The sequence below is a fragment of the Glycine soja genome, chromosome 3 (assembly GCF_004193775.1).
Source record: "Glycine soja cultivar W05 chromosome 3, ASM419377v2, whole genome shotgun sequence".
NCBI classification, from domain to species: Eukaryota; Viridiplantae; Streptophyta; class Magnoliopsida; order Fabales; family Fabaceae; genus Glycine; species Glycine soja.
In genome coordinates this window covers 43,276,208-43,536,465 of record NC_041004.1, presented here as the reverse complement: position 1 = coordinate 43,536,465, position 260,258 = coordinate 43,276,208, and the positions used below count along the sequence as shown (strand labels likewise).

Sequence of the window (260,258 nt, the reverse complement as noted above, 5' to 3'; positions counted from 1 at the left end):
GTATAAAAACATTTACAATGTATGTCTGCTAAAATGAATTATTTATATTAATTTTATAAATCTTACAATTTCATATAAATTAAATATTTTATATAAAAATTTACTCTTATATTAAAGTTATTAAAATGAATGTTTAACTTAATTTTATAATACTTTAAAATATATTATTTATGATATAAATTTGGTTAAACAATACTGCTTGTATATGAAATTTTATGTCATTTGTTGCAATGAAAAAAAGTTATAAGTAATATTACTCAAAATTAAGTAACTTATATAAGCACTTTGCAAATGCTATAAGTACTTACAAAAATTTGATCTAAAAAAGAACATTCATTTAACTTGTTTCGATGTATTGCAAACAAAGTGTTTCTCATAAACTATACACGTTTGTAATAACTCTTGATGATTCTAATTAAAAAAATTAAACACAAATATAATATTTTGGTCATACTTTTGTTGGAAAGATAGCTTGTTAAACAATAAAAACACATGCATTGAAATTTTTTGAATAGAGCTCGTCGAATTAAGAGATGGAGTGATTTCAGTTCACCCAAAACAAGTGTGAGAATATTTGTTTAATTTCAAAATTCATGTAACTCAGATAATAGTATACTACTCTGTACTCACACTCAAACATATATACACTCTCTGAATACTTTAATCCAACAACTGTAAAGTTTTACAACCTTGGTCAATATAATAATGTTAAAGCTTGTGATTGATGTCGTCAATGTTAGAGTTTCTTTGAGTAGTTTTAAATAATGATGTATGAACAGCTGATGCTATTAGACATTTTGAGAAAGAAAACAGAGAAATATAAATATGAGAGATAATATAATATAGTAAAAAATAAAGGTAGAGAGAAATAAGGACTGTGAAATGCTTGTTTATAATAAATAAGTGTTCATGTATTATTATTCCATTAATACTATTTGCATATTATTGATTATACATCTCTTGCATAGAAATAGCATCCCTGAAATTGATATAGTTCACCTAAAATTTTGGTTTACTAACCTCACTTGAGAAACGTCTGTCCACAGGACTCAAAAATGGATTATTAATAGGTGATTACATTACATGACATGACCATGATCATATATGGTTAAAGCTTGGTTTGCAATATACAAAAGAAAGAGTGATATTCTGCTCCACAAAAACAAAAAAGACAAAGAAAAATGGAGAATACAACAAGGAACATGACTAGAACTAGAAGAAGCTCTATACTAAACCGCCTCACACAGCTTTGAGAAAATAAGAACCTCTTATTTGATCACATGAGGATGATGAGTTTGGAACTTGGCATAGCTACCTACTCCAGATAAATATAGCTTTAGCACCAAGAAGCAATTGGGCAAGCTTGTTTTGAACGTTGAGTTTGATGACTTCATCAGCACCACCTATGAATTGTTGTCCTATGAACACTGCAGGCACACTTGGTTTGCAACCTAGTTGAATAAGTGCTCTCTCTACTTGGTGACCACTTTGCATTTTGTCAAGCTCAATAACCGAAGGGCTGGCACCAAAGCTGCATATGAGAGCCTTCACGGTGTGGCTCATGAAACATGTGCTCTTGCTGAAGATCACCACTGGCTTATCAGCAGTCAATGATGTTACCACATCCATTGCTATGCTATAATTGGGAGTTGGAGGGTTAATTAATTACTAGAGTTTGCTGGGAACTATATATGGTTTAAGTGAAATGAGGAATTTGGTTTGATTTGCTACGTGGAACTTGAGATCAAGTGGAGGTCTATTTATACCGGTTTCAGATGGCTTGTTATTCTGGGAGATGGGATTGGGTAGTTCCACATAGAGAAGAATAAACATCTATCTGATAAAAGAATATAAACATTAAAGTTGTGTGCCTCATCATCGATGGATTCCCAAAACCTTCGCGGTTAGTGCAGTAGAAGTGAGTTCCATTTCAGTTGATGAAAAATAATGGACTGGAATCATATTATGTATCAAGTGATGATTGATGAATACTCCTCTTTTTCTTTTCTAGCTTGGGTTTGAAACATATCCTAACACGCACGCACGCACGTGCCTATGACATACTAGAATTGCCAGTTGAAGTTCACCTAAAAATTTAACTACAAACAAAACTATTCAAATAAAGCTATTTAACTAGCTTCTATAGGCACTAAAAAATCTTTTTAGAAAGGATTTTTCACCAAATAAAAAAAGTGATATCAAGAAATTCAAACTCAGTTCTTTTCTCTTAACACTTATTTAATGCTCCTTTTTTCTTTCTATTTTCTTTTATTATCATATTATATTATCTATCATATTTATATTTTTCCTGTTATCTTTGACATATATTATCATATAAGTGTACACAAAATATTATCCTCCGTCGTTTGATATATTAGTTTAAACAATGAAAAAATGACAACTTTATTTTATTCTATTCCTTTTTACTTCGTTCTGGTTCACCCAATTTCAACTATCATGTTTATGTTAGCGAAGAAGTATAAATGCCTAGTTTAAATTAACTTCTAACTTATGAAAACTTTTCATTAAAAAATATTTAATTTCTAACTTCGAAAAAAAAATCTTGATAAGGAGGTTAAATGAAAGGATTCTAACCTTATTAGTTTTTTTAATTTTTATATAAATTTATTTTAATTAGTTTAAAACTATTTATACATCTTTACTTAAATTAAGCATTTAAAATAGTCAAAGAATACTAGCAACATCCTTTGATAAAAGGAGTATTAAAAAGAGAGTACTAAAGATATTCTTGCAAGTCTTACCCAAAGAGCTCTTACCCAAGGAGATATGGAAATGGGAATATAAAATCACCGTTATTTTATTTATTTATTTTGCTGAAAGCGTCCTTTCTTATATTACCATTTATCTTTTTTTGACGAAAATATTACCACTTTATCATTATATAATATCTTAATTCTTTAATAGACTTTATTAATATAACATATTTTTTTATGATAAGACAGGTATGAAAGAATAAACGAATAAATTATATAACTTGCTGCGTCAAGTTTTTTTTTTTCCCATTAAAGAGGATCCCTTCCCCTTCGCTCTACAGCAGAAGATTTTGGGATAGTTTATAGCAATCTAAACATAGAATCATGAGGAGGACATGTGTTTGCGATATCTGTCTGTCTAAACTCCTTTTGGGTTTAAATGACGAAAAAAAAAAAAACTCTTTGAACAAAACAATGGATTCCCGAATTGACGAGTAACTCACGGTTGACATAGACAATGTATCGAACCCAAGTTCTTGACTATATTAAGTGTGACAACTACCCTTTTGAATCATGATATTGGTGTAGATGATAAAGTATTTATTGGTTTTCTGACGATTATTCTATCAGAAAATTAGGAAACCTGATTAATTGTTTTAGTATGACTTTTTTTTTAATTATATTTTTTTTTATTTTTAAATCTAAGATTTTATTTAAAAGAATCAAATCTAATATCACAACTTGAACTTGAACGTTTTGTCAGTAAAATATTACAGGTAGTACATTTAATTGCAACCAACGAGCATTATGAAAATTATTCCAGGAGTAGGATAAATCATCTCAAACTCTGAGACTTTTTCCTTGGACTTGGACATGGCATGGAATTTAATTAATCACTAACACATTAAAAAGTTACATAAGTATAATCATAATTTGACTACCCTCCTCTGTTTTTGGCACGACAGAGGAGTCGGGTTTATCCAATCGACATGCAGCAACTTGTTATGTTTTCACAAGATTCGCACCAAAAACCGAAAGATTTATCACAATTTGAGCTGAAACTTGAAAGATTAGAAGAAGAAAAAAGTATTTATTTATTTTGTTTGGGCAGATGCTAATTAAAAGGTAAACTCTGAATAATAGCATTTTACTTTGTTTTTGGCTATAGGTGGCAGTGGCTGGCCCTTGATTTCATGAAAATCTACATAATGGCCGTACAGGAATGAGGGGAAAAGAAAACGCTACCTTTGGCTTTGGGGACGCACCGAATTTTCCCTTTTCGCAATTTGTAATTTATTGCTATATAGGCTATAGGGGATGAGGAAGATACTAGGAATATTTTCTGTAATCTTATGCATAGATAGAGATTATGATTTTTGTTAAATTGTAACATTCGGGCAGGCTTATTATGATGTCTCTTTCATAATGTAGGATTCTAAATTAGCGTGTTACTATATAAAGTTCTGTATAATACTACAGGCAACTCAAAAGTATTATGTGACGTTGGTAGGATTTTAGCATTTGCTTAATTGCTTCCTGAATTATTTTTTAGGGAATTAACTTAGATAAATATGACTACGGTTTTGTTGACTGTTCCTTCCTCGAGCATCTTTTGTTGACTTTTTTTTTATGAAAAATAAATCTTAAACAAAAGTCTAACAAAGAAAAGATAAAAAAGTTTTACAGGTCACTCTTTTCTTAAAAGTGAGAAATGTAACAAAAACAAACTAGCAAAGTTTGATTTATGATGCAGTTTTGTACTTTTGTATGCCCATAGTATTTGATGATATCTCCATTGGTTAACGTTGAAAATGTCATCAGATAATAATAAATAATAACATTATTATCTGATTTAAGTCTAGTAATATATGAATTGAAGGAGGTAATCTACACATGTCAGCAAATGTTGTCATTGTTTCAGCAGAAATGTGAATGGGGTTGGAAACATAAGAAAGAAAAACAACAAGTGATGATTCCTTGGTTATTTGATTGCAGAAAATACAAAAGACCTAATATGGCTGAATGTGATATTGATTTAGCTTTGCATCAATGAGGATCTTACTTTTGTTGAGGCACATTGTCATGGGCAGATAAGATTAAGAATTACAACATTTTTGGTATTTAGAGATTATTCGTAATCTTTAAGGAACAGAATTTTCCACGTGCCTGCTGGTCGTAGAAACGGCCCTTGGCTCCTTGTGTCCGAGTTGTGTGTGTTCCATCGGTTTGAATAAACGGCTCAAGCGTAAATCAAAGGGTCACTTGGTTTGGTTCTGAGCTGATAGATATTAGATAGTGTTTTTATTGAACTAGTAGTTATCTGCATCTGAAATCTGGACAGAGCGAAAAGTGCACATAAGAGTCAAATCATGAGATTTATCTTTACCTGAATAATAACATTTTAAGGAAAAACAAAACAAAAAAGTCATTGATTGATTATTTAGGTAGAAACGTGATATGAAAGGTGGAGAGAAAAATGGAGTGAAAGTAGAATATGTGCAATGATAATTACTTTACACTTACTTAGCATGGTGAAAACACAAGAATATTAAAAACAGAGTGCTACTCATTTAACACGTGGTTTTCATATATTTGTATGATACTTTTACTTTCTTCTTTTTCAATTCTTCTCTTCCCATTACGTTAAATAAATCATTCGTTACATTTTTTCTCTCTCTTCTATTTCGTTTTTCTTACTAATGCTTTATTTGAATTAAAAAGAAAAATAAGAAAGATAAAAATAAAGAAAATAGAGTTAAAAATATATTATTTAAATTGATATAAATAAGAAATAAAAAATAGAGAAATTTATTTCTACGTGTTTGAATGAGCAGAAGAGTAAGTAAATAAATAAATAAATAAATTGCATATTTTTTTTACTAATTAAAAAATAAATTCAACTTAAAAATTAAACTTTTGACTATATTATTTTAAAAAAATTATTATTTATTTATTTTACGTAGAAAAGTTATTTAGTTTTAAGAAAACTAAATTTCTACCCTGCTAGTTCGAGGGGAAGTTTTTTCATGAGATCCAAAAAAAAGTACTTATCTCAACTTTCAAACAATCAATTTAATTAAATTTAATATTTTTATCCGATCTCCTTCTTTCTTTTTTACTTTGATTAAAACAAATAAAATGGTAAGTATATACCTGCCCTGGGATGCGTATGAATCACCTCTTCACTCCGCAGATTTTGAGCATGCCTAATGCCTATAACAGGAAACTCCAAACGTTATTAATTAAGTTAAACCATGAGCGAAAAACAAAAGCTTTAGTTAACCATCCAATTTGACTCACCTTGCTTACTTTTCCACCTACTTGAACAGAAGGATGATTTACTATAATTAATAACTTTCTATTGTAATATTTTATCATCAAGATTAGGACGTCTCACTCCTCTCAATTTCTTTTATTATTAAAAACCACCAGTTAAGATTTTGTTCTCCTACATCATTCTATCAGCAATATTTAACTAGTTGACATGATTTTTTCTTTTTCAAAAGCTTAAGAAAAAGAAAATACTTAAGGATAATCTTTTCTCTTGTTATAAATATTCTAATTAAGAAAAAGAGATGAAAATGAGAATTTTCCATAAACTCTTTAACACCCTCTTTTACATTTATGAGTCCTCCCAAATTATTTATGTTTTTAATTTTTAGAAAAGAATAATAATTAATATCACGTAGAAATTCATCTATTTTTATTAATCATTTCAATTTAACTAACTACCTATTATCCTTTTCTTTGTAACATGATTACATCCAAACTAGTGGCGTTTTTTTTTCCTCCTTTGATTCATTCTCTTTACTTTTCCTTCTAAATAGAAGACAATGGGATAGCAAAATCCTAGTCACTAATCAAAGATGTGCTCCTTTAAAAAAAAATAAAAATCAAAGATGTGTTTTAATTAATAAAAACTCCCATAAGTGCTTAAGCGAGAAGCCTTGGATTGGTCTTCATAAATATCTAATTATTAATTAGTAATAGAAAAACAAAATAAAAAAATTAACTGAAGTCCCATCATGGCATCATCCTATGCAATTCCCTCATTACTGAACTATAATCAGATGTGTAACCAGATATGAGCAGTATCAAAAATATATAGCCAGTCTCTGCGAAATATCAGCAGCATGTGTCCACATATATCAAAAGCATTTATACGTGTACCACATCTAAATTTAAATAAGATCGTAATTTGAGAAAACTTATGTGTTCTGTGGAGGTATATAGTTTTGATAAAATGAAAAGATATGAATGGCCATAAAAAATGGATCAAAGGCAAACAAAAGGGTCATGTTTTCATTGTATAAATTATAAAAAGAAAAAGCAGCAAGTGATTGGTGCATAATATATGCAGAATAAACTAATTACGATTATTAATTTATGTGAGTATTTTTTTAATTTATGAATTTAATGATAATATGTCAGTGGAGGTCTGGACTCAATCAAGTTAGTTGTCCCAACATGAGGCGATCCGATGCTTAATAATGTTAGTAAATATCTCGTTCAAGGTATATATTGTGAAATGAAAGCATATACTTTATACGTTTATACAATGAAAGCATGACCCTTTTACAATAATGTTGCTTGTATTTATAGGAACTTAGCATTAGTTGGAAGCCTTGTTTTCTCAATGCGGGGCTAAAACTCTCAAGGATAATATTCTCGAATCGGAACAATATCTTAATTAATTTCCGTATCTAGATATTTATATTTACGATTTATTAATTTAAGCCTTTTATCTTTACTTTGGGTTATAGCTTATATAAATACTCTTCAAATACTTTATCTAATTTAAACTTAGCTTAGACATAATTAATATTATTCTTATTTAAAAAATGCAATGGGATCAAGGAAGAGGAACACTGTTGATCAGGAGGTATACCCTACCAAAAAATAAGTATTCATGCATGTTACTCATTCTGCAATCTGCATCATTCATATTTCATACTATGCATTCACTTGAAGAGAAGAGAAAAGAAAAGAAAGGGAGAAGTACAAAGTAAAAGTTTAGGCCGCATAGTATATAGTATATACTTTAAAACACCAGCGTAACCACGTATACCAGGACTACAAAACCATCTTATTCTGTTCTAAAACGTACGCAACTACTATAATCTTGGTTATAGAAATCATCACTTTGGTCTTAAATGAGTTAAATCCATATAGCCCCTGCGTTTTTGAGCAATGGAACTAATTCATTCCTGACATGTAGGCTCATGATTTTCTTAGAACCACCTATGAATCGTTGTCCTATGAACACAGCAGGAACACTTGGCTGGCACCCCATGTGAAGCAATGCACTCTCAATCTGCTGGCCATTCGCCATTTCATCGAGCTCATGAACGGTGGGGTTTGCGCCAAAGCTACGTATCAGTGATGTCATGGAGTGGCTCAAGCAACATGTGCTCTTGCTGAATATCACCACCGGCTTTTCAGCTACCATGCTTGTGATCACGTCCATGCTCGCTAGCTGGCTTCAAATAGATAAAACTCAAACACAATGCAATATTAATATAGAGAGAACAAAGGAAAATTAAGCATATATAAGAAGACTCTTGGCTATGTGGAAATTGGCTTCATTGAAGGGTTATTTATAAGCTGATTCAATGTGGTGGCCAATGTTGTATTCTCGCCTCATATAGAAGAATAAAGATCGTAGTAGAGAATTCGGAGGATTCCCGATAACTGTCCTTTAGCACTGTACTTCATGTGTTGTAGAAAACAAGTTGGCTAGCTAGCTGTTAAGGTCAATCTAATGAATCCAGAACTTTCTTCAAGAATAAGATTCATGGTCGATCGTGCATGAGGCATATTTTTTTTTGTCAAAAATAATTCACTATTTGTGCCACATGCATGAGAGATCTTATCACCATGATACAGTGTTAGGAGGAGTCACACAACTTGATTTATTACTTAAGCCATGAGGTTTTCCTATCTAACATATTAGTCTTTTGAGTTGAATTCTCCTTGTGTTTAAATCCTAACATTGATGTTTCATTAAGTGGGCTAGTTACTGAAAAAATTATTTATAGACTAGATTAAGGTGCAAACCAAATATTAATGTGAGTGAAGCTGTTAAAGGAAAAAGACTCCCAATCAAGGGATGAGAAATGTTAGACGTCTCACATTAAAATAATATATAATACCGTATGCATGAGAGATCTTACCACCATGATACAGTGTTAATAACAATTTTTTTTTTTAAAAAAAAAGTGTTAATAACAAATCTGAACCTATAAACAAAATTCAATTTCCTAAATGGATTTTTCCGCCTTTCTTTTTTTGTTTGTCTGTTTATTTTGGAGCATCTGCTATAAGGTTGAAAGAAGTGGGCCTAAAACAATATTAGCAACTTTTTTCATTACAAGATTCGTGGCCCTTTCAATTCAGAAAACTTGAAAGCTGATAGAAGAGATTAGGAATACAATTAAATGGTTAAAAGCGCAAGATACGGAACCCCTCATTAACGAGCGAGAAAATCAGCATCCTACATAGTGGCCATGCTGGACCGTACATGTTGTTTGTGTCGTTCATATATATAACCTCTTACTATAGAAATCACACATCCTTAATTAGCAATTACATCCCATTCATATTATGAAAGTGACAGGACTATACATGCAGCAGACCTAAATTAATGCTTTCAACTCCACATATATGGTAATATTATTTCTTTCTTGTCTTTGATTACCATGAAAATTTTGGGTTTAAACATGTGGTCTTGATCATTTCCTCAAATGCGACAATTAACTCTGCAGTTGGAACTTGTGTTGTGACTCAGGAACAAGCAATGCAAATGTGAAGTATGCTTACGTGGATTTGTTGAAATACAAATGTGATATTAAATTCACTTGTGGGATTATGAATAATCTATTGGTGAAAATCTTTTCAGTAGTTATGACTACTACCTAAACTGTTTGGTGGAAGTGTCTCTTAAAATGGAAGGAATAAACACAGACTACTAATGCTTGACGACTTCACGAAGTAATATCATGCCAAGGCATATCATCAAATTATTTTATTGTTCCATTTAATTATGAAACCAAAAAGCCTCACGATTTTCTCCATGTATATGTGTTTCTATATACATAGGTATTTTCTTAAGGAGTGATCATCAGTACGAAATTCTTAAATTTTAATTTTTGATTGGTTCATAGATGGGATATTCCCGCAACCCAAACCTGACACCTCTATTCCAATCCTTACCGGCCACCTCAACCATTGTAAGTCTACATGTGGATGGTTTGATAAGACGAATATATGGAAAAAAAGTGGTTGAGAAAGAGACAAAGATATAAAAGGAATAAGAATATATAATAGTTGTGGACGAGCGTGACTAGTAATGAATACGAAGACGGTTTTCAGCATATAGACTCATGGATTACAGATTAAGGAACCTAGATATTATCTCTCTCCGCTCTGCTTGTTCCGACCACGATGTGTATGCTTCAACTTTTACCCTTTCCTAGATGCAAAGAGCTTATATTCCTTTGATTAATTATGTTTCAACATGTTAAAAATATGGTCATTATTACTATATGGAAATCTTAAATTATCTATGATCAGTAAAATCATTTGCATTGATAACAACAGTACAATGTGCATGTCAACTTCATAGGATTCTGTAAGTGGAATCATTATCTGATTATAATCTGTGTTTTCTTTTTATTTTCTTTCACGTGGTAAACTTCGGGCTCGGTAAGTTGTTGTAAATCTGTGTTCAATTTCCTACGGATGAAGAAAAAATAATAACCAGTGAATCAGCTTACGTTATATTTCAACTATTGCTCTGAAGAATATGTTTCTTCTACACTTGATTAACAACATATCCATCCATCTATTTATTTATATATTATAAAAGCTAAAGCGTAAATCATAGTGTTGACTGTTGACACCACAACTATAATTTTTCAATTCTTTTAGCACATCAGTATTTTGCTATGGTGTGAACTTCTAACCTAATTCTTCAGTTTCTACTGGTATAGAGAGGGAAAATTCCTTTCAATATCAGGTCATTTGCTTAAATTTCTCAAATCAACAAGAATTGAAGTTGCATTTCATCATAATATCTATTAATTACTCAAAATAACGCCCAATTCATTCAATATGCAAACAGTTCCAAACGCTTCATTTTACCTTCATACACATATATCACATTCTGTCCCTCAAAACATTATGGAAGCTTTAAGAGTAGAGATTAAAGAAAACAAAACAATATTTAAAATGATTGATTTGTAGTACTTATGACACCCGTGCAAGTTTTAGTTTTTTTTTTTTTTTTGCTTTAGTATACTTAATTAGTTTAATAGGCAAACATGTTTTTTTTGTCCTGTATTACCATTATGGAAGCTTTAAGAGTGGAGATTAAAGAAAACAAAACAATATTAAAAATGATTGATGTGTAGTACTTATGACACCCATGCAAGTTTTTTTTTTTTTTGGCTATAGTATGCTTGACTAGTTTAATAGGCAAACATTTTTTTGTCCTAATTTTTTTTATCTTGTATTACAGTAAATAATCAGATGTTTAACCACATGTCTATTAAATGGTGGTGTTATTTAATAGACACACTAAATAAGTACTCTAAATAAACTCTCCTGTATCAAACAGAAAATGTGCTTTACTTTTTAAAAATAATACCACCCATTCAATCCTTACCTTAGTACAGATACAAGTTCATCACGGTATTCAAATCTCATCTCTTTTTGAAGATATTACTAAAACACTCAAAAGTAGGTAAATGCCAGAAGAGCTTTTCCATGATCATCAACACAATCAATCCAGAAAATATCAATTACAGTTGTGAAATGTACAGTTATAGCCATTTCAAAATCACAACTACGGTTTTAAGAGACCTAAAGCCAAATGCCAGGCTGTAAAGAAAAATGATAGAAGGCAACATGATAAGCAAGCATCCCTATGATAATATTATATATGCCCAATTTGATCAAGTTGGAACCACAGAGTTATAATGCTCTCCTAGCCCAAAAGCATGCTTATGATAAGAAAGCATAATACTCAAATTAGACATGCCAGCACCACCATCAGATTTATACTCTTTGCCCATCTCCACATCTGGGAAGGACCCTGAAAATATCATAATATGCTTCTTCAAGCAGTGAGTCAAGGCACCAAGCTCTAGTTGTCCCCCCCATGTAGCTGTGGACTCCACTTCTTTACAATAATTTTCAAACTTCTGGGCAGGTGATTCGTCGGAATCATCTTCAATCAAATTCTCTGACAGGAAAAATGGAAGGAAATCAGATGTATGATTTCTCATGTAAGCAGCCACCATTTCTCGAAGATCTTGGTATGTATAAGGAGATCTACCCCCAGAGAGGAGGGCCAGCTGATCCTCCACGGCTCTATAGAGGCAGTGCCCATCAGGCTTTATTTCACACACAGTCAAACCAAGAGGCTTCAACTTCTTTTCCAATTTCTCGTTCTCAATCATACGATCACTTATAATGTCACTCTGCTCTGATTGGATTCTCTGCTCCCTTTCTGCTTCTTGTTGAGCTCTTTTCTCTCGCCTCTGTTTGGCCTTGCTGACCTTTGTATGTTCAGGTTGACTAGCAACAGATACTCCAGCTATGGCCTTCACCAAACTGTCCAAATTGCTCTTTTCATTTCCATTGCTACTGTTATAGCCTAATGCAGCCAGCTCTTTGGCTTGGTTTTCCTTAAGCTTAACAGAAAGTTGAGAAACCTCTTCCTCCACTTGCTTCTTCTTAGCTTTCTGCTCAGCCTTGCTACCTCTAGCTGCAGCCTTTTTCATCTCAACTTCCTTTTTCTGCAGCTGCAATATCTCTTTCCTGAAAATATGCAAGTTAGGGAGGAACCCACATAGAATGAGAACCAAAAGAACACAACATAAGAAGTAACACATACCTTAACATTCAAGTCACCATATTGAAATGCAAACGGATTTGATAAAAATAATAAACCAAGTATTTGGAAAACAAAGGACACCTAAGGTACATCATTATCAAGTAGCTGCTGTCAACCATGCAAAACAAATGTAGCAAGCAGTACTAAGTCAAACAGCTTATTTAACAGAGTATGGCTGTGTTGATATGACAATTATCTTCTCAACTAATAAACCTTAAACCACATAATGCCTGATTTTATTTACTTCAAAGCTGTTGCCAGACGCCAGTGGAAAGTGGCAATTGGCATAAGTTGTTGAGAAGCCAAATGTAGAAGGTGCTAACTGCTAACCTAAGTGAATGAAGTGATCCTTTATATTTTATTTATTTTTTAAAAATAGATAAAAAAGTGTATCAAATTATTTGAAAATCTAAAGAACTTAAACAAAACTCTTGATCACCTTGTTTTCTTTTATATCTTATTAATTCATATAAATATAATCAAAACATTAGTTAAAAATGTAATTTACATGAGCAAATTTTTTTGTTTTGTTTTTGCATTCAAGGAAGGTGACACCAGTGGAAGTTTCAGCAATTTCTGTGTGTGTTCTTCGAAAAGAAACACGGGTTAAAAAGAAAGGCAGAAACAATGAAGGCTAGAATCTCTAAGCACTGGCTCAGAAGAACACAAACAAAATCCATGAAACACATCTTAAATGTAATTACAGAAACCTTTACATTGATTTGGACATATGGTATTCTAGGGTTGAGGGTTAAGAAATAAGTTGAGGAAGCTTTTGAAAAGGGAGCATGCCTAGCCAGTAATGTTAGGCACTCTCCTAGGTCAGGTGGCAACTGGCCTAGATCTATGTAAGCACATGACCTTTCATCCACGCACCTCCCTTGAGCATCTGAATGGTAGTGGGGGAAATTGACATTATATAAGTACCAGATGAAACACGAAGCTAATTGCAACCATATTAAAAAGTTTAAAAGAAAAAGAGGGAAGAAGCAACAAGACTTAATCCAAAATATATTAGATCAAAAGAATGAATCCTGAACAAATGATGTTTTTAATTCAATATTAGTTTCAATACACTATTATTCAGGCCTCCGTCTCCATTAATCTACTGAAACCACATCCTACCAGCTCATCTAATTGTATTTTTAATATAATATAATTGATTAAGCTATAGTGCAGTCTGATAACTATGAATCTACCAGAATGGATAAAGCCCATCAGTGTCGTGTTTTAGAGTCCATCTCTATGAGCATCTATGTAAGACTAAATACTTTCATAAAAACGGCAAGAGCTGATGCTGTTAATGTTATGAAGTGTGAATCACCTGTGTCGTGAAAGAATTTCATCAAGAGTTTCCTGCTGCTTCTTGGATGTTTTGTCTGAAATCACTTCTTCATGTCCTTGCTCCTCAATTTCTTGGGTATCCTCCATTGGAGCAACCCTAAAATAAAATAAAAATGCGAACATTTTACAGAAATAAGAAATAAGAAATCATAAACAAGTCAATCATCATAGTTAGAAATAAAATAATGAGGCCATCTAAAGGCACCGAGATCTTCAAACCTTAATGCATTATTAAAGTCAAGTTGTCCAATATCTAACTCTTGCAAACATGACTTACATTTTGCATGGATGGTTCAGTGCAAGTTATGTATGAAGACATAACAACAAATTCCTAAAACTAGACAGCTAATCATTAACTAACAACTCAAAGTAGATAATATCAGTTAATATAGTGCGACATGTGGTTTATCGCAATCTTAGACATGTTTAAACAACTAATTACAATCAAAACTTCTTCATTCATAATTCTAATTACAAGACTTGTGATTTTCATGAATACAAACTTCACATCAGAAAGGGTAAGGTGGTTGTCTTTGGGGAACAGATATTAAACACAAACAAATTAAAAGTTGTGAACGTGTAATTAGGGTTTCCAACTACAAATGATGTGGTCACGCTTGGGGAAATCTTTCCTCGGTCAAAATTAATTACTAAATTCCTAGATTGAAGCAGAGCTACATCCGATTCATGAATCGGAATCAATTTCAAATACCATCTTTAACAATAAACAAAACAATGGAAAAATGAAATTTCACAATCAAAGCCACTAATAATTTAACAAAAAAATACAATCAAACCCAATAGTGTTTTTTAGAGAGAAAGAGAGAGAGAGGGGTGAGAAAATACCAAAACCCAAGTTAAATACCCAGTCACAAAGTTATTTTATACATCCAGATTACATAAGAGATTAAAACTTTAATCAATTTTCGAAAAAGGGTAGTTAACGGAAGCATGTGCAAACGTTAGGCTACAGTACAAATTAGCTAACTGATAGGAGAAAGAAAGAGAAAGAGAATGGTGTGTGGCATGACTCATAAGTTAAGAATAATAGTAATAAAAATATAAAAAAAAAACAGTTATTCTGTGGAAAAGTGGAAGAGGAAGAGGTTGGAAGAGAAGGTGCTTACCAAGCTAGGGCATACGGCGGAGACGACGACGATGTTTGTGTCTCGCAAATGACAAAACACAAAACACAACCAGAAGCGAAGGTCGTGGGCTGGGTCCATTTCAACTAACTTGGACTTAGGTTACCATGGCCCATCAATATTACATTTCAGAAAATGAAAGTACGATGATAAAAAAAAATATTTATATATATATATATATATATATATATATATATATATATATATATATATATATATATATATATATATATTGTCAAACTAGCTTTTATAATTTATTTCAAGAGCCAACAAGGTCCAACATAGGATTTCGACTATCTAATGATGCGTATGAAAAAAAAAAACTTTTACACCTTGAAGGATTAATTTCATTGTTTCCGGTTATGAACTTGTGGGGTGGCTTTCAGAAAGAAAGAGGAAATATTTTTTAAGCACATCTTATATAAAATCATCTGTTTTTAATATTTTAATTATTCCTTATTACAAAATAAAAGCAAACTCAGAACATGTTTTGAAAACTATTTGTCCACTTACTTTTATCTCAATAAACTCAATTGTTATCATGTTTAGTTGTCCCTCATAGTATTTTTCTCACCTATGTTTAATAGTAAACTTAATTTCAACTCAAACAAATTTTAGTAGTATGATGATAACAATTGAGTTTAACCTTAGTAGTATGATGATAACAATTGACAAATATTTAAATATAAATTAAGATATCCACTTACTTTTTTTTACTATTATTCAGATGAATTTATTTTATCAACGTACTTTTGAATAGAAATATTTAAATATAAATTAAGTTACAGTAAACCTATTTATTTTATTTTATTTGTCAAACTTGACTTTATAATATTTTTTATTCAAAAGTATGATTGCAAACTTTAGTCTAAATATACACTTAGAGACTGGGCCAAAGTTTTATGCATCTTAGGTTAAACCTTTAAAAATACCTACAACATGCAAATAGGCCAAATTGATGCTTTATTTCTTAACAAAATTTAGACTCAAGCCTACCGAAACTTATTTGACCTAACTTACTTTTACATCTAAATTAGTCACAAACATGATAAGAGAAGAACTTCCAAGTTCCATAAAAGCCTAATTCATGCTTACATTATAAGATTGAATATTTATTTTTAAATGTGGGAATATTTTTAATTGTGTTTTTATTTTATCTATAAAGTGACAATACTCTTATTTATTTATTTTATATTAAGAAATATTAACTGCTTTCAATTTTTTACATTAAAGTTTTCATATCTAAACTTTTTAAAATTTTATTTTTATATTGATTTTTAATCTCAAAGTTTAGTTATTTATACTTTAAAATTCTTTCTTTTCCAAAATTTGAAAATATTCTATTTTTTTCTAATAAATCCAATATCCGTGATGCTTGTGTTTTTCTTTTGAGCAGGGCTATTAGTTACGAATAAAAAAAAAACAGTGCGAATTGCATGAAATAATGACGTGGAGAAATATCTTTGTTTTAAACTAAATCTTAACTAAAAAGATTAAAATATATAAATTAAGATTTTACGGAAAATAACCTTCGTGCAGTTTTTACGAAACTTATTTTCGTACTTAAAAGCATTTTCCTTCAAAATATATATCTTACTAAATAATGGTTGATAATCGTTTCCCCTCATGAGATTATAGACAACTCGTTCTCTAGAAATTGAAGTTGTGAAACTTTTCCTCTTGACAATCTATGGTTTCAAAACTTGCTCCAAGCTACCTTTGATATCGTTGACTACTTTTGTGTTCCAACATCTTGTGCTCAATGATGGCTCTAAGCACATAAACTCCCCTCGTTTAACCTTTAATATGTGTAATTAATTCAGCATCATCATTTTTAGGAGGTCATGTGGTCTCATAAAGTTCATGACCTTGGAGGATAGAGACATGACTCCAAGCACGTCCGTGACATGTTATAATTTTGGGCTTGATCAATTACTTGGACATTTGCTATCTCTAATTTGAATTTTGATGAAACTCTAGGGAAACAAAAAGTGAGAGGAAAGAAAGAACTCTAACCATTTTACAAAAATGACAAAAATACCCTTTAAGTAAAAAAAAGAAATGTAGTCAAGGGAATAAAAATATAAAAATAAATATTCCATCAAAATTTAAGATAAATTTATAATACTCGTTTTATCTATTAAAAAAATAAAAATAAATTAAGTAAAAAAATAAAAAAAAATGTTTACTTAAAGTGGATGCCTATAGTTGTTCGGTGGAAGTGATGGAGATTCACTCCTAGGACGAAGATTCAACACAAATCATTTGTCCAATGATAGAGCTCGACTTCGGGAGTTATACTTGTAAACACTTTGATGCCTAAGTCAATCTCAGAAGGAGAAGAGTGAGTGATGAGATCAAGTTAGTGTTTATACTTGACTCACAAACTAAGAACAATCATGCACTAATAAGGGGGCACGCTCAAGTTGGGCACAAGGATATTGAGTGAGATCATACCAAGATATGGTATGGAACAATACTATATAGGAAAAAACAAAACAAAACAAAAATTGTTAATGAGAAAGAAAAAAAAATAGTCAATAAAAACTTGAGATATGTTTAAATATAAATGTAAAAATATTCATAAATTTAAAATTATTTGTTTATTCTTTTGAAATAAAAATGATAATTTTATAAAAACAATTCTATTTATATTTATTGTTATATCAAGGAGTATAATGGTAATTATATCAATTGAATCTTTTATTATCACCTTGTTTTTAAATTGTAGAGAAAGAATATTAGTGTGATTAGTTTGAGACTCGTCTCATTTTTTGTTTCTTTTCACGTCTTCTTGTATGTCAAAGGGGGGAAAGTTTTTTGATAATTGTGTTTTCTCTTCCTTCTCTGTCCTTTTCCTCCATTTCTATTTTTTTAAACTAAGGGTTCATTAGTTGAGAGTTCTCTCAATAATATTTTTTTGTTTCTTTTTCAAATATTTAACGAGCTGCATATTTAGGACTTAGTAGTATCTATTAGATTAGTTTGAAATACATTGTGACCAATGAATTAAAAATTAAGAATGATTTTTTTTTTGGTACAGGAAAGTTAAGAATAGATGCTCCCTATCTATTAGAAGAATGATTTATACAAACTCACTTTGGTGGAGGGGTATCCCTCCTCAAGATACAGCCACCCCCTTTGAATTTCTCTATCAGTATCTTTTGCTTAGTAGCAGCTTGTATCGGTGCCGAAGTTTCTACATAAATCTTGAATTGTTTTAAAATCTTTGAGCAAATTACACTATACTTTTTGTGATTTTTGGAATTAAACACGATGCTCTTGTTCGTTTTCAACATTTAAAATAACTCGTTACATGGATACATGGTGAAATGTATTTCTCGAATAACACAAGAGTTTCGATGAAAATATATTTTAAATAATTAAAAGAATTAAGAAGACAAGAGAGTTTAGTATGTCATTTCAAGAAACCATAGCAATATTAGTGCAATTTGTTTTTGAGAGGAATTATTGTAATTTGTTCAAAATGTTTAGATTGACGGTGTATGAAAACTAATCTAAAAAAGAATACACAAACTGAATAATTCAAAACTTTTTATGTTTTGCATAACGACTTTGAAACAGTTAAAGAATATTAGATAACCGATTTGGTCGGTTTCTTTAGTGTTGTATATTATAGTTGCCTAACTACCCAGCATAAGATATCTAAATACAGTGCAATCTTTAACCCGCTCCACTCTTAGACATGAACAATGAGCAACCTACCATCAAATTATACCTTATCCTTCTAGCAAAATTCCTGCTTTCAAGTTGACATTCTCTCCTTCCTTGAGTTGATACTATAAATTGATGTGGAAGAATCTAAAATCCTTTAATTTGGATTTGCTTTCATGGATATGTATGCAAGCATTCTCCCAAAGTTAGCATGATTGCTCGAAGCCACGTAATTTATACCAGGGGAAATGGAATTATATATATTGATGAAATCAAATATAAACCTACACCCACAATTTTCAAGAATCCCTTCCCATGCCCAAGGGCCGAATGCAACTAAGATTACCGGACCTTACATACACCACTGTTTGTGCATTGCATTGCATGATTCTGATGCGGGGACCAAAGTGAAAAAGTGGAAAGAATTTGGATAAACTCTTATCTTTCCTCACATCAACCTCGGTCACAAGTCACAACCTAACATAATGCAGAAATAGAACTAAACCACTGCCACATACCACTTGTTGCAGAAGTTAGTGAGTGTCTATGAGATATAATAAACACCACATCAATAGATAGACTTATGACACTAATTGGTTAAATAACTTAAAATTTAATTAACATAACCATTTTCCTTTTTCTTCTTTTGTTACTCCCTTTTTATGTTTTCATATATCTTAACAAATTAAATAAGGGCAGGGTACCCCCACCCCACAACACACACATACACATTATAGGTCAAGGTATGGCCTATGCGGTTACCTTATTGATAGATAACAATTCAAAAGACACTTGGAATTTGTTTTCTCTTCTTCTGGGCCTATGACTTTGCATATTTCTAATTCTAATGGATTTCAGGCTTTTGATAGATTTTGTGACAACGCCGCATTGGTTTTGTGCCACCTGCCTCAGAGAAGTTTGTTCATTCATATAATTAACATTAGAATAATGTTTTGTGATGCTGAAGGCAGGGCGGAAAGAGTTTTTAGGCTTATAAAACTATACATTGTTCTTATTCTTGTGTTGATTGCTAGTACGGACGACCACCTTAAATATTTGAATTATCATTTACAGTTTTGATGCTAAATGCAACTTGTTCATGGTACTGGCTGTGTCACCATCGACCAAATGATCAGGGTGGCACCTCCCTTATCCAAACAAATATCTGAAGGAACTTTCTCTCTTTCTCTTTCCTATCCAATTTAACTATAATTTAATTTGTTTCTATGCTTTTCTAGCTTATACAATTCAATCCACTATCCCTCACCAACTAGTATAAATAAGAGGTGATGAAATCTCAAGGTTCACCAGGGCAACAACAAAAAATCACACACTAGCTTCCCACACTCATCTTTCAATATATTCTCCCTAGTAGCTAGTTATTATATTAAATGGATAGAGTTAAGGACTTGGCATCAAAGAAGGCTGCTGTTATATTTACCAAGAGTTCATGTTGCATGTGTCACAGCATAAAGCAACTTTTCTATGAGCTTGGAGCAAGCCCAGCAGTTCATGAGCTTGACAATGATTCCTATGGGAAGGAAATGGAGTGGGCTTTGAGGGGTATGGGCTGTAACCCTTCAGTCCCAGCAGTGTTCATTGGTGGAAAATTTGTGGGCTCATCCAAAGATGTCATATCCCTTCATGTTGATGGCTCTCTCAAACAATTGCTCATGGATGCAAAAGCCATCTGGTTTTAGTTAGTTACACTAATTAACACTTATATATAAGAGTTCCATACACTTAAAGTGGTGTAGAAGGAACTCTGATATGCTATTTGCAGTCAGTGTTTTTAATCAGGGACACTCCTGCTTTTTCTTGAGGGTCCTCTTTCAATTGTACCTAAACAAGTCTGTTAAAAAAATAGTCTTTTTTTGGGGTATTTTCTAAAAGGCTAACTGTATGTCTATTAAGTTGTATGATGAAACTTGATCATGCGGGAGAAAAGGTTTATGCAAGTGTAAAGTTTCTTGGATTCGCTTTTAATTTTAAAAACCTTGAGAAAAAAGAAGTACTTTGATCACACGCTTTATCTAATTTCGCCATAACAACATGTTCCTCTCGCATATAAGAGGATAATACATAGTCAATTAGCCATCAATTCACTCGATTGCGGGCAAAATTTGCTGTCGAATAATAAAGTCGGCAGAGTATTGTTTTTAATCAAAAAATATAGTATTCCATCAAAGTCTCGTCTGTTTGGTGAAAAGGGAAATAAACCCCTCCTTCGTGAAAGTCAGCTAAGCTAATACAAATATATCATCCTATTATTCCAAGTGTTAGATACAAAATCATCGTATACAAGAAGAGATTGACATGACATTAATTAATTGAAGAAAAGATAATAGAAAATTGGATAAAGTGGTATATATAGGCACATAAAGAAAAGAGACACCAGTGAGAAGAAATTTTCAGTATGAAAAAGATACACATAAAAATTAAATGGTTAAAAAATCTACACTTATATTCTATTTGTGTGTATCTCTCTTACTTGGAAATTCTCTATACAGATATATTTCAAGTATGGAAGAATAGATTTTGTGATTTTTAGTCCTATAAAGAGGAGAAGAGAAAAACTAATTAAGGAAGACATGCAAAACTGTCAAGAAATATTTTATGATAAATAACATCTAAAATTTTGTTCTTTAATTGAGCCAATTATTATCAGATATTCCATGTAATTAATCTCATATAGTTATAGTGGAATAAGACTTTGTATTATTTCAAATGTTAAATTAAGGCATAACTAAGAGTTGATTCCTCACCGCTCAATATGGGCACCAGGTGCGAGGGACAATAATCAAGTAGACACATCACTCAGCTAGAGATATGTTGGCTGTAGAGATATTCAAACTTTTTTAGCGAGGAACGTGCATGGCGAGCCCTCCTTCCTAACCTTGAGACAAAAAGGTAATGCAAGCACTTTTTATGTCTCCTTTATTATTCCTCCCTATCCACAAAGCAAGATATATTAATTTTCCTGTACGATTTTCATGCGTGTGTAGACTACATATGCTATTGCTAAGGCATCATTTAATTTCTAAAATAATTTATCTGTATGAGCATGACGTGACATTCAAGCAACATTCGCAATGACAAATAATTTACCATGTCTCCAAATTTATTAGTCATTATTCCATTTGGCTAATTAACATATATTCATCAAACCAAGACTCATGTGCTTGTGATATGTATTTGTGCTGGCACCTACCCATGGATAAGAAGTTGGATGGTTCAGTTATGATATATGCATAGGATTCTTTTGCGGGTTGAATGGTTATTAATTCTTCTCAAAATGGAACTATTTTTTCGCTCTACTTTTATACGCGTATAATATAATGTATTACATTCGTGTGTCATCTACACGCGCGAGACACTATATAAGTGCTGCATCTACGTAGAGTTCCCCAACTCCCATAATTAAACTGCTTCAGTGTCAGAGAGAATCGCACAAGTTAGTGGGTGCAACACCAAGAATCTTGCAGCCACTGAAAAAGCCATCTCATCAGTCTCTCATTCTTTAGGCATAAGGATTCAAAGCGGTTGATTGTGAGAATCAGATATAAATTGACCACTCACCAGAGAAAGAGAGAGAAGCATTTTTATTTTTTAACATTCACATAATCAGTACAAGTTTAACAAAGGGTTAATATATATGTGACACACGTTTGACACAGGAAAAATTGCATTAACTTGGTCACAGGAAGATACTGTTTTCAATTGTTTAAGTTGAATAAAATCTTGGTACTAAATAATTTTGGTCTCATAGCTAGTCTACCAATTGAGGCATATACGTGTAATATGTCTTCCAACTTGCACAACCGAATAAGATCATACACTAAGTTGGGTATCTAAAAAGCACAGCCTCTTTGGAACGTGCTTTGCTCTTGCACAAACAAAAGCGGTCCCTAATCTGTCCCTATAAATAGTCTAGCATATCAGCTCATTTCAAATAACCTCAAGCTTCATATAAATTTTCTATTCCCCAAATCTCCTCCTTAGACTGCCAACCCAATATAGCCATTGGATCGAATTCAGTCTGAATTCGGTCTAATGGTTTGGGAGTTCTAATTAAGTCTAAGGTAATCTGAACACACCTCTTCCAAATTAGACTTTTTTTTTTTTTTCTATTTCATGTGTTACATTTTTTTTGTGTGTCAGGAACAGAATTCTGTACATATATATATTTAGAAGATCACAGGGTGCTTGATCAGTGGTGTATCAGGATGGACAAGGTGACGAGGTTGGCTTCTGAAAAGGGTGTGGTGATTTTCACAAAGAGCTCTTGTTGCCTCTGCTATGCAGTCAACATTCTGTTTCAAGAACTTGGTGTGAATCCTGTGGTTCATGAGATTGATCATGACCCTGAAGGCAGAGAAATGGAGAAAGCTCTATTGAGGCAAGGCTGCACTGCTCCAGTTCCAGCTGTATTCATAGGAGGGAAGCTAATGGGATCCACCAATGAAATCATGTCCCTCCACCTAAGTGGTTCACTCACTCAGATGCTGAAACCTTACCAGGCTTTGTCTTGAAAAGAAGCACAAGAAACAGTTCCTGACACCTGCTGGAAGAATAAGCTGGCTTGAATTAGTAGAGTAGTGACCATAGTATTGATATTCTAGTGTTTTTATGTCTGAAATTGCTCCTAGCATTTAATTAGCTATAATGTAATCACATAAATATTCTTAATGAAAGTTTGATTTATATACTTGTACTACAGTACCAGTTGTCTGATTATGATATTGACAATCTCTATCACAAGATGTTTCCCATAACAAGGCAATTGTTGGGTTAATTAAGGCTAATAATCTCTCAATTAACATGGGGTACTAGCACTATAGTATACTAAAGAGCATACCCTGAAAAAAGGCTCAACCATCATTCTCCCTCTTGTCTTTGTCCCTCTTTCTCCAATCTGTTTCAAGCAACTACCAGTAATATTCAATCTTCAACTTCAAATCATCCTAGTAAAATGAAAAGTATCTGCAGTCACTTATTTTGAATGTGTGTGAGTGTGTCCATCCTTCATTCTGCATCTTGTGAAGAAAATATTCTCTGAAAGAAATGTAAGCTGCATGGTAATTGACCAACACTAACAGCTAGCAAACCCTTTATGGTTTTTCCTGTCTCAGTCGGCCCAACCACTATATAGGTCAAAATCATTGTTTCTGTCAGATTTTGTCCATCCTTCTCATGTTAACCTCATGTATTCTATAGTGATGAAGGGGGCTTCTCTACCAAAAAGTTATGTAAAATAAAAAGAATAAACTAATATATGCATTGATGGTGTAAAGGTTCTTTATACATTCATTTAATCATAAATCACTATATATAAATTTGTTGAATTATATAATAACTACTTTAGTCATGCTAAAATTGATTTGTGATTGGTTCATAATGCAAAAACTTTTACATTCAGTGTATACCTATTAAACTAAAAAAAAAAAAAAAAAAAGCATTTGAAACTTTGGAAATTGTTTGTGAGGGGGAGAATAGAATACTGAGGCAACATATAGAAAAAGATAAAATATTGTGCTGGCATTAACTTTTCAATCTCTTGGCGTTGTCCACAAATTTAAAAAGTAAACAGGGAAATTCTCTTCTTTTTCTGATCTAGTGCCACGGATTCTTCAACTTTATCCCAAGATAAAGAAAGGTATTACATTCCTTACCTTTTTTTATCTTGTGTTTATTTTTATTCTCTTCTTTTCCTCCCACAAACATCAGTCAATATCGAATTATGGGAAAGCATACTCTAGGCTTAGCAAGAGGTAGTTCTGTGAAATTAATCCTGTATTTATACAAAAAATTCTTTCCTTAATGTTAGTTTAATTAGCTATACATATGTAGCCTAGTATCTTGGTGAAGAATGATGGTTATCAATTCCGAATATATTATGAATGATCTCTTAGTCCACAGTTGAAGCGAAGCAATAACACAAGTATAAATATAGTACAAGTCGGGAACAGATTTTTTTAAAAAAAGTTCTACTTTTCCCCTTTTCAATAATAGGTGTCAAATCAACTTTCATAACCATGTCTTGTAAATACAGAATTTCCCAACTACGTGGGAAATAAGTATAACTGCCAGATTGTGCATGGTTGTAGTACTGGTCTATTTACTAAGGAAGTTAAGTGGACATTTGCTACCAAATAAGTCAATTAGTGTCATTGGTGATGACAAAATCCAAGTTATGTAATAATTAGAGACAAGTAAGAGCATATATTACAGATAGCAATTGTGGGGATCATGGAATTCCCTATGCTCCGCCAGTTTCAGATGATCCCTGTATTTAGTATCTTTCAGATTGAGCATATTTCAGTGGCCTAGAATCAGCTGAGATAGTAAGGTTTAACATAAGGGATTAGTTTCTTAAAATACCACGAATTAAGGTTTAAATTTTTGTTGATAAAAATATTTACATTTATTGTCTTAAAAAAAATATGTGCAAAAAATCAATTGAAATGTTGCCGACAATAATAAAATGAAAGATAAAATAAAATTAGAAATCATGTTTAAGGTATATTTCAGCTTATTAATCCCTTATGTTAAACCAAGTGACTGTTGAGGTGAATTCTTTGGCCTAGAAATCATGTTTACTAGGAACACAAACATATTTTTCGTGGCCTAACATACTTTGTAGATACCAAAATCATAAAAATCCAAAAATGCGACCATGCAATGGCACATTGTGTCTTTGGTCCATGCATGGGTGGTTTAACAGGGTAAGAGTGGTTGTATTTGTGAATCCGTACCGTCAGTTGGTTCATTCAACAACCCTTGTTGTGTTTTTCTTTTTATCTTTTTATAGTTACAATTTTAACAAGCCATCGTAGCCACAAACGTAGTAAAGAAACGAAGCAAACAGATCTCTCTCTAATATACACTATCACATGTCACTGATCTTCCATTGATGGCTTCTTGATCAGGTATTATCAATTCCTTAAACTCTTTCTCTATCTTCTTCTTTTTTTGTTGTTGTTGAATTTCAGTTTTAGCTAAGCCTTATTGAAGAGAAACCCAGGGCATGTTAAAATCGTGTCCGATTCTTTATTAAGATTCGATTCTTCGTTTTCGCATCATTCTAGGTTTTAATTTCCGCTAATTACCGTAGAACCGCATTCTGTTGCCCAAAATTTTAGGAAATGGAACAATCACAGAGTTTATCAATTAGTTCTGGTTTTCATTTCTACGGTTTTGCTTAGTTCAGATTGATTGAATCAATTCTAACGTGAATCCAGCGTGATCTGTGGGAATCCGATCTCTCTCTTTGTTTTTGGTCTTGAAATTCCCTATAAGGACGCTGAGAATTATCTCGTAAACATTGTTTGGAGAAGCAATTGGATCATATGAGGTGTTCACTTGGTTGTATCGGTTCTCTAGCAGCCAATTCAGATGTGCAATTTTTGCAAGTTTGCTATAATAAGGAAATTTCCCTCAGAGTCACACAGGTTAGTTTTAGTGGATAGCGTGTGTGCATGTTAATTTCATTCTTCGTGTTTATGTTTCGGGATTTTGATTTTTTTGGTCACTGAAAACATGTTATATTTGTCATTCTTGCTAAGAGTTAGAATTCTTCTACTCTGCTTTGTCATTCTTGATACAACTATTGATTTTCTTTGATAGTTAAATTTGTGCGTAAATGGATTGGAGTTATGCCCTTATGGAAATGGGAATTCATTTGTAGGTGAACAAGGCAAGACTAAATCCTTTGATCCAAGGAAGCACTGTTTTGCTATTGCATAAGCTTGGCGGAGGTGGACACAAGCTATCATGGCTAAAGGCGAGGGACGTATTGAGCTTAAATTCCGCATATATGATGGAACTGATATAGCACATAGTACATATTCTTCATCTACCGCAGTTGGTACCCTTAAGCAAAAGCTAGTTGCTGAGTGGCCTCAAGGTTTGTCTTCTTGTGGGGTGTGTCTGTATAAAAATTTTCTTAAGACTTCACAACCACTTTGGTTCACTAAAAATATATTTGGCAACAATTTGGTCATTCAAAACATTTGTGGGAACAAACTAGTTCCCCAAAGACTTAAGTGGCATTAAAATGGTTAAAATTGATGTCACATGTAGGACTGCTTTGAATATTTGATGTTACAACTTAAAAGTCTTTGGATCACCAAAATGAACGATGTCATATTGATAATTCCTTATTTTATTTTATGTTGGATCGTTGTTGTTCAATATTCTATGTACTTTGTGTTTTCTCTAAGAACTAATTTGAAACATACATTAGACATTTTTGGCAATTGACTGTAATATGTATCCGGCTATATATTTATCGCTCCTTTTAGCTACAGAAATGCGTTCTTTCTGTGTGCATTTATCCTTTGTTCTATTTGTATTGTGAGTTTATGGAATCTTTCTGTTTACAGGCAAACCAGTTACACCAATGTCTGTAAGTGACCTAAAACTTATACATGCTGGTAAAGTTTTGGAAAACAACAAAACTCTTGCTGATTCCAGAATAACGTTTGGTGACATCCCTGGGGATGTTGTTACAATGCATGTTGTAGTACAACCTCGAGTAACTAAAAAGAAAACAGGTTTGCTCAGTCTTTTTCATTGCACTCTTTCTCAAGTATATATAGGTTGCATGGATATTGGGTTTGCTCAATCATTTCACCTGTGCACCTATATTAGTGTTGGTACAGGGCTACTTGCATTACTACATAGATGCATTTAGCGACATATATTATGTTGCCTTTGAGATATTTGATTCACAGACAGACTTAAGATATTACCTTTTTTTATAACGTGCTTTTCCCTTGTGGTTGCCTTGCAGAGAAGAATAAGGAGAACAAGCAAAAGATGAATTCATGCTCATGCACTATACTTTAGTTTAGGAAGCATACATCATGGTTGCACTTGAAGATAAGGTTACATTTTTCCTATTTTTAACGCTGCGAATGATGGGTAGCCAGTGCCTATCCAATACCTTGTGGTCACCTTTTTAAGACATGTTTGCTTCTGTTAATGTTCAATTCATTTCTCTGTTATTGTCTTCGGAGTGAAATCAGATATTAGCATTGTAAAATTCGGACTTCAACAAGTACAATAAGAGTGTTGCAGGGCACAAAACTTGGCTATACGTGACTAGATCAGGCGGCCCCAACATTCGATGAATGCATACTGTTTGAAAGTAAATAATTTGACAAAACTTGGCCAAGCACCAATTGACATTATTTAATGATTCCTTGATAGATTACATTTGAGTTTAAATTTTATGCAAATGTTTTTACGTCATCAACTAATGAAAAAATTAGATTTAATTACTTGCTGGATTCCTGTAATTGCTTAAAAAACAAAAAAAAATCCATATAGTTATAAGAAAAATATTTTAATGATTATACTTAAAAACATCTTGTTTTAATATTTACACATATCTTTTTTAATCCCTTTTAATTGTCGTTTGAGAGACAGACTAAAAAAGATAAAAATGATATGTCTAAGGAATAAATGAATTTAAAAAATGTGTAGGGATCAAAATAATGTTTTTTTTTTTAAATATAACGATTAAAAAGGAAGTTTTTTTATAACTATAAGGATCAAATAGTACTTAAATCAAAAAGTTATGATAAGTATAATTTTTAAGGTTATACTAGTTAGATTTTAAACCCGTGTGATGCATGGGTTTCAATTAAATTATATATTTTATATTTTATTTAGTATTTGTAAAAAAAATATAGTATATTAATTAAATTATTTTTTAAAAAATAGTATTATATTAAAATTGAGAGAGATAATAAATTATTTTTTTGAAACATGTTGTAAAAAATGAAGTTTATGACAATTTATCTACTACTTTTATTTTTAAAGTTACTTTTAAATTAATTAAATATCTATAAACTCCTTATTTGTAATTACAATTGTTCATAAAATATATTTTAATAATTAATTCAAAAAATTATACTTATATAGATAATTACGTATTTATAAAGTTAATCTATTTGATTTTTTCATAAAATATAATTTAAAGTAACTAAATTTAAATTTTAATAAAGTTGAGAATAAATATTAATATAATATACAATGCTATTATTATAATATTTATATATTTTTACCTATAACAATATTTAAGATTTAAATAAAATGAAATTGAAAAATGTGTGTGTGTGTGTGTGTTAAAAAGGTTTATATTTTAGTTTATAAATTAATTTAAATTTTTGCATAAGTTATATAATAAATACTATGAATATGAGTTATTAATGAAATTTTACACTATATTTTCAAAATTGATCATAAGTAAATAAAAGTAAAAAAATATTTTAAAATATAAATTTTAATGCTATTAATATATGTGTAGTATTTTTTAATAATCTTTTAATTCTTTTATTAATTATTATTTTTGAAAATAATGGTTAAAAGGATAATTTTGAAAATAATGATCACTTTATAATTATATATAAGGATAAACTTTTTTTTTACTTTAATAATATCTTAAAAAATACTTTGATGAAAATATGGTTAAAATAATATAAATATATAGAATATAACTTCTCTAAGAACACTTTTTTACGTAATGAGATCAATTAATCATAACAATTAGATCATGATTAAAAATAATAAATAATTAAGATTAAAATATTTTAAAATTAAATTAAAATCTAATATAGCCATTAAATTTCTAAAAGATTTATCAAATAAATATGATCTTAAAATATCTCAATTATCATTAACTCATCATTGTCATCACTATGATTTCCTTATTTCTATGATCATGATTATCATCGTCATTGTTGCTATCACTACCACTAATGATTATTGACGACAATAATTGTATTAGTTGATGATAATGGTGATGACATCATCATGGTAATAGTAACGATAATGATATTCATAATAATAATATATTAATTGAAATATTTTAATCTCAACAGTTTGATATATATATATAAAAGAGGACACCTAATAGACTTATGTTTATAACCAGTTTTAAAACTGTATTATTATTATATTAAAATTCATTAAATTGTATAATAATAATAATAATAATTCATATATAAATAAATATTTTAGCATGCTATACTCAATAGTTATATAAAAAAATGTGCATAAATTATATGATAAAGAATATTAATTGAGCTATTTAATCGATTTTTTTCAAATCAACTGCTATTATATTATTTAAGTCTGATCAACGGTTAATTTTCAATTTTTTTTATTGTTTTCTTAAATCAATTACTATTATATATTTTAAGTTTTAATCTAATGATTGTAAAAATTTTCAAGTAAATTTTACATATAATATATGATTTAACCATGCTATTGCACGGGCTCATTTAAATTATAATTTTTTTATATTTGTATATGATATTTTGTTTTTTAAATTATACGTGTATAAATAAAATTATCAATTATGGACTAATTCTTTAACATGTAAAATTTTGTCTAAAATTAATTTTAAACTCATAATTAATTTTTGAACGTGAAATTAAACGTTATAATTTGGATAAGTGAAAATATTTTTTTCTTTTCTAATGGAAAAATTATGTTTGCAATCGTGTTTTAATATATCATTTCTCTTATGTTGGAATAGTGTCGAAATATATTAAGAAATAAACATAAAATAGAATAATTATAAAAATAAAATAAAATTCAATGCGTAAAAAAGGACAATATTTTTGTTGTCGTTTTGAACAATTTTTTATTACAAAATCTTGGCCTGTCTACAAGAGCATATTTGCTTGGGTAAATAGTCATTTTGATTCCTGAAAGTGTAACTCGTTGTCAATTTGGTCCTTGAATCGAGATAAATTACAAAATAGTCTCTAAAAGTGCAATCTATTAGTCACGTTAGTCTCTGCCGTGAATGGAGTAGTTAACGTCGCTAGTTTTCGCTGATGTGGCACGTTTAGTGCCACACAGACATGCCACGTTTACTGACAACTTACAGGAACTAAAACAATATAAATGTATATCTTTCAGGGACTAAAATGACAGTTACGCATTGATTTTCCGGAACCAATTATACAGTTATGCAGCATTATTTTTTGACAGATTATGTCCTTATGCAGAACTGAATCTTATGCAATTTTGTAACAAAATGAACATACTAAGACAACAAAATAACATTCGTTAGATTAGCATTACATCAAATTGATTAAAAGCATTCAAGTAGATAACAACATGAACACACTAAGACTCAAATTACATCATTACACTTAATATATATATATATTCCTAGTACTTGTGAATACATACAAACACCACCATTGACAACAATTGGATTAAGAACATTCCATAGACAATTGTTCTAAACATCTTCATTTCAATCCCCATACAATCAAGCTTTGAGTTAACTTGAGCCTTCCGCATTGTCTTATCTTCCTCTCTTTCAAATTGTCTTATTTGTTCCATGGAAAATGTCTCAAGTGAATCATCAACTCCAAGTGCTTCAATCAATTGATCAACCCAAATAAAGTACCCACAATATCCAACTTCATCCTGAAAAGCCCCAAATAGAAACCCTAAATCAAAACCCTCAATGTGAAATCAAAACCCTAAATCAATAAATGTGAAATAGACATACCTTATTAATTGAACAAGTGAAAAACGCCCTTCCTCTGTTAATATTTGTTCCAGCAACACGCCTAACAGCCTTTCTACCACAACCACAAAAAGAACAACTTGTTATGAAACTCTTGTTCGAGATGATGATGCATTGCTCCTCTGCGACATTGTTGATAGTAAGAGAGAACGAAATGGTGCGATTTTTTAGGTCTATTGAGATGATTAAAAGTGCAAATATGGAGGAGGAGTAGAAGAGGGCATAGGTTCTGTTTAAGGGTTATGTTAAAGAAGAAGAAGAAGAGGAGGAGGATATATGAGGGTTTTTTACTTTCGTTTTGGTCTCTCATTTCATTAAAATAAACGAAATTAGAGATAAAAAATCCACATGTCTGTGTGACGCTTAACGAGCCACGTCAGCGATAACTGACGACGTTAACTACTTCATTTACGGCAGGGACTAACGTGACTATTTTCCAATGGTGAAAATCACTGTTAAATAAACCTAATCTTTGTTTAGCTTGCACCTTGATGAATGGAGCCTGCAACCGAGAAGAGAGAGGATTTTGGGAAGTTGCAGTACGGGTAATTTAATCTAATCTTGCAAAAACACCTTCTCTCGCTTCCTTTCCATTTACGACTATCTCCTTCAATGTTGTTATTCTGCGTGTATTCCTTTGTTCCACGCTTAGATGCGAGCACTATAAGAGACGATGCAAAATTCGAGCACCATGCTGCAATCAGATTTTTCCATGTCGTCACTGCCACAACGACGCCGCGGTCTTTTTCTCTCTTCCATTTATTCCTATTATGCAATTGACGTCTAGCTTCTTTTTTTCGCCTCTATCTTCTTCTTCTTTTTCCTCGATTAATTTTCGATTGTTTTTGTCGTTTAGAACTCATCTAGCAACCCCGCAGATCGTCATGAACTTGTTAGACGCGATGTTAAGCAAGTAAGAATAGTGTAATTTTTTTTCCCTTTTCTTCCCTTGCATTTTCGTTGACCTAGGTTTCCATGTAAACCCTAATTTGATTACGAATTTTTATTATTTCAGGTTATATGCTCTGTCTGTGATACTGAACAGGAGGTAGAATCAAGAATTAATTCAAAAAATAATTTAATATAAACTTATCAATTGATTATTTGATATTGACATTTCAGGTTGCCAAGGTGTGTTCTAGCTGTGGCGTCAATATGGGAGAATATTATTGCGAGATTTGCAAATTCTATGATGATGATGTAAGGTTTCCTTTCTGAATATTGGTAATCGAGATATTGTATGCTGAATGCTGATTATGTCTTGTTGGTTTTTAGCATTTTAATTTGATGCCATGCAATTTTTTTTTATTGTGGCAGACGGATAAAGGACAATTCCATTGTGATGAATGCGGCATTTGCAGGTTAGAATCTTATATTTATGAGATATTTGATTAATAAACCTGATCTAACATGCTATGGAGTATGGACTGGGTTATACTGTTTTAGTTGTTTTATGAAATGTGGAGTTTTCGGTGTTTTTTTTTATAAAATTTTCTTATTTTCAGGGTTGGTGGTCGTGATAAGTTCTTTCACTGTAAGAAATGTTGTACGTACTCTGACCGACCAACCTTTGTCATTTATTCATATTTTAAAGTACAAGGACCATATGTAACAAATCACATATTTTCTCTTTTTATCATTTGCATTTCACTTTGGACTTGTTATGATTATGAATGTCCTCACCATTTTTTAGTACTATTGTATGAATACAGGTGCTTGCTATTCAGTGAGTGTGCAAAACAATCACTCATGTGTAGAGAACTCAATGAAGAGTTTCTGCCCTATCTGTTTGGAGGTTTGTTTTTTGCCTTTGTAGCTATTTTAATTGCTTATTTTGCTCAAAACTGTTATTAAAATTTAAAACTGTCCTGACAAGGTTGTTGTATGTGGATAGTACCAATTTGATTCAATAAAAGGCAGCACCATTTTGAAGTGTGGACACACAATGCATATGGAGTGCTATCGAGAGATGGCAACTCAAAATCAGTTAACTTCCTAATAATTCCTTCTCTTATCTGACGAGCTAAATATTTTGTGCCCAGTTAATAATTTGGGATTTGTTTCATCAACAGGTATCGCTGTCCTATATGCTTGAAGACAATAGTCAATGATATGAACTGGGAATATTTAGATCGAGAGGTGTGTGGAACTATTATTAAATTTTGTTTTGAAATATTTTTTGTTGGTCTATGTATGACCATGTTTTATGTCTTTGAACTCTAAAGTAATATTCCACATGACTTTCTTGGAGACAAGGAAAATTCATGGGGATAAAACAACTAGGAAATGAGCCTTGGAAGACATTTTGTATCAAATTTTTGCTATGATTGTAATGGTTGGATGGTTGTTGTCATATATAAATAAAATGCAACTAGCATGGTGAGTTGCATATTTGCTTTGAGATAAAATTTAAAATTTCTCTCTGTACATAGGAAAACATGAGGTAATTGTAGTAATTGTCTATTGTGAGGGATGCTTTGGCACCGTAGCTTATTAAAAAAAATCACTTTTTGCTTAAGCAGATGGTCCTGGAGAAATCTGTTGTCACTCTTCAACCTTCTGTTTGGGATAAGTGCTTATAAGAACTATTTCTTAGTTTTCTGGTAACTTGTTAATTGATTAGTACATAGGAGAAAATATAATGACAAGACTTCCATGGAGGTTTCATAATAGTCACTGGTGTTACTCAGGATATATAACTAATTGAGTGGCATCTTGGAACAACTTCATTGCTTTATTTGATATTCTTCCTTCATCCTTCCTAATAAATTATTGCCATTGTTCCTTTATGCTTTTGTCTTGGAAGCTCTTTTTTATTGCTTAATAAATTTATCAATTACTATAAAAGCTTTTGATGTTGCTAGTAATTGTTTTACTTTAGTGTTCTATCTTGATAATGATTTCTTTCGTGACCTATGGAATTTGTTTCTTCTATATTTATCCACTTGTAATTCTTGATAGATTGAAGGCGTTCATATGCCTGAGGAGTACAAGTTTGAGGTAGTTACTTATCTGTTTGATTCTCTCTTTAGTTCATAGTTGATCTATTAAGAGTGTCATTTATATGTTTGTTCATTTTTGAATTTCATATAATATGAATTGACATGGTTACCTACAACTTGATGACTAAATTTTGTCAATGCATATATATGATAATTGATTTATAGCATCATCATGTCTTTGGGTTTAGGATGCTTCTTAAGCGTAGACGAGCATGTAAGTATATCATTTTTTGGACTTAACATGATAATAAATGATATGATAATAACCAAAATGTTTCGGGGGGGATATACTGTGAGACCATGGTAGTAATCGTGTGGCTTATGGAGGCAGAACCAAGATTTCTGCATATACTTTCTAGGTGGAGAGTCATATACTTTGTTATGATAATGCTTGTTTCAGAGAGGCTCTTATTTTTATGCATTTTATTTATTCATTTTGGTAGGAGGGGAGAGGGGGGTATGATGAAATTTGTCAGAATTGATTTATTCTCAAATGTTTCTGGTTTATAACCGTGCTGCTGCTCTTAATATACAATGTAACTCTTGTTTGGGTATTTGACAGGTTTCAATTCTATGCAATGATTGTAACTCTACCAGCACAGTATCTTTTCACATATTTGGTCACAAGTGTTTACAGTGCGGTTCGTATAACACCCGTAGGATTTCGAAACCCAAACAAGAAGGTTTGGGTGTTAGTGGAACCTAATTATAAAATCATCCCAAAATTTCTATTCTATTCTTTACATTTTGTTTTAATCACTTTTGCTTATTTTCCCGATGTAATATCAAAGGGAAATAAAAGGATATACATTATTATTTTGCCGATAGTATTGGCTTATGTTGTGAAATATATTGTGACTTGTGTTACTTGCATGCGATTTGTTCTAGCGCCTTGTCTATTCCATTCAAGGAATTTACACTAAGAAAAAAGATAGAGAATGATATCCTGTAAGAATGCGACACCAAAATTCTTGATACTGTCTTCAAGCTTGATGACACTTTAGTTGCCTAAAAGCCGAGAAAAAAAGCTATTTCTTTTGAACCTGATGCTATATTTGGTGGGTTTACTCTGATCTTGGCTCCAAACCTTGCAATATCATATATTCATAACCGTGTGATTTTAGGGAAATATATTTTTAATTAAAGAATGCATTTAAAATAAGGTTAGTTATAAAGAAAATAAAATTAAAAAAGTCGTTTAATAAAACTAAATGTAATGACTTATTAATGTAATTTTGAAAGAGTTTATATCATCAAAATGTTTCTTGATACACTTTTATTGAATCCCTGTTGGGTGTGAGGTTTGTCTATATATATTTTTTTATAAACCCACTGAAGGAATATGCTCAAAATTGAGTATAAAAACTATCCGTTTCTTTTTAGTAGTTAGTTGGCATGCAAATCTCATCAACTAAAACGGAGAGAAAAAGTATCTATTGTTCTATTATCAAAACAAAAAGTATGTCTTGTTCAGTAGGGGGAGACGGAAGCAGATAAATATGTATATGACACCTGTTAGTATGTTTGATAAAAAGAACCACAATCATTAATTTGCCACCTCTTTCCACATTAATCTCATTCAAATTCTGTGAAGCTCAATGGATCCTATGAACAGAGAGTTCTACACTTTTTGATGTTGACATTGTTTTTAATAAAATAAATATATATTTTTAATGTGTTTGTTTAAATTATTTTTCTTAAAAAAAGTATATTTTTTAATTTTTTTAAGAGGCAAATCTTATCCTTCTTAAAAATATTTTTTAAATTACTTTTTTAAAGTTTAATCTAATTGGTCCAATATTTATTTTTTATTTCTTTTTTATAATTTTATATGAAACAAATATTCCTATGACATGTGACAATATAATATTATTATTCTTCATACGTGATATTTCTTTTAATTTAAGTTGTATACTTTTTATATTATAATTTTAACATACAGGATTATAATTATAAATATAATAACAACAGACCAAATTAAAAATAATTATATATATAAAGAATAAATTAAATTCATATGAAAATCAAATTGAAAATGGATAACCCGTCTATATATATATATTATATTAAAATTTATTTGAACACTCACAGCACAAAATATTAATGATGATTTAGTTGAGTAGGTTGCTGGGTCAGAACTGAAAAGTGTGATTTGTGATGGAGGGGTCCAGTTTTTATTTCCAGCAAGTTCCTCTGAAAAGGTCGTTTGTCAAGTTGGCCCACAGGCGTAAATATCCATACCAGATATGGCTCGTGAAAACGAAGCATCAGTCTCCTCTAAATTCTAAGAATAATATTATATGTTTCAATAAATCTTCTATTTTTTATATTAAGTGTAATTAATATTTTAAAAATATAAAATAATTAATATTTTTATATCAATAAAAAATTGATAAAAGATGTTGTGGGAGAATTTAAAATTATCTTCATTCACTTTTGGTGGTTGGCTCTATTGAATTTTATTCTCCTCAGAATTATTGAACTCCAAAACTGTATTAAAAGACACCAAATCTTTTGTGTACCTATCCTTTTGATTTTTCTCGATTTTTTTTCTTTTATTTATATTTTTTTGGTATAAGGGATAAACTTCAATCCTATTTTCAGGGATACAATCAAATGATGGCGCACACCTCTCTGAAATGGTCAAATCTTTTGCCATAATAAGAAGGCAATACAGGAGTGACCAACCTACATATGACCTCATAGAGTAATATTATATTTTTGTTTTTTTATCAAATATTATATTTCTATATATGAGTATACAATAATTTTCTTTTCAAAAATGCTATAGTTTATAAAAATTCTTCCCGATGTTATCCATTATTATTATTACTACTACTGTACTAAAGTTATAGAACCAATAATATGTGTATTACTTAAATTTCTTAACATTAGATCGATCCCAATGGATTAGATGCTACTAATTATAATACATTTATTTAACATACGTGTATGGTTCAATGACAAACATACTTCATGAAGAGAAACTTTTTTGTGTATAATTTTTTTTCCATACCTAAATAAATAGGTTTATATCATATTTTTAGATAAATTAAAATCCTTCTTATAGATGACCAAGTAGTATGTTTATTATATATATATATATATATATATATATATATATATATATATATATATATATATGTGTGTGTGTGTGGGAGAATATTAATATACATACATCATTAGTATAAGTGTATTAAAATTCAATATCATAAATATTTGGAAAAAAACATTTAACTCCTTTGTGTCATTAAGTTTAATGTAAGGATATTATAGTAATTTATTATTTAATTTTAAAATAATCATTTCTTTCTTTTTTTTCATCTTTATCAACATTAAATTTTCAAACACTCTTATTTTTTTCTCTCATAAACATTAAATTATCAATCATTTTTTGTCTCTCATACACAGTAAATTACATTATATAATTATTTTAAAAATAATAAGTGTGACTGTTTCAAATTCATTTAAAAATAATAATATTTATTCTATTTAAATGAATTTGAAAAAATAACTATTTTTTCAAAAAAAAAAATTATAAGAAAATCAATGATAAATTATGTTGTGTTTGTAATGTTAATGGAATAATTTATAACGTTATTTTCTCATGATTTTTTTTATGATGATTTTGTAATGTTAACAAGACAATTATTTTTTATTACCATGTCGAAAAAAGTAATCATTTATTTTAAAAAATACGTTATCATTCTTATATTTCTTTATATTCAATTGTATTATATAAAAATTAATAATTTGATATTAATTTGATTTATTTACCCTTATTATGTTTCTGAAATTATAAAAAAATAATATATATATATATATATATATATATATATATATATATAATACAAAATTTTCATAGTACATGTATATTATGATGATAGATGATAGATGAGAAAAAAATTTATATACAAAGAGAGATTTAATTATTACATTATTTTTTCTAACTTGATATAAAATATAATTTTAATTTATTTAATTTTTAAATTATATTCACGTATTACTAATATCATATATGTCAAAATGATGAAATTTAATAAAACATTATTCAATTAAAAATTATAAAATTTAATTATAAAATAATATAATAGTTATTAAAATTATATAATTGAATTTCTTCTCGACATATTTATTTAAAATGTGACAATAAGATTAATATTAGTTACATATACGAAAAATAAGTATACATGAAATATAAATTTGTACAAATATAGTTATCGCTTATGATACGAAAAAGGAAAGTTCAAAAATCAAGATGCACTGTTTATGGGGAAAATAATCTATTTCTATTCATATTTTCAATCTTTTGTGGTGGTAATATGGTAGTACTTTGACTGCTATTAGATAACTACTCTTATCAGTCCAAATCTAACTCAATCATGAGATTTTATTAAAACAATGATTGAAGTAAATATAAATTGTATATAGAAGATTTGGGTTTAGAGGCTCACCATCGTAAAATAGAATATACAGTCTCTGTTTGTTGAACAGCCAAAAAAGATCTTTTACTTGGATTTTTATATTAATACTTTTTTTTAAAAAAAAATTCTTGCCGGTTACACTTTTCTTAATTATGATCATGCGTGCTAGAAGATTGAACGAGAAATTGAAAAAAAATAAAAATAATACGTATGGTCCCTTTCGTATAGTGGAACTGGAACCCACTGTTTTTATTTTATTTTATTTGATCTGGTTGTCTGTCAGTTTGTGCTTCAACTTTCTTAGGCCACGTATCAAATCAAATTTTATAGATAAGTTATTTTTATGACTGAAGAGGGGATTGAGTTAAAATATTTTGATATGATTTATAAGTTATTTTCACAAATTATTTTATAGAGCTTATTAAAATAAATTTAAAAGAGATAATAATAGATATCATTATATATTCTTAATAGGAGAATGAGAAAAGTAAATTCATATCATATAATTATGAATGAATGATCAAAATCTAATGTTACATGAGCATTTAGAAAAATCATGTGACTTTTTTTAAACTAAAATTATAATTATGAATTAATTTCAATTATTAAAAAATTGAAATTATAATTTCCAACTATAATCCCATATCTTACTTAAACCTGATGGTAAGAAAAGCCAAAAGGTAAAAAATAAAGTTGTGTAATAAAATAAATTCTAACCCATAAATTATCATCTTCCACGCCACTTAAAAGTTAAAATCCAAAAAACATCAGTTTAGTACTAATCACAAAATTTCAATTCCATTATCTCCCATCCACTTCAAAATGATATATATATATATTCTTTAATTTTGAAAAGAAGTAAAATAACTTATCAAGTCCTAAGGTTCCAACCTAATGAAGAATTTTGGTTTAAAATCTTAAATATATAATTACATTAAATACTTAAAATAATAAGAATTTTATCGTCCAATCCTACTTGATTTGGTGAGATAGTCTACAATGAATACACATGGATTAGAAAAGGATAAAAAACAAACTCATGAATACAAACACCTACCCTTCTCTTCCCAAATGCCCTTGACAATTCTTCTCTAAACTCGGAAGCAAAACAAAAAGCCATAGCTATGAGTGGTGAAGCGCGATCCTGTGACTACTGTGGCCACTCCACAGCACTTCTTTACTGCAGAGCCGATTCAGCAAAACTCTGTTTCTCGTGCGATCGCGAGGTTCACTCCACCAACCAGCTCTTCTCGAAACACACGCGCACGCTGCTCTGCGACGCATGCGATCATTCCCCTGCCACCATACTCTGTTCCACCGACACCTCTGTTCTGTGCCAGAACTGCGACTGGGAGAAGCACAACCCTGCGCTCTCCGATTCCCTTCACGAACGAAGGCCCCTCGAAGGCTTCACTGGGTGCCCTTCAGTCTCCGAACTCTTATCCATCGTGGGGTTTTCGGATTTAAGCAAAAAATCTCTTCTTTCTTCGCCTCAGGGAAGTGGCGCTGATGGGATCTTCGGTGGAGAAATTGAAGGGCTTTCGGATTTGTTTGTGTGGGATTCTCCTTCTTTCGTTACGCTTGATGATTTGATTTCTTCTTCTCCTTCTTCTCATAGCTTTCAGGCCATGGAGGTTCCTCCTCTGCCCAAGGTATATATATGAATTATGAATGCAGAATTTGAGTTTGTGCCTAGTGAAGTTTCTAGGTCCTATGACGGAGGACTCGATAGGTCCAACAACCGTTATGATAGACTCTAATACCATCTTGGAATCTGAGTTTGAAGGACTAAATATCTGCAGCTAATTCAATAAGGGATGATTCGATAGGCCTAATAATAACTAGTTGAATAGACTATGATATCATCTTAGAATTTGGGTTAGACTTAACTCAATCTTAAAATATGTGATGGAGTGAAACTTGTCTCCCATTTACATACTAGTAAATGTGAGATCTCTAAGAGCTTTTATTTTGTTAGCTTGTTTGGATGCTGAGAATATAGAAAATGCAATGGAAATTTAGTATTTGGGTAAAACAGTAATTTTTAAAGGCGGTAGGATTTCTTTTCTTTTTCAGGTTTTGTTTTTTCAACCGGGGGGGATTGGTTGGTGAACAGTGAAAATGTTAATTTATGTTTTTATTTATTTATTTAGGTGTGGTTGTTTTATACGAGAGTGAATTATTTGGATTTGAAGGAAGACATTGAAAATCCGTGTCTATTGCCTACAATTTTGACTTGTTTAGGGTATTGTTATTGATTCAGAATCGGAAGGCTGCTTGTGGGCAACACAAAGAAGAGATTCTTAGTCAGCTTCGGGAATTGGCCAAGTCTGAGCCATTGGACCTTGAACCATATGTGTCATCGGGGAACTTGTCCTCGGGTTTTGAACGTGAACCAGAGGCTGATATCTTTCCTTCTCATGAGGTAAAGCTTCTACTAAACTTGTTTTGTACTTGTGTTTTCTTGTCAAAGTTGGTGCTGATGCCTGATGATGGGTAATTTGTTTTTCCAACCATGTAATTTTATTTGTGTTTGTATAAGGGATAGATTTTTGTGTCTCTAGATTGGATTTGCCTTGTTTTTCCTTTTTTATTTGTTCATATTGAAGTTTTGTATGTGAATTTTTGTCTGTATGTGAATTTTTGTTTAAGAGGAGAGTGTTAGCTATGATTGATACTGCTTGACAAAAAACTATTTGCATAAAATTTTGATATCTACTGGCATCTTAACTCACTTGCATGGGTATTCATAAGATGAACCTGGGGGATAGTATGATATTGGCACTTACATTCCATGTAGTATGTAGTATGATTAAACAGTTCAACAGTTCGTTCGTTGAAAAAGTTGTTATACTGGGTAAATTTAGTTGAATTATTGCTGAAAGGGTTTCATTAGTGGATTCTCCAACTTCCTACAAGATGTCTTGGAGTCCTAGCCAGGAAATATGACTGATGGATTGGTTTACTTAAACATTTGACTGGTTCTTATACGGGGATTTTGCTCGTCTAAAATGAGAATAATAGTAAAAATATGACATTTCCTAATAGATATGTTGCATGTCGTGTAATGATGGGTCATGAAAGAAACTCAGAATACACTTTAATTTGACTGACTAGAAATTTTTTCACAACATACTATTTTTTTTAAAATTGATTTCTGTTTTGCCTGGTGAAACTTATTTAACGGTTCAACATTCTTATAATTTTGAATCCTAATTTTCACTGTTATGATAAATCTTTTGCAAAACCAATCACCGTCACCATCTATCTTGCTTTGTTATTTCATGTGGCTTGCCTTGTTCTATTGTTGTTATGGACAGGGTAGGTCTTTTGCTCTTTTTATGGTAGAACTATTCAATGATAATGATGCCTTCTTCACTGTTTATTTTTTTTAAAAAAAAATCATTGTGCTGCTATATTGACCATGTATTTCAGTGGCATAGAGAAAGCAGCGAGCCTATGTATCAGGTTGTTCCTCCTGACCCATTAATGAGAACTTATACAGAAGAAATTCCATTTAAACATTCTACTTCTGCTGTTGGGGAAACTCAAACCTACGGTGACAATGGAGGAAAACCATCCATTTCTCTTAAATCTGAAACCCTATCAACTACTCCCAAAGCTGCAGCATGTGAGTTAACAAGCCAAGAAAGAGATTCTGCATTATTACGGTACAAGCAGAAGAAGAAAACTAGGAGGTATTACTATTACAGCATCTTTTGCTTGCTTTGTGTGTGTATGTGAGAGGTATCTATTATTTTCTAATGCTTGAAAGTGCTTATTTGAGACTGAGCCGCACAATTTCTGATATGTTAAGTTCTCAATACACTATATCCCAGGCCTTTAACCGTAACATGCTGAAATTATAGGAATAAAAGTTATTTTCATTTCCATCTATTCATAGAAGAAGCTTTAACTCCTCCTAGACATGTTTTATAAAAATTGGTCACAAGTATAATTGTTTGGATATATTTTTGGGAAATGAGACCTTCCTTTTTGATATATTTTCTGAGATATCAAGAATAATTCATTAATATGCAACATAGTTTTCTCCAATATGTTGACTGAAAGAGTTCAGTTCAGACTATTCTGGAATATTCGTCTTGTTATTTTTTATCACCATTTACTGTGTAGCGTGCTTCTGTAGTTAATGAGGCCTTGTCTTCTCCTTGCTATATTAAATGATTGTTGTATTGTTTATTGATATGAATTATGAGCTTCAAGTATTTGTATGTGTGAATTGTGGTCGTGATGATTGTATATATGAGTTTATAACTTTCTCAAATTATTAAATTGACATACTTTATATGGAAAACAACAGATTTGACAAACACATAAGGTATGAATCACGAAAAGTTCGGGCAGAAAGCAGGGTAAGAGTCAAGGGTCGATTTGCCAAGATGGAACATGAACATTGAAATCATGGTAGGCTGCTATGACATCATAACTATAATTCCCAGCTCAAATCACATGCACTATGTAGCATATCCCTTGTATAGTGAACTTAACAAAATTTTCCAAGTGATGTATTCTAGGATTCAGAGCTAGGATATAAGGCAGACATATTCTTGCAGTACAGTAGTGTTTTTATCATCCTTTTTGCTTCATAATTGACTGCACCTGAGGTAGACAAATATGTGCAGTATTCTGTAAATCAGAATCAAATTTACTGGGGTCTTTGGCCTTGGATTGTGTTTGGAGAGTATCTTGTGGACGACTGAGAATTTTTTCTTCTTGATTATCAAATAATAATAATAATAATTAAAAAAAAACTCAACTTGAGATAGCTTGCAGACTCCTTAAATTGGTTTGAACAAGTGTTGAACTTTCCATGGGAGCAAGGGAAAGCATTATACTTGTCTAAATGTTTGAATATTATGAAGGTTGAGGTATAACACAGCTCAGAAAGTGCTAGCTGAAGATTCATGACAAAAGAAGACATCTTCTGCAAATTCATCGTTTCTTGTTTTGACGAGGGGGATATGTTACTGGAACTGAACTCAGCTGAGGCTGCATGTGTTTTTTCACCTCTTTTAAATTGTTGATTGTTCCGCTCCTGTATCTTCTAAAAGGGAAAAAGATCTGAGAGTTATTTCCTGGATCCGAGGAGAGTACTCTAGTTCTCCCAATAACTAAAAGGTATTCTGTGCTTTGAAATAATTTGAGAACAATAAACACTGCTAATAGCTGACTCAGGAAAAAAGGTGGCAAATAAAAGGGGTAAGTGCACAAGCAAAGGACACAAACTGTCTAATTGTCTGGTAAATACTGAAGTGTGTGTTGATGAGCAGCATTATGTTCTAATCATCTAAATATAGAAAATCAATATAATCTATTCTGTGCTTCATACAATCTAATCATCTTGTAAATGTGATAACCAACTATATTCTCTTCATTTCCATATCGTGCTTACTTAAAAGCATTGATATCATGTTCGACAGATATCATTAGCTTTTGAAGTATATATGGAGCAGAACATACATTGGAGAAGGCACCGTTTTGCTGGCTAACGCATTCTTCTGTAGTTGTTTTAGAAACAGTAGCTTGGATGATGTTTACGTTCTCCAGCTAAATGTAAGCTTGTACAAGTGTTTTTTTTTTCATTACACTTTATGAATGCTTAAAGGATGTAGGGTTGGAGAGTGTTACTTGTAGACATTCCTCAGGTATTTATGAAAGTATGACGTGTATACACCAAAATAAAATAAAATAAAAGTCGTTAGATGCTACATGAATCAGCGCAGGGATGGTGTGATCATGTGGGAAGTTGAATGGTGAATTTGCTTGGAATATATACCAAAAGCCACTTCTCAGTTATTTGACCTTGAATATTTTTATCTTTTTAATTTCCTTAATATATTTTTTTCCCTTTCTAGCGTCGAAGCTTTCCCTGATTGATAAGCCATCTCATATCTAATTCATCTTAGTAATGTTCATGTTCAAAATAAGGTAAAAGGAAAGGGACGAAGCTACAGCATCATTGAAGAAAGAGGTGATACTACTGCACCCTTAGTTTTAAAATCTTTGTACTAGCTACATGAAATAATAATTCAAAATATTTTATAAGTTGAGTGAAATTCTTTTGAGTTTAATGGTTATGTATTATTAAGGTAAAAAATTTTATAGACTATGAATCAATCATAAATTAGTATTGTTTGTATGACTTTTAAGTTTTAAAATAATTATTGTAAAAATTAACAAATACATTATACAAAATAATTTGTAATTATTGAAAATGTAAATTTTTTTATACTTGTCCGTGCATAACATATTTTCATCAAAAATTACTTTGATTAAACAAAACTTTAAATAAATTATAAATTAACTTATTACGTCTCTGCCAAACACAGTCATTGAAGGCAACGTCTTACTTAGCACAGAAACCACGTACATCAATTTAAGTTTCAGGCAATTTCTTAGCATGTGCCTTCAATAAGGTAGCAGTCTGTACACAGTACGTAGACCCCTTAGCCTTCTTTCTAGGAATTACAATAATAATACTATCTGTATTTGACTAGAAGATCTTCCTTTTTTAGTTTTTATTTTGATTTGAAGGCGATGCCTCTTGATAAAATTGTCTTAGAAGAAAAAAATATTGACCAATGGTACATTTGTGTTTATTTAATTCAATTTCTCTCTTGTCCAATGGATATGTAGCTAAGAAATTAAAGACAATAGATGAATGTGTACGTAGTAAAATAAGAACGTGATTCAATGACCGAAGTCATTTGTTAATCCATGCTGAGAGTTTGTGATAAAGAATTTGGATTTAATATCACAAAATATACACTTAAGAAAAGAAAAGAAAAACTTAAATTGTAATTAAATCTCGGATTAAAAACTAATTTCATAATTAGTCTAAAGAACTAAAACTTATTAAATATTTAAGGATCTTATATATCGAAGAGTAAAAATTCTAATTGTGATGATTAAACTAAAAAAAAAAGTGAAAGAACAATGTGCTAGTATTGCACTCGTTAGTCGTTAGAACAATGCAGGTATATTCCCTTCTTTAATTATTATTACTACTAGGTAACGTTAATTTCCTTTGAAGAAGGAAGGTGGAGAAGGTCGTCGTATATTGATATATCTAGGGTAACTTACTACATTTACCTACTGTTGGAAAGTGAAATGATCACTCTATCACGCATTCATTCAGAAAACCAAAATTAAAGTAGCTACCTATATTTACTGTTACTGCTCTCTTAAATAAATCGAACTACCATCTGGTAAAGTATATTTACTACCAACGAACCACATTCAATTTAATCACTACCAAAGGACATAATAAATTAAATATAGCATCTATATCTTTTAAGTGCTTTGGCGTTCTTCATCAACCACAACAAGTGCACAAGGTCTATGCCAAAAACACGATTCACACGTACAAGAACACCCTCAATTAATTAATTAACCCTACAAATATATATTATAGCGTGTATCATATCATATCGAGATCTAAATTCCTGTTCTGTAATGGAGTTTGAGAACAGAAAGGAGCACGAGCAAGAGAAAGACCGTGGATCCAATGATGGAGAGGACCAATGCTGCAGTGACGTGGCGACAATAGGCATCAAAGACGTTGCACACTTTCATCCATTGCACGTGCGAGTTCCCCTTCTGTGCTATCACTCCCACTGCACAAGCTGCACCATTGGCCGAGAACAACAAAGCCATCATCACAAGATCTAGCGCTGTTAGCCCCAACAGTGTCACATCGTTTTTTCTTCCATTGCTTCTTGCCATCAATGTGATAACCAATGATGCAGCTGCGTATGAGCATGCTATCGCGTTTATCACCAAGAAAAACCTGTTCCAGATTTGAGTTGTTTTCAGATCACAATGGAAACAAAAAACCTCTAACTGTCTTAACTATATTCGGATAAAAGTTGGAAAAATACTTTAGCAAATTCTGACGCTCATTTCTGAATTCCAGTACACAAAATGAAGAAACAAGAAATTGCTGTTTTAGGAGCAAAAATACCTTTAGCAAGTATCTATTTTTTGACTAATCAATATAGACATATAAAGAGTGTACATAAAATTTTGATTAGTCTAAGTAATAAAAAAGAGTAATTATATTCATAGATTCATATTCTCTTCCATCTCTTTTTTTTTCTATTACATTCTTTATCACATCTACTATTTCCCCCTTTGGATCTCACTTGTCTTCCACTTAAAATCGATTTCAAAATAGAGTGAATGTTTATAATTTTTTTTTAAAAATAAATGTAAGTTATTAGACATTTGAATAGTTATTATTAAAAATTAAATATACACATTTTTTTTTCAAATTATATTTACAAAAAGAAATTGATTAAAAATATAACTCTTTTGACACTCTCTAACTAGCTAAATAGACCTCCTTATATGTGTATACATGAATAAGTTTCATGTTATATTATACTAGTCTTTTGGATACAAGACTAAAAATCTTTTTAAGAGTTTTTTTACTGAAAAAACTTCATATTTTTAAGAGATCAACTGAAAAAACATTTATACCTTATATTCAAAGAGAGCTTAAATACAAATAAAGAAAGAACAAGCGGTGAATAAGAGTGAGAAGGGCTTACACAATGGCAGAGACATATTCCCACTTAGCAGTGGCTTTGAACTGCATTTCGGCATAGGAGATGACTTTGGTCTCATTGTCAACACCAACGATGATGACTGCCACAAGAGTGAGTGAAAGGCCAAGAAACCGCAGCAACAGATCGTAGGGCCTTTCTCTCATTGGCCTCTCCACAACCTTCACATCGATGTGCACTCCATCCACGTTCGGCTTCGACGTCTGGCTGCTCATACTACTCGATCTCTTCAAAATGGATCTGGTATAATGGTCTTGTGAGAAAAAAAAAACAGACTCAGAAGAATATTATAAAATTTAAAAGAAAGAGTTGTTTGTGGAATGTTATAACACAAGGAAGAAGGAGAGGGTTGATGGGATGTTATTATAATAAGGAGAACGAAGATGTATGTATGAATGAGAAAGGTGGGGAGGTTGGAGATGCATTCAAGGCACCACGTACGGCCTGTACCTATTTAATGTCATCAACAATCTATGCCCAATGCTCATGCATTACTTGTATATAGTAATGACACATAAGTAGTATATCATTAAATACCACTATATATCAGATATCTTTTTTTTTTTTCTTAAGAAAAGTTACAGAATGAGGAGATGCTCCTCATATTATCCAGTGGGATGTCAATGAGATGTTAGAATAGGTTTCTATTTAAATACAGTTATTTAACTATACCAAGCTAGAAAATTGGCATCAGAGAGATATTTGAACTTATGAAGAATGAGAGAGTTGGTAATGAATCTTTAATTATTTGTATCAACTTATAATTTTTTTATTAATATTTATATTTTTTTCTATTTATCTTTTATTATCTCATTATATATTACTTATTATATTTATATTTTTCTCCTCGTCTTTTCATTTAGGTGTCAAATAATGCGTAAGTGTTTATGATTTTTTATTTATTTTAGAATCCTCCTTCACAAATCCTTAATTTGTTGATATTTCTCTTTTTTTATCATCAAATCAAATTTCTTTTTTTATTTATTTTTCTCGAAGAGGCTTTGTTTGGTATAAGAGAAATTGAAAAAAAAGGAAAGGGATTGAAATTAGTTGGTTTGTTTGGTCGATAAGATTAAATTGAAAACAATTTTAAAAATTATGGGACTTATCTAGCTACTATCTATATACTATTTCTCACCTAATGGAGAGAAATATTTCAACCCCCTTTGTATACCCCTTGCACAAAAAGCTTACTTCAGAAACTCTCACATGCAATGACACCTTGGCTAGCTAAGGACTTTTTAAGTATTTTTCATCTTTTCATAGGTGATTTTGCATTGATAATGGTTCTAATTAATACGAATGAAAAGGAAATGTGAATGTAATAACACTGTCTTTAATTTTAACCACTGATATTTCCTGGATTCTTGTTTGATTCTAGCTTGTGTACAAAATTTAACTCAAAATTAAATTCTTTTTTTTGTTTTGTTTAAATAATGTCAGTAAACATGATATTTGTAAAATCTCAGTTGTTTAAATGAAAAAGTAATTGTTGGGGCTGGGATATCTGTTTTTAGGGACTAAAAAAATGAAGAAAAAAAAACACGCAATGAATCAATATAAAAATTGAGTGTGAATTGAAAAACTGATTTATATAAATTGTATGTTGTGCAAAATATGTAATTGAGATGTTAACATGTTTTTGTAAAATTTTTTTACCCTGAAACTATAATAAACCCCACCAAAGCAAGATTCTATTATAATAGAAACAAAAAAGTAATATTCATGACACTATTGGTTCTCTCTCAAAAAAATGGCACTATTTGTGGCTAATTGATTGTTAGAAAGAACGAAATACTAAAGACCTGCATGAACTTAATTTATTGAATGTTAAAATTAAGTAAAATGAGATCATGTTATCTTTATCCCATAATTTTTTGTTGCATGTGTATCTCATATGTTGTATATGAAACATGAGTGAAAACACTTGTAGAAGATTATTCTTTAATTTTTCACGAATGTTTGTACTGAAAATTAATATTATTTTTTTACTTCTCTTTACACATCAATAATAACATAGTTTTTTTATTCGGTGTGGAAACATAGACAAAAGAATCACCCTATAGCCTATCCTTGAGAAGGAGAAATGCTAGAGTTTATTTCATGGTTATATCAATTTTCTTGTATAAGGAGGGCAAAAAAACGCCCTAAAGCAAAACTACACACGCAAACACCGACCAAAGGAAGTAGTTAGGGAAAAATAAAACTGACTATATCGTTGGACTATCCATAAAATGAAAAGTAATTTCCTGCTATATATTGAGCATAAATTGCTAGATCAAACAACTTTAATTTCCTCCTTTTAAACAACGAGTTAATGGCATATCCCACACCGTATATACATCCTTCACCCCTTTAATTAATAGCAATAGAGTCATAAGAATGATGATCAGGATATGCACTTACTTTGCTCCAAATGAATCACATTCTAATAATAGTAAATAAATAAAAAAATTGAAATCACATTTTCGCACATTAATTTTGAATGCGAACATTAATTGACACAATTCATTTTCTTAAGTTTATTTAGAACGTTGGCGATTATGACAAGTGTTAGAAAGAAATACTTTTAAAAATAACTAAACTGCAATTGCCTACTAGCTTGTTAAATAGTGTGATAGAAAGAAATACGGACAAAAAAAAAAGAAGCTTGTCAAGTATATTTGGTATTTATTTAATTCAAATTTCATACTCATCAAGGCAATTATAGACTTTATATCATGATTTTTTTAAAAAAGAATATAAAAATTTAATCATTGAATGAATATACCATACAAAATTTTCAAGGAAAATAAGGTGAATGAACACGTAGAAGTAACGAAAAGTTTGCGTAGTTAAAGGGATCTTTTCTTCTTTTCTTTTTTGCTAATAAAAAGTTCAAAATTGAGGAGGTAAAAAGCATCTACACATTTTGAAGCAAATCACTAGCGTGAGAGACAATGAAGATATGAATCATCCACTAATTAACAAGAATTTCCGATTCAAACTTAAGCTATGCTATCATGAACAGACAAATCTTCCACGTCGTTTTTTTCTTCTCTTCCATAAACCGTAATGAAAATTGCAGCTAGAGCTAGCTGGCTTTGGCTAGCGAAGTAGTTTGTTACAAGAGAACTTCAGAAGCTCCAAATCTATATGCATGTGGATTGATGACAATGCAAAACTCTTGAACAAGTGTAGCAAGCTTCTCACGTGAAAGCTCCACGTCAAGGGAATATGGAAGTTAAAGCCAAAAGCGCACCAAGTTATTCACATGAAAAACTCCAATGCAAGCAGTTAGAGGTGATGAAGAAAACTTCTTAAGAGAAACGAAGGTTATAGAGCCAAATGAGTGTGTCCGTAAGCAACTCTTCTTCGTGCCATAATCTCCGCATTACTTTTTCCTTTTATGTCATATATAGACACCACCGATTCCATAGCGAAGAATTCACAACTCACGCAAATTTCTTCAGAAATCTATCTTCTTCTCAGTCTCTCACAGCTTATTTTGCACCAAGAAGTAATGGAAACCCACCATGATGTATTTGTTCTTGTATTTGGAGTTCTTGGTACATAAAATACCTACTTATATGCACGTACTTTGTTTTAGTTGTTCTTATTGATGTACCTCTAGATTTATATGTATCATCAATTCATCATCCTCTCTGCCAATTTGCTTACTTTATCAATTTATTGTTTCTTATCTTTACAGGAAACATTGTGAACTCCCTTATTTATCTGGCTCCTATGTAATCTCTCTCTTTATAATAGACCTCTGTATATGTTACTGTGCATTTAATCCTCAATGCTTTAACTGGATTTCGCACATAAATATATAAAACACATTTGGTGCAGGGTAACCATCTATGATACCTTCCAGGAGCAAACCAAGCAACATTATAATGCCATTCCCTATTCTCTCTCTCTGTTCACTGCAAGTTTAATGCTATACTATGCCCACCTTAAGGGCAACGAAGAAGCTTTGCTTCTTATCACCATAAACTCAATTGGTTGCACCATGGAAGTGGCTTATCTCATCATATGCTACATTTATGCCAACTTCAGAGCCAAGGTAATGTTTTCGTATATGCAGACATTCATATAATTAATATGCCTGCACAAACAAGGAATTAAAAACTTACTAAAATAACTTCAATAAAAGCTTTATTGTCATTTAATGTGTCTAGGCATAGGAAATTTAATCATGCAACAATTCCTAATACAATAAAGTTGTATTTATTTATTTATTTACTTACAGGTATGCATGTTAATTAATTGATTAATTAATTATGGTTTGGTTTTCTCATTGACCATGCAGACAGTGATTGTCCGATGGGTGTTTTTGTTCAATGGTGCGACATACTTAGTCATCCTATTTTTAACTTCCTTGGTCTCACCATTAAGTAATAGGTTGAAAGTTGTGGGATGGATCTGCGCCACTTTCTCTGTCGGTGTTTATGTGACTTCTCTGATCAATCCCATGATGGTAAGTTAATTTAATTTTTTCCACTGCAAAATGACAACAAATTAAGCTCACACTTAACCAACAATATTTGCTTTTTGTTCTTCTCAGTGCATTATATACCATCATAAGTTGCAGCTTCTAAATATATATGTGTGTTATTTTATTTGATCAAATTATATTAATATGTATAATTTCCTCAGAGAACGGTTGTGAGGACAAAATGTATATCCATGCCTTTATTGATTTCTCTGACCCTGAGTTCCATCGTTTGGTTCTTCTATGGCTTTTTTTCTCACGATTATTTCATCGTGGTAAGTAGTATTAGAAATTATATCCAACTTATGTACATACTATATGTGGTTATATATATGTATACTCAATTTGATGCATATATGGTTTAATTAATTTTTGTGTGTAGATGCCAAATGTACTACACTTTTGGCTTGGTGTTGCACAGATGATACTATGCTTCATCTACAGGAATGGTGGTGCTGATGAGAGAGAAAGGGTGCAGTCAGAAACTGGTGAGATTAATAATGAAAATGACGAGATTTTGGAGACAATAGAAATGCAAATTGCTGAGGCGAAGAACACAAATGTTGATCACCAAACAGACAACGATGATATTAAGAAAAAAGAAAATGGCAGCAGCAGCAGGGTGGAATTGGAACCTTGTGAGATTGTCCATTTGCAGAACAATATTGTTGTTGTTACAAGAAACGGCACAAGAATAGTGTGTAATGAGATCCAGTCGGTGGCGGAACCAGAGAGTGTTGAAATTCCCGGATGAACGGTGAGAAAAAGTAGAAATTAACGTGGTGCCAAGTAACGTTCACAATGTATATTGTTGTGAATTGTAAATAGAAAATCTTGTATTATCTTAATAATAAGATTTTGCTTATGCAAAATGAAAACCCTTTTACTTGTGAACCGTAACAATAGCGTATGTATATACTGTGTAGTCTTGGTATGTAGTATATACGTGTAAGTGTGAGGGAATTAATGAACTATAATTAAAGCGAAATGGATCTTATAATATTAGGCTTTTTGAGGGAGAGGTCACTATAATGCCTGAAAAGTTTAATGATCGAATACTAGCTAAAACAATGATACGCACACGTTATAACATATATAATACATGCTGTGTCTCTTTTGAGTGTTTGTTTAATTTGTAATTAGTTGCAAAATATGGAACTTAATTATGCTGTTTATATCCTTTCAAAAATAAATTATGTTGTTTATATTATGACGAGTTTTTCTTACATGTTGTTTTGTTTGAAACTTTTTCTTTATGAACACATATGCGTGCCTTTGCTGGTCTCTCATAGGTAGTTACTTTTACTACTTAAGAAAATGTTTCAACTTATATATTTAATTACTTGTATTCATTTTAGTTATATTACTTTGGTTTGAATGTTTTTGGTACATTTCATGTTATTTATTTTAGTTGCTTAATTTACACTCAGAGTTGTCTTATGATAATCATTTATTTATCATCTTATTCAATGAAGATGCATCTTAATTATATTAACGTAAGTCTATAAATAGGAAAGAGATCCACTTACTCAACTTATAAATAGGAAAGAGATCCAGTCTCTATTGAGTAAGTGTTTGAAGCTGTTCTTAATCATGTCCCTTTATTTTATTTAAATATGAGGATCTAGGATATTTTATTAAAGTGGGTGGGTTACGTGAAGGTGTTCACTGCTCAGTAATATCCTTTCCAATTTGTAATTGCACACTAAATTTGGAAGAATATGAATTGATGACCATGCTGTTTGAAAATTAAAAAAGATATCCACTAATAAAGACCTCCTTGCGTTTATTATCATGCTTAGGTTCTCTTGTTAGACACTTTTTGTTAGACACCTTTTGCAGATGAAGGAGAAATAAGAAAACACCGGGATGCAGGAAAGACAATTCAGTGATCACGTAATCGATAAAATTAAACGGTATAATTTGATAATTTCTCATATAATTTGATAATTTTTCATGTGTGCGTGTGTGAGTTTGACAAGACGATTTCATTGATAGAGTAATATCAAAGTTCATAAACACAACTTGGATGCAAAATAAGTGATTGAAATTTTGAAATAAATATATCAAAATTAATAATTAAAATCTGCATGAATGAATTTTCTTGTCCGCTGTACATAATTTGTAGACACACAATCTATAGCAGCTATTATAAAAAAAAACTAGTATCTAGAAGAACACAACACATTTTTTGTGTCTTGGTGCCTTCAAAATTAGTTGTGGAGCTTATTGATCGATTTGCGAAAAGGTAAATTAAGGGTGTTTCCGGACTAGTTGAGTTGGTTTCACTAAATTTATTATTTAATCTAATTAAAAAATTGTGAGTTGAGTTGATTTTGTGCAAATTTCTTACATACCCGATTCAAGCTAATCCGATTATAACTAGATTGAGTCAGGTTAGGTTAAATAGATTTTAATATTTAAAAATCATTTTTTATTTTGTAAAAATTAAACATTTTTAGAATAGTAATTTGTGTTTGTCTTAAATTTGAAGTATACCATGACTAAATGTAAACAAATAAGATAAAATTGTCAAATTAATAATTTCAATATTAATATGGTATTTTTATTTTATATAAAAATAAAATATTATATCAACATGAAAAAATAAATAAAATCAAGATAAATAAAAGAAATTACTTAAAAAAAATTATGAATAATTTAATTTAATAAATCATGTGAACTAAAAATTAATATATTTTATATTTAATAATTAATATATAATAATAATAATTATAATAATAATAAATTTAATTATATAATATGAGTTATGTAGCATTGGGTTGAGTTAAAAAAATAAAACTGATAAAATAATTTATATATAATCATATTTTAAATGAATTAAATTTAACTCAAATACTAAAAAAATTAAATATAAATCATAATTAGATTTGATAAGATTTTATTGGATTATTAACTCAAATACTCCAGATTTCGTTTAATATTAAATTTTAATGACGTGTCACTGTGTCAGCATTTCATTTATTGTGCTGTGCCCAGCACATCATGTATAAGTTTAGGGCAGTGTCCTCCAATTGGTACTGTGCAAATTGTTAGGGTTTGCAACCTCAATTTGCTCTGAAGAATCTCCATCTTTCCATCGACGATGAAGAAGAACGAGGAACGCAGCGATAATCAGAGCATGAAGAAGAAACAAATAATGATGAAGAAGAAGAACGTTTCGAGGTTGGGCGGAAGTGGCCTTTCGCTCAACGCTTTCGCCAACGCAAAATTCAAGAACAATCACTATAACCCAGCCATCATAAGTACGCAACTTTCTCTTTTCAACTTCTTCTCAATGCTTTTAAACCCTTTTATTTTATGGTTTTCTGTGTTTGCTTCATTAGCTATTTCATTTGAGTGATAATTTGCGATGAAATTGTGAATGATTAGGTGCATTGTTCGCATACTATGTGCTTTTTATTATTCCTGTTTAGTACCAGAGTTTATGTAGAAACGGCCATCTCTGATGCCTAATAACATCTTAAATCTTACAAGAGATTAATGATGCTAGTTTTGCAAACTTGAGTTGGGTTTCTAAGGATTAAGAGTGATAGATTTCTATTTGTTCTTTGCGCATATTTTACTGCTAATAGCCCTTTAAAACATGCTCGATGGTTTCTCCCTTAATATTTTGGGCTAGGCATTTTCTTCATATTTTTCTAGTTACACTTGCACGGCACCAGTAATGTAGAGCTTTCAATGTGGATGTGCCATTGTGTTTAGCACTTTCTAGGTTAAAACATCGATACTAATGGAGTTAGACACGTGGAAATGCTGTAGCAGTTGGTGTGTTCTTGCTAATATCACCAAATGTTTTGAAATTTTCATATTGTAAATGCCAGTAGATTGTTGAATTAAGTTACCACTTTGTGCTAAATGGAATAAATTGGACATGTAATGGTGAGTTGAACAAAATGGAATGGGATTAAATTGAATTGAATAATAATGTTACCATTTCATTGCATGGATATTTTTATGATTAAATTGGGAAACAAGTTTGTTTTACTTGATACCCCTGAAATTGGATGGAATGGTATGGAATACGTTCCTTCAAGGTTCAGTTCTATCCTATTTAAACAATCCAGCCAGCAGAGCCTAGAATAATTTCACTTCATTCCATTCTTTTTCATGTATAAAAGAATAGCTGTAGTCTTTCTTCCACTATTTTAAAACTTCTTTCACTCAAACATCTTCCCTCTCCTTTTGTGGCATTGTCCAACATCCTTATATTTTGTTTGTTGGGAAAATTAATATTTATTGGCTGAATCAATGTGATGAATTATAGTTTGAGACACAAAAATTATTTATACAATAGACAAATTTGATGAAGAATTTTCTTATAAGTGGTAGTTATAGTAAACTAAGTGCAAAGTGAATCAAGAATATTAATCTTACAACTCATTTTCTACACTTCCACGAGGGTACAGTTGTCAAAAATCTTTTGGACCTAGTTCATTATGTTAATGTAATTGAATATTTGGGTCATAATCAAAAACCTTAAGTCCTTGTCATGATTTGTTCAGATTATGTGATTCATAAAAAATATGAAAGAGTTCTTTCTTGTGCACTTTCCAATAATATGTTCTACAGATCCTACAATTTCCTATTTTATGTTGTCTTTAAGACATGTTCCAGTCATGATAAGGTTAGTAAATAGGTCTCTGAACCCTTGTTTGAATTCTGATTATATCCTTATCATACAGACTTACGATTTGAGATGAAAATGTGGGTGTCACCGTATCTAACTTAAGTTCCTTTGTCATATGCCATTACACACTTTTGACGGGTCTTGTTTCCTTGTTGTCAGAGAAGCAAAGGGAGTTCTATAAAAATGCTAAGAATGTGAATAAGTTTAAGAAGTTGGTAAAGCAGCAAAACCAGCAGAATGAACCCTCTTTGGCTCAGAGACATATAGAGGTTTGATATCTTATTAGCTGCTTGATTTGAGGTTGTTAACATGATTGTGAAATTGATAAGGCATAAGAATGTATACTGTAAATTCAATTCATAAATTGCTCTTTCATAAATGTATTTTTTTTCTGATTCTGATGCACTATTCACTTAGTTTCTGTTTGCTTTTACAGAATGTAAATGAAACTGAAGAGAACAAGGACGATAGTGAGAGGAGGAAGAGGAAGAATAGTGCCCTTAGTTTGGAAGAGTTGTACAAGAAGCAGCATGAAGAGAAGGAGAAAGAAATAATGGAGAGAGAGGCTGTCCTGAGGGTAAAGAAGGAAGAGAGAGAACAAGCTGAAGCTCGGAGAAAGGCTATGCGAGAAAAAATGCTTAAGAAGACACGAAAAGGGCAGCCTGTTATGAAATACAGAATTGAGCATCTCTTGGAGACTATTCAAGGTTCAACTAAAAATGCAGCTGGCAGTAAATCCTGAGTCGTGGAGTAGAAAAAGGGCCAATCGTGACGTCTATTCGGTGAGCCAGCTTGAGTAGAACAGTTACTGAGGAACGATGCTCTGCTTAATGATATATTGACTTCAGCATATTTGATGGGTGCAGTATACTGTTCATCACAATTTTGTTTGTACCAAAATTGATGCTAGTAATATTTATGTAGCAGCCGTGATAATCACTGTAAGCAGTGAGTACATTAAGTTGCCATTTGCGCCAATATAGAAACAGATAAATATGAAATGCGGAATGTTTATCATGCAAACTTTCTTCTATTTATCTAATCTATTAGTTATGCAGTTGAGACCTTACATCTGCTACTATTCATGTAAATACCATCCTAACGTAGGAAGTGATCGTAGTAGTTGCAACTATTCTCGCACGGATCAAACTCAAGGTAACTTTGAGGAATCTCATCCGTAATTCCAATATCTTACTCATAAATGAAATTCGTTGAAGTCAACCACACGAAATATGTGAGGAAAAAAAAGAAAACTGTGCACCTATCTTACTAATTGATATGTAAATTAGATATCACTTGAAAGTGGGTATCTCGCTGATTGAAAAGTAGCTTCTATTTTATTCATTTCAATTGTATGAACAGAGAGTATCTATCTATTTAGCTATGAGAGGCAGGGGAAATGAAGATGGCACATCCCCAGTTACCTGCTTCCAGCTATATGAATTACACCAGATAAAATCACAAAGGGTAAGGAAACCACAGAAATGAAAAATCACCCTATGAACACAAACTCAAAATGACAAAACTTGAGATTGTCAGAAATCTGTAGCGATTGACAGAGATATTCTGGGGAGAGAAAAAGGTCAAGGCCAGCGATGCACCACGACGCGCCTCTTAGGGGAGGAGCAGATGATCATGAGGGTGAGAGCAATCACCAGCGCCATGAGAAGTCCCATGAAGTCAATACATAACTCCGTGCAAGCCATTGTTGTGCCTTGGTCTTGCGTAAGTCTTGCTCTGCCAAAAAGAAGCAAGGGCAAAATAAGGTCGTGTATGGCCACGGTATTCGCTTATCTTATTTTATGATGGCTTGTCTCTTTTATTTAATTAAAAATTAAACCCATTATTAGCTCTATTACAAGTCTAAGTCCATTTTAAATATGATTTACAAATTTTCTCATGGCGGGCCATTGCATGGTGGCTGGTTGAGTTACACCAACCTTGACTTAATGAAGGGGCATGCTTGATAATCTCTTTTCATTTTTTCCTCTAGTGACTAGTTTCTTTAATGTCCTTTTAATCCCAACTTTGTTTGAAAATTGAAAAATAAAGCAGCTCATTTTCTAGTTTTTACTATCAACAATAGCTTTAATCACATTTTTTCTTGGACCATCCCTCCCTACTAGAACTTTCATCTTTAGGCACCTGACTTCCTGAACCCGTATCTCACGGGTCGTTGATTTTCAATTTCCTCGCAATACTTAATAATCAAACAACAATATTATTCAAGATCATTCTAGAAATCATGGATTAACACTAATCCTAATCTAAAAAATAATAAGGTTAGTCTAATGGTTGAAAAAAAAAAGGAAAAACAAAGGAGAAAGAGATTATGGATTTAAATTCACCTTAACAAAACTAACATACTAACATTTCTCTATTAAAAAAAAAAACTCAAACGTATGACGATCACTGGTATACTTTTTGAGGAATCCTAAAATCAGTTAAAATTTATAAAATAAAAAAAAAACATAAGTAAATATTCTTTTATGTGCAATCTGGCATGATTAGAAGTGGTCACACTAATAAATATAATTAGACTCAAGGATTAGAGGTCCATCCGTCCTTAATCGAATGGTTTACAGCTCTTATACTTGACAGGAGTGGATGCTTACTTGGTTGGTCAATACAACATATTCAGACAATTCAAAACCAAATAATTGACGAGGTCTTTGGTCTTTATCATTTTTCAGAGGCTGAAAAAGCAATATTAAGAGGAAAAAAAATCTTATGGATACGAAATAAGTTATTGCCGCTATAATATTCTAATTCAATTGCGTAAGCAAGATTCTTTTCCTCAACTTATTATATTCTAAATTTCTAATCTCATGTACTATTTTTGTTTAGATTAGCTTGGCCTAACTTTTAGTAGATGACTTCCAAAAAAAAAATAAGATTTAGTCAGGCTATTTCGAGTTAAACCAAAATTCTATTCAATCAACCAATTTATACAAAATTATTACTATATTCTTTATTTCTCATCGTGAAATAAATACCTTTATGAGCGGAGCAATAAGACAGCCCAGCAAGTAGCCGAGAGGCGTCAAAGATAATGTTGCCAAGTCAGAGTGTCATATCCTTTTAATTTTATTTTCCAAGCCTCCATTTTAATTAATGGTGATTGGATGAAAGTGATTGTTTTCTCAAACACAACACAAAAAACAGGGCTAATATGAATCTTTGCAAATTTGGGCATCTAATATTTTGATTTTGTGTAATTACTAATTAACGCTATAGAAATTTGAAATTGCTTAGTAATTTCTTCATTTAAGAAATTAAAGAAACTCGTAAAAAAAACCAGTCAGATTATGGGTGGAGCAATAATGTACAGATATGTTAGATTACTATCTGTACCCAAAAAATGTTGAATTACTATTGATCCATAGAAAAACGTATCGATATCTTTCGAAATTTTAGAATATTATAGCATTTATTTTATAACCAAAACATTAACAGAAATATCTTAATAAAATAATGACGTATAAAAAAAATTAATATTAATATACTGTTGATGATGAAGAAATATATACTAATATTATTGATGGTGAAGAAATATATTATTGCGAAACTTCAATTAATATACCCTCATAGCTAATTGGCAAATATTCCTATTTTAATTGTTTTGGTGGGTACTTCTATTTCAGTTAAAATTAAAATATTTCAGGGGTTTAGCATTATGGGCTGGGCTAAGATGTCCTGCAATGCTTGAGGAGAGTACATATTATTGAGGCCCTAAACCCTGACGATGAAGTAGATTATTCAACAATCCTATTTGTTATTGACCAGCGCGAAATTGGAATTACTGGCAGAGACTTACTAAAATAATTCATCTAATAATTGAACTTGAAGATTTTAACACATCTATACCTTGATATTAGAACTTATACATCAAAATGCTCAAATTTATTTATGATTTTTTTCCTTCTTGCTTCCATTCCATTTTACAAATAGGCTTCTCCAATTTTATTTATTACACTAAATCCGTTCTTGTATATTTTAATTCACAATTTGAATCTCCTTATATTTCAAAATACACTATCTTAAATTTTAAGCATGAATTAAACTAGAAAATTGATCAATATTTTCTTAAAAAATAAAAACTAAAAAAATGCTTAAGGAAGAATTAGAACCATAATCCTAAAGTAAGAAACACATATATATTTTTACCATTACACCCAAGTATTCAATTGAATATTTGGTGTAAAATATAATATTAATATAAGTTTTATGCAAAAATAATTCAAAATTTAAATTTTATTCCATTTTAATTTATTATATTTTTATAATCTTATATATTATCTTTTAAAATATAATATATAAGATTAAATTCAATTTTTACATAAATTAGAATATCTATATATATATATATATAATTTTTTAATTTATGTGAAAATAAAATTTAATCTGTTATATTTTAAAAGATAATAGATAACATTATAAAATATAATAAATTAAAAAAATAAAATTTAAAATTTGAACTATTTTCCTATAAAATTTGTATTAATACTATATTTTACACCAAATATTTAAATGAATATTTGGGTGTAGTAGTAAAAGAATATGTTCTTTACTTTAAAAATCATGGTTCTAATTTTTCTTTAACTATTTTTGTAAGTTCTTATATTTTTAAGAAAAAATAAAAAGATTCAAATAGTGAATAAAAAATAAAAAGATGGATTTAATCTAATAGACAAACTAAGAGGACCGATTTTACAATTAAACCTTACAAATTAGAGCATGACTTTATCCACAGAAGTGATATGAGCAGCAGCGTCATCATAACTTTTGTAATCATACAACATCCATTTGCAACTGTAATACTATAATAACGATTTGGCTTCTCTATTGTTTCTTTTTAAGTCGATTTGGTTTCTTTGTTATCCTTTTTCATGTTGTTTATGTGCTGTCCTTTCAAAACAACGTTACGTAACAGTTATGTTAATACTTAATTGTGATTCAATTTTAAAAATTATGAAAATGATATCGTTTCAAAGAGATGACTTGAAAACGATTTGACTTCTTTATTGTTCATTTCCAAGCTATCCCCATATGTTGTCTTTTCAAAATGATATCGTTTTTATGATTTTTAAAATTAAACCATAATTAAATATTAATACAACTGTATTATTTTACCTATTCAGTATTATTTGACCTATTTTGAATAGGCAGCACAAGACCGTTCGAAAAAAGACACCAAAAAAGGCCAGACCGCTATAATAATAATAAGTGTGCGAAAGAATAGTGAAAACCGAATGAAGGATATGGAACAGAGGGAACTGGGTGAATTAATGATCAAAGGACCATAATAATAAGAGAATATAAATGATGATGATCGTGAACATGAAACGTGCGGCCATCATTAACTAATGAAACGAGGCCTCACCAGACCTTCTTGACCCTTTTCTTTCTTTCACTACTTTTTCTTTATTGATTGGATAAGTTTGGTGGGGACGAAAGTGTCCGTGCAACATAATGTTCTTGTCTTGCCTACTTGTCCTACCCGGCACAGTTTTCTTTCTCTCTCTCTTTTTTTTTCTACTGATTTTCAGTTTCCTTTTTAAAAAAGAAAAGTTGTTGATCACACCCTCTTCTCCGAAATATAATTGACATGTTAACAAAGGTTTTTGGAACTATGGTAGTGTCACTAGTGTCTAATTAGAACAGAATCTGAGTTTCTTTTGTCTCTGCTTAAATTATTAGATTACTGAGTCATTGTTATTATTTACTGTCAGGTGGGTTAGTAGAAAAGAAGGAAAAAGCGAGGGACACCATCCAATGTCACCGAATCTATCACGTGGCTCACCAGTCGAGGCTCTCCTCCTCTCTTTCCCCGATAACATTGAATGAAAAGCAGATGTCACCACACCTGAGGCTGAGGCCATTTAGCCTTTCTTATTTCTTTTGCTTTTTCAAAATGCCATAGTATTGACAGTGCCACAAAATTTGGGCCATTCACAATTTAGCCTGCCAAAGCCACCTGAAAACCTGATCGCTCTCCTCCGCAAGCAAAACTTACAAAAAAAGCTTTACTGGATTCTCTCCAGTTCTCAGGAGGAAGAGAGCACCAAAGATCCATTTGCAGGCTTTTAGCCTTTTACACACTGCTTCTATTTGGATTTCAATTTAGCAAGCTGTTAAAGTAAAAACATAATCATAATCTGCTAAAATGCAGCAAGTTTACGTCTCCACTCTTTTTTAGCTTAAATGGGTAAAAGGCATACGAACTAGATACCTTACCATTCAGTAGCATAAAATAACATATGTTAAGTATGAGCAATAAAAATAATGAAAAGATTAAATAAAATCTGATTCTTTGAGAAGGATTCTGTAGTAATTTATTGAACAGCATTTGAATGAAACAGAAACAACTAAAAGTTGGGTGAAAAGTTATGCATAGATTATAGGGTTTAATAAAGCTGTTTCAACCGTTAAGAGCTGATATGCTTATACAAGCTTACCTTTTTACTTTCTTCACAGGTATGGTTTTAGAATAGTTTAGAGTTTTCTTATGCTTATAGGGAGATTTCACCAAACACAACATAGTCCACTAAGCCAAGGATTTGGAGCTTCTATATGACCTAAGTTAAAGCCATAGTCCAATGAAAGCAAATTAAATACCTCTTCCGACTTAATGGGACTATAAAAATTCCTTTTAACAGTAGAACCATTAATGATTCATGGTTTCAGACGGTATCCGCATTGGAACTCTGGTGAATCTCAATTGTGTTGACTTAGAGTGACTTTGAATCCAACGAACAAGCAAACATACAAATGGGCATAAATGCATCAAAATTGCAAAGAGCTAACAACGCTGGCTGCATTAGAATACGAATATTATTCATTGGGAAGGCTAACAATGACAAATGTGTCCAACATCCTACTACGAAAGACAAAGTTAACATACAAATAAATTGAAGCCCGCAAATATTATAGTATGAAGAATAAAATAACTGCATCTAACGCACATACAACAACAACACAGTTTCAGACTCTTTGTAAATCAGTAAAATTGGCATCCCGTAGCTCAGCCAAAGTGTAAAATGAATGGCAATCGAGCTCAAGCTTTCTGTGTAAGCTCTCCAGTACCAAGCTCAACCACAAGCCATAACTGCAAGTCTGCAACTATATATATATATATATATATAAGCCAGGCAACAGTAAATTCACTAGAGAATAGCATACTGAGCATGTACCTGCCATTCTAGATATCACAAACCAAAGTGGCATTAGATTTCCTTGCCTCAATCCACCGCGTGATCACTCAAGCCTTAGTGAAGAATCATCTTCCATTGTCCACACAAAACCAGGCATGTCCAACCTTGGCCCAGCAACAGTCCTGTATATATAAAGCTTCTCAACAGGACAATCATCTGGCCTTGAATCTGGAGGTCCTCTTTCATCAATGACTTCAACGTTGAGTCTGGGCATTTTCTGACCCAGTAGCTTACACGCTCCATAACTCACTGAGCAGGAGGACATCCAAAGGGATCGCATTGTCTCCAGCTTTTCAGCATTTGCCAAAAGGGCCTTGTCACCAAAGGGGCAATCCCTTATCTCCAGCTTCCTAAGATTATCACACCCTGACAGCACATGGTGAAGTCCCAAATCACTATCTCCAGCAAAAGCCACAGATAGCATCTCCAGCTTCTTCGCATAAGTCCCAATATACTCAAAAACACGGTCAGTAAGAAGACCAGACAGGGATAGGCGTTGAAGATCCTTGCATTGCTCTACAATAGCTCCAAAACCAGAATCCAGGGGTTCCTGGGTTAGATAGTCAGGAGTTCGAGGCTCAATAATACAAAGCCTAAAACGAGTCAAATTAGGCCTGTTCCGTGCAATTGTATGTAGGGCTGCATTCGACATTTGTCGACAAAAATATAGAACCGATTGGAGCTTGGGGCAACCTTCAGACACAGAGACAAGGCCCTGTTCTGTCAATGAAACATTTGGTTCTAAACCAAACGGCTCAGACGGAAACACCCTTAACTCCCTTAGATCCTTACATGATGCAGCAAGGGCATAAAGACCAGCATCTTCTATGTAATCCAGCACCTGTAGCAATCACCTTAGTTAGCTAAGAGTTTAAAGTATGACACTCCAGGCCAGTCAGTAAATCAGAGACGAAACATAAACGTGGGACTAGCACTAAATAAAAGGCATACCCATAATCGCAACAAATTTGGGCATTGACTGATAAGCTTAATAAGATCAGAGCTTTGAATAATAGCATAACTCAAGTTTAGCGATGTTAGCCTGGAGCAGATGGGGTAGACAGCTGGAAGGTAGGATGGAAGCACATCCCAAAAGCCAGACAAGCTCTTCAACTGCTTGCAACCAGAAAATGCTGCTTCCAGGTTTGAGAAGACCTCCGGTCGCATCTCAGTTGAATAGACTCCTGTGCCTAACTCAACCAGCTGAGGACACCGGAGAAGTAGGTTGGGTAGTCTATCAAGGGGCACGGCACGATTGAGACGGAGGGTCCGCAGGTTCCGACACCTCCCAAGCAGACGCTCTAATGCAGATAAACTCACCTCATGGTTTAAGCAAGAGATGTTAAGTGAAACTAATGAAGTGTAGGAATCAGGAAAATGGCTTAGCCAGTGCCCACTAAGGTCCTCCACTTCACTCTCCTGCAAGTCCAATTCCCTTAGATTCCTACAATGCACAAGCAGAGACAGTAGATTTTTCAATGACAGTGTCAAGACACTTCAGTTCAAAAACTCGCATCCTCTGGGTTTCTTACAGCAAAATGTAGTACATTAAACAACAGAGCCAAAATTTAACATCGTTATTGGCAATGACCCAATATGAGCATATCATCCTATTTAACACAGACGCACCAAACGTAAAGCAAAGGTTTAGAAGAAACTGATATAAATTTTTCCCAAATGTTTCAGACTACCGCCTCTAATCCGTTATCCGTTATCAAACAAAATGTGTCCCTCTAAACATCCAAGTTTCTCAATTAAGAATAGACGGAAAAAATACAGGTTATATATTAAACTGTGGATTTAATTGAAATGCATTGTCATTACAAAAACTTTTAACTTGTCAATCAATTATAAATTAAACTGTCACGTCATAAAAAATAATTAAATTTAATATTTAATTAGATGATTGTGTGTATCAGAATTAAACTCCATAATTAGAAGTACACAGAAAAAAACACCGGGATGCAAGAGAAATTAATAAGCAGAGAAAATTAACTCTCCAAAGTTTAATAATGTTAACAACATAGTATTGAATACCCCAATTCCCGATGGCTGGAAAGTGAAATTAATAATAATAATATAAGGAATACAAACTAGTAGTCATTTAAATGACTACTAGTACAAGTAGTCATTTAAACCAAGACTTTGCGAAATCTAAACCCCGTAATCACATCACAGACATTCATAATCAACCATACTCACGATGCCAAAATTTCACATCTTTTTACAAATAGCGCCACAAACACAACACAAACCAAACGGAAAACGTTAGAAATGTTTGAAAGGGAAGGAAAACGGATCTGGCATAGTCCAGCAAACCAGAAAAACCGAATAAAAATAACGAGACGTCTCTCAAATTCACACAACGTCTGTTCCAAACACTCAAATTAAAAACTTGAAAAAACAGTAATTTCGATTTGAATGAACCCCAGTTCTTACGAACTAAGCCTTAACTCGAAGACGTAGTTAAAAAAATCGAAAACATTTAACACTTCATTTAAGAGAAACACAAATGGGCCAAACATGAGCTTAAAAGCGGCGAGAGAGCCGTGGTTCACATTAACCATAACGCAAAACGACACTCAAAAGCGAAGATCCGAAGCAGAGTATCGTTTTTATAGATACCTAGTGTTCACTACCAATCAGAATCCAGAAGCTCCAGCAATGTATCGTTTGACTCTACTAAAAGAAAAGAGAGGATCAAAACAGAGAGAAGAAGAAAAGAAAATAAAGAAAGAAACCTGCAGTTGGAAGCAATGGCGGCAAGTCCATCGGCAGTAAAACCCTCACAGGAAGTGAGAACCAAGACCTTGAAGTTCTTGAAGGACTTAGCGATGAGCTCCAAGCTCTCGTCGGTGATGACCATCCTCTTGAGCCTGATCTCTTCGAGGCAGGGGAAGGCCCGGGCCATGGCGGCGATCCAGGGGCAAACGTAACCTCCCCAACCCTCGGGGACCAAATTGAAGTCCGCGAAGTGCGGCTTCCCTTTGAGCGCAATGGATCTCAGCTCCGGGAAGCGCTTGATCACCATCAAAGGGCTCACCGCGTAGCAGTTCCCCACGAAAACCTTCCTCCTGCACCACCTCTCGATCTCGTACCACGACTTGCACACCAGCGAGATCGCGTTCCTGTCCCTCTCGCTCCATATGAACGAGAACACGTGCTCCAGCACCTCCTCCGGAAACGAAAACGTGTACGCCATTTTCTGCATACTAACAAAACCAAACGCCGTCGTTTAAAAACAAACTCACAACAACGCCGAACCACTTGCACTGTTATGTTAGATCTGAGACGCCATTAAACACCAAAGCAAGACTGCAAGAGTAGTGGTAGTAGTATGTAATAATGTGTTTTGTGTTGTGTGATGTGAGTGAGAGAAAGACGGAGAGAGAAAGAGAGAGAGAGAGGATAAGGAGTTTATGTTTATGCTGCCCGGTAAGGTTAGAAATTAACCATGGTTAAATAGGTGGTGCTGCTGAACTGAACTATGAACTACTGAAACTGGTAATGTTGTTGTGTGTGAGCAATTATTAAGGAGACACGTGGTGCGGGAGGATGATAGGAGCCGTTGGATGACAAGTGTGAGAAGGTGATCTTAATATCTTATCCGTTGAGAAGGATGGAAGAGGAGCCGCAGAAAACGGGTGTACGTAAAAGCCGTGGACCAAATGGGGACGAGATTTTTCCTTATATGTCGTTATTTTCTCGCGACTCGTCGGGGATGGGAAGACCGACAGTGTTTTATTTATCGCGGAGGGGAGGGGGGTTTGGTAAACTGTTATCATGTGTACCGAATTGGGTGTGGAAGGGAATCTCATGATTCGCGTTGCACGGCTGGATCTGAAGAGATGGGGGAGGATCCGCTGGGGACCACCCGCGATGCACGGATATTATATATTTTCATTTTTTCAGACAAACAAAAAAAAAAAAAGTTTGCGTTGTGTTAAATAATTTATTGAGGGAATGAATGAATGATATGGAGACTGGAAATCATGACATCATGGCCGTCCAATCATATGTAACTGTTTCATTCTATGATTCTAAGTTCTAACAGTCAGATATTTGTTTCCGGTTTATCACACATTTCCTATCAAACTTATTTTTTCTCACTCAAAAGAAAAGGCTAGGTCCACTTTTTTAATGCCGCTATACACACTAATCTAATGATCGTTGCCATTATTTACCATATGCTTATGGTACGAGTACGAATCAGCCTGCATTAATGACCTTATCGTGCAAATGTCAATATATACTTCCTTCAATTAATGTTTTATTATGATGGTTATTGGCTTTAGGTTACATTTTATATACTGATGATTATATCATGATAATTGCTATGATACCGTTTTATATCAATAATCATTTTTATTTGAGGAAAAATTAAAGTTGGAATGAACATCGATCGCACCTAATTTAGGTGAGATTTAATTTCAAAATCAGCCAAGTTCAAAATGCCCTCATGTCAATTTCAAATACGACATTCTTGAAAACATTATATAAGTTCAGTTTTATGTGTTATTATTAATTTGAAAGAAATGATACTATTAACTTAATTATAAATTACTCTAAGTATAACTTATACAACTATTATAAAAGTCAATAGTAGTACTTGCAGTATTTTCTTGTTTGTGAGTGAGTGGAATTTTTTTAACTACTACTGTTAAAATTCAAAATAAATAAAAAGGTAGACAAAATATTTTTGGTTGTTAGATGACTACTGTCTTGGGGACTTTAAATTAAAAAAAGTGGAAAACTACTGGAGTACCAAGCCCGTGAAAAGCATATAAATCTCTTCAGTTACCGTATTGGTTGGTTATCTTCTTTCCCCCCTTTTTGGTAGATGCTAATCATAGACCTTTGGTTAGTTAAACTAGTATTATCTTAAGTTCACCATGACAAACAATTCTCTATAAAGTTGATTAGCATAGGTGGTGATATCCAATAAGAAATCAAGTAGATGAACAAGTTTAATAAGGTAAGGATTGATTGGTTTTTATCCTTAGTATATATTCAGTCAAATTCTATTCTAAGATAGGAAGAATTCCATCATCTCAAGCTACCTCCAAAGGAAATAAAGAATTCAAAGAACCAATCTCTTCTTTTCTCCTTACATGTGTGTATATGTGTGTATTTATAATTACTTATCAAATTCGCTTTTTGACACACACTAACATCTCATCAGGTCTTCTATCCAGAAAAAATATATATTAAATTTAATTAAAAAGTATTAAGTAATTACATAAATATTCCTTTTATATATTTTTTTAATTTAAAATTAGACTAAATACTCCACTGATTAACTCTATTAACTACACACCGGTAGAACTAGAAAAAAATAGTTTGGAGTATCTAATCTAAATTATATATAAATTGTACATTAACATGTCATTGTTACTAAAACGTGTATATATATATATATATATATATATATATATATATATATATTCAAAAATCGTCTATGATGGCCCCTTCACCCTTTTCTAGAATAATAAAAACACTTCCTCCTAAAAAAGAGAGTAATAAAATACTCATGATGAGAAAACACTAAATTCTTTGTAATAGCTTCCTAAATAATTTTTTTTTCTTTCAAAAATCCTAAATAAATTACTTGTGTTATCATCTTTATTTTAAAATATTCAATATTTTTTTCCACTTTTATATTTTATCGTTACTTGATTACTTTATTAAACTGAAAATATGTTGTTCTACTCGAAAGCGAGTAAACAGAAATTAAGGAGCTATAATGTGTCATTAAAATATAATTAAATAAGATTACTTTTTTTACTAGTAGTAACAATCAAAACTTAGATAACTAAAATTGAATGCTCATATCATTACTTGCTATCACGAGTCTTGGTTTTGTGGCTGACAAAAGAAAAAAGAAAATGAGTCTTGGTTTGTATTTTCCTTGTACAAACCCATAAATTGGCAGTTGTATAGTTTAGTATGCATGAATGATGAGCATTACAAGAACTATTGGTGAGGCTAACTGAAATGACTCAATTATCCTTCGTTCTTATGTCTTTGCTTCGTAAAATGAAGGGTATTATGGTCAGAATGTGACATAGTGTGGGCCATGGGGTTTGGCTTGCTGGACAGTAAAATGAGAAACTGAGAGCCGAGAGCCTGAGAGGCGGAGAATCAACGGTTTAGATCGCATCTTAAATCAACGTTTGTCTCTGTTCACGCTGTTCTCAAAACAGCAAAAATTTAAAAAAGAAAATGTTATTACATTATTTTAGTAAACAGCAAAAGTTTTCCAAAAAATATTTTTTTTTATCGGGAAAGATAATATATTTATATATATAAATAAATTGTAGAGACAAAAGTACCAAAGGTACTTACACAGATACACCACCCTTGTCACAGATTTCATAACCCGCCCCATCTATGAAGTAAAAAACATTTACTTTAAACGAGTTCCGCTCAAAAACTAAGATCTAAGTAAGGTAAGGGTAATGAATTAACAACCACTTCATTGATCTCTTTCTTTTTCTATTTGAACTCTGAACTCCAATAATTTGTATTAAAATACTAAAGCAGGAACTTAGTTGTCTTGCACATATAGATCATCATTTTTTTTTTGTCAAGAAATCGAGCTTATGATAATTAATTTAATGAGTTTAATATTAAGCCCACGCACGGTTCTCCGGGATTCTCTCTCTCCCTCGAGTGGAATTAAATTGCCTTCAGCTTTAATAATATTAGTATTAGTATAAGCTTCGTATAGTACTTTTTAAGGTACCCTCCAATTTTATTGATTTCAAAAATGAATCTGGCAATCTGAAAAAAAAAAATTGAACCTGACAAAAGAAAAATAAAAGAATTAAAATGTAAATGAAAGTATTAAAAAAATAGTCATACAATTTTTGTGAAGGATAGAACTTGGGATTTTAAAATAATAATAATAATAACAACAACAAATTATATATATAATGTTTTTTTTAAATAACACCACAAATATTTAAATAAACTTATTTAGATTTTATCATCGTGTTAACTTCTACACGTTAAGTGGCACATCCAATGTGGAGGATTGGAAAGAAGATAAATAAATGAAGCGAAATAAATGCGAGGAAGAGATAGAAGAAAAAGAAGCATGGATCGATGGGAATAGAGCGGAAAGCATGCCGGAACACCTGCTGATCAAATCATAGAAGGCAAAGGCACATTCAGGAACCGTGCCAGCAGAGAACAACACAATCTCGTTAACAGAATGATCCATAATTCACAATGTGGGTGTATTTATTAATTTTATATAGGCGTTATAGATCCTCCAAATTCAGGTCCTATTGTTGTTGATACCTGATAGCAAGATCCTATTCAAAAATCAAAACGCTTTGTTTCACGTTTTTCTTGTATGATTTGCTACCTATTTATTGAGTAGATATGCATTATATTTGGCCAACTCAACATTTTATAGAATTTTTTTTTATTTTTGAATGAAAATGCCAATATTTGATGTTCCTACAATTTCAATGGTAATCAAAATTTAGTACATGGTGGTTTAATAGTAAGGTTGTTCTATGGTGCTATGGATTCAACTAGACAAAATTGTCTGTTCGTTGCTTCTTTCTTTGGCATATGTGGTTACAATCGTATTTTCCAATCAATGATGGGATTAAGTGTGCCTTCTTGAACGGGTGCTGGTAAAGTTAATGTGACTCAAGAAAGGATTGTCTCTCTCTTCTAACTCCAAGTGCACTAGGCCTGCAGGCCAATTGTCCAATAACCTTCAACAAACCATGGACATCGGTAATGAACTGTCAAGGATCAATCATCATCGTCTTAATGACCTTGACCATACATGAAAGGCATTTTTTCTTTCAAAAAAATAATAGTAAGAAAGTTACTTTAAAATTATCGGTTGAGTTCCACTAAAAAAAAAATTCTTTGAAAGAGTTTCTCTTAACACGAAGATGCTCAATTTCCACAAATGCCATCAAACCCTTCCCGAAAAGTATATAACTTTCATTCTTTAAAAATATTTTTTATTTTAAATTTACAGTCATAATCGTTGGATATCTGATGCGGCTGACGCTGATTAATAATACGATCAAATTAAAGTTTATAACTTAGAAATAACTTTTTATTCACAAGTTAATTTTGTCAGTGAGTTATGTTTGAACCAGGGTGGATCTATTTGTTGTTTAAGGGGGTCATGCCCCCTTCCTTATTTTTTTTATAAAGTTTTTTAATTAATATTTTTGTTATAAAATTTTGTTTTTGTTTTTTAATTATTAAATAAGATTTTACTTTATTTTAAAGACTTTTTTAAGTGTTGTACATGTACTGTGACTCCATTCCATGATTGTTAAATAAATATCCTTAAACATTAAAGGATAAACTTAGAAAAGTCATTCAATTTTAATTCTTTTGAAATTTTTAAATTCTTTTACCAATAGAAATGTAGAACATATCTTAATAGCCATATCATATTCAATTAAGTAGTAATCTATATACACTAACCCAAGTATATTAATGGTTATTGGTTATGCATTAATCATATAAAATAATTTTATAATATAATCAAATCATCGTTTATATGTTTTTTAAATTTTTATTATAAAAATCAATAAATTTATTATAAACACTCATGATTAGATAATTATGTAAAATTATTTTACATTATTAATGTATATTCCTTTTTCTCACATTATAATATTAACAATCGTGTTTAAATAGTTTTATTTGTTTCTTATCTCATAAAATAAAAAGTTTTTTTAATATTTTTTTCATGTGTTAATTTAATTTGTATTATACGCGAAAAAAATATAATTAATTTAAATATTTAAATTTATAATTTAATTATTTTAATTTCTATTTTTTACTGAAAATCATTTTAGTTTAATTTTTGTTATGAAGTATTGTTCGTGAAAATAAAAACAATTTTTTTTAAAAAAAATATCATTATTGGTCCCTCCTTAAATTTTTAGTCTTGGATCGCCGAGACTCGAACCAACATAATAAAATAGTATCCAAAGTTTATCCTGACTATTGTTATTGGACCTTGGTTATTGGATCACTAATAAATATTTAATCCTCTAAATTTCATGAGATATTTTAACATTAACTTATTGTAAATCTAAAATATAATTTATATATTAAAAATATACTTGTAACATATTTTCATCATAATATAAGTTATATTAAAAAACATTTTATTATTATAAAACTTAGTCGTATAAAATAAATATTTGTTTTGTACAATACAGTTATATACATACTAAAATACTAGTATAGAATTATTTGGGCATGCATTATGTTTGGCTACATTCCACAATAGAAGCACCAAACTTTCACTTCCATTATTAATCAATACCGTGTTTGAAATTTGAATGACTAAAAATAAAGGAGAAAGAAATAAATGAGAGAAAAATTATATGAAAATGTTAAATTTCCATTATTTATTCGAAATTTTTAAAAAATAGAAATAAGAAATGCTTTATAGACCCCAAACTGGAGCATAATTGAGTTTTTCATTGTTTATATATATAATTAACTAAACTGGTTGGATCGCATGCATTTGCACAGGTGAGATTCGTTTTTATGCATGTTTTCAAAATTAATATTATCTTAGCAATTGATGGAGAACCTACAATGAAAAAAAAAATGACCCAGTTTCATGGGATGTTTTTATTATAGAGTTGAGCAAATGAGTTTGTGTGATTTCGCAAGTAATATCGGTATTTATAAGACCGATAATGAACTGAACACTTAACATAATTTGAGAGTCAATTTGATAATTTATTCATTGTGTCTGGTTTATGAATTAAATGAGTTATATATTTGTGTGTGTGGTTGCCTGTGGGGGTTGGGGGGTTTAAAAAGACTTACATAATTCAATTAACAAGGAGGCACGTGTGAAATGTGTGATTCCCCACTTTATGTCACCCAGACTAGGTGAACGTAATTATTTAATTGACTTTCCCATCAAAACATGAAAATACGAAAATATAAGTAGGTCTCGTATATGAAACAGCTATAACTCTCATTATGTACCCTCCACCTCTTACAAACAATGACTTGAGCTTTGCAATGTTTGCTAAGTATGTAGATTAATCGAAATAAGGTTATTTTAGTTTAATGAGTAGTCCTAAATTTAAGTTTTAAATATATAATTGTGTTAAATAGTTGGAGGAAAACTTTATCATTCATAACTTATTAATAGACCAACAAGATGAACACACTTATTGTCTCTAATGAATAAAAGATATTTGGATATACAATTATCAAATACTGAGCCAACTTAGATAACATCTAGACAAATAAAAGTGAGATGACAATCAATGCTGCGAAATGTTTGCCTAGATGGACAAATATGGGTATAATTGAAAGGAAAATGATCTCTCTAATATGGGATGTAGGTCATGTAGCTGTCGTTAAGCTTGAAAAAAAATACTTTATGAAATGGAAGAAAAATTTATCACCTGTAATAATTCAATTAAACTTGAGCAAAATTGTCTATCACAAATAATACATGTGATACAATATATGCTAAAAAATATATAAGACAAATTCTTCAAATTAATTGTACCTTAAAATATGTAATTTTACATCAAATGTGTTTATGTTTCTTAGTAAGTGTTTCATTGTTGTTATTCATAACTTTTTATTTTTTTTAAGATGAGTAAATCAAACACACCTTAATTAAAACGTGATTGAGTAGTTATTTAGGGATCGAGGTGGAGTATTATTGGCCATGGCGGCGTGTAACGAAATCTCTAGTCATTTGACATCACAAAACGTTATCGTTAAGAAGTTTAGCAAATTAAGCCGTGTAAAAATTTACCAAGTAATAGAAAAAAAGAATTTAGCTAGGGCGGGGATTGAATAGCAAGGCAATATCAAGATAAAGCCTTCTGTTGAATTGGCCCATTAGATACATAGAAGTATTTGATGACCATAATTTGAAGCTCAAATGAAAGTGAAGTCAATCATGGAGATTAGGTGCACGTGATCGAAAGCTATGTTTTTTTATTAGGTATATGTCAAATGGCTTTTTCATTAGTGGAAGGGTCTCTATCTTATCATTTGTGAAAGTTCAATCTCTTGTATTTTCTACCTCTATGTCCCTCCCTGGCTTTCCCTATCTCCCGTCTTACGTTTACCTTACAGTTCAAATCTATTACATCCTTAACTAATGTACATAATATTAATTGAAGGTCTAGGATATATGCTTCTTGAGATCGTATTTAGGACTACACAAGATACGGCTGCAAAAGATAATTGACAATTGACTACTATACAGCTACAAAAAAGAGAGTCCCACATTATATGTACAATCGGGCCATTTTATACATGTGGTATTGTAGTTTCAACAAACTCCACTCCTTGGAGGAACACGTTGGGTGACTTTAACAAATTTACATTGGAAAAAAATGACAAAAAAAAAAAAACCAAAGTGAACTGGGTGGGAATATTCACGAAACAGGACTTTATTTTTAAAGACCAACTTTTATATGAATACTATAACTGTCAATACATTACAAACTTAAAGTTCTAAAGGCAGTAAAATTATTTTTTTTTGGGTGCGGAGTAAAATTAGATATTAATAAATAAGTACATTTTGGCTAGTTTTTAAATCAAGTTAATTAAAATTAATAAGTATTTAAAATAAAAAATAAATAAATTAAATACTCATTGAGACATGCAACTCAATGAGAGTGATAATAATTCATAAAAACATTTTTATTAAAGAAAAACTTCTAAAAACATTTTCGTTGAAGAAAAAAATTTAAAAAATAAAAACACGCTTATTGAAGATCGATTTCAACTTGGACCAGTTGGTCATGTGATTCATCATGCATCACTCTTTACATTCATTAGATAAATCTACATTGTATAAACTTGTTATACATTGACCTCAAGAAATTCGTACTCCATGGTTCTAACCTTCATCTTTGACCTATTTCCAACAATCACTCCTTCACCTCCGGTGGTACATCTCCACCCACCACTGTCATTCCCTTCACGTCAGATAACTAGTTAACGAGTTTTATATAATAGTAGAAACGAAAAATAAAATTTTAAATTTTTAAGGAATAAAAACTAAAGAATTTTTTTATAAACTAAAGCTTCCATGAAAAGGTTAACAAACTAAAGCTTTGTTAATAATGATTTCGGTGCAAATCGTCAAAATTCGGGGGCGGAAATTTGTTAAACACATGCATATATAAAGGAATCAAACTACATAACAAAACTAAAATTTTAACTGGTGGTCATTATCTCTTTGTTTGTGTCTCTCTTCCCGTGTCTGCATGCATGTGTTGGTGAAGAAAAGTGGGAGATGTCTATTAGTACTGGCTTGTAGGGTCCAATGGACCCATTTCTAATGAGGGTGTGTGTAGAAGAAGCTTATTCCGTTAGTTTTTTTAGCTCACAGGTTCTGTTCTGGGCAAGTCAAAAGTGTAACCTAACCTAAAAACCTCACCCCCAAGTAGAAAAGAATAATTAACCCGGCGAATAATTGGTTTTAATGTGCAATGAACCGAGCCATGGTGATAAGAGAGCTAGCGCAACCTGTACCAGAGTGGGAACAATGTACATGTACATACCCAACTTCAATCACACGTTGAAATTGTGCTTCCTCAATTTTCGATTAGGTGATTTGTTTTGCATCCAAATCAGGTTTATCTCAGTTGTTGGACAATCAAAGATAGCTATATGATTTTCAAAATGTTTGTCATCTTAAAAATATTAAAAACACAAGAGGTAGTATTTACTTTTTATTTGCTCTTTAAATTAACAAGTGATTAAAAATTTAAATATTAAATATACAACTAAATTAAATACGTATAATAATAGTAGCCGATTGAACAAAAAATTATCTCTTTACCAAAAAACATATAGGTTCTCTCTCTCCCTCTAGGATATCACCGCACCGCTATGCGATTTTACAAAAGTAACAGCGTGCATTGCATGCCTCTAGCCAACCCATGTTCTATGGACAGTCTTTTTCCCAAAGGTTAAAAGCTTATTCCTAGTTTGCCCACTACATGACAAATTTAAATCTGGCACGCTCAATGCCCCCTAGTCAATCCTTTTGCACATTCTTTGACAATTCGGATGATGTGGTACACCAAACTCTATTCACTTTTGCCCTGCTTTACCACTTTCACCATTTAATTTTACATATCAATCCCTCTATGCTTTTTTTCCTTCTTAGTTCTTCCTATGTACGTAGTTCCCTAATCTATATATCCCACATCAAAGAGACTTTAATTTCAAAACATGCGGGTTAATCCATTCAGCTAGCATCTTTGTGGATCTAACCGTATTGTATTCCACAACAGACCAAATAAAAAGAAATTTAATTACAGACATTTAGTATTTTGTAAAATTACTTCAGAGATCCCACACTAATTATCGCTAGACACCAATGTTCGACAAGCATTAAGAGGAATTATTTGGATCATACGTTGCTTTTTGTTTTATCGAGTCAGTCCATCTCCAATCTCTCCCTAATTTCTATGAAATACCTACTATATTGATAGCAATTACATATCATTTTCCAGAACTGAAAGACATAATGAGAAATGGTATTGAATCTTTCCTAGTTTGACCACAATATATGTGGCACATAAAGTAGTTAATGGGTAACATCATTTATTATAATTGTATGTGTTGGGACCGCGCATAAATATAAGCGACTCTCAAATCTTCCCTCTCCCCCACCACGATCCACTCCCCCACACAAAAATCTAAAAGAATGGAAATAATGAAAACAAAACATGAAAAGGAAGGATGCTACAAGTTTAAATTTTTAGCTTCGAGTCATCAATTTCGTTTATGGATTTTCTGCGGCATTTATTATGGTCCTGTGAAACTTTTCTGTTCATTGAAGGCCACTGTGGTCCATAAGGTTCAAAAGTGAGGTGCATTCACTGGATTGGATGGGCATGATACTTTACTATTGTAGTTATAAAACCGTAAATATTACATTGCTTGACATGAGACTCCACAAGCTAACTTTTTTTTAAGATAACATAAGCTAACTTGTGTTGGAAAAACATACAAACAAACTATTAGAATATTATGTTTGGATGCACAATATTAGGTTAAGTTTTTTTTTAGGTAAGAGACCATGGAGATATATGAATGTCTCTTAATCTACCGAGTGAGAAATTAATTCTGTTCACGATGTTTGACTAAATTTTATTTATAGTAAAAATCAAATACAAATTCTTTCTTTAAATAAATCAATTCTCGCATGTGAACATAACTGAACGTTTAAGCATTACACCAATCCTTTGTGTTTAATAATGGGTTAAGTTTTGCTGTTCCAGTGTAAATACATGCAATTTGCTCACTTGCACGCATGATATTGGGAATTGTGGGTATTTTTATCGTGTTTTAACTGCAGTGTTTTTTTCCCAGAGAAAGGCTAGCAATACACATTTTATAGGTGTCACTTTTGATTTAACGAGTCTTATTTATAACTTTTACTGAAATGAATACAGAAAATATTAAAAAGTGTATTAAGTAAAAGGTATTGTGATTGGTTTTTTCTTTTTGTGTGTTTGATTTATACTAAACGTGAATCCAAATAGCAAGTTTTTGCATTACTTTATGTGATTTTGCATTGAAGAATGACCCTTGGAAGCTTAAGCAAACACACACTTTAACATATATGTTAATTTCTAAGCTTGAATTTCAAAATTAAAAAAAAAAAAGATTATTATGCTTTAAATATGGGTAAGTCACTTGTCCTTGACAGTGTCATGCAATAATCTTATCATGTTTTTTGGATGACGTTAAAATACGTAGTCCCAAATTTCACATTCAAATTCCGAAAAAAAAAAACACAAAAGCTACATAAAGGAGATTCTAATTGGCCCAGCTCAAAGTGTGGCTGATGCATATCTAAACACGCAATTAGTTTTTTAAACCAAAAAAAAATCAAATTTTTTATGAAATTGTAATATGTCAATCATATTACTCCAACTGTTACAAGTAATTAATGTGACTTAAGTAATAATATATTAACATAGTTTCAAGAATTAAAATCATAAAAAAATGCATGGTTAAATTTATAGACTTGGATAAAATGAGTAACAATCTCAAGGATTTAATTGAAAATAGTTTCATGGACTTGTATATGACAACTCGTTACAATTCTTAACACACTTAAAGACAAAGAAATATTGACGTGTTAGGAGCTCTTCGGTTTTTAGGTAGCTCTCTGCCTCTCAGTCTCTTTTCTTGCACTTTTTCTTTCCTTTCACATTTTTTTCTTAGCTATTCTGCTACCTTGACTCTAAGTTGGGACAAATGTGTTATATATCTTTGGAGATTTGTGTATTATGTAGATAAATCTCTGAGGTGAATGCAGTGTCAGATTTCTCCATCTTCTTAAATTCGTAACTTGGTGTTAGTTTATGGTTTTCACAGTCGTTGGACGTACTAGTGTAACGCATGATTCATGAACCAAGCTACTTTTGGACATTTTATGAACCACTGGTAAAGAGGACCACTCATTCAAGGACTACTCTATTAACCTTTGTCTAATGGGGACCAATTCTGGTGACATTGACTTCTTCGTAATAAGCCCTGCACTAGATTCATTTCAATTCCAATGTGAAAGCCCAACCTTTTTCCAGAATCGCCATTGCCAGTTTTGTTCACTAATTTTGTTTCTATCTGACTCGGATTGAATGAATGGCCTAGGCCATCATTTTGTTCTTAATATGTATGTATAGTTTGCTTTAACAAGAAGAACCAAAACAACATTTGGGATTTTAATATGAACCTACATAGATTTGGTTGAACTTAAGTTTCATTTTTTTGTTTTATTTTCTCTCTTTTAGTCTTGGGGCCAAGTACAACTGTTTGATATTAAGTGTCGCCATAAATCTTTGTTGGTATGATGTGGGATGGATGGATATGTTTTCTTTGGACGTCAAGAACGTTCACTTTCCTTTTCTCAACTCTCATGGATCTTCTTTTTAATTGAAGTGGGTCATTGCCCAGTCTAAAAAAAACCACTTGAAGAGCATTTATATTTTTTTTTATTTGCTCCTTACACATCCTTTTCACAATCCATGAATCTCTCTATCTATCTCTCTTTTTATTGAATGAAGTGGGGAGAATGACAAGCATGTCATAGTGGTCAGTCAAGTTGATTGATAGTAAGTTCTGGAAAACTTGAAAGCTTATGCAATTTCACAAGCCTTCAAGTCTTCAACCAACACCGAAGGTCCATTCTAATTCCTTAATAGACCTATCCCTTGCTCATGCCATTGAGCATTTCATGGACAACACAACCAAGAGGTAAAACAATATAAATGAATATGCGAAAAAAATATGGTGATTTATAAAATAACAAAAGAAATATAATGATAGATTCTACAAAAAAAAATGGTGATTTATTTATCACTGGAAATTAAACTCATTGCCTGACTATGAAATTCATTATGCATTCGTTTGCTTGAATATGTGTGGAGTGAATGATTTTTTTATATAAAACCAATATTTATTCTTTCACTTGTTTGTAAAAGCACAACAAAAAAGATTAATGATCCAAAGCTAATGGGCCTCCATGGGTCCATCCAGTTTATTTTTCAATAGGCCCATAATCACTTCGGCGTAAAATATGGGCCGGAGGGAGAAGTAGCCCAATGTTGGCCTTCTATATAAAAGGGTGACCCTGCCTACCGGACAGAGCTTCAATGTCATGAAACCCTAATTGGCTTCGCCGTTACTTGCAATTCGCAATCGTTGCGATTTGCAAGACTCAGAATTGAGAAATTTCTTCTTTGTTTTGCATTTTTCATGGCAAGCGTTGTATTTAGCTTTAGTTGAATTGGATTATGAAATCAAGAAAGGAACTGAGGGCCTTTGTTGTGTTTTTTTTTTAAAATTGAGTGAAGTGGAGTAGCTGGTGATGAAAGAATTATTGGCATGAGCTGCGACAACGTTTGTGCGCATCGTGTATTCTTACACGGGTTGTTGTTGCGATGAAGAATGTGCCAAAATGCTAATCTGAGGCTCTCTCCTTTCATTTTAGGTTTTTGATCTTATGATTTATCGTTTCATAAGGTTTCCTATTATGGATTATGACTCTGCACTTCCTACGATCCATTTCATTCTCAATAAATCGCGAATGAATTTTTTAAAGTCATTTGGATATTTTTAATTCAAAATATTTGTATTAGTGAAATAAAAGTGTTATTTCTTCGGAAAAACATCAAAGCTCTTTTATTTTTTCCCTTCAATTAATAGCCCGTCACTAACCCACTGACAGAAAAAAGGGCCAATATCCTTAAGTTCGAACCCTTGTCTATCAGCAAGGAAAATAGGGCTTTCCAATTTTATTTTTTTTTACAAAGGATAACATGATTGATAAAAAATTATATTTGAAACGATAATTTAAATATACTTTTAGTAAAGGAAAACCAACTGAGATACATGATTAAAAATGTTAATAGCTTAATTTTTAAATGAATAATTTATTTTCTTAAAAAAATTAACTGCATTAAATATTTGAATTGATAGTGTCAAAATTCAAAATTTAACAATCACACTAAAAATAGGATTGAGAAGGATTACAGTAACTCGTCATTACCTTAAAATAATATCTTTAATATGATTTATTACATCCAAATTCAAAATTTAAATCAAATTTAAAGTGGAATTGCTTTTTATTTTTTTTATACATCCAAGTTCCTAAAAAGTAAAAACACATTCAAAAATTGAGATTATTGGGACACTAACATAAGAGTAAAGATTTAGATTCATACTATAGAGTGAATTTTTTTCATGATTGTGATTACAAAAATTGATTTCGCTCAGGACTTATATTTTAAACGTTAGTTGATAAGAACTAACTTGATTTGAACATCATCTAAAAAAAACATGGTTTGCATGGTAAAGTAGAATTATCTTTGAAAAGTAAATATAAAATTTCATGTTTCACATTTATAAAATTAATTTATTCATTGAAATTGTTAAAAAAAATAAAAATGTCACAATATTAAATATTTCCTCTGCAAATTCAAATTTAATTCACGGTAAAAAGAAAATTACAAAAGTAGAGTTAACATTGTTAAAATGAATTATTTATGCCAAAAAGGTACTTTTGGGCTTAAAATTTTGATAAGATCAAAATAAAACGTGTCACGTTATTTATGTTTCTAAACAATAAATTAGTTTGTAGCTAAAATCTATAATATCTATCAATCTACCTATAATCTATATACTCATTTTCTTAAAATTAACTGCTTCATCCTAAATTTGGTCTTTGAAATATCTAACCATTAATAAAACATTTAACTGTTAAACACAATTTTTTTTGGCAACTATTGCGATTCAATTCACTTCTACTCGAATAGGTTATAAATGTGCATATGCTACACATTACGCAAATCATAATGACATACGTAAACTGATTTGAAATTGGAAGGGATATATATCGAGCAACATATGAACTCAATTTAATTTTGGTTTGATTCTTAGGTTTGAAAGGTAGCTAAGCATAGAATTGACTTACAGTTTTGGCTTCTATTCTATCTAATCTATCACTTAGGCAAGAAGGGAAGTTGTTGAAAGTTACACCATCTAATTAAATAAGAGCCACCTTTGTAGCATTGTGTTCATAAAATCTCACATCGTAGAGCAGGAGGAATATGTTTGAAACCCCACCAAGGTTTCATATCAAACATCAGTAGTCGTTTAATCATTTCTCGGCAGTTCTCCCTGCTGAGTGTGCTGTTGCAGAGGTAGCCAGTTAACATGGGACCTGGTGGGCCAGGGGGTCCTGGGCCTGGTGGACCTGGTTGGGGTCCTGGGCCTGGTGGACCTGGTTGGGGTCCTGGTGGTGGAGGACCTGGCGGGCCAGGATGGGGTCCTGGGCCTGGTGGGCCAGGCTGGGGTCCAGGCCTGGGTGGACCTGGCTTCTTTGGGCCTGGCGGACCTGGCTTCTTTGGGCCTGATGGGTTTTTTGGTGGATGTGCAAATGGTTTATGCAGCCTTGTATCTTCATGGTGAGTAACATTTTAAAAAAAAAAATGTATAATTACCTTTCTCATCCTTATAATCGAAAGAATTTTCCTTCATAGTTTAAGACATTTTATTTTGATTCATATAATTGTAATTTTTTTATCCTTTCAATTCTTGGCGTCAAGTATGGTCTAATGCCTTTGAGATGAATGGTGTTGTTCTTGCTTATTGCATCAAATGACGTGGGTAAGAAGACGGTGAGAACCAAGAGTTAAGATATTATAACTATAGAGATTAAATTTTAAATTAAAAAGTAAAAAAGAAAAACTCTTGAAACTATAGAAAGCAAAAAGTAATTAACCCTAAAAAAAAGTTGGTGCATAACATGATGAAACTTTTAGGGTGCTCATTGGTTAATGATTTGACATGTTGGAGCTGATTTCTAAATTTGATTTCATGGTAACTGGGAAATGCAGCTTCTACTGCTTGTGCTGTTGTTGGTTTTTCCGAGATTGTTTTGGTGGTCCAGGCATGGCACCTCCTTTCTGATAACAGGAACATTATCACTGTTATTATTATTAATTTGGATTAGAAGAGTTGAAGATTTACTTGCTGCCGCCCATGACTGTCAGACCATGTCCATTGTTCATTTAATTCGAAGGTTGTGTTATTTGTATTTCATTCCAGTTTTTATGCTTTAGCTGACTCCCAAGTCACTTTTTTATCCCATGTAATCAGAGGCTATTGTTATTATACACGTCTTATTTATAATAGTCTATAACTTCATCATTATTTAATCATCATGATTTTATATTTTAGATAAATCTATTAATTTTTATAATTATTATCTTAATGGTTATATTAAAAATAATTTTTAATTACTATTTCACGGTACATTAATAATACACGAAAATTTAACTATTTAATTAAGATTAAAAATAATAAATGATCAACATTAAAATATTAAAAATTAAAATCTAATACAATCATCAAATCTTTAAAGAATTTGCCAACCAAAAATTAAAAAGTTTAATGCCTATAAAACAATTTTACATTGTTACCTAATAATAAACAATAAATCATCATTTAAATTATTTTATAATAATTATTTTAAAAATTAACAAATTTATCACATAGAATTGATTATAATTAGATCACTGTATTTTTGTTTCAAAATTAAATATATAAAAGATATTAATTATCACTTCTTAAATTGATATCTTATTTATATATATATATATAATTTTATTGGATGAATCTTATAAAGACTTGTTATATTATATTTTAATTTAAATTTATAAATATTTAATTTTTAAATATCTATTATTTTTAATATTAATTTATGATTGTCATCAGTTATTCTCACGTTCTCACATAAAATATTATCACAAGGAGTCATATTCTGTATAGCTTAATTCAGGCTCTTCTCAATGTTAGTTGTCACTTATCTGTTAGATTTAAAAAAATAATTAAAAATAGACTTTTATTAAGGTTTGCTGCTTAAGCAAGTGTTGGGCGAGACAATAGCGTCAAGTCGATCACTAAAGAAAGTAAAATTTCATCCTCAACAAGAAAAGAAAAGAAAAGAAAGAATGCAAATTTTTATATATTTATTAGTTGTTCTATATGTACGTATAATGATCTATTTTCATAATATTTTAGTTTTGAAATATTACTTATTTCTCATTTATTTATCACACACACACTCCATAAGAACGTTGACATTCTTGGTGGAATATAATTGACCAGATAAGTTGTTAATTAGGGCGCGTACTACAAGTTTGTCCAAATGCAATTCTGAAATGAGAATTAAAATAGCAGCGTGCGTACCACAAGTTTGTTTGTGACCGTTGCACCATAAACTTTTCTTTTGTAATTCTAGTGCACGCTCCATCACGTTTCTAATTCAACACCCAGATCTACAAGCTCACTCCCATGTTTTTTCATACACAAATGATGGACTTATTATTTGGGATTGATTGGACTAATCATATTACCTTCATTATGATCAAACCATCTTATCTTATCATTAATTAAAGAAAGAAAGGTCTTAATACGAGTTTAAACAACTAGTGGGAATTTCAGCTTTCAACCCCACTACGTATTAATGGGCCAAGGCGGAGGATTGGGCCCAGATAACGCATACACGTGGAAGAATATGATAGGTGGAGAGTTGAGAATGAGACAAAAAAAAATTCAAAAATCTGAAAGAACAGAACAGGGTATTTATGTTACAGCACTCCCTCTCAGCGAGTCTCGAGTGGACGCAACTCCACCACAGTTGCAGAACAGCACAAACACAAGACAGTGCCAAGGAAAAATACTCAGATTCAGCGTTAGTGTGTGATTGTGAGGCTGTTGAGTGTTGAGTAGGGAAGAAAAGTGAAGACCTCAAAACAACGAGCTAAATCAGGTACCTCTCTTCCTTCTTCGTTTCTATATTCAGTTGTGTCATGGGTGTTGTAAAGTTGAAGTCTTTTGTCCCTTTGGTGACGGTTTGCAGCATGCAAAAACAATGAAGTCTTCAATATTACTCCTGCTTCTTAATTTATTGTACCTCTTGTTTTTTTCTCTCTATTTTGAACTCTTTCGTTCTTTTTGTTCCTATCTGTGTTGATATTCCCCCCCCCCCCCTTTCTTTCTGGCATTCGTTTTAGTCTTGGGCTTTTGAAAGTTGAGTGCTTCCTGTTGGAGATCTCATATTGATCAACAATATAACTAAAATAGTTTATATAAATGCGAGGCAATTTTTATGAGTTAGATTTGGAGGTTGGGGGAGTTATAAAGTTGGTTGGGTAGTAAAAGGAGAAGGGAGAGAGGAAAAGGTTGCCCGTTCGATTCTCTGCTAATGAAAACTAACAATTAACCTGTCCATAAAAAAATTGGAGGTTGAGTTGAAGCTAAATTCAAATTCTAATAGTTATCATATCCTATCTTAATAGTTGTTGTTGGGCCTATTAGGTCACGTGATATAGAGCCGTTATCAAACTACTTCTAGATCTCCAATCTTGTAGAAGAGATATCTAATCTTCAGTGAAACAGAGTATGCTGAAAATCCCAAGTTGTTGGTGATATGAATAAAATAGTTTATATAAGTAAGGGGGAAGTGCACATATAACTAGCTAGCTAAGTAGTAGTTGTAGCATTGTTGAGATGACGGGAATGACCTTGCGGTGTCACGTTAACTTGTGTGTTTGTGTGCTGTGTTAAAAATAACGAAGAGGCAGTGTCAGTCTCTTAGTCGGTGCATTTGTTACTTGGTATTTTTCATTCTTATCTTTTCGCTAAAAGTATTTTTTTAAAGTATGTGGTCGATTCTTTGCTACTACTAGTTGATCGTTATGCTTGCGCAATTTTTGTTAGGGGGTCATGGTTCTTTATTGTTGTTGTTTTTTTTTTTTGTGTGTTTCTTTTTTCCATACACAGGCTCTTGAGGACAACCAAGAGAAGAAGAAGAGTGAAGAAGATGACTGGAATGACGAAGAATCAACCGTCACAGTGGTGGTGGCTTGATAGCCACACCACTTCTAATCGATCCCCTTGGCTTCAATCCACTCTCTCTGGTATGCATTGTCTTATCAATTTACTACTTTTTTTTCTATTGCCAAGTGAAAAGTTACATAAGTAATAGAAAAAAAAAAAAGAGGAACACTAGCGCAAAAAACATAAAAAGGTTATTGGGGCAACGTTATGATTTGAGTGTTACTTTCCATGTTCTTTATCTTCTGTACCTTTTGCCCTGTGGATTTAGCCGTTGGAGCAACCCATGGAACCTTTTTGTGCACGCTCTTTTTTTGGATTTGCTAAGAGCATCTCCAATGGGGGGTGCTTCCATGATTTCTTAGGTCAAGTAACGGTTTCTTGTGAGTTCTTCTGCATTGGAGCATAATGACGTGACAAAGTGGGTTTCTTGGTTTCTAAGGATAGTTTCTTATATAAGAAACTCTAATCTTTGAATTTCTTGTGGTTTCTTAGGATTTCTTGCATTGGAGTAAAATTTTACATGAGTTTCTTATGAATGACATGGCACTGCGAGACCACAAAAAGATAATGAAGAAATCCAAATGAGTTTCTTGCATTGGAGATGCTCTAACTACTCTAATAAGAGCATCTCCGATATTGTACATAAAGTTAAGATAGCTCGTTTTATTGGGTCCTGTCATACCGTATGGATTTTATTTTATTTTATTTCACAAAATATTTAAGTCATAAGAATATTTTATTTACATAAAATTCGGTTCTTACCATTGAAAATCATGTCAGTCATTTCTAATGGTGATCCTGAATAAAAAATAGTTCTTAACAAGAACAAACAGTAGACACAAGTTAAAGAATATAATAGTAGAAAGTTTTATTAGAAACCATATTAGGTATATGTTGGAAATTACAGTGAATTACATTAATAATACGTTTTTAATTTCTTAACTAATATCCTCATTAGTCATTACATTAGCTTATCATTTTGTCATTATTTTAAAGGGGATCAATTCTAGAAAGCTATTATTGAAAATCACATCTGGTTTGAAAATTACGGTGAAAGTGTATTATTAATATTTTTTGAATAAAAACTTTTCACTTTTAATTACATTTAACCAGTAGCATTGGGCAATGTTTCCTTATTTAGAAGCTATCTTTGGAAGATGTAAAACCAAAGTGATTAGTTCTTCAAAACAAGTTGATCCTAACAAGCAACAAATTCATGTTTGATTGTCTGTTGCAGAGCTTAATGAGAAGACAAGGGCAATGTTAAAGTTAATTGAAGAGGATGCAGATTCCTTTGCCAAACGTGCAGAGATGTATTACAAGAAGCGACCAGAGCTTGTGAGCATGGTTGAGGATTTCTACAGGACACATCGCTCCCTAGCTGAGCGCTATGATCAAGTCAAACCTGATACTACTGGAATTGGACACCTCATTACTGGGGGGTCACCTTTTGCTTCAGCAAAGCATCAGTTGGAGAAGTTGATGACTTTTTCAGATAATGGATATGATACCTATTCTGAGCATTGTGATGTGTACGAGTCTGAGGAATCTGAAGTTGATGATCCTGAACAGGAGGAGGATGAAGAGGGGACCAAGTTTCTTCATAACAGCATAAAAAATGAGCAAGTTTCGTTTGTGGCAGCGAGTGATGTTGAAGTGATGAAGCTGAGGGGTGAAGTTAAGAGACTCAATGAAGAGAACAAGGCTCATAGGGATCAAATCAAGCAGAAGGATACCATTTGTGATGAAATCATGATGCTGAGGGAAGAAATTGGAAGGCTTAGAGATGAGAATGAGGCACAGAAGGAACAACTCAAGCAGAAGGATGAAGAGAAGATTGAGGTGATAAGACAGCTGAGTTTAGCAATAGATGTGCTGAAGCAGGAGAATGTGAAGATGAGAAACTTCATTGCTAAGGAGTCCACCAAGAAATGGAAGAACCCATTTGAGATCAACAAACTTGTGGGAGCATTTTCTGTGAAGTTGTTCAGTGGTGGTACTCCAAAGAATCAGCCCGGCGTTGAGCTCTCTAGATGTGGTTAAAAATTTAGCAGATTGAGTCATTATATACAAAAATATTTACAAATATGTCTATATTTATGTTAGGAACTTATTACCCAATAGCCTAGGCTTAAAATCTTTTATCTATTACATTCCAATTGTTACAAATTTGCATTTGTATTCCTTATAATTTATGTGTCCAATTCCAATTCCCCGTCTGTCTTTTACATGCCTCTTAGCTAGCTCTTTACCAATGTGAAGTGTGGCCATTTGTGCTAAGCAGAGCCATCAAAGTGATTTGTGGTCCTAGGTGAAAGGGACTTCCTCATCTTTAGTTCGATCAATAGCAAAGTTGGTAGGTTGGCGATGGCAAGGACTTCTCTCCTTTGTGTCTCTCAAACTGTAGTGGGAAAATTTCCCTGCTTTTATTCCGTGAAAATCTCCTACCTCACTTGAAAACTTGTGTATTTTTTTACAGTCAATTTGAGAAGAATGCCATACAATCACTTAAAAAAAGAACAAAAAAATGGTGGTCTTTGTTGGGTACAAGGTCACAGATATTCTCAACAGTCTCGTTCAACTATAGAAAACAAAGTTTTTCTTCTAAGTTGTTAATGCAGATGCATATATAAAATTTGAACTTGAGACTGGTAGTAGTTTAGTCAAATGGTCTTTAATTTCTAAGACGCTATATACCAACAGTAATCAACAATCTAATCTTAAATGTTGAAATAGCATGCTTATAGGAACACAACTACACAAGTAGAAGCACCGACATCAATCTATTCACAAGACAAGAAGCCAAATTATGTAAGTTACGGGTAAAGTCATACATGAAATTGAATATAAGGGCTGATAAGAATAGTGGAAAGCAGGAGCCTCAGATGGCAAAGAATCCAACACAGTGCCTGGAGTGCCCAAGACTTCTGGGTTGGGATTAGGAGGGCTCTGGCTTGAAGGAATTGTGGGCAGTGAGGAATATGATGGGGAATGAGAAACTCCACCTGCACCTGGGGTAGGAAAAAGTGGCTCAATATCTGGTGATTGAGTAGGAGAAACTAGAGGGGCACTTGCTGGTGCTGCTGTGATGGAAGTAACTTGCATACTTTGTTGAGAACTAGAAGCCAAGGCCAATGAACAACTACATGCCAACATGGCCATCAACATTGCCAAGAATGACCAAAAGGAAGCCATAAATGATCGCAGAATAAATATATTGCCTTAATGCCTTATGATGAACGATACATATATGCTGATGAGAAAGAGAAAAAGAGAGTAAATTTATTTTTTTGTTTAATATGATATTGGTGCGAAGTAGTCCTTATTAAAAGTGGTGATTAATTTTTGTTGAAGATCGTGACCGCACATAAAGTGAATATTTTTCTTTCAATTTATTACATATCAAGACTTGATCAAAATATGAATTCTGAATCATTTGATTAAGAAACACAAATTACTACCACTTGTATCAAATCATTGGTGGAAAAGAGAGTAAGCTGTTGTGAGAGAAGGTGTGAAAGTGCATGATTGATGCCTAAAACAACATAAAAAAATAACGTTTCTTGATGAGAAGATAAGTACATCTGATTTCTATTTATTTTGTACATTAATTATTGCAAACATATAGCATCATTCAAATAAAAAGGGTATACAAGAAATGGTGGTGGCCTTCCAATTGTCCGTCACAATTGATGATTGGGACCTACTGGTTACTTTATGGATTGAATGAATCCTAAGTGACCATGGCATATAAATGGACATCAAAAAGAGGGATAAAAAGTAAATCCAGAGGGATTGAGAGGGAAAACAAACAATTGACTTCGGAAATTCTAACTTCTAAGCCGTGAACTTCAATTAACCTTATTTGTTAGCCTTAATAGCACTTTTGGTTTAAATATTATGTAATTTAACTTTATTTTTATTTTTATTCTTATAATTTTTTTTTTCGTTTTAGTTTTATAAAATATGTTTGTTTTATTTTTTATTCTAAAAATATTTTAGATAACATTTTGAAAAAAATAACAAAAAATAAAAATAACATATTTTATAAGAACTAAAGTAAAAAAAAAATTACAAAAAAATAGAAGAAAAAAAAACACTAAAGTAGGCGAAAAAATATTTAAACTAAATAAGAGAGAAAAGATAAAACGGTTGTCTAAATAGAACAATTTGTATTTTCTATTATTATTTGCCGCTAATTTAGGAATTAGGATCCTCCGAAACAAACAAAACAAAAGTACAGACATGTTTTCCACCGCGTGGAAATCCTTCAACCACGAAAAACAGAATGGGGAAACCTTAGCGCCAGAAGAATCATCATGCTCTCTCTGTCATCGATAACAACCTTCATTCTTCACCCTCGTCACTCGTCATTTCTGCTTACCACGCCTCCCCTTCAAAACTTGACAAATTTGATTTGAAGCTGGGGAAGGAGCATCGGGTTTAGATTAACGCAATGCTGCAACAAGAGCCAAATCTCATTCAGCATTCCATACGTACAGAAGATCTGGTGAGGTTGAGGAGTACGCTGGATGGTACCTGGTCCTGGCCAGTGGCGAAACGGCGGAACCTCGTGTGCCTCAGATTGAAGGGTTGGAGAGTTTCAATGGAAAAGTGATTCACTCAACCGGTTACAACAACGGCAAGGAGTTTAAGGATAAACTTGTTCTTGTTGTTGGATCTGGGAATTCCGGCATGGAGATTGCGCTCGACTTGTCCAATTTTGGTGCCAAACCTTCCATCATTGTTCGCAGCCCGATAGGTACTTTGATTTCTTTTTAGGCTTCATAATAAGATTATTATGATCGATGTTTATGTGTGCATGTATGTTCATTTTCTTTCGAGGGATATGATGTATTATGCGTCTCTTATGCTGAGTTACTTGTCGCTGTATGGAGATCTGAGTGAGTGACCTTTCACCATGAAGATGAAACCATCGACGTGGGAACTGTCAAGAAAATCAAATCTCGAGAGATACAGGTACTACCATTTCTGGTGTCAACAATTCATTTTAACCTAAATCAACACATAACAGAGCTGCAAAACTGTAACATTCAAGGCTATCGACTCATTGACTGACAGAACATGTAGTATATGGTTATCCTCCAAAAGAAAGAGAAAAAAAAAATGTTGCAAAATTGTTAAGTAGTCTTCAATTATTATAATTTCTGCTATATGGACATTAGTTAAGGCCATAAATATATGAGAATTCAAGACAACTTAAAATTTCAGCCCCTGAAAAATATCTTTACGTTCTTATTGAGAATAGACTATTAAAAAGAAATTTACACAACTTGGTAATTACATTTATATACCTTTATACAAATAGTTACTAAAAATTATATTTATTTAAATATATTTTTCATAAATAAGTATAAATTGTTTGATAATTTTATAAATACATAATATAAGAAATAAAAATATAAACATGAATAGTATGATAAATTTATGTGTGTGCATTTAGTTTAGATCGGATTAAATCGATATTTTTAAAATTAAATTTAAAAGTTAATCCAATAAAAAGTTTGTTTCATTTTGTCCAATTTTCAATCTATTTAGTTTTTTATTTTTATTTTTCGAATTTAATTGGAAACACTCCCAAAACGAAGTGACGGACTCCATAAATGTTACTTCCTCTTTTGCTCATTCATGTGGACCGTTAGGTTTAAAAGTGGAGAGGTTAAATAAAGGAAACAAAATCTCAATGGAAGAAAAAGCAAATATTGATAGATAAGACGTATGAGCTGGGTTCATTAATTCTATATATATGTTATGTAGGTGTTGCCAGCGGAAATAGATCGAAAAGTATCAGAGGTGATGAAGTTTTGTTCCGAGATGGCAAATCACGCCCATTCGACTCAATTGTTTTCTGCACACGCTTCAAGAGATCAACTCAAAAGTGGCTTCAGGTATGTATCATATTGATATGGCATATGTGACAATATTGGGCACCCTTTAATAATAATGAATGCACTATTATATTCCATCTAAATTAAATTAGTTCATAGACAACTATATATCATGCAAGAAAGTTGGTGATGTAAGATTGGTTCACTTGGTTGAATGATTCAAAAAGAAAATAAAGGAGGTAAAAATTGTGGATTTGATTCCTGCTACTAATAAAAGATTAATAAATTAATAAATAATATTTATCTATAAAAAAATCATACAAAAAAGTTTAGAATGACATCATAATATTAATTAATTTGTTCTGCACAGGGGGTGATGATCTTCTAAATATAATGAGAATGGCTTTCCAAAGTCCAGTTTCCCAAATCATTGGAAAGGTCGAAACGGTTTGAATTGTGTTGGGCTGTCGAGAAGGGGTTTCTTTGGGGCTAACATGGATGCCGAATTAAGTAGCAAATGATATTGCGTGGTTAATTCCTCAAGAAGAAAGAGAAGGAATTTGAGTCATGTAATTGTATATCTATTATGTGCGGGTAGATTATAAATTTGGTTGCAGAAACAGTACATGACACATTTTTCTTTCTTTTGGGGGTATGAATCAGGTATGTTGTTCAAAATGCAAGGAGGCAATATAATTGGCTGTACATGAGGAATGGCCTCAACCCAACAATAGTAAGGTAATGAAATGCTAGCTTTGCTAGACAAACGTACGTCTGACAAATTTCCTTGTCTTCGAGTAAATAACTAAATATTAGACTGCGAGAATTTTGACACGATGAGTACAAGACACAATCCTGCAGGAATATTCCATGGAACTACGCGAGCTAGCTCCTGGGTAAACGGTACCTACTGCATATATAAGGTATTCTGATCAAACTAAAACAAATCAAATCAAACTAATTAAGTCGTTTTAACATGAAACTTTTGAGTTATATATATTTTTCAAACTAAATTAAACTAACGAAAATTGATTATAATATATGGTTTATATATATAAATATATATTTTTTTCTAACGAGGAAGTATTTGAATTTTTTTATTTGATATTCAATTAATCTTTTTATCATTGGATGTCTTACTTTGGAATATAATAATACTTTGAGTTGTAATTTCATACTCAAATCACGAATCAAATTCCAAACTTTGATTAAGAGACTTAAGTGTTAAGCTATTTATACCAACAAATTTTGATTGGTTTATATATTTTGAGAAAATGATTTTTATGATTTGAAGCTAATGAAATATTACTCGAACCAATAATAAAAAATCTAATTTATATATATAAAAAAATTTAAGAGATAATAATTAAAGGATAAAAATTAACTAATTGTGAAATAATAGCTAAGGTATTTTTTATGAGAACAAGAGAAATAAATATAAATCATATAATTACACATGGATAATTAAAATTTAATATATTATAGTGATTAGTTTACTAATTATAACTAATAATATTTTGATACATGAAATCATACATTTAAAGGACATTAATCATTTTTGCCTAACTTATTCCTCACTTATTAATTAGATTACTAACTGACTAATAATACTTTCCTATGTGGTAAGATATCGAAATGTAGATGTATTTTATTGGTATAGATAATACTAATTAATTTTTTTAAGTCATCTTCAATTTTGCAATCTCGTACCTACACAACTTATAAATCCCTCTCTTTTTTGTGTGATTCATCGGGGTATTACATGTCCACCAGCTTCTGTCCGGTTCGTCCTCAAACCACAACGTACCGGAAGAGAGGTTTGCTTTAATACTACTAAATGTAACACCCTCCTACCCCAACATCCATACACTTGTAATATTTTCTAAATACGTTCATAGAAAAATTTAATTAAAAGGATGTATCGACTTTTTTTAAAAAAATACACTTATTTCGCGGTAAGAGTATTACATGCCAAATGTTTATTAACTTAAAGAAAACAAATCAATAAAAAATATAACTCCATGTTAAACAAATATTGTCGCTCCAAAGTCCACACAAATCATATTAAATAAAATATGGTGAAAAACTACTTATTAACTTAATCCTTAGATAAATGAATAAAACTTATTTCTCAATGTTACATTATTTTAGAGCATCCATAATCCTAAAATTAATAGTAATATAAAGTGGAGACCTAAACCTCTCATGTATCATCACAAGGGTGACATTCAGTCTAAACACAAACAAGATAAACATATGGTGAACAAGATATATCTCACAATAAATTTAAAATATTAAGGAATTAAGTTATAAAGATATAATATACATTTATAAATAGTTTTGTTCCACAACACAAGCATGCCTCATCCAAATAAAACATTTCATGCACAAATTCACACACAAAATGCGATACAAATTAGACCTGCAGACTTTGCATGTGGTACTATTTTGGAAAACACTATGAATGTAGTCCGAGAGTCCATGTACTCGATGAATTACCACACAATGGACGACTCCACACTATCACTCTCACCGAGATGACATCGCCATCAATGCATTAAGGTGTTCTGGCCTTACAAGGATACTCCAACACATGTGATCAACATGAGGTTAACGAAGATTCCAAACCATTGCACTCTCAGGGTCAGAGTCATATGTCAACTCATTCATGACCTCCCCGATTAGGTTCATAAACCTTATTCACTTCAAAACATATATGAACAACATAATGCAGAACTTGATTTATTTGTTGTCCCTTTCCAAGTTGTTCATGTGTTGCCCCTTCGAAAACAATATTATTTTCATGATTTTTAAAATTGAATCACAATTAAATATTAATACAATTGTTATACGGCGTCGTTTTGAATGGACAGTACATGGACAACTTGAAAAGGAACAATAGAGAAGTCAAATCCCATAATGCATGGTTTAGACACAATATGCATGTGGTTTATTTTCAAGTTTCCTTGGAGATTCCTATCCCATGGGGATAGGTTCTCCTAACATTATTCGCAACACATATGCATACCATGACAATACTTTCACATATACTCATGGACATCATGCATTCAGTCACAATATCAAATCATGGGCACATTCACTCATTTACACAATAATATCATCACAAGTGAAGTTTCATCGTGTGAAGTGTCATAATGTGAGAGTCGCCGAGAAGTTGAAAATCAGAGATGTTAGAAATGGTATCGGAGCAAATCTCTCCCCTAGTATGGTGTGGTTCGAGGACGAACGGGGTGAATGTTGGTGGACATGTAACACCTTGATGAATCACACCAAAAAGAAAGAGATACATAGGTTGTGCAAGTATGAGACTGTACAAATGATGATGACTTAAAGGAATTAATTGATATTACCTATACCAACAATATGCATTTATTTTTTGGTACTACCTTTTGGGAAGTTTCCCCCTGAGTGAGGATAAAACGTGCTAAAAAGTCTTCTGTTGATTTGTGGGGTTAGTCATTGATCCTGAAAGTAGGCAAAAAGAGTTCTGACTGGTGGAGAGTTCTAGCCAACAAGGATGCCGAGGGAAGTATCATCGTGTGAAGTGTCGTAGTGTGAGTGTCACCAAGAAATTGAAAATCAGGGATGTTTTACAGATATTGGTCTCAACACCATTGCTAATGGCCCTTACCAAGTGGCTATATTTTTTTTTTTCCAGAAAATGCTCTTTTCTCAAAAACATGTTTCAGATGTATAATCACGTACAAAATCCACAATAGAAACCTTATGTTCTATTGTAGTAGAGAGGTTGCAAACAAAATCTACAATAGAAGTTTATGTTATAGATTTTGTATGCGGAAACACATTTTTGTTGTTGATTTTGTATGCACCCCTTGTACTACAACAAAAATATGTTTTCATTGTTGATTTTGTATGCACTAAAACAAAATTGTATTTTTGTTATTATATAGGAAGTTCATGCAAAATGTAAACTAGAAACACATTTTTGCGTAAAAAATCAATAACGAAAACGTGTTTCTGCATACAAAATTTACAATGAAAATAAGTTTTGGTCATAAATTTTATATACATCCCTTGTACTATACAATGGAATCATCATTCTCTCCCATCTTAATACAAAGGAGGAGAAGAGAAAGCGGTGGTGGGGTTTGAACCGAGGGATAAAAAAGTCTTTTCTGTGGGTTTTTAAAATTGATAAGGACCAATAACAAAGGTTGTAGGAGCCAATAACAACTCCCTAAATTGATATCAAAGATTAACAAGTTTGTGGACTTCGTTGACGTACAACGTGAATTCGTTTAACGCCATTCTTTAATTTGCATTGATTAATTGACTTCCTCAGCTACCTTAAACAGGAACCCAACAACCTATTCAAGCAAAAAATGAAGGAGTAGGAAAATATAGCTCGATGATTTCGTCAAATGTATTATTACATCTGGATCTGATTTGATTATAAGATTATTTTAAGTACTGCAGAAAAGTTAAGAATTTTCTTAATTTATATTATTTAAGAATTAGTTTAAATACTATTTATTCAATGAGCAATATGCATTTCACTTTATTTTTCTTTTAACCTTTGTTTCTTTTCCTTTTCTTTATTTGTAGCATATATACATGTAGAATTACAACTTGTGGTTTTTTTAGAAGGATTAATTTCAATTCCAAATCACAAAAACACGCGCTTGTGGTTAAAGTGCAAAAAAAATTAATGTTTTGAACAACAAGCCTTTCAGTTTGTCATGATTTGTATTTATCAAAGGGGGAGACAGCTTTACATTGACTCAATTAATGTACATAGGTTGGACAATTTCGGGTGCTTCAAAATTCCAGCATGCGTGCCAGTCCTAAGGGACTGACCAAATTAACACCAAGATAGAAACCTTCACACGCAAGCAGCATTGAGATTGTTTCACTTTCATTTGTAGCTTTTGAGTTGCTTGTAAAGGGGCCTGCAAGGAGAATCAGGTTCCTTTTAGTTAGCATGCTCAGTAGGAGACACTTGCTTCCATGGTAACTTTTTTAGGTATCAAGATTCAAGAGTAGTGTCCCGGCAATTCAAGAACAAGATTTCAACCAGTGAAAAGAAAAGACTTCTAACTAACTAAAAACCCCTTCCAAGCTAACACTAATAATTTTGGATTTGCTTAACTAATGTTCTTATGACATTGATAAAGATTTAAGAAACTAGAAAGAGATCATATTTTTTTTGTAAAGATGACAAAAGAACGTTTAAAAAAATCATAAATAACATAATTTTGTGTGTTTTTTATAATTTTTTTTATCATTTTAGTTCCTTAATTAATCCCAAAAATAAGGTTAGCATTTGCCAATAATTATTCATGTGATGGGGACATGGAGCATATAGTTTATGGCACGTAAATATTCACACACCATGTGTCTACGCATTGTTTGTGACCATCCACGTCCGTCAAATACAAAATTTTCCACTTCGGTTGGTAGATCAATTGAATGGATTTAAATGTGTGAACTAACAGAAAACAAAGAGGCAATCAAATAAATGATCAACTATTGTTTTTCTTGATTGCTATCATGCATGGAAAAAGGAAACTACTCTTGCTTCCTCGATGTAAATTACCAGCATTTCTTCTCTTTTCTAGATAACTTCATCTAGTATTTTCATTGTGATTTGTTTTCGTTCTATCTCTAGCTCTGCTCCTTTTTTTTTAAGTAAATAAAAGTAAGTTAATTAGTGACAGAGGGATTGAGATGGTTTTCTCGAAGTCCTAAATTCAATCTTCATATTGTTGTCTTAATACATACACACACACACAAAAGAAAAAGAGTAAACAACCAAGTCAGTATACTATTATAGTAACCATTTGTATTTTTTGCATTAAAGTAGCAATTAAATTTACTTTGTATTAATTTGCGTTTGCAATTTTGTTGAGTTTATTGGTTATGTTGACGATTTGTCCTAAAAACCGCAATTATCGGTTACCATCGTCGATCTTATGAATATCTAATAGGACTAATAATAGATCGAGAAATGCTAATTGTACGCTAAATTTTGTATAATATTTTATAATAACATATATGTAAATAACATAAATAATGTGATAGAAAAATGAAGAAAATATAATAAAATAAAAACTTTCATAAAAGTCATTATATAAATAATATAACTATTTTTTTTGTCGTCAAATAATATAGTTCTATTATATCACTGTCACTATCAGATACAATTTCCAAATTTCTACTGTTCAAATTGGGCCTTACTTTCAATTGTTTGCTTACTTTATCTCACTTTCAAGTTTCAACTCGAGAAAGCTACGTGAGAATTAAAGCACAAAACTTTTGAATTGTAAACCATATATGCATAGCAAAACCTCAAATGACATAAACTGTCCTAAAAATTCAAAGGCACAACTTACGTTTCCCAAAAGCAAACGTGTCTATCATTTATTTCTTTACTTCAAAGATAACTTGATTAAGGATGAACATGCTCAATATGGACAACTCTTCTAAATTCTAATCCTTGATGTTCAATAACGTGCATATCGTTTCTCTATGCCAAAGATTTTATCGATTATATATATGTATTAGCTAGAAGAAATACGAATTTCTCAATTACATAGAAAAACGCATTTCTCATTAACATGACCATTAAAATCACGAGGAGAAATTAAGAAATCAAATTTGATTATTTTTTTAAAAAAATGAAAAACTATAAGGAATCCAACAAGGAAAAAAAAAAGGAACGATAGCAAGGATATATAGAATTCCTTTAATTAAACAATGATAGACCAGATGATTATGATGCTTTATAAGGTAAGGGGGTTTTAGATCTTTAGCTTAACTAAAAAAATAACTTTAATAATAAAGTCCAAATTATTTTACATTTATTTTAGTTTATAGAACAGATAAAGAGAGGAGAGAGAGAATAAGTTGATTTTTTAAAGTTATTTCACCTTTTCTTTTATAAAAAATAGTCTTTTTTTCCTTTTCTTTTATGAGAATTAAGATGGTTAATCTATTAAGATTTTTTGGAAAAATCATTTGGCCCAAATTTTTCTTTTAAAACCTCCTTAAAGAATTCCAATTTCCATTATGGGAAATGTTTTTACCATGTACACATTTAAAGTTGATAAGATAACAAGGGAGATTGGCTGAATTGGTTAATCACAATATATGAATATTATAAACCTCATGATACCGTTTTTAATTTATATGGATAAAAAAAAGTTAGAATCGACGTATCAAATATAAATTGGGTATATTAAATTATTATCTATATTAACCTTATTATTTTTTATTAAATAAATATTTTATTTACTGATATATTAATAAAGTGTCTTTCGTGATTTGTTGCATTCAGGTTTGAAAAGCCAGAAAAATGATATTTTTATTAATTTATTATAAATAATTTTTATTTTTTTTGTTTTCCTGGCCACAGGTCTCATACTTTGGAAGCCATTTTGTTTAAAGTAATCATATATGAACATCCATATATATCATAAGCACTTATTTGACATTTTTTCTCCTTCCTATCTCTCATTTTCTATCAAATTATATCATTTATCATATTTATCTTTCAAGATTTCTAATAATAAAAGGGTGTTCAAAGATCTTTATTCTTTTGTTTAAGATAATGTAAATACATTTATCAAAAAATTAGAACTTTAGTTCACTGTGGAAGACCAACCCTTTCTCTAAACTCAACCTCTTTGGTGTTGTAATTTTATTTTTAAAATAATATGTGATGATGCATAATGCATAAGAGATGGGTTCTAATGATGTATTTAAAGTGGATTATTGACTAAAATTTAATTTTGACGAATGTTTATTAAGATATATTGACTTTTGAGTTCACCAGGTTCGAGATCTTTTAGTGACTACGAATTCTCTAGTAAGGTTGAGAATATGGATGATAAGTTTACTCAGATTCTATGCATACTAAAATCAATATCTACACTGGGTAGGATAAATAATCATTTAATATGAATGAATTTGAGGCTGAATTAAAATTTACTTGCAAAATTTAAGAAGAAGATTAAAGTAGTTATATTGTAAAATAAGTAATTTTATGATACATAACTCTCAATATATAAATGAAATCCCTAATCTATTTATTTTGGAATATATTAATTTTACACCTAATATACTTATGCATAAAAAATATTAGTTATATATGTAGATGAATTTTCGGTATTAATAAGTTGTACTAGTATTTTATTTTTCTTGGTCCCCCTAGCTTGAGGCAGAAGAAGTAGTATATAATACTAATAGTAATACCTTGTGATCACTTGGCTTGGCTTTGGCTTAATTTGTTTCCTAAGAAGAAGAAGAAGAAGAAGAATGGAAGAGAAGCAGAGAGTGATAATAGTGGGAGCAGGGCCTTCGGGGATATCGGCGGCAGCATGCTTCACGAAACAGTCGATTCCGTACATAATCCTGGAGAGGGAAGACTGTTCCGCTTCCCTGTGGAAGAAATATTCATACGAGCGCCTCCACCTCCACCTCAGGAAACAGTACTGCCAGCTTCCCCACAAACCCTTCCCAGCATCTTTTCCTCCCTACGTTCCCAAGAAGCAGTTCTTGCAGTACCTGGACGACTACGTCTCCCACTTCGGAATCACGCCGCTGTACCGAAGAACCGTGGAGCTGGCCGAGTACGACCAGGGCTGCCACAACTGGAGGGTCATGGCCCTCAACGGGGACTCCGGTCAGCTCGAGGAGTACCGTGGGAGGTTTCTGGTGGTGGCCACTGGTGAAACCACTGACCCTTTTGTGCCGGAGCTTCAAGGCCTCAGTGGCTTTCCTGGGAAGCTCATTCATTCCACTGGGTTTCGTTCTGGGAAGGATTTCAAAGATCAGCATGTTCTTGTTGTTGGATCGGGGAATTCTGGCATGGAAATCGCATTGGACCTTGTCAACCATGGTGCCAAAACTTCCATTCTCGTTAGGAGCCCGGTAATTCATTCATACCCGCATCTCCTACTCCTTTACAGACTTAATTAATTGCATCCCTCATGAGCTTCTTTATTTGCAGTTCTGGGTTCTCTGTTTTCTTAATTTCTCCAAGTTCATTCTTTAATTTGTTTTTAACAAATTTGATCTCATTATTTAAAATATATATATATATATATATATATGCATTAATAATATACAATAATTTTATATTATTATTCAATTACAAATTAACTATGATAAATTTATTAAATTTTACTGTTATCTTAACAATTGTATTCATGATGATTTCTGATTAATTAATAACAAAAAAATAAAACTAAAAAAAAGGAAATTTTTTAAGCTAATAATGCATTAGCATTAAATTACTGATTTTTCTTATAAAAAAATTAAACTCCTGAGTGCAATTTTAGTTTCTGTTAACATTTGATAACATGGGTTCTGTCATATATATATATATATATATATGTGTGTGTGTGTGTGGGAAGGCTGATGTGGTACTTGCTCTAATGTATTATCGTGTCGACACATTTATCATATTAGTATTTTTTTTATTGAATATTGAATGTTAAGTCAATAGGTAAATTAAAATGTATAATTAAAATAGTGGGATCAAATTTAAACAGAAGAAGTAAAGGAACTAAATTTGTGAAATTGAGAAAGCAATAAAATTAGAAGTGCAATTAAGGTAAAGCCTAAAATAAGTAGAAAAAAATATTAAAAAGTCATAGAGTCATTTTCATGAGTTTAATATAAAGTGTTTTCAATAACTTCTTAGTTTGACTTTTTTGTTCTCTCGTATTGGTTATGAATTGATGTGGAAAAAAATAATTAAGCACATTTATAACGGTGATTATGGATTTGGTTAGATCTGTTGTTGACTTAAACGAGTTGTGGTTTGCTTGTTACGTGTTCTAATACAGTGCATATTGATGCAATAATGCAATGAACAGGTTCATTTTCTATCAAGGGAGATGGTGAGTTTGGGGTTGTTTCTGTTGAAATATTTGTCGTTGAGCACCGTGGACTCGCTGATGGTGATGCTTAGTACAATGATTTACGGGGATGTGACCAAATATGGGGTTGCAAGGCCCAATGAGGGTCCCTTTTATATGAAGGTCAAGTATGGAAAGTACCCAGTTATTGACGTTGGAACCTATAAAAAAATCAAGTCTGGAGAATTGAAGGTACGTTTAATTTAAAGATAACCTTTGGTAGGTGTAACATAGCTTTCACAAGTTCAAACCTCAATTAAAGCGAAAAATTGCCAAATACCTGCATGGTTTAGTACCTTTTTTTTCTTCATTTTTAAATCACTAGTATCAGTAATTTTCATATTGATAACAATTTTTTTTATTTATTAATAAAAAATTTACTATAGTTTTATTACTTAAAAAAATTATAATTCAAAACTAAACTGACATGAAAAATAAGTCACAGAAAGATATGCAGAACAAGAAAGAACTTTTATATCCTCACTCATTTTACGTAAAAGTCAGGCTCAAAAGAGAGAAAACAGATAAAATAGACAATGGACTATAAATGAGAGAGATAATTAAAACAGATAAAATAAACAGTGGACTGAACTTTTATGATGTATTAGTTTACTATTTTATTTTAATGATTAAAACCATGAATTATTTATTTGTTGCTTTAATTTTTATTTTTTTGATAGTTTCCGACTGAAATATGAGAGAGACCATTAATAGAAAAATTATAATTTAGTTTAATATAACAATATTTTTAAAATTAAAATATTTAATAATATTTTAACATTTCACTTTCTTTTCTGTCCTTGAATGCACATCAAATACATTTTTATACACTTTAGTAAGGTGAACTATTTCATTTTCGTGCTAGCTAGAATAAAACAATAACTCGCTTAAGATTCATATCAAGAATAAAGATAGCTTCACACATGGTGTTCACCTACTTTATCCCGGCAAAGTGCAAGAACTAGGTGCACCGTAATGCTTTTGTGACGTGACGAAGTGGCATTCTATTGTGTGTTACGTATAGGTTTTGCCAGCAGAAATAGAAAGCGTAAGAGGCAAGGATGTCCTATTCAAGAATGGTGAGTCGCACCCATTTGACTCCATTGTTTTCTGCACCGGCTTCAAGAGATCAACCAACAAGTGGCTTAAGGTTTGCAATTCAATCCAATACCACCTAACTTCTATTCATGTGAACATGCATTATTTATTATTGAGAAAAATAATGTAAAATAAAATTATTGATTTCTTTAAAATTCACACTAATTATAGTTTCTAATTGATTCACAATGTAAGATTTCTATGTATAATCATTAAACTCTTATTTATATGCATGAGACATATCAATTTGTTTTAAAATTATAAATTTTGGTTACTTTAATTATAAAAACATTCAATTTCAATAAAAATGTTAAATTAAAAAAAAAAAGTTATAATGCATATATGCTATGCTTGACACCTGTTATGATATGATCCAGTCTTATATTCATGTGTCATTGGTCATTGTTAATTAATGAGATAATAACTAATTAAGAAGTAAATAATTAGTTATAATAAAAGTAATTAACAATGAATGAATTGTATATGTTTGTGGCAGGGGGATGATTACCTTCTGAATGATGAGGGTCTTCCGAAGCCGAGTTACCCGATCCATTGGAAGGGAAATAATGGTTTGTACTGCGTTGGGCTATCAAGGAGAGGCTTCTATGGCGCTGCCGCAGATGCTGAAAATATAGCAAATGATGTAAGCTCCTTCACGCAGCATCCATGTCCCTGAGAAGTGAGAACAAACTACAAGACCAACGACAGTTTTGCTGCAGCAAGTTTTTGAAACATAATTATTACGACATATCATGGCTTCGCAGATTGCCCTGCTAGCTGCCATTGCTGCTAGCTAGAGGGACAACAATATAATCTCCAAATAATACTATGAGCTCTGTATATTAAGAGTCTCTAACAATTAATTATTTATAAATGTCAATACTTGTTGTAATTTTTTAATGAAGAAGGATTCACTTACTACTAAAGTTACCCCTCATTATTATTATTTATTTATTTAAAATTCAATGATCGTAACAATTAATTAATATTAATCATTAAATCTTAAAAAAATGAATTGTGAGATAAGGAGCAACTCTAGTGGATGTCTCTTTCTTCTTTATTGCCTCGATCATTTGCTTTTTTAAATTGGAGTGTTTTTCAATTGTTACTAGTACTACTTCCGTTTTATATAAACATTCCTCCTGTCTTATAAAAGAAGTGTTAAATAAAAAGTAAGACTTTTAATATCTTAAAAATAAAATAAAAAAGTTAAAAATTTAAAACTCATTTAGTACCTATCACATAAATTTTTTATATAAACCTTCCTCCTATCTTATAAAAAAAGTGTTAAATTTACTATCTTCAAAGTTAAAAATTAAAATAAGTTTTTAAAATTTAAAACGCATTAAGGTACCTATCATATGGGGAAAAAAAACAGGAATAATAAGATTTAGGATTATTCTCAAAAGATGTCTCATAAAAAAATGGGATTAATAGAAGTATACTAAGGTTGTCTTTGCAACGAAACAAATAAGGAGACGAGAGATAAGCAATTAATATCTATTTGTGACTTGATGGGATAAAAAAGAGAGAAATGGAAAATTATAGATGGTAATAGGATAAATGTATTATCTGGGTGTAAAAAAAATAGGACTCTAAGAAACATAAGGCAAAGACATGACTCATTAAAATTTAATTCTTCAATCTTTTAATTATTATACAATTAAGTCATGTGCACACTCATATATTTGCCCTTCTTTACTGCACAAAACCAATTTACATTGGGCCAGTCTGACCCATCAACTGTTTAACTTTACGCAATTGCTTCTTATACCTAACAAATTATTTTGAATTCCGAAAGTACCCCTACTAGTAAGCTTACGAATTCATAATTATTTTACGGATAGCACAACACTTAACCAACTGACCATGAGGTCAATTATGTTATAAAATAATTAATATCTTTATATATAACTAAAATTTCTAATGTATATTTAATACACATAAATTTATATAATAAATTTTGTGATAATTAATTTTGATTTAATAATTAATTTACTTACATATATAAATTTTTATAAAACATGATATTTTTATATAAAAATATATATTATTAAATCAAAATTAATTATAAGAAAAAAAAATGAAATTGTGTTCCAATCTTCTCATGTATAAAATTGCTACGGAGTCCAGGTTAATGATACCGTCTAACAGCATCCTATATACTATTGACAACAATAAAAATGATGATGATATATATTAACGTTAGTCACATGGATGAAAAGTGCGTTTGATATACATAAACATCCATCACTAATCAGGATTGCGTCGTGTTTGTGAGACCTGAGAACCAAATCAAAGTGATCAGAAATGGTGGAGCAGCGAAAGGAAAGTTTTAGGAACACTTCATCTAGGTAGGACTTCTTTAACATAACTATGTCAAACCAATTTGACTGGAGGGAAAAGTGTAGAAGAATCTCTTTTTTTATATCATAAATATCTTCTCCTCGAGTTAGAATGACTCGAATGGGACTCAAGTTAGTTAAGACTAATTTTTTTATAAGAATTAGCTAATACTATTATTAATGGTGAAATTATACTTTCAAGTGTTTAAATAACTAACTCTCCATTAGTTAATTCATTTAGTAGTAAAGAAAACATTTAATTTTTCAGATTATTTCTCAAGCATAACCCGTATTATTTATTTTATTTTTTAATGGAAATACTTTTAATTTTTTTAAGAGAGTATGAAATGTATTCTTAAATTTATTTTGATTATGAATCTTATATTAAAATACGTGTTTAATATATGGATTTGATTTTAATAATATATTAAATCGCCTTTATTTTTTGCCGCATGAGTTGGAATGTCATCAAGGATTTTATGTAAAACAAAATATTTTATGAACAACCATGAGAGAGAGAAAATTATAAGTATAATAGGATATATGGTGCCATAAAAAGATAAAGATAAAGAAAAAAAAATATATTAACAAAATATTTAAAATTAAAAGATATTCACGTATTACTACTCTCTCATGTGTAAATACATAGGGCGGTTAAAATTCACCTAAGATTTCTTACTGGTTCTCTTTGTCAACGCCTAAAACATTAATTTCTTAACCTAAATAACCCAATTCTAGTTTGGTCGCTCAGTTTCCATTTTGGATATCGTACAAGAAACCTTGATGCGCATTCTTTCATTTTATTGAGACTTGTTAAATTAATACCGTATCAGCATTTTATTTAATATTCAATGGAGCCACTCAAACTCAAAGTACTTATCCTCAGTTTGTAAAAAAAATTTGAAAGAAATACACTATTCTATATTCTCTTTTTAATAGACTTTTGTTATTAAGTATTAACTTTTTTGTATGTGTTTCATTACCAATTAAAATTATGCGAAGAAAATCAACAGATTAAAGTCTAAGAGAAGGGATTAGTCTTCCATAATTTATTGAATCAAAGTTTGAATTTCTATTGAAAGATACATACTTAATGTTTAGTCGTATCTCCAATAGGAATACATTCAAAGGAAGAAACTTATGGAAGAAAAAAAAAACTATACAAAGAAATATTATATGTGACCAATAAAAAAAATTGTTTGGTTGGCCGGTGGAAAGTTCCAAATTCAGCTTGAAGAGTAAATTCATTTTAATGACTTTTTTATTACATTCAAAAATACATTTGCACATAAAAAAAATTGCCTTAATCAGTTTATAAAAGTAAGAGTTGGGTTATTTTTACAAACTCAATTTGCAAACTTAAATCTAAAACAAGCTTAAATTTGTAAATTTTAATAAAAACATACACTCGCACTCTTTCTTAAAATTTCATTTTTCTTACCTCTGATAAACTCTTACCATTTCTATCAGTGTTGATTTTTATTGACCGCTACCACTCTATTTTTTTAGACAAAACTACTCCCTAGAAAAAAAATACATTTTTTCCCACAAATTTAAGAAAAATATAACTAATTTTTATTTTATTTAATGTTATTATCTCTAAAATATTTTTCATTTAATTGAAGTATTAATTTTAATGAATTTTTTTAATATTTAATATCAAGTTTCAATAAAAATAAATTAAAAATAATATTTTTAATTAAAATAAATATAATTATATTTGATTAACTAATTTTTGTAGTCAGTATGTTTTTTTTTTCTTTTTATATGTGAGACCTCATATATAATAACACTCAATACTTAGATCATATCAGTGTGGCTAAAGCTCTTTCTCTTTCTTTTATTCTTTTGAAATCTATGAGTTTGGTTTTTTCAAATTTCAAAAAAATACTCAAGCATTTCAATTGATACAATTAAAAATAATTAACATTAATATCTAATGAAATAAAATATTTTATTTAACATTAAAATAATATGATAACGCTCTTTGACTTATGTAAGATTTACAATTTTCACTCTCTCTCTTCCATAATTTTTTTTCATCTTTATTTGATCTGACATCATTTCAATCAATACAATTAAAAATAAATAACATTAATATTTAATATAATTTTAAAATATTTTTTATTTAACTTAAAAATTAAAAGATTATTAAAATAATATTGTAATGATACAGTAAAAAAATATTATAGTTTCCATTAAGATTTTCTCATCTTTATTTGACTAAGACATTTGTTTTAAATGTCATTGGTTAATTTTTTGCTCTTGACCACTACGACTCTGTACTGAAATTAGATCATACTGGCGTGGCTAAATTTTTTTCTCTCTTGTTTATTATTTCTAAACCTATGAATTTAACTTTTTTGGAATTAAAAAACCACTCGAGCATTTTAATTGATACAATTAAAGTATAAATAACAATAACATTTAGTAGGGTTAAAAAATATATTTAAATTAACTATTAAAAGATTGTTAAAATAATATTGTAACGCTATTTGACTAATTCTTTTATGAGACTAAATTCTTTCTCTTTCCTTTATTCTTTTGAGTTTGGTTTTTTCAATTTTTTAAAGAAATACTTAAGCATTTCAATTGATTCAATTAAAAAAAACATTAATATCTAATGAATTAAAATATTTTATTTTATTTAGTTATTAAAAGGATTATTAAATAATATTGCATGTAACGCTATAATTGACTTATAAAATTTATGATTTTCACTTTTTTTTCCTGTCTCCTATTAAATGTTTTTCATCTTTGTTTGATCTGACGTCATTTTAATTAATAAAATTAAAAATAAATAACTAATATTTAATAGAGTTTTGAAATATTTTTTATGTAACTTAACAAATAAAAGGTTATTAAAATAATATTATAATGCTATTGATTTACGGTTCTCCTCCCCGAGTGTGTTTGATTTATTAAAAATACAAGATAAATAAAATAACACTTGACAAGTAATTGAGTTATAGGATAACGTTTTGAATTATACATTGTTTGGTGATCGATGCATACTACAAGTAATTTTATGTTATATCTTGTTTGATGTGCTTATGTATTGGATAAAATCTTAAGTGCATTAATAGCAACTTGGCGCAAGACTGCTACGCTACAGGGTCACAATGATGACGGGGCGACGCGACCTCCCTCCCTAGAGTTAGCCAAAAGAACAAAAAAACATAGTAAGAAGGAAGATGATGATGGGTCTCCCATTGGAACATTTGAATAAATTAACAATGAAAACAAAAAAAATAGTGAACAAAAAGGAAATAACAACCGTCCATACAATCCTTATCGATAGCTAAAGAATGACATTTGGAGAGGAAGGTTTAGAGAATGAGGTATATATGAAAAAAGAAAAAAGATATGGAATAATGAAAAGTCCGAAAATAAAAATAATTATATTTTATTAAACACTAGATAAAAAGTTATATAGGATCTAAGAAATTATAAATTTTTAAATATTTGTTTAGTCTACCATTCTTTATTTTATATTATCCTTGAGTGTTATTTTTTAAATCAAATGTTTAACAAATATTTGTTTTGTTCTCTTCATCAGTACCACTCTGTACTGAAGTTAGATCATATTAATGTGGGTAAACTTTTTTCTCTCTTGGTCTTTTTTTTTAAGCATTTATTATAACACTATTTGATTAACTTTTTTTATGAGACAAGTGCGATTTCTAAATTTGTAAAAAAAATATTTTGTGACAGAGATAAAAAGGATATATTAGTGAAATGATCATTTTGTGTGAGACTAGAAAGAAAAAATATTATTAAATATTATTCAATAATCCTTTTAATAGTTAAATAATTTTTTTAAAAAGTTATTAAATATTAACGTCATTTTTTTAAAACCGTATCAATTCAAATGACATCACGAGCAAGTAAAGATGAAAAAATCTTAATGAAAGAGAGAGAAAAAAATGTAAATCTTACATGAACCTAATAAAATATTATTCAATAACCCTTTTAATAGTTAAATAATTTTTTAAAAAAGTTATTAAATATTAACGTCATTTTTTTAAAACCGTATCAATTCAAATGACGTCACGATCAAGTAAAGATGAAAAAATCTTAATGAAAGAGAGAGAAAAAAATGTAAATCTTACATGAACCTAATAAAATATTATTCAATAACCCTTTTAATAGTTAAATAATTTTTAAAAAAAGTTACGTATCAATTTAAATGACGTCACGATCAACTAAAGATCAAAAAATCTTAATGAAAGAGAGAGAGAAATACTTTTAAAATGGATTAAAAGGGTTATTGAGACTAAATTCTTTCTCTTTCTTTTATTCTTTTAAAATCTATGAGTTCGGTTTTTTCAATTTTTTAAAGAAATACTTAAGCATTTCAATTGATTCAATTAAAAAAAACATTAATATCTAATGAATTAAAATATTTTATTTTATTTAATTATTAAAAGGGTTATTAAATAATATTGCATGTAACGCTATAATTGACTTATAAGATTTATGATTTTCACTTTTTTTTTCTCTCTCCTATTAAATTTTTTTCATCTTTGTTTGATCTGACGTCATTTCAATTAATAAAATTAAAAATAAATAACTAATATTTAATAGAGTTTTGAAATATTTTTTATGTAACTTAACAATTAAAAGGTTATTAAAATAATATTATAATGCTATTGATTTACAGTTCTCCTTCCCCAGTGTGTTTGATTTATTAAAAAAAGATAGATAAAACAACACTGGACAAGTAATTGAATTATAGGACAACTTTTTGAATTGTACATTGTTTGGTGGTCAATGCATACTACAAGTAATTTTGTGTTATATTTTGTTTGATGTGCTTATGTATGGGACAAAATAATATAAATTTTACTATAAAATCTTAAGTGCATTAGCAGCAACTTGGCGCAAGACTGTTACAGGGTCACAATGATGACGGGGCGACACGACCAATGACGTGACCTTCCTGGAGTTAGCCAAAAGAACAAAAAAGCATAATAAGAAAAGGAAGATGATGATGGGTCTTCCATTGAAACATTTGAATAAATTAACAATGAAAACAAAAAAATAATGAACAAAAAGGAAATAACAATCGTCCATATGGTCCTCATCCATAGCTAAAGTATGATGTTTGGAGAGGAAGGTTTAGAGGATGAGGTGTATATAAAATAAGAAAAAAAAATGTGGGATAATGAAAAGTCTAAAAATAAAAATAATATTATATTTTTACTTTTATTAAACACTAAATAAAAAGTTATATAAGATCTAAGGAATTATAAATTTTCAAATATTTATTTAGTCTATCATTCTTTATTTTATATTATCCTTGAGTTATTTTTTAAATCAAATGTTTAACAAATATTTGTTTTGTTCTCTCTTGATCACTAACACTCTGTACTGAAGTTAGATCATACTAATGTGGGTAAACTTTTTTCTCTCTTGGTCTTTTTTTTGAAGCATTTATTATTTCTAAACTTATGAATTAAACTTTTTTGGAATTAAAAAACCACTCTAGCATTTCAATTGATACAATTAAAGTATAAATAACACTAATATTTAGTAGATTTTAATTTTTTTATTTAATTTAACTATTAAAAGGTTGTTAAAATAATATTATAACACTATTTGATTAACTTTTTTTATGAGACAAGTGCGATTTCTAAATTTGTAAAAAAAATAATTTGTGACAGAGATAAAAAGGATATATTAGTGAAATGATCATTTTGTGTGAGACTAGAAAGAAAAATATTGACAATTAAAATTTATTATCAATGATAAATATTAAAACATACTAGTCACTTGAGTTTTTAAAGTTCACAATATTTCACCTCCCATTCTCATATAGAAACAGTCCTCCACTAGATATGTCTCTTATACCATGCATTTTGAAATATTGTTTTAAATTATTTGTTTTTAATTATTGATAATTTGAAGTAATTGAAAATTAATGTTAATATTATGTTTTAAGTTATTGGTTTTGATAATATCAACTCTTATGATTGATTTGATAATATTTTATATACAACAAATATTTAATCAATTGTTTTTCATAATAAAAAACTTTATGTCATTTTTTCAAGCCTACTTCTGTGTGATTTTTATATCTTCACTTTGTTATATAAAAGCTTATACAATATTGACTTGAACCTTTGATATACATCTTCATTCTTGTGGATTTTGATATATCTTCATTAAGTATATGATGCATTTTGCAATATATATATATATATATATATATATATATATATATATATATATATATATGTAATGTTTAATCCTAGAATCAGTAGAGTCGATCTAGTAACATGAAAATTTGAATAGTATATATAACATCATATATAGCTTTGAGTCTCAATGGGACTATTGTAAAAAATGTTTAATCTCTACTTACTTGTTTTAAAGACAGAAAAGAATTCCGTCTAAATTCTAATAAAAACCATATATTTTAACACAAGATACGGCTAAGATTAAGTTAAACACACATTTTTAATTTTACTCAAATAGTTCAAATTTAATATCATCAAAGTTAATTCTACCAAATTTTAAAATAAGCACACACTTGTTTAATTTTAAATGTAGTAAATGGTCACCATTTAAAGACCCAAGTTAATATTTTAAAGAGTTGTTGATTAGGTATCAAAATTAGAAAGCGTCTCAGGATATATATTATCGTTATATATTCTAACAAAAAGAGTAATACCAGATTACGTACAAATAATAATAGTAATCTTTAAAATGCTAAAAATAGTATTTCACTTTTAAAATTCTGATCAAGCAATAATTATTGAAGTTCTTAGTACGTAGCATGTGGATTGATTAATATTATTACAAAAATGAAAATGAAGATGATAAACATTAATGAAGAGTTTGAAAGTGAAAAGAAAAGAAAGGAAAGGAAAGGAAATAGTGATGCAGGCAGGAGGAAGAAGCCATAATAATAGCCTGAACTGAACGGTGTGAATGGGGTGGCCGTACAAGCTTTCTGCAATCACTGACGCAGCCTCAGCATGCAAAGTACTCTCTACTTCGCATACGCCATATTTCTCCATCTCTCTCATCTTAATTTATGATTAATATCTCAAAACTAAAATTAATTAACTCAAATCAAGGTCAAGGTTAAGCTGTGACACTAGAAGCAGCGAAAAGGAGACGAAGAAAGGTGGTGGAACGATCAGCAAGAGGTGTGGTGAGGGTGTACAAGTAGTAGTGAGTGATGTATATTGTTGTGAGAAGAAACAACTCACATATCTCATGGAAACAATAAAAGCAAAGCAGGGGTACTGTACTACTACTCCACCTCATCCACTCTCTCTAGATCTCTATTTCTCACCTTGCACCTGCGCGAACCAGAACATGCCACCTACATTCTTCGCTACTATACCACCCCTTCAGTTGGGGGCGTTACCCCAACCTGGCATCATGGCAATGGACTTACTTGTTTAGAGAGACAATTTTTATAGTGTGAACCAAATTTCAATTCAATGAAACGTTTCTCACTCTTATTATATATTTTTTTTTATTTAACATTTATTATTTATTATTTATTCATTTTTATTTATTTTTTTGTTTGGAACAGACACGCCTCGCTCTCTCTACTTAAATCTCACTTGTCCTTACTTCTTTCTCATGTTCTTCTTCTCTCAGTACTCCTCTCTCTAATTTCTCCGTTTCTTTTTGTTTTCTCCACCTTCCTTCTTCTTGTTTTTTCAATGAGAGACATGGACTCTCCAGAGAAAAAACAAGGCCTTCCCTCTAATGAAGGTAACTAATTCCTGGCTTTCTATCAATTTGGAACCATTATCTGTTTCTCTGACATTGCTTCAATAGAATAGTGCTACCTTTTTTCTTTTTATTCTATGGTGGATGATTTAACAGGACAAATACTTTTTACAATCGGTGGGTGGAAGTCAACAACTATTATTAAGTGTTTTAAATGTTTGATGTTTGATGATTTTTTTTTTCGTCCAGGATCGGTCTCGTAAATTTATACTCTTGTTCATGGATCGGGTTTTTCTTTTTGTTAATTATTAATTTTCCATTTTTTTTTTGTTTGTTATGATTTTATAGGCGTGCAGGATATTTTGTACACTGAACTGTGGCGTGCATGTGCTGGGTCATTCGTTTATGTTCCTCGCGTTGATGACAGGGTTTTCTACTTCCCTCAAGGCCACTTGGAGCAGGTTAATTCAATCTTCATTCTCTATTACTTAATTTACCACTTGTTCTGAATTCTACTATTTTTTTTTGTGTGAACCGATCTTTTTTGTGGAATGTAGAACGAAGATGGTCATTTCGAAGGTTGTCATGCATGTATTGTTACATTTAATTTTTTTATCATGCTGAATTATTCTTAATGTTTTGGATTATCAAACTAATATTATAATGCTATTTGATTAATTCACTTATTTTTAAAAACTAATGTATCGCTTTATAAGATTTTACGGTTTTCTTATTTTTCTCACCCAATTTCGATTTTCTAGTCTCTGTTTTTTTTTTTTAGGAATCTCTTCTGCATATGCTCTTGTTCTCTTTGTTGGGTTTGATTATCAATCAAATCTATGCATAGAAACGTTTATATGTGCATGATACAGCATTTTGTTTCTTGAATTTTTGCTTTGGAAATTGTAAATAACCCATGCATCGTTACAAATGGATTTCCAAACACACCTTTTGTCTATATCTGTTGTACTCGGTGTGTGTTTCATTACAATTTCTTACAAAAAAATAATTGCTCGTTTTTCAAAAGTTTTCTAAAAGAACTGATAAAAGCAAATGGTTATTTTCTTAAAACAAATCGAATAAAAATTGTACATAAATGACTCTAGTGTGGCTAAAGTGTTTTTTTTAATCTATGAGTTCCACTTTTTAAAAAAATTAAAAATACTAAGCATTTCAATTGACATGCAAGATTAAAAATAAATAACATTAATACTTAATGATTTTTTAAAATATTTTCTTATTTAACTTAACTATTAAAAGAGTTATTAAAATAATATCACAATGCCTTTGACTAATTTAAAATTTAGTAAATTTCTCTATTTTCATCTTTATTTTATGGTGACGTCAATGCAATTGATACAATTAAAAACAAATGACTTAATATTTGATAATTTTTTAAAATATTTTTTACTTAACTATTAAAAAGATCAGTAAATAATGTCGTAATATTTTAATGTAACATTTATGATTTTTTTTCTCTCTCTTTCATTAAGATTTTTCATCATTTTTGACTGAAACGCCATTTGAATTGATACGTTAAAAACAAATGACCTTAATATTGGATGAATTTTTAAAATGTTTTTTTACTTAAACTATTTAAAAAGTTAATAAATAATATCATAATGTTTTAATGTAATATTTATGATTTTTTCTCTCTCTTTCCTTTAGGTTTTCTCATCTTTGCTTGACTGAAACGTCATTTGAATTGATACGTTAAAAACAAATGACATTAATATTTGATGAATTTTTAAAATATTTTTATTTAACTATTAAAGGAGTTATTAAATAATATTGTAATGTTATGTCATCTGTCCAATGTATGATTTATGATTTTTTTTCTCTCTATTTCATTAAGATTTTCTCATCTTTGTTTAATTGAGGTGTTATTTAAATTGATATGATTAAAAATATGAGTTTAATATGTAATAGATTTTTTTTATTTGACTATATTAAAAGGGTTCTTAAATAATATTACAATGTTACTTGACTAATATAATATCTACGTTTTTTTCTCTCATTTTCATTATGATTTTCTGATCTTTGTTTGACTGAGATGTCATTTGAATTGATACAGTTAAAAATAAATGACATTAATATTTAATGGTTTTTTAAAATATTTTTATTAACTATTGAATAATATTGTAATTCTATGTAACTAATATAAGATTTACTTTTCTTTTTCTCTCTTTCATTAAGATTTTCTCTTCTTTGTTTGATAAGAATGTCATTTGAATTGATATGGTTAAAAGTAAATGACATTAATATTTAATGGATTTTTAAAATATTTTTTTAACCATTAAAAGGGTTATTAGATAATATTGTAATGTTATCCGACTCATGTAAGATTTACAACTTTTTCTCCCTCTTTTATTAATATTTTCTTATCTTTATTGAATCATGATATCATTTGAATTGATACGGTTAAAAACAAATGACATTAATATTTAATGATTTTTTTTAAAAATTCTTTAATTATTAAAAAGGTTATTAAATAATATTTTATCGGGTTAATGTAAGATTTACAATTTTTTCTCTCTCTTTCATTAAGATTTTTTCATCTTTATTTCATCGTGACGTCATTTGACTCGATACTATTAAAAACAAATGACATTTAATGGATTTTTAAAATATTTTTATTTAACTATTAAAAGGGTTATTAAATAATATTGTAATGTTACGGGATTCATGTAAGATTTATAGCTTTTTTCTCTCTCTCTTTCATTAAGATTTTTTGATCTTTAGTTGATCGTGACGTCATTTGAATTGATACGGTTTAAAACAAAAAACGTTAATATTTAATAACTTTTTTAAAAAATTATTTAACTATTAAAAGGGTTATTGAATAATATTTTATTAGGTTCATGTAAGATTTACATTTTTTTTCTCTCTCTTTCATTAAGATTTTTTCATCTTTACTTGATCGTGACGTCATTTGAATTGATACGGTTTAAAAAAATGACGTTAATATTTAATAACTTTTTAAAAAAATTATTTAACTATTAAAAGGGTTATTGAATAATATTTTATTAGGTTCATGTAAGATTTACATTTTTTTTCTCTCTCTTTCATTAAGATTTTTTCATCTTTACTTGATCGTGACGTTATTTAAATTGATACGATTAAAAACAAATGACATTTAATGAATTTTAAAAATATTTTTATTTAACTATTAAAAAGATTATTAAATAATATTGTAATGTTATGGGACTCATGTAAGATGTACAACTTTTTTCTCTCACTTTCATTAAGATTTTCTCATTTTTATTTGAACTTGACGTCATTTGAATTGATATGGTTAAAAACAAATGACGTTACTATTTAATGATTTTTTTTTAAAAATTATTTAAATATTTAAAGGATTATTAAATAATATTATAAGATTGTCTGATTGATGTAAGATGTGTGGTTTTTTTCTCTCTCTTTCATTAAGATTTTGTCATCCTTATTTGACTGTGATGTCATTTGAATTGATACGGTTAAAATAAGTTACGTTAATATTTAATAAATTTTTAAAATATATTTTATTAAATATTAAAAGGATTATTAAATCATATTGTAAGGTTATTTGACTAATGTGAAATTTATCATTTTTTACTCTTTCATTAAGATTTCTCATGTTTATTTGACCAGGACACCATTTGAATTGATATAGTTAAAAAAATAACATTAATATTTAATAAATTTTTAAAATATAATTTATTTAACTATGAAAAAGGTTATTAAAATAATATTGTAATTCTATTTCACTAAGATAAGATTTATAATTTTCTCTCTTTTATTTAAGATTTTTCACATTGTTTTAGCATGAGCTCATTTTAGTTGATACGGTTAAAAGCAAATGACATTAATATTTAATGATTTTTTTATTAATTTAAATATTAAAAGATTTACTAAATAATAGTATAACACTATTTAACTCAAGTAAGATTTACAATTTTCTTTTTCTCTCTTCCTTTACTGTTTTTTTCCATCTTTGTTTGATTGGAACGTCATTTCAATTTATACGATTAAAAATAAATAACATTAATATTGAATGGGTTTTTAAAATATTTTTTATTTAATTTGACTATTAGAAGGATAATTAAAATTATATTTCATGTAAGATTTATGTTTTTCTCACATTATTTTACCGTAACATCATTTCAATTGATACTAATAAAAATAAATGACTCTTGTAATAAAAAAAAGTAAATGAGATTCTTATTTAATAAATATATTTTTTAAATAATTTTTATTTAACTTAACTATTAAAAGTGTTACTAAAATAATATTATAACAATATTTGACTAATATGAGATTTAAAATTTGCTCCTTCTTTTTTTTATTAAAATTCTCATCTTTGTTTGGTCAAGGAATTATTTTAATCAATACAATTAAAAATAAATAACATTATTTAAATGGGTTTTTATAATATTTTTTATCAACTTGACTATTAAAAGGGGTATTATTAAAATAATATTGTAATGCATTGAGGCTTACCTTTCATCAAAGCTTCTATTTGCATACAAAAAATGTATTGTAAAATGCTATCCGATTAATGTAAGATTTACGGCTTTTTCTTTCCCCTCTAAACTTTGAACCTTGAACTCCGAACTCCGAAACCTGAACGTCTTTTCAAATGGCCTTTATGTTTTTTACTCGATTACTAACTACAACTCTATACTGAAGCTAAATCACACTAGCGTGGCTAAAATTCTTTCTAGTTCGTTTATTATTTTGAGATACTCAAGCATATCAAATGATACGATTACAGTATACTATTTTATCTATTTTTTAAGATTTTTACGTAAAAAATTTAAAAATGCAACAATTTTTTTATTCTAATAAAATAATTAAGTAGCATGGGATTTCATTTTTTATTTCTACTTCACAATAAATATACATGTAAAAGACAAATTAACATTATCTTAAATGTTAAAAATGACAAATAAATAAAACAATTTTTTTTTTAAAATCCGACACTATCTTTGTTTTCCTATTTTGGAAACCTATAAGTTTGTTTGTTTTTTGGAATTTTAAAAATACTCAATCATGTCAATTGGAACGATTAAAGAAATAACTCAAATTAATATTTTTCATAAAATTAATTTGTTTTTCAAAATATCTTTTAATATTTTATTAACGTATAAAAGAAATTAAAATAATATTGTAATGCTATTTAACAACCTTATGAGACACGTGTGTTTGCTAAATCCGTAACAATTTATGTTTTTTCTTTTCTCTCATCCATTTTCCATTTTTCTAATTTGGTTTGAGAGATGCACCTTCTCTCAAATTCCTTTGATCTCTTTCTCATTTTGCTCCTGAGTCCTGACCACTATGTTTTTATACTTATTAGATAACTCATGTGTGGTTGAAGTTCTTTTTTTGTTTCTTTTTTTCTTAATCTTTTTTGAAACCTATGCGTTGGACTGCTTAGAATTTAAAACGTAGTGAAGCATTTCAATTGAATGGGGTGGCAGGCAGTACAAGCATTTCAATAATATTTTGATATCATACTAGATTTTAATTAGACTTAGGACTTATCTCAACTCCACAAACTAACTTGTGAAGATTGTCCAAATTTTATAACCTGTATTTAAATCATCGTGAGACTAAATACATCTATAAAGAGGTAATTAGGGAAGTTCCTAAAGAGTAAAGAAGCTGCAATTAAAGCTGGATAAGGGTAATCATAACTAAAGCAACTTTTCAAGGAGGCTTAAACACTTACAGGTTACAACTCAATTTATTTCAAGGATTAGGATCCTTTTAATTAGGAAGCATTTGGAAGATTTTCTATGAAGTTTATTGGACTTATTCTATTTCTATAAATCTTTCTTTTTATCTCATTTCAATAAATTTTATAATTAAGCTTATCAATAAACTCTCTTATAATAAAATTTTATTAAATAAATGCTTAATTAAACTGATTATCTAATAGTGCCCTGTCTCTGCTACCCCATTAACAACTTCTTTCAAATTCTTATGCTCACTCATCTGTTTATTCTAAAATATTGTGTTTACTTGGCATGGTTTTATATGAATCTTTACATTAAAAGTGATCTTCTATAGTCTCCCCAAATTTATTACGGAATCCTAAATTGTGTTAGATTGGACATTTACTTGTGTTACGGAATAATAGAAAAAAGAACGGTTATTTGTTTGCATGATATGGTTTTGTATACAAAACCCATATTTTCTTATCATTACCATTTTCATGATCGAATGGTTGGGGTGTGGAAAATAGGTTGCTGCATATACTCAGAATCAGCCAGATAGTCACCTGGAAATTCCTGTGTATGATTTGCCTTCGAAGATCTTATGCAAGATTATGAATGTTGAATTAAAGGTACTGTCATCTTTCTACTCAGGTTAATGTCGTTATTAACATCAAGTGTTTAATGCATGTTGAAAATAATGTTCTTATGTCGTTTTTGCAGGCCGAAGCTTACTCAGACGAGGTTTATGCTCAAGTTACATTAGTTCCGGAGGTCCAGGTTGGCCACTTTATCTTTTACCTTCATCTTTTTCCATTGTTCCTTTTTTAAAAGTGAAACTATTATTATAAGTTAGTATGCTATAGAATTTGATGTTGAAGAATGAAATGACAATTTACCTTGTACGACATGCAAATATGGATAATATCTTAATAGAATTGGTTATTGCTTTGGATCTTTGCAGAAAGATAACCTTTGTTTTGAGGAGGAGGTAAACATAGATCAGATACCTTCCAGAAATGCAGCTTATTCTTTTAGTAAGATACTGACTCCGTCAGACACAAGTACACATGGTGGATTCTCTGTTCCGAAGAAATATGCTGATGAATGCTTCCCTCCGCTGGTTGGAGTCCTTATCATTTGTTGTTTATTTATTTTATTTATATAAGAATTTGGCTTATACGTGGTCTTTGATATTTCAGGACATGACTCTTCAAACACCAGCGCAGGAAATTGTTGCAAAGGACTTGAATGGATTTGAGTGGCGTTTTCGTCACATATATCGTGGTAAGTTTAGATTATTTTCCATTTTGTCAATAATTTCTGATTCAGTTGCAAGAATGTACTGAATGTAGAGAAACAGCTGTTAATGCTCAGTTGAATAAATCTAGGATCCTTATGATTATGATTAGTCCATGATATTTCATTTAAATTAGAAGAGACAGAAACGTGTTTACTATTTTACCTCCTTTTTTTTTGGAATCAGTGATGAGATTATATGACCATAAGTTCTGGAACATGTGGACATATTTTTCTTTCAAGAAAATGCTCGCTTGGTTCAATATTTGGTTTCTGAGTTAGATATTTTTTGAAATGAAATGCAGGTCAGCCCAAACGACACTTGCTTACTAGCGGTTGGAGCTTATTCGTGAATGCAAAGAAACTTGTTGCTGGAGATTCATGCATTTTCGTTAGGTACTTACTTTCAGTTTCCATGTCTCCTTTTTCCCTCCTCCCCACAATTTCTGTTTGTTGCTATTCCAGAGGAACTCTAGTTAGAATCACGAGTTCTTTTCTTTTCTTTTAATGCATTAAGAGAAGTTAGTTAATCATTGCAGAGGGGAATCTGGAGAACTTCGTGTTGGGATTCGTCGGGCAGCAGAAAATCTCAGCAATATATCGCAATCTTCATCTCTGATATCGGGTCATAGCATGCAACTTGGAATTTTGACTAATGCTTCCAATGCTGTTGGCAACAGAACCATGTTTCTTGTCTATTACCGCCCGTGGTCAGATTAAAAATTCTATAGGACATATCTACTTCTCTTGCATTGTATTTGTAGATGTATATATATGCCCTTTGGGAATACGTTTTAATTGGAATGATCTTTCTATTAAGCACATCTTTTGCAGGACAAATCCCTTTGAATTTATTGTCCATCTCCAAACCTATTTGAAGTCAACTTTACAAGACTATCCAATTGGAACGAGGGTACAAATGCAGCATGAAGTTGAAGAATCTTTAAGAAGGTAATGATGTCAAAGTTTGCATGGCTAAGTCATGCATGGTTTATTTTGAAATGCATCTATCCCTAAGGAAGAAAAAAAACTTACAAAAACTTTTAATGGTAGTTATAGTATCTACAAGGAAACTTTTTGTAACCAGGTCTATTGCCTTTTTGTTTGAGTAACCAGACTTGCAGGTACGATAATTGGTAATGAAGATATCGATAGTATTAGGTGGCCTGGTTCTGCATGGAGACGTCTCAAGGTAATCAGATTCTTTTCAAGTCTTTAGATTTAGTTCCTTGAAGTTTTTATAATGCCTTTCTGTTTAATATTTTAGTTGATTCAATTAATTTTTTTATCTCTTCTTAGGTGCAATGGGACGCCATAGTAGAAGACAAAATGCATCCTGAAAGGGTTTGTCCTTGGTGGATTGAGCCCTTGGAATCTGCCAAGGAGAAGAAGCAAGTTCCTGCTCTCCCCACCAAGAAAAAGGGGCATGCACTTCTTAACCAGCGCTCTTTGCCTGGAATAAGTGGCTTTGGCAAGAATGGTCAGTGCTTATACATCCATCTCTCTAATTTGAGTCACCTGTAAAAGTTCTCTTTGATTTAAGGAAGCTACAAAGATGTTATGTTATAACTATTTGAATTCTCTTGTTATCATTCAGATGTTCATCAGAATTCAGCTGGCCCTTCGTCTCAGACTCGGAGGGCAGATGGAGACCTGCAAGGTCAAGATTACAGCGGCCTATCTCCTCCACAGCCTTTGCAAAGAGCACCATCAACTGATATAATCCGCCCATCAAAGGTCCCAATCCGTGGCTCGCGGTTCGGGAAGGAGAATCGGAATCAGCATCCCTTTCTCAAGCAAGATCCTCTTCATAAATCTCTTGGCAGATCAATGTCACTTACACATGAAGACTTGTCAATTACAAGCTCAAACCTAACTTCCATTGGTTCTGAATCCCTTGGAATGCCTTCTACTGAATCTAGAGATGAAAATGATGCTCCTTTTGGGCAGCCTGGCAGTTCTAGTACATTCAAACTTTTTGGAGTTAACTTAATTGACAGCTCCCCTGAGATCCCATCGGTTAATTTTGTTGATCTCAACAAGACTTCAAGTCTTCCTTCTAGTCCTCCAATGGGTGTTGCCCCAGGAAAAACATGCAAGAAGTGTCGCTGTGTTAATAATCGGAGCTGCACAAAGGTACGTAGCATTTATGATTTAACTGTTTGTTGGATTGACTTGGTTTTCTTGAGTTTTGTAGAAGTTTCTCATTGTTGTGTAATATTTATTGTTTCAGTGCTCCTAACTAAAATATAGGCAGGTAGGATAGAGGGACGCTAGTGCTAGTAGGTCAGCCTAATTAGGGAATAAAATTGTTGATCAACCTTTTTTATTTGGGTGCTTGGGAAAGGATTTGTGTAACTCAACAGAGTTTTTCACTTGATAGCCATCTGGAGAGGATCCAAATTTTTTCAGTTGGATGGAAAGGGTACTAAGATGTAGGCATGCTAGATCCTTATTGCTTGACTGTTGACTGTCCAAGCATTCTGGTAATAGGTCAGGATTTTCACCCTCGGGATACATTGGATGTATGTATAATTCTAAGTCCTCCTATTAATCTTGCTACTTCCTTTGTTGAGTGTCCTATATTTTTAAGACATTAAATATATTTACTTTTTTATTTAATATTTTTTTATAGGAAGATTTATAGGAAAATTTATAGGAGGATATATCATCACTCAAACAATAGAACAGGTAGCTGAAACATTTTTATCTTTTCCTATTCAGATAAATCTGACAAAAAGATCATTAACTATTTCAGGTGCTTAAGCTGGGAAATGCTCTTGGAAGAGCAGTTGACCTTGCACGCTTTAATGGGTATACCGAACTTATTGCTGAATTGGACTCCATGTTCGATTTTCAAGGAACCTTGATAAGCGGAGGTAGTGGGTGGCACGTTACCTGCTTGGATGATGAAGGAGATATGATGCAACTTGGAGATTATCCCTGGCAGTTAAGTAGTGGCAAAACTAACAATATCATATGAAAGCAGGATTATATTAAATAACTTGGAATCTTTGATATTTTTTTCTGCCTGTGTTTATACGTGTTATAAATAACAACCACGATATTTTTAAACTCTGCATTCCTTAAATTTTTTTTCTCTAACTTATACAGAAAGAAACCCAAAAAGTCAGTTGTTTCTCTTCTTTCTTTTTACACATTAATGCTTTTTAAAATTTACAAGCAACAAGGAAATTATGTAGTGAAAAAGTATTTTTTTATGGAAGGAGCAAATTTGGATGTTCAGTCATAAATACAACAAGGTCAAAGATTATTTTTTTAAAATCACGTGTATTTTAATCTTTATCATTCATGATATAATTTAATGATTAATATTTATTTTTCTCACTTACATGAAGTTGCCTTTGTTCTGTTAAACTACAGACTCTTTTGTTGCTAACTTTTAGTATTGTACCATCAAACTATGCAGGGATTTCCTGGGCGTGGTGCAAAAGATGATCATATGTCCAAAGGAAGGTACTGACAATCTCAAGCCAGGCTCCTCAGCTAATCCTTGAAACCTTTAGTCGCCTACCTTTTCTCCCCTTTTCCACCATTGCATGCATGCACAGTTTGCAGTACTGTGTCGTTTCTAGTTCGAATAAATTTCTCTTTTCCTGAGAATCTAGGAGATCAATAAGTTTCTGCTATAAAAATATAGCAATCATAGTGAAATAAATTTACAGAGTGGAAAAACAAAAACTGCTTTTTCTTGTTTTAAGAACCTGTTTTTCATGATACTTGTGGAAAGTACTCATGAGTCATGACCGTGATATGAATAATTGACATAATAAATGCATGGTTATTCCGTCCTCATGAACGGGCGTTCGAAATCATGTATCATTCCTATCGCTCTCTGGTTTGGTTGCTTGGTTTTATCAGCCAGAAATTTCAGAATCTCTGGTTTGATTGCTTGGTTTTACTGAGGGATCTAGATTAAATGGTTGAGTGCTATAAATTCTTTGGTATCCATATCCCATCTTCTATTCATATGGAGAAATTGAAAATCGAAGCAAATTTTTAGCAAGGTAACTTCAAAGTCAAAATACCAAGGCTATGTTTGATTTGCCTTCCTATTTTATGCTACTTATCACTTATTTTCTCATCCAAAATCTATTGACTTTTGAAAATTATTTTCAAAACAAATACTGTATTTTGATTAGAAAAAACAGAAACTACTCAAAACTTTCTGTAATTCCTTGTTTTCTATTGAAGGAGGGGCAGGAAGCTACTCCCACAACTCAATCATGCAGGCCACTGTGACCCAGCAGCAGCACTAATGGCTGCACCGGGTTTAGGATCTCTTTTCTCAGATTCATTGTATGGACCAGAGAGCAACATGTCTATTTTTCTCATGTGTCAACTTAAGCATGGTTATTTTAATTTTTTACTAAACAAACGAATTTTCTAAAACTGTTTTGAAAAGAGAAAAAACAGGCTCTGTTGAATTTTAAAGATTTCAAACTTTAAACTACCATAGTTTATAGTAAAAGTTTTTAAACTTCTAGATCTCTAATGATATTCACATTCTTAATAGGATTATACTCAAACAACTTGATACTACAAAAACAAAAAATCCTAAGCTGAAAAGAACATTCTTGCAGAAATAAGAATAAAGAAAAATAATTGCACTACCCTTGGCGCTAGGTGGGGCAGTGACCTCATCCAAAAGGTTAAAAGTTTCTTAATGAATGGTCCGTATTGGTAGTTGTGATTTTTTTATTTTTTTTGTGTGTGTGTGTGTAGAAAAAAGGTGAGGTGAGGAGAGGAGAGTCTTCTGTTCCTTCTTCCTCTTCTCCTTCTCTAATTCTACGTCATAATGGTAGACGGGTCAGGTCCCATTCTCACCCATTCCCAGAATCTGATGACCAAGTTGAAGACCTTAGGGTCCCTGACCATTGGTTAGACCCAACCATGGCCTTCAAGATATTAGTTTTTTCTTGCTTCTAATCCCAAATTGGTATAAGTGGTTGAGGAGAAATAATTGCATGTGTTTTTTTTTTTTTTTACTTATCAGGAATCAAAGTGGCTTAGGGTTACTTTACATAAATGGTTGGATGATGAATACTGTCCAGAAGAAACCAATGTGGAAATAAGCAGAGTTGTTATTAAATTTTATAGTGCAGCAAAGCCATCCGAAAGGTCCCCTTAAAAACCGGTTCATAAGGGGGTGGTCTACCCAGCTATATAAGCACTTATCATGTTCATGAATTACCCAATGTGGGACTATTCTTAACACGCCCCCTCGAGCCAGGGCTCGTCACCACAAAGCGAGGGCTGGCGGCACCCACCGGACAGAAGCAGAATATGGCTCTGATACCATATTAAATTTTATAGTGCAGCAAAGGCATCCGAAAGCTGTTTTGTGTGGTGGTAATGGTGTAAGAGTCCATGTTTGATTCTGCTGTAGAGCCTGTAATTCTGCCTGCATAGCCTTAATCCAACAGTCAAATTGGGAAGCTTCATTATAAGATTTGGGTTCAGTGTTTACTAAGATAGACATTACAAAGTGTTTATGGGAAGGGGAAAGTCTAGAGTAGGACAAAACGGAGTGTAGAGGATATCTAACCTCATGCGGATTGGTATCAGCTTGTGAAGTGAGTGCATGGTGGTAGTCTTGAAGATAGGTAGGTGCCTTTTTAAGTCTCGTGGAACGCCGTATAGGAGTGAAAGGTGTATGTGGGGAAGAAAGATGGGCACTGGGTGGAGTGGGGTGTTCAAAATTGTCGGGATTGTTAGAGAAAGGTAGAGGTGATATAGAAGTAGAAGAGGGAGGTGAAGCTGAGGTATCAGGAAAGATAGGGAAGTGATCTTCATAGAAGACAACGTTACGGGATGTGTTTATGCTATGGGAATGAAGGTCATATACTAGATACCCTTTAGTGTTTGGTTTGAATCCTATAAAAATGCATGGGTGAGCACGATGGTCGAGTTTTTGCCTATGAGATTTGAGAGTGCTTATATAGCATAAGCAACCAAAGACCCGAAGGTTTGAGATGTCACAAGGGTGTGTATAGAGCTGTTCATAGGGGGATTTGTTATGAAGTAAGGGAGTAGGGATGCAGTTGATCAGATATGTGGCATGAAGCAATGCAAAACACCAAAAATTAAGAGGAAGATTGGCTTGAAATAATAAAGATCGAGTAACATGCAAGAGGTGTTGATGCTTTCGTTCAACGATGCCGTTTTGCTCAGGGGTCTCTATACAAGTGGTTTGATGTATGATTCCCCTTTGAGCATAAAAATCATTCATAAGAAACTCAGCACCATTGTCACTACGTATGGTTTTAATGGTTTTATTAAACTGCGTTTGAACATATGTAACAAAAGTGATAATGAGTTCTCGAGTCTCAGCTTTGGTTTTCATTAGATAAACCCATGTAAAACGAGAATGATTATCTACAATAGTTAAGAAATAACGGTGCCCATGCATAGAAATTTTGGAACAAGGTCCCCAAATATCTATATGTATGAGATCAAAAATGCTGAATGCATGAGAAGTGCTTGATGGAAAGGGTGTTCGTTTATGCTTTGCGTAATGACACGTATTACATACAAAATTCTTATTGTTATTATGCAATGAAGGGTAATAAGCTTTCATGACTTGCAATCTTTCTATAGAGGGGTGACCCATACGAAAATGCCACAAATCTATAGGGATGACATTACATTTTGGATGGGTAATGGCGGAGCATATGGTTCTTGAATGTGATGGTTTCAAGGTAAGCTGATAAAGCCCATGACTCACTTCAACTGTACCAATCTTCGCTTTGGTGTTGATATCCTGCAAAACACAAGTATTAGAGGAGAAGATTAACTCGTAGCTGTTTGTGGAAATGAGTTTGGATATGGATATGAGATTAAAGCTAAAAGAAGGTATGTATAGAACATCTTTCAATGTAATTGAAGAGGTGAGATGGACGGTTCCCGAGTGGGTGGCATGAACTTCGTGTCCATTTGGTAACTTAACTAGAATGGGTTTAATTTGGTGATATGAATCAAAATTGGTCAAAGAAAATGAAACATGGTCAGTAGCTCCTGAGTCTAATATCCAGGAGCTAGATTTTGTGATTTTGAGGGAAAGAATTATACCTGGTGAAGTGTTAGTGGGACATGAGGATATAGATGCAACCTGGGGTTGGGTAGGAATGGAGCTTCCTGAAGATGGCTGTTGTATTAAGGCGAGCAAGGCTTGATACTGCTCAGGTGAAAAATGAACCAAATCATGAGACTCTTGTCGTTGCATTTGATCATTCACAGTTTTTCCTTCCATGATATTATTGACTACTTTGCTGTTACCAAACTTGTACCCTGGGGGATAGCCATGTTCTTGTAACACACATCAATGGTGTGTCCTATTTTTCCACAATGAGTGCATGTTTTCACACTTCTGCTATAGGTTTTGCTTCTCCCTTCATAACTGGTGGGTACTCCATGTTTTTTGTAACAAACACTTTCGGTGTGACCAACTCGTCCGCAGAATTCACAAGTAACCTTCGCGGCATTAATAGAAACATTTTCTTTTGATTCAAGGCTTAGATTCGAAAGGGAATTGATACCTGATAGTTGTCGTTCTTGCTGGGCTACATATGAGAAGATCTTTGGTATGGAGGGCATGGGTTCCATGAGCAACACGTGTGATCTTATATTATTGTACTGCTCGTTTAAACCTCGTAGGAATTGCATTGCTCGGTCTTCTAATTTACGTTGCGCGATGGTGGTAAGAACTGAACATGTACACTTGATGGTGCAAGAACAAGTAGGGTCGGGCCTGAAGTTCTCTATTTCATCCCAGATGATACGAAGTTTGGTGAAGTACTCCGTGACAGAAAGAGTTCCTTGTTTCATTGATGAAGCTTCTTGTTGAAGATCCGAGACTCTCAAGAGGTCTCCTTGCGCGTATCGTGACTTTAAATCATCCCATATTTCTTCAGCTTTGTTCATCCACAAGATGCTCTGCCTGATCGCGACCGATACCGAGTGCACTATCCATGACACTACCATATTATTGCAGCGACTCCACGCACTGTAAGTCCTATCGGTTCTCAGAGGCTCTGGTGCGTTCCCATTTATGAACTCCACCTTGTTTTTGGCGCTTAGTGTTGTGATCATGGACTTGCTCCATGAGTGATAGTTGCTTGAGTCTAAAGCTGGTGATACGAGAGCTACTGCCGGATTCTCGCTTGGATGTAGATAGAGATAGCTCTCTATGTTTGGTGTTGATTCGTTCATAGTGAGCAACGTGAAGAGAAAAGAAAAACTGGTTATGAATGCGCAGCAGAGCTCTTTATGAAAAGAGCTCTGATACCATGTGAAAGCATTTAATGCCCATGAAGGGAGAGAGAGAAAGTAATATTGTTTATTCAGGAGAATGATCAAATGACTGCATGGCTTTATTATTGCTTACGTGAATGATATTTATACAAAGGAGAAAAAGAAGAAAGCTGGTATAACAGAAAAAAAACTGAAATGCTAACAGCTTGTAACTAACAAATAACAGATTCACTAACAGACTCATGCTAAGAGTTGTTGCCAACTCATACTACAATTCTCTGCTACAGAAGCAAACAGACTTGGGTGAGATTCTGTTAAAGATGGCCCGTGAATTGGAGATTATTAATTACAAAGAGAGTTTCTATGGGGCATTCTCATCACTCATCAGCTAATGCTGCTATTGATCTCATTGCCCAACGGATACAACGGCTCTTCCAGTCAAATTGAATTTGATTGCTTTGATATGGTCATAGTACAATCTTGTTTCTTTCTTGGCTTCTTTACTGTAATCCTTGGGAAATGTTGTAGTGTAGGCCATTTGGTGGATTTTTTTTTATCTTTGAGTACTATGGTGTCCATTTCTGAGCTTCCTGAAAAGGAAATGAATCTCATAAAGCAGTGTGTTCATGTTATACACTAAGTTGGTATGGATGGAGATAGGGTTCCTTTTCAGTAATTTCGTGGAATCTGTTGAAGTTATTATTTTGTCGATAATGCTCAACCTTCAAATTCTCTCGAGTCTATTCAAGAACTAGCATTCATCAAATGAACCGAAATTGTTCTCTCAAATACTTTTGAAGGAAAAAAAAAAGGCAAGAAATTCATACCTTGAGTGGTACTTTCTTAGGAATGAATGAAGTCTGCAAGACAAATAGGCAAGAATCGTGTTTATGAGTAGTAACTGAATAAGACATCTAACTATGCTGTGGAATCTTTGTCCACATATTCTATTAAGGCAGGTTAGTATCGGAGAAGAAAGTGATGGATTGATTTGTAGAGACATTGGTTTTACTGCTACTCTCCCCTGGAGCTATTTAACCGGCAAATTGGGATCAATATTTTATTGTCACCATGCCTCCATCACTTTTTTTTTGTTTGTTTGTATAATTAATGGGTTCTTGAGCAAATCTTGAATAAGACTATATTGCATAAAACAAAAACTGATCCTAGTCATTTTCTCTAATAGCGTAATGACTATGAGCCATCCTAGAGACCTAGAACCGGTAAGTTAGTGCAGGTCCCTTGTAAGTAGAGTGGAATTCATCACTTTCTGTAAGGTTGCAATCGCAAGCTACAGAACTTGACTCCCACGTTGGAAGTAGGAAATTCTGGCATGGGATTTGTAAGGATTTTGTTTCAATCGTTTGACAGATTTTAGGCTGATTTAACTTATGCTAGTTTTTAAGTACCTTCTAAACAGTGATTCCCTTTGTCAAGTAGTCCATTGGTGCTGTAAGTGCTATAATAAAGAGGCCAGTTAATGGAAAGCTGATTGGTTATAATACATTTGTAAGCTTAATCACATCAGCAAGAGGAAAGCAATAAGATGTACTCTGAGAATCAAAAGCATTTATCATCTTTTCAAAGTTGACTATAACTAAAGCATCTTTTTATATGCTTAAAAATCTAAAGTTAAACATGAAAGATATTATTCTTATATCATAAGGTAATAATGAAGGACATGAAATGACAATGGTCCAGCCATCCAAGACAAATTGTCATGTGTGTATTCAGGACATTTTGTTCAATAGAAAGATCAAAAGCTTTATCACACGCGACCTCAGGGAAAGATCTACCATATGGATGTAAGGATAGATTCTCTCAAAAAAGCAGAATGATTCTTGCAAATGCGTCTTCTGTTGGAATGGGACCAAATTCAACAGAAAGTCCCATAACAACGGTTCTCTTTCTCTCATTTCTTTTGAATAAAAGTATAGAACAGTAAAATACACATTCCTTATGTTATCATGCTTGTTTAGGGTGCCTTCAAGCATTTAAGCTAGCCCTCGACGCTTGCATGGGTATCCCAACCTTTTGGTGGGGTGTGAAACTAATATCATTTGGGGTCAATACTCAAGCATCATATATGAATTCCTCCATGTTTATATATACTTCTTTGTTTGTCTTTATTTGTCCCATGTAGGACTTTATAGTTCTCTAACAAGAAGAGTAAATAAATTCAATTGACTCACTCTTATTGAATTACTTAATTTTAACATTGTTACCTTTATCTAAAATATAATTTGTACAAACTCCTACTGCACTTGATTTGGTGCAGGCAAGTCCAAATTCTTAAAAGATGTGAAACCTCCATCCACAACCAAGTTGTGTCCACTAACATATTTGGCATCATCAGACACAAGGAAAAGTGCAGCATTAGCAATATCATTGGGTTCACAATTTGCTCCCTTTAAGACACCAGCATTGTGAACAATGTCCTCATGTCTCTGAGCATCAACATGAGGATATATCTGACTCATTTCTCCCATGACAAGAGGAGTGGGGATGGCAAAAGGTGATATGCAATTGACCCGGATTCCATGCCTGCATAGCTCAGAAGCCAGAGATTTAACAATGCCCACAACTGCAAACTTGGATATTGAGTAAGTGTGTTGTGACACCCCTCCTATCACACCTGTGACACTTGCTGTGCAGAGAATGGACCCACTTCCACGTGGGATCATTACACGTGCTGCATGCTTGATGCCTGCCACAACGCCACGAACATTTATGTCCATGACTTTGTCAAACAGTTCCAGGTCCAAGTCAACAATGCTTAGAGGACTTCTGCAGGCTATTCCTGCATTGTTGTACATGATATCAAGTTGTTTGTGTTTAGAAACGGCCAAATCAACAGCATTGGAAATGTCTGACTCTTGAGTAACATCACATGCTATGAAAGTAGCATTAGGTCCTAGTTCTTTTGCAGTCTCTTGGCCAAGCTCTTGATCAATATCAGCAATAATAACCTTGGCTCCATTATTGATGAATTTTGTAGCTGTGGCTTTTCCTATTCCACTAGCTGCGCCTGTGATCAGCGCAACCTTGTCTTGTAGCTTCCTGAACCACCACATCAAAGAGCAATGCTATATCATCCTACAAATCTTTCTAACACTTTATGAAGAACGTATTAAATGAAAAAGTAAATACGTTCAATGTCTTGGAAACTTTAAAATGCATCCAATACTTCATCTGGTAAGGAGGATTAGTAGGAAGATTTTGTAGGAGGATTTATAATTATTCCCACATCAAATGTGAATTAAAGCCATAAAGTACAAAGATCCTTTTGATAACATTTGCAGTATATTGAGCATCATGTGATATGTATCTAATAATTGGTGGAATCAGAAATTCAGGAATAAAAGGTTGTAGAGTCTTAAATGTGTCATCAAAGTCTGGTATGCCAGTATGAAACTATATTCATTGCTCACCTCTATAGTTCTCTCCAAGCACATACACGGCATGATTCTCAGATGCAAGGAGAAAGAGCTGAAGAAATAGTAAAGCAGCTAATCCATTTCATATTATGAAAGGAACTATATCAACTAAAATGCAAGGTCTCAATTACAAGTAAAAACGTCTAGCAGACTGTGTGCTAAAGAAGTGAGTATCTTCATATAAGACTTCTATGCATTTATTAAATGAATCTATCAGGTACACACCAAAAGCCTTCAAATGCTGTGTAAGTATGTGAGTGAGTGGTAACAGTGAAAATGAAAGGACTGGAGTGAAAACACTATAAATTAAAAACTTATCGAGCATGCATCGTGGATATGTGCCTTGATACAATATGAATATTTATATTCATTCATTCGCCCCCGTTTCTTGTTTTTGCAAAAAAAATCCCCTAATCAACCGTAATGGTTGTTTTACCATATGGATAAATAGAAAAAGGAAATGTAAATTAAAGACAAGAAAAACTCATGTATACTTTGCCATACCCTCCAGTCTGAGTAGACAAGAACCTGTGGAAGCTCTCAGCAAACAAAGCCCTTGAATATGAAATGTAGGAATTGTTTCTAACAATTACCAGAAACCAAGTAAGCTGTAGTAGTATTGATAATTAAAAAATAATCAAAGAACTGAGAGGAAAATCCGCATGCAGGATCAAAGCTTATAATAATAATAATAATAAAAGTCATTCATTCCATTAACCTAGTTGTTAACACTACACACAATCCTTCCACCCAACAAAGTGGACAAGTAAGGAAAACTATAGCCACTTAATCCAAAATATTTCCATTAACAGAAAGCTGATTCAAAAGATTCAACCGTAGATTAAGTGGAAAGTCCAAGCAGAACATCCTATACTTAATTTTTTAATCATCAAACTGAAAAGACAGATAAAGGGAATGATTAAACCAGAGAAACATGTGAAGAAAGAAAGTGTGAACCAACCTCAAACCCATTCTTAACATGATTTTCTGCCAAAAAAGTAGCTCAAATGCAGACACACACACTGGAGGAAATTGCGGTTTACTCTTTCAAGCTCCGAGCATTATCCCTGTTGGACTAAACATGAGTTAGAGAGAGAAGGTTATCTTATAAATTGCTGCAAGGGTAATTTGGTCAATATGGCTACAAATATTTAATAATATACATGTCCCATGATGGCAGAAATTAGTCAATATTAATTCTTATGATTTAAAAATAAAAGATAAAAAAAAGAGATGACATATCTAATTAAGATAATTTCCCGTATTATTATATATAATTTATAATTATTAAATGTCACTAGAATTTTTTATCGATGAAAATAGGTAATTTTATTGATTATGATATTTAATTATGAATTTTTGTGGCAATTAATATACTTATTATCAATTATTTCTAATTAAATTAATTATCTTAATCATAAATGAATACTATTTCTCACCAAAATGCATGTGAGGCAACCCTTAAATCAATTAAGATAATTATGAGAGATATGTTCAAAATATAATTTGAATGCTAATGGATCTAATTCAGCTGATTTTATATTGTAGAAGAATTGCTGTAAATGTTTAATGTTTGTCTTCAATTTTTAGGAATAAAAAAATTATAATTTGAATTAATTAAGACAATTATTTGGTGTGAGTAGAATTAATGGTTTCAAATAGTATATATATCATGATATATATGTAACATTAACTTAATAGTTTCAAATAGCAGATACATCAATCAATGTCCAGAATAAAACATTAACTTTAAATATGTCTAAAAAAAATCCAAAATAAGAAAGTCTTGCACATAATTGAGCATATTTAAATTTTAACATATTACTGCATACATTATTATCCATAAATTTATAATAACAATAATATTACTTGAACGACTTATAAAATAAGAACCAAATTCACAATAAAACCACCTATGCTTTCTGGATAGCAATGAGATCTGCCATTTATATGTCTATATGTCTATATATTTCAAAATTCAATGATGATAAATTAAAAAAAAAATGCAACCTATTAAAAATAAAGGATTCTCGAGATTAAAAATATTGAAAACCTACTCAAATAATTTAGAAAGGTATGGTTGAAAAGTTAACTTTGATTCCAAAATCATAGATGGTTGCAACAAAAAATAAATAAATTAAATTATCATTTTCAAATATTAGGGGTCATTTAAACATACTTGCTAACAGAGTTAAATACAAATGAAAAAGAAAAGAGACGTGTAATTAAATTTCACTTAAAATAAATGAGTCGTGCTTGAAATATACAATATATTTAAATTTTTTGCTTCTTATGAAAAACATAACTGTTATTGGATTATTTGGCTAAGTATCTCCCGTCACTGTTTATATCCTAGTTAAATATTCCCTAGTACGTACCCATAGTTTATCTAACAAAACTATCGTAGTTTTTTCCTAAGAATAATACATATTATATTCTTTGACACAACTTAAACATGGCTAATCTATTCCCAAAGTCAACTAGGATTTAATTGCTCCAATACTAAATGTAACACCCATTTTTATATGTCTAGATTTCTAACCCAAGTAATTACAACTCTCGTCTTGTCACCAAAATTTCGTGTAAATCCATTGAAGAAATCATGCAAAATGAACACTTAATTTCCATGCTAGAGTATACATATAAGCAATAATAAAGCATTTTAGACACATGAATCATTAAAAACGTTACATTTAACCACACAAAACAATGAGCACATGTTTAGAACAAAAACAAAAGTTTGTGAAGTATAAATGAAAATAAAAGGCCAAGGTTGAAGCTTTTCCAATAGATCTTCACATATATGGAAATGGACATATATAAACATATAAAAACATACTGAGCACAAAATCATTGTTCCCATGAAATAAAATGAAAAAGAAACGTTAGAAGATGAGGAAGAAGTGGTGTGGGGAAAAAAAAGATAAAGAAATGGCATTCAAGGTGTAGAATTTCTCCTCGAGCCTTCCTTGAAGAGAGTATGAGAAAATTAAGAGGAAAAATGAGCATATGGCTTACTTAGAGAAGAGGGAAAATGAGTGTATGTAACTATGTATTTTCTCTATCTCTCGTCTTCTCATATCTTTTCTTATTTTATTTTTTACTAAACTTTTTTAATATTTATTTTATTCTTCATTCATTTTATTTATCTCGTGTGTGCCAAGAAAGAGCATTAGTGATAAATTATAAACTTCTCGAGAAATTTCCAAATCTTTTATAAAATAATATTAACACAAAGCCGTTTCCCTCCAAAATATCAAAATGAAAAATTTCCTTTATTATTGACACAAATGGAGGGGCATTTTAATTTGGCGTCGCGTCTTCTGAACTTGGCAAGTTTGCATTCTTCTCTGTCTGCACCCTGATCACTGCATTAGGGTTCTAGTCAAACTTCAGTACTACCAAATTCATTATCCATCGAAGAAGATTTAAAAATTATTAATAAAGAAAAAAAACAGAGTTCCCATTCCAATGGCTGAGGCTTCTTCGCCTCACTCTCAAACATCGTCACCCCCTGGTGGTAATCCTCCGTTCTTCCTTGCTTAGTTGTTGTTGTTATTTTGTAGTAAACTTATTTATCTGTTACTTCGCTGATTTTGATCATTACTTGTACCGTTGATGCATAAAAGTCGAAGACAACGAGTGGGTTGTTCTTTGATCGTATTGAATTTAATGTTTAGGGCACTTAATCTGGTCGACACACTCTATTCCATGATCATCTATAATGGGTCTGATTGTAAGTATGCATCAGGTTGAGTTGAAATGCTTTTACAGCAATAGGAAATGTATGTATGTAAATAACTAAGGAGTAATTGTAAAAGTTGTGTTTAGGGTTCTGCATGTTGAAGACTATTGATTGAATCATAGAACTAGCTTAGACTTACAGTAATGTTGTTTGGCTTCGATTAGGTTATAAAATTAAAGACGCAAATGAAGACGATCAATTTAGGGAAACTGAGCTCTTTGAGGACACCTTAGTGCTCAATAGTCCTTTCACTGAAATGGAGGTGGAGAATCTCAATCTGAACACTGAGATTGTGGAGGACTTGACAACTGGTACGATGTGCGAGTATGAACAAGTAGTGCTCGACAGTGAGGACGAAGAAATGAATGATAGGGGTGTTGGCAAGGGACTTCTTAATAGACAGCCCAAGTCACCTTGGGAGCAAGTAGATGCAAATGGCACCACTTTTGAGAAGTCTACTGCTGGTATGTGTTTGTTATGTACATTTTAATATTGGTTACCTCGTTTCTGTCCTTGTAATGATTTTTGCTTTTTTTTTTTTTTTTTTTTTGCATTGTTATAAGTTATGCTTGTTTGACTTACCATACACGAAGTACTAATTGTTTATGGACCACTTCATGAATGATTAACTTTTCAAGACCATAATATGCTTGAAGGGTACAAAGGAGCTTTAGTTGATGGTGACAGCTTTGATGACAACAACCATTCATATCCACCTGCAATGCTAAGTCACATTCACTCACCAGAGCCTGGGGATTCCACTGAAGCTGCACTTGGCTTTGTGGATCAGTACTTGTCATCAAATGATATGGACTTGTTTCAAGGAATTCATCGTGGAAAGACCACTAGGGAGAAATCACCTTATGATGTCCTGAGTGCAAGAGGAGCACTAAATCTGGCTAAGAAAATTAAAGCTCGAACTCAAAATGAAGAAAAAGAACCTTTCAAATGGGTTGAAAGTTGCCAACATGACAACAAAGCTGGTATGTTTGGTAAAAAAATTGAAGCATCTTCAAATTTTGGAAGATACAAACAGACATATACGAGAAAAAGGCCGAAAGAAGGTGGCCATCTTCAGGGACAAGGAAACTGTAATACAAGTAATAGATGTGATGAGAGGTTACGCCAAGGATCAAGAATGGCAACTAAAAATAATAACTCTCCAAAGGAATTGGATGTTCAACCAATTGCTATAAATGAGAATGTTAATGTTTATTCCAGTGTAACACATATAGAAGACATGTATGATATTGGTTTAGACACTCAAATAGCTGCTGAAGCTATGAATGCCTTAGCCTTTGTGCCCCCTTCTGGCTGCCAGTTTAATGATACTCATCAACCAGAGAATGCATTAGATGGCTCTTTGAGCGACTTGACAGAAAATGAAGCTCGTCTGAAGAATTCTTCATATATTCAGAATCCTGATTTACATTCTATCACAATAAAATCAAATAAGAAAAATGCATCTTCTTCTAGATTTAGTAAAATAACTTTTAACTCAGCTTGCAAGCAGGAGCCAAATCTTGTATCATGGAAAATGAAAAAAATGAGAAGCAAGTCATCTTCTGAGGGACAGTTTGAAAATAATACTAGTTTTACAATGTGCAGTAAACATGTATCGCTTGAAGAGGTTTGCTCACTGGGAGAGCATACAAGTTTCCAACCTGCTGCCGAAGAATCCGAAGATTGGAACAATGAGAGCAGACAGACAAGAATCAAAGATCAACAAAGCCATCTTACAGAGGGGAACAATAATGTCAAGGAGAAGGGTATTAAACACAAGAGGAAGGGGAATGATTTAGAGGCTGAACCAGTGAAGTTTGGTGTTTGGACAAGGCGTCTTAAATTCCCTACCAATTCATGTACAGTTGCTAGGAAAAGCAGGTTGAATCATCTGGCTCAAGTTAGTCCACAGTTATCTGCAACCAGCAGTTTTTCAAGGACTGATTCTTGGGTGTATCCAAAAAGATCGAGAGGGAAAAGAAAGGGGGCTAATGTGGGAACCAGTCTTGATGCACCAACAGCTGTGTGTATTGATGGAAAAGAAAACAAAGTTTTCTCCACTAGAAGTCTACAGGATCAAGATGATGTGGATAAATCATGTTTTCCTCACACCCGTCCACTCTGCAATGCTTCATGTGCAGATGATGGCAGATGCTTGTTGCAGGGAAACTTTGTGCCACCAGGTTCAGCTGGTGATGCAATGAAGGTAGAAAACTTGCCTGATATGCACCCCTTATTGCAGGCACATGTTGGAATATCATCAAACAAAAGCATTGCACAATCGAGATCAGAAATGCCAGCTACAGTTACTGCAAGCAAAGGCATAAAAGTTTCAAATGCTAACCATACATACACTGAGCATCAACAAAAGCTATGTGAAAAAACCCTGCCAAAGACTTCAGTTTTGAAAGAGCTTATCAGATTAGGAGCTCCCAAGTTCACATCAGATAAGATGTGGAAAGATCTGAGACATCGAAGAGATATGACAGATGTTCGAGTTCTGTTTAGCCAACATTTGGATGACAGTATTATGAAGCAGCAAAAAAAGGTCAGCCATTGATTTTATGTTTTAGATAGGAGATGCTAAATGTTACCAAGAAGGGCTAGTGACTTTGTTATTTTCCCTCCTTTCAGATCTTGGCACGTCTCAATATATCTGTGGCATCATGTTCAATGGAGGCCACACATTTCATAGCAGACAAATTTACACGCACAAGGAATATGTTGGAAACAATGGCTCTTGGGAAATTAGTCGTGAATCACTTATGGCTTGAGAGCTGTGGACAAGCCAACTGTTTTATTGATGAGAAAAATTACATTCTGAGGGATATGAAAAAGGAAAAGGAAATAGGCTTTAACATGCCTGTTTCTCTTGCTCGAGCAAGACAGAAGCCGCTCCTAAAGGTATTCTTGTATAAACTTTTGTTAGTTATGCCCAAATTCTTATGCTTCCATCATATTTGCCTTAAAATCTGGTTGCTTGCCTCTTCAGGGTAAAAGAGTCTACATCACGCCACATATTAAACCTGATAAGGAAGTGGTTGCAAGTTTGGTCACAGCTGTTCATGCCCAGGTATACATATTCACCTATGCATGCCACTCCACATCTGCAGCTGACCTGTGGCTGCAATATTAGGCGTGTTTGGGCTATATTAATATATTGTGATCCCCACCTTGCCCACATTTTGATAAATTAATTCATTTATAAATTGTCTTCTCACTTCAGGTAGTTGATGAAAGTGAGGTGTGTGCAGACATGAATGATAATGTCTTTGATGATCTGTTGATTCTTTCTTGTGAGGACGACTATGCAATATGCCACCGTTTCCTTAAGAGAGGTGTTGAACTTTACTATCATCTTGATAGATAATGCAGTTATGATTCACTGTATATTCATGTTTCATAACTCTTATGGACTACACAAATTTACAGGAACTGCAGTTTACAGTTCAGAGCTTGTTCTGAACGGAATTGTAATCCAAAAATTGGAACTTGAGAGGTATATTTTTCCTTCATATTTCTGTTCTTTTTTGTCCGCAACTCTGCATGCACAAGGAATTTTTTTCCTACTTTATTCTTTTAACCTTGTTTGATATATTAGCCTAGCTACATAAATGCCATCTTTGATCTCAACCATGCACAGTTTTTTCCCACTACAATGATTTGTTGCCTTGAAGTAAAAACACCTAAGAATATTGGGTTCAAATTGTGCAAAAAGCACATTGGGTTGAAATTACTGTATGAACCCGTAGTTTTGCATTACAGTCCCTCTTTTGACATTATGTCTAAACTAAGTTAAGCACAGGAAAAAGATCTTATAAAGTGAGATTTTCTTTAGAGGTGAACAAGAACAGATGCATATACTATATTGGCTTTTAGTGGGTTCAGATCACAGTTAATGATTACACCCTTGAGTGTCAACTGCGGAGGATAAGTTCACAAGCACAACTTACGCTATGCCATGTAGATGAGTAAGTTTCAGACAACTTAGGAGTCAAAGTAGGAATCTTTTCGCATATTTGCAAGTAGCGAGCCTATTGTTCATCCCTGAGGACAAAGTAAAACTACTGTCTTACCAATAAAGTGATTAGTAACGCATCATCTCAACAATTTTATCAAAATTTAACATTATTATGATGAACTTTGGCAGACACCAACTCTTCATGAATCAAGTTACAAGGAATAACCCAAGTGCGTCGAATCGGTTTGGGAAGATTTACAGAAGGCGTAGAGGCCTTTTTTCTGGACCGTAGCAGATTTTTGAAAGTGTCATTCAGGTCTACGGTGGAACTCGTAAAATTAATGGGCACTCTCGTCTCAGATGCTGACTTATGAGCGCTTCTTCTGCAGTTACTTACAAATGCGTCTTTCTTTTTCCTTTTAATTTGGCATGTTCTTGTTAATAGAATCAAATGGCGTCAAAGTATAGCTACAGAGCAGGGGATTTGTTTCTCTTTTGGGTGCAGGGGAGTGATTTCAATGTAGTATATGACTTGACCAAAGTAATAGCATGAAGATTCTGACAAATTTGTACATATCCAGTCTATGTATTTTCTTTTTCTGGATAAATGCACGACATTGCCTAGCCCAGCTGCATTTTGCACATGTAGAATTGATGATTGTTGAATTTTTTATAGATTGTCACGTTGCCAGATTTTTTCAGTTTCACCTGGCATACCATTTAAAAGATTATTTCTAGACACTTTACAGTAATTTACACCCAACTTCATCTAAAAGTCTTATCCGTGTTGTACATGAATCTAGAGGATTTGGAGGGAATTTCCTGCATGAAGTTGCAAATATCAACTTATAGATTCACTTATTTCTCAAAAAGAAAATAAAGAATCAAATCTCTTTGATTCAATCAGTTTAACACTGATGCACACATAACACAAAAACAAACCAACTTTGCGGGTTTTCAGATACGGCAAAAAAGACTCATTCCTTTCATAAACCCTAACGTCAGAGCATAAAGCTGCATATATTTAATAAGGGATCAACTAGCAATTCTTTAAAAATTTCAATAGTATTGTTCATATCGACTACTTAGTGAGTTCACCTACAATAACAGGTCATCTTGGTGGTGCACGCGTGGACCATATGTTCAAGTGGTCCACTACAGACTTTGCCTTTTTTTTAATATAATAAAAGACTTGATATTTGGGAAAGATATAATCTCTCATTTCAATGGTTTTCATGATATATTAGTTTTAAGTTTAACAGGTTGAATAATACAAAAGTGTACTCGATATTAACTTTAATAGAAAAATTAAGAGTTTTTTGTTTTTATTTAAAAGATTAAGTTGGACGGTTCAATAATAAAAAATGTACTCAAGTTAATCATCCATCTCAAAATTAGTTATATGTTGAATGATGTTTAAGAGTGGATTTATTTGTGTGAAAGAGAAAATAATGGAAGAGAATTAAAAATAAATATTTGAATTAAAGTAAAAAGAATAAAAAATGTAAGACCCAAACATAATTTTGAAAATTTTTCTTTTTTCTTTTTCACAATCAAGCATTTTGATAGCCGCAATTGAATTTATAACAATTTTGTTGGCATATAAATAAACTCATTCACAGAGCATGAGCCCAAAAAGAGACAAACGCGGGACAATCTGACACTGGAAATGTTTTAGAGCAGACCTTTACTGTTTCTTGGTGTTTACAAAGTGGCCCAACCCAGGATTGTACCCTTATTATCACTCTTTTGCAAATATCAATCTTATGCACAATAATAATGATCGTTGATTTGAAGATGGTCCATTAGAGGCAATTTTATTCATCTTGAATGCCAATGAAATGGATAAATAGTTTCTCTTTTGCTAGTTTCAAAGTTGAAAGGGAATTGCCCTTTTTTCTCTTTTGCTGATCGTTGCCATTTATATATATATATATATATATATATATATATATATATAAGTTTATAAGTGGTTTGGTTGTTATCAAGTGGGTAAGGTTGAGAAATATACAATACCAAGCTTTCTTCACTCAACATCAAAAAGGTAAACTCCCTTTACATTACAATTTGACACACTTTTTATTGACCTGAAAGTGATATTAGATAAAGTGAAAAGGAACTATCAAACCATCTTTAGCTTAGTGCGAATGATTCTGGTTTTCCACTTATGTTTGGAGCATATTATCTATCAATGAAGACAAACGAAGCTAATCAACGGGAAAAGGATTTTCTTCGTTTGTTCAATTCGTGATGAATTGACATTTCTGATCAACGGGAAGATACACACAGACTGGGCTCAGTTGTTTATCTTATAGGACCATAAGAATAAATTTACCATCGACACCATTGGTAGACTCGGTTTATTTTCACTCGGAATGCGCGGTGCATTTTCTAAATCTAGAAAAGAAAAAAAAAAGAAAGAAGAGAGAGGTCTTTTGATAGTTGAAGTCTTTTGCTCATGGAGTTATTGATTTGATAGCCGAAGAGAAATGAAAAAAATAAAGAGATAGAAAGTTTAAATTTTTTTATTAATATTTTAATAAAATTAACGATTAATATTTATCGATAAAAAAATTTATTTATTGATGGCAGCAGACACTTAAATTCAATTCTGAAATTTTTCTATTGGCAAGCGATATATAAATTTCTTACTAAAGTTAATAGTTTATCCATGTTTTATAGGACATAGGTTCTCTTAATATAAACTTTGAAGTAGCAAAAAGAAGAAATCATAAAAGGGGTGGTGGCAGAAATAGAATAAGGTTTGGGCATTGACATTGGCACATGCAATGCAAGGCAAGGCAATTGGCAACATCTGCGCTGTCTTGCCTATCTTTGTTACCTCGTTTTTCTCCTTTATTACCATACTACCCCTTTTTTCTTGTTTACTTTTCTACCCTTTTCCATTTTCCTCACATAGAACTGGCATAGTATATTCATTCACTCACTCACATCGCCATTCAATAAGCAATCAATCCTTAATCGCGTGACCTTCCGCGTCTCTTATGGCTATTGGATTTCACGTTTTTTATCCTTTCCACATTAATTTTTTGTTAATCTAACTCGAACTAAAAACTAATTTTGATAAGCATATGTTTTAAAAATTCAATCTAATTCACGAAAACACATTCTAGATTCAATATCTAATTTTTAAAAATATATACTTTATTAACAATTGTTTACTAATAATGACATTTATTATTTAAATCATCAATGTTTTGTTTTCATTTTATATGTTTTTTTTAATTTTACATTTTATCACACATAATGCTAAAAATTATATACTGTGTGGATTTAATTCAGTTATATCCTATTTTATTTAAAATAGAGTTCCATTATATTTTCATGAACAAAAATAAAGTAATTTAAACACTTACATATATAATCCGTGCCAACTTCTTCATGCCTGAGATATTTTCTTTTGAAATTAAAGCATCTCAAATAAGCAAAGTCACCATTCCAATTCATTGAAGTTTGATGGCATTAGTGGGTGACGATAATCGAATCTCGGTTAAATTTTCTTTAACACCCTATGTTCTTTTTTTTTAAGAGGATACCCTCTGCTTTTCGTAGAGGCTCAAAGGCTTATTAGTAGGTTCGAATATCATGATTCATGACCACCTATATATAGAAATCTATAGCCTGTGTGATGTGATCTGTTCCTTGCATCACTCTTCTTAGTTCTTATGGCTTTAATTAGATTTAACTCCATGTGCCTTTCATCTGTGATTGAAATTGGAAAGTCGATAATTTGATTTGATTTTATGTTGGAAGATAAAAACGTGACGTGACAATCGGAGACAGAAACGTGCTAGAATGATCACTTTTACTTGTTTAATAGATTTCTAAATATAAGAGTCAATTTACATTGACTTTTATGTTCAGAGTTTTTTCTTTTTTTCTGATACAAATGTTCATGGGTTAAACGAATGAGTTTGAGAATAAAGGGGAAATGTCAGGGGTATCGAGTTTTGTTATTTTGTAAAGTGAGTAATGATAAAGAAAATAATTTTGGTCCTCGATTAAAAAAAATTAAAGAGTGATATTTTAAAACGTGTATAATTTGTTTATCCTATATGTAGATAATATTAACGATAGAGTTTTTCTTTATGGATAATTTCTCCTTTCAATCTGAGTAAATCCTTTATGAGTTACTTGAGACGATAGCTATTGAAACAGTTTTTGATAAAAGATGGAAAAAGTTTTCAATAAAATGTGATTTCGTACTTGTTATCCAAGGTTTCAAATAGGCCAAAGTGGTCCCTTGAAGACTTAGGAATAGACGATTAAATTGTATAAATCTAACTTATTGTATATCTTTTTTTTTTTCAGATAAACTTGTCATTCATGATATTATCACCAGTGATTTAGTTTGGTGAAATTTTATTTTATCTTTTATTTGAAAATAATTTTTTAGAAACAAATATGACCTTCCTTGTTTAAAATTCATATGATTATACACAATCTTTTATTATTTTTATTTTCTCTTTAATCTTTAATATAATAGAGTGGGTTGTTTTGACGATTTCAGTGTCAATAATCTTGTTGGGATGATCATCCTCAATTTGTAACATAATTCTGGATTTTGATTAAAAAATATTAACTAATATATATATTATCAATAATCAACACTATTATCCATTTTATCCTTTAAAATGAATAGGCAGGTAAAGATGAAGTAGGTAACATGAAATTTACCCTTTTTTAAATATTAAATTGAATAGCGAAAGCTGCATTCAACAAACAATTAACAGCCATAAATTTATATGGCTACAATGAAAGGGGAAAAAAAGACAAAAGAAATGAGAACAAACGGAATTAAGAATAAGTCAAACTACATTATACCTTGCCTCATTCTGCATTTGAATAAGATTGAATTGAATTGACGTAATCACTTCTTTCACTTTTCCCCTAACCTCATCCTGACCAATAGAGCCACTCCGGGCAATTTTCTTTTTTTCCTAAGAAAACTATTGATGTCCCCCTGTTTTCAAATTATCAATAGAGTTAAAAGAAGCATGCATGATTAATTTTAATTTGTCTCTTAAAAAGTTTAAATATATACTTAATCGTTAAAAATATATAGAGTGATTTGCTTTGATGATGTTCTATATTATCATGACTTGATAATATTTTGTATTAAAAACAATTAAATGAATATCAAAGCTTCTAACAAAACAACGTAATTATACTTCATATTTTCTTAAAAATAACTTGCTTCCTTTAAGATAAACTTTTTTTCCCTTCAATAAAACGCACCTTGGACTGCACAATATTCGCAATAATGTGCATATCATATTATCACTTCAATTATTTTTATTCAACTAAACCCACCTTGCTTAGTAAATGAACCTCATCGGAATAGTACATATCAGCCATATCATATTATCACTGCATGTTATAGAAATTCATTCATACATCACTGTTTTTGAAAAACAGATAAAAATTTACGCATCTAACACGGAAAATACGAAATTCAGATAGATATCCGATCCCATCACCCAGTCACAAACATTTAATTAAGTCAAACTACATTCACACACACAAACCACAAGTCAACAAAAAACATTCAAGTTGCATGTGCTGACCATAATCAATCACTAGTAGTCTAGCAGAAGTACTATTTTTTTTTGTTCTTTTTATTAATATATTCAAATTAAATTCGTTTACTTTTAATAAGTCCGATAACTTCTAAAACTTTCACTATTCTCAAAATTAGACATTTCAATATTCTCTTAATTCTCCTTTTTATTTATATTTTATCTATATATTTGATTTTCTTTACTAATTATCTCTTTCAATTTTTCATCATGAATTTTTACCTTTAAATTAAATCTCGATAAATTTTTTTTTATAAAAAATAGATAGGTCAAAAAAATCTTATTTTACAATTTAAATTATTTATTATAAATTTAAAATATAATTCATACATTGAAAATGTTTATTTATTACGAACTTCGATTATAATATAATTTATATTTTATATAATAATAAAAATTCCAGAAGTGAAGTGCACGGAAGACAGAAAGGCAGGGAAACAGGACTCAACTAGTAGTAGGGAGGAGTACCAGCTGTACGTAGTGGCAAAACGGTAAAAAAACATGAGAACCATGTCGTTAATGGAAGCTTATAATAATTAAAATTGTATTATTATTGTTTTACACAACGAGTTGAAGATCCAGGTTCAAGTTTGGCATCTGAATCCCAATACGGAACCCAAAATTAGTTCGATTAAATCCAAATCTGAGAGAAGCATTGATTGGTACGGTAATGGCGGAAGGGAAGGAAGAGAGTAAATCTAGCGAGGAAAGTGTGAAGCTGTTCGTAGGGCAAGTGCCGAAGCACATGACCGAACCCGAACTGCTTGCAATGTTCAAGGAGTTCGCGCTCGTCGACGAAGTCAACATAATCAAAGACAAAGCGACTCGTGCTTCCCGAGGTACCATAATTCCAATCTCGTATTCTCGGACATTACTATTGTTCTCGAGCGTGCGCCACTTGTCTCGCTTCTTCCAACCCTAATTTTCCGTTTCGCCTCGCAGGTTGTTGCTTCGTAATTTGTCCGTCAAGGGAGGAGGCGGATAAGGCCGTCAATGCGTGTCACAATAAAAGGACGTTACCCGGGGTTGGTACTTTACTTGGTGCTGCTGCTTTTATCTTTATTATTTCTTATTTTTATTTTAATAAATTTTGTTTGTTCTTGTGTTGAATGTGATGGATGCGTTTTAATGGAATGGTGTGATTTGAATGCTATAATACTAGTTATTGATTGACGCTGACGAGTGTTTGTTGGGAATGAGTGAGTGTTTTAATTGGGCAATAACATGTGTCTAATTCTAGCAATTTATGCGGTGCTACTTACTATATTTGGGGTAACTGAATCAACTCAATCTTAACAGCTTTTAAGTGTTTTGCATTGTGCTGTATTTTCTCCTCTCCGGGGCTTATTTGTATTTGTAAGTTTGGATTTTGATGAAAATCAATTTTGGTCGGATGGATTTTTTTTTTGTTTTTTGGGGACATGGGGTGTGGTTGAGTTTATAAAGTGTCACTGTTATATTGAACAGAAAAACAAATTAATGAATGAATATAGAATTCAATTTTATGAACTATTTTTCATTATTGTGATATATCCATTTATTTTACTTACAAGAGCATCTCGAATGGAAGTACTGATATGAGTTGTTTAATTCTAAGCAACGTTGTTTAACCTTTTTTCCCGCTGAAGCAGATGACATGACTTTGCTTATATAAACAACCGTTGTTTAATAAATTTATACCATAAATAGAATATTTTTCAAGCATTGTAGGACCCACTAAATTAAGTTAATCACTCACTTCAACAATCTTAGCATTGGAGTGAAGTTTCATGTAGAGTGTTTAAATCTATGTGGAATTGTAAGACCCACAAAATTATGATTAGTAATTCATCTAAACAACTATGCATCGGAGAGGCTCTAATTGTGCATTTGACTTATCACATTTTGTAATTAATTAATAAATACATTTCTTGCAATGTGAGTGGATGCATCATGTAAACTTTCATTCATTTTCAAAGTGCTGGGTTATTACAATTCTTGTTACCCTTTAAGGTTGAGAATTTAAGGGTATGTTTTTTATTTTGTTTTAAAAAAGATTCGTGCTGTTTCCACCACTTGCTGCATAAGCATTCCATAACGGGTAACAGAGTGTTTTACACTGGTATATTTTCTTAAGTCATTATATTCGTAGTAATCGATATTGGTTTGGTCTGAATCTAACATGCACTAACAATTAAGCACTTGCGCCCATTCACATATGTAATATTTCTGCTAGGTATGCAGAATTGAAAATAAAATATCTTACCTTTCTAAAATTATTCAATTTGATATCCAATTTTCTTTCCCCGAGCTCCTTTTGGAATTTTTTATTTTTTGGGGGTGGGGTGGGGAGGGGGGCTGAGAGGTTCATTTTATAAAGTATTGATGCAGCAGCCTTATTGTCTCTGCCCATGAGACTCTTGGTAAATGGTAGCATCTTTTGTGATCTAAATATGCATAAAAAGTAAAAAACTGAAAAAAATTGAATTTTTTATATATTGGTAATCCAAACTCCAAAGCCTTGGTAATAATGTTGAGGAAGTTATTGCTTTAGTAACCATGTGATATGATACTATTCTCATTCTGATTTGGAACATCCTGTTTTTCTGTGTCCAATTCAGGCATCTAGTCCATTACAAGTGAAGTATGCAGATGGGGAGTTGGAAAGATTAGGTATAAAATGTTTTTATTATTTAATGAAAATTTTGTTCAGCTGATAAATTTCTTTGCATGTGCAAGAATTGCTTTGTGCTATATTAAGGTCATGCCTTGATAAGTGTTTTTTTGTGGCCCTTGAATCTAGAACACAAACTCTTCATTGGCATGCTTCCAAAGAATGTTTCTGAAGTTGAAATATCTGCTCTTTTCTCCAAGTATGGAACTATAAAGGATTTACAAATTTTAAGAGGCTCTCAGCAAACGAGTAAAGGTGCTGATTTCACACATTAATCAATCCTTTATTTAAGGCCTTGGTGTTTCTTAACTGCAAAGAGTTATTCATAGTTCTCTTATTTTGTGGTAGGTTGTGCATTTTTGAAGTATGAAACCAAAGAACAGGCTCTTACTGCTTTGGAGGCAATCAATGGAAAGCATAAAATGGAGGTCAGTGTTTACTAAAACCATCGCCAGAATTTTTAACACATCTTTTAATTTGGTACTGGTGCAGTTGTTTGAGTATATAATGAATGTGTTAAAAAGTTTCAGCTATTACATACTTTATTAATGGAGGGAAGGAAAGAATTAGATTTGATGTACAGGATAGGATGAAAGTATATTGTTAGCTGATTGATAATATTTAGCAATTTAGTTGTACTATGTTAATTTTGCTGATGCAATGTATGCGTAGACATGGACTATTTTAGATTCAAAACATGTTTTTGGTTCCTTGTTTGTGGTAGAATGGAAAAGTGCATGCCTTTAAACTCAATTACAATTTTAGTTGTAAATGGTGTTTGCAGTATTTTGGATCTTCAAGCGGCATTCAGCCACGAAATCCTGTTGGTGAGGGACGTGAACATTTAATCATGTGTCTCAGATTTCATTGTAGATGCACAAATACTTATTATTTCAATTTTTTTTATTGTTGTCTCAATTTGTAAATCTAAGACTGCCTTTGTTCCCTACATTGGTTTGTATAAGATGATGCTCAGGCTCAGGCTTGACTCATTATTTATATGGCAGGCTCGAACTGGATCCAAGCTTGGAAAGGGGAACTCAAGCTATTGCTTGTGATGCTCATTATATGCTTGCAATAAAATGTGCCCAAGCTGAATAAATCTCAAGATTGGGGTTGTTTCAAATGCACAATCCCTTATGCATGGTTTCCATCAACATATATATAATGACAATATATACAAAATATATAAAATATTTGAATTAAAGCTCATAAACTTGCACCTCATTTGTTCACAACTAATTGGATTAGGATTTACTAAAAAATCACATTTCCTCTTGGCAACTAATCTTCCAGTGAGATTACCTATCAAATACGAAGCTTCATCTAGACATTTTTGTATAGCGCTGAAGTCATTGGCTTTTGTTTGCTTGATATGTTTCTCCACTCATACATGACAAAGTCACTGATATTGCTAACTCGACAAGTATATTAATTCAGATATTTGCAATATGATATTTGTTGTCTTCCATAGGGTTCAAGTGTTCCCTTAGTTGTCAAATGGGCTGATACTGAAAAGGAAAGACAAGCTCGAAGAGCTCAGAAAGCACAGTCCCAAGCTTCTAATGTACCACATACTGATTCTCAGCACCCATCATTGTTTGGAGCCTTGCCTATGAGTTATGTTCCTCCGTATAATGGATATGGTTATCAGGTTAGTTCTATCAGGACTATTTTTTAGCTTTTTTTCTTCTTAATCCTTGCAGTCTTTATTCTGCATAATTATGTCTTCCAATCAGAAACCATTGCATTTGTGTATTAATGTTAGTTTCCATGCTTAACTTCTTCATAAGATATTTGTGATGCTAATCATTTTCTCTTGATAGGCTCCTGTAGGTTATGGGCTGATGCCGTACCGCATGCCACCGATGCAGAGTCAACACGGTTACCATAATATGATGCCTCACATGAATCAAGGAAATGCATTACGGCCTGATCTTGGCCCCAATATGAACCCTAGAAACTATCATGTGCCTCCTGCAAGTTATGTTGGCTCTTATCCTGCTGTGCCAGGTCTACAACATCCTATGGCATATCCTACAGGAATGATTAGTCCAAGGCCCATGAATACTTCTCCTGGTTCAGTTTCACCTGCCAGTGGAAATAACAACCATGCTGCATCTTCAGGTGCCAGCAAAAATTCTGGGGGTCAGGCTGAAGGTTGTTATCTAAATCTTATGTGTGCTCAAGTATAAATGATTGTGTTCATTTATGCTTGATACACGTATATTTATGTTTAACCATCACTCTTTACTTTACAACAAGAAATGTTATTTTGAAAATTCTATTTCTAATTATTATTTTTTTTATTTTCTGACTCAGGACCACCTGGTGCCAACTTATTTATTTATCACATACCTCAAGAATTTGGAGATCAAGAGCTTGCTACTGCTTTTCAACCATTTGGTAGAGTTTTGAGTGCTAAAGTTTTTGTTGATAAAGCAACCGGTGTTAGCAAATGTTTTGGTAAGCTTATGCTCCGTTTATTAATGACTTTGATGGGTTTTGTGTGGAGCTTGTGTTTGATGATGAGCTTGAATTTGCAGGGTTTGTAAGTTATGATACCCCAGAGGCTGCTCAATCTGCCATCAGTATGATGAATGGATGCCAATTAGGAGGTAAGAAATTAAAGGTCCAGCTTAAGAGGGATAACAAACAGGGTAAACCTTACTGATGAAGCTGAACAATGGAATTTTGTACAATTCACATTGTAATTCATGACCCATCTGATGTTAATACAATTTGTAATTTGTTGTAACATGAAAGTTCAATTAGACATTGATTATTAATTTATTGATTTTTCCCTCAACATCTCTTGATTGTATAATCTTTTTTATAGTTCCACCCAGGTCCAGGATGTGAGGATAACGTTTTGTTTGGCTCCCGTAGACAGTAACGCTTTACGGATTTAACTGTATTTTCTTGTGTACAATTTTGTACATGTAGTGAGGAATTTGTTTACCCCAGCCACTGTTCGTCGCTGACTGTACTAACCAATTGTAAGCAACATTGATCTATTCTCAAAGTAACAATGTTCCAATAAGACGAAACACGTGGCACGTAAAATAAATGTGTACTTTTATTACAAAATTTGAGATGCAACATTGAATTAATAGTGGGGCTTGGGATAGATCTATAAAAAAATTTGGTTCGATTTTTATTGTGGTCGTATTGCATTGCCATTATGCATTAAGGATTTAAGGGGGAGTTTAGAAAGTGTTTTTGCTTAATTTATTTGAACTAAATTAAATATACAATTGTTGCCTAATTTATTTGAACTATGAAATAAGTTAAGATCAATGATTAAATATGTGATTTTTATATTATTAATATGGTATTTTAACCAACTGAACTAATAAATTAATTATATTATAAAAATAATTAATATCATATATATAACATTAAAATTTCTAATAACAATTAATTTTGATATAATAATTCTCTTCGAATCTGATTCTTCTCTTTTTGGGCCGTAATTGCTGTGAGGTTCATGTTTGCACTGATTGGTTTTCTAATCAGGAGGAATCTTCTCACTGTGCCTCGTTTTTCATTTTGTATGTTCCTCCTCCGAGGGATCTGTTAGTGGATCTGCAGTTTTTGATACCGCATGTTGTTTGTTGTTTGCTTTTGTTTAATTGTTTAAATCAATGAATTAAATTATTAAATCTTATTTGAACTTTAATATTTATATAATAAGGTAAAGATACTCAATTTATTAAAAGTAATTAATTATGTGTTAATAATCTTCATAGAGCAAAACTTGAAAAAAAAAGAGCTTTTAATTAACTTACTAAGTCCAACTAATTATTTTTTTTAAGTTAATCCAACTCATCTTAAAATACTATTTTTTTCATTATTTTACTGACTTTCCAATTTAAAGTCTTAATTTGTTTTAAATTATTATTTTACAATAAATAAATATCAATTATATTTTTAATTTACATTATTAAAATGAGTAAATAATATATTAAATAGAATTTGGATATTTTATAATATTTATAATACTTATACTTTAAACTTAACTTTTTAAATTCTAAATTATAATTATATATTTATTAAATATTGAGTAAAAAAGGTTATGTATTAATAATCTAAAATAATTTTACACTGTCATTTGATTATATTTAATTATGTATAATGAGTTTGTAGACTTTTATAATATATATTTTAATAGTCATTCTAACGATGATTTGTGATTGAATGATAATATAAAAATAATATGATCATTAAACTCTTAAATATTTTAAATTAATTATTAAGTACTTTTTAGTATAATTCAACAATATTAATTTTATTTTAAATAAATAATTTTATCTTCAAAAAAATATTATTGAACATTAATTTATTCAAAATTAGATATAAGTGATATTAAAAGTTGTAGAGAGAAAGTACTGATGAGATAATTCTTTAAATATTTAATGTTGTTGACAATTAAACTATATTCCCTCTAAAAAAACAATTCAAAACAATTCAACTATATTTAAATAGACTAAGGATAACCCATTAAGTGCATTGAAAAGTGAGAAATGACTAAATCAAACACATATTTCACCTGTTTGTAGTTTGTATATATAAGAAAATTTAGGCTTTTAAAGTTAAAGAAAAATATACTATATGATTTAAACAGCTATACATAAATCAGTATAATCTACTGTTAATTTGAAGGATATGCATTCTATTTTAATCATCCTATGCAGGCATAAATCAGGAACACCATAAACTTGATTAAGGCATCTTAGGTTTTGCTGATGGCATTGACAATTGCCCACACGCTTCATAGATGTATGCTGGCTGCCTAGTGCCTTCCACAAAAGTCAAGCTTGCCGATTATCATAACTTTCCTTTTCCTTTTAATAACCCACCAACCATGGTCCCATTTTGTTTAATTAATTTCTTCCTAACCTGATTCAATAACCACACCCACGTTGCCTACTTGATGTTTTACGGCCATTTTTTTTTTCTAAAAGGAAAATGCTGTCTACATAATTTTTTGAAAGACAAAATGAAAAACCTTTGGATAGGGTGTGGGTGGATAAAAAGTTCAGATAATCACACATCTAATTTTTATTATATACCAAAAGAAAACAAAAACCAAAAAGAAATAATTATAAAACACATAGTTGATTGAAATTATACATTCAAAAAAAGATTTTACACTTTTCATTTTTTCCGTATAATATTTCATTTCTTCGTATCCCGAAGAAACTGAAAGTAGAATCTGATGCAAGCATGACAACCGGAACAGCGAATCTTATTAATTCACAGATGTAGAACAACTCAATGATGATAATTTCCTTTCAATGGATACTTCATTAATTAGTTTATTACTTCATTTAACAGTTCTTATGTCAAGTTCAATTGTTTACCGTGAATCACAGGGTGTCTTCTTTTAGCTTTTTATGTTACTTTTTTTAATCTGGTATAAGCTACTACCAACCCCGTTCTCTTTTTCCCGCGGCAGATTAGTTCCTTATATTGAAGTCTTTTCCTTGTGGTGCAATTGGGATTTGGGAAGCGCAACAGAGGTCAAAAGTGACCAAAGATTTTTCTAACCTGGCTGCCTTAAGTTTCATGCAGCCCATAACGACGTGTTCGAATATTATGACAACAAAATAAGCCTACACACCAACCTAAGGTAGATTGGAGAATGTCACAAACAACTTAGTACTTAATTTTTGCCTTAATAATAGCTTAGTCTTTAAACTTCAACTAACAATGTCTAATTTTCTAAAATGATTAACACGATAAGACCAATAATCTTTTAAACAAACGCTTCCCATGTTTGATACAGATCCAAACCAATTCAAACTCTCGTATTGGACTTGTACAAAAAATTCCAAGATGATATTAGAACATAATAACCGTTACTTTTGAGGTAATTTGAAAACAAACCCCACATGAAAAACAGGCACAGCCGAAAAAGAAAATTTCAACACCTAGGAACAAAATTCAATAATTTTGTAAAAAGGTCATACACATAGATCCAACTTAACTAGAGAGAGCCATGAATTTTGACACCTAGGGGCTGATAGAGTCAAAAGCTATATCCTGAAGGGTTTAAGATATCATGTATACTGAAATTAATAATAATAAAAAACGTGGCTATGAAGATAGTTCCCATTTATGTTTCATTCATTATCTTGGATTTCTTCTAGAAGTGTGTTGGAACATGTCTCTATTGCTATTGGACTAGTTGCTATCCCTCTAGAAGACCATAACAAATTTGGGGCAAATCCTTCTCCTTTAGTAATGATTATTGACTAGTTACTTCCATATGGTAGAGAGGCCAAGTCTTATAGAAAGATTGCCCCGTCACTGTCACAAAAAGTATAAAGTATCAAACAAGACACCCCAAAAGTTTTTGCCTTTCGATTTCACTACTATTTGAGTGGCTTGGAGAAGCCCTTGTATTGTGTTGGGTACAACAGTTGCAAAAATTTTCAAGGCATAAAAAGCAAAACATTCCTTCTTGGTAGCTACAAGGTCGATGGACATGATGAAGAATAGCCCTTGTGATGTCTCTTCTTCTTCTTACATGCTTATTGAGGCCAGTGGTGACTCTGAAGCTGATTGGAACCCCTTTGCTATGGGTGAACATGCTTATGAAATTGGCAGAGCAGATGATGATGCTCAATCTTGCATCTATGATGATTCTGAGACTTGTAATGCTGCTGATGAACTCAATGGATATGATGAGTCCTGGAATAATGATGATGATGATGCTGAAGACGAGAAGAAAGATGATGTTATTCATCATGGAACTTCATATTGTGATGATGATGAGATGCAGCAACACCAGAAGTCATGTGTGTCTGATGATTCTGGCCAAGAATTTGTGGATGAGATGGAAAAGAACAGGCTTTTCTGGGAAGCTTGCTTGGCATCTTGATTATGTTTGTTGGAACTTCTTTATTTTCTGAATCAATAATGTTCTGGCTTCACGAGTATGAAGAAACTTCATAGGGGCTGCTTAGCTTCGCCAGTATATATTCTTTTTTCTTTTAACAAAGATGGGGGTCTATTAAACTTGTCTAAAAGATAAAAGCTTTCAATTGTATGTATGCCTAATAAACTAATTTGTTCACACCACAATAAGGTTCATGCGTCTTTCCTGTAATCGCTCCCCAATTCATCGTGGAACATACATACATAGATTACAACTTCATTCTAATACCTTCTTACCTGAATTTCTTGTCAAATATTTGATATGTTGGTTAATACATCGTGGAATAATATTTTATATTATTCAACAATTGCCTTTTACTTATTATAGCTTTGATTATGTAGCATATACTCTTGTACAGTATAATTTTGCTACAGAATTGTTTGATTCAGTTATCTTTGAATTTCAGTTGATCACCTATCCCGGTTAAGGTCCTCAAGGAGATTCGGGAAAATTGAGTACTGTAAAATACCCTTGGTTTTCTTCAGTGACTTTTTTTTATCTGGGGAAGCATGGCACAGGGGTGAAGCAGGCTTTATGGGTAAGAAGGTTTTGAGTTTAGTTTAGGCCCACCGATTATCTTGGTGAACTTCTGAAGTTTTTAGTTAATAATAATTGCAACATAATATGTGATCTTCAGGATAATAGAAAATCAATTACGGTCCAACTCAGTTTACTATTATATTATTACCAGGTACGATGATGGACCATTCAAATTTCACACATTATTAAATGCTAGTATCAATGTGTTAGCATTAAAAAAAGTGTATTTTATTTGGTCAAGTTGGTGGACATTCATGAATTGGGTTAGTGAATGATAATTGCAATATAATATGTCATCTTCAGAATAGTTGAAAATCAATTGCTGTCCAACTCACAATTTAACCTTATATTATTACCTGGTATGACGGAAAATTCAAATTTTTCACAATAGAATTAACCTCATAAATATTACCTGGTATTATTACCCCCATGAAATTTGAACAAAGATAACTAACACAATACTTTCTGTTCCATGAACAAAGATAACCAACTCTTTTGGAGTTGCTCTAATGTTTCTTAAAGGGGAGGCTCTTCACATTATCGATTAAAAAATTGTTGAAAAAGTCAACTTAAATTTCCAGTGTATTGTAAATTGATGAAATTTAATATTTGACTCAGAGTCTACATTGATCTTTGAATGAAGTACTTCAAAGATGTTGAAATTGTGAGAATAATAAATTGACACTTATTTATTATGAGAAGAAGCCACAACCCATCACTAACTAATAAGAGGAGTTTTTTGAAGAGTTATTTATAACTTTTTATTACTCATGTGTGTGGATACTTAGTTTATAGGGTGATTTAACACTTGGAGTGAATATATGTTTTAATCACTCATTTGATCTCAATACTTGGAAAATATTTAGTTCTAGTTTTTATTCTTAGATATTATTCATTTTAATATCTACGCATACACTTTTTATTTCATTATAGTCCCTACAATTTTGGACATGCTAAAATGAATTAAAAAAATTAAATAGAGGCTAAAACAAATGGCTTGTATGTGTAAGAACTAAAGTATAAAAAATTATGTAACTATAAAAATCAAATAAGTAATTTTATAAAGATATATTTATTGTGATATTTCCACGAGTGCAGGTTAAAAAAGTATTGAACCACACAACAGTTCTTTGTGATGTGTGCTTTTGTGTGTTTCCAAATTCAATGCTTATTGTATGCTGTTTTTCCCACAAGAATAGAGGGTGATATAATATATGGCATTCGAATCATGTTACTACTGTGAAAGGAATTCAACATTTATCTACCAGTAATGTAATCGGAATACATACATTATCACCAAATTTTGGTCATGCACAGATACGAACAAAGCAAGCACCATTTCATTCTAAACCAATCTCCCTATTCCCTAAGAATTCATCAATGCATACAACTTCCATGTTCCCACCTATGTGAAATTAGAAAATACACTTAGCTACTCCCTCAAATACCCATCCCATCTAGTACTGGGACATACAGAATCAGGTCAAATTCAGCCCTAAACTGAACATAACCACTGCTCACAATCTACAACAAACACTTCCTACACCGTGTAACATATTAATTTACACAAGCAACCCTGCTGGTAGGGACAAAATCTAAAACAAGGTACTTAAACACTGCTTAAAAAATACACTCAGTTCTTAACTAGATGCAAACAGTGGAACTAGTGAAACGGAATCTGTAAACTTATCAATCATCTCCACATCATTGGTGCTTGTACTTTCTATTGATGGACTACTTGTGTCAGCATTTGATTCCTCAGCAGTCAAAGTTGTTCTTGAGTCATTTTCATAGGAGGGACTCGAGCACGAATCCACAGTTTTGATATCAGTAAATGTTAAAGCAGATTCCAAGTTGTAGCCGGAGCAACTCTTGGGGCTCTCTAACTTCTCTTGCAAATACCCTGCAGGTTCTTCTGAGAATCTTTTTGTTTTCTCATCCAAACGCTTCAAGAAGCATTCCACTATATCGCTTACTGATGCATCAGCTTCCCCTTCTTCTTCACTGGCATGACTGTAGTTAACATCATGATCATGATCATCATCTGACTTGGTCTCTCTCAATTCACCACTGGTATCCATTTCTTGCTGACTATCATAGTCATCCTCAGACTGATGATCAGATGAAAGAGATGACATAGGTGAATATCCTGCTGCAGCTGTTTCTTCGCGTTCTCTAAGTGTCTTCAATATTAGGGTCTTTAGTAAATTCATCACTTGGACCGCATGCATCAGAGCAGTTAGTGGATCAGACATCTGTTTCAAGAGAAAAATAAAATATGTGAATAAAAAATACTAGATTTCCAGTTTGCATAGTTATCATCATATGAATACATGCTAATGGTAACAAGTAACAACGTCATAGTAAAGATGTTACATGTATAATTAAAATATGAGCTCATTAAGCATACATGTAACATACCTGAGTCATATTTGGAGCAAAAACCATAGCAATGTTTCTTGCATCCATTTTGTTATAATCTTCTTCTGCTACAACATCAGACATGAGATCAATAGCCCAGTTGAGCAAGGCTGATTCAGTTGGCTTTAGCTGTTTCACAAGCTCAACAGATTCTTCTTCTGTGTTGCACTCAAGAACTTGCTCAGGGGAAAGTCCATCTAGCACTCCTGAAGGAAGTTCCCTGAACCATGCTTTAATTAGGCCTGCCAAACAGTGGACATCAATGTCATCTGGCACAATGCCCTTATTCAACTGCTCCCTCAAATGCTCCTCTTGACTGTTTTCTGGATTAATGCGAAATATGCCTTCAGCCTGAAAATTTATTGAGAAGAGACAACAAAAATGATAGTCAATGACCCAATCATAGTCAATGGCTCAAATGACAAAGTATATCATAATATTGGTACCTACCTTTAGGCCATCCTGTGAGTATAATCGATCTTGCATTAGCAGTAGAATAGTGGGGACGCTGTTTCCTTTTGAATCATAGGAACACTGCATTGATTCTGCTGAGACGCCAAACACACTAACACTGCAATTGATGATAGAAAATCAGATTAGCATATGGATGAAGATATATAATCTTGCTAGATGAGGTTTAGGAAAGAAAAAATACATGAACCCCAAACCCAAACACATTCACAAGCTTCCTCACTTTGCAATTACACAAATCAAAGAAACTTGATTCAAACTAGTTGCAAAAAATGTCTTGCTTTCATTTTCCGAAGTATTACTGTATACGCAAAAGCCTAAGAACATAAGATAACTTTTAAATCCGTCATTACCGTTAGGTACTTTTTCAGCAAATAAAGGCAAACCTAAGAAAATAAGGTAACTTTTAAATCCTACATTACCGTTATGCAATTTTTTCAGCAAATAAAAGCAAACATTAATTCGCTTTTTAATGCAACTATCATAAAGGTTAAAGCTTAATTTCCTTTTGAATGCAACTGTCTAACTTTTTAGTATTGCATCCCCCACCCCCCACCCCCCCCCCCCCCTTCCTTCACTTTTCTTTCACGCAACGGCTGAAAAACCTTATCGAAGAATAACGCGCATTCCTCCATCTATCTAGCGTCAACACACACAGTAAAAATGTAGAAGAGCTTCTTGCCATCAAACTCTCTACTTCATAAAATCCCAGCACAATCTCGAGTTTGAGTTCTAATATACAGCTTTGAAGTTTATAGTAATCCTATCGAACAAAATTTTTTCTCCTGTAAAAAAAACACCGGTAACCTCGTACAAAAAATAAAATAAAAAAAATGTCCTACCTCCTTAGAGGGAAACAGACCCAGCAACGATAAAATCTCTAAGTACCAAAAATGAAAAAAAAAAAAAAAAACTTTGAGCATTTTAGCGAAGCCCATTTGAAAAAAGTGAAGAAAGAAATAGTACCTAGCACTGGGAACAGGAGCGGGGACATGAACCTCTAACTCAAGAGGAAGACCCAGAAAGCCATTGAAGCGATCGAACGTGACATGACTAACATGCTTAACGTTTGTGGGCCATCCGATCTCCATGGGATGATGGACGGCGGAGATTACATCGTCGGGACTGTCCACGCTGCAGGCCACCATTGACTTCCTCAGCGCCGCCAGCAGAAGCGCCACCGGTGACGCCGGGTTCTGCTCCTCTTCGCCGGCGGCGGCTCTCCGGCCCTTCCCGACAGCAGCGCATCCGCCACCGTTGGTCACCACCACTTGCCCTGTCATCCTTATCTTCTTTCAAACACACACACACACACGCTCTATCTCTCTATTAGAGTGCACGAGTGGAGAGAGAGATTTTTATTGGGGAGTGGAGAGAGAGAGAGATTTGAAATTTGAGGATGAGTTTGGCAATGTGGGTTTTGTTGGGTTGCATTGAAGTTGTTTGCTAGTTATGTAGGTGTGTCTGTGTCTTGCGAACTTTGAACTCCAACGGCCACTCGTTTCAAATTTTTTGTTTGAGGGGCTAACTTTATGTATCTACAGTACTCTGTCTTTTTTGACCTTTCTCTCCATACGCAATTATCACTAACTGCCACTGAACATTAACTGCACCTTTGTCTTTAATCAACTCTTATACTACACCCTTTGTTCGGATTAATTATAATTAATATACTAGTAACCAATTGCTTCTTTAAATTCTCTTAAAAGAGTTGCATTAATAAATATTTGAATTAACCATCATTTTGGTGCCTGAAAATACATAATATTGTGATATTAATTCTTAAATATAAGAAAATTTTAAATAATTTTTTTAAAATTTTCAATTATTTTATCTAAGTTTCTAACTTAAACCTATGACTGCTATTTTGATTCTTAAACACATGTTAATACTATCGTTTGAGTTACACATATTTTTTTGGGATTTTAGATTAATTTGATTGATGAATTACATTTTCAAATGTTTATTTAAAATTTTCTTAGTTTTAAAAACTTTTGTCTCAACACTTTAAACATTTAGAAACTAAAATGTGGTAATTTACTGTAATATTTTTTTAAAATGAATTTATTAAAAAAAAGTAATTTATATGTATATAAAGTATATCTAACACTTCTGTCATATATGTCAATTCTATGATAATGATTTCTCGTCTCTATCAAGGGTATTTCCATTACTACTCTGCAAAAAGGAGACAATTTTGAATAATGGGCTATTTTGTTCTCTTTCGCCTTGCATTTTGTACTCAAACATCGGCATAATCATGAATAAAAAAATCATCTTCCTAACATTTTTAAACTGAGTTTGTTTTTTTCTTTTACCGCTCCACTATGTCAAACAAATATGGTTCGAATCTTAAATAATACTATAAGGTCATCAGAATATTATTTGTTAAATCTTAAAACAGCATAACGGTTTAAAAGATTAGAACAGTATATTCTTATTCTTATGGGAACAATTCATAGGCTGACATAAGTGCCTGGGTAAAGGAAAAGAATTCGTTCACAATATAGTTTCTATTATGAAAATGAAAAAGTGATCTCGTTTGCTACTTGCTGGTTTGTGAGCCAGCTAAAACAATTACCCAACATGCATCAATGTGAAATTAAGGCATCAAATTTGGCATGTGTACAACTATTTACCATACTTTCAATAATTTGGATATAAAATCACTGAAATCAGTAACGTGCTTTCATTTAATACACAACACAAGTCGCTAATAGTGATTTGATTTGTCCATCAAAATGATGAAAATTTAGAATTTATGAACATCATTAAGCTCTTGTACTTTATACTTAGACGATTGATGTGTGGTTGGCACAAGGACAATTTACCAAATTCCAATAAATCATAGAAAGACATCATCCCATCCCGTCCTTGACAACGAAATTCGAATTTTATGGAAGACCGTTGTAAAAGAATATGATCGTTCTTTTATGAACACTTTCCTTGCTGTGTAGGAAATTGCTGCTTCATCTTCTTATCGGAGACAACTTTTGCATGTCCAACTAGTATGAATCTTTACCAGATTCTAAATGCTTTATGAGAAACGAGATGCACGTATAAAATGTTTACGTTACAACCTTTGCACCACCCAGGAAAATAAGAAAAGTATTTGCTCACGGTGCTACTACTTACTCACGAACGATTTTGTTTTATTTTTGTCTAGTACTACTACCCAGTATTCACAATTGATGAATTGAAGGGCCTAGTGTCTCGAGAAAAGATAAAAGTGGGTGGGTCCTAAATAACCGTGATAAAAAAGAACACAATTACCCCTATGTTGGGTAATTGTGGACCCATATGCCTCAGATAGATTAACATGGGATTGAGATGAGACACTTGGGGACTGACATGGGACGGGCCATAAAGCTTCAACCCACTGATAATAGGACATAGACTAAAATACAGTGGTAGTATTTTTAGGAATTCAATTGATATATGATAGTGGTCAATAAACATATATGATTTCTAAAAGCTTACATGTTGACATTGACTATTCAGTTTATACCTATATAAATTATCTAATTTTGGTGAGGGATTGATGTTGAATTAAAAAAAACTAAGGGAAGATGTAAAAAATGAAAGTTTTCTTAGCCAAAAAAAGAAGTAATCCTTAATAGCATGTAGAAATGTGGGTTTTCTGTCTCCGACCGAGTTTGTTTTCTTCTAATTGGATCAAAATATTTTAACAAAAATTGCATTTTGTGCACATTCATTTATAATATGTAAAATAAATAAATAAATTTAAGTCTTGTCACACATTTTTCAGTCATTTTTTTTCAATGTCCCTTATTTTTTATTTGCTTCTCATTCCATCCGTATTGTTTTTCAATTATATTTTCTATAAATATAACATTATCAAACCTACTGATAGGGATTGCATGTATGGTAACATGTTAAGTCAAACACATACAGAATCATTCAGGTGAATGTTTATAATTCGAGGTTAATTTATATAACACAGATTTTTCGTTATGTGTGTGGTATTTTGGTCAAAGGCCTCGTATACTGAGAAGATTGTTTATGTCGATGAAATGAGTATAGGGCCAATGGAGCGGCTCCTCTTGTTATTTGAAGGGGCCCATGGACCCTGCCCCAACCCCAAGTTTCAGGTTCAGATTTTGGTTTTTGCGTGTACTTTGCTATTTTTTTGTTTGAGAAAAAGAAAATTTAATTGAACTCTCCAAATAATTGTTCTTTAACACCAATTTGTTCCTTGGAGAGGCCTAACCAGAAAGTCGAGTTTTGAACGAACATATATAATTGTACATACACACATAATATTTTTCGAATAATAGGGCCCTACTATGCCCTATGAATGGGTTCCTGGGCATATATACAATAATTTTCTTTAAATTAAAATGTTGCTGAACACATCTTTATGCTCATGTACTGTAGCTTAGCTGTAAATGTAACCCTGTTTCAAATCTCTGGTATTTGTGATTACTTATTTATTTATTTAAAAATTTCAACACGCGGCTTTCCCTCAAGAGTGAAGAGAGGGAACCAATGGGCCAACGCCCTTGAAAATCAATAAATTAAAAGCAAGAAAATAAATTACTTTCTAGCTCATTTAAATAATTTTAAATTTGATGAAAAATTATTTTATTATTTTATGGCTTATAAATTATAAATTAATTTGTCTAATTTATAGTTTATTATCTTGAAACATATATATATTTTTTTATTTTATTTTTAATTAAATATTTGATCTTTAAAACAATTAATAAAAAAACTAAAATTATGAATACTTAAAATACATTTTTTTTATTATTAAAAATATACAGATTACATAAATATTTTATTTTATTTTATATTAAAAAATAAAAAAAATTATAGGGACTAAAAACAAAAATCACTTTATTTGCCAGGATACAAAATATATTTAGATCTTAATAAAATTATTTATTTAAATAGCTGTAAAATGACATAAAATGATATATTTATATGAATTTGATTTTTTATAAACAAAATCAAGTTTAATGACAGCTTATATAAATTTATTTAAATGAGTATTTCCTAGTTGAAGTCTTAAGCAACCATGTGCCGTGGGACAAGTATATAGACGACAAACTTGTAAGAACAACTTGTGGAGAAACGAATGTTTGCGATGCCTTTGACATACATAAGATTGACTTGGTTGCTGAATTTTCTAAATCCTTTGCACTGGCTTGCAAATTTGCAATAGTTTAGTCGTTGACATTCGATCACGATAACAACCAGAACAATTTATACAACTACCTAACGTATATAGATATCTTCTAACATCTAATTTGTTGTCGTTGTTGCTTGTGGGACAAAACAACATACATGGAGCTCAAACTATACTTTGAATTGAGTATTGAGCGGTCGCATGATCAACTCGAATCCTCTACATCATTGTGAATAACCTTCTAAATAACCTCCTAAATCCTAATCATTTGCAACTTAGTAAATTTTTACCTCCATAGCAACCTTTTATTATTTGTACCCATATAGTAATCTGCATTTTTTTTCTTCTAAATTATATTAATCTGCTTATACATTCCACTAAATAAAATTTGTTTTTAGTTTTTACAATGATTTAGTCTTGAAATTGGAGCAACTGATCAAATTGTTTCTTAAAATTAATAAAATGGCAAAATTATTTTTGAAATTATAATCCTGAAATTACAAATCATCAATCAATTAAGTTTCTTTGATATTCAATAACGATATCTTACATTGTTTAAAAGACAAACACGTTAAATGTTTGAGTAATAGTCAACTCGACACACATATACTATTATCACATCATACGATAGAAATGATAAAAATATTGGTGTAGTAATAATAAGTTGTTTGAAACATACATGATTAAATGTACGGATTCAACTTTTTAACAAGACTATGATAGTTTACTGATGGCATTTGCTCTATAGATAGATCATAAAACTAATGTAAAATGAACAGAGAACAAAGATGTAGAGAAGGAAAAAAGTGATTATTATTTCACTAATATTTCTATCATTTTCATGTTTATCATGCAGCAATCACATATATGTATGTAGTTGGTTGTTACTCGGACACTTAACAAGTTAATTTAGTGTTATTAAGATGACACTAGCTAACAACAGATGAATTAAATTGATCGATTATTTATAATTTTCCAATTAATTTGACCGATGATTAAAATTTGAAACAGTGAACTGATTTATAGTTTATAATGTCTATATTAATTACTGAAGTTATCTTAAAATGTTTAGGAGTCTATATGACACATCACTGAGTAGCACCCAATCAATTGCCATGTACATTTAACTTGTAAAACTTTTCCTTCTGTACCCCCCAAAAAAAAACTTGTAAAACCACACAGATTCATCAGCAAGTCGCTGTTAGAGATTAGAGGACTAGAACTTAGTCAAACCCAAAAAGAAAGTTTAAAAAAGGGTTGACCTGAGAAGCTAATGACAGGGAAGAGCATACGTGCAGAGTGCTGGCATATTGTAACCACTGTAGAATTGAGCAACGTATTCAACTCCTTCAACACAAACTCAACAAAATTAAAAGAAAAGGAAAGGAAAATCTCTTTCAACACAAACTGACTTTATTATAGAGTGGCATTACCAATTAAGCCAAATGTTTTAATTTTAAAAAATTTAATTATATCCTCCCAGACTAATGGTAGGTGAGATTATCTTAATGCAACTAGATACATACATGGATGCAATGATTGAAGTTGCAATTAATTATATATGGTTGAACTTGAACCTGGTATGGGCATAAGTACCTTCCTTCTCAAATTCATCTTTCCTACACGATTTAATATTATAATATGTAATGCTTAACTGGTTTTGCTACATTAAAATGACATGGAATGCCTATAAAAGGGAGAAAATGCATTGTAGTTATGCATTGCAGTCACTAGTTAAGACAATTGCTTAAAAGTGAGCAAAGGGTTTAATTAACCAATAAACATGAAGATGAGATTTTTTCTTGTAGCTTGTTTGGCAGTGTTCTGCATCCTAGGGGTTTGCCAAGGAGGCAACCTCAGAAAGAAATTCTACAAGAAAACATGTCCTCAAGCTGAGGAGATTGTTAGGACGAAAATCCAGGAACATGTCTCTGCAAGGCCTGATTTGCCTGCCAAGTTGATTAGAATGCATTTTCATGATTGTTTTGTCAGGGTAAACATTCCTAGTCCTATAGCTCTGTATGAATACTAATTACACCCTATGTGCATCATTTCAAATTTAAATACAACAATGCTAATTTCCATGCAACTTTGTTTTAGAGCTACATATATAATTATTCACATGACATGGTTGTAAACGACATTTCAGGGTTGTGATGGTTCAGTTTTGCTGGACTCCACTGCCACCAACACTGCAGAGAAGGACTCCATTCCCAACTTATCTTTGGCTGGCTTTGATGTCATAGATGACATTAAAGAAGCATTGGAGGCTAAATGTCCCGGAACTGTGTCTTGTGCTGATATATTAGCATTGGCAGCTAGGGATACTGTTTCTGTCAAAGTAAGCTAAAGCTAACCATAATATATAGTACACAATTTGTGTATGTTTTCATGTAACATTAGTTCATGCATGTAGCTGATTGACAATATTTGCAGTTTAATAAGCCAACATGGGAAGTACTTACCGGTAGAAGAGATGGCACAGTATCCATAAGTGGTGAAGCCTTAGCTAATCTGCCAGCACCTTTCTTCAACTTCACCCAGCTCAAAGAAAGCTTTGCTAGCAAAGGGCTTACTGTGCATGACTTGGTTGTATTATCAGGTACATTTAATATTTTATAAACTCAATGTTAAACATAAATAATATTGCCTCCATTCCTTTTTATAAGAAACAAGTTATAGTGTAAATACACTATAACTTATTTCTTATAAAAAGATATTAATAATACTACTAAGAACCAGATTTAGATGCAGTATCTTATATTTTAGAACTGTTTTTACATTTTGAATTGGAATTTTGTTTTAGTAATTCATATAATGAAAGTTTGCAATATTAAATGTGTTAACTAAGGTTAATTACTAAGATTAAACTTCAATTTTTAATTGTGCAACGTTACTTAAAACATTCAAGGAACTACATCCATTTTTTTTTATTTCCAAATACTAATGGCAATCAAGGAATCACCCAAATTATCAGAGCAAAATCATCTATTAAAAGGGACTAAATTAACCTATTGGCTATGTATGTATATATAGGAGCACACACAATTGGGATAGGTCACTGCAACTTATTCAGTAACAGGCTTTTCAATTTCACCGGAAAAGGTGATCAAGATCCTTCATTGAATCCTACTTATGCCAATTTCTTGAAGACAAAATGCCAAGGTCTCAGTGACACCACCACAACAGTAGAGATGGATCCTAACAGCTCAAACACCTTTGACAGTGACTATTATTCTATCCTTCGCCAGAATAAGGGTCTATTCCAATCAGATGCTGCTCTTTTAACAACTAAGATATCAAGAAACATTGTCAACGAATTGGTTAATCAAAACAAGTTCTTCACAGAGTTTGGACAGTCAATGAAGAGAATGGGAGCCATTGAGGTCCTCACTGGCTCTGCTGGGGAAATTAGGAAGAAGTGCTCTGTTGTCAACTCTTAATTAAGAGTTGTTTGCATGCTGGTTTTAATTTGGTGTGTCTCTTTTTCTATATTTTTTTGTCACAATTTAATGTGGGTTGCAAAGCCGCTAAAATTTGTTTTGTGATATACCTTCAAATGGGAGTGAAAAATAAATGAAGGCTATGTTAAATTAATGGTGTCACCTTTTCTTCATTGACTTAACATTTAATATATGTACTCAGTATATAATATATTTTTCATGTACTTCCTCCATTTTATATTGATTTTCGTTTTAGCATTTAAAAATAAAATTTATATTGATCATCATTTTTAATTTTCAATAAAATATTAAAACTTTATTTTCAATTTCACTCCTAATAAATATTTGTCTCGAAATACTCACTTTAAACTTAAATATAAGTAAAACAAATGTCTTTAAGTTTGGTGGACTTAAAGAATAATCACTAGAAACGTTTTAAGCAAATTAAAGTCTTAATAGATTATTTTATATATATATAAAGAAATGTGATATAAAATTTTACACCATCTTTTAATTATAATGTGTTAGTGACAATTGAGAAAACAGCTTATAAAAAAAGAAAAAAAACTTATTATTATAGTAAATAATGATTAAATGATTAAATTTTAATTTTCTATATATATATTCAAAACCTAAGGAACACTACGATGTATATTTAACTAGTAAAATTACTCAGATTCATCAATAACTCGCTGGTAGAAGACTAGAGAGTAGAGAGGAAAGTAGCGGAACTATAAATTTTTATTAGTGGAGACAATAAAGTTTAAATGACCCGTGAAGCTAATGCTAGTGAAGAACATGTCTTCCCTCGTGTTTAACTCTTTTAACTCAGAGGGTTAGAAAAAAAATATTTGGACACTCAAATGCTTTTTCAGCCCTAGAGAGGAAAGGAAAAAAAAAAAAAAAGTACAACAGGTAACATGATAAGTAGGAAGAAAAAATAAATTAAAAAAATTACAAATATTGATAAAGTGTTTAAAATTAAAGAGTGTTCAAATATTACGACTCCCACAAACTTTATATAGAGTGTCGTTTCGAATTCAATCACTTTTAATGATAGATATCCTCTCAAACGAATTTTATCTTACTGCAACTAGATAAATACATGTGAGGGCACAAGTTCCTTTACAAATTAATCTTTCACATAATTTAATATTATAAACTTCTTTCTCTCAAAATAAATGTTATGTTTAAAAATAATTATCCTAAAATAAGTATTAGGTTAATTTTTTAATATATTATTAATACCAAAAGTTAATTTTATAAAATTATTATTCTTTTTCATCTATGTATTAATTTTCCTTAATTTATATAACATTTATTTTGAAATGAAAAAAAGGATGTATTACTTATTGTATCTAATGAATGTAATATATAATTAAGTTTAAAAATATTAAAAATACTATATTTATATTTGTAATATAATATAATTTAAAGTAATATACAATTATTAAATCTTTATTAAATGCGTGACTTTTAATATTATATATATATATATATATATATATATATATATATTAAAAACTATTACTAATTATTGGGTGGGTACAAACCTAAAGTTTCATCTTTAAACACAACTAATAGAAATCTTATAACTAGTAAAAAAAATTTAATCATTTATTAGATTTATTTTGACTTCTAATAAGGATATGATATAATTATCGGTTGTAAGATTAATTTGATGGTTGAAATGTAAAGTTTAAGAATTAAAGAGAAGAAAGGATGGAAAGAGATTGTAATTTCAAATTTTCATTTTAATATTCTAATAAAAACTAATTATTAACATTAATTAATAAAAAATGATATAATTAATTTCATTTAATAAAGATATCATCTTAATTAGATATGGTAAATGTAGAACTTTTAGTCAATTATCATGGACCTCAGCCCGATGTGGAATTCAAATAATAGACACTCCATTTGTGAATCATGCGAGAATCTCCTCGTTTTCATCCTTTCCACTCTTTAACACACTTATTCTCAAGAAAATGAATTGTGCGGACAAGCTTGCTAGATTGGAAGCTTGTTTCTAGCTTTTATTAGTTTTTTTTTCCTATAGATATTAAATATTTATCAATTTTATTAATATTAATTTTTATTAAAAAATTTGAATGATCATTTTTAATGAATTTTTTTAATTCTATTCACAGATAATTTTACTGAAATCTTGTCCGGTTCATGTAAATTTTTCTCTTAAGGTTGATGCCATATGAACTTATTTTTGTCCCGTTGTAATGTTTTTTTTTGTCTTTCTTTACTGATAAAAAATCCGGACATATAAATATTAATTAAATGCATATATAATTATTTAATACATTAAATACATACCTCGAAATATTAATTATATTTAATAATAAATAATACTATTTATTATATTATTAAATGTTCACCAAAAAAATTATTTTATTATTAAATATAGCATTTATGAAATATAATACTAGTATTAATGCTTAACTTTGTTCTGATAAATTAAAATGACATCCTCTATAAAAAAAAAAAATTAAAATGACATAGAATGCCTATAAAAGAGAGCAGATGCAGTTGTAATTAAGAGTTAACACAAGTGCATAACATAGAAGTGTCACTGAGGGATTAAACATGAAGATAAGATTTTTTCTTGTAGCTTGTTTGGCAGTGTTCTGTGTCTTAGGGGTTTGTCAAGGAGGCAACCTCAGAAAGAAATTCTACAGGAAATCCTGTCCTCAAGCCGAGCAGATTGTTAGGACCAAAATCCAGCAACATGTCTCTGCATGCCCCAATTTGCCTGCCAAGTTGATTAGATTGCATTTTCATGACTGTTTTGTCAGGGTAAGCATTTCTAGCTCTTTATCAATATTTACACCCACTGGCTGAGCTTGAGATAAATTAAGTTTTGGAGGCCCCGGCTAAAATAGTTAGAATTTTAATACCTATTACTATTAAGATTATATTTTAATGACACTTCTCAAGCTTCTTTTTAATTGCAACTTCTAAACTATCATATGCTACTTAATAAAAATAATGGAAAAAATAAATGTAAAAATTATGTGATTAAAAAAAATACATTGGAAGTGTTTGTTTCATGTAATCTTATTAAATTATCAGGAATACAAAGCTAGAAATATATATTCTTGTGTTTTGTTAGAAGGTAATTAAAAAATATTGTTAGACATAACTCATTTTTAATAATTTAGTTTGTACATGTTTCTCCGTCTTTTTATTTTAGGTAAAGGGATGAGAATCTTATATTGAATGCTTAAAAAATAATTCCTCGTTTTTTTCTTATTCAACCTCGTTTGTTTATTTATTTAATATTTTTATTTTTAAATTAAAATAAATTTAAAAACATTCCCATAAATTAAAAATATGTGCCAAATATCTTTGATGAGAATAAGATTCCTAAAAATAGCATTCCCAAAAATATTATTTCTGAAAATATAATCAAATCTGTGAAACAAATGCTCAATTATTTTTTTACATAAAACAATATATGCATTGGAATGCCTATAAACTTTATCTAAATTTTTTCAACAAACTAAAGAGAATATAATATTTTTGCCAAAATTATAACACAATTGGCACAAAAAATTTGTAGAAAAAATCACAAGAATACCACAAAAATATATAGGCAATTTTTGCATAAAAAACTGTATTTTAAGTTATGTTGTATATGTTTTCGATAGTAAAATGAGATTATAAAAGTTATAGTTTTTTTTTTGAAAAATGATTTTTTTTTATGAAAACATAATTAATTAATGAAATAGTAAATATATAAAAATGTTATTAATAAGGGTCTTAAAGTTCAATATTAATATAAAATCATCTATAAAAATAACTTTAAAATTTTTGTATACTCTTTCAATTATTTAAAACCATTAATTTATTAAGGAACGAATAACTTTAAAGAATATCTGAAAACAATGTAACTTTTTATTAATATCCAATAAAAATTGAAATAATAATAATAATAATAATAATAATAATAATAATAATAATAATAATAAATTTGTGGAAATTTTTGGGGGTCATGCCCCATTCATGGAGAACTAAACTCCGCCACTGTTTACACCCTATGTGTGTCATTTCAAATTTAAATGTAACAATGCTAATTTCCATGCAGCATGTTTTGGAGCTACATATATAATTGAAACAACATTTTCAGGGTTGTGATGGCTCAGTTTTGCTGGACTCCACTGCCACCAACATTGCAGAGAAGGATGCCATTCCCAATTTATCTTTGGCTGGCTTTGATGTCATAGATGACATTAAAGAAGCATTGGAGGCTAAATGTCCCGGAATTGTATCTTGTGCTGACATACTAGCTTTGGCAGCTAGGGATTCTGTTTCTGCAGTCAAAGTAAGCTATGGCTAACCCTCCTATTAATTACTCTATGCCTGCAGATTATAAACACAATTTTAGTTTATATATATATATACACACACTACAGAACTTGCATATGTTTTCATACAATAATGTTAGTTTATGCATGTAGCTGATTGATGATAATATTTGCATTTTAATAAGCCTGCGTGGGAAGTGCTTACCGGTAGAAGAGATGGCACAGTATCCGTAAGTGGTGAAGCCTTGGCCAATCTGCCGGCACCTTTCTACAATTTCACCACGCTCAAAGCAAGCTTTGCTAGTAAAAATCTTAATGTGCACGACCTGGTTGTATTATCAGGTACATTTTATTTTTTTGTCTTGCTTACCTTAATGGACTCATAAGAAATTAAAAGAAAAAAGTATTTAATATAAAAATCACAAGAGAATGTAAAAAATATCATGAGCATAATTTTTTGTTTATCCCAATAAAAATATTTTTACTTTACCTTAACTAGTAATCGAAGAGTTCTTATTAGCATTTTTTTATTTATAAATTCATGCCAAACATGCATAATATTAGTGATAAATAATAAGGACAAAACTTAGATGATGTTCCTTTCTTTTGGAACTGCTTTCACATCAATATTGGGATTTCACTTCAGTGATTCATACAGCACAATCATCTATTAAAATTAGGGGCTAAATTAACCTATTGGCTATGTGTGTATATAGGAGCTCACACAATTGGGATAGGTCACTGTAACTTATTCAGTAAAAGGCTTTTCAACTTCACCGGAAAAGGTGATCAAGATCCTTCTTTGAACCCTACTTATGCCAATTTCTTGAAGACAAAATGCCAAGGTCTCAGTGACAACACTACAACAGTAAAGATGGATCCTAACAGCTCAAACACCTTTGACAGTAACTATTATTCTATCCTTCGCCAGAACAAGGGTCTATTCCAATCAGATGCTGCCCTTTTAACAACAAAGATGTCAAGAAACATTGTCAACAAATTGGTCAAAAAAGACAAGTTCTTCACAAAGTTTGGGCATTCAATGAAGAGAATGGGAGCAATTGAGGTTCTCACAGGCTCCGCTGGGGAAATTAGGAGGAAGTGCTCTGTTGTCAACGCTTAACTAAGAGCTGTTTTCTGGTTTAATTTGCTATGTTTCTTTCATATATTATTTTGTCGCAAAATTTGTTTTGTGGGATACCTTAAAATTTGAGTGAAAAATAAAGGTTGTTATATTAATAGTGTGCCACCTTCTATTCATTCAATTCACATTTAATATATGTAACTAGTCGGTGTTCCCTTAAGTTCGAGACTAAGGACAGTCTCCAAGAGGAAAAAAGGAAATAACAAACTTAAGCCTGAATGTTCTACGTTTTATTTAGTGCCTCTTGATATTTAAAGGCCTATCAAATATGTATAATAACCGCAATCCCACTATAATAACCGCACTCTCACTACGATAACTACTACAATAACCACCATAATAACTACTTCTAAAATGACAACTATCCCTATGGCAAGTTTCCATGGCAGAGCATCTTCTTCCTAACATTTCCTAACCCATCAAAAACACCTTATCCTCAAGGTGTTGGGTGCAGAAAACAGAACCTGGATCCCAAATGAAAATGAGTGTAAGAATTAGTGCTTGAAGATGATTGCGGAGACAGAGCCCTTTTGCGACGAGAATGGTGAAGAGGAGGAGGAAGAAGGGTTGGTTGAGATTTGTGTCCCTCACCGTGACAGCACACACAATAGAAAGGGAGAAGCGAATGTCAAAGAGAAGGATGCTGCGACTGGATGGCTTTGTGTGGGACCAGTTACTAGCGACTGGGAGGGGGTCGGAGGAGAGTGTGTAGTGCTTGTTAACGGGAAGGTGGGAAGTTGCCATGGGAAGGGGAGGCAACATGGTTTCTACTGTTGGTGGAGGCAGTATGGTTTTTGCTGTTGGTGGTGGTTTAGCAGAGGAAGAAGATGGGTTGGTTACCTTGGGAAGCAAAGGCGACATAGGTGGTAACTTCGCAAAGGCAGAAGATGGAGAGAGTTGTCTGGGTACCATGGTATTCAATATCCGGAGAATGTCATCAAGTTTGGAAGCAATGGAAGTTTGGACTGCAGTAGTGGAAGTTTGGATTGCAACGAGTTTGGCCATGGCGGCCTCAAGACGATCCACACAGGCGGTGGAAAGTTCGGTATCCGCCATTGAAAAGTGGCAGGTCGGACCAATTGTTGGCGGTGGTTCCCTTAAGTTCGAGACTAAGGACAGTCTCCAAGAGGAAGAAAGGAAATAACAAACTTAAGCCTAAATGTTCTACGCTTTATTTAGTGCATCTTGATATTTAAAGGTCTGTCAAATATGTATAATAACCGCACTCTCACTACGATAACCGCTACAATAACAACCACAATAACTACTTCTAGAATGACAATTATCTCTATAGCAAGTTTTCATGGCAAAACATCTTTTTTCTAACCGTTGTGTTCTCGTATGAATATTTTGAGTGCATGCAGTATTTCTGCATATGAGATTTTTAACTTTGTTCTCTTTTAGCAGTTGATCGCAGTATTTGAGCAAAAGTGATATGGCATATAAGGATATGTTTAATGTCATTAATCGTTTAATCGGCACAATTAATGAGTTAGCAAGCTTCTTAGTGTATCAATTTATTATTGGTTTGAGTTGCTGGATACGCGGATTCTGACATCAGTGATATGTCTAATTAAAATTTGTTGTATGTGTTTAGTTACTAATTTATTTCTTACACTTTTACTTTGTAATGTATTTAACCAACATAATATAATTATATACTATTATATTCACAGTTATTTCGGTGTGAATTTAAAATAAGCCACCCTGATAAATATATATTATGTGGTGTGAATTATGGATAGTTTAATCATAAAATGTTTAGTGAATTGCACGATCAATTTTTTTTTCCAATTCAAACCTAAGGACTTTATAACAAATTTTTGTTTTGATTTTTAATTTATGCTTAATCTTCCTAATTCAATCCGTAATTTCTTACTTAAGGAAGCAACGGACTAATCTGAGACATAAGCAAAAAATGTGGTCAGCAATTTCCACACTGCACAACCATCATTATAAGTTAAATGTCTTCTCTTCCTCTCTGAGTTTTCTCTTTTCCACATTTGTTTTTTGAAGCAAAGAAAATTAAGGCATTTCATTCATAATGATTGAAGAAATACACGATGGAACTTATAAAAGACCGAACTGCTAGCCTATAATCTTGAAGCTCTAGCAATGATGAGAGCTACATGATTTGTTTGTCCTCTTACAAAACTCACCTCTGAGTTTGGAATACTAGACAAAACATGTTTACATTTTTTTAACAGGAAATGAAATTCAGACATTCCTGTTTGATCTTTATTTATACCATCCACTACTAGTTGCGCATCCATTTCATTGCTGATATTCTGAAACTTTATCCACGAGAGGGCATGAAGCAAGGCCCAATTTTCAGCTTCGACTGGATTAAGTTCAACCTTGTGCCATCTAGAATTTGCTTTGATAAATTGTCCTTGTTCTCTTTTCCACATTAGAATTGGGAAATTAGAGATCAGGAACAAAGTCATCTCTTAATAAAACATTAAATTAAAAATTAAAATAAAATGTAAAACTTATTATAAGATCCTTAGGTTTGAATTAAAAAAAATTGATTGGATGATGTGATTACATAATTTTATGATTAAACTAACTATACATAGATCTATGTGACTTATTTTAAAGAATCGCACACCAAAATAATAACCTATTTTATTTTTGTTGATTTTTATTTTTTCATCTTAATCACGAATATCGTTTAGTTATGTATTCAACATTCAAACAACTTCATATAATTCATTCATGCGCTCGTTGAAAAACAAAACTCATCATCTTTTATTTTGATTACATATGTTAATGACTTGGGAAAAAATCATATTATAGGATAATCAATTAATTTATTGTGTGTTTTGGATGTTTCGCCGATATTTTGTTTACGCTTTTGCTAGGTATTTAACCAACGTAGCATATCTATATTTTTCTGGACTTTAATTTTTTTTTCCTTGAAGATTTTAGTTTGATCTGGATCAATTCAACTTTGTAAACATAACTAGAAAATCGATTTGATCTTTTGGTTTATTAAAAAAAATGTCCTAAAGATAAATAAAATTAATTTTCTTAAACTTATAGTTTTTTATAAGTTTGGGTAAGATTGATAATTAAAATCTTTAAGGATTAAGATATGATAAAATGTGATAGAATATGTTTTTCCGAGGATCCAAGCCCAAGATGAGGCAAGTCCTACTCCTTCCTATATAATAATAATAATGTAATCACATCAAACGGTGAGGCTCTGTAACTGTCAGCATCATTCTGCCGTCGACGAAGCTGAAACTTGTTTCTTCTTTTCCTTGCGCGAACCTTTTCTACTAACCCCAATCGCTTCTCTCCCACTCCAATTCCCCATTCCTCATCTACATAACCCTAACCCCACACTCTCACACACCACCACCAACATCATATATTACATCGATTCTCAATCAAATCCCAAACGTTTTGAAACCACCGTCACGATGATGCTCAGAATTCGTAGCCGCGACGGCCTGGAGCGAGTGAGCGTCGAAAACCCCCACAGCACAACAGTGTCATACCTAAAACGGATCATCGAAACCCAATTGGGAATCCCTGTTCACAACCAAACCCTGTCCACAAACCAGAACCTCCTCTTGGCAAAATCCCTAGAAGATCTCCACCGATTCACCGACATGTCCAACCCCGACGCGCCTCTCTCGTCTCTCAACCTCGGCCACGGCTCCATGGTCTTCCTGGCCTACGAGGGTGAGCGCCGCGTGGCCGGCCCCGCCTTCAACCCCGCCGGCTCCTTCGGCCGTAAGATGACCATGGACGACCTCATCGCCAAGCAGATGCGCGTCACGCGCCAGGAGAATCCGCACTGCGAGCTCGTCTCCTTTGACCGCGACTGCGCCAACGCCTTCCAGCACTACGTCAACGACACTCTCGCCTTCGCCGTCAAGCGCGGCGGCTTCATGTATGGCACCGTCTCGGAGGAGGGAAAGGTCGAGGTGGACTTCATCTACGAGCCTCCTCAGCAGGGTTCGGAGGACAATCTCGTCTTTTTCAGGGATACCGAAGAGGAAAAGTTTGTTGAGGCTATTGCGGTGGGGTTGGGGATGACGAAGGTTGGGTTTATTTTCACGCAGACGATAACTCAGGATAAGAAGGATTACACTTTGTCGAACAGGGAGGTGCTTCAGGCTGTGGAGTACCATGCGGAGAGTGGGTTGAAGGAGTGGGTTACTGCTGTGGTTAAGCTTGAGGCGAATGAGGAAATGGGTGGTGCAGATGTGCATTTTGAAGCGTTTCAAATGAGTGATGTGTGTGTGAGGTTGTTTAAGGAAGGGTGGTTCGAGACGGAGATCAAGGAGGACGATGATCCCAAGTTGTCTAAGATGAAGAAGGATGTGGTTGTTGGGGTTAAGGATACTAGAGAGGTTGACAATGATTTCTTCTTGGTCGTTGTCAAAATCGCTGATCATCAGGTATGTATGGTACCCTGTAATTCCTTCTTTGACTTCATGTCAATGTGATTGTGATTTTCTCTTAGCAATTACCATGTGCCCCTAAGCTGTTGTATGATTCTTTAATTCCTATCGCTAAGATACCAAAACAATTTATTTTTTTAGGATAAGCATCAAAAGAGTTTGTCTTCATGAGGGGTATAAAGTTTTAACATGGAGTAGGGTCAAACTGGTAATAATTATATATATTTAAAATATATAATATCAAATAATTAACTAATTATGGTAGGTAATATTTTAAATAAGCTGGGAAGGATCATATTATGCCTTATAAGTTAAAAATACTAACTTCTAAGCTTACTGATACATTGGTCAATTGAAGACTATTAGTACAATGTGCTGATGATCTAGTTATTGATATGGTAATCTGATGTGGTTGATCAATACTTTAATTAATCATAATGAGGTATTACTTGAAGCCTTTTTTGCTTGCCATGTTATGCAAGCCTGAGCTACAAATTTCATCTGTTATAGGGTTCTTAAATTATAATTATTGGAACTTACTAGTGTATTGTCACCAAAATGCAGGGTCCTCTTTCATCATCGTTTCCCATTGAGAACCGGAACACTCAAGTGCCTATGAAGGCTTTGAAGAATCATCTGGACCGGACAAAAAATCTTCCATTTGTGAAGCGAATTTCTGATTTTCATCTTCTCCTTGTATTAGCGAGGGTTTTAGACCTGAATGCTGATGTTCCTGCATTGACGGAATGTGTGCAGACACAGACTTCTGTTCCAGAAGGTTACCAGATCCTTATCGAGTCTATGGCAAGCACTGCTTGATGCTATGGTGACAAGAGAATTATGCACTCTACATTCTGGTCTTTGCAGCAATATGGTGCATATTGCCCCATAGCACTCACTCAATGTTTCTTATGTTGGTAATTTGTACATTGCTTCTTTATTGCTGTGGAAAATTTCGGATCTGTCATTTGACTGAAAATGAGCTGACGTGGTTTACATTAATCTTTAAATTAAAGAAAGAGATAGTTCCTACCATTAGTCACTATTGTAAGTGCGATAATGCTAGAATGAACACAATGTTTATTAAAACGTCTGTGCTCAAGGCTACCGGAATGCTGAACTCGCCTATGAACAACTTTTATTAATACTATACTGGAATGTTCAATAAGTTTACGGCTAAAGTTTTCTGCATCCGGCAAAATTCAGGAGGCACCCTTGATATGCCACTAAGGTATAATCACCATTGAAACCATACTATTCAAGAGGCACTCTTTGATGTGCCACTAAGTTTATACTAACCTTTCATATCAGGGGGTGCCTCTTGAATTTTATGGGGTGTATGAGATTACAACTCAATCGTGTTTTTTTTTCTTTCTCAAAGTGCTTTAAATCATGTTTTTTTTCAGTTCAAAATAATTTTTTTACTGTTATTATCTAAAGAAGTGCTTTAAGAAAAAAAATATATTTAAGTCTTTTTAAAAATGTATTATAAGTGAATTTATATATTAGTATGTCATTAAAAGGGTGTAAAATTGTGTTGTAATTAAATTTATACCAACTTAAATAATAGGCTAAATTATACTTTTGGTCTCCCATTTTACTTTTAAATTCGCATTTGATCCTCTGAAAATTTAATTCACGAATTAGGTTTTTTATTTTGTAAAAAAATACAATGTTGGTCCCTCAGATATCACATGTCAATGTTTGAGAGACTTCTTGAATTGTGTTTTTTTAACCCATATGTGGCAAAAAAAATTTACCTTGAAAAAAAATCCTAAAACCAATTTTTATACAAATTCCTAACCCCAAAAGCCTCTAAATCCCTTTTCGGCACAATAACCCCACCATCATCCTTGTCCATCGTCTTCAGCATAGTACCCCCGCCATTTTTTCTTCTTCTTCTTTTTTTTGTTTGTAAAATGTAGGTTCGTTGTTGTGGGAAGATCGTTTTTCTCGCCTTCTTTGGGGAAACCTGGAACACTTGGTAGTGGAACGGATTACTGGAGGGGCTATTACCAGAGCCTTCGCCCAACTCAGATGGGTCTGTCTCTTAACATTAGTTGGTTTTACTTCTCTTATTGTTAATTGTTGTTTGTTAATGCATCTTTGAGTACCTTAAATAATGTTGTCTTTGTCAATTGATTATACTTGTGTTGCAGATGTGTCGACCAGGGCATTTTATGAGCCTATTCTTGCGATTGATTTCATTGAAAGTCATTTTAGGGCCAATCCTTCCAGGCCGAATCAAGGTATTTGTGTTAGATTTTATGTTGTTTATTGTTCATATTTGGGATACATTTTGCTTATGCATGCCTGCTAATTCACTCGTGTTTCAGCCATGGTTTATGATTCAATCGCCGCCGTGCTGATTCCCTCCGCCGCAAACACTAGGAATCCGAGGAAGAAGAAGAGGGTTCGATTTTTTTCAATTCGATTTCGATTTTAAACGAACCTACCTTTTACAGAAAAAAAAGAAGAAAAAATGGTGGGGGTACTGTGCCGAAGACGATGAGAGAGGGATTCAGAGGCTTTTGTGGTTAGGGATTTGTATAAAAATTGGTTTTAGGGTTTTTTTCAAGGTAATTTTTTATTACCACATATGGATTAAAAAAACACAATTCAAGATGACTCTCAGACATTGACACGTGACAGTCAACATCACTACCTAACGGTCAACGTCCAATTGTGACATCGAGGGATCAATATTGCATTTTTTTACAAAATAAAGGATCCAATTCGTAAATTAAATTATCGGGTGACTAAATGCGAAATTGAAGCTAAAGTGAAAGACAAAAATGCAATTTAGCCTAAATAATAATAAAAGAAAAACATGTTTGATTTAGTTTGCATTTAACAAAACCAATTACATTATATTAGTTTGATTTGTTTTGAGTTGGACTTTACTGTATTGGAAAATTTAAACTAATGTTGGTTTGATTTGGATACTTGAATTTATCCTAATAGCAAGTTTGTGATAACCTAACATTTGGCATGCTCCCCTTAAACTTGATGTGATCTCACAAACTCAAGAATTAATTAAACACATGCTCTCATAAAGTTATTACCCTTAATAATTTATCTCTCAAACACAATGCATTTTATCATAGTTATGATTTATGAAATGACAATCCCATTATTTTAGGATCCGTTTGTGATGGTTGTGAATTTTTTATTCTTGAGTTTCATATGTAATTTTCAAAACAAAAATTATTTGAAAAAAATAGAATTAAAACTATTTTTAAATAATTTTTAAAATACATTTACACCGTCATTATTACTCTCACCACTATCACCATCATCAATATCACCTCCATTATCATCACCATCATTATCATTATCATCCACATGACTTGTTACTACCATGCCACTAATATCACCATCACCACTAACATTGGTATCATCGTATCACACCACTCCTGATATTATCATCACCACCATTACAAACACCATGATTTACATCAATAGCACCACCATCCTGCTATCATTGTGTTCATCACTAATATCATTACCATCATCATTATGACCAATATCACACAAAAATATTTTAAAACTAATTTTAATACAATATAAAACTTTAAAAATGAATTTATTTAAAACTAATCATATTTTAAAAATTGACTTAATTTTAAAAAATTAAAATCTGGTTGTTATTCTTAAAAATTTCAAAATTCAAGACTAAAAACCACTCCAATTAGTTTCTATTCGAAAAAGTGATTATTCGTACAAGATAATCAATTTTCTTATTTACAGAATAATCAAATTCTTTAAAACGTATTTTAATAAAAAAATTTGTCTGAAATGTTTTTAAAAAACGAATCCAAGGCATAGTAACAACAACATATACGTATTATATCTCCCGAAATTGCCATCGCCATCTTTCAGTTTGTAACTATAAGCAGTCACCACTCACCGCCCATTTAAACTTGTTGGATTTGAAGTTACTTATTGACCACTGTTCAACAGAGGAGGATGTAGCAGGAATATCACTATATAGAAGCCAAATCATATTAATCCAAAACTCAAGCCATAATTAAAATCATATATTAAGCCAAAACATACTTCAACCTTGAAGCTTAGACTCAAAACAGCAAAACTCAAGCCATAATTCGAATGAAAATAGATCCAAGACAAGATAGGGTGCTATAACCTTTAGCACCGACTAACTACCATAAAGATCAAGAAAGAAAGACCCTCTTAGCGCAACCTTCTAGCTTCCCTTTCAGACTCGAGTAGGGTGAGAATGTCTCCTTCTCTCACTGGTCCTTTAACATTCCTCATGATGTGACGGTTCTGATCATCCAGAAACTTCACTCTAACCTGGGTCACCTGTCCTCTGGATCCAGTACGACCCATTACTTTGACAACAAGTGCGTGCTTCACCTGAGACTCCATCCTGCTCAAACACAATCAAACCGTTATGAGATGAAAGTGGAAAACAAATGTGTTTAATGAATCAATGACAGATAAATTAGGAATAACATCTTCCAAATGCAAAAGGACCAAAACCTTAAATCATTAGCTCTTCAACTTTCAAATTTCAACAGAATACATCCTAACAGCGAATGAAAATTGAAGACATACAACTGGTTCCCTGGGATTGTGTAAAAAAAAAAAATTGGCACACATACAACGAAAAGTGAAAACCTAGTCCAGCAATAATACCAATAACAGATCAGTCTTCTTAAAAGGAATTTAATGTACTTCAACAGATATACATTTCATAAGATACAACATACACCGGATTCTTTTGTTGGAGCAGGACTGAATTAATATGTTAGTTCAAAATAAGACCCACCAAATAGTTGATGATGTTGAATAGTATATGAATTCCCAAATGAAGATTAAGGAGCATTATAATTATAAATGACAAACAAGTATGCTACTTTACAAATCCAACATAGCATTTGTTAGAACACTCGGGTCACGCTACTTACCAAACAAACCACAATCACAAACCTCATTATAAATTCAGCCAAAGCTATGCCACCCAAATCAAGAACAAAACATGACCACATACACCACAAATTCAACGTCAAGTAGAAAACATTAATTCCTCCATGAAGTCGTAAACACAGTCAGGGAAATCGATACATCTTACCAGATACCCAAACTCGAATTAAAAGAAAAACATTTTTCAGAGAAATTTGAAATGGCAACGGCAATCAGGAAGCGGTGAAGCGAGAACAATACATGAAAAACAATTAATTAGAATTAGAGAAGAAGGATCGGCGGTGAATATTCAGACCTGATGTAAAAGACGAACGAAGAACGCGAGCTAGGGTTTTGGGATGCTTGCTACTCCCAGGATTTATAAATGGCCAAATAATTTCCAAAATGACATTTTTATCCCTCACGTATTTTTTTTTTGTTAATTAACTTAATTACTTCATTAAAAAGGCTTAATTACTTCTTTTTTTTCCAACTAAATTTATTTTTGTTCTTTGTCTAACTGTTAATTAACTTTTTTTAAACAACCACAGTATAGTCCTTTTCGTCCTAATAGCAATGGTTTTAAACGTAGTTAATTGTAATACATTGATTTTTTTTTTTTAAAAAAAAGCTAGCACGAAACCTGTACTACACAGATTTGAAAAAAATATAAGAATAAATAATAAAATAAAAATAAAAACTTAAAAAATTATCCGGCCAGCATGTGGTGATTATTGGATAATTTTTATATAGATATAAATAATTAAACCTGATTGAACTTTTAATTAATATTGAAATGAAATGAAATAAAATAAAAAATATAATTAAGCATAGTTAATAATCAATAATATATAATAATGTTGTATCTTTTCATAATATAATCTTTCTAATATTTTATTAAATATATATTAGAAATAGAAGTGAATGCACTTGATTTTTGTAAATATAAATGATTGAAAACTACTATTTAATAAAAATTAAAAATAATTACAACTATTGTATGAAACGTATAAATCAGATCAAATTGATTTGGTGAATTAGATAATTCAAATCAAATAAACCAGATTGATTTAAATTATTTAGGTTAATTTGATTTTTACGCTTTGAATTCAAACTAAATTATTATAACTGATTCAATTTTTTTATTTATGTTTTTCAACTTGAATTAATCTAATGACTCATTCAACTATTTTTTAAAATTTTACATTAGTATTAGTATATTATAAATTCCCGTACTTATTAATTTGTTAGTCTCTTTTTGTTTCTTTTTTTTTTTACGATATATGTGTCACAAAATATCTTGATTTTGTCATATTTATTATATAATTAAGTGACAATCATATAAAAACTAAACATTAAATAATATAAACAATTAGTTATTAGAGAATAAAATCTATTTTAGTCCTCTATTTTCCTTGTCTCTTTAGAAAACAAATTTAAAGTCATCTTAGTCCTTTGTATTTTTTAAGTCTTATTTTGGTTTATTATTCTTTTAAGTTAGGTCAATATGATGAAAGGATGATCCAATATTGTTAGTCCTCTTTAACGTTGGTTCTTAAAGCTAGTTTTTGTAAGCAAGAATCATTTTGCAAGTTCTTGTGTGTTGGAGTGTTACGTGGATAACAGATTGTAAGAACAGTTCTTACAGAATCGTCCATAAAAACATTTTTAATGTTTGGAATATTTGAAATGGAAGGACAACATTGGTGGTTTTCTTTCGGATACTATTGGAATGATTATGATTACACATTTTTGTTAATTAAAATTATTATATTATATTATAATGGTTCTTAAAAATAGTCGTTGTAGTAAATTAAAATTAATTGTAATGGTGATTATTTTTATATAAAATTAAAAATGATGTTAACCATTAATGTGAGGGTTACAGCCACCAATGTAAGATAAAGAAGAAGATTAAAACAGAATAAATAATTATTTCTTGAATGTGTAAAGTATGGATAGAGTGAAAAAAAAATGTGACAATTATCTTATTTACTTTTGTTGTTTTTTTGTCATAAATGAAAGAGATATATGTGACATATTAAAGAATAAATTTGTCCACGTTAAAAATGATTATTTATCTAATAGAATAAAACCATTAAAAACTAAACTACCGCCGAAGTCTTCAAAAACTTAAATAAAACGATTAAAAATTCTAAAATAAAAAAAAACAAAACGATTAAAACTAAATTTAGATGGTAAATAATTATGTTATTTGGCGGGAGATTTCTCAACTCTTAATTGGAGTTCCGAAAGCCCTTATTCCTAATAGCCTCTTCTTTCTATCTATCTAATCCTGGCGACAAGAGTGTGAAATCGCTGTGTGTGTTGCAGATTAGCAGATGGAAGATCCAGCTCCACCATCCGAAGCATCCAATCGCCCCCCTCGTGTCAGTTTCAGTTCTCACACTTCTCACTAATGTTCCTTCTTTCTTCTGTTTTTTCTTCTCAATCGTGCTCTGATTCGACTTAATTCTGTTTCGCTTCTTTCAAATCAAGCAGAAGAGGGGCAGACCTCCCAAACACCTCCCCAAGGAACACGACGCCGACGCCGACCGGACCACCGTGCAAGCCGACCGAGAGAGTTCGCCCGACGACTTCGACGAAGCACCCGCTAAATCCAAGAGAAATCGTGCTTCCGAAGGAACCTCCAGCGTCGCGCACAAAGTCTCTGACCAAACCCTAATTGGTAAACTCAACACTCTCGGCTACTTTCCTTACTGCTCAAATATCTAGGGTTCAGGTTTTTAACTTATATGGTTGTTTGTTATTTTTTTTAACCGATCTCGTTAATACCGTGATTCGCGAAATTATGCTTAGTTTTTTTCTTTCTTTCTTTTTTTGTTATAATTAGTTTTTTAATGTAGTGTGTTTGTGTTTGTTTTTCCTTATTAGATTTTGTTATGCAGTAACTGGACCGGGGCTAATTTTTTTTTAATTTTTTTTGTTGTATGATTTTCTGTAGAGGTGGTAAAAGGTAATGGCAAGTTTATTCCCCAGGCAGTCAAGTTTTGGGTTGAATGCTATGAAAAGGATCCAAAACCTGCAATGGTTGATCTCTTGACAATGCTGTTTGAGGTAATAATATGGAATTCTCAACCAGTTACAAAGTTTAAAAGACCGCTAGCAATAGACATTATAGTTTCATATAAAAATCAAAAGCGAAAAGGAAGATAAAAAAAAAAAAACCGGTAAACTTTATTACTTCATCAATGCTCAAAAACATCCTCATTGTTTTATGAACTCTAACAGATAGTGACAAAATGAAATTTTAAATTATGTAGGCATGTGGAGCCAAGTACTGCGATAAGAGTGATCTTGTGGATGAGACTGATGTTGATGAAGTTGTAATTGCTCTTGTCAACTGTGCTAAAAGGGTATACAACTTGTTCCCTTTTATTTTTGTTTCCTGCAGTGTTATCAATTGCGAAAGATGGTGGAAAGCCAATAATCTGCTATATCATATAGCGGATAGCATCGTGAGCATGTAGCAGAGGTCACATATAATGGTTGAAATATTTGATATAAATACACTATATATGTATATAAAACTAAGTTGTGTGCAAATAAAAATAAAATACATAAAATTGGCATAATATTAATTATTAACTCAAAAGTTCAATTGGCATATGTATATAGTCCCAAGTGGATCTGAGAAATTCCGCTATGCAATAGCGCTACAGGCCTATAGCGCACTATAGCAACTATTTAACAACATTGGTTTCCTGTTTATTTTTTTCCCAAAATTTACTAATTTCTTAGTAGTAGTATGTGTCCTTGCCTCTTCTCTTTTGGTATAATGTTCAAATTATGACTTAGATGTGGACATTTATCGTCTCTTTTTTACCTTTGACATTCTAGGGTGAAGTTGAAGATTATCAAAATTCCAAAAAGAAAGAGATTAAAAACTTCAAAGAGAATCTAGAATCATTCTGGGACAATTTGGTTCGTGAATGTCAGCATGGCCCATTGTTTGATCAAGTTTTATTTGACAAGTGCATGGACTATATCATTGCACTGTCATGGTAAGTATGCTATTTAAAACTTCTGACTCTAGGAAAATATATACCATGACTTATCTGCTATTGTACATATGTAGCACCCCTCCAAGAGTATACCGTCAAGTTGCATCATTGATGGGTCTTAGTCTGGTCACATCATACATAACTATTGCTAATATGCTTCGTGCTCAAAGAGAGACTACTCAGAGACAGTTGGAAGCTGAGAAAAAGAAAAGAACTGAGGGGCCTCGAGTGGATTCACTAAAGAAAAGGTCTTCTGATACTCATGATAGAATACAGTTGTTGGAGGAGATGATGCGCAAGATATTTACTGGGTAGGAGTTTGCTAAATTAAGAAACTATTTTTCTTTATAAAGGCAAAGAAAACAATATTTTATCACAAGTATTGTATTTGCTGTGGCTGTATATCTAACCTGTCCATTTAATGCTTTTTTGAAGGTTATTTGTGCATCGCTACAGAGACATTGACCAAAATATTAGAATGTCATGCATCGAATCGTTGGGTGCATGGATCCTGTCATACCCATCACTTTTCCTGCAGGATTTGTACTTGAAATATCTTGGATGGACGCTGAATGACAAAGTAATGAACATGTTTTTAAGTTTTTCTCATGCAACTTTACTATACAATTTATTGCCTTCCTTTAACTTTTTCCCTAACACTCCATTTTGTAGAATGCTGGTGTAAGAAAGGCTTCTATAAGTGCTCTGCAAAATCTTTATGAGGTGGATGATAATGTGCCAACCCTTGGTTTATTTACTGAAAGATTTTCTAGCCGGATGATTGAGCTTGCTGATGACATTGATGTTTCTGTGGCTGTTCAAGCCATAGGTCTTGTTAAACAATTACTAAGGTCTGAATTTCAAATCTTTTTCATTTACATATTACCGGTTTACTGGTGAGTTTTTATGCAACAAATTGTATATTGAGAATTGATTTCTTGGTTCACTGCAGACATCAACTTATTCCTGAAGATGACTTGGGTCCTTTGTATGATTTGTTGATTGATGACCCCCCAGAAATCAGGCATGCCATTGGAGCATTAGTGTATGATCACTTGATTGCTCAAAAATTTAATAGCCTCCAATCAGGATCAAGAGGTCTTAAAATTTTCACTTTATATTTTTACCATTATTTTGACTATGACAAACATTTGATGAAGACAATTTTTTTTCCAGATGAAACTGGCAATACCTCTGAGGTCCATCTAAAGAGAATGTTGCGAATTCTGGAGGAGTTCCCACAAGATCCAATTTTGAGCATTTATGTAATTGATGATGTGTGGGAGTACATGACAGCTATAAAGGTATGGCCTTATTAATAATAATAGGAAGGAACATTGAACAGAGTGATGGCTTCACCTTTTGACCAACACATCTTTTGTTTGGCTGTTTGCTCATGTATCTCTGTGGACTGAATATTCCACTTGAAAGAGGCTTTTTTTTGGGGGGGGGGGGGGAGGCTAGGGTTTTTTAGTTTCTTGGGTGAGAACTGCTATTGGACCAGCACCCCAAACAGTCCTACAATTGGGGAGTTTTTTTTTTTAAAATCATATATTGTACAATTATAAATACTATAAGGTACTCTATGATATTTAAAAATTATAGAAATATTAATACATAATTATATATTATATAATTTAATATATAAATATTTATGAATAGAAAAAATGTTATTAAGCAAATACATATATTATCACTGATATACTGATATTATATAATAAAAACTAAATATATTAAAATCTAGAAAACCAACATATGTGTGTATTGAGAATTGTGGTCATCCCACTAGTGTTTTTTGGGGTGGCCGCTCTGCACTGCTATTTGTGATTGACTACTATGCTTTATCGGGAACTTTTGTCACCTAAGCAGCTCAGTAGCACCCCTAATTATTTTTTATTTTTTATATATATCTCAGTCAACAATGGCATTTCTATTTTACTGAAATATCTTTGGACTAAAAAGGAACAATGTTATTATTTTTTTGAAGATTCCAGAGAATGGATCGGGTAGAAATCTGGTATGCTGGATTAAATCTCACTCTTCTGAGTTTCTGCATGATGTTTTTTTCTTTCAAATCATCTGTATGTTTAGGGATTGATGCCCTCTGGATATTATGCCAAAGAGCAGCACCTAAAATTGTTCTAGTCATATTTATCAACGTGTTGTACTGAGTAATATTTAGTGGTTTCTTGATGGTACTCAATATTTGTTTGCAGGATTGGAAGTGCATTATATCCATGCTCCTTGATGAAAGTCCATCAGTTGAGCTCTCTGACAGTGATGCAACAAACTTGGTGCGACTCCTGTGTGCATCCGTGAAAAAGGCTATTGGAGAGAGGATTGTGCCTGCTACAGATAACAGAAAGCATTACTACAACAAAGCCCAGAAAGTTTGTGACGTCTTGACTTTTTAAATCCAAATATCCAATATCTGATTTTTTAAGTCCTGCACCCGTTGATTTAGTTTTTGTTTAATATACTGGTCTTTGATCTATGTGTTTCACATGATGTTTAATGTTTATTTTGACAAAGAAAAAGTTTCAGCAAATCATGCTTTCATATATAGTATACATAGTTTTATTCTTACTATCTTTTCTAGTATTTTTATGGAATTTTTTTCAATTGTGTTTTCAAAGTATAAATCTCTAATTACTTCAGAAATTCATGGTTAAATTGTTTTGGGTAGCAAAGAATGTGTTCATTAGATCCTTGATCAGTAATAATTCGATGAGTACTATTTGTAATTTGTCAAAGTTCATTGTGATAGAAGGTTTGTTTTATTGTTCTTTATGACAGACTCTAATCTTTTCTCCTTCAATTAATGACAGGAAGTATTTGAAAGTAACAAACAGGACATAACTGTTGCCATGATGAAGACTTACCCATTACTCTTGCGAAAATTCATTTCAGATAAAGCAAAAGTCTCATCACTGGTTGAGATTGTTTTGCATATGAACCTTGAATACTATTCCTTGAAGAGGCAGGAACAGGTTGGTGAATTTTTCTCGTGGGTTGTTTCAGATTCTGTTCATGTTGTATCTGAAAAATTGATTAGTGCTTGCTTTTCAGAATTTCAAAAATTTACTCCAACTCGTGAAAGAAGCATTTTTTAAGCATGGTGACAAGGACCCTCTTAGGGCTTGTGTGAAGGCTATTGATTTTTGTTGCATAGAAAGTCAAGGGGAATTGCAAGATTTTGCTCGTAATAAATTAAAGGAACTTGAAGATGAAATCATTGCAAAGCTGAAATCCGCTATTAAAGAAGTACTGGTATGTTCTATGCAGCTCAAATGCCATATTTTCTATTACTTTTGGATCTCAGAGGAGAAACCTAACACATAGTTAGATGACATTGCAGGATGGTGGTGATGAATATTCTCTTCTTGTAAACTTGAAGAGGTTGTATGAACTCCAACTAAAAAGATCTGTGCCTATCAATAGCCTATATGAAGACATTGTCACGGTGCTACGTGGTAATAGGGATATGGAGGATGAGGTGTGTAATGGGTTGCTCACAACAGGTATTATGTTTTCCACAACATTGTTACTTGTGTTTGATTATTAATTTTTTGCTTATTTCCATACAGGTTGTTGGTTTCCTGCTTCTGAACATGTATTTGCATCTGGCTTGGGGTCTACAGTCTATAGTAAATGAAGAAGCTGTTTCTGAAGCATCCTTAAATTCTCTTTTGTCTAAGCGTGATACTTTGTTACAAGAACTTGAATACTTTCTCAACTTGGCTGATGATAACAGGGAAGGGGGTAAATATACAAGTGAACTCGGCTGCAGAGTAAGGGAGCTCTGAATTGTTTTCCTTTTTCTTTCTCTATTATAAATATATCATGTCTCGATTATCCAAATTTGGTCTGATGAGTTTTTATTTTTTTTCTGAAGGTATGCACTATACTTGCAGAAACATGGTTCTTATTTAGGACAACAAATTTCAACAAGACAAAACTGGAAAAATTAGGATATCAGCCAGACACAGATATGCTTCAGAAGTTCTGGGAACTTTGTCAACAACAGCTTAATATTTCAGGTGACCATAGACAGATGTGCCGAAGATGATGAACAAGTGTAGAGATTCATCTTATGTTTCATAATTAAATTGAAACAAATTTCACAGTATCAATTTTTATTGTCAACTGTCTCTAGGTTGAACATGACATTTGAAGTTCATATTGCTTATTTAAATTGGTGTTAATATTGTTAAATCTTCTTGTTGATGTATCCTTTATCCTTATATATCTACTGTGTACCCTTCTTGTTTATAGTGATAGAAGTCAGTTTCACTTGTCTATCAATTTTCAGATGAGGCAGAAGATGAAGATGTTAATAAAGAGTATGCTGTGGAGACAAATAGAGATGCTGTGATGATTGCTGCTGCAAAGCTGATCGCAAATGATGTTGTTCCAAAGGTGGATTGTTATTTTGTTTGTGATGTTATGACTAATGCCACTTTTTCTAGGCAAAAATATTTTTGTTTCCTGTGAAATTCGCTTTGATGTCAAAATTTGGCTATTCCTGATGCAGGAGGATCTTGCTTCTGAGATTATTTCACATTTTGTGATGCACGGTACAAGTGTGGCTGAGATTATAAAACATCTGATCACAGTTTTGAAGAAAAAAGATGTTGATTTGGCTAGCATTTTTCTGGAAGCACTTAAAAAGGTAAGCCTTTTGTTGTAGTTTAATAATTGCTGTTCCTCAATGCCTGCTTATATATGCATGGTAGATGAAGTTGGTTTTTGTCCTTATGAGGATTACCTTTAGCAACAATAAACAGTCAAAATTTAGTCACATGTCCTATTTAATTGAAATATGAATACAAAAGTAACTTGCTATATTTTATATTTAAAGTGAAACTTATAGCTAAATATTTGCCTCTAACTGTTAAGGGGTATCTTATCCAAATCAGTGTCTTATTGAAATATGAATACAAAAGGAAGAGTATTGTACCGGAGAAACAAAGGGAATATTATATTTCAGAGTGCTCCCCATTCCAAACCCTTTAATTTTGCACTTTTAGCTTGGGCTCAATGTTGACATAGTTCAACATAGGATCCACTTCTAGCCTAGAAGAAGCAGTTCAACTGAGCTTTTCTTTGCAGTGCTTTATGGATAAAGAACTATAGTTTGCATTGATAGGAAATGTGGGTTTGTGATTCCACCATCCTCTGCCTAAGGAAGAACACCATATTTATATTCACCCTCCTGTCCCCTCTTATATAGTTCTACCCTTAATTCTTCACCGATTTATTTTGGCAGGCATACCATAGGCATCTTGTCAATATGTCTGGAAGTGAGAATGTTTCTTCAGAAAACAACTCTTCCTCAGGATGTAAAGATCTGGCTGCTAAGCTTTCTGGAACATTTATCGGTGTTGCCCGGATCAAACACAGACCTGACATTTTAAAAGTTGTCAGGGATGGTATTGAATATGCTTTTGTAGATGCTCCAAAACAATTGTCATTTCTTGAAGAGGCAGTGCTCCATTTTGTGTCAAAACTGACTGCACCTGATCTATCGGACATGTAAGAGTTTGTTTCTCATTTTGTTGGTGTTATTCAGAACCATTTGCTGCTATACACATTTTAATTCATCTCTATGAATAGCACGAAGGATGTTCAACAGCGAACAACAAATGTCAATACAGACGAAAACCCCAGTGGCTGGCGTCCCTATAAAGTATTTATTGCCAACTTACTAGAAAAATGTGCAAAGAATGAGGGATTTCAAGGTAATTTATGCAATTTTTCTGCTTAGTTATTTACCATACTGTCAAATACTTTCCATAAAGCAACGACTGGTTTGATCTAACTGAAACATAATATATGAAATAGTCATTATTTATTTTACAAATTTTGGAAAATTCAAGGCTTTATATGTAACTAGTGAATGGCATTTGCCAAATATGTTTCTCCAGTTGTGACTTGATTATTTTCCCTTGCAAGTTCATTCTGGATCCAATGTGCTGGGCTTGACTATGCTGACTCAGTCATTCACCTGCTATTGTTTCTGTCTCTTGGTTGTTATTCTAGTGTTCTTATGCTTCTCTCTTTACAAATGCACACTTGTGGTCTCTACATTTTTTGTTGGGCAATTTTGTTGTATGTCTGTTGCTGTTTCATTTGCTGTATATTTGGGCAATTTTTGAGAGTGGCATTTTTAATTTTGGGAGAAATGAGATTGTGTTTCCTGTCTTTGATCGATAGTCATGGGCTTGTTGGGGCCATCATATAAAAGATAGTCTTAACTGAAAGTGATAAGGATCAAGAATGTCAGATTTATTCATTAGAGGATGCTCAATAGTGTGCAAATAATAGCTGTTAATGTAAATATTCAGGTGCTATTAGACGTTCAATGATGGCTTTGCCATTTTTCTTTGGCTTTGCAATTAAATAGTTGTTCATTTCTCTTTGGCTCTAGTTTCTCTGGATTTGTACTTGTGTCTCATTTTCCATGAATTGACAATTGCTTGTGTCTGTAACCATATTTCCTTCAGATTATCAACATAAAAAGTGCGTCCATGGTAGTCATAATACTTTTGAGTTGACTGCTTTCTTGAGCACTATGGTGCATGTGAACTAAACTTTCCTTTAGTGCTGACATCTTGCTACAATTTATATTTTTCACAATTTTAGTAATATTTAAATTACATCAAATATCTTCTTTCCTTTCCTTTGCACGTTACATGATGTAACTTAAGATGACAAGGATGGATATTTTTTTTAATGAAATAATCGTTTTTTATAATTCTCTTTAAAAGCTTTTAATCAATAACTTTTTGGGGCCCAAACTTATTAATTCCAAACACACAACATAATGACTAACTGAGATAATCATTTTCAGATGAGAAAGAAGGGGTTTCTGTTAGGCGTCGGGGCCGTCCTCGGAAGAGGCAAAACATACCAGGAAAGAAGCTTTTTGATGATCAGAGTTCAAGTGAAGATGAGGATTCCATTAGTGCATATGAACAAGATGCACAAGATGAAGGGAAAAGACAAGAGGATGAGGATGACGATGACCGATTGATAAATTCAATCCCATCATCATCCAAGCTTAGGTCACTGGGAGTTTCTAGGGGGGAAAGCAAAGTATCTGCTTCTAGAACATCAGGTATCTTGCATTAGCCTCTTGCTGCTAGACACTGAGCAAGCTATTCCTACAGCATTTTAAAACAATTTCACATGTCTGACTTTGGAAATGAATTTTGTTTTTCCATGCAAGATAATTTGAGATATCATTGAAGTGCTTGCTTGATAATTGATATTTTCACATCATTGAAGTGATTGTGTTCTGTACATGCTTGCCTAATGTGCTGCTGATTCTCTTTTTCTTTTATTTTTTCAAATAACTCATCTTGAAAAGTTTGTAAATAAATCTTGTTTTCTTGAGCTTTTCTGATCGAGGATGCAACTTCTTTGGAGATTTTACAACCTCAATAAATTTCTACTCCAATACGAGACATGACTGATTGTAGCTGTTATTATATATTTTTATTCGTTGATTGTAGCTGTTATCTTATGCTGCTTTGATGTTGTTTTTTCTGGTTAATTCTGCCTCTTGTTAATATATGGTGAACGTTTGGTTCCAAAAAATATATATAAATGTTTAGTCATCTGTAGTAGTAGTTCTGTATTTCCCCTAACTTCTGTCACTGTCTTTTCATTGTGCAGGGGCATCAAGCTAGTCTTCCACAGTTGTTGTTTACTATTATATGTTGACAATTGCTTTGGTACTCATTAATTACTACACTTATTAAGATTAGGAGTAGTAGTACTTGTTTATTCAACTTGCAGAATGTATATATGGAGCTTGTTCTGATCAAGTTTCCCGGTCTTTCTGCTGAAAATACATTAGTACAGTACCATGCCTCTTGACTGCTGATTTTGAGCTGAAAATACATTAATTATCTCCTCGCTTACAAATTTCACCATGGTGGTCAACGTTGTCTGATTCTATGCTGAGTGAAAATTATAATTTATACATGAAATTCTAAGTTCAATTTTTGGTTGCCCGGCGTAATAATCCATGCATCGTGAGCAAAATAAATCATTCATAGAATGGAATGAGATTATGTTATTTTGAAAATGTAACTAATTTTTTTATTAAAATTTTGAATGACAATTTAGGTGGGATATTATTCATGATTTCGGTGCTGCTTTTCAACTAAAATTATAATTTTATGTTAATAACTCACGATAAAGATCTATACATCTAATTCGTCAAAAAGTATTTATACAGATATACTAAGTTGTCTATTTTACATGGCTTTCGTGTTTGTTTTTTTAAAAAAAAATTAGTTACCAAACAAAACAATCTTTTTATATATACCGAAAAACACAAGGTGATGACACGTGATTTCTTGTTACTGCGATGAAGAATTTCTCAATCTTGAGCTGAACAGAGGAATTGGTTTATATTAATGTAAGACTTAGAATTTTTACATTGTTTAATAATTTTATATAATATAATGTTTATTGATTAATTATATAACTGCCAAATTAAATAAATAGAATGTATATATAATTTTATTTTTAATGTTTTAATTGGGTATATAAAGTTAATTTTGGATTCATTATAAATTGTATAAATAAAACTTTAATGAAGTTAAATTAGTTAGTAGGCTCTAAGCTAAAAGTTTTTAATTGGTCTGGACACAGTTGCAAAGGATGACTCTAACACATTAAGATGAAAATGAGAAATGTGAGTGAAAAGAGGTGAAGAAAAGTAGAAAAAACCGTAAATAATTAAACATTAGAAATTGAAATTTAGATAAAGGAAAGAGGTGGCGGTTGGAGAGAGAGAGAGAAGGTGGTGGCCAACGGAGAAGCAAAAACAAAGGCTCTCGGTAAAAAGAGAAAAAATGCGGGAAAGAAAGCGTGATAAAAAAGAGGGAAGAAAAGCTTCCGTCACTGAAAGGGTGCCAGTTCCATAACCGTATAGCTGCTTCTCTCGGCGCTTCATGCGTTTGACTATTAACAAAATTGACGAGTCTGAGATAGATTTAACGAGAATCCTAGGGAGTAGAGAAGCTGAAAGCTGAGGATGCCACTCCAATTCCTTATGATGTCGTAAACCACGTTAAAGGAGGCTACTAGTTTTTATTTGTTCTTCCTGCTTGCTTTCCATACTTATTTTATTTTTTAGTTGGAAGAGCCATTACATTACTTATGCACAAAATCAGACCAGCAAGTTAAGTTAAGTTTTGTTTTGTTCTCTAAATACTAGGATATGTTTTATTTTGCCCATTGTGAATGTGCGATTATTTATTATTTGTGTGATTTGTCAAGAGCTCTTTTCATGGCATGACAGCAAAATTCTAGGGACTACTAGAAATCAAATCTTTTTTTATGTTAAGTTGAGAACTTTTAACCCAATGATAATCTTTTTTTGATAAAAAGTTATTAAATGATATAAGAATTTTCTTACACTAAATTAGTGTGAATCAATCAAAAACTATTTTTATTTTACTTTATTTTGTAAAATGAAAATGTTCATAATATCGAAGTAATAAATAAAATTTAACTCAAGAAAAAAATTGAAAGTGGAAAAAAGCAATCAAGTCGTAAATGAGTTCAATATATTCAGTTTAAGGCTTAAGCTAATATATATATATATATATATATATATATATATATATATATATATATATATACTTTAAAATTGATGAGGCAAACTCAAGTATTTCTTTTTACATGTCAAGCTTAAATTAAAAAAGGTTAAGTTACTCATTTAATTCCTATAGTTTTTTATTTTTTAAGTTTTAAGGTGATTTTTTTAGTTCCTACATGTTACATTTTAATTTTCTTTTAATCTCTCTAGTTTTGAAAGTGATCTTTTTACTTTTTTAGTCCTTACCATTTTTAAATTATAGAGATTAAGAAAAAATTAAAATGTAAACTATAGAGACTAAGAAAATCACTTTAACCTTTAAAAAATAATACAAAGAAAATATTCAAAATATTTGAGATTATAAATGCTTGATGATAGATGAAAGAGTGATGTTGGGTCTTTCTTTCAATTTTGGACTTTTTTTTAACAGCTTACTATTTGGCTGTAAATTAAGTGTATAAAATAGATATAAATAGAAGAATAATTAAATGAAATCAATATTATCTTAGACTTTGAACAAATAATAACAAAAGATTTCTTTGAAAAGATATTTTTTTTTAAAAAGTATTCTATAGAAAACTATAATTAAAATTCTTTTTGTAACACCAAATCTATTTATTTTTAAGCAAAAAATATATCATTGACTAAGAGGATGAAGAGTGAGAGAAAAGAAAAACAAAATATAGGTACAAAAAAATGTTTTTATATGAAGATATGACTAAGAGTAAGATCTCACGGATAAAAAAAAGTGCAAGGTCTCAGGTTTACCACTCCAGCCCATTAACGAAAGGTCCAATAAGAGAAGCCCGGTGCGCAAAACCAAAACCCTAGGAATGAGATACACTATAAAAGACGCTGCAAAGAAGGCTTTTGAAGAGTGATCCTTCTACCCTAACTAAAGCCGAGCAGCGAGAGAGAGAAACCCTAGCAAAAATGCCGGCTGGTCACGGTTTGAGATCCCGCACCAGAGATTCCTTCTCTCGTCCCTTCAGGAAGAAGGGTACCATCGCCCTCACCACATACCTCAGAACCTACCACGTCGGCGATTATGTCGACGTCAAGGTTAACGGCGCCGTCCACAAGGGAATGCCACACAAGTTCTACCATGGCCGCACCGGTCGCGTCTGGAATGTCACCAAACGTGCTGTTGGGGTCGAAGTCAACAAGCAGGTCTCGCACTCTCTTCCTTAACCCTAACACTCTATTTACTTTTCTGCTTCTCGATCTGTTTTGTTATGTCTTTTTTATCGTGATACTATCGCTTCCAATTCAGATTCTATCTTCTTAATTGTTGATTTTTGCTGTTCGTTAGCTTGTACTGTTGATGTCGGTTTCAAGGTTCATGTGCGTTTTGTAGGCAATGATTTATCTTTTCTGCGCATTATTGTTACCCCTTCATATATATTTTAATGGCATTTTCTCGATTGGGATTCTGCCCGTGTGTTAATTTTAGTTTCTAGGGTTTTATGTGTATGCCTCATTGATTTTGGGAATGGTGTTTATTGAAATTACTTTTTGATGTTTCATTCAGGTCGGCAACAGAATCATAAGGAAGAGGATTCACGTGCGTGTGGAGCATGTTATGCCATCAAGGTGCACTGAGGAGTTCCGCCTTAGGAAGATCAAGAATGATCAGCTCAAGGCTGAGGCCAAGGCCAAGGGTGAGAAGATCAGCACCAAGAGACAGCCTCAGGGTCCCAAACCTGGTTTCATGGTCGAGGGGGCAACGTTGGAGACAGTTACCCCTATTCCCTATGATGTCGTCAATGACCTCAAGGGAGGTTATTAGTTTCATTCTCGTTGTTGGTCTGCGTAGTTTTTTGTTTGGGGATTATTAGTCCTTTTTTGTGTTGGAAGAGAAACAATTCAGACTATTAAAATATTTTTGTTGTTTTATTTGATGTTCTAAATACATGGATATGTTTTTGTTTCGCTCGTCATAAATGTGCTTTTTCTCATTGTTCCTCCCCTTTTATGAATGGTTTTTTTCAAGGCCTCATCATACCAATAACTTGCATCTAAGGTGGTGGTAGAACGAGAGTCGATTGGTTGTGTGTGTAATGGGAAGTGCGATAATCTGAATTGGTGAAAATTTGAAATTATAAGTTGTTTCATCTTAGCACCAAATACGGCATATAAATGTTTGATTTTGGGGTTTTGGCGTGTGAAGTATGAGTGGGCGAGGTTATGTAAATGTCTATGTTGTTTGGAGGTGTCTTTGGTCTGGCATCAAATTTTTTGAATCTATGCATTCGTTAAGAGTGTAGTTGATTTGTCTTATAAACATCTTATAATTTGGTTGTTGCATTTATAGGTGACCAAAATAAACTGTCGTCTAAAATTCATTTAGAACTAAGAGCGATGTTGGAGTGAAGGAATAACGTTGTGTGAAAACAATTTAGCATACTTTGATGGCTGCCCTTATGTTGCATTACCCCCTTATGGAACCTATTCTTCACATTAATTTTAGGATTAGCTTGCTTAAATTTCGCTCACTTAAAAAGATAAAGTGCAATGTCTATTTTTTTTTTTAACTTTAGATGACCCCCAAGTCCTTCAGCTTACTATGATGGTTTGTTGCTGATTTTGTGGGTGCATAAATGTATCTCTTATTTATGGCGTTACAACAATTACGCTTCCTCCTAATGCTGCATTGGGACGATCTCTTTTGTTTGAAATTCTTGTGACAAGCTCTCCTTTAGGACAGCCTACAGCCTCTGCCTCAATTTTCCTCGAAGAGATTGACTCCTGTGGTGTAGGGGCTGCCTTCTTATAAGCCCAAAGAGGCATTTTACCATTTTCATCCACGTGGTATAAACTCTACATACCGCGAATTGGTTCCACAGCAATATCAATAAACACATTTTGAAGCACCTGTTTTCTATTTGTTTCACTTTAGTGTTCACAAATAAAAAAATCTACAATTTTGAATATGTTTATTTATATTTATTTATATTTTAAATGAATATGCAAGGTATATAAAATTAATAAGTTAACTAAAATTGTGATTTTTTGACATGCGAGAACTAAAATTGCTAAAAATAAAATAAAATTGTGAATCAAGAACTAAAAGGAATTAAAACTGTAATTTAGCGAATTAGCGTGTCTCAGATAAAGCGTGTATAGTGTGTGTGTGAGTGTGAAGGGAAGGTGGAAGGTGTACGATTTCACCTTCAAAATCGATAGGTATGTGCTGTGTGCTCAAATAAGAAATTAGAAACAACATTCTTTGACCTTGAATGTTTCAATCTTCATTCGTATACCATTTTTGTCCATTTGGTTGGTCATCTGTAACATTGCTGATAACACTATCGGGTAATAAAAGTAGCTAAATTGGCAAGTAGAAAATATTGTTGAATGTTATGATATTGGTCACATCATCTCCGATGACCTCCATCATCACCATTCACCGCAAAGTTTTCTTGGGGAAGCGTTAAACATCCCTAAATCTTCTATCCCAAAGTCATCCACCCCATTTTCAACCAGGGGTAGACCTACTCTGGGAGATTATGAACGTTTCTTCCATCTAGACGTGCCGAATTAGATTCACTGCTATATCAATCAACACACTCAAATTGGTTAAAATAAACAATTGTAAATTGTAATTTTGAGATTAAGATTTTTTATTGTTAAACTATTTACTTGCTCCTTACAGTTCTTGCTTTAAGTTTTAGTTCTTATACAAGAATACTGTACCTTTTTAGTCTTCATACAGTTTTTTTTTTAGTTTTACACTTTGTGTAAGGATTAAAATGTAGACAATAATAAGCACTAAATGAATGGTTTAACCTCTAAAGAAGTAACTTGAGTGGAGTAGTCTTTTTAAATAACTAAACGGTATTTACTCTTCTTTGAGCTTAAAGCACTTGCTTTTTGCTAATTATTTAAAAAGGGAAATCAGAAGGTTTTCGATATCACCTTCAGAATCAATAGGTATGCTGTGTGCTCAATAACTATGGAATAAGAAACAACATTCTTTAACCCTGAATGAACATTCTTTGACCCTGAATGTTTCATTCGTATACGATTTGTAAATTTTTGTCCATTTGGTGTGTCATCTGTAACTTTGCTTATAATAGTAACGGGCAAGTAGTTAAATTAGCCGATATTGGTCTAGTGTCGGTCATATTATTCATTTAATCTCCTAGGGATGATTATATTCGTGATTTCTGAACGTGTTTAGGCAATTTTAGATATCCATTTAGTCGTAACACGAAAATTAACTTCATTAAAGAAAGCGTAATATGATGGATGATATATTTTTTGAGAATCATTAGACTTGTGAGCGTTCTCGATAGTATTAAACTTTATGCATCACCAAAACCATTCGGTTTACAATTGAATCAATTTACTTTCGAATTTGACAAAAAAAGTTATTGAGTAAATACAAAGGAAAGAATAAGTGCCGGGGGAAAACACTTTGTCACAAGTACTTCAGAAAGCAGAGTTGTGATATTAGATACTTTGATTCAGTAATACTCTTTAAGTAAAATTGTATTGCGAATGAAGACGTGTCAAAAACATGAGATAGCTAGCAATTAGCATGTTCCGTTTTTAATGGTATTTCTACCTTCTTCATCACTCCTTGGCAACAGCTGTCGGTTTTTAAAGATCCTGGTTTTGCTTTTTGGATTTTGATTGAACTAAAACTTGACCATTCTATGTATATACCACCACACCTTAAATATCAATCTACTTCCATTCCTCACTTCTCACTCCTTGTAACAAATATTGAAGCAACACCTTGAGACAAGTGGAGGATCAGGTGCACGTTGGAAAATGAGAACACCTTATACACTCTCCCATTTTCTGCTACTGCTTATTTTCTCTGGTATTAATCTCCCTCTTTAGTCTCTTTCACTAAGATAGTTAAAACATAGTAGAATTGTTTATGATTGTAGATTGCTAAATGCTATCGATATACATAGTAGAATGCTAATTGCTAAACGCATTCTCTCCTATTGCAAGAAACTTATTAGAAATTACAAAATTTTTACTGGTCCTATTTCTATTTAAGAGTCTTATAATTTTTTAATTTTTAATAAATTTTAACTGATAACTAATAATGCGTTAGAATGAATATGTTTGAAAGAATGTTTTTAGCACTCTTGAAGAATTATAAGTTGTTTTTTTGGTTAACCAAAAATGAAAGGTAAGCATTTTGTTTATCACTAAGAATGCAAAAGGTGTACCAATTTTTGTTGAGTGCACAAGTTGCAAGTGCATTGTTCCTTCGTTTTCTTTCTTTTATTTAATTTCCCTTTCTTATTCTAATAGTGATGAAATAATTCATTGAACACTATTCAATTTTCCGAGAGCAGCTGGATTAGCCTCTGATTTTGTAGTGCAAGGGCATGCTCACGGGGTGAAGATCCCAGAACATTGGTGCCACAAGATGATCCATTTAAGCAATTGTGAGTTGCAGAAATGCTTTCAAGAGTGCTCTAAACAACCATATGGCATTGGAGATTGCAAGGACTCCACTTGCTTCTGCACATACTATTGTAAAGAACCCCCACTATAATTTTGTTTTTCTTTCTCTTTCACATGCTTTAATTTTGTGCTTCTTATCTGTGCCTTACAATACACGACTTGTCAAATAACATTTGATACTCAGTTTATTAATAATTAGACACCAAAAATAGACGCATTTAAATGATTTGCACTGTCAGGGGTTAAAGTTTCAGTGTTTCATCAAACCTATACCTTATGAAACTAGAAAGCGCACCTAGTATATCAAACGTGACTGAACATCTAGCATTATCAATTAGATTAATCTCCCATAATAATCTCTATTATGAAAAGGCTACAAAGGGTTTCAGAATTAATAAGCATCAGAATATAAATGAAATAAGGAAAAAAAAATGTGGACCTAAATAGTCGTTCAAGTTTTTTTTTTTTAAAGGATAAATATTTTAGTTCAAGTTATTAAGTTTGGTACAGAGCCATGAACAAACTTGTGTCAATGGACTATATTTTTTTTCTTTTTCTTTCCCATATCTATATGTTGAATTGGTTACATACTTCCTGCTCTTCCGATGAATTGTTGTGAGGCTGGGTGACCTCAAAGGAGCAATACCAGCATTGGGTCAAAGATTAGTCGAAGTCCAACCGATCAAATTATGAAATTGAAAATTGACTCGTACTAAATCAAAATCCGATCAAATTATGAATGTTTGGTCTTTTTTTTTTCTCTTGAAAGTTACTTTCAAATTAAAAGATAAATATTTAAAATGAAGTTGTAGCTGTTTGACAATTTTAGCTTTTTTTGTTAAAAAAAAACTGAAAATTCTATTTCATTGTCGTACATCAATTAGTTTAGGATGAGAATGAGATAAACTTTAAGATATATAGTTTATTTTTGATAAAATTGTACTTTTGGTCTTTCAATTTATCTCAAATTTTTTATTTGTTCCCCCAATTTTATAAATTCTTGTAAAATTGGTCCTGAAAGTTCAATTTGGACATTGACCATTAACCTCAGACGTTGACTGTCACGTGTGACTGTCATGTGTCAATGCCATGTGTCAATGTCACGTGTGATTGTCATGTGTCAATGTCACGTGTTAACGTCTGGGTGGTTATCTATAAATACTTCATTTTTTGTAGGTAAAATTGCACTTTTGGTTCCCCAGTTTTACTCCAATTTCGATTTTGGTCCCCTTATAATTTAATTCACACATTTAGTCCCCCAGTTTTATAAATCCCTTTATAAATTCAGCCAAATTTCATTACTGGAGAAGTTGTATTTCAAATTTTAAACAAAAATACTATTGTCATACATAAGACACTTAAGCTATACACATAATATCGTATGGGGGAGCAAAAAAAGAAAAAAAAAGGAGTTATTACAGAACCTGTTAAAGTAAGAGATTTGAAAATTTTAGACCCAAGTTGGGATTTGCTTGACTTTTTCAAGTTGAACAACTCCGGAAGTTGGAGAGAGACAAAAATTGATTTTTCTCTAGTTTCCAAGTGAGTGAAAAACTTTCGATGAAAAAGAAGTGCAATATTTATCAAAATCTACCATGTTTCTAACACCAGTGGCTAAACCATTCAAAAGATCAATTTTGCAGGAACAATTTATAAAGAGAATTATAAAACTGGGGGACCAAATGTGTGAATTAAACTATAGGGGACCAAAATCGAAATTGAAGTAAAATTGAGAGACCAAAAATACAATTTTACCTACAAAAAATGAAGTCTTTACGGGGAACCACTCAGACGTTGACATGTGACATTGACACGTGGCAGTCAACATTCAAATCGGACTTCCAAGGACCAATTTTGCATGAATTTATAAAATTGAGGGACCAAATTTATGAATTAAATTATAGGGATCAAATTCGTAATTGGAGATAAAGTGAGAGACCAATTTTGTAATTTTGCCTTTATTTTTAAAAAACTACTTTTAGTTTTTTTAAATCCACCCTTCCTAAAAAAAATAACCAAAAAATTCAAAGAGGCTAAACAGCCTCTTCTTTATCCCTTCTGATTTTAAAACCTTTGCTTTGCTTAATGACTGTTTTCACTAAAATATGTTGCTCGAATTATTTTAAATAATAAACACTTATAGTTGCTCGAATTAAAATATGTTGTTCTTCAAGGCAAAAGGGGACGAATAAGTTCGAATCAGTTAAGTTTATTTTCCTTCATGGTTAGGTATTTATAATATTGTCTCTGTGTTTGAATTGATACTGAAAATCCGTTTTTTTATTAATGAAAAAAGGCACCTGCCGTTGTTTATTTCAATTCAATTGCAACAGGGATCATTTCATGCATTTGATTCCCTTCCGTTATATCTTTATTTTTTCACAATTCTGCATTTTCCTAAATTCATCTTGATTCATGTTTCCCGTGATTGAATCTGAATTTGTTATGGCGTTCGTCACAGGGATAAGAAGAATATACGAGTGAGAGGGAGTTTTGGGGAGACAGGAAAAAGGACAAAGAGAATAAGAGAGAACGTGTCTCTTGCATTAATTTGTTTATGTTAAAATAAGCGCGATTAGTTTTCATTTGTCTAAGATTTACTTATTTATAGTTGTTTGTAGGGTGATAATTGTAAATGTAGTATTGTTTATATTAAAATGCATATTATCCTAAACAAAGATAAGAAGATATGGAAGACATCATAATTAGAAAAAAGAAAAAATATTATATACCGATCATAATGTATAAAATTTTGTATTATCATTCAATAGTATTTTATCATAAAATTATTAACTTTTATAGTAATTATAAAAATATTTTGTTAAGATTTTAGGAAATCACTTTACAGGAGAGCAAATTACTAAAAATTACAATTAAAAATCATGACGTATTCAATTCTTTACACTAAACTCATCTAAAGGCCATTGAAGTTACTTTACAAAACGAAGTAAAATAGTATGAAAAGTTATGGAGTCGTCGTGTTACTGCAATTAAACAATGTGATATGGGACCACTTGTGTTGATGGAGATTGAAAGACCATTTATTTCATAAGCTCTACTAGCTTCTTCTTATATATATATATATATATATATATATATATATATAGCTTAATAGGCTCTACTAGTTGATGCTTCTAAAAATCTTTTTCTTCTAAAAAATAATATTTTTTTTTCTTTTGTTTTTTTTGTCGAGAGAAATAATAATTCTTTGGAACATTTTTTTGATGAAAATAATTCCTTAGAACTTGTACAGCTAATAAAAATGGATTTGGAAGACTATTATTACAGGATAATGTTATTTAATACAAATTAATTTGATGATGTCTCTTACCAAACTTCCTAGAAGAATAATGGACATTGGTCAACTTTCTTTTATATTTCTTTTTCTTTTCTTCCCCATTTTCATCAATAACTTTCACTTAATAGTTTGTATTTATAAATAAAATATAAAATTGAATTTGAACAAAGATCACTTAGAGTTGTTAAAATGGGTCAGATTTATTGGACTCAACCCATATTGACTTGCCTACTTGATGATTAAGATCAATTTGACTCATCTATTGACCTAACATGGATTAGTGAGTTAAATGAGTTAATTCACCTAAAAATTTAAAAAATTAACAGAAAATCATTTTTTAAAAAATCCGACAAAAATAAATACATTTATGGTTGTATTTGCTCGTAATTTTCATTATTTTGGCAATTCCAATTTAAAAAAAATTATTTTTTTAGAAAAAAAATCATTGCAAATTCAACAAGTCAAATATTTCTCTGACAAAAATATTTCATGATCATAAAAAAAAAATCTATAAATCATTACAAGTCACTAGATTTTTTTTAAGTCTACTTTTCAGACTATGGGGAATTTGCAAAAAATATTAGCCCAACCCAATCTAAACTTGTGATGGGTCAAGCTTTTTCATTGCGCTGACCTATAAACTAATACCATAGATTTAGTTCGGTGTATACTATCATTCTAAGTATGTCAACTGCCAATAAATACTATTAACATACAATATATTATGCTTTGTAATTCTGACGATTGGGCTTTTATGTTTAGACACTTCTTGGCTAAAATTGAGTTTTATTAATACAAGTCAAGTGGTAACAAAGTGTTCTTAAGATAAAAAAATATTATTTAAATAATGTTTAAGAAATTAAAAAAAATTATTAGAATGGATAAAGTTATATTTTTTTTTATTTTCTAACCAATACTTTAAGAATACTGGTTATAAAACCCTTGATATATGGAAAATGATATTTGGTACACGTGCTGATTCATCGGACACAGAGGAACATTTGTTTTCTATTAAAAGATACTTTTCTATACTTTTTAATTAATATTTATTTTAAAAAAATAACAACCGTTCATACATGCATTCGTGTGTTTCGTGCTAGCTGCACCTCGTGCAAAATAGCATTGCTCTTAATATATTTATCTATTGGCTTTTCCAAAAAAGAACTACCAATAAATACTATTGTTAATATTACTCTAAGGATTACTCGAGGCCTTCAAACAAATTTGGAAAGATAACACTGGGAAATTGGTTACCATTTCTTCTCCTGAGCCAATATAAGAAAATCATATGTTGTACATAAATTAGTTACCTTTGAAGTCTTCGATGCAAGTTTTATAACATGAAGCATAATACTACTATCATTCAAAAACATATTCAAATAATGAGGAGCACACGTTAACCAAAAAATAATTTCATATTTTTCAAGCATTAATTTTTTGGCAATCACATAATTAGCCACATTTTTTATCCGAAATTAGCCACATTATGTGTTATCAAATTTTCAACCCATTAATTATTTTCAAGAAATTATATTACATAACATCATAATATCCTTGACAACATTTGAGGCATATTAATAGATTTAACAAATTTTTTACATGTATGAAAATAAATTTATACTAATATTAAATTGCATTTAGTTTTAATAAACTAAATAGCACCCATCAATAATAACTTAAAAATACAATGATCGATTGTTAATGTTAAATATAAAACTAGGTGGCTTTAGCTAATAAATATACAAGAAATAACAGAGAATTCTAATTAACATAAAATCCACCAGTAATCACAAGCTTTTAGGTGGATTTGACTTTTAAAGTTGTGACATAATGATGAATTGCCATTTTTATTTATTTTGTCAAATAGAAAAAATAAAGACGTAATTTACAAAGGGTGGCTTTGGCTTTTAAAGTTGTAACATGGTGTTTCATTGTCATTCTTTTAGTTATTTTACCAATTTTAAGTATAAATAACAAAATCTTTACAAATGGAATTCACTATCGTGCATCTCGGGCTCATACATATTTTATTCGCTTGATTCATTGTTCCTATTTATGTTTAAATTAAATTAGTATTTCATGTAGCAATATTCCCAATATCTAATATACATATTGTACTCTCTTGATTCATTAATATCCATGCAAAATTTAATAACAAAGATAATGATATCAACCGACTTAGGTATTTAAAATTTCATGCAAGGAAAGATTCATGAATTGAAAGACTAAAACATGATCATCATAGGAAGCCAATAACTTGTGCACAAAACCAAATAACTATCACAATGTCATAAGCAAACTTAGGTTAAGGCAATGACAAAAGATTGACTAAAATGACTTGTTTGTCAAATGATAGGGGCCGGCTGCCTTTTAGGGAAACAAAGGTTAGGTTATAATTCAAAATCTTTTTTTTAAAAAAATAATAAAATGACATGGTTTGCCAATTCTGTTGCTGTTTCTACCGATTTTGAATCAGTTCAGTGTATTATTTCTCAATTGTTTGCTGTTTTGGTTTCCAAGGTTGGAAGGCAATATGTTAGTTCACTAATTGAATAACATGTTTTAGTCCAATTTTCACATCCATGCTGACAATACAATAACAAAAATAAAGCAAAAACCCTAGATAAAATAGTAAACACTCATGTATCAGCCAGCATCTATTGTCTGGACCTATTATAAAAAGCAATACACATACTTAACTATTAACCTTATGCTTCGAGTTTGGATTGAAAAAAGGTTTCGCACCAACAGGATGGGGACCACAACCAATATTCAAAGGGGAAGAAAAAACAATTTGCAACACCAAGACACAAGCAGGATGCTTCACTTCTTCAAAGACTCACTCAATTTCTTCTTCAAATTACAAGGAATCACAATCTCAATACCAAACCACTCTTATTTGTCTTGTGAGTTTGATTATTATTTTATCATTAAACAGAATGTTTTTAAGTTAGTAGTTGAATTTTCTGACAAAAAAAAAGTTTATAATTGGAATGACTAAACTTATAATTGTCATAAGTTAGTCACTTAGTACTTATTCAAGCATCTAAACAGTAAACACGTGGAATAATTTTACCATGTCATATATGGTGACATGTGATTTAATCTTATACTTCATTAATTAACAAAAAGTGAATCCCATGAATGAATTGATATCAACTACCAAAAATAAAATATATTTTAAAAGAAATAAAAACACATTTAATCTTATATTTTTTTTATAAATATAAATTTTCAAATTAAAAAAGACGATATAAATTAAAAGAACAACACTAACCATCCAACCTTTTTCAATTCCAATATAGATCGATGTCGACAACATAAATGACGTTAAATTTGTTGGTATAATTATATACAAGAATTTCATTATATCAACAGAATTCCCGTAAAATCATGTCATTGGTTAAATTCGTGTAGCATGATTAGTGACATTGATACATCCTACCTTAATTATTTAAAGAGTCGTGACTCACAATTTATGCACAAGCACAACCAAACACACTTTAACTTCACAAAAAAGTTATTTCACTTTAAGCAGTTACAGTTAAAAATATTACTACTTATCCAAATCAGTAAATTAAAAAAGAAGGAGGAAGGGTACCAAAAAAAAAAAAAGCAAGAAGAGAAAAACAAAGTGGGATCATATTCATAATATAACCCATAGATCCTCTTTCTCTCTCTTCGCAGTTCGCATCCCCAGTCACAATAATTAAAATAAAATAAAAGAAAAAGAAAAGAAGCGCAAAGGGATTACTTCCATTTCGTCTGTAAAACCCTAATATCTTCGATCCTTTATTATTTTTTCTGTTTCTCTCTCCAAAACCCAACTTTCTCTCTCAAGAACCATCAAATCTCGATACTCCCCTCTCCCTGCAAGATCCGGTGGTGGTTCCGATTGCTCACATAGGGTTTGGTCTCGGGTCGGTCAAGGCTGGCGGGTATTTGGGTGAAGTAAATGGCGGATCCGGCCGGAATCCGGCTCCGTGAGTGGTGCAAGCGTGGTGTTGCGGCGGCGGCGTTGATAGGGTTACAGTGCGGTGACGATTGTTGCCAACAAGAGTGAAGCATGCTGAGCGTGCTGCGCGTGCACCTTCCTTCTGATATTCCCATTGTAGGCTGTGAGCTCACGCCTTACGTGCTCCTACGCCGACCTGATAAGACCGTTACCACCGATGATTTCCCGGAAACCGCCCCGTTAGACGGCCATTTCTTGCGCTACAAGTGGTTAGTATTGGTTCTCCTCTAAGTGCTGTTTGCCTATTAGGTCTTACTTTGTTATGCTTCTTAGTTAGTTGATAATCTGAGCTTCAATGGTGTGCCAATTTTGGAATTGTTTTAGTCCTTAATGCAATGCATTTGAAGCGTGTTTGCTCATAGTTTAGGTTTTTTTTTTTGTGTAAATTATTTTGCTTATTCGTTATTGTTAATTTATTTATGTCATTATTCAAAAATTGCCGTGCTAATACTGAATAGCATTAGGCAGTGATGTATGGCTTGCTTATCTTTCCATTTGTGTCCTAGTCTTTACGGTCTCAATCTGCACAAGTTTTCATTTACATATTTGAAAAAACTGTATTTGTAATGCTATGTGATATATTCCAACTTCTCAATAAATCACGGGACATTTAAATTTTTCATTCATAAGCTGCCAATGCAAGATATTGAATTTCGCTTCCACCAATATCTGTGTGGTAATAGGTATTTCAAATGTATGTAAGATTAGTCATTTGTTCAGCAAAAAGTTATTTTCACGAGTGTAAGAGAGCACAATGCATATAGGTTAATCTATCTGTTGGCGATGGCATGTCATCTCAGTTGGTTTCTTGTGCTGATGAATAGATGTTTCCTATGTATCTGGTCTAGTTATAAGGTTAGTCGTGTATTTAGTTGGTATATGCTTTGTATGTTATTCATGTTTCAGCGTGACATGTTTGGTGTTATCAGTTTTTTCACCTCTCTTTGAAGTTTGGAGTTTGGAGATTGATAGAAATATTGAAGATTTACCCTTACTGCCCTAAATATGAATAAACGTTGCAATAATTTTATTTGTGTTATGAAGTTGATTACTTGAGTAGTTGCTTGTGATAATTTTAATTATGAAAATTCCAATTTGATCCTGAATACACTCCCTTTATGTAAGTTTTCTCTTGAGCTGACACAGATCTAAATATTGAACTTTTTGCATCTATCATTTGACACTCATTTGGTCATCTTTGGAAGGTATCGTGTACAGAGTGATAAAAAGGTTGCTGTTTGTAGTGTACATCCTTCTGAGCAGGCCGCACTGCAGTGCCTAGGTTGTGTAAAGGCTAAAATACCTGTTGCCAAAAGTTATCACTGCTCTCCAAAGTGTTTTTCAGATGCATGGCAGCATCATCGTGTCTTACATGACCGTGCTGCAAGTGCAGCTAATGAAAATGGAAATGAAGAAGAAGAGTTATATGGGCGATTTAATAATTCTGGATCTGGATCTGGATCAATCAATACCAGCTTATCTTCCTCTGCATCAAGTGCTAGCTTGACAAATGGGTCTGCACCTGTGTATCCAGCAGCTGTGACGCAACGGAGTGGTGGTGAAACTTGGTTTGAAGTTGGACAATTTAAGACGTATACCCCAACAGCTGATGACATTGGACATGTCCTTAAATTCGAGTGTGCTGTAGTTGATTCAGAGACCAAACTTGCTGTAGGGCATGTAAACACTCTACTAACTTCCCGTGTCATTCCTGCTCCCTCGCCTAGCCCGCGCCGACTGATACCTGTTGATGGGATGGGACATTTGGATGCTGATGGGCGTATAACATCTTCAGGAACTTTTACTGTTCTATCATACAACATATTATCTGATGCATATGCCTCAAATGACCTATACAATTACTGCCCTTCGTGGGCTCTTTCCTGGCCATATCGCAGGCAAAATCTGTTACGAGAAATAGTTGGTTACCGTGCAGATATTATTTGTCTTCAGGAGGTACATAAATGTTGTTTTGGCTGTGATTTTGTTGGTCATTAAGCTTATTTTAATAACAGTACTGATCTTCAACTCATTTATTTTCAAGATTTTTTTAGATTTTGTATTGAATGAAAAAAATTTATTTCAATGTGGCTCTAAAGTCATGTTTAATGTTCAATATCTGATGGTTTATATAAAACCATTAATTATGGACTTTGCGACTTGAAGCAATGTTGCCACCAGTATCTCATTCTAGTATTTGCTTTTTTGAACTTTGAATTGCTACCAGTTGTGAATGAACTTAAATAATAATGACCAACATTTGCATGCTGGTGTGTGATATTCAAGTGTACCTTAGCCAGCTTGACTTAGAAATCCATTTCTTCTTCACTCATTTAACTCATTCCCTTAAGAGTGTATTCTATATTCTAATAATTTCTCTATCAGATAACATACAATCTGTTTTTCCCCAGGTTCAAAGTGATCATTATGAAGAATTTTTTTCTCCTGAACTGGACAAACATGGTTATTATGGTCTTTACAAAAAGAAAACAAATGAGGTTGTTACAGTATTCAGATTTATTATAGTTTTAGTCTCATAATTTTTAAATGTTATTTTTTTTGTTAAGCGGTTTATGGTGGGTTCACAGGTATACAATGGAAACATTAATACAATTGATGGGTGTGCAACATTTTTCCGTAGAGACAGATTTTCACATGTGAAAAAATATGAGGTTGGAAATTGTTTTATGTGTATGACAGTTCTCTTAAGTTTGTACACAACATAGAGTGATGTCTGTTTGCATGCAGGTTGAATTTAATAAGGCTGCACAGTCTTTAACAGATGCTGTGATTCCAACCACTCAGAAGAAAACTGCCTTGAATAGATTGGTTAAGGTAGCTTATTGCACCAATAATTGCATGTTACTATAATAAATGACTCTCTTATTGAAGTAGTTCTTACCAAGTTTTCTTTACATTCTTAGGATAATGTTGCACTAATAGTTGTTTTAGAAGCAAAAGTTAACAATCAGCCTGTTGATAATCCAGGGAAAAGACAGCTTCTTTGTGTGGTAAGCTCTTCTGTTTTTCTTTATTCTTTACACTTAGGTGGTATTATGTGCTCTTTCCTTCAAGGTCCATGGTGTGTAATTTATATCTACATTGTATGCCTTGTATTTTCCCACTTACCAGATTGTAGTTGCAGTATCCATTGAATGATAGGGCCTTTGCTAGCACCATGTTTCATGGGTGCCCTCTTCTTAGTTGTGCATTGTTATTAATGATTATCATTTTGTGATAAATGTTTATGGATTTTTTTCTTAAGTAGCTTTTGGTTTTGCAGATCCTGAGATTTTTGCTTTTTACATAAATTCTTAAATGTCTCATATAGGAAGGACTAAACTAGATGTGTGGTTTTCAATTTTTTTTTAAATCATTATTTGAATCTTTTTAAGAAAGCTATGCAATATTTCACACCCCCCCCCCCCCCCCCCCTCTGCCCTTTTCTTTGTTAGTTTAGGTTAAAATTACTTTTTTAGTGACATAATCTCTACTCTATTACTAACTCATTGCTTGTGGATTTTAGGCAAATACACATGTAAATGTTCACCATGATTTAAAGGATGTCAAACTGTGGCAGGTAAGTCGTTTCTTTTGCTTGTTCATATTGAACAGTGTGCTTATTTTGAACATGACAGTTATAAATTTCCCCTTCTTTTTAGGTGCACACTCTCTTGAAAGGATTGGAGAAAATTGCTGCAAGTGCAGATATTCCAATGTTGGTTTGTGGGGACTTTAATTCAATTCCAGGAAGGTCTGATTACTTTTTTTGATTAACTTTGGATACTTTTCATCTGCAAGGGTCTTTTGTCAGTATCAATAATTTGTTTCTTAAAGTTATTTTCTTATTTGGCTGTAGTGCTCCTCATGCACTTCTTGCAATGGGGAAGGTAGATCCATCGCATCCTGATTTAGCAGTTGACCCACTTAATATATTGCGTCCTCACAGCAAGTTGGTTCACCAGTTGCCACTGGTAATATGTTAACCTTTAAAGGAATAGCTTATATATTCTGTATTCTTGCCTTAATTTTTGTTCCTGATTTTACTGGTTGTGGATTACTTTCAATTTTAGGTCAGTGCTTATTCGTCTTTTGCTAGAACGGTTGGTCTTGGATTTGAGCAGCATAAAGGGAGACTAGACAATGCAACAAATGAACCTTTATTCACAAATGTAACTAGAGATTTTATTGGCTCTCTTGATTACATATTTTACACAGGTGTGATATCTTGCAATGTTATGTCATTAATTTGATAAATTTAACATCCTGATCAATTGTTTATGAAGTGATACCTTTTGTGTTTTCAGCGGATTCATTGGTTGTGGAGTCATTGTTGGAGCTATTGGATGAGGAAAGTTTGAGGAAAGACACAGCACTTCCTTCTCCTGAATGGTCCTCTGATCATATAGCTATGTTAGCTGAGTTCCGCTGCTGCAAGAATAGATCTAGGCGTTGACTTATAAGGTACCATCATGTCTGTCCTTTCCCTTGATCAATTATTATTTAATATTCTTATTTTATGCTTGTGTTGTGTGTTAGATCAGCGACTCCTTGCATTTTCATTTTTTCTTACCAATTAATGAACAGCTTAAGGCTTATACTCTTTAGACATTTTTTGGAATTAGTTTACCTAAATGGCCAGGTGTTGTAGGTGCTTATGATTTATTGCGAAAAATGGGTTAAATTGAAAAGGATAAGGATTTTCCTGTTGTGCTATAAGGCTGGTTTTAAAGATGAAATGGATGAACGTAATAGGGAGAGATGATGAAAGTACAGGAAGTGCTCAAAAAGTTTAATTGTAGGAATCATTTTACTGGTCCCAAGCATTTCATGCAATGCATGCATTAACAAAATTTTCTTTGAAAGGTTGTTTTTTGCTCTGGTGTTGAAAATTTTCCATTGTCAGGCATGTTGATCTTGTTAAACTAAATAAGCTATGGGCATATGAGCTCTTAAATGAAATTTAAATGATGTGAACATTAGATGGACAATTTCATAATGTGAAGAAGGATCTGTCCTTTCATTCTTCTTTGCATGAGATTATTTAAACCTGTGTCACTTTACCTTTGGCTGTATGGCTGACTGCACTTTACAGTAGTGCTGGTTGTAGTTGTACAATTATTTTTTTGACTGCACTTTACAGTAGTGCTGGTTGTAGTTGTACAATTATTTTTTTGTCTGCTTTGGTCTTTTGATACATATTGCTCCAGTACTGGTTCGCTTTATATATATATTGTGCCTAGGCGGTAAGATGCTTTGGTTTTCAATTGATGATGGTTCTCATTTGTATTTGTATAGGTCAGATCCAGAGGCACATACAGAAAATGGTTGAAAGAAGCTTTTGGTTGATAAGTTATTATTAAAGTGGTAGATCTTGCCTTTGTCTTTTTCCCAGGTATCTCCTTGTAGGGGAGTCCTTGCAATGATCTGCTCTGTATTATGCCACCTTTGTCTCATAGAAAAATTATGATAATGCCTTACTGATTTTCGCCCATATCTTACCCAATCTTTTTTCCCTATAAAGTGAAAATTTTCTTCGTACGTTTCCATTGGTTCAATATGTAGCAATTAATCGCCCCATTCTCAAGCCATTCCGATCTTGTGGCTAATGAGCCTTGGGCTTTAATATCTCACTACTGTAGTGATAATATTCACAGCTTAGGTTATTTTGTATCTGCTTGATCATCAGAAAGTAGACAAATTCGAAACGGTATATATTGATATTAAACAGAAAAGTGTTTATGAGAATACTACCAGTAAGAAGGGACACAGGGAGAGATTGTTGCATGGCAAGTAGAATACTTTATTTCTGTTTTTACCTCCTAATTGCTGATACGGGGACCAGACTAAATTCATTCCATGTTTTGTAAGAATATTAGCGTGTTTTCTGGGTAGAATGTGATTTAGTTGCGCTTCATTTTACGAAGTGCTTCTACAATTTAACTTTAGTGCTGAAGTGTAATTTTTTATTCTTTTGTTGTTTAATCCTAAGTTATTAAATTATTAAAAGTGTTTGGTTGTCATAATTGTCACTTAAAGAAGTATAACTTTTTTACGTTAACACGTAATCTGGAATCCATTGTTGCGCGTTTAACTAAGTTGCATTTGTATGTATATATTCTCCATACTACTACTAAACAAAAACGTCTGTCAAAAATAAAATGTAAAATTACTGATGAAACTGGAAGTTATCTATTTATCTCTATGGATAAGTGACATTCGATTGAACTTGAAAATTAATTGGGGCGTAAGAGTTGGTGAGGTTTGGATAGAGCGCAACTATACAAGACAGACGTATCTAGTAGGCTAAAAAAATTGTAAGGTGTGGTTATTTATTAATTTTAACTAGATCTTCAGTATTTCATTGAATTGTTTCATTTAAAAAATTAAAGTGCACAGATAACAATCTAATTCGAGACATAAAAATTATTAATATTGATGTTGTCCCTTTTTTTTACATGAACATAGAAATTCGATCTTAATTATGCCAAATTTTATTAATTAATTTTTATATAAACATTTAATGAGAATTCACTCTATTGTCGCATCATTTAATTCATTGATGTGACACTAAGGTTATTTTTTTAGGATAAATAATTATTTTTATCTTTGAATGTGTAATTTGTTGATAAATATATTCCTGAAAAATGAAAATATAAAATTTAGTTCTGAAAGTGTAAAAAGTGCGACAAATATATCCAGACGTTGACTTCCATTTGTCATCGTTAATAAAATAGTCTGTGGCATAAAGGGATAAATTTGTCACGAATATAATTGCCAACATGGTCATAAGATGAAAATGTGAGTAAAATATCATTTTTGGACGTAAATGTCACTGATTTTTTGTTAGATGAAAAATGTCAATATTTTTTATTGAAAAAAAACTGTTAGTAATTTGTTTTGAACCTAGATATTATTGCGTTTCATTGAACCAAAGTATGAATACGTTATTATTATTGAACAAAAATGTCAACAATTTTTTATTGAACCTAAATATTAGTACGTCTCGGTTGAACTAATTTGTTAGATCCGAACTTTCGTTTCATTTAAGAGTAAAATATAATTTTAGGAAAATTTTTTGTTATTTTTTATCGTTACAAACATAACTTACAATAATCACTTAAAAAATATATTAACAAACATAATTTAAAACAAACATGATGATAATGATAATATTAATTATCAATTATAATTTGTCTGTCATAATTAAAATTATCTAAAATAAACATCATACCAATTTACCAAAATAAATATTGAAACAGTATACTAATCATTACAAATTTTTTCAAGTTATAATAAATAATATCAATATACTATAAATAAAAGATAAATATATCTCATATTTTACTCCTTTAATTTTTTTCTATTTTATTGACGATGATGGACGAAAGTTATAGTAATTAGTACCAATCATTTGTCACACTTTTTATACTTTCGGGGATTAAATTTTGAATTTTCATCTTTCAGGAACGCATTTGTCAGCACGAGAAGACAAAAAGTCAAGAAAATATTATATGACATATACACTCATATGTTGACAATTAGAGATGGTCACGTTGATAATCATTTTAGTGACAAATTCGTCCATTTGTGTCACGTAGGCTATTTTATTAACGGTGACAGACGGAAGTTAACGGTTGAATATATTTGTTGCACTTTTTACACTTTCGGAGATAATTTTGTATTTTCATCTTTTAGAGACGCATTTTTCAGTGAATTACACATTAAGAGATAAAAATGACTATTTACCTTTTTTTTTATTGAATGTCTCTATAAATAAACACATTAACAATATATAAATCAAACATTTTTGGGCAAATAATCATTTTTGTCTTTGAATGTGTAATTTGCTGACAAATATATCCCTGAAAGATAAAAATACAAAATTTAATTTTGAAAGTGTAAAAAGTGCGACAAATATATTTCAATGTTAAAATAGTCTACGTGACATAGAGGGACAGATTTATCACGAAAATGAATAAAATAATCTACGTGGCACAGAGGGATAAATTTGTCACGAAAATGATTGTCAACATGACCATGTTGACTAAATTGGATGAAAATGTCAGTAAGATACCATTTTTGGACGTAAATGTTACTAATTTTTTGTTGGATGAAAAATGTTAATATTTTTTATTGGAGAAAAATGTGAGTAATTTGTTTTAGACCTAAATGTCAATACGTTCCATTAGATCAACATGTTAATAAATTATCATTATTGAATGAAAATATCAACAATTTTTTATTGAACCTAAATATTGGTATGTCTCAATTGAACTAATTTGTTAGACTCGGACTTTCGTTTTATTTAAGAGTAAAATATAATTTTAGAATAAATTTTTGTCATTTTTTATCGTTACAAACATAACATTACAATAATTACTTAAAAAATATATTGACAAACATAATTTAAAACAAACATGATAATAACGATAATATTAATTATCAATCATAATTTATCTGTCACAATAGAAATTATCTAAAATAAACATCGTACCAATTTACCAAAATAAACATTGAAACAGTGTACCAATCATTACAATTTTTTTCAAGTTATAATAATTAGTATCAATCTATTATAAATAAAAGATAAATATATCTCACATTTTACTTCTTCGAATATTTACTATTTTATTGACGGTGACAGACGGAAGTTAAAATAATTAATATCAATTATTTGTTGCACTTTTTACACTTTTGGGAATTAAATTTTGTATTTTCATCTTTTAGGGGTGCATTTGTCAGCGGAGTGGAATTTCAGTGACAAATTCGTCCATCTGTGTCACGTAGATTCTTTTATTAACGGTGATAGACGGAAGTTAACAACCAAATATATTTGTCGCACTTTTTACACTTTCAGAGACTAAATTTTGTATTTTCATCTTTTAGAAACAATTTACAACAAATTACGTATTAAAGAACAAAAATGACTATTTACCTTTTCTTATCGAATGTCTCTATACAAAAACACATTAACAATATATAAATCAAACATTTTTAATAAAAGGTCTAATATTTGGTGGAGAGATGAAACTAGGTTTAAATGGAAGCAGACACTAATTTTTAATCATTATATATTATACTATAAAAGGAATCATGTACTAAGAATAGCCTCTGCTAATATAAAGTTATAAAGTTGATCTAATTGATATTAACTGTTAATGTAAATATTCTGAATCTATATTAATAAAATGATATAATGCAAATTGTATATCGTTAGTATAAATCTACAAGACAAAAAATTCCATTTCTTCTTAAATAAAATCTATACCAAGGACATAAGTCTAACGACCCACTTTTGTTCTGGCCGAAGAACTCAATATCTTACCTAAGATACCAAGTTAATGTTTGAAACTCTTTTAAAAATAAGTATTTATAGCCATGTTTGAAATTGGATAATCTCTTAGATTTCCGCAGAAGATACATGCGAGGGGGAAAATAAAAAATAAAAGATTACAAAATGATCCATTGTGATAGTAACAACTTAATATTTTCTTGTATGGTAGATTTTGCCAAAATATGGAAAATCGAGCACTTACACGTTAATGCATATGAAAAATATAGGATTGAAGTCTGTACCCCAGCCTCTAAACACCACGTAACCCTGCCATAAATTTCATTTTTTTGGGACTCCGTAATTAGCGGTGTCATACAGAAAAGGTAGACAAACTAAGAGAAAATAAACATCAACGAAAGAAAAGAACCAAACTTTGCCTGGACTTTTGCCTGCATGCCATGACATGATATAATTAGGCTCTCTTCACTTCTCTTCAATTATCTGATCATCTCCTCTCCTTGGAGAGGTTCAGTTCTTGCTCTATGGTTATATATAACTGCTAGCATGCTATATATAGTACTGAAGAATATGTAAATGAATGAAAAAGCTAGCAAGTTTATTAGTTAGTCAATTCAAACCAAACCTTTGTGGATCTTTGTTCCATATCTCTAAATAGTTTGGTGGACAGGTGGAGCATAAACCAACTAATCCACTGTTACTTTGACATATCTATTTATGACAAGGATATACTGAGGCAGAATATCTTTTACCATGTTTATACACATAGAACTCACACACCTAATTATAAGATTCAAGTTGGTTTTCTGTATATAATATATACGAATAATTCTTTAAGAATGATTACACCCTTTATTGTTTTCGTTAATTTCAGTGCATTGATATAGATATCGTTGAAAGTTTAAACAGAAACGTGATCAGGACAATAGGGACACCACCACCACTGTTGTCTAGTCTTTTCCAACAGGGGGCTTGATGATCTAAATGACATATATAGACAAACAAACTGAGAAAATGGGACACAGACTTTCTCAATTTCTTTTGTGAACAGTGAGAATGATTTGTGTGAAGTAATATTAAACATCTCTATTCTCTGGTGTCTTGTCAGTAGAGTGAATGATGGTGCTTAAGATGAATCATAAGTGGTGAAAAAGGATATGTCAGATGTTGTTGGGATGTGTTCTTTTTGTACGAACCAAAACATGAATAGCCAAGGCATTGTTGTGAGAATACAAATATAGTCACAACAATCCTTCATCTTTTCTGCAATCATATACCGACCATACGAGTGGGTGAGGGGATGGAGCGGGGCGAGGGAAAGAGAAAAGAACACAAGCAATGAAGCATGCGTGTGTCAATGATAATAGAATTAAAAGGAACTGTTCTTTGAGATAAAGATAAACAGTCTAACCGAGAAGAAAAACTTTTCTTTTTAATTTAGAAAATACTGTAAAGTGAAATCACGAGTTATGATCATATTAATCCATTTTAGAAATTAGGATGTTCAATGCGGCTCGAAAAAACGTTAATGTGACAAAAGTGTTATTCTTTACCAACGGGTTTAGCCTCAAGATCATATTGGACTTCATCGACTCGTGCTTGATTCTAAAAAATGTGTAGTATTTATCATGAGTTACGTTTTAGGCTTGATAATGGTCGCCCTAAATTAGTCTCTATTTGTAGGGATCAAACTTTCAAATATTAATGCAAATTCTTAATTAAATTAATGTCTAAATTATATTTTAAATAATATTTTTTTACTAATAATAATAATTTATCTTAATTATGTAAAATAAGGAAATTAATTCTTGTTTAATTAAATAATTGATTAAGAGAAACAGAATGCTAATTTGCTTTAATTCAATATAAGAGCTCAAAATATATGTACACTATCACAATATGAACGTCACTCACATTTTATGGGAAAAGGAATATAACATGGCTTTGCGAGAATCAAATATAAAGACTTAAAAATTTATAATGCAGGATTTGCACCAAAAATTAGCATACCTTCCTGGGTTATACTCGGTTGATATTGTTTTTTTCTTTTTTCCTAAAAGAAGTAGTTATTATAAAAGTTATATTCAAGATTATTTTTTATTAGTGGACAATATAAAAACAAATAGATATTTTTCACACTAATAATAATCTATAAAAATTAAACCCTTAAAATAATTTAGAACATAATAATTGTAATTCTCTCAATTGCTTGGTTGGGCCGTTTGCCTAAGATTTGGGCCGATGTTTTGTTAGACCAAGCGGGCAGGCCCATTGTCCAGATGGTGATGATGCCTGAACACGACGGAGGGGTTTGCTTTGTTGATTGTGTTGGTTAGGTTCGAAGATGAACAAAAATGGCGTTATTCCGTCGTGGATGAAGCAGCAATGGCGGGGCATAGTGAAAGTGCGTTTGAAATGGGTCAAGAACCGAAGCCTGGACCACGTCATCGACAAGGAAACCGATCTGAAGGCGGCGTGCCTCCTTAAGGACGCCGTGAACCGCTCCTCCACCGGCTTCCTCACCGCGCAATCCGTCGCCGACTGGCAGAAACTCCTCGGCCTGACCGTCCCCGTCCTCCGCTTCCTCCGCCGCTACCCCACCCTCTTCCACGAGTTCCCCCACCCTCGCTGGCCCTCCCTCCCCTGCTTCCGCCTCACCGACACCGCACTCTTCCTCCACTCCCAGGAACTCTCCCTCCACCAAACCCACCAAAACGGCGCCGTCGAAAAACTCTCCAAGCTCCTCATGATGTCCAACTCACGCGCCCTCCCTCTCCACTCCCTCCACGCGCTCAAGTGGGACCTCGGCTTACCCGACACCTTCCACAAAACCCTAGTCCCCCAATTCCCCAACCACTTCCAATTCGTCAAGTCCCCCAACGGCGTCGTTTCGCTCAAGCTATCCCGCTGGCCCGACGAACTCGCGGTTTCCGCACTGCAGAAGCACAACGAGGGTGGGACCCACTACCGCGAATTCAAGCGGGGACAATCCGCGTTGGCTTTTCCGATGCGGTTTCCGAGGGGCTACGGCGCGCAGACAAAAGTGAGGACGTGGATGGAGGAGTTTCAGAAGCTTCCTTATGTTTCTCCTTATGTGGATTCCACGAAGATTGATCCTAACAGCGATTTGATGGAGAAGCGTGTGGTTGGGGTTCTGCACGAGATTTTGAGCTTGACTCTGCACAAGAAAACCAAGAGGAACTACTTGAGGGGCTTGAGGGAAGAGTTCAACCTTCCGCATAAGTTTACCCGCATTTTCACCAGGTATCCTGGGATTTTTTACCTCTCCTTGAAGTGTAAAACCACCACGGTTACTCTCAAGGAAGGTTACCAGAGTGGGAAATTGGTGGACCCGCATCCTCTTGCTCGGCATAGAGATAAGTTCTACCATGTGATGCAGACGGGGCTGCTTTATCGCGGTGACGGATCCTTGAAACCTCGGGAGAACAAGATTGAAAATGATGAGCTAAGGAGTGAGGACGAGGTTGAAATGAGTGACCAACTCTGCGAGAGTGAATGAGATTTTGGTGCAGAATTGTGTTAGTATGATACACGCAACAGGATAATTCGTTTTAAAGAAAAATTGTTTCCTCCCCAGGTTAGTAGCTCTGTTCCTAACTAGCTTCATGGCGTGGTTTGTTCGATTTGTCTTGCCCATAACAGTGGAACATTCATGTACTTTGTTATATATACTTTCGTTTTTAACTATTATTATAGGGTATAATGGATTCAGGGATTGTTGCTTATTATAACCATAAAAAATTGAATTGTGAACTCATTGTCTCTATAGGACCTGTTGTGGAGTGGAAATTTCATTCTGCTTTTCAACAATGTTTATAGCTGGGGCATTTTTGATATATAAAGATTCAGTGAAGCCAGATGATGGTTTGCAATTGCTTGTCTGCTTTAGGTTGATAGATAATTGGATGTGCTACTTTTGACAAATTTTGAACTCTGATTAATATCTGCTGTGCTATTTTACACTGGTTCACATATGTTGTCTAATTGACTACGGTGAGCTGGTTAGTTTGTTTTCATTAAAATTTCCCCGTTAGTCACCAACTGGAAATATATTTCTTCTTTAAGTTAGAACCTTGCAGATATCAATTAGCAATCAACTGTGAACTTTATTAACTACTCGTATGTCATACCAGCTTGCTTCACAATTTTAAGTTAATGACTATTATTTGAGAGTAGTGTTTAACTTAATTAATTTGCTCGATTGTAAGTTTAATGTCAGCTAAGTGAATATTTCTTTTTAGGCATTTCCCTTTTTTTCAATTCAAATACAAGCATGTGCTATAGATTTCCTTTTTATTTTATTCTGGTGTTATAGATTTCCTTTTTATTTTATTCTGAAATAAATCATGTCAGTATGATGGAGAAATACAGCATTTGGTATTCAATTACACAACACAGGATTGAAAAGTCCATTTACTTTTATTGGTATTGCGAATAACAGCCGGCATCCACATAATTATCTGCTTCATTTCTTTTGGTATTCTAAATATATACATCGGTGCTATTTTGGGGGTGAAACAGTTAGTCTTCTGATTAATGCTTGTATCATTAAAATAAGCACTAATAAAAAGAAATTCTGTTTAATTGAAGGTTTGCAAGAAATATCATAGGAGTGGAAAGAAGATCATTTTAGGTAGAAAAGTATTGCCTGATGCAGGCAAGGAACATGATCTTCCTTGAGAAATTGTTGCAACAAAATGTTGTGTACCTGTGTGAGCGGCTTTAAACTTTCTTGTTCGAGGGCAGTTTGTTGAAGCTATTGAATATGCTGGAGATCACTGAAACTGAACTACTCTGGCCTGAATGGTTTACGGACATTATTTATCAGCTGTATCTCCTAATCATGTTACAGTATTCTTTATTTTTTGCCACTTTGGCGATCTGTCAACCCGCACTTATGTTTTGATTCTAAGGTGGAAATTTGAGTTGACAAATAACACAAAATGTAGGATTTTTTTTCTCCCTATGTTGAGAATTTGTTGCACCAAAAGTTTTCTTTATTATGGTTCATTCGGTTGGAAAATATTCTTAGGGAGTTTAGAAGCAGAAAAGTTTTCCCATTTCCTCTCGAGATTGCTATTCATCGTCCTCGTGTAATCACGTTAACAGCGACCTTCAAGGGAGGGATAATTCAACATGTAGGCTAGATCAACAGCTCACAGTAGCTAGGACATGGCATTTATGGATCTTAACTCTTCTTAAGGACTAACAAATCAACCTAAATAAGCTTGGTCTTTGAGTAGAGTTTTCAAATCAATGATGCATTTGAATAATCTCTTGCGAGTAAACATGAGCTGTGGAGGAAAAATCAACATGGATTTTAGTATGTATAGATTGATCGTGTGATAGAATATGAAATTCACTCATGTTTCCGTTGTCACCCTTGTGGTATCAACAAGACGTTTCTTTTCCTCTCCAAATCAGTATTTTCTTTTCGTCCTCCCCTCTCCAATTGAATGAGCAGTGAGATATCTACTACTGAACATTCATGAGTTACTCAAATTTCACTATTAATTGTTCCAATTTCTTTTTTGGTTGGCTTTCGTTTTTTACTTAAGCTGACTAGATTGTTGGGTCACAGGTTGGCTACCTCCTTTATTTATTGGACGGGCAGTTAATTGACCATATGAACTCGGGACTAGGGTGTTATCTTAATATGACATGGCAACTTTGGAATACATGTCTGTACGTGAGGCCACTACTGCATGTGTGAAGCGATTTGTGATGTTTGGTACAATTGGGTAGGTGATGGTCTATGGGTTAGTCTATAAATATTATAGTTGCGTCGGGTTTCTTTGCAAGTGAAAAAAATGCGTGATGCAACTCGAGTGTGTAGTACTTGCAGTTAACTGTCCTGCAATTAGAATTAATTATACAGGTCACTTAGTGTACTTTGGTTCATGGATTTGTGGACAAACCCATGATGACCTAAATAAAAATATTAAAGTTAGAAAAAAAATCTTTAAAGTTTATAAGAAAACTATTTTGAGTTTATTTTGCCAATTTGCTACCACCTTAGAAGCATATCTATAGGAGTTTAATTGACCAACATTTATTGCCAATCTATGATAATGAAAAACATTTATCATTCTAGTTTGGTTACGAGATAAGGTTCATCTCCAGCACAATTAAGCTTTGGATGCGGGTCAACCCGTACAACACCATAGATTTTCTTTTCATTATAACCAGCTAAACATGATAGAGGTGACCAAATACAAAGTTGCTCCTATATTTTAATTATATTTTAAAAAAAATAATAGTATGTTATACAAGTTAAACGGGCTGGTTGTTGGTCCATAGGTTTGCGAACTAAATACATAAGCTAAGGTCTCATTTGGGGTGATTTTCTGTTTCTAATTTTAAAATTATTAAAAATCAAACCTAGTTGTTGAGTTTCAGTTTCAGTTTTGAAATTGATTCAAGCTAAAAAAATGCCCCTTCCCTCTCCTATACTCTTTACACCCCATATTATTTGGAAATTAAAATAATTTTTATCTACTCTTATATTCACACTCCCTTTTTTAAAAAAGTGCCCCTTCCCTCCCCCTACTCTCCTATATCTCCTCATTTCCACCCTACAACCCATCTCCTCATCTTCTTCAACATATTAGCATTATTCTTCCATAGCATCTATTACCTTCATGTTTCCTTGTTTCATTTTGCATTTTTTCAGTGCATTGCTTTTTGTGATTTTGTTTTGTTCCTTTAGAGACTTAGAAGTTGAAGATGAAAGTATTTACACTGGGATATGTGCCAATTGAGGATTCAATCTAGCCTTCTGTAATTGAAATGGTTTTCATTGATATTATAAGTACGCTTTAATTAAATTGCCTTTATTATATGATTTTGGCATAGTATTTAGAAAATACAGAGGCAAATTACAGTGAAATAATAAAATAACAATTAGAAAATTATTCCACTCTAAAAACATATTATAATTTATCATATACTTTTGAATTTAAAAGAAATCCCTTTCAAGAGAATAGACAAATCCTTGCACACTAAAAAATAACCAAAGGAGAAAGATAGGACAAAATTAAATGTATGTGGACCAAGAAGCCAGCCCTTATACTTGCTAGAACTACCCTTTTGGTTTCTAGTTCAAAAAAAAATTAATTCGTAATTTCAGCAAAGTGTTTTTTTTATTATTTGAACCATATTATATTATAATTTAGAATAAAATTGAAGAAACTGCTATTAGTCGGTTTAGTGGTGAGAATAAATTGTCTAACATGAAACTTTTAAGTTACATAATTATCTAAATATTTACTTATTTATTTATATTTCTATAGACATTAAATATATAAAAATTAAAAATTTGTAAACAAAAGTTTTAAATTAATATGTAAATAAATACAAAATTCTTACGGGAACATAAACTACATAGTTTTCTTTTTTCTTTTTTTCTTTTTTGAGAGGGGACTACATAGTAACTATCTAAATTTTTGGGATATCCGTATAATAGTAGTCGCTATCTCATTCAGTTTGCAGTTAATAGGTGAAATTAATGCCCATTTGTCTTGAGTTATTGCCAATTGCATAATCCAAAATCTGTATTTGGATTTTGGTCAACAATATGCTTCTTCCATCTCGTCGGTTCCAGGCCATGAACATTGAACAATTGTTTTTTGACAGAATGAACAAATGTTAATAACATAACTTTCTATTATTTGTTGGTATTTATTAAAATTCATAAAATTTTATAAATCTTATTTCTTATTTAATTATTTTATAATAAAATTGACGAGGAAAAATATAAATTAGGATTTATTCAAAAACATGTTGCAAACATTCTTTTCAATTATAAACGATGAAATTATTCAGTTTGAATATTCAATAAATTTTAACTAAAAAATGAAAATGATATTGAAAGAGTTTGCAAAAAAAAAAAATGTTACTATCACTCTTTTTTAATGAAGTCGTTCCAAATTTTGTTCCTTGTTAATCCTATGAACTGAAAGTTTAGAAGTTGCCCCATCAACAAAGAGCTAACAGTTCCCACTCCCACCTTTTTTTTTTCATTCTCTGTAGGCTTTGCTACCGAATGGTGTGAACTGCATTTTTGCATTTCAAGATGTGAATGATAGTTTAATCAGCCTAATAATAAATGCAACCATAACATAAACATTAGTGTGAGAGTTGAAGACGCTTAAATCTTTGCCAAAAAACTCTGAACCAACACAAAGCAAAGAAACCCCAAAATTGCACCGAACTACCAGAAAAGGCATAATTGCAAATCGGGGAGGATGTGGACACTTCAACTGCACAGCATTTCCATTGCCGTTGCCTCCCTTAAAAGCCCCTTCTCCTCAAGGTTACCAAATACACCACCCCATCACATTAGTGACATATATATACTTCAAATCCCACGCGCCTACTCTACCATATATTTTTATTATTATAATCACATCATGACTGTAAAACAATTACATTGCCTAATTAATATGATTATTGTGAACACTGTATATTTTATGGGTTAGAAAAGTGCAGCACTTCCTTCGAAGATATTTTTCATAACTTTCTAATAAAATAATTGTACAAGTTTTTGGTCCTCAATTTAATATATTTGTTTTAGGGTCAATATTAGATGAGAACTTTTTTTCCCCCAAAAAAGCCAAAGTCCCACACTCAAAAGCCTCTATAAAAAGACAGTCCGGAGGAGTCAGCCAACAAATACATAAATAAAATCCGGCAGAAAATCAAAGATTCTAAAATCTACACTAATGGGTCATGCATGCTTAAGTGGATTGGTCATTTAGTTTGCTTCATGGTATACATGTGTAAATAACACACTAACACTAGCTAGATCTTGAATTAGCCAAAATTTTAGTGGGTATTTGGTTTAACTATTTTTTATTTTCATTTCTACTCAAAATAGAAAATAGTGATGGAAATACATTTGGTTGGATTTTTTTAAAAATATTTTCAGTGAAAATATTTTCTCAAATGAACCAAAAAATGAAAATAATAAAATTTCATTTTAAGTGTTTTTAGTTGAAACCAGAAACTTCATTTTTGGTAAAATGAAAACGTAGTGGCAAATAATATAATTTTAAGCAAATCTAAAAATATATTTCCTTTTGAAAATGTATTTTCAGTGTTTTTATTTCTTAAAAGTAAAAAACAAAAAGTTAAACCAAATATATTTTCAGAATTCTAATCTTTTAAAAATGAAAGCAGTTTTCAGAAAATAAAAATGTAAACCAAATATATCCTTAATTTCTCCAGTCAAGTTAAAGCATATGGATGAGTGGAAGAATAACCATATAATATCAAATGAGAACTTTTATAATTTGAAAAAATAGAATTATAAATATAAACTATTATATTATATTTAAATCATATAAATTAAAATATTAACATGTAACTATTGATTATTTTTAATTTTGATCGTCTATATGATTATATAATTTTAGTTTATCTCACAATAAATAAGAGTTCTCCTTGATATATCCCTCATTAGAAAGATTATAATTTGCAAGTTTCAAACTAATTTTATTTATTTTTTCATTAATTTTACAACAGACGAATATAACTATATATTTTTGTGTGTTTTGTACCAATGTATAATTTGATTTCTATCCATTTCCCTTTTTATCTATCAGTGTCATTTTTCTTTTATTTTTTTCATCACACCTTTTCTTTTTTTATTTTTCACTCCACATATTTTCATTTGATTATCTTACGATCCGTTCAAAATGTGTCAAACGAACTGGGAATAAAAAATTGTTTACAGTCTTAATTAATAATTCAATAGATGATTACGAATTCATTGTCAAAATTTTTGTGTCATTCTGGTAATACAAATCAAACAAACTGGGTGGTTTCCATCCAATTTTGCATTTCTCTATTCCATACGTACCAATTGCACATTCCATGACTATTTTAAGAAAAGATGCACAGCACGTGACATGCAGAGTTTTTGCTGATGAGGAACTTTAGTCTGGATAAATAATAAATAAAAAATGTAATTATTATTGATTATTATCATAAGAATGTAAGTAACGTGGATTTCCTCAAACTATGGTTTACGTTCCTCCAACCAAAAGAAAAAGAAAGCATGGACCGACTGTGGGAATAACTGGTATAAAGCTGTTAACCAACAACAGTTCCACTATCAGTCAAAAGCCTTTTGTAGAACCAGCGAGTGATCCATATGTTTTGTTGGAAGCATCCAACAGTGAATCTAAGAATCCCAAAATAGGAATTCTATTTTAATTTCTTTTCTTTCTCAATTTCCCCTCCCCATGATACTTTATGTGTGGTAGGACGTAGGATCCTTTATATACAAGATTTGTGTTTCTGTGTTAGGATCATTAATACTTTACATGATGTTTTAGTATAAATAAGGATGGAAATTTTAGATGATGTTTTCGATAATTAAGTAATTGTTTTCAACGAGTGAAATGGTGAGTAAAAATTTTAGATGATGTTTTAGATGATTAAGTAGGACGTAGGATCCTTTATATACAAAATTTGAGATTTGATCCTTACTCAAGAATGAAATGGTGAGTAAAAAAGATATTAATTTAACCTAAAATAGATTCACTTGTTGAGTAAACAATTAGTTAAGTTTCAAATAAAAGTTTAAAATAAAAAATGATAATTAAGAAAAAAAATATTTATACATGTAATATTTGATTATTATTAATAATATATTTTTATTGTGATTTTAAATAATAAAAAATTGTTTACTATTTTTTTAATAGAGACCCCATATCTTTTATGGGCAGGCAGTAATAGTGTGAAATTATTATAGATGGGAAAAATTTCTGGATATTTAACATTATTTTGATTGATTTATTATTATCCTATTTGGGTGGATGGTGTGTCACATGCACGCACTTGTGATGCGTGTGACCTTTTAAGAGCGTTTTTCCAATTTTCCATTCATTATTACATACAACATTTTCCATTCCTCTGTTTCTGTGTGTGAGTTTGGGAAGGGAAAGGAAGAAGGAGATGGGTCGTCTTGCCACATTATCAGAAGAACCCATCAACGACCAAGACATCAACTACAACAAGAGAAACAGCTCCTCAGGCTCAAAAAAATGGCCAAACTGGAACTGGATCAAGACCCACTTCTTCCACAAGAAGCCCGACCTCAAGATTCTCCTCAGCGTCCTCGCATGCCCTCTCTTCCCCGTCCCTCTCCACACCCAACCGGACCCACCACCCCTCAACCAGCTTTCCTCCTCCGCTCAGTATATTATCCAGCACTTCACCGCCGCCACCGGCTGCCGGAAGCTGGAGGGTACGGTGAAGAATGTGTTTGCCACCGGGAAGGTGGAAATGTGGGCAGTGGATGAGGTCGGAAACACCGGAGTCTCCGAGAGAGGCTGCTTTGTCATATGGCAGATGCTCCCCGACAAGTGGCAGATTGAGCTTGCTGTCGCCGGTCACAAGGTTGTCGCCGGTAGTGACGGCGCCGTCGCCTGGCGCCACACCCCTTGGCTCGGAACGCACGCCGCTAAAGGTGGCATCCGCCCTCTTCGACGCGCTGTTCAGGCAAGTTCAATTATTAGATAGTCCAAAAACATCATCATCTTCATTACTGATCTCAACATGACATGTAGTCTAGTGTTATTAATCTTTTAAAACACTTGATTATGTGTCATGTAGGCATTAGTCGGAATGATAGACATCGAACATCTTGGATTACCTAATAATTTTTCCATCATCTCCTACTTTAAGAATTTCTAATTATTATCGTTTCCTTGATTTGTTTGTGTATTTATTTGTTAATGATGCCGTTGCTAGGTAGAAGTACTAAAGTTTGGGGTAAGAGAGGTTTGTTGATATTTAATTATGTGTGATGACCCTTGAGCGAGACGTGACTATGAATTGTTTCAACTTCTTTTGTTAAATAATAATATGAGGAATGAGGAATGAGGAATGGCGGGGCATGAGAACTGAGAAGGGGGTCAGTGAAATGAAATCTGTGAATGATGTAACTGATGTAGACTCCGAATTCAATGTCTTTGAATTTTGTTTTTAAAATTCATCAATGCTGGTTGATGAGGGGTTCAGTTTATTTTAATTAATATCCTAACCTTTTTTTCCCCACATTACCGGCCAATATAATGGATCTTTGTTTTCCACCTAAATTCTCTTCATTTGTTGGATCTAACCACATTCTCCTGTTACCTTTTCTTATTTCTGGAGGGCTCGACGATCACGTGTTACTATTTTGGCATGACCTACTTCTTCAAGATTCTTTCATAAAAAAAATAAAAATAAAGCTCATGATAACTAAGATCTTATTGTTTTAAATTCACAAAATCAATCTTGGCACTCTCAACCAAAACAGTTCAAAACTAATTCTATCATGATCAATTTTATCCAACTCTAAACCAATTTTGCATTGATATAAGACTATAAGAGAGTTGAATTTAATGTTTCTCTGAAATGTCAAACTTTTTTTTTGTGGAAAAGTTGGCTTTGGGCCATAGGGTACCCTCTGTATGAAGAACTACGAAATATATATTATTAGTATAGTGATTTGACTTGATCAGCATCTAATTCTAAGGTGGTGCCACACTGGCAGTAATGTTTGCCATTGCGTAGCATGAGTAGTGATGTGAGTGGTTGTGTAATTGTCACACCCTTAAACGACAAATTTCCTTGTACGTGTTGTAGGGACTGGACCCTTTGGCAGTGTCTGCAGTATTCTCTGCTGCGCAATACATGGGAGAGAAACAAATCTCAGGCATCGATTGCTTCGTTCTAAAGCTGTCACCTGATCAGAAGGACCTCGTTGACCGAAGTGACAACACTGCTGAAATGATCAAGCACGTTGCATTTGGCTACTTCAGCCAGAGAAACGGGCTTCTGGTGCACCTAGAGGACTCTTACCTTACTAGAATCCAATCCCCTGGGACACACCCCACTTATTGGGAGACCACTATGTCAACGAAAATTGAGGATTACAAAATGGTGGATGGTGTGATGATTGCACATGCTGGCCATTCAACCGTGATCATCACAAGGTTTGGAGACAATCTTAAAACAGGACCTGCCATCACACGGTTGGAAGAATCATGGACCATTGATGATGTTGCGTTCAATGTTCAAGGCCTTTCCATGGACTGCTTCATACCCCCTAAGGAACTCCACAAGGATTACCCACAAGAAGATCTAGATTGGAGATCACCCTTGCATAGATGATCATCATGAATTCATGATGATCCCATCCCAAACCTTGGTTGGAGGAGTTTTGTGTATTTTTGCTAAATAACTCTTGTTATTCATAATGCTAACTATTATTACTTAACATATATGTGTAGATTGGTTTGTAATTGTGTATTACTGATTTTGGGCATATATAATTAACAGATTTCAACTATTAATTGCTGTGTCTATGCCATGTGATTCCGGGCATAATATAGATATGTCTGTCAGCTATTATTAATTTTCTCTATGAAATTTTACTTTTTTTGGTTCCTTGTATTGAACAAGCCTGGGTTTTTGTGTCCAGTTTGTTGGGTACCTTTTGGCTGCTTTTAACTATGTATAAAGAAATGTAAAACTTACGTTCTTTCGCTGGTTGATTATATGATATGTGCAATGTGCATGACCTTTTTCCTTTTCACAATTTAATTTGAAAGGTATTATTTTTAAGTAGCTAAAATTTCAAACGCTTGTAGAAAAATGTTGTACTACTTTTTATTTGCCTTCCAAAAATAATACTAGTTATTTATGTAGTCGGCGTGTTATTTCTAGTTTTTCTCCACGTTCATGCCAATTTACCAGTCTTATATATGTCATTAAGCTGAACAGATGTTTGAAACTTCTCAACTGAAAACAAGCACACCCTAAATATATTTGCTGTGTATTTTGCAAAGCCTTCAACATCTCAGAGAGTAAAGAAAGAAACAGGCATGGCGTATAAACAAACAGAATTGTTTGCGAGTGCAAAACAATTAATTGTGTCGGTAAAATATAATTTGCAATTGAGATCGAATTTATAGAAGGTAAAAGATTGGCTTTTATTCTATAGAAACGCAGGAATTTTTTTTAAAGAAAAGTCAACAACAAATATCAATGCACAGCCCAGCACAGCACATAAATTAAAATAGTTTTTTTTTTTTTACAAAAAATTAGAAAATTTATATGGCGAGGTTGATTTTCAATTGTGGCACATTTTTGCTTTCACTGATTAAGTGATTCTCGCGTTATGGGGTTTTAGGTTAGGATGCATAAAAACGGGAACGAGAACTTATATAGGTACGGATACCGAAACCAAAAACGATAAATCTAAAAAGTTCAAGTTATAGGTATGATTAGAAATGATAATTTTTTTCAATATTTTTTATTATTTAAAAATACTGAAAAATTAAAAAAAAAAAAAAGAGAAATAAGTAGCAACACTAACACTAACATATTATTCCTTTATTATGCTCTGTCATCATATGAACAAATTTTGGAGTATTTATTATCATGTAATTTTCTTGTTTTATGTATGACTCCTTTATTTTCTTCTATTATATGACTGTATTGTGTTTCTAGATCATTTTAATAGATGACTCTTGTATTACTTATTTTAAAGATCTTCATTTTGATAATTGTCAATTCCTCATTTTCAACCAAGGTACATTTTGGTTGGGGAATACTCTTATTAAAAGCACAAAAAAATAAAACTTAGAAAACTGAAAAATTTGTATTCCCAACGCGTCAACCCGCACTTCAGCAGCTTCGCGCGTGCGGTTCTCCAGCTCGTGAACGTCGTACGCCGTCGTCTCCACTAGCGCGTGAAAGGTCTGCAATCGGGTGGTTCAAGAGAGTGAAAGAAAGGAGAGAGGCAGCAAGCATTTCTCAGAATCCTAATTTAAATTTATGTTTTTTCTTATTTTATACAAATTTTGGACTTGGGGGATGCCAGCTAGCAGACGTCCTGGTGCTTCAGCTTTCAGGTTGAGAACCCTCAAATATCATTCATTGAAAAATACCCAACAACATTTAAAATATCAATGATACAAGACTCATAAATTAGAATAAGCTTTCATTGAAAATACCCTGTAACATTTACAAAAAAGATAGAGAAAATTACTGCATACTTGCATTAGAACGTACGTTAACTGCAATACAAATGCACACTTGTGCATGAAGCCCACGAGTCATTACTGTATATATGGACACTTGTGTCTTGAAGCCCACTAGTCATAATGGGTGTATCGGTATTTGTTAGGGCCGTGTTGTTGGCACACCCCCAATCTACTATTTAAACCTCGAAAAATTCCTAGCAGCTTCAGTTAGCTTATCTGCCGGCATTGTTTAGAGAGAAATAATGCTGGCTTAAGAGCTTAGAGATTAAGATGAATTAACAGTTATCCCTAAGTCCATGTTACATATATGGAAAGAACAGTACCTTAAGAAACTAGACATTGAGACGATCTTCAAAGAATAAATAATATTAATATATCCTCAAACAGGATTTAAAACTTCCTTATTTACACTAAAGTAGTGTTTGATAAAATAAAATAAAACAAAATTAAATTGAGATAAAAGTTTTAAATTAATAAAATATAATACAAAATGGTAAAGTCCACTTTATTTTATTGTTTATTTTTTTTCATCTCTATTAAATGGATGGTAATAAGTGCGTGTTTTTGTTTGGCAGCTTCTATACAAAAGTAGTGGGATTAGCAGAAGTTCCTATCATTATAAATGTACTTGGATATTGTTTATAGGATTCACGAAATGAAAAGAAAAGAAAACTAAACATAGCATAATTTTGATTTGAGCACCTGGTTTGGCGCCAGTTGACTGGTCAGTTTTGAAGGATGCCACTTGGACTCGGAGTCCTTTAATTAGTTGTTCCACAATCCACACCATTGATTTTCATACACCAAATAGTATTTTGCATCAATTACTTGTGATTTATATTTATCTTACACTTCAACAGTAAAAACATCTAACTTTAAAGGACGTAAAATAAAGAAAGGTATTGTCTTCGGTTTTTTCTGCAGAACTTTTACTACTTTCTTCTTGATTGATTTCTGAATTCAATATACAGTATCTTGTTTTTATTCTAAGTAAACAATCTATGTTTTCCCAGTGCTGCAAGCAAATAGTCTAACAAATAATAAGTCAACACTAAGTTTTTCTTAAGGTAAGTAAAATTGATATTATAATGAAAGAAACGATATAAAAAAGTTATATATTATCACACTTTTTTTCCATCTCATACAAAAAGAAGAACATGAGTTTGAGAAGTATATATATTTTTAGATAGTAAAAAATCGGACCACCTAAATCTAAATGTACCATAAAATCAAATAAAAGTAACCATAAAATCATTTATTGAACCACGAAAATCGGTCATTTAAAACTTTTGATTAGCTATATTCATTCATAACCAAAAGTCAACCGGAAATTTTGTTTGTTTGCCCATATCAATTTAGAATACTATATTTAGTGAATTACATTTTTATGTGTACATATATTTTACTGAAGATTTTCAATATTAGAGAGGACCCGAACTCTATATTGATTGAATTTTGGGCGGCATAACAATAAATACAAGGAGGAAACAACGCTGTATTGCACTGTCACTGTCCCGGAGAACGTATTAAATGTACGTGTCAATTCATTATCAAATCGATCAAAATCAACACTTGGTTTTAATTTCTCTCTCTTTTATAGATTTATTACCTTGGAAATTTTCAACTACAAAACCATTGTACTCAAACTTCTTAAAAAGGAAAATGACCATTAAAAATTAAAACCCCCAAATATATAATTAAGATCTAGTATGAATTCTTATTTTCTTTATAGATACGGATTCAATTTCTCTCAATATCGGTTAAAAAGAAAAAGTAAAAATCTCGCTGGGTGGACATTGAACAATTTTTCTCAGAAATATCCAATATTTTGTAAAATAAAAGTTCCAAAATTTAAAGAAAAACTGCACTTCAACAAGAAAAAAAAAATACATATTCACTGTAATTTGTCTTACACATTTGTACCTATAAGTGAACAAATATCACATGCGGGGAAAATGGGCCTCATCTGTTGGAGAAGAACATGACATATTTTAATTAAAAAAACCCACTTACATAGTTACATTAAATTAAGCCAAGATGATATCTGTTTTATTTTACTTATGGGTAATAGCAAATAAATTAACTTAAGAATCCTTGTCCCTCAGAATTTCCACGATAAAAAAAATGAAGAAAGAAGACTTTTAACCATTGACCCACTAAGCGTTGAAATTTCAAGCTTCTCCTTCCGCTCTCCGCAGGCCAAACTCCACTGAATCCGTGGACCGTAGTCCAATGAATATAAAATTCATGGCTTAGAAAAAATCTTGCTTGTTTCTTTTTATTGAAAGCAAATTAAACTGAATTCGATCTTCACTTGAGTGATATTTTGATGAAAATGAATCATTAATAAATATTTTGTAATAATTACGTGGTAATCTAAAAATAAAAGTAAAAAACCATTTTCATCTTTTATTTTATTTTCAGTGAGAGAAAGAAATAAAGTTGAATATTGAGAATACCGTTTCTTCCAACTTCCACGGTCCAATAAAAAATTTGATTCAGCCATTTTTGTTCCAGCGAGTCTCCTTTCTTATTTCTTCGGTTCCTCTCTTCTTCTCTTTTCCCCCAAAACACAAGAGAGAGAAGAAAGACGAATGGAGGGTGAGGGTGCAGCAGTGTGGCAAGGTGCGGTTTTAGGTGGAATAATCTTCTGGCTTGTTTCTGCTTCATACCTTAACGCTACTCGCAAACTTAGGTCTTTCTTACAACCTTGGGTTACTCATCACGTTGACACTCAAACCCCTATTATCCTCAAGATCCAGGTAACTCTCAATTTCCACCCAAATTGAATTCAATTGAAACAGACCCAGTTTTTTACTCTCCCAAAGTTGTCAGCTTTTTATTTTGTTGGTGTGTGTGTTGATCTTTTCCTTATGGGGTGCAGAGTTACGGGTTTGGGTTCCTGGATGCACTTTTCTCTGGGTTGTCTTGCGTTGTTTCTGTGCCCTTTTACACTGCTTTTCTCCCTCTGCTATTCTGGGTACGTACTACTACATGTGTTATGATGCTGGTGATGTCAGATTCAACCTTCGAGATTGTGTGACAATTTGGGTTTTGAAAAAGTCAAATTTGTTTGCTTTGTAGAGTGGTCATGGCAAATTGGCGAGGCAGATGACGTTGTTGATGGCGTTTTGTGATTATATTGGGAACTGCACAAAGGTGTGTGTGTGTGTGTGTTGTTCACTTTCATTTAATGATTAAATTCAACTTTGGATTCGGCCATTATTTGATGTGCCTGTGATCACTGCTTTTTACTGCACGGTATTTTATTAAATGCTTGTTGTGTTTGTCAATTTAACAGGATGTGGTTTCAGCTCCAAGACCTGCTTCTCCACCTGTCAAGAGAGTAACTGCCACAAAAGATGAAGAGGATAATGCGTTAGAATATGGATTGCCTTCTTCTCACACACTTAACACAGTTTGCTTATCTGGGTATTTATTATTCTCTGTTTTTATTTGCTTTTTATTTCTAAGTCATCCTACTCGGTTTAGGACTAGTTTAGCTGGCATGGTAACGGAAAGGGATTATGAGGTATGTCTCTTTAGAGTGAGTGAGTTTTTGTGTCATGTCATAAAGGTTCATATTGTGTGGCGAGATGGCTGTTGAGATGTTATGTTAGATACGTAAGCTAACTGATCAGGTGGCATGCCTTATAAGTCAAGTAATATGGTTACATACACTTACTCTTCTTCCTATCTATTTTTCTGGTTCAAGGAAGGAGAAACAAAATTAAATGAATGAGTAAAAACATGGAAATACATTTGCAATCATATATTTTATCTACTGTCAGTTTAACTTGATTAGAAGGGTGCCGATAAAAAAAAAACTTGATTAGAAGGGTCTTTTTTTATAAAGTCAGATTACCTTTTGAGAAAGATTAAACAATTGCTTTCAATTCTTTGTGTTTGTCATTAATGGATGTTTTTCCTCGGAATGGATGTTTATCAGCTACCTTTTGCGCTATGTCCTGACTCATACTCAAATTCAAGGTGCCTATGTTACTTATCTTGGAGTTTCTCTTGCCTGTATGCTGGTGTTTCTCATTGGATTGGGTAGGTCTCCTATCACTTTTGCATTATTAGCAGCTTCCTATTGTTGGCCTATTTCACTGCAAAACAATGAAAATTATTTGTTTTATTTTTTGTTGCAGGAAGAATTTATCTTGGCATGCATAGTGTGGTTGATGTCCTTGCTGGCCTTCTTATTGGACTTGTTGTCCTTGCATTTTGGCTTATGGTTGATGAATACATAGACAGTTTTGTGATCTCAGGACAAAATGGTATTCTTCAATATATAAATCTGCCCAAGATTGCTTTGTTATTTATAGTAACCACAGCAATGCTGATGCTCAGATTGTAGGAACTGGATTGTGTTTTAGATTATCATATTAGAAAAACTATATTCTCAAGGTTTTAAGGGTTTTTTTCCCCTTATTTCTTAAGCATCTTTGTTTATAAAATGATTAAAACTACTTATTGTAGAAGTTTCTCTCTCCCCCCTCTTTAATTTCAGTAATCTTGACAAGCTTTCTTTGTATTCTATCTCATAATCTGTTTTTGCTGCAGTTACGTCCTTTTGGGCTGCCTTGAGCTTCCTCTTGCTTTTTGCTTATCCAACTCCTGAACTTCCAACTCCAAGCTTTGAGTATCACACTGCTTTCGATGGTGTTGCATTGGGAATTGTAAGCTGTTTCTCACCCTTTAAGATCATCTATAATTGTTTCATTTCTTTCATTATGAATAAATATACCCAAGATTAAGTAATTTCTTCTTGGTATAAGGGTTACACATATTGAGTGAAAACAGGATTTTGGAATATAACCCTCAATTAGAGTCATAGACCTAAAGATGTCCTTGACTGTTTTAGTTATTTGTAATTGACCAGCTCTAGACAACTTTTAATGTTGGCAGCACCAGATCAGAATTTAAAATCTTAGTGCTATTGGGGTTATATCTGATCGGGCTTGAATGTTGACTTCACTGAGTTGGATTTGTATGCACTTTAACTAGTTTAAAACTAGCATTCTTGGCCTTGTTGCATATAGTACTAATGTTTAGGTGAATATGCTTTATATAAATTTATGCAGAGTAGCTGTAGAATAGAGTCAATTGCAGTTTTTGATATGCTAAGGGAAAAATGTCAAACTGCCTAGAATTCAGAATTTTGAGTTCAAATGCTGAGTAAGCCCTCAAGCTCAAGCTGATCAGGTTCTGGACCATGATCCTATTGGGCACAAGACTTAGCTAGTTTATTCAAGGAGAGGAAGGACAGTCAGCTAGTAACCATTTACCAGTGTTGGCAAGTGGTTAGTCTGAGTCAACAGTTAGGAATTCTACCAGTTTTTAGGGAGTGAAAGGGGACCAGAATGGGGAAGGAGAGAATTGTGGTGTTAGTTTGGGCAGAGAGCTATCTCTTAGAGCTTCAGCTCTGGGACTGGTGTGAGTTTTTTCTTCTTCCTGTAAGAGCTTTGAGTTCCTCTTTCAGTTGAATAAAACTCATTTCTAGAAGTATTCTTCTGGGTTTCCTATCAGGCAGTGTTTGAAATGTAGCTGTATGCTGCAGTTGTAATAGAACTATTTGGAGATGTTAGAATCAAGTACTCCCCTAGGATTTGTTTTGGTAGTCCTCCGATATTAACTGAGCATGCCAGGAAGGGCCAGAGAAGAGCTGTTCTATGTCTTGGTTGATTAAATTACTATTCCTTTTACATTTATTTTTATTATTCTGTTAGGAATTTTTTCAAGGTACAAAAAACTGCAGTAAAGAATGTTAGAGACTTAGAGTAATGCAGTTGTGTTAAAAGATTTACTAGTATCCAAGCCCCTACGTTGAGTGTCAATGTGTCATGCAGAAAGAAATTAAATAGACATTTGTCTCTTTTACAATTTACTAATTAGAATACCATCTTTCTCTCACATTTTGGCATGTATGTTTATTCAGAGTTCAAATTCTTCTTTCCTTGTTATTCCTACGGACATAATATGAAATGGATGGAACATTTATAAACACAAATTCAGGTGGTGCCTGCCCCAATGCAGAATTAGGCAGGCCTTCACTACTCTAGTTATTTAAGCATAGGCAAATTACATTGTTGTTGAAGACAAGGAAGAATTCAATATTTTAATTTTGTATGTCCCTAACGTTGTTTTGTACTTGTATATTAATATTAATATTAATTCAATGCTCTTGTGTTCAGGTCTCTGGTGTTCAACAAACATACCATCAATTTCACCATGCCAACGTTCCTCGTTTGTTCTCGTCAGAGCTGACTATACCTGTATTTCTAGGAAGGATGCTATTGGGCATACCTACAATTCTAATTGTGAAATTCTGCAGTAAGGCTCTCGCAAAATGGACCATTCCTGTGGTAGCGAATACCTTGGGCATCCCAATAAAATCAACTGGCTATATACCTACATTGAATGGATCTGTGACGGGGAAAAAGTCTGATAAGCTTAAACAAGGTTACCTGCAAAAGCTCCTTTCCCAGCATAAGGCATTCGATGTTGATACCGGAATTAGATTTGTTCAGTATGCAGGGCTTGCGTGGTCTGTAGTTGACCTAGTGCCGTCTCTTTTTTCATACATGAGCTTGTGATGATATGCTTAAATTTTTTGAAAATTTTGTACAGCCGGAGATAATCCGATATCGGTCATATCCAGTCAAAATTATCCATCAGAACATATAAGTGTAGATCATTTACACGCGATGAAATTTTAACGTGAGAATCCCTTGTAAACCCATAAAATGTTTCTCAATCTTTGCGAACCACAAAATATAAAGATCATGTTCACGCATTAATTCGCCTCAAGATTAATTTTCTGCAACATTTCATGCCTGTGTCGTAGCAACTAGAGAAAGGCCTTATTCCTATTTCACGTCAATAACTTTAATTTTGCAATTTTGCCCTCCATCTTTCCAATAACGTTTTCTGATGCAACTAGTGATAGAAACCAGATAGCGAGCAAGTACAGTTTTCTTTTATTTTTTGACGAGTTGGGTTATAAACATAATATACCCGCAACATATCCAGCTATATATGCAATTATTTAATTTTAATTTATAGGTTTAATTACTTAGTCCTTATAGTTTTTAGTCTATAGTTAATAAATGTATTTTTTAATCCCTAAAATTTAATAAGTGAAACTTTTAATTTTAAAATTTATATTTTAATTTTCAAAAGATTCATATGTTAAATTTTTTTAACTCCATTAACTAAAGAATTTTAATAGTAAAGACCTTTTGGGAATTAAAATATAAATTTTAAAGATTAAAAAATTCACATATTAACTAAAATAGATAAATTTAAAAATTATAAAGATTAAATGAATTAACTATAAAGATTAAATAAATAATTAAACCTAATTTATATAATAAACGAAAGACATACCAAGAGAGAAAAAGACTTCACTTGAGTAGGAGGCCAGGAATCATATGTAAACAATTTTTCGTTGTCAACGAAAGAATGGAAAGATAGTCACAAAAAAAATAAAAAAAAAAGTATAAAATGATTAAAAAATAACAAATAATGATAAAGGGAGGCTAACTTTAGATACGCGTTAATGATAAGATGAACATAATTCGTAAGAACAAAAATGAATCACTATTATCATGCAACTTTAACTGAAAATGATAGAACATGACAAAAACATCCACGAGACAAAAAAAAAAATCCAGTCATATAGCTTGTAAAGCCATAAAAGGGTTTTACTGAACATAAGAGACAAAAAAGATGAAAAACAAACAAAAAATATCCACATTTTGCTGGAACAATATGTATTCTGACATCATCTTGGCGACTTCTCCAGACAAGGTGTCCAGCAATTCCTCAGAGTGTAACAGATCAGTGGAATGTTACCTGCCTATTATGCATCAAAGCAGTCTTTGGACAACCCCAAAAGCACGGAACACGTATATCCATGGATTTAAATGTTTACGGCAATCTCGTGATGAGGATGCGCTACTACCTAAAATTAGTGCAGTAGAGGTAACCATGATATAACAGTATGACATTCAACAGCTACATTATAAGAAGTAATCAGGCGTTCTACGAGTGACATCAGGTTCTCCTCTCCTAGGAGCAGGTTCAAACTGCAAGAAATATTTCAAACTTATTCAGAGATAATCCAGGGGTCAAGACTAAAGTTAACATAATTTCACCAAGTAAATTGTATTTTGAATGACAGAAAAAGACCTGGATAAATGTGTGGCCCTTGCAATCATCAACCTCCAATATGGAAGCCATGTTCCCACATCGGTAACAGTAGTTAGGTGCACTAAAAATGGTAACCACCTTTTGTTCCTGTTTCAACAAAAACAATGCACATATCTAAAATGTTACACCTATAATTCTAAAGAGAGCAAATGGAAGAGAATCCATAACAACAATTACATGAGCCCAGTTAAATCCATCCATAACAAGCTGATGAGCTCTAGCAATCAACTTAAGGCTGTTTGTGTGATTGAATTGTTCAGATATATCCTGAAAGAAATAATGTCAACTGGAATAAAAAATCAAAATAATAATACAAAAACGGTAATGGATCTCTCAATGCTTCAAAATTACATTCAATAATGTAGAGTCAAGAAATTAAAGCTATGTTTACCTGGCCAAAAGTATATCCAGCACCACGAGGAGAAATTCCCCAGCCACATCTGTCATCTGGGTCAGACCACAATAGATCACACATGGGGCCTTCATGAGGAACCTCTTGAACACGATCAAAGTTCCTTATGTTATCAAGGGTCTCAATTGAAGGCGACAGTCCACCATGCAAACAGAATATTTCTGATTCAACCTGGAATGGACTATATTAAATTACTAGCTGAATGATCAAAAGCATCTAAATAAAATTTTAACCAACAATTTCTAAGTTGTCTTTATCATGCGCTCTAAAACATGTTAGATTGACTGTTGAACAACTTTCATGTTTATTATCTTAATTGAACTAGTCACAAAAGACAAAAACTAGATAAGTCTGTTGAGTGAAATTACAAGACAATCATGTCTATTTTTGAAAATAACAAAAATCTTTTAAAAGAAAATGCTTGAAAACTTCCATATCTAGACATGTATTTGTTAAAACTTACCCCTTTATATATTAGTCTATTATCACAATCTACTTCCTTGAAAGTTCATACATTTTATTTTCTCAATTTAACACAAATTTAGGCTAGTTTATCTTCCGTGAAATGGGTACACCTCAGATAAGTCGTAAGACATAGTATATAAAGAGGGATAGCATAGTTTTGATTTTAAGTTATTGAGGAAACAGTCACATGTCATGTTTAAAGATAAGTCACATGTAAAAGAAATGGACACCAGAGTTCTGAGCCTTGAAAAAAGGAAATACTGATATTGCAAAATGAGAATGTAATGTGATCCAAAAATTCCCCCCAATTCTAAATTTCAATTTACATAATAACTGACGTGTGAATGAGATATGCTTCAAATCACAAACAAAACACAAAACTACACAGGGAAAAGACACTAACCAATGCAGTCAATGGAAAAAAATCAAAAAGGTCTGTAAAGGTCTTCCAAACATTAGCATTACCATACCTGCAAATTAATAATAAACAAGGAATCATATTAAAAGCTAGAAACCAAATATCCTTATTTTGTTCTCTCACTTTTACTTTAGATCAAAATTTCCTCATTTAATAGAATATATTCTTTATTTTTTGGGACAAAAACAGGGCAGAATTACTTATTCATTACCTATGTTATGTTAACAAGAACATAGGACATTGTACATCAGCATGGTATTTTATATCATTCAACTACTATTACATCACTGGTACTAATACAACCAGACATCATGCTGCCACATCCATTAATATCTAAAACTAAAGATCTCTCTAACAGTAAAACTAAAAATCACAAAGCAAAAAGTTACATGACACCAAATCAACAGAAAAATTCATATGCTCATCCCAGAACTCCAGTTCAGCATATTAAAGTAACAAGAAACTACGTTGGAATTCCAAAAGAGCATATTGCAGGGGGAAGGAAAAATAAATTTCTGTCAGCTTCTATCTAAAAGGAAATTTTAGTGACTCCAACATGGCAAAACTAATAAAAAAATTGAACATCCGTATTTAACAAAATGAACTTCAATTGAAACAACAAAAACATCCTACACAAACAGATCTTTCTCTAGATAGAAACATCTCATGTTTTTCACTTTTGCTCCATAGAAACTATAAATTCTTCATTTTTGCCCCATAGAACCAATGAATGAAGGTGTTGAAAACTCACTTTCTAAGGCATTCATCATAAAATCCATATACTTGAGTAATCTGCATTAAAAGATGATAAAAGAACAATTAGCTCAACAGATAAGAAAACATCAACCACCCATATAAGTCTTCAAATCACAGCCATAAATGTTTAGAAACAACAATTTGTCATACAAATACAAAGCCTCCAAGACTAGCTAATTTATGTGCCATTCACAAATAACTACAGTTCAGAAAGTAATTTATAGTTTTGAAAGATTTAAAACACAAACCTGACGGCTTTCATGGTTTCCTCTAAGAATAGTAATTCGCTGAGGATACCGAACTTTCAGTGCCACGAGGAGCTGGATAGAACAATTAATTAGTATGACTAACATACACTGTCAATCATGGAAAAATTGTATGACAGTATGATTTCTTTTAAACCACCACAATGCCTAAAATTGTATGTGAAACAACCCCTATCTATTATTCACAAGTTGAAAAGTTGATGCTGAAAACCTAATCTTAAAAAATGATTGTAAGATAATGCAAACTTCTATATAATTTTGATGCATATGCAATCCACCTTTCATCTCTGTGAGCCTTCTAAATATTGACACATTGAAAAACATTTGCTATATAATTGAATTCCCTTATTTACCTTTGCAGCACATTCTAAACCCTGAACTATCTACCACTTGGGCATAGTCCCATTTTCTATTTTCATCCTAACAGCAAGAGACAACTTAAAGCTCACAGCTCATACAAACTTCATGAACAACCGCTTGAGAGCAATTTCCTACCTGATAGGTGATCACATCCTAATGCATGAATAACACAGAAACATACCCCGGAGGTTTGGGGCAAAGAGGAACAACACATTTTAAAAAAAAAACATCCGAAAAGAAAATCAAATAAGTTTATCTTGGTTGTAATTGTACTTACTGACACAGTCTCAACTGAATAATAACCCCGGTCCACATAATCACCCATAAACAAGTAGTTAGTATCTGGACACTGCAAACAAAACAGGTATATTTAGAATCCATTCCTAAATACTCAGCAAAAAATATTATCCAGAAGCTGACAAAATATTTCACATAATACATTTTCAGAAAATAAAATGTTAACAAACTTTAACAAAATATTAATTAGGGTCACAGTGGAGTCAATGAGTAGTTCCTGAATTTTACAATTTACTCCTCAATACCTCTGATGCACTTCAATCTCTGAAAGCTTTTTCTTTGACAGGTCTGAATTAGTTTAGTTAAGACATTCCCCAGCTGAAATAGAAAATTGAAAACAAAAGAAATACATAGTCAGAAATTATACCTTCCCTCCAATTCGAAACAGTTCAGCAAGATCATGAAACTGCCCATGAATATCGCCACAAATTGTCACAGGGCTTTTAACAGGCTGTGGTACAGGAGAGAAACCCCCAAGAAAAAATTAGACAAGAAACTAGTAATTAACAGACACACTTAAAAGCAATGGCATTAGATGTATAGCAAAAGCAAATTAGGTATTTCATGAAAGAGATTGCAAAAATTAGATCCTCCTCCAGAAAACAGGCTCGAAAACTTAAAAGCAATGGCATTAGATGAATGAATCAATGAACCCAAATACAAGATGAAAATGATAAAGTTCAATAGCTCATTTCTGACTTAAAATTTATTCGTGCAAAGCAAGCAGCAGATGGAACAACAGTCATGCAAGTAATATCAATGTTTAAGAAATAGAAAACAACATCAATAAAATGAAGGCATAAGTTAAAAGACTGGAAGAAAGGGTTGCACCTGAACATTACTTTCATCCGTTAAAATCTCCTTAGCCTTCTCACATAAACCTCGGACCTACAGGCAGAGCAGAAAACACAATCATGAGTTTATTTTTTGCATATTTATTTTTGACAAGGAGTCAATGATATTTGAGATATCTCCGCAGAAAAGGACATGACTACTTAAAACAAACAATACAAAGACAATCAACATAAAATGAAATGATGGCAAAACCTTACCTAAAAGCGATGAAATCCAGACATTTTTTCCATCTTAGTACATTTGAAGTAAAACAAACTTAGCAAAATAAAATCCTTTGCAAGGAAAGACAAATGAAGCAATAGTATTGCTGCAATAACAAGTGACAAACTAGGTGAGACCACTAATGTAGTACCCCTACAGTGTATGTCAAGCACCAGCATCTCTTTCTTTTAATCTAATCAATCTTTAACCATAATCGCAGTGTTAAGTGTCAACTTACAAGTTCTAAACAAAAGTCATAGTAAGCAAAGACCCACTAACATACCAACAAAACTATGACTCTATAGAAAACTCTCGCCAACATGCTACGACATTCAAAACTCAGGTGCTGAAGTGCTTTTTGGTGCTGTTCTCTGATCAGAACAGAAATTTCACTTTGATAACCTATGCTGACCTATAATGCAAACCTTTATCACATAGATTACCGAGGTGAAACTCCAATTTAATAAGAGGACAGCAACAAATACACCTATGGAACTGCATCTAAGTTTTATCCTTTAAGAAAAGAACTCATGCTATCTTAGGGCACTAGCAAAACGGTTTGAGAAAAATCCGATTTCCAGTGTTGGACAGTTTCAAATACAGAAAATCTACGTTTTTAAAACATCAAGCTTCCAAACACCTAACATAACATCTCTGTAATCTCTAAAAGAACATTGAGACAATCTCCACCAACGAAACTCGCTAATACCATACCAGAACACCTAAAAGCAGATTCCACATCTGAAAATCATTTTTCAGTGAACAAACACTATTAATTTCCTCCCAATCGTTCCACATCAGGTCAAAACGCAAAGAATCATCGCATCTGAGTCGCCATTTCGCGAAATAAACGCACGCACTGTCAAAAAACTCCTATTCGCCGCGAAAAAGGCAACAAATATACAAATCGAGGATAATTGGACACGTGTGCGGTGTTTTGGTGGGGAAAAGAAGCAGATCGAAGGAAATGGAAAGGAACCTGTTGCTCGGAGAGTGGCTTGCACTGCATGAGCTGGGAGATCTGGTCGTCGAGATCGTGAGAGAACTCGGCGAGCATGGAATTGGCGCCCATCGCGGTGGTGGTGGAGGAGGAGAGCGACGGATCTCCGGCGCCGTTGCAGTGAGTGAGGAACGAAGGAAAGGGAGGTCCAAATTGGAGAGAGAACGCGTGAAATAACAAGCAAAATGCTTGATTTGCACGGAGTCCAACAATCCCCTTTTTTCCTTTTTCTTTTTCAGATTTTTTTTTCTTGTGGAGGGAAAAGACTTCACTCCCCCCAATCACACCCGGCCACGTAGTGTTTTTTTCTACTTAAAATGAGGGGTAGGAGTGAAATTAAATTCTTACATTGAATTTTATTTGAGTTAAAAAAATTAGTTTAAGGCCGTTTGATTTCCTGAAAATCATAATACTTTTATTTTATGAATAATATAACCTTTGATCTTTTGCTAAAAATAAAATCTACTTGATTTTTATTTTGTCAGTATTATTATAGGAAAAGTAAACATATGGACTTTTTAAAAAGATAATTCAAACGTATTTTCAAAATAAATTACAAATAAATATATTTGTTAAGTCGTCTATTATATAAGAAGGAAGATGGTCGAAGTTAATACTAACAATATTTGTATTGGAGGTGTAAATTAATATCAAAAGGTTTAGTTCATTTGATTAAGTTATATATGTAAGTTATTATAAAATTTCTAATGCTCAAGAATTGTAGATTAATTATGTACAACCGAAAGGTTCTATTGTGTATTTTGACTCACATATATAATGAAAACCTATTTTTGTTAGGAATATTTTGGTTGAAAAAATCCTTAAAAGGTTGGGATGAACTTAGGAAAATAGGATATGGGAATAGCAACGACTGCATGGACTTATTTTCTATAAGGCTAGTCAGAACAAAACTCATTTTTTTATAGCCTTTGCCCTTTGGGATACTTGGAAAATCATTTGATTGTTGACATGATAAAAAGGAGGCCACCTCGACCATCATTTTCAATTTATAATTTTTGTGATTTGTAGCAATAGTCTTAAAAGTGACCAAGTATTATAGGATTGATTCATTTTTATTAAATACAAAAATTATTAAAACATAACATTTATAAAAGACCAATCAATTTAAGCACTTGCTATATTAAAAAAATTGTACATACATATATCTTAATGAAATACTTAAATTTGACAAATAAACATATTTAATACTCAAATTATGTGCGTTTTTTTCTTTTCCCGAAAACCGTAAGTACATTTCAATGTCTTGACTTTAGAGTGAAAACTTTGGAAAATCATTAAATACAAAAACATGATTTGATTCCGCTTACAAAAATTAATAAGATTGATTAAGTGGTGAAGAAAGAAAAACAGGAAGAAAGATCACATGTTCCAATCATCTTACTAACTAAAATTGATAATACTAACAACTAACATTTATTCATAAAAAAAAGATAAAGATAAAGGTTTTCAAATTAGATAATCAAAACTTAATAATGCTTATTTGAGGTCTTGTTACTTTTAAATTTTTGTTTTCATATCTAAAAGTTGAATTATTTTTTAATTTGATTCCAACATACTTCAATTTTAAAAAGTAGTTTTAGTTTTTGGATTTTAGCTCTAAAAATAAATCATTCAACTCTCATATTTTTTAAAAGACATAATTACTATTATGTTATTACTTGTAATCACAACCATTATTATTATTATTACTATCATGATTATCATCAATATTATTATCTTGATTATTATTATCATTATTAATATTATCACTATTATTGTTGTTATTATCATCATTATGATCATCATTAATATGTTTGCTTTATTATTGTTGACATTTATATTATCATAAATTGATTGTGATAATCATTGTCACCTCCTTCTTATCTTGTCCCCACACCTTTAGTGTCATTATCTCTCTATCACCTAACCATAAACTTGAACTAAAGATTTGGGAGTAATTTGTATGGTTTAAATTTAAGATTTGATATTAAAATTTAAAAAAAATGTTTGAAACTACAAATAGTTATAAATCTGAAAACTATTTTTTATTTTATTTTTAAAGTTCAAATAGAGGTATACAGCGCTGGGATGGGTCAAGCTAATATTTTTAAAATTGTTTGGTGAACTAACTTTGTACATTAAGTTAGACCAACTTTGAAGTTTTTGTACATTGAGACCAAGTTTGTCAAGGTAATATTTTTAGGTTTTTATTTTGAAGTTTAGGACCTATACAATAAATTCATATATTTAAGACTAATCTTGAGGCCAGGTCTATATCTAGGATGAAGTATGATAAGCTAAAAGTTTTATATTTTTTGTTAACTCTGGTCGGCCATGGACCTAGTCGTGAGAATCACTGTTGTGTAGTTAAATTTATTTATTTTAGGCAACTATGTAGTTTTTTTTTATGATTTTTTTTTAAAATAAAAACTGAAAAATAGTGATTATATCACAAAAATAAGCGATAAACAAACATGCTACTGGATCAACGATGACACGTAGATAGATGCAGAGTTTTGCAATGCTAAACCCCCATTACTAATTTTATAAAATTAGTATGAATTGACATTAAGAATTGGATAGTGTCTATTGTCATATGACGATAATAATAAGTTAAATTAAATCATAATTATATATAAAAATAAAATAACAGAATCTATTTCGGTCCAGAAAAAAGGTAATATCAATCGCAATTAATTTATGTATATATTAAAATTAATTATTAATTAGAAATTTAAGATATGAAAGTTGCCACAGAATATTAAAAATACAGTATAAAAGCAGTATTTTAATTAAAGGTATTTTTTTAATTTGAAGAAAACTTAAAATAAGAATAATTAAATTACAATTAGAAATGACAATAAATTGGAGTAATATAATAGCTACTGCTAACTAGAGACTCCTATCCCCAAGATTTTTCTTTTTCACAACATCATTTATTTTAATATATCGAGGTTACATTACAATTAATCCAAAGTTTCACACACGTACACTTAATTAATTATCACCTTGTTTTCCCCTTGTTCTGTAATCATATGTTTTAACTTGAACATTAATTAATTTTATACCATCTCAGACTTGTTAATAATGTGACTTCAATTCAGAGACAATGAATCCTTAAGAGCTTGCAACAACGAACGATAAGCTGTCAGCTGAGGAAAATGACCTTCTGTTTCTAGAATTATGACTTTGGAAAGAGAACCCAATTCTTTCTGCATGTAAAAAGAAACGTTTACAGGAACAATAGGGTCTTTTCTGGTCTGAATTATGGTGGAAGCTGGCACACGAACTCGTGGCAGAACACATCTGAGGTCACTTAGAAACACTGTTTTAGCAACACTTAGTGCAACTTCTGGTTTCATTCTTAGCAGACTGCATTCAAATTCTGCAACTGCAGCAGGATCGTTTGCGCTAATAGCGTATGGAGCAAAGCTGTGTGCCCACCCTGAAAAGTTTTGCTTTATTGATTCAAAGATTTTGTCCAGTTCTGATCTAGTGAACCCTCCTTCGTACCCTTCTTTATTCAAGTACCTAAGCAAGTTGTCAAAATTAAATACAATGTCTAATTAATAAATTCTAAAAAGTAAAAATAACTTGTTTTAACAAAAAAAAAACGGAAAAAAGAATTTTCACGTACTTAAACTGATCCCGGGAACTTATATATATATATATATATATATATATATATATATATATATATATATATATATATAAAAGTACATTTTGTAAAGAATTAAATTTTAGTTCATTGTTCTCAACCAATTAGAATTACCATATTAAACATATCTATTACAAAAGTCAGCAATACAATCTACCACTAGATTAGAAAACATGTTTCAATAAACTTTAATTAAATTATTTTTAATATTATTTTATAGGCTAAAAACATATTTTTTTAAAAACTAAAAACAAATAAAAATATTATGTAAATTGTGGGTGACAAAACTTTTTCAAGTTAAATAATATTCAAATAGTAAAAACTAACAATAAAACTCTCCTTCCTAGTTAAATGTATAGAAAACGAGTTTTCTCACTTATAATAATTTTATCGTTTTGAATATGATTATCAGCCATCCAAAATACGTGAAATTTTATAAATAATAAATAAATAAAAATATGTTTAAACAAAATTTGATAGAGAATGTCATCACATTGGAGAACCAGCCAGTAGGACTAGATGTTCAAAGAGTTGAGGTTTCTTTGTTGCAGCTAAGCATCCAATCATGGCGGACATGGAATGACCCACGTAAATAGTTTTGCTCAAATTGAGCTCATCAAGAAGGCACACCAAGTCCTGAGCATATCCATTAAAGGTTGAATACTTCTTTGGATCATAAAGAGAAGAAGGCCTTACATTTGGGGCGAAAGGCAAATCGAAAACCAGCACCTTGAAGTAGCATGCAAGGAAGGGAATAAGATAACGCCACACCGTTTGGTCAGTGCCATATCCGTGAGCTAGAACCAAAGTTTGAGTACCATTTCCATAGAAATTAGCATTCAGGGCATCAACTATGCCTCCTCCATAACCACATGCTGTTCCCATGTTTGTTTGTTTAAGTAATGTAACAGTTGTTGAAGAAGAAAAAAAAGAAATGTTTGTGATGAATAGAATGGAGTTGGAGGATAAATATATAGGACAACATGCTGGTCCCAAAATCGAAAAGAAAAAGGTGTGAAAGTTATGGCGAAAAGTGCTTACTTGGTAGCATTATGCATGCCACTTGCATGTCGCTTTCTGCACGTACAACTACGAAACTTTATATAATTAGTATATGACTGAGTTTTAATTAAGATGGATGATTCTACTCGCAAGTATGATTAATTTATTAATTTTGTTCAAGATGTAATGAGTTACAGTATTTCGCGTGTTAAATTAGATTTTTTTTTTCTTAAGTCATATTTTTTATTCAGTAATATTATTCTGCTTAAACTTCACATAATAATAATAAAAATAAAAATAAAGGAATTATAAAAGAGGTTGCATTAAACAATTATTCTTGAATTCCTCAATTTTACCTCCCACTAATTAATTTAGCCCATTTTCCTTTCAATTTTTAAGATACTTATGAATTTTATCCTTCGTTAATTTACTCCTAACATAATTATACTTTTTTATTCAAATATTTTTATTTTTTGGCAAATTTTACACCCAATTTTTTTTATTTTTTAGTGAATTATACGCCTAATTTTTTTTTGACAAATTTTACTCTCAACTTTTTTGCTTAATAATGAATAAATGACAATGAATAAAATTCTCAAGTTTCTTTAAAATTGACAAAAAAAATATGCAAATTAATTTGTTGAAGGATTAAAAATGGAAAAAATAAAGATAAAAAGTGTGATCAAGTCTAATTTTTATGATTAAGATTTTATATAGTGACAATAAAAAATGGAGATAATATTTTTTGTAAGAGTATCTCCAATGAAAGTATTACATGAATTATTTAACTTTAAATAATATCATTTAAGTTTTTTTTTCTTATTGGAGCATATGATGTAAAGTTGTTTATATAAGTATCATTAGTTTTATAAACAACCATTATTTAGTAACATTATATCATAAATTATATCATAAAGAATATATTTTTAAATATGGTAAAACCCATAATATTAATTTAAATATTCATTTTTAACAATCATAATATTAAAGTGAATTTTTGTTTAAAATACTTGAATTTATATTAAATTAAAACAAAATTATAATAAACAACTTATATAAATAATTATATCCGCGATACAGCTTGGATGTGCACCATTAAAGGAACTATTAATTATTTTGGTCTGCATTTTGAGGACGTAATAATTGGCTCTTTTCTTTTTACCAAAAAGGTTTTCTTTTTCATTTTTTCTAAATTTTTTGAATTATTTACCTAAAGAGGTAAATTGTGTTACAACTTTATTTATTTTTATTTTTTAACTGAAATCGTATTTACAACTTCAATATAATTTTTTTTCTTTCTATTTTACGACTCTAAAGTTGTCACATTTTTTTTAAAAAAAACTAAAGTTATATAATTATTTATGTCTTTAGTGTAATTTTTTTATTTTACGAAAGTTTTCTTTTGATATTACAACTTCAAAGTCCTAATATTTATTTTTTAATTTGGAAGTGCATGAAGGTGAAGTCGTGAGCTTGAGCTTGGCTATCAATTCACTGCACCTGTTTTTAAAAATTTTATGATATTATATATTATTTTATAACATTAAAATTTTTTTAGACATTTTATTTTATTTTATTTTGTTTTCAATTTTTTTAAATTACTAAAAAAATTATTTATTTAATTATTAAATAAAAAAAATTAATTTTACTTAATATGTTGTATATTTTTTATGTTTTTATTTAAAATGTTATATAGTTTTACAAAACAATTCACACCTTGTTGAACTAAACTGTTTTCTCTATAGTTCGGTTTATAGAACTGAACTTACCAAACAATTTAGTTTGGGTTAATTATATTTAAGTTCAGTTTTATATAATTCAGCTTCATTTTAATTCCAATTTAGTTTAGTTTATATTAGTTATTTGAATACCCCTGTTCACATATACATGGTCAGCTATCACGTATGTATGAGGCTGCTATATGACAATCACATGTTTACTAACAATGGCTATATAGGCAGATAGCATGTCACTTAGATATAACGTTAATTTTAATAAAAGTCTTTTATTAGTATGACTTAAATAACAGAGAAATTACATTTTAATTTTAATAACGCATAGTGAAGTCGTAATCAAGCTCACGACTTCCAAATTAAAAAATAAATATTATGACTTTGAAATTGTAATACTAAAAAAAAACTTTCATAAAATAAAAAAATTATACTAAAGTTGTAAATAATTTTATAATTTTAATTTTTTTTAAATTACATTAAAATCATAAATAATTTTACAACTTCACTAAATAAATAAATAAAATTTAAAAAATAGTAACCCAAACCTAAACGTTATTACTGTATTCAAATACTATAATAACAATTGCAATGCCCGCACATCACGGTAATGTAAAATGGTCAAAAAAGTTTGCTTGCATTGCAGACCCAATAAAAGCAGCATGAATGCAATCAACAAATTTGCTGGCCAGCGAATTTATTATAGGAGACTATTCTATTCTATTCTATTTTCTATTTTACCTCTTTTTTTTTATCTAACCCTCATTTTCATCTAGATTCAAACTTTCATCTGATAAAAAAAAAGATTCAAACTTTCCTCTGCATAAAAAAAAAAATCTCTCATTTTCTCTCTTATTTCTCTCAAGGCTCATCATCTAAAGATAAATACGTATTATAATTATTACTCTATTATATTTGTAGGAGTATTATTCTTTATTATATATGTAGTATGTATGAAATTGCAGGTTTTTTAAGTTTATTGATGTCGGCTAGAAAGATCGTGCTACTCGTTCTTGCCGGCCTTAATAATATTACTTACACAGGTCTTATTTCTTATATATATAGGTTGACCATCTTTACTTGCTTGGATTATTTTTTTTGTTAGGTCGAAAATTATTGATGTCTTTTAATTTATTAAATTAGAGATTAATTTCGTTGTGATGTGTGATTGTTATTGACCAAAACAAATTTTATATAAGATAGAAATCAAATATAAGTTTTTTCGCTAAATTAATTGACCTCACTCATATAAATGCAACTAGATCTGACATCACTACACTAATCTTTTGGATTCTTGCTTGGAACATTTAATTATATATGATACTTTTACAACATATACATTTACATAGGAATGACCATGACTTCATTTGTCGGTTTCAAACATTAAATAAGACATTATATTTTTATTTGAAGGTGATTAGAAGTGTGTAAAAATTAATTCGATAAAAAATCTGAATGAAATTTATTTCAAATTATTTTAAACAGTTCAATATTATATCAAAATAGTTAAATTGGTATGAAACTGATTTAAAATCAAATTGATTTTAAAAAATTAATTCTAAATCAAATTAATTTTTAATAATTTTCAAATTGATTTTTGAATTATTTTTTTAAATAAAAAAATATTCAAATGAAAACCAGTTCAATTAACAAATTGGTTGTATAAAACAATACATTATTTTTTAAAACTAATTTGAAAAAAAGTCAATTGAGTTTAAATTTAGTTACAATCAATTTGAATTCAAACCAATTTTTTTCAACACCCCTTAAGGCTTCGTACAACTAAGGGTAATAAGCGAAATACAAGTGGGACCAAAAGTATGCAAGAACTTAGAACTGTGCATCACTGACAAGTGACGTAGCAATGCAATGACAATAAAATCGCTGGAGATATTCAATTCATGAGAATTCAAACTTGTATAGCTTCAAATAAAGTTTGTTATTTGATTCATAGGTGAATTTTCTTCTTAATCTTTGGGTGAGTGGGGCGAGTAAAAGGCACTTTAATGTCCTAATTCTAACAAAGGAAATATATATGCAAGCGTGAGAAATTAAGTAATTAAGTAATGAGATATACATGCAGGTGTAGTATAAGGAAATTAGAATCTAAGTAATAAAGAAAGATATTTTTTTTTTGAGATACAGAATGTTGTAGAGTAATACTATAATTTATAATCTTATGAGTTATCCTTTAGCTAATATAAATCCGTTGAAAAAATTGTTAAAAATTCTTCTAGGTTTGTGGTCCAAAGCAATGTAGGTGTGATTGGCATTCCTCATTTGAGACGCCACAATTCATGAAGCGCCATCACGTAGCTAAGAGGTGTAAGAGCATGCTTTAGATTCGTAAGATCTACCTGATTAAGTTTTACTTTTTCTTATGCCAAAGATTAATTCTCAATATATTTCAATGTGAAGCACAACCGTTAGCTTTTTAAAGTCAAACATATTTGCACAGGAAAATGTCTACACTCTCCAAACCTCTCAAATGATTTGACCATTGGCTTTTTGAAAGAAAAAAAGAGAGAGAGAGAGGCTAATTAATCTCTGCAAATCTCCACCGACAGGTGTATGTGTTCCTTCTTTTGACAGTTACAATATTTTGAATTACAGTTGCATCCAATTGTTTTGTATGAACTAGACTTTTTTAATTGAATCCAATTGTTAAAATTTACAATTCCAAGTATAAATAGAAGCACAAGTTAAAATTATTGTTTCATATCTCATTATCGTTTATCTTCGCAGCTTACATACTACAAAGTACAAACCATAGTTCGGTGAGCTCTTGTTGCTAACAGCATCCTCCAATTAGAATGCCAATTAAATACAGAACCATAATCTCAATTTTTTATTTGTCTCAAATGTTATTTTAAATTTTTAATCAATTTTAGTTTTATAACAGACTTAAAATTATAATTATAAATTTAAACCACTAGTAATTCTATCATCCAAATGGGCCCCTAGAGAAGATGTGAGAATCAATTAAGTTAACCTTTTCGGTTCGCTTTCAGAAACACTTTATTTTAGTTTCTCCTTGGTTTTAGAATTTTTTCAAGCGATTTACAATTTCACATTTGCGAACAGATTGGATTCATTTGTTCTGTAACTCTACAGAGAGAGAGCATACGCACATTGTACGACGGTGACTATGTCATATCTTTAAGCAGCACAATTAATTAATCTAGACAAACATTACAATCTACATTAATGTCCAACCAGAGAAAATAGCCTAAGCAGAAGCACTCTAAAAAGAAAAATCCCAAAGAGAGAATAATGAATAACTATACAAGAACATGGTCTAAGAAAAAGTTCACACGAAAGTAATTTTATTTAATATACAATATTTAAAAATTTAAAAATCTATTACTTCTATTATCTATTATTACTCTTATATAAAACAATTTTCCTATAAAATTGATGAGCTGTCACTTACTAACTCATGCACCACATCCCTTTACATTCTTCAATCAATCTCTTTGTAGGATAATTTGGAGCAATTTCAAGGCATTCCAGGTGGTTTTCAAATTGACAAATGAGGGTGGGAAGTCATATGGTTTGCAATCTGTAGAATCAAATCTGGAAAGTGAACTAAAGACTCTTACTAAATGCCAACACCTTGCTTAGAGGGCCTATAACTATGCATTGCATGTTAGAAGAAAAAAGAAACTCAACCTTAGACGTATTGTGACTGAGCCAAATGTGAAAGCAACACAGATAGACTCTGTCACACATGCTCTTTTGACATGTGAAGAAATTAGGCGAATTTGGTTTACATCCCCTCTAGCTATTAGAGTGGGAATAGGAGATGATGCATCTTTTTTTGGGTGGCTGAGCCATTTCCTATTGGTGAGTGATGAGGAAAGTGCTGCTTTGGTCTTTTTTGAAATTTTGTATTCTATATGAAGTTGCAGGAACTTGCTGGTGTTTGGAAAAAAGAAAACCTCTTTGCCACAGTTGTTGTTACGAGCAAATTCTATGCATTTATGAGGAGCAACAACCAGCAAATTAACAATACTCATGATTCACAATTTTGGAAGCCACCACTGAATGGTATATTTAAAGCCATCTTTGATGCTTCTGTGCAATTTGGTAAGGGTGCATGAATGAGAGTGATTATAAGAAATTGTCATAGATAGGTAATGGCTGATGCAACTTTCTATGAGGCTCAATGTTATCAGCCAAAAATTGCAGAAGCTCTTCCATTCAGGTGGAGCATTCAAATAGCAAGGCAACTAACTCTTCCTAGAGCAGACCAATTTTGAGGCCATCTATAGCATGGAACAACAAGGGCAGGAAGCAATGCACACATTTATCTAAAATTTTACATGATTGAAGTGAATTATTGAGAAATAGGCAGGATGTTCTGTTAAGTCATACTAGAAGGACGGGCAATAATGTTGCGAATGTCTAGCTAGATTAGCCTTTTCCATTCATGATGGTTTTATTAAAAAGAAAATAACAAATGTCAACACTTTTTTTTTTATCTATTCCAACAGAAGGAATGCAACTACATCAATCAAAGCAATATATTATACAGCTGATTGATATTTAACTTCAAGAAACATAATTACAGACTTAAAAACAGTCACGTTTTAAAACATGGTTCCCCTAGATAAGCAAAAATAGATCAATAGTTTGCACCATCGAAGAATCCTTTACCATTTAATTCACTATAGACAATACTTTTTGCCACGCAATGAATTTCAAGCACAGTGCTTATTGTATGCTATACATATTGGCTAGCTTGCTGGAGGAAATGGCTTCTAAGTAAACATGAATTGAATTACTTGATAAAATACAAACCATTAATTCTTATGGTGTAATTCTTAGCTGAGAGAGCCTTGATTGAAAGAAGAGAGAATGTTTTTACATTTATTTTTTTAATATATACCACATATAGATGAAATAATCTCGATTGTCCTTTACTTCTAATATAACATATAAAAGTTAATTAATTTTAAAAGAATAAATGTTTAAAAATATTTTAAATTGAAAATACTTTTAAAAAAGTAATTTCATTCAAACGATAAAATATCACCATTTTTTAAATGAAAAATATATAAGTAAGTTTTAAATAAGACCTAAATTCCATGTTTAAAGAACTTATTATTTACTAATTTTATTCCATAAAAGTCATGATCAATGTATTAGTAATGGAGATAAAAATAGATACAAAATTTTATTTACGAGACATGGACAGAGTTGGGATGGGAGATGGATATTCGTCCCACCCTGAATCGTGGTGCTTATTTACAATTATCACATATATATTTTATTTACCAGACATGGACAGAGTTGTGGTGGTTATTTACAATTATCACACATATATATATATATATATATATATATATATATATATTTATGTTAAATAATTATAAATTTAGATAAAATTAAAATATTCTTTAGTCTTTTAATTATTATTTTTGTTTTATTTTTATTGGATGGGAACGGGACATAGATGAAAGACATACCCATCCCTGTTGTGTCAAGTTGTCATACTTTTTAGTTTTTTTATTGTAATTTTGTTTTTTAAATTTTAAAGACTTAAATATGTTTGAATTTTATAATTGATCCTTAAAAATATTTTGCTTTTCATGAAATCCCTAAAATATATTTGAATTTTATAACTGATCCTCAAAAAATTATTTTTGCTTCATCAAACTTTAAAAATAAGAAATTTTTAGGTAAAATTGTATTTTTGGTTCTCAATTCGTCTCCCCTTTAAAATTATTGATAAATTTTATCTTCCTATTTTATCCAATCATGCAATCTTGATCCCCAATTCAGAATTGAAAGTTGACAGTTACAAATGAATGACGACAAATTCTTATTAAATGATAATTATCATATGTCATGTTCTGAATTGGATTTCGAATCCATGGAAGATGAAATCTTATTGTCATTGACGAATCAAAATATGATAAGTAACCGTTAATAATTTTAAAGAAAGACCAATTTTACGTAACATGATACATCCAATTTTAGATTGGGGGATCAAGATTGTGTTATGGGATAAAATAGGAAGACAATCAAATTAGAGACAAATTAAGAGATCAAAAATACAATTTTGACCAATTTTTATCATTAGTCTTAGCTCTTGTCGGTTAGTTGAACACACATGTGAAACCATGTGAGAAGTATACATGTCAATCGCTTACCATTGCACCTCCGTCATCCCAGTTTTTCTCTCTCCATCACAAATGTCTTTTTGTCACTGATAGATGCATTGCTTCTCCATGGCCATCAATGGCTTTGAAGTAAGCGACAAACAACAGAGAACAAAAAAATCTAATGATAAAAGCTATGAAGAAAATCAATTTCATTTCAAATCTGAGAAATTTGTACAAAATCCAACTACAAAAATTTATGATACCAAATCAACATAAAAAGGCATTGTGACTGCAAATATATATAATAAAAAAAAATCAAAAGGCACAGACGATCGAGTTTGAAGCTGGCTGTGAGACACATACTTAAGAATCAGAGAAGTGAGAGTGCTTTGAGACGCTGCAACACGATTTGGATCTGGAGGGCATTATCGCCACACTCCGTCGCCCGTCTGAGATGGCGAGGCGATGGTCACATGGAGCGATCATTTTCCAACTGGTGCCAACGGCGGAGATCCTTCTGGATTCCAACGGCGCCATTGACGGTCACCTACAAATCCGATGAGAACGCCGACGTCAGAATCATTGCTCCTCCGCATCACCGTTCGTGTGGTTGGACTTCTGAGACGTGCTTCGCAGCAACTATGGGTACTGCCATGAGCGCACCGCGACTTAATGTCGAAGTATTTCCTCGTCGGATCATTGATGTGGGGCAACTCAAATGAAGAGATGGAGGGCATCTCAATTCTGAAAGGGGTGCAAGAAGAAGGGATAGAGAGGGGGAAAAAAAAAAAAAAACCAGAGGCAAGTCTGAAAAGGTTGGGGAAAAAGAAAAAAAAAAGGAAAAAAAAGAATAAATACTCACAATTGATATAAAACTACTCTATAAAAAAAATAAAAATAAAAATCAAATAGCATGCGATGTCATTGATATATTTATATTTCACATGATTTTATAAGTGTATTATTGACATGATCATCACACATTTTGAACGAAACTAACGATAAAAATTTCTCACAAAACCTTTCAAGTTTCAAAGACCTAACAAAAAATAAAATATTTTTAGAAATTAATTACAAAATTTAAATATATTTCAAGGTTTCTAACATATTTAAGTGAATTTTAAAAGAAAAATACCTTGATTAGTTCACGTTCTAGAGTGCCGAACCAATATTAGTGGTCTTTCACGGATCAGTAACTAAGAATGAATATTCGGATTTTTTATGTTATTTATTTTTGAATTTTTTGAAATAAAAACGTGGACAGGCAAGAATATCCTTTTACTAATATATTGAAATGACAAAGTTGACCTTTTATAATATCTCCAAATCAATAAGGGAAATCCCTAAATGGAGCTGGAGCACAGTTCCTAAACGAATGTAACCAACCTGAATCACATACACCAGCCTAAACATTCGAATCCACCTACCCATAGGACCTTCCTGCACCGTTTAACAGTCCAACCAATAAGTGCTTACGTATATCTCCTCCTCTACCAAAATCTTCAAATTACAATGCTAAGCGTGAAACATTTATGATTTATATGCTCTGTTTTACCTCAAGGAAGATCAATTACTTATCATACATCAACAAACTTCTTCTAATATGCATTGTTGTATTACTTACAACATTCCTAACAGTCAAATGTTCACTACCTCACTCTTCAGTCACTGAAATCAACCTCCCAGAAACCTCAACCAGTGTATACAATATCACACTTAACTCATTCTTCAACTTCAAACACCCAACCACAAAGTATCTTTTACCATCTGCGCCACCAAACAACACGTTGTCATGGCCACGCCCATTCATACTCAATCCGTCGAACACAATACTTCACCAAATAAGTACAAACATAACTTGCCAATCAGAAATCTCCAAGAAAAACGACGATCTTGCTACCGCGCGAACCACGACCTCGCTCAACACCACGAGAACCACGATCTCTCCCAAGACGACAAAAAGCACGAACCCACCGGACCCAATCGGCATATCCAAAAACGACCTACACGAAATCGATCTCGAACGACCACCAATGCACTGTTTTGCAACTACAATCGTGCTCCACCCCCACTCAGGAATCGAGCTCAAGCTTCATTTAGGGATTTCAATTACTGATTTGGGGATTTTGGAAAGGGTAACTTTGTCAATTGAAAAAATTAATAAAAGGGTATTCTAGCCACTCCAGATTTTTTGTTAAAAATAAATAAATAAATAAGTAACATAAAAAAATTCGAATTACCTGTTTCAACATATTGATCCTCCAAAGACCACTCATTTGAGTACCCCACTCTAGATGTT

At 31.9% G+C, this 260,258-nt stretch overlaps 32 protein-coding genes and 2 long non-coding RNA genes across 51 annotated transcripts; 24 read left to right on the top strand and 10 right to left on the bottom strand.

Moving 5' to 3' along the window:
* Positions 1-920: 920 nt before the first annotated feature.
* LOC114407339 (monothiol glutaredoxin-S6-like) lies at positions 921-1,980 on the bottom strand. Its single transcript, XM_028370405.1, has one exon. It carries the CDS (start codon positions 1,627-1,629, stop codon positions 1,312-1,314), a length of 318 nt encoding a protein of 105 aa, XP_028226206.1. The 5' UTR covers positions 1,630-1,980; the 3' UTR covers positions 921-1,311.
* A 5,609-nt stretch (positions 1,981-7,589) lies between these two features.
* LOC114405559 (monothiol glutaredoxin-S6-like) lies at positions 7,590-8,294 on the bottom strand. Its single transcript, XM_028368032.1, has one exon. It carries the CDS (start codon positions 8,179-8,181, stop codon positions 7,873-7,875), a length of 309 nt encoding a protein of 102 aa, XP_028223833.1. The 5' UTR covers positions 8,182-8,294; the 3' UTR covers positions 7,590-7,872.
* Positions 8,295-11,439: 3,145 nt separating this feature from the next.
* Positions 11,440-15,204, bottom strand: LOC114407338 (deubiquitinase OTUD6B-like). Its single transcript, XM_028370404.1, has 3 exons — positions 15,084-15,204; positions 13,937-14,053; positions 11,440-12,536 (listed from the first exon to the last, which is right to left on the bottom strand). The coding sequence occupies exons 2-3, from the start codon at positions 14,041-14,043 to the stop codon at positions 11,669-11,671; spliced, it is 975 nt and encodes a 324-aa protein (XP_028226205.1). The 5' UTR covers positions 14,044-14,053; positions 15,084-15,204; the 3' UTR covers positions 11,440-11,668.
* Positions 15,205-20,069: 4,865 nt separating this feature from the next.
* On the top strand, positions 20,070-20,755 carry LOC114405558 (glutaredoxin-C11-like). The gene has a single exon (XM_028368031.1). The coding sequence runs from the start codon at positions 20,168-20,170 to the stop codon at positions 20,474-20,476; it is 309 nt and encodes a 102-aa protein (XP_028223832.1). The 5' UTR covers positions 20,070-20,167; the 3' UTR covers positions 20,477-20,755.
* A 1,957-nt stretch (positions 20,756-22,712) lies between these two features.
* Positions 22,713-23,495, top strand: LOC114407337 (monothiol glutaredoxin-S11-like). Of its 2 annotated transcripts, none has more exons than XM_028370401.1 (2): positions 22,713-22,858; positions 22,938-23,495. In XM_028370401.1, exon 2 carries the CDS (start codon positions 23,003-23,005, stop codon positions 23,306-23,308), a length of 306 nt encoding a protein of 101 aa, XP_028226202.1. In that variant the 5' UTR covers positions 22,713-22,858; positions 22,938-23,002; the 3' UTR covers positions 23,309-23,495. The 2 variants fall into 2 exon arrangements, with proteins under 2 accessions (XP_028226202.1, XP_028226204.1); XM_028370403.1 differs by having other exon boundaries at positions 22,716-22,858; positions 22,944-23,495.
* Positions 23,496-25,428: 1,933 nt separating this feature from the next.
* On the top strand, positions 25,429-27,988 carry LOC114407335 (membrane-anchored ubiquitin-fold protein 3-like). Of its 4 annotated transcripts, none has more exons than XM_028370399.1 (5): positions 25,432-25,705; positions 26,076-26,227; positions 26,464-26,682; positions 27,161-27,331; positions 27,571-27,988. In XM_028370399.1, exons 3-5 carry the CDS (start codon positions 26,550-26,552, stop codon positions 27,624-27,626), a joined length of 360 nt encoding a protein of 119 aa, XP_028226200.1. In that variant the 5' UTR covers positions 25,432-25,705; positions 26,076-26,227; positions 26,464-26,549; the 3' UTR covers positions 27,627-27,988. The 4 variants fall into 4 exon arrangements, with proteins under 4 accessions (XP_028226201.1, XP_028226200.1, XP_028226198.1 ...); XM_028370397.1 differs by having other exon boundaries at positions 26,018-26,227; XM_028370398.1 differs by having other exon boundaries at positions 25,987-26,227.
* Positions 27,989-31,745: 3,757 nt separating this feature from the next.
* LOC114407334 (E3 ubiquitin-protein ligase MIEL1) lies at positions 31,746-35,213 on the top strand. Of its 2 annotated transcripts, XM_028370395.1 has the most exons (12): positions 31,746-31,880; positions 31,988-32,075; positions 32,192-32,248; positions 32,351-32,383; positions 32,458-32,535; positions 32,653-32,696; positions 32,841-32,881; positions 33,048-33,130; positions 33,230-33,321; positions 33,408-33,474; positions 34,297-34,335; positions 34,900-35,213. In XM_028370395.1, exons 1-12 carry the CDS (start codon positions 31,831-31,833, stop codon positions 35,041-35,043), a joined length of 816 nt encoding a protein of 271 aa, XP_028226196.1. In that variant the 5' UTR covers positions 31,746-31,830; the 3' UTR covers positions 35,044-35,213. The 2 variants fall into 2 exon arrangements, with proteins under 2 accessions (XP_028226196.1, XP_028226197.1); XM_028370396.1 differs by lacking the exons at positions 31,746-31,880; positions 32,841-32,881 and having other exon boundaries at positions 31,887-32,075.
* Positions 35,214-39,788: 4,575 nt separating this feature from the next.
* On the top strand, positions 39,789-43,547 carry LOC114407333 (zinc finger protein CONSTANS-LIKE 13-like). Its single transcript, XM_028370394.1, has 4 exons — positions 39,789-40,413; positions 41,025-41,186; positions 42,197-42,459; positions 43,083-43,547. Exons 1-4 carry the CDS (start codon positions 39,886-39,888, stop codon positions 43,177-43,179), a joined length of 1,050 nt encoding a protein of 349 aa, XP_028226195.1. The 5' UTR covers positions 39,789-39,885; the 3' UTR covers positions 43,180-43,547.
* Positions 43,548-45,971: 2,424 nt separating this feature from the next.
* LOC114407332 (CASP-like protein 1E1) lies at positions 45,972-47,705 on the bottom strand. The gene is made up of 2 exons (XM_028370392.1): positions 47,335-47,705; positions 45,972-46,571 (listed from the first exon to the last, which is right to left on the bottom strand). The coding sequence occupies exons 1-2, from the start codon at positions 47,562-47,564 to the stop codon at positions 46,220-46,222; spliced, it is 582 nt and encodes a 193-aa protein (XP_028226193.1). The 5' UTR covers positions 47,565-47,705; the 3' UTR covers positions 45,972-46,219.
* A 2,979-nt stretch (positions 47,706-50,684) lies between these two features.
* Positions 50,685-52,710, top strand: LOC114405557 (bidirectional sugar transporter NEC1-like). The gene is made up of 6 exons (XM_028368030.1): positions 50,685-50,897; positions 51,041-51,077; positions 51,184-51,400; positions 51,647-51,814; positions 51,994-52,104; positions 52,212-52,710. Exons 1-6 carry the CDS (start codon positions 50,738-50,740, stop codon positions 52,581-52,583), a joined length of 1,065 nt encoding a protein of 354 aa, XP_028223831.1. The 5' UTR covers positions 50,685-50,737; the 3' UTR covers positions 52,584-52,710.
* Positions 52,711-54,851: 2,141 nt separating this feature from the next.
* Positions 54,852-57,549, top strand: LOC114407331 (stress response protein NST1-like). The gene is made up of 3 exons (XM_028370391.1): positions 54,852-55,095; positions 56,640-56,749; positions 56,917-57,549. The coding sequence occupies exons 1-3, from the start codon at positions 54,936-54,938 to the stop codon at positions 57,220-57,222; spliced, it is 576 nt and encodes a 191-aa protein (XP_028226192.1). The 5' UTR covers positions 54,852-54,935; the 3' UTR covers positions 57,223-57,549.
* Positions 57,550-63,272: 5,723 nt separating this feature from the next.
* On the bottom strand, positions 63,273-67,131 carry LOC114407330 (protein TRANSPORT INHIBITOR RESPONSE 1-like). 3 transcript variants are annotated; one of them, XR_003665642.1, is made up of 4 exons: positions 66,436-67,130; positions 64,646-65,138; positions 63,674-64,535; positions 63,273-63,602 (listed from the first exon to the last, which is right to left on the bottom strand). XR_003665642.1 is itself a non-coding variant. In XM_028370390.1 (3 exons), exons 1-3 carry the CDS (start codon positions 66,903-66,905, stop codon positions 63,738-63,740), a joined length of 1,761 nt encoding a protein of 586 aa, XP_028226191.1. In that variant the 5' UTR covers positions 66,906-67,131; the 3' UTR covers positions 63,273-63,737. The 3 variants fall into 3 exon arrangements, 1 of the variants encoding a protein (XP_028226191.1); XR_003665643.1 differs by having other exon boundaries at positions 63,273-63,596; XM_028370390.1 differs by having other exon boundaries at positions 63,273-64,535; positions 66,436-67,131.
* A 15,148-nt stretch (positions 67,132-82,279) lies between these two features.
* Positions 82,280-83,430, top strand: LOC114407329 (putative polyketide hydroxylase). Of its 2 annotated transcripts, XM_028370389.1 has the most exons (3): positions 82,280-82,460; positions 82,488-82,677; positions 83,110-83,430. In XM_028370389.1, exons 1-3 carry the CDS (start codon positions 82,427-82,429, stop codon positions 83,180-83,182), a joined length of 297 nt encoding a protein of 98 aa, XP_028226190.1. In that variant the 5' UTR covers positions 82,280-82,426; the 3' UTR covers positions 83,183-83,430. The 2 variants fall into 2 exon arrangements, with proteins under 2 accessions (XP_028226190.1, XP_028226189.1); XM_028370388.1 differs by having other exon boundaries at positions 82,281-82,677.
* A 604-nt stretch (positions 83,431-84,034) lies between these two features.
* LOC114407328 (protein NETWORKED 3A-like) lies at positions 84,035-88,344 on the top strand. Its single transcript, XM_028370387.1, has 3 exons — positions 84,035-85,046; positions 86,060-86,196; positions 87,354-88,344. The coding sequence occupies exons 2-3, from the start codon at positions 86,100-86,102 to the stop codon at positions 88,157-88,159; spliced, it is 903 nt and encodes a 300-aa protein (XP_028226188.1). The 5' UTR covers positions 84,035-85,046; positions 86,060-86,099; the 3' UTR covers positions 88,160-88,344.
* Positions 88,345-90,353: 2,009 nt separating this feature from the next.
* LOC114407327 lies at positions 90,354-97,078 on the top strand. 6 transcript variants are annotated; one of them, XR_003665638.1, is made up of 5 exons: positions 90,354-91,096; positions 91,895-92,025; positions 92,336-92,703; positions 92,827-92,888; positions 96,746-97,078. It is a non-coding gene; the product is annotated as an uncharacterized LOC114407327 (long non-coding RNA). The 6 variants fall into 6 exon arrangements; XR_003665640.1 differs by having other exon boundaries at positions 92,813-92,888; positions 96,746-96,760; XR_003665637.1 differs by lacking the exon at positions 96,746-97,078 and adding an exon at positions 95,443-96,392.
* A 2,940-nt stretch (positions 97,079-100,018) lies between these two features.
* LOC114407326 (probable indole-3-pyruvate monooxygenase YUCCA10) lies at positions 100,019-103,894 on the top strand. The gene is made up of 4 exons (XM_028370385.1): positions 100,019-100,878; positions 101,829-102,062; positions 102,895-103,020; positions 103,465-103,894. Exons 1-4 carry the CDS (start codon positions 100,264-100,266, stop codon positions 103,642-103,644), a joined length of 1,155 nt encoding a protein of 384 aa, XP_028226186.1. The 5' UTR covers positions 100,019-100,263; the 3' UTR covers positions 103,645-103,894.
* Positions 103,895-112,896: 9,002 nt separating this feature from the next.
* LOC114407324 (auxin response factor 23-like) lies at positions 112,897-123,839 on the top strand. Its single transcript, XM_028370384.1, has 14 exons — positions 112,897-113,050; positions 113,357-113,469; positions 119,238-119,339; positions 119,431-119,487; positions 119,672-119,830; positions 119,910-119,994; positions 120,312-120,402; positions 120,546-120,716; positions 120,841-120,957; positions 121,123-121,198; positions 121,306-121,486; positions 121,604-122,142; positions 122,765-122,955; positions 123,437-123,839. The coding sequence occupies exons 1-14, from the start codon at positions 112,999-113,001 to the stop codon at positions 123,522-123,524; spliced, it is 2,022 nt and encodes a 673-aa protein (XP_028226185.1). The 5' UTR covers positions 112,897-112,998; the 3' UTR covers positions 123,525-123,839.
* Positions 123,840-130,454: 6,615 nt separating this feature from the next.
* LOC114407323 (zerumbone synthase-like) lies at positions 130,455-132,809 on the bottom strand. 2 transcript variants are annotated; one of them, XM_028370382.1, is made up of 3 exons: positions 132,679-132,809; positions 132,222-132,299; positions 130,455-131,340 (listed from the first exon to the last, which is right to left on the bottom strand). In XM_028370382.1, the coding sequence occupies exons 1-3, from the start codon at positions 132,696-132,698 to the stop codon at positions 130,536-130,538; spliced, it is 903 nt and encodes a 300-aa protein (XP_028226183.1). In that variant the 5' UTR covers positions 132,699-132,809; the 3' UTR covers positions 130,455-130,535. The 2 variants fall into 2 exon arrangements, with proteins under 2 accessions (XP_028226183.1, XP_028226184.1); XM_028370383.1 differs by lacking the exon at positions 132,222-132,299 and having other exon boundaries at positions 132,679-132,808.
* Positions 132,810-135,023: 2,214 nt separating this feature from the next.
* On the top strand, positions 135,024-140,121 carry LOC114407322. Its single transcript, XM_028370381.1, has 8 exons — positions 135,024-135,237; positions 135,627-135,926; positions 136,119-138,013; positions 138,100-138,369; positions 138,458-138,538; positions 138,692-138,803; positions 138,898-138,964; positions 139,616-140,121. The coding sequence occupies exons 1-8, from the start codon at positions 135,189-135,191 to the stop codon at positions 139,716-139,718; spliced, it is 2,877 nt and encodes a 958-aa protein (XP_028226182.1). The 5' UTR covers positions 135,024-135,188; the 3' UTR covers positions 139,719-140,121.
* A 5,452-nt stretch (positions 140,122-145,573) lies between these two features.
* On the top strand, positions 145,574-150,490 carry LOC114407321 (RNA-binding protein BRN1-like). The gene is made up of 9 exons (XM_028370380.1): positions 145,574-145,865; positions 145,969-146,051; positions 147,627-147,678; positions 147,809-147,934; positions 148,028-148,107; positions 149,154-149,333; positions 149,506-149,839; positions 150,002-150,145; positions 150,226-150,490. The coding sequence occupies exons 1-9, from the start codon at positions 145,697-145,699 to the stop codon at positions 150,351-150,353; spliced, it is 1,296 nt and encodes a 431-aa protein (XP_028226181.1). The 5' UTR covers positions 145,574-145,696; the 3' UTR covers positions 150,354-150,490.
* Positions 150,491-154,166: 3,676 nt separating this feature from the next.
* On the top strand, positions 154,167-154,568 carry LOC114405311. The gene has a single exon (XM_028367903.1). The coding sequence runs from the start codon at positions 154,167-154,169 to the stop codon at positions 154,566-154,568; it is 402 nt and encodes a 133-aa protein (XP_028223704.1).
* A 1,828-nt stretch (positions 154,569-156,396) lies between these two features.
* LOC114407320 (rho GTPase-activating protein 2-like) lies at positions 156,397-159,493 on the bottom strand. The gene is made up of 4 exons (XM_028370379.1): positions 159,024-159,493; positions 158,037-158,157; positions 157,587-157,937; positions 156,397-157,420 (listed from the first exon to the last, which is right to left on the bottom strand). The coding sequence occupies exons 1-4, from the start codon at positions 159,338-159,340 to the stop codon at positions 156,806-156,808; spliced, it is 1,404 nt and encodes a 467-aa protein (XP_028226180.1). The 5' UTR covers positions 159,341-159,493; the 3' UTR covers positions 156,397-156,805.
* A 5,423-nt stretch (positions 159,494-164,916) lies between these two features.
* On the top strand, positions 164,917-172,204 carry LOC114405310. The gene is made up of 8 exons (XM_028367902.1): positions 164,917-165,202; positions 165,359-165,550; positions 165,646-165,811; positions 166,246-166,649; positions 169,224-169,460; positions 170,794-170,988; positions 171,157-171,313; positions 171,688-172,204. The coding sequence occupies exons 1-8, from the start codon at positions 164,993-164,995 to the stop codon at positions 172,092-172,094; spliced, it is 1,968 nt and encodes a 655-aa protein (XP_028223703.1). The 5' UTR covers positions 164,917-164,992; the 3' UTR covers positions 172,095-172,204.
* Positions 172,205-175,296: 3,092 nt separating this feature from the next.
* LOC114407319 (NPL4-like protein 1) lies at positions 175,297-177,622 on the top strand. Its single transcript, XM_028370378.1, has 2 exons — positions 175,297-176,530; positions 177,098-177,622. The coding sequence occupies exons 1-2, from the start codon at positions 175,544-175,546 to the stop codon at positions 177,350-177,352; spliced, it is 1,242 nt and encodes a 413-aa protein (XP_028226179.1). The 5' UTR covers positions 175,297-175,543; the 3' UTR covers positions 177,353-177,622.
* A 683-nt stretch (positions 177,623-178,305) lies between these two features.
* LOC114405556 lies at positions 178,306-179,281 on the top strand. Its single transcript, XR_003665265.1, has 3 exons — positions 178,306-178,574; positions 178,693-178,782; positions 178,870-179,281. It is a non-coding gene; the product is annotated as an uncharacterized LOC114405556 (long non-coding RNA).
* A 1,224-nt stretch (positions 179,282-180,505) lies between these two features.
* On the bottom strand, positions 180,506-181,887 carry LOC114407318 (40S ribosomal protein S28). Of its 2 annotated transcripts, none has more exons than XM_028370375.1 (2): positions 181,779-181,887; positions 180,506-180,926 (listed from the first exon to the last, which is right to left on the bottom strand). In XM_028370375.1, the coding sequence occupies exon 2, from the start codon at positions 180,923-180,925 to the stop codon at positions 180,728-180,730; it is 198 nt and encodes a 65-aa protein (XP_028226176.1). In that variant the 5' UTR covers position 180,926; positions 181,779-181,887; the 3' UTR covers positions 180,506-180,727. The 2 variants fall into 2 exon arrangements, with proteins under 2 accessions (XP_028226176.1, XP_028226178.1); XM_028370377.1 differs by lacking the exon at positions 181,779-181,887 and adding an exon at positions 181,040-181,124.
* Positions 181,888-183,682: 1,795 nt separating this feature from the next.
* Positions 183,683-193,450, top strand: LOC114407317 (sister-chromatid cohesion protein 3). 2 transcript variants are annotated; one of them, XM_028370374.1, is made up of 22 exons: positions 183,684-183,852; positions 183,965-184,151; positions 184,428-184,540; positions 184,747-184,839; positions 185,324-185,487; positions 185,562-185,798; positions 185,923-186,067; positions 186,160-186,338; positions 186,440-186,585; positions 186,664-186,791; positions 187,704-187,877; positions 188,316-188,477; positions 188,557-188,757; positions 188,846-188,983; positions 189,075-189,278; positions 189,383-189,527; positions 189,800-189,906; positions 190,022-190,159; positions 190,757-191,022; positions 191,104-191,228; positions 192,341-192,607; positions 193,168-193,450. In XM_028370374.1, the coding sequence occupies exons 1-22, from the start codon at positions 183,805-183,807 to the stop codon at positions 193,179-193,181; spliced, it is 3,381 nt and encodes a 1,126-aa protein (XP_028226175.1). In that variant the 5' UTR covers positions 183,684-183,804; the 3' UTR covers positions 193,182-193,450. The 2 variants fall into 2 exon arrangements, with proteins under 2 accessions (XP_028226174.1, XP_028226175.1); XM_028370373.1 differs by having other exon boundaries at positions 183,683-183,852; positions 186,440-186,791.
* A 2,519-nt stretch (positions 193,451-195,969) lies between these two features.
* LOC114407315 (60S ribosomal protein L21-1) lies at positions 195,970-197,066 on the top strand. The gene is made up of 2 exons (XM_028370372.1): positions 195,970-196,276; positions 196,638-197,066. The coding sequence occupies exons 1-2, from the start codon at positions 196,040-196,042 to the stop codon at positions 196,893-196,895; spliced, it is 495 nt and encodes a 164-aa protein (XP_028226173.1). The 5' UTR covers positions 195,970-196,039; the 3' UTR covers positions 196,896-197,066.
* Positions 197,067-207,519: 10,453 nt separating this feature from the next.
* LOC114407314 (carbon catabolite repressor protein 4 homolog 1-like) lies at positions 207,520-213,800 on the top strand. Of its 2 annotated transcripts, none has more exons than XM_028370371.1 (12): positions 207,520-208,061; positions 209,058-209,808; positions 210,264-210,350; positions 210,441-210,524; positions 210,601-210,687; positions 210,777-210,863; positions 211,379-211,432; positions 211,515-211,606; positions 211,712-211,826; positions 211,926-212,070; positions 212,160-212,316; positions 213,156-213,800. In XM_028370371.1, exons 1-11 carry the CDS (start codon positions 207,904-207,906, stop codon positions 212,306-212,308), a joined length of 1,809 nt encoding a protein of 602 aa, XP_028226172.1. In that variant the 5' UTR covers positions 207,520-207,903; the 3' UTR covers positions 212,309-212,316; positions 213,156-213,800. The 2 variants fall into 2 exon arrangements, with proteins under 2 accessions (XP_028226172.1, XP_028226171.1); XM_028370370.1 differs by having other exon boundaries at positions 213,151-213,800.
* A 5,630-nt stretch (positions 213,801-219,430) lies between these two features.
* Positions 219,431-222,178, top strand: LOC114407313 (protein WHAT'S THIS FACTOR 9, mitochondrial-like). The gene is made up of 2 exons (XM_028370369.1): positions 219,431-220,745; positions 221,759-222,178. Exon 1 carries the CDS (start codon positions 219,492-219,494, stop codon positions 220,665-220,667), a length of 1,176 nt encoding a protein of 391 aa, XP_028226170.1. The 5' UTR covers positions 219,431-219,491; the 3' UTR covers positions 220,668-220,745; positions 221,759-222,178.
* A 5,877-nt stretch (positions 222,179-228,055) lies between these two features.
* LOC114407312 lies at positions 228,056-230,617 on the top strand. Its single transcript, XM_028370368.1, has 2 exons — positions 228,056-228,676; positions 229,808-230,617. The coding sequence occupies exons 1-2, from the start codon at positions 228,131-228,133 to the stop codon at positions 230,333-230,335; spliced, it is 1,074 nt and encodes a 357-aa protein (XP_028226169.1). The 5' UTR covers positions 228,056-228,130; the 3' UTR covers positions 230,336-230,617.
* A 4,025-nt stretch (positions 230,618-234,642) lies between these two features.
* On the top strand, positions 234,643-239,015 carry LOC114407311 (lipid phosphate phosphatase delta-like). Its single transcript, XM_028370367.1, has 8 exons — positions 234,643-234,974; positions 235,097-235,192; positions 235,297-235,371; positions 235,514-235,644; positions 236,162-236,265; positions 236,364-236,492; positions 236,779-236,894; positions 238,410-239,015. The coding sequence occupies exons 1-8, from the start codon at positions 234,807-234,809 to the stop codon at positions 238,809-238,811; spliced, it is 1,221 nt and encodes a 406-aa protein (XP_028226168.1). The 5' UTR covers positions 234,643-234,806; the 3' UTR covers positions 238,812-239,015.
* A 779-nt stretch (positions 239,016-239,794) lies between these two features.
* Positions 239,795-245,673, bottom strand: LOC114407310 (serine/threonine-protein phosphatase PP2A catalytic subunit-like). Its single transcript, XM_028370366.1, has 11 exons — positions 245,439-245,673; positions 244,235-244,291; positions 243,771-243,854; positions 243,384-243,455; positions 242,729-242,800; positions 242,476-242,516; positions 241,710-241,776; positions 240,821-241,012; positions 240,607-240,696; positions 240,409-240,516; positions 239,795-240,305 (listed from the first exon to the last, which is right to left on the bottom strand). The coding sequence occupies exons 1-11, from the start codon at positions 245,529-245,531 to the stop codon at positions 240,240-240,242; spliced, it is 942 nt and encodes a 313-aa protein (XP_028226167.1). The 5' UTR covers positions 245,532-245,673; the 3' UTR covers positions 239,795-240,239.
* Positions 245,674-248,276: 2,603 nt separating this feature from the next.
* LOC114407309 (strigolactone esterase D14-like) lies at positions 248,277-250,053 on the bottom strand. Its single transcript, XM_028370365.1, has 2 exons — positions 249,611-250,053; positions 248,277-248,990 (listed from the first exon to the last, which is right to left on the bottom strand). Exons 1-2 carry the CDS (start codon positions 250,000-250,002, stop codon positions 248,555-248,557), a joined length of 828 nt encoding a protein of 275 aa, XP_028226166.1. The 5' UTR covers positions 250,003-250,053; the 3' UTR covers positions 248,277-248,554.
* Between the last annotated feature and the right edge of the window lie 10,205 nt (positions 250,054-260,258).

Excerpts from the sequence above, each read along its gene's own strand:
- LOC114407339 (XM_028370405.1), bottom strand. The coding sequence starts at position 1,629 with ATGGATGTGGTAACATCATTGACTGCTGATAAGCCAGTGGTGATCTTC.
- LOC114405559 (XM_028368032.1), bottom strand. The coding sequence starts at position 8,181 with ATGGACGTGATCACAAGCATGGTAGCTGAAAAGCCGGTGGTGATATTC.
- LOC114407338 (XM_028370404.1), bottom strand. The coding sequence starts at position 14,043 with ATGGAGGATACCCAAGAAATTGAGGAGCAAGGACATGAAGAAGTGATT. Across the intron at positions 12,537-13,936 it reads GAAATTCTTTCACGACACAG|GAAAGAGATATTGCAGCTGC; the intron begins GTGATTCACACT and ends GCATATTTTCAG.
- LOC114405558 (XM_028368031.1), top strand. The coding sequence starts at position 20,168 with ATGGATAGAGTTAAGGACTTGGCATCAAAGAAGGCTGCTGTTATATTT.
- LOC114407337 (XM_028370401.1), top strand. The coding sequence starts at position 23,003 with ATGGACAAGGTGACGAGGTTGGCTTCTGAAAAGGGTGTGGTGATTTTC.
- LOC114407335 (XM_028370400.1), top strand. The coding sequence starts at position 26,550 with ATGGCTAAAGGCGAGGGACGTATTGAGCTTAAATTCCGCATATATGAT. Across the intron at positions 26,683-27,160 it reads AGTTGCTGAGTGGCCTCAAG|GCAAACCAGTTACACCAATG; the intron begins GTTTGTCTTCTT and ends TTCTGTTTACAG. Across the intron at positions 27,332-27,570 it reads AGTAACTAAAAAGAAAACAG|AGAAGAATAAGGAGAACAAG; the intron begins GTTTGCTCAGTC and ends GTTGCCTTGCAG.
- LOC114407334 (XM_028370395.1), top strand. The coding sequence starts at position 31,831 with ATGGAGCCTGCAACCGAGAAGAGAGAGGATTTTGGGAAGTTGCAGTAC. Across the intron at positions 32,249-32,350 it reads TTAGACGCGATGTTAAGCAA|GTTATATGCTCTGTCTGTGA; the intron begins GTAAGAATAGTG and ends TTATTATTTCAG. Across the intron at positions 32,882-33,047 it reads CTTTCACTGTAAGAAATGTT|GTGCTTGCTATTCAGTGAGT; the intron begins GTACGTACTCTG and ends GTATGAATACAG.
- LOC114407333 (XM_028370394.1), top strand. The coding sequence starts at position 39,886 with ATGAGTGGTGAAGCGCGATCCTGTGACTACTGTGGCCACTCCACAGCA. Across the intron at positions 40,414-41,024 it reads AGGTTCCTCCTCTGCCCAAG|AATCGGAAGGCTGCTTGTGG; the intron begins GTATATATATGA and ends TTATTGATTCAG. Across the intron at positions 41,187-42,196 it reads ATATCTTTCCTTCTCATGAG|TGGCATAGAGAAAGCAGCGA; the intron begins GTAAAGCTTCTA and ends CATGTATTTCAG.
- LOC114407332 (XM_028370392.1), bottom strand. The coding sequence starts at position 47,564 with ATGAGCAGCCAGACGTCGAAGCCGAACGTGGATGGAGTGCACATCGAT. Across the intron at positions 46,572-47,334 it reads GAATATGTCTCTGCCATTGT|GTTTTTCTTGGTGATAAACG; the intron begins GTAAGCCCTTCT and ends AATCTGGAACAG.
- LOC114405557 (XM_028368030.1), top strand. The coding sequence starts at position 50,738 with ATGTCATATATAGACACCACCGATTCCATAGCGAAGAATTCACAACTC. Across the intron at positions 51,078-51,183 it reads CTTATTTATCTGGCTCCTAT|GGTAACCATCTATGATACCT; the intron begins GTAATCTCTCTC and ends CATTTGGTGCAG. Across the intron at positions 51,815-51,993 it reads CTCTGATCAATCCCATGATG|AGAACGGTTGTGAGGACAAA; the intron begins GTAAGTTAATTT and ends TAATTTCCTCAG.
- LOC114407331 (XM_028370391.1), top strand. The coding sequence starts at position 54,936 with ATGAAGAAGAACGAGGAACGCAGCGATAATCAGAGCATGAAGAAGAAA. Across the intron at positions 55,096-56,639 it reads CTATAACCCAGCCATCATAA|AGAAGCAAAGGGAGTTCTAT; the intron begins GTACGCAACTTT and ends CCTTGTTGTCAG. Across the intron at positions 56,750-56,916 it reads TGGCTCAGAGACATATAGAG|AATGTAAATGAAACTGAAGA; the intron begins GTTTGATATCTT and ends TTGCTTTTACAG.
- LOC114407330 (XM_028370390.1), bottom strand. The coding sequence starts at position 66,905 with ATGCAGAAAATGGCGTACACGTTTTCGTTTCCGGAGGAGGTGCTGGAG. Across the intron at positions 65,139-66,435 it reads GCCATTGCTTCCAACTGCAG|GAATCTAAGGGAATTGGACT; the intron begins GTTTCTTTCTTT and ends TGTGCATTGTAG. Across the intron at positions 64,536-64,645 it reads CAAATTTGTTGCGATTATGG|GTGCTGGATTACATAGAAGA; the intron begins GTATGCCTTTTA and ends TGATTGCTACAG.
- LOC114407329 (XM_028370388.1), top strand. The coding sequence starts at position 82,427 with ATGGGACCTGGTGGGCCAGGGGGTCCTGGGCCTGGTGGACCTGGTTGG. Across the intron at positions 82,678-83,109 it reads TGCAGCCTTGTATCTTCATG|CTTCTACTGCTTGTGCTGTT; the intron begins GTGAGTAACATT and ends TGGGAAATGCAG.
- LOC114407328 (XM_028370387.1), top strand. The coding sequence starts at position 86,100 with ATGACTGGAATGACGAAGAATCAACCGTCACAGTGGTGGTGGCTTGAT. Across the intron at positions 86,197-87,353 it reads GCTTCAATCCACTCTCTCTG|AGCTTAATGAGAAGACAAGG; the intron begins GTATGCATTGTC and ends TGTCTGTTGCAG.
- LOC114407326 (XM_028370385.1), top strand. The coding sequence starts at position 100,264 with ATGGAAGAGAAGCAGAGAGTGATAATAGTGGGAGCAGGGCCTTCGGGG. Across the intron at positions 100,879-101,828 it reads CCATTCTCGTTAGGAGCCCG|GTTCATTTTCTATCAAGGGA; the intron begins GTAATTCATTCA and ends TGCAATGAACAG. Across the intron at positions 103,021-103,464 it reads CAACCAACAAGTGGCTTAAG|GGGGATGATTACCTTCTGAA; the intron begins GTTTGCAATTCA and ends TGTTTGTGGCAG.
- LOC114407324 (XM_028370384.1), top strand. The coding sequence starts at position 112,999 with ATGAGAGACATGGACTCTCCAGAGAAAAAACAAGGCCTTCCCTCTAAT. Across the intron at positions 119,488-119,671 it reads CATTAGTTCCGGAGGTCCAG|AAAGATAACCTTTGTTTTGA; the intron begins GTTGGCCACTTT and ends GGATCTTTGCAG. Across the intron at positions 120,403-120,545 it reads GATTCATGCATTTTCGTTAG|AGGGGAATCTGGAGAACTTC; the intron begins GTACTTACTTTC and ends TAATCATTGCAG.
- LOC114407323 (XM_028370382.1), bottom strand. The coding sequence starts at position 132,698 with ATGTTAAGAATGGGTTTGAG. Across the intron at positions 132,300-132,678 it reads ATGTTAAGAATGGGTTTGAG|AAACAATTCCTACATTTCAT; the intron begins GTTGGTTCACAC and ends GGTAATTGTTAG. Across the intron at positions 131,341-132,221 it reads TTGTCTACTCAGACTGGAGG|GAAGCTACAAGACAAGGTTG; the intron begins GTATGGCAAAGT and ends GTGGTGGTTCAG.
- LOC114407322 (XM_028370381.1), top strand. The coding sequence starts at position 135,189 with ATGGCTGAGGCTTCTTCGCCTCACTCTCAAACATCGTCACCCCCTGGT. Across the intron at positions 135,238-135,626 it reads AACATCGTCACCCCCTGGTG|GTTATAAAATTAAAGACGCA; the intron begins GTAATCCTCCGT and ends GGCTTCGATTAG. Across the intron at positions 138,965-139,615 it reads CAAAAATTGGAACTTGAGAG|ACACCAACTCTTCATGAATC; the intron begins GTATATTTTTCC and ends GAACTTTGGCAG.
- LOC114407321 (XM_028370380.1), top strand. The coding sequence starts at position 145,697 with ATGGCGGAAGGGAAGGAAGAGAGTAAATCTAGCGAGGAAAGTGTGAAG. Across the intron at positions 146,052-147,626 it reads ATAAAAGGACGTTACCCGGG|GCATCTAGTCCATTACAAGT; the intron begins GTTGGTACTTTA and ends TGTCCAATTCAG. Across the intron at positions 147,935-148,027 it reads CTCTCAGCAAACGAGTAAAG|GTTGTGCATTTTTGAAGTAT; the intron begins GTGCTGATTTCA and ends ATTTTGTGGTAG.
- LOC114405311 (XM_028367903.1), top strand. The coding sequence starts at position 154,167 with ATGGACATGATGAAGAATAGCCCTTGTGATGTCTCTTCTTCTTCTTAC.
- LOC114407320 (XM_028370379.1), bottom strand. The coding sequence starts at position 159,340 with ATGACAGGGCAAGTGGTGGTGACCAACGGTGGCGGATGCGCTGCTGTC. Across the intron at positions 157,938-158,036 it reads ACTCACAGGATGGCCTAAAG|GCTGAAGGCATATTTCGCAT; the intron begins GTAGGTACCAAT and ends ATAAATTTTCAG. Across the intron at positions 157,421-157,586 it reads TTGCTCCAAATATGACTCAG|ATGTCTGATCCACTAACTGC; the intron begins GTATGTTACATG and ends CTCTTGAAACAG.
- LOC114405310 (XM_028367902.1), top strand. The coding sequence starts at position 164,993 with ATGAAGATGAGATTTTTTCTTGTAGCTTGTTTGGCAGTGTTCTGCATC. Across the intron at positions 165,203-165,358 it reads TTCATGATTGTTTTGTCAGG|GGTTGTGATGGTTCAGTTTT; the intron begins GTAAACATTCCT and ends ACGACATTTCAG. Across the intron at positions 169,461-170,793 it reads TTCATGACTGTTTTGTCAGG|GGTTGTGATGGCTCAGTTTT; the intron begins GTAAGCATTTCT and ends CAACATTTTCAG.
- LOC114407319 (XM_028370378.1), top strand. The coding sequence starts at position 175,544 with ATGATGCTCAGAATTCGTAGCCGCGACGGCCTGGAGCGAGTGAGCGTC. Across the intron at positions 176,531-177,097 it reads TCAAAATCGCTGATCATCAG|GGTCCTCTTTCATCATCGTT; the intron begins GTATGTATGGTA and ends ACCAAAATGCAG.
- LOC114407318 (XM_028370375.1), bottom strand. The coding sequence starts at position 180,925 with ATGGAGTCTCAGGTGAAGCACGCACTTGTTGTCAAAGTAATGGGTCGT.
- LOC114407317 (XM_028370373.1), top strand. The coding sequence starts at position 183,805 with ATGGAAGATCCAGCTCCACCATCCGAAGCATCCAATCGCCCCCCTCGT. Across the intron at positions 189,907-190,021 it reads CAAATGATGTTGTTCCAAAG|GAGGATCTTGCTTCTGAGAT; the intron begins GTGGATTGTTAT and ends TTCCTGATGCAG. Across the intron at positions 190,160-190,756 it reads TTCTGGAAGCACTTAAAAAG|GCATACCATAGGCATCTTGT; the intron begins GTAAGCCTTTTG and ends TTATTTTGGCAG.
- LOC114407315 (XM_028370372.1), top strand. The coding sequence starts at position 196,040 with ATGCCGGCTGGTCACGGTTTGAGATCCCGCACCAGAGATTCCTTCTCT. Across the intron at positions 196,277-196,637 it reads GGGTCGAAGTCAACAAGCAG|GTCGGCAACAGAATCATAAG; the intron begins GTCTCGCACTCT and ends TGTTTCATTCAG.
- LOC114407314 (XM_028370371.1), top strand. The coding sequence starts at position 207,904 with ATGCTGAGCGTGCTGCGCGTGCACCTTCCTTCTGATATTCCCATTGTA. Across the intron at positions 210,525-210,600 it reads CACATGTGAAAAAATATGAG|GTTGAATTTAATAAGGCTGC; the intron begins GTTGGAAATTGT and ends GTTTGCATGCAG. Across the intron at positions 211,433-211,514 it reads AGGATGTCAAACTGTGGCAG|GTGCACACTCTCTTGAAAGG; the intron begins GTAAGTCGTTTC and ends CCTTCTTTTTAG.
- LOC114407313 (XM_028370369.1), top strand. The coding sequence starts at position 219,492 with ATGAACAAAAATGGCGTTATTCCGTCGTGGATGAAGCAGCAATGGCGG.
- LOC114407312 (XM_028370368.1), top strand. The coding sequence starts at position 228,131 with ATGGGTCGTCTTGCCACATTATCAGAAGAACCCATCAACGACCAAGAC. Across the intron at positions 228,677-229,807 it reads CTCTTCGACGCGCTGTTCAG|GGACTGGACCCTTTGGCAGT; the intron begins GCAAGTTCAATT and ends TACGTGTTGTAG.
- LOC114407311 (XM_028370367.1), top strand. The coding sequence starts at position 234,807 with ATGGAGGGTGAGGGTGCAGCAGTGTGGCAAGGTGCGGTTTTAGGTGGA. Across the intron at positions 235,193-235,296 it reads TTCTCCCTCTGCTATTCTGG|AGTGGTCATGGCAAATTGGC; the intron begins GTACGTACTACT and ends TTTGCTTTGTAG. Across the intron at positions 236,493-236,778 it reads TGTGATCTCAGGACAAAATG|TTACGTCCTTTTGGGCTGCC; the intron begins GTATTCTTCAAT and ends TTTTTGCTGCAG.
- LOC114407310 (XM_028370366.1), bottom strand. The coding sequence starts at position 245,531 with ATGGGCGCCAATTCCATGCTCGCCGAGTTCTCTCACGATCTCGACGAC. Across the intron at positions 244,292-245,438 it reads AGCCACTCTCCGAGCAACAG|GTCCGAGGTTTATGTGAGAA; the intron begins GTTCCTTTCCAT and ends CTCTGCCTGTAG. Across the intron at positions 241,777-242,475 it reads TATGATGAATGCCTTAGAAA|GTATGGTAATGCTAATGTTT; the intron begins GTGAGTTTTCAA and ends ATTAATTTGCAG.
- LOC114407309 (XM_028370365.1), bottom strand. The coding sequence starts at position 250,002 with ATGGGAACAGCATGTGGTTATGGAGGAGGCATAGTTGATGCCCTGAAT. Across the intron at positions 248,991-249,610 it reads CTACTGGCTGGTTCTCCAAT|GTACTTGAATAAAGAAGGGT; the intron begins GTGATGACATTC and ends CAACTTGCTTAG.